Source organism: Aquila chrysaetos, chromosome 25 (genome assembly GCF_900496995.4).
Source record: "Aquila chrysaetos chrysaetos chromosome 25, bAquChr1.4, whole genome shotgun sequence".
NCBI lineage: Eukaryota > Metazoa > Chordata > Aves > Accipitriformes > Accipitridae > Aquila > Aquila chrysaetos.
Window position 1 is genome coordinate 8762211 of NC_044028.1, and position 220625 is coordinate 8982835.

At 40.3% G+C, this 220625-nt stretch overlaps 9 protein-coding genes and 2 non-coding genes across 31 annotated transcripts; 3 read left to right on the forward strand and 8 right to left on the reverse strand.

Moving 5' to 3' along the window:
• Positions 1-5572: 5572 nt before the first annotated feature.
• On the reverse strand, positions 5573-46187 carry OTOA (otoancorin). Of its 3 annotated transcripts, none has more exons than XM_030001597.2 (30): positions 45984-46187; positions 42920-43010; positions 42548-42576; positions 42426-42456; positions 42305-42332; positions 41287-41374; positions 39661-39792; positions 38011-38246; positions 37690-37793; positions 34775-34881; positions 34182-34321; positions 31560-31683; positions 30942-31157; positions 30227-30394; positions 29772-29912; positions 29122-29177; positions 28628-28745; positions 28040-28113; positions 26355-26490; positions 24805-24995; positions 22582-22675; positions 21328-21457; positions 17620-17807; positions 13613-13768; positions 12040-12182; positions 11500-11636; positions 10433-10530; positions 8335-8527; positions 7104-7193; positions 5573-6540 (listed from the first exon to the last, which is right to left on the reverse strand). In XM_030001597.2, exons 2-29 carry the CDS (start codon positions 42996-42998, stop codon positions 7126-7128), a joined length of 3405 nt encoding a protein of 1134 aa, XP_029857457.1. In that variant the 5' UTR covers positions 42999-43010; positions 45984-46187; the 3' UTR covers positions 5573-6540; positions 7104-7125. The 3 variants fall into 3 exon arrangements, with proteins under 3 accessions (XP_029857457.1, XP_029857456.1, XP_029857458.1); XM_030001596.2 differs by lacking the exon at positions 45984-46187 and adding an exon at positions 45598-45918; XM_030001598.2 differs by lacking the exon at positions 45984-46187 and adding an exon at positions 43422-43561.
• Positions 46188-48012: 1825 nt separating this feature from the next.
• METTL9 (methyltransferase like 9) lies at positions 48013-68515 on the reverse strand. 3 transcript variants are annotated; one of them, XM_041120321.1, is made up of 5 exons: positions 68099-68515; positions 63314-63504; positions 60829-61038; positions 59557-59741; positions 48013-48740 (listed from the first exon to the last, which is right to left on the reverse strand). In XM_041120321.1, exons 1-5 carry the CDS (start codon positions 68270-68272, stop codon positions 48538-48540), a joined length of 963 nt encoding a protein of 320 aa, XP_040976255.1. In that variant the 5' UTR covers positions 68273-68515; the 3' UTR covers positions 48013-48537. The 3 variants fall into 3 exon arrangements, with proteins under 3 accessions (XP_040976255.1, XP_029857121.1, XP_029857123.1); XM_030001261.1 differs by having other exon boundaries at positions 48013-48743; XM_030001263.2 differs by lacking the exon at positions 68099-68515 and adding an exon at positions 64011-64909 and having other exon boundaries at positions 48013-48743.
• IGSF6 (immunoglobulin superfamily member 6) lies at positions 49523-56285 on the forward strand. 2 transcript variants are annotated; one of them, XM_030001266.2, is made up of 6 exons: positions 49523-49651; positions 51298-51645; positions 52526-52632; positions 53736-53792; positions 54446-54529; positions 55686-56283. In XM_030001266.2, exons 1-6 carry the CDS (start codon positions 49585-49587, stop codon positions 55722-55724), a joined length of 702 nt encoding a protein of 233 aa, XP_029857126.1. In that variant the 5' UTR covers positions 49523-49584; the 3' UTR covers positions 55725-56283. The 2 variants fall into 2 exon arrangements, with proteins under 2 accessions (XP_029857126.1, XP_040976256.1); XM_041120322.1 differs by lacking the exon at positions 53736-53792 and having other exon boundaries at positions 55686-56285.
• A 5350-nt stretch (positions 68516-73865) lies between the features above and the next one.
• Positions 73866-93979, reverse strand: LOC115335518 (transmembrane protein 180-like). Of its 4 annotated transcripts, XM_041120154.1 has the most exons (8): positions 93849-93979; positions 90020-90198; positions 88520-89254; positions 85428-85582; positions 83818-83901; positions 82672-82815; positions 76415-76463; positions 74961-75039 (listed from the first exon to the last, which is right to left on the reverse strand). In XM_041120154.1, the coding sequence occupies exons 1-7, from the start codon at positions 93925-93927 to the stop codon at positions 76439-76441; spliced, it is 1401 nt and encodes a 466-aa protein (XP_040976088.1). In that variant the 5' UTR covers positions 93928-93979; the 3' UTR covers positions 74961-75039; positions 76415-76438. The 4 variants fall into 4 exon arrangements, with proteins under 4 accessions (XP_029857118.1, XP_029857114.1, XP_040976088.1 ...); XM_030001258.2 differs by lacking the exon at positions 76415-76463 and having other exon boundaries at positions 73866-75039; XM_030001254.2 differs by lacking the exons at positions 76415-76463; positions 93849-93979 and adding an exon at positions 93015-93237 and having other exon boundaries at positions 73866-75039.
• A 115-nt stretch (positions 93980-94094) lies between these two features.
• Positions 94095-110844, forward strand: CDR2 (cerebellar degeneration related protein 2). Of its 2 annotated transcripts, XM_030001260.2 has the most exons (6): positions 94095-94368; positions 96964-96995; positions 99870-99982; positions 104678-104826; positions 105101-105265; positions 106483-110844. In XM_030001260.2, exons 3-6 carry the CDS (start codon positions 99944-99946, stop codon positions 107348-107350), a joined length of 1221 nt encoding a protein of 406 aa, XP_029857120.1. In that variant the 5' UTR covers positions 94095-94368; positions 96964-96995; positions 99870-99943; the 3' UTR covers positions 107351-110844. The 2 variants fall into 2 exon arrangements, with proteins under 2 accessions (XP_029857120.1, XP_029857119.1); XM_030001259.2 differs by lacking the exon at positions 96964-96995 and having other exon boundaries at positions 94097-94368.
• On the reverse strand, positions 110354-142656 carry POLR3E (RNA polymerase III subunit E). 3 transcript variants are annotated; one of them, XR_005931418.1, is made up of 21 exons: positions 142453-142656; positions 137946-138026; positions 136753-136803; positions 135357-135434; positions 133095-133210; positions 132690-132772; positions 131858-131965; positions 131326-131375; positions 130907-131026; positions 130248-130333; positions 129156-129200; positions 128980-129071; positions 128079-128199; positions 126419-126500; positions 123907-123966; positions 122717-122874; positions 122365-122429; positions 120261-120757; positions 114480-114571; positions 113422-113547; positions 110354-111230 (listed from the first exon to the last, which is right to left on the reverse strand). XR_005931418.1 is itself a non-coding variant. In XM_030001253.2 (21 exons), the coding sequence occupies exons 2-21, from the start codon at positions 137979-137981 to the stop codon at positions 111174-111176; spliced, it is 2109 nt and encodes a 702-aa protein (XP_029857113.1). In that variant the 5' UTR covers positions 137982-138026; positions 142453-142656; the 3' UTR covers positions 110354-111173. The 3 variants fall into 3 exon arrangements, 2 of the variants coding, with proteins under 2 accessions (XP_029857113.1, XP_029857112.1); XM_030001253.2 differs by having other exon boundaries at positions 114480-114557; XM_030001252.2 differs by having other exon boundaries at positions 114480-114557; positions 142542-142654.
• Positions 142657-142758: 102 nt separating this feature from the next.
• Positions 142759-142840, reverse strand: TRNAL-AAG. The gene has a single exon. It is a non-coding gene; the product is annotated as a tRNA-Leu (tRNA).
• A 3054-nt stretch (positions 142841-145894) lies between these two features.
• Positions 145895-182522, reverse strand: EEF2K (eukaryotic elongation factor 2 kinase). 6 transcript variants are annotated; one of them, XM_030001864.2, is made up of 20 exons: positions 179517-179596; positions 174656-174728; positions 171388-171712; positions 169496-169546; positions 167600-167700; positions 165939-165999; positions 165020-165057; positions 162109-162280; positions 160106-160255; positions 158443-158575; positions 157611-157738; positions 156824-157025; positions 156477-156544; positions 155621-155698; positions 154743-154805; positions 153262-153396; positions 151839-152027; positions 151317-151441; positions 149662-149840; positions 145895-149008 (listed from the first exon to the last, which is right to left on the reverse strand). In XM_030001864.2, exons 3-20 carry the CDS (start codon positions 171631-171633, stop codon positions 148899-148901), a joined length of 2229 nt encoding a protein of 742 aa, XP_029857724.1. In that variant the 5' UTR covers positions 171634-171712; positions 174656-174728; positions 179517-179596; the 3' UTR covers positions 145895-148898. The 6 variants fall into 6 exon arrangements, with proteins under 6 accessions (XP_029857724.1, XP_029857726.1, XP_029857723.1 ...); XM_030001866.2 differs by lacking the exons at positions 174656-174728; positions 179517-179596 and adding an exon at positions 182400-182522; XM_030001863.2 differs by lacking the exon at positions 174656-174728 and having other exon boundaries at positions 179517-179639.
• Positions 182523-183578: 1056 nt separating this feature from the next.
• TRNAL-UAG lies at positions 183579-183660 on the forward strand. Its single transcript has one exon. It is a non-coding gene; the product is annotated as a tRNA-Leu (tRNA).
• Positions 183661-184430: 770 nt separating this feature from the next.
• Positions 184431-197624, reverse strand: LOC115335743 (putative short-chain dehydrogenase/reductase family 42E member 2). Of its 2 annotated transcripts, XM_030001876.2 has the most exons (12): positions 197325-197624; positions 195073-195460; positions 194460-194555; positions 193397-193454; positions 192620-192738; positions 191582-191657; positions 190036-190118; positions 188688-188825; positions 187603-187668; positions 186866-186929; positions 186081-186154; positions 184431-185479 (listed from the first exon to the last, which is right to left on the reverse strand). In XM_030001876.2, the coding sequence occupies exons 2-12, from the start codon at positions 195412-195414 to the stop codon at positions 185231-185233; spliced, it is 1365 nt and encodes a 454-aa protein (XP_029857736.1). In that variant the 5' UTR covers positions 195415-195460; positions 197325-197624; the 3' UTR covers positions 184431-185230. The 2 variants fall into 2 exon arrangements, with proteins under 2 accessions (XP_029857736.1, XP_040976174.1); XM_041120240.1 differs by lacking the exons at positions 194460-194555; positions 197325-197624 and having other exon boundaries at positions 195073-195218.
• A 1698-nt stretch (positions 197625-199322) lies between these two features.
• LOC115335773 (putative short-chain dehydrogenase/reductase family 42E member 2) lies at positions 199323-215803 on the reverse strand. 4 transcript variants are annotated; one of them, XM_030001941.2, is made up of 12 exons: positions 215637-215803; positions 213203-213438; positions 210495-210590; positions 209643-209703; positions 207660-207778; positions 206088-206163; positions 204778-204821; positions 204104-204241; positions 202769-202834; positions 201888-201951; positions 201452-201525; positions 199323-200216 (listed from the first exon to the last, which is right to left on the reverse strand). In XM_030001941.2, the coding sequence occupies exons 2-12, from the start codon at positions 213431-213433 to the stop codon at positions 200013-200015; spliced, it is 1173 nt and encodes a 390-aa protein (XP_029857801.1). In that variant the 5' UTR covers positions 213434-213438; positions 215637-215803; the 3' UTR covers positions 199323-200012. The 4 variants fall into 4 exon arrangements, with proteins under 4 accessions (XP_029857801.1, XP_029857799.1, XP_029857802.1 ...); XM_030001939.2 differs by having other exon boundaries at positions 204778-204860; XM_030001942.2 differs by lacking the exon at positions 202769-202834 and having other exon boundaries at positions 204778-204860.
• Positions 215804-220625: the final 4822 nt, after the last annotated feature.

Below are 220625 nucleotides of genomic sequence, written 5' to 3' on the forward strand. Positions count from 1 at the left end.
AAGGACTTCACTGTTACAGAATGGTGTACAGAAACACGTACAGAAAATTTCCCACAGCAGAAGGTTATGTTTTGTTTGAAAATTTATGAAAACGATCCTAACTGCAATCTTTCATTTTCTTGTTTAAAACGTAGCATAAACATTGAAATCCTTAAAAGGCTTACCTATTCCCTGAAAGAAAAGAGAACTGATTAGTACCTCCTACTGTGTTTATCTTTTTTTAATAAGTACCCACAGTGTGACAGAAACAAATTTACTCACTTTCAGCGATTAGGAATCAAAGCCTGTCCTCTTAAATCACTGTCTTTACAAGTACAGCAATACAACCCCTTGACAATGTCCATAGTACCTCTTAGCTTACACTTAGAATGGTCTAAGAGGTTATATGTTACATTTGAAAAGTTTAATAGATTTCAACTCTAGTAGATTAATTATTTTAAACAGATACTGAATAACTTGTGGCATCAAATAATGTTTGATGTAATTACCAGTAAGTTGCCTACTTGAGGACACATGTTAGGGACCCAAATCCAGTACTCGGAGAATTTGCACTAAAGACGACAGAGTTTGACAGAACTCCCCAGGTCCATGGTGTAGACTGCAACAGTGGGGGAGAAAGTACAGCTATGTAAGTACAACCTCTGTGGTTGCAATGCAGTGGCACTTCCATCACTACATACAAGTGTAACAGTAAGGTCTGACAGTACAGTTTATGTCTTAGAGCACTGGCTGAACTAGCTGGATTAGCTGTTTGACACAGGCTTGATTGAAATATGTACATTTAATATGTCAGTTGTAAAGAATTCTAAAAGGATGAATACTGAAATAAAAGTAGCTAATAAAACCACTGACAGATGCATATCTGGAATCTATTTTAATAGATACATTAAAGGCAGAAAGCTGACATCCCTTCTCTCTCAACCCCTTTCACAGTTCATGCAGGATATAGTCAGAACTTGTTTGTGATCCAAGTTGTTTTCTGACATCTGATTAAATATTGAAACATGTCAAGCCCCAGTTAAAGATGACCTAGGGCAGCTTTAGCTTGTGCATCAAACCAACACATGATTTTAACTATAGCAATAGCTATTCTTTGAAAAATCAATACAGTTCTTTTCTATACAACAGTTTAAAATTATTGGGGAAATGAGTAGAAAATACTATCTTGCTGTGTTTGTGACAGATTAGTATTTTCCACTATTTTCATATTTCTTCTCTAGGAATTTACTCTTTTCTCGTTGTCCCCCAAAGATCGCAGATATTAAGTGAGATGCTGTGAAATATTTGTACGGCTAATTAATACCAGCTAAAACATTGTAAGAGAAACGTTATGTTGTTGCCAGCAAAGCAAGAAATCCAGCAATCACGATCCCTCCATTTAATACTGGAATGTATATAGTCACTTGGATTGTAAGCTCTGAACATGCCTTGTGTTCCTGCATCATGAGGGCAAGAAAATCCTCTCATTAATCCGGATCAGAAAAGCAGACTGATGCTGAACGGGAAAGGGCAGGAAGAGACAGATGGACATCGGCTGCTTGCTACTCATTGCAGAAAAAATGTAATACGTTTCTAGACTATCTATTTCTGGGTGGAATTAAAGAACCAGATGTGAATTTTGATAAAAGTATCCTGTGGTACAAAACTGCTACAGGTCCTGATACCAGGCAAGGTCAGATGGGGTGTATGAGCTAGTCTCGTAATTTCTCTGTTTAAGGACTGAGTAGATAGATATGGAAAGATAGTTTGATAATGGATCAGACACTTCATGAAAATATGAAGTTCTGGATACCTGGATGGTACACAGATTTATTTTGTTCTCTGAAAAGTTCATCATTTATCTGCACTTTTAAAAGCATGCTGTATAACAATGCACAAAATACTGTTTCTAAGGAGCAATTTCAGATGTTCTAGGGTCCCAATAAAAGAAATTTAACATACATTGGAGTTTGTGTTTGTTCTTTGCAGGCCTGTCTTTTCTATCCAGTTTCCCGCCTGCCTTACTGGAAAGGGAAGTCAGATCCCTCACCTCAACGGCAGTGGAGTAAGCAGTCCACAAGGCTGTCCCACATCATGTGACACAGGAGAACAGGAGAGAATTTTTTATTAATGAGGACTATAATGGAGTAAAATAAGGTTCTTAGTCCTCCTTAGGCCCATGTATCTACAGATCTTGCTTTAAAAAAACCAAAGCACACGCTTATCAAAAACATTTTCACTGAGATAAAGAGACCGCATTGCTTAAGTTGTGTACCAGCCTAGAGGAGAGGGGGAAAAAAAAAAAAAAAAAAAAAAGAGGGAGAGATTATTTGAGATTTGATTTCTACTCCTCCCTAAGGAGGACAGCCTATCACAAGGGAACAAGGTACTGCAGTTTAACCAGTTACCATTCCTCGACTGATATGTCGTAATTGGCTGTGTGTACACTCAGAAGCAGCATGCGGTATCTATAACCACAACGCAGTAAGAGCCAGAATACCAGGAAGTGCACTATGGCCGATGCTACAGGATTACCTGCTCAAGTGACACATTCCAGGCGACTATTCAATTTCATGCTTATTTGTGAGTGTCATTTGAGTTAGATGGACCTCTCTTATAAACTCGGGTGCATTTGACTGGCACACCTGGGAGGAATGCCTCACATCTGCTTCAACAGGGGCAGACAACGGGACTCTAACAAGGTCCCAGTCTAGTATGATGGGGCTGCAATCTGTGTTATGGGACAATAAATCAGATGGTGACGATCCTAAGATAGGCGCAGCAGTCAAGTGATAAGCTAAATCTGCCATAATGCAGTACATAATTGCCTCTGGAATATTTGAGCAGATTAGACAGAGGCATAAAGGGCTTCTTAAAATTAAAGAAGGATGCCATTTTTTTTTTAAAGCAGTATCTTTAGAGCCTCAGACTGATAGGAGTTGGTTAGCTCTGATGTGACAGATTGAGATCACTGGGAGTCAAACATTCCATGTACTACACAAACCTGACAACAGCCATAATGCCAGCTTCAACAGGGACAGTTTTCAGACACTGTGGATGGGTAGTTCTTTTCTTATCTTCAGGGATTTAAAGATACCACAAATGTGGCATTTCCTCAGTACCAGGTGGTAGGTATATTTTCTCTATTGGTGATGCAGAACTAGTAGCCCCTTTCTCTTTTCTAAACACGATTCTGAATATAAAGGTGTCAGGCACTGAAATAATAAGCCAACAAAGTACTTCTTCCTGTCTGTTAACTCCTTAAAAATCCTACATCCAATCAAATGAATTAAATGAAATACCTCCTTGTACAAACTGCTGGACAGGGCCACCTGCCAAGTGGTTCACCACACTCAGAAGAGCTAGGCCTACACCAGAGTTATGTCAGACTGTCAACAGTCGGATGTATATCCTGCAGTATGTACAGCAGTGCCTAGCAACCATCAGAGTAGTCACAAGTGGAGGGGAGAGCTGCAATTCTCACAATATGCAGATAAGAAAATCATTGTCATGATATATATTCAACAGCAGATTTATGCATTAATCTGATTTTTTTTCCTCATTCTCAAATATAAATGTTAGAACTAAATGTTAGAACTAAAAGGATCTAGGAAAAATTAAGCTTGGTTTAAACAAATGTTACTCACACCTACAACAAACAGCAACATTTCTTTAAGGATCAAAGAAATCTTTATACAACATTTCTCTGTAGTATATTCTTCCCCCAAATCCCGATGGTGTGAATGAAAAGAGAGGGACCGTGAGACATTTTTCCCATTAATGCATTCCACTGAAAGGGATCATGTGCATTTTGTATGTAATACACATATGCACAGGGGACAGATCCATACGACTAGCAGTATCCTATGGCATGGATGCCTGCATTAAGGGGTTCTGTGGTTTGTTTCACAGGAGTAAAAAGGGAAGTGTACACGTTTCAGTTTCCTCTTAGCAATGGAAATGTGCTAGATTGTGAATGGATAGCAGATTACATACATGGATTACATACCATGCATACTAGTGCTCTCCATCTCTTTCTCTCCTTTCCATCTACTCTTCCCACAGAAATTCAGTTTCAACAGTTTTGAGGGAGGTATCTCATGAATCACAGTTTTTGTAGAATGGGTTTTTCCATCAGTAACCTTTACAAGAGGTACATTGGCAAAAGTAAAATTGCTTTTCTACAACACTCACCATCCAAGATACTCACAGCATCTTATGAACCAAATAGGATTTGTAATCTCCCTGTGAAATAAGTACAACATTAAGTGGGTGCTCCACATTTACCCTTCCTACACTATTCTGGTAAAAAAAAAGATATGTCTTTGACCAAATGTAAATGCAATGCCAAAGTTATTAACATAATTATTAAATTAATAAAATAAATAAATAATCAAGGAATTCGGCTATTTAAAAGCACTTGTGCTTGAAAGAAATTACAGCACAGATGGCACAAAACAAAGAGCTCACTCCTGCTCCAATTAAAATCTAAACTCTGACTCACATAATTGCAGAAGGAATCACTCCCAGGTACTCTGACAGAAGAAGATCATTTTCAGCTCGTATAGATTTTTGAAGTGCTTGGTATAGCTAAGCCATGTATCTGACTTAAACAGCTGAACTGGAAATGCTGACTGTCCTCTTGACTGTGAAAACATTCTCCCGCATCTTCACTGAAGTGCACACAGAATTCAAGTCAGGCAATTTCTAGAAATCAAGCAACCTTTTAGTACTTTCACATCTAAATGGGGCAGAACTTTTTAATGTGAAAAAACAGATAAATCTTTATAATGTATTTGATCCATTGAAGCATTTTTCGGTTTTAGTGGGCATTTGCATGTATTTGCTGGGATTGATAAAACAGGTTTTTTTCTATTTAAATAAATGTTGCAATCTACTGTTTACATGCAGAAAAGGAAATGCAGTGGGAAAAGCTGGAATCTTAGCATTAGAGAAAAAGGTGCAAGGCAGTTTGCAGCAAGAGTAGTTCTTTGCTCATAAAATGCAAAACTAGAGCATGCAATATTATCTGTAACATCATGTCACACTTGCCAGGGTTAGTTATAGGCAAAGGCAGTTCCTAGAGCAGCAGATTGCTAAAGGGGGAGAGGGAACAGGAGGGGGTGAAAAACGGCCATGCTCTCACTGCCTACTTTGCCAATAACAAAGCCCTGAAAATCAGGTTAGCTCCTGCTGCTGCAGGAATTACTGAATATATGGGACTGTGGTGGGAGCTGTTATTCCCAACAGCAGCAGCAGCTAACATTCACCCTTCCCCCAGCAGCAGCAAAAGCAGCAAGCCTCTTCCCTCCAGCCCTCCCTCCCAGCCCCACTCCTACTGCTTCCCTACCTACAGCAAAATTTCAATTCTGCTTTCAGTGCTAAGAAGCTAGATGTAATGTTTGTCATAAAGAAATACAAATAAAAGTTTGAAAGGCATTTACTACAGTACAGCCCTAAATGAAAAAGCTAAACTTTTAAGTCTATGCATTGCCTTTTTTAGTCTAGAAAAGATAAAGACTTTTGCAATGCCAAAACAGAAAACTGTACCATGCATTCTCGGCATAAAATCACGTTCAACAACATCAGAATGTACATTCACATGCAGAGGATTTTTAATATATCTGTTTTTTCCATTGTTTAAAATACTGAGGTGTGGCATGATAAACATTAGACACGTAAGCCATATGTTGATAAAACACATGAAAATATTTGTGGTTTATAATTATGAGAAATTGGTTATTACAGAGCTTGTGGAAAGTACTGGATTGACAGTCCTAGTAGTATGTAGGCCCAATGAACAGTTTTCCCTTACTATTCCCATGTGTATGCTTCAACCCCACCTGAAGTGAAGGGACTATCTCATGAACACAAGCAGGTTTCCATGGGGCGTTTTGTCACATGAAATACTAATAGTATTGCCAATGCCCTCTGTGTCAACAGTTCTGTGTTGAATACATACAGCCATGGGGAACTACGTTTGATACAGGTGCTTAAATTATAGGAACACGTCATCAATTCTTATCTGAGCAGGATTTAAACCAGCAGCCCAGAGATGAAGTTATTTTATTGCAACAGGAGTAACTTTTCGTACAGTTTCTACTACGTCACACGGAAGGATAGCCTCTGTCCAGAGGAATGTACACTCAAAGTGGAAGAAGAAAACCAAACAGATGGATACAACAGCATGACCAAATTAGCCAACATGAAATGCACTGGGTACAACACATCAGCCTCCAAATAACAGTCACCTGCCACCTGTCCCCTAGGTCATTCAGGCTCCTCCCTAACACATAACCATATATTTCAGCGATTTTCTCATGAGACAGATAAGCCATTTCCAGTTTTCAAATTTGTCTGAAGTATTTGGAGGGATCCTGTGTTACTTGTTAACGGTAAAGGTAGGGAAAGGGGATACTTCACATCATGATGGCAGATGAAGGTGTTGCTTTTAAGAAATTAACCACATTGCACTTGGGCATCTCGGAACCTCTTGATTGTACTATTCATGCTGAGCTGCAAGTCTATATCTCTAGCATCTCCTTTGTAAGCTCTGGGACACTGAAAACCAAAAAGCAAAGAAAAATACTAAGTTTTTTGACATACTTTGATTTGCAGTCTTAAAGACTAAGTAGAACACTTAAGCATTTAGTTTGCTTAATTGGAATTTATACCTTAAGCCCACCAGTGCTCTTATTAAATTTTAGCCTGGCAAAATGGTAAAATCCAATGAAAGTTAATGGCAACATTCTTTTAACTGGAGATTATCAAAGCGGTTATGGAATAAAATCTTATCAGGAACAGGCAAAATACAGATTAATACCAACAACGTGTTCCAAATAACAATGCAGTAATGGATTGGTGTTACATGGAATTTTAAATATACTTTTGTTAAGGTTGGCTTTACAGTAAAGATAAGATAAAGTGCTTTCCCCTTGATTAGATTCTAAGATAGTCTAACAGAGACAGACACCTTTGTAATACAGAAAAATTATTCAGAAATTGTTATCTCTGTATACAAAGCAGGAAGGGGATCCCACAGTCCTTCACCCTGTGCTGTTCACTGTTAACAAGTGAACTATGTTTCTGTTATAAAGCTACCTCTTACTAAAAGTATAACTTACCTTAAGCTTAGCAATCATGGATTCAGAAAGGCAGGTGCAGTGTAAATACAGCACACAACCAGATGCCGAAGCCACTCAAACAAGGAGCACCTGAAAAGCAGAAAGCGTTATGTCTTACCTACACCACCCCAAAGTGGTGCAGAAAATTCCAACATTTGAATCCTAATTACATTCAGCTGCTCAAAAGATGACACCGGTCAGAACGGTCACTTCCAGTTTAACACACACAGCTCTGAAAAGAAGCATTTCATAGGGGTGGTACTCCCTAAAGACAGGAATAATGAACCAGAAGCTCAAGAACTCACGTGATCTTTACCGAGAAAACTCGTCCCTTTGGCATATCTACAGAAGGAACAGGTCACGCATGTGAGGGAACTGAGCCAAGTGCACTACTCAGGTGTTTCTGGGAAAGTCTGCTCTTAATTCCAGCAAGGGCATCATAGCAGTTTAGTCCCCCTTATTGCTATTTTAACACCCCAACATCCCTCTCTTCTTCAATAGCTTATGTCTCACTGGTGTCACTGGAAGCAACAATATTTGCTGTCTGGTAGGGGTAAGTTCTCAACGTTGGCTTGACTATGTGCAAACTCTCACTCATTGTAAAACTTCCATTAACATACTTGCCAGCATAACCTGCCCAGTATAAACTGCAATATGGGGAAGTAAAACGTTAAACCACTGAAGCATATGTACTAATAGGCTTTAATTCCAAATAGAATGGGAGCAGCAGGAAAAACTGTTCAGGATGTCCCACAGTCTGGAATAAAGATGCTAATCCACCCCAGTGCCACCTCCTTTCCCACTTGCAGCTCTGCAAGCAAGGTTCTGCTGCAGACAAAGGTTGTGATCTGAAGGTCCAGAGATGGAGAGCCCTGCCTTAAATTAGGCAAAGAATATGGGAAAGGAGGAGAGGGAAAAGCTCACTGCTTCAGACTACATTTTACGTAAGCTAGTGCTTAGCATAGTATAATGCTAGTAGCAGCATATAGGTGCTAATGCCGTCTGACAATCTTCCTCCATTATCTCTTGCTGTGGGTAAATCTAACAACATACTTGCTGTTTGTCTTGGTCAGGCATGTGATTTGAGGCATGAGTTAAAAAGTCGATTACAAAATTCACTGTAACCCACCTTCGAAATACAGGTCTGATCCTGGTAGATGCTGCAAGACTGCACGCCCCACTGGTGTGTGTGTCCTTCCCCTCTAAGCAGGAGGAGGGAGTGACTACTCACCACTGGGAGCTGGGGTTTGCACGGCCTGAGTAGTGCTTGCACCGTTTTGTGTCTCTGGGGTGCTTGTCCTGGCTCCGTCCAGCGCCAGCTGAAGGCTCTGGAGCTGTGATGCATTCAGATGCTCACGCTGCGATCTGGTAACCATGGCGGCATTTTCAGGGCCCAGGTTTGCTATTTGTTCTGCAGACAATGCCTAGGAAGAATAAAAGCCAGAAAAATTGGTTTAGACTGTCAATTACATAAGGCAGGTAAGGAATCAGAAGTCAGCACTGCCTTGGCATTTGGAATCACGGGAAGCAGCCTTCAATATTGCGTTGCTATAAAAGAGCTCAACAGAGCTTAAAAAAAATCCTCTGCATTCATTTACTTCACTGACCACTCATCTGTCTTTCACCCTTCTCTCTGCTGCTGGATCTGACAGCTTGAGAAGCTTTCTATGCCAACACTGTATTGGACGCTTCCTCAATACATTGCTGGAGTTTAATTTTCCAGCCACTTCTTTTCTGATTTGTTCAAAGACTGATGACATTGTGCATCCTCTTGTATTTTCATTTATTTCCTCTTACATCTGCTCCCAAGCAACCTCACTTGAACCTATGTTTGACCTTTGATTATAGTTAGCAGTAGAGCAATGAGATGAAAAAACTCATGCTTTAATCTCATTATTCAATTTTCTCTTTTAGACTGAAAGTCTTCCAAGTTGGTCATATTAAAACTTGTGTTTAAAAATTAAACATGACAATCATAATCTTACAGTAATTATCTTCTATCGCATAGCAATTAACCAGTTTGTAAAGCCTGCATGTATTGGGCATGCTGGATTGCTTTGATTCTAGTTAACATTCTGCAGTCACAAGAATTTTAGCCCTCCTACACAACGAGCCTTCTTTGCTGCAACAATTCTGCATCCAGGTTCTACTTTAGAAAGACTACATACTCCTTCCAAGTAGGTCAGACAATGGAGCAAACCCTTCCTGATTTTTCATTGCCTACCAAATAGTGTGCTCTTTTAAACTGAGTAAACTCATGTAAATGCCTACAGGTCCAGAAATTTTGAATTGAGCCTCTTCTTAATTCAACTAAAGTCCATAATACCATGTAATTTTTCATAAATCAAAATCTGAATAACGTATACAGCTGTAAAATGAAGTTATACAAAACCCATGTAAAAACTAAATCTGCTTTGAATCTTTCAAATACAGAAAACACTTCCAAGAAGGTGCCCTGCTATTTGCTAAGAACTTTTTGTAGTATCGTTACTGTTCTTACGAACAAAAATGTATGCTATTCGAAAGAAATTCTACAAGATGCTATATATCTTCAGTTTTGACTGTGTTTCAAAGAAATAGTTTCACTAAGGACATTTCAGGCTTATCTAAACTGTCAGTGGTACTGTGCAGAACAGTTAGCATTCAAGGAGTTTTTCTCTTTTATGGAAGCTGACACAGTTAACTATCTGTTTAGCTCATCTGTCCGTAAGTACATTGCTTGCCCGAGCATCTGAAAGAGACCAGCCTAGGCAGAATATTAATCTTGTCACTAAGTCAAATAAAGTCTGGGGCAATGATCTCAAGATCCATGTTCTAATTTCTGGTCCACATTCAGAACTACTATAATTAGATGTAATTCCTTTCCGATCTGTATCTGCCTGTACAATCTGTTTTTCAGAGCTAACTCAGGAGAATGTTGCCAGATTTTAGGATAATAAAAAAGCTCTTACATAGTCAGCAGAGAAATTTGTAGCTATGATAGCATCTTTCCAAATGTTAATAAACAGAGAAGAAAACTCAGATCCGAATACAGTGTTGGAGGAAAGAAGAGTCCATTCCCTGCTTTCTGACCCTAGATCTTTGGTTTTTCCTTGGGACGCATTCTGAAGAATAAATAAAGCTTGTCTAGCATATTTTATGGGCATCGCAAATACAGATGATATAGCTGAAAGTTAATGTTTCGGATCCTTGACTGCCTCTCACTTAACAAACCATAGAAAAATTCTTGCTGAAACTCAAAACCAAACCAGAAATCACTACTGCAGTTTATTTATACTAGAGTAAAAATGATAGAAATTTGGTTACTTCTTCAGTAATTGAGCTCTTACTTGGAAAATTTCAGGAGGTATACGTCTTACTGCTATTGGCTGGAAATACGGCATCAAGTTTTTATCAAAAGCTTTTAATTCACTCTCATTCAAACCACCTAAAAAAAAAAAAGGAACTCAGTTAATATTCTTTTTATTAGATTTATTTTTAGGCTAATACAAGTTTTAAGCATTTATACAAAATATCTAATAAATTGTTTACTCCAGTGCATTATGGAGAGAAATACTGGCTCTTTTTTTGTTTTGTTTCTTTCATTATATTCCAACATTGCAAATCATCTGACCTTAACCACTGGTATGGAATGTACTCTGAGTTACTTTATCTTGGAAAAGAGACAATGATAAAAATCAATAAAATCATAAGCAGCGTTATTAGGGAATGCTTGTTCACAGCCTATTCTGATGCAAGATTAGGGAGCATAAGCGTGCAATGGGAGTTACTTCTTCATCCGTTAGGTACTGACAGTGTGGAATTATTGCTGCGGGCATTGGGGATGCTAAAATGTAGGAGAGTTCAATGTGCAGTTAAATGATCACAGGGAAAAAAATCCACAAACAAAACTGTGTGCGACCTCTGGCTCAGGAAGTCTCCGAGGCCGCGAGAGCACTCTGGAGAAGTATCACTCCAGGCTAACCCTGCTCTTTCGCTCTTCCCTGGGCAGCCCATTCTTCCCGCTGTTGGAGGCAGGATGCTCAGTCAGCTACGGCACTGTTGTGACCCGATACAGCCACTCTTGTAGCAGCATGCTTCACAAATAGTGAGTGGGTCTGAAATCCTGGTTAGCTTTGCCCTCCTTGATTTACCCTTTCCAATTTACAGGACCCAAATGACTTCAGGCTGTGCTCCCCAAAGTCAGTTTGAGCAGATTCAGAGAACCTTACGGAGAATACCATGACTTTTCCTTAGGGCTGATGAAATTGCTGCATGTCCATCCCTGCAGGTGACTCCTCTCTGGAAGGAATGTCTTTTGCCAGCCTAGAAAAATGCACTGCTACGCGAACCTGTCTCTTAGTGCTTAATATCAATGCTTCAGAACCATCACCATCTGGAGTCTGAATTCTATTACCTGCTATAGTACCAATTTCCTGTAAAATAGAGCCGTTCCAGCTGGCAGCAGTACCAAACACAGATTCTGTCACCTTCTTAAACTGCCTCAGAACAGGGGTGCTACAAAACAACAGGCCAATTCTTGCAACAGCAGCACTGCAAAAGGCAACAAGGTTAACGTTACATGCTGCAATTACATGCAATACTAAATATGCCTGGAATATACTTAGTCTCCTGTAAGAAGACTGTAAACCCATTTTCAATTTAAAATATACGTACACAAATTGCATACAAACGTTTAATGCTTTGAGCAAAAACCTGGGTTTCTCAATATAATACTTAAATGGCAGGATATAAACGGCAGAGGAAAACTAAAATAGAATATATTTTAAACAATTAGTGTATGCCTTCCGTAACAGTTATTGCCTTTCTAAAAGCATTTAAAATGTAAAAAAGTGTCCTTTAGGCTCTGGAAATCTTGAAGGAAAACAAATCGCACAATAAATTTTATCAATAGAGATACTAATAAATATTTCATTAAGTATTAAAAATGCAGTACCTGAATTCAGCAGTCCTTATGGACATGATTTCTGTGGAGTTCAAAGCACAGAGAATAGCTCCTAATCCAACTAAATCAAAGCTTTTTAGTGTACCGATCGTCTGGCCAGAGTCTTCTAGAAAACCTTGCAAAATAGATCTTGCCTACAAAAGCAGTAAGATATTATGCATGAACAGAGTAAATATAATTGAAGGTAGAAGCTCAAAATCCTACCAGAAGCTATGGACCATATACAATCCTGAGCCTCCCCAGTGTAATTAATTGGAGTTTTGCCATGGCCTTCAGGAGGAGCACTGTCACCACCTATAAGTGACACTTAAACGGCACTGTTGCACAATCACTTCCCAACTGCAAGTGATTTGAAAGCACTCTGCACCTCTTCTGCCAGGTCACAAGGAAACACTTCACCAGACGAAACAGGCATTGAATCGCCTAGCAGAACTGCCCAATTCAATTAAATTGCTGGAAGAAAACGTAAATTACTCAAGGAGATCAATATGAAATTTTTAGTTTTTCTAATACTCAGGTTCTCTTGTCTTATTTAAGCTTCATACATAGGTGGTGACCTGTGTTTAGGATTAGTTTTCAGATACGAATGAGATATTGGTACCAAAATGCCTTTGCAAGCCTACATCATTTAGGATGGTGCTCATCCTAAACTAACCATTTAAAAACTTTGTGTCTAGCTTAAGCCTGTCACCAACGTATCCTCCAAAGCCAGTGAAAGAAACAAGCATCTTCCAAGCTTTCCTAATCTATCCACAACGCTGAGCCTCAAATGACTAGCTTAAACTAGCTGCCTAACTTTTAGACAACCGAAGTTAGGCAGGATGAATCTCTTTTAACTAGCTGTTCTTACTGACAGCAGGAAACCTCAAAAGCCAACTAGTATTGTACAAAATCTTCCCAAGTGGTTCCTTCTGATGGTGCTCTTCATAACAAGAATCTGTTAAACAGATCTGCGATATTCTGCCAAAGCTGGCTGCCACCATGCCAGCATCTGTGCAACCAAGGAGCCCTGATGGTATGGGTCACAGAGTCAGAAATATGCTGCCAATTGCATATACAAATAAAAGCTTTTAACTCTTATTATGAAAGTTGCATTGACAGAACTAGAAGTTATTCAAGGAAAGGAAGATGAGCATATTTGCTAATAACTTAGGCTTCTAGGGAAATGGATGCTAGGGTTGGGGAGCACACTACGTCTTCAGTGATTACTCTTAAGTTAGGGAGGGCTACCATCTCCCAGCAGTAGTGTCTGTTCTGGGGCCAGTGCGAGAGGAGCTGCTGACCTCTTTCTACTACTTAGTGGGCAAGTGCTAAAGAATATGCTTGTCACCACCACAATTAACAGTGATTGATGTCCTCTTGGCCATCTCATCAGGGAAGCCTGCAGCCGGGCAGACATCAGTGCTGACCTACCTGCCCACTTTCCCTGGGGTCACAGCCACAGGAAAGCAGCAGGGAGTAGCGTGGATTGCTCCATCGGTTTCCTAGGCAATTCCAGGTCTCCAGTCCCAAATGGCGTGAATCCAGAGCCTTTCACCAGGAGTACGTTCAATAACATACTTACCTGGGTAAGAGTCCATTCTGTTTGCTGACTAAGTACAGAAATGGTGTCGATCGAATGCAAATCCAGCTCTTCGATTTCATGTTCGGTGAGTGCCAGAGCAATGCGGCCCAGGGAAACAATATGATAGCTCTTCCAGTCTGGCAGTGATCCCCAAACCTTTAGAAGAGATTCATTAATGTCTGTTAGATCATTATCAATCTTCCCCTATATACACCATTCTCAAACCCCTTGGTTTCAAAAGTCCCAATACCCAAAGTATGCCCTTTTGCACACAAAAGGCAGAGCTTAGGTATTGTGAAGGTTTTCCAGGTTCTACACTAATAATGGTTAGTTTATCTAAAAATGCTGCAATTTGTACAGCTTGAGCTTGTTGATAAGTCAGCACAGGGACCGCTGGAATTGTTGTTGTAGGAGCAAGTACCACTAAAAGCAATAAAAATGCAAGTCTGTGCTGAGATCCACACTGTTACACTGCTACTGTGAAAGCAGCACCTGGACTACCCAGGCTTCTACACCAGCTGCAGTCGCTCTGGTGGAGTGACTTTAAATTGCTTTTGTGACCAGCCATTGTGCTCATTCATTGACAAGGAAAGCAGAAATCAAAGTAGAGAATTGGGTAATACAGACAAATAGCCAATTCCTAAAGTTCTGATTCCTAGTTTGTGTGCAAACAATATTAAAAAAAAAAAGATTTAAATGTGTTTGTACAGATACAGTTAAATCTGCAAAGCTCTGTAAAAACAAAGAAATAAGCAGGGGCTCTTCTAAACCAGTACCAATGTATTTGAACTGACAAGTTCCACTGTTTTTAACTTTATCCACGATATAGTTACAGCGATTCAAAAGCTGTCACAGATCAGCCCTAAGAAAATTTTGATTTCAGGAAAAGGTCTGCCTGAATGAGGAATAATGGAAGTCCATCAAGACCTGAGTTTGCAGAGGCTAGAACTGTCAACTACATTTAGTTGGAAATGATAGAAGACAGTAGTCAGTGGTCAGTATCTCTCAGGATGTGGCCAACTGTCTTTACAGAAAAAAGAAACTGGGTTTTGACTGGAGGAAGTGACTTGAACAAGACAGGCATACATTAAAAAAAAAAGCTCACTTTAAAGGTCTCATGTATTTCAGGAACTTTGTTTTATGTCAGTCAATACATGACAGTTTTCTAGTACATGATTGTACTGCTAACTCCACACAGAAAAATAAAATAAAACTAAAAGCCCAGTCCTGGGCAAGTTGATCATTCATGCTGTCTGATTCATGGAAATATTTATTCCATTTTCAGGATAGCTACAATTTAACTTCTGTTCAAAAAATTAGAAAGGTCAAAGCTAGTAAGGACTTGCTGAAGGAATATCTCCACAGTTGCCTACTAAATAGTGTTTGCACCTTCAAATACATATGAAGCTGTAGAACCTGCATAAAATAAAGAAAAAGAGACAGATCTCTGGGATAAGATACTCCTTATACAGAGTTGCAGACTATCTGCTGTTCATACCAACGTGCCTATCCAACACAGAGCAGCCTCAGGACTGCTGAGGTGCTCTTCTCAACTATGACCCTCGGGTGAGGGATTTGTTTAAGAGATGCTTTGCTGGACCTGTACCTCCTGACTGAGTTTCCACCAGATCTTTTATGCCGGTTTTACGATGCCATAAAGAAACAGAAAAAGGGTCTAAGCCTGGGAAATTTCAATCTTTTCCAAAGAAAATAGATAGTAAAATGCATTAGTCCAATTTTAAAGCTCTTAATTCTCTAGCTTAAGAGATACATGAAACACACGCAGTTAAAAATATTGCGTGTCTATTTCCTGATCTAGGTCATAAACTACAGAATTTGAAGTACTTCATAAATATTATTATCTGACAGTGCTGGATGAAATCTCAGACATGACGATATAAATAACAACACATGAAACTGAAACACTCCCTTGTCCTCATTCACCTAGAGACTACAGATCCATGCATCTGTTACTATTGCAGAGCCTGGAGACCTTCCACTTGCAAGTGAGCTAAGCTTCTTACTTTCATTAAGACACAATCTGATAACTAGGCTTTTTGAATTAGTTTGGGACCATGAGTAGTACGCAGTTTCTTTTAGGGGAAATCAATCAATTTAGGAGAAATTAAAGCTGGCTTAATCAAACACTTAATCAAAGATGCCCTTTAGTTAATAACATAACAGCATCTTATGCACATAATTTCCAAGAGCTTTGCCTGCACTGTCTGATTTCTCATGCTTCGCATTCAGTGTAACACTATGTTGCATTTTCCAAATTAATATATAGGAAGTCTGCCTTTGTCTAGCAGCAATCTGTCTTGCAAACACTCACACAGACAGAATATACTTTCATTCAGTGCACTACAGATCTGTACATCTTTGAATTGAATATAGCTGGGTTATGAGTGTATTAACCTTGTTGGCAGTTTCTGTATAACAGATAGCACTCTGTAAGTATACCATTATGTTGCACTGCTGTAAAATATTTTAGTTCCCACTATCTCAGATGAGCACTGTTTTTATTTTCTTCTAGGGTTGTTTTTTTTTTTTCCCCTTTTCCTACCCACATGTCTCCGTGCTGACAGAGGGAAGCTGTCTTGGGAAGAATGCATTTCGTGCGGTGGGATGTTGTCCTACTGCAATAAGGCAGCAGAGACAGAATTGCAGTCACCATCTGCTTTCAGAAATCTCGTTAGTGCCACTTCTCTTCGAGCACCTGCAGTTCAGGAGTTTTAAAAGCGGAGCTTCGCTGCTAAAAATTGCACTGTTGGCCTTACGTACCCAAAAGTCACGGTCAGCTCCACTATTTTGGCTGCAGCTGCTGGTTTAAGGAGATGCTGCCCAGGTCCACTTTGTCCCCTGCTCCTGTCTCCAAGCATCTGCACTTGTACTACTTGCAGCCAACTGCACTTATAGATGCTTCCTAACCTCATTCTGTCAGAATGATCTGATGGAGCCTAAAAAGGACTTTTAAAACGTTGGATCATTTTGACAGAACGGGATTACAGAGTAGCTAGCCATGCAGAGATGGAAGCAGAGAGCAGATAACCTCCAGCAGATGCTGGTGACGGGAAGCTGAAGATAGGCTGGGGATGGTAACCTCTTCACCTCTGGGTTTTCTGCAACCAAATCAACTTGTCCTACTGCACCCTAAGGCTTTTCCTTGCTGAAACAAAAGTATGTTTGGGACACGACCTGCGCCCTGGCAGTGCAGGCAACCACAAAGCAGCAAGAGGAGGTGACCCCCAGGGAGGAGTGCAACGCCAACAACAGGGATGGACCAAGGTCACAGATGGGCTGAGCCCAGGGCAGAGACCGCTCCGAGAAGCTCCAGAGGAGCTGCATTGCCGCGCTCTGAAAGAAAGGTGCCAGCGGTGCTGCAGGAGTAACGACAAGAGCTGAGACTACAGCCCTGCTCCTCTCCATGAATCTACAGCCTGGCAAAGATAGCGGTCTTCTCGTGCTGTGCTTCTGTAACTTCTTACGCTCACCAGTAATACCCTAAGTGAAGACAGACTAAATGCATGTGGTCTTTTTTCCTCCCTAAAATTTCCCACTGATGGGTTTGTCCCTGTCTGTGACAAGAATGTGGGAGAATGAGCTTTATTCAGCTAATAACAGTCTCTTTCAGTCGGTCTGATTTTACACCACTGTAAACTATATTTAACATTGATGTAGACAGTTTAACAGTCTGAGCTTAATTCTCAGCAGGCCAATCAACAGCCTGTAGTACTGCCTGCTAATTTTTCATTTATGAAAGAAAAGTGAGAAGCAAGCAACTGAAAAGCAATTCAAAAGCAAAAGCACTGAAGTTTTTCAGATGGCTGTTGACTCTAAAGCAAGGGCAATAGTCTTATATCACCATCTCACATTATTTTTCCAATAAATAATAGATATTCTTGCAGCAGTAGTGACATTGCCATAGCACAGTTATTTTAGAACTGCATAGTTCAATAACAGCAAATCAAATTATGGATTTAATTTTCCTTCACAGACAGGAGAGTTACCTGCTTGGCTTTTTCTTTCAAGGCAATAAGCTGGGAGCTGTTAAAACCTGAGACACTCCCAAGAAGTTCCACATTTTTGTCAAAAGTCCCTGCGTCCATGCATTTCAGTTCCTGAACTGACCAAAAGACATTTGCTTCTGCTAATTTAATAATTTCATCTGAAGAAGGAGCTCTGGTTCCCAGACAATCTGGAAAAAAAGTCAAATAGCAAGAGTTTTCTTCAAGGAGACTGAAAAAAAGAAATCACAGCAATATAAAGATTTAAGAGGGTGGCAGACTATGAATTAACTGCAGCTGATGTGATATTGATAAATGAATTATCTTGCAATGAAATAATTTCTTTAAATATTTACATTGTTAACATCCTGGATATAAAACTAGAATTTTCCTAACTTGCAAGAAATGTTATATTCCTTGTCCTCCAAAGGCAGCACACGCTGGAAAAGAAAATAGGAGCAGACATATATTTTGGAACAGTTACAATTTAGGATGCCACGACAAAACTAAAATCTGAATGTGTGCAATAAGAGTAACCAATATCTTGCAAGTTGTTTTTAAGTCGAATTCCCTAAAGGCATAAAAACCCAGGCAAGGGCTTATTCTGAGGTAAAACCACCATTTGCTGGGAGCCTTGCTTGAGGAATAATGAAATGCAAATCTTTAGGATGACCTCCGTTGAAGTCTCCATATAGCTATGTCATTGTTCACAAAAAAATGTGGCAGCTGAATAAACTTCTCCACGTTCAAATAGCACATACGTGAATCCAGCTCAACAGGAAAAGAACAGACATGAGAGGTCCTTTTACTCTGATACCCTGACAAAGACGTATGTCTTGTAAGACTTGCCTGACATTTAAACAAGGTGCAGACAGACGCTGGATGTGTCAGAGAAGCACGGTGCTTGTTCTTTACGTCAAGCATGTTGTTAAAATGTCAGGCTCTAGAGAGGACTGTTTCACTTAGAACTGTTTGGACAGACAAACTCCATTTAAAAATCTTATTTACGGTCAGGTTCTGACCCTATGCATGATCAAACAAGACAGTTTCCATTGTGTGTTTTAACAAATCCTGGTCTTTGTTGGCATAATCTACCTCTAATATTGATGGAAAGCAGAAATTAGAATCCTAATGTGGTTGCTTACTCCTCTCTCTCCTGTCACTAATTTAGGAAAACCTTATTAAATAATTATCTAAACCAAATAATCCCTACATGTCTTCAGATACGGTGATTACCAGTAAAAAGCAAGAATTTCACAGATGCTGTGCCTGAGCTAAGCTCCCCCAGATAAATAAATTAAAGCGAGGATGTACAAAGTAGATTTGTACTTTGAAAGGAGGCAGAGGAGGGATTTATTTGCATCAAAGGAAGCTGCAGTAGTGGGTAGAACACTGAAAAGATTGAATCTGTTGAGCAAACGAAAATGTTGTTCAGCTTCCACTGTACCAGCTGATGTTCTGCTCTCCCTTTTCACCGCCCTCTTGTGAAGCTGCATTGTTTCACTTTCCCCTGCTGCAAAAGGCCAGCTTTTATCATGTAAATACTACCCATCCAGACACAATGCAGTCCCCTTCCCCAAGTCATGAAAACCTAATATTTTGTGTTCTTGGAAAAAACATTGATTTTATTATTTGTAACACACCAGATACATTGGCGTGATTACAGAGGGAAATACTAATTAGACTCCTGGCTTTGCTTCCTATATCTGATGCTACTTCACTCTTCCTTTTGCTATATAATCACATTTAGTTTGATGAAGAACAGATTATACACGTAATATAACATCTCAGTGCTTGAGGTAAGCAACTTGAATTATTTTTCCAGCACTGCCACTGCTTTCTGGTAGCACCTTGGACATACGATTCCTGAGTTTTGCCTCATACGTTCCGTCTTGCCTTAAGCACCACGTTTGTTTTTATCTTGATGTAGACATAGATGTAGGAACTCTGTTACTGGTAATTGTTCCTGTTTTTAATATTAGCTCACAACTGGGCTGTGCGAAATGTACAATAGCAGGTTGGTAGCATGAAGAGCATCAGTGTTATTCTAGAGCCATTTTCATAATACCCAATTTTCTGGTGATTTACAGATTAGTCATAAAAATTCATCCCTTATTGAAACCACTGTGTGAGTTGTGTGGAGTTGGTAAGATTATCTTTGGTAACAGAACTTCAATACCACACTTGGACTGCAGAAGTATTTCTTAGACTAGCATAAACAATCCTTCAATTTTTCATCTCCCACACTCCCCCGCAGCTGAGCTCATGCACCCCAAGTGAAGAATGGAGAGCCTCCATAGCCTTGGAACCAAGTTATCCCTTGACAAAGATCACTAGCTTCACTGGCAGGTTTATATTGGTCTTGCAATGCAGATGAGTCAGCTCTGCAACTGCACAGGACATGAGTTAGTCTGATTAGAGAAGTCTTTGGGATTCACACTGTGATCCAGAGGCCTAAAAAAGCACACGTAAGGACGCAAGCATACTGAAATACCTGATGCTGAACCTTTAGTCCTGTGGCCCATGTCTAAAGAAATATGATTTATGATCTGATGGCTTACTTGCTTGAGGAAGAGTGAATTTCATGCATACAGACGGACTAATACTCTGCTATTTACCTAGCTTGATTCTGCTTTTTTAGAGCATGATAATTGTGTAATGACTCCTCTGATCAACAGAGGTCATGTTTTTTTTTCAGGCTATGCAAAAATACAACTCTGTAGAACACCCTCTGTCTCTCTCTGTATATGAATACAGCATTATCATGAGCAAATTCATTCCCAGAGACACACAGTCATCATTCAGAGTTGCTGTTATACAAGCAGATGGATTTCCATGGTGGCTCAGGGCTTGCTGAAAGCTTGGACCTGTATCCTGTTAGGCAGAGAAACAATTGGGAGATTTTCAAAAACATAAAGGCAGACACTACCAAACTCCTTGAAATTGCTGGGGTCTAAATTCCCATTAGTGATTTTCAAAAGCCTCCCCCACAGCTGGGTTGTTCTCCATGGCACAGGATGGCATAGCTTAAAAATTCTGCCTACAGTTATTGTAATAATAGAATATAGTCAAAGTATGTGCCTCATACAAAGAAAATGATCCATTTGTCACCAGAGATTCTAATAGATTAGTTTGGTTGCTAATTAAAATACCTTTTAGATTATAACAAACTTTGTCCATTTCAACAGACAAAACACAGTGCTACTAATGTCAGATTTAAGAACAGCCGAGGCAACATATGCTCATGTCTGGCAAAGGATTAACTATGTGCAATCTTTTGGCACAACAGTAACTTGTCACCTTCACAGGTTTTTAATTCAAGGATTTTCACTTAGATTACAAAGGAAAGTAAAAATAAACAAAGCCCCCTAATTCAAATCATTCATCTTTTTTCCTTTGTGCACTCAGGAACATTCCAGGAGATGCTTAACCATGCAATCCTGGAATGAAATTAAGTGTTTCGGCAATTGGTCAATGCATCAGACAACTATGGGCAACAGAACTAAGACTCTCACTCTTTTTGCTAGAAGTCTGAACGTCTTTAAGTTACTCGATGCTTTACTTTTTATTGTCCGGCTTCTCAGAATGCATTTGACAACAAGGTGAAACAAAGAGCCTGTTTGAACTGCACCATTACAGCCCCAAATGGCACCATTGTAAATCTGGCACTTAAATCTGGCACTTTGCACAGATACGAAGTGAGATACTGACCGGGTCTGGTGAGAGATGATTCGATAGTGGCAGTGGCATTGGAGATAGATTCAAATACAGTTGATAGAAGCTCTTCAGCTGAAGAAATTGGTGCAATTGTCTTTGCTATTTGTAAAATGGTATCTGGGAACTTCAAAAGGAAAGAAAGAATAAATAAGACTTCTTTCTCCCTTTTAAAACAAATCAATTTGCAGTGAAAGACTTGTGCAGACCTCAGCAAAGTAGAGATTAGTAACAGCTCAGCCTCCTTCCTATTTGTGCAGATGTTTCAGAAGAGGAGAGTAAATTGGCTGCTACTGAAAGGTCAACAGCATATGTTTGAGGCGGGGGGGGAAATTAGAAACAAAGCACATTCTGAGTGATTCTCCCTCTTGTATGCCCTCTCAGCTTCTGGCAACACCTGAGCACTACCTGACTGGGATCTGTGTCCAGACCCTCCTGCACCAATGAGTTCCACCATTTTAGTATGTGCAGTATGGAAAGTACTTTGTTTGTCTTAAATTTGCCAGGTAAGTGTAAGAATTGAGGATAGGGACCCAAATATATTATGAGAAATAACTTCAATCTGTTCACCTCCCTCCTCCAGCCTGATGGACACCTTCCTTTCAGCTGAAGAGTCCTATTCTATTTGGTCAATTGTAAGCATTACCTCCTGAGGAAAAGCTGCTGACTGTGCTCACATATTTCTGATGAAGAATGAATTCCTCATTCCAGTATAGTGTACTCTTACACATAAAAATTATAAGATTATAAGAATTAAAGAGGGCAAAGAAACTACAAAGTGCAATACTGAGGCTATTGATTACTGTTATGTGTGCTACGCTGGCCCTAGGGCAAAGGGCCACGAGTAAATGCTAGTTTGATCAGTATGATCCATCATTAACAGGATAAGAAACAAAACTTACATGGTTGGAAGGCAGGGGCATGGAGGAAACAACACTGCAAGGTGTAAAGTACTAAAAATGTTTGAGTCTGCATCACTATAAATGCACCTTTTTTTTCCTACATGACCATGTACAATCATCATCGCATACGTCCAAATAATTGTTTATACTACCATTACTTTCAAGAAGAACTCTCAGAAATTTTGATGGAGTCAAGAATGGGTGAAACTTTAACACATGGTTCCTTGACAACAGAATTATTTACCTAGTTTAGCATTCAGGTTACATAATTTAGACTGCATTATGACATTCACAAATCCAAATCCTAACATTATATTTTACAAATTTAAAAATTATAATAAAAACATACCTTTTCAGCAAGGATGTTTAATTCCCCTTTTGACAGCAGAGCTATGAATGGTCCAATATCTAATGTTGTTTCAGCTGTCCAATTGTTCGGGGAGCTGAAGAAATATTTTTGAAAATTATATTAATGAAGAATGTTTGCAATCAAATTTATACTAAAACTTCAGAGTTTTTCTTATACTGTATCATATAGGAAACACAGACACTTCTATGCCAATGTGATGATTCATGCTTATTGACATCAGATTGCATTTTCTCATCTCTCTGTGATATACAGGGCATTAGTGGAGTTCTCAATATATTCAGAGAAGGCCTTCAAATATTGTGGTAATGGAGCTCTCTCCCTCAATAGTCATAGTATTCTTAGCATTACAGTGTTCAAGCTAGGAGAAATAGGTTTTTTTTAAGAAAATTTACCATTTTCTATCAGGTTCATACTGCAATAATAGTCTGCAAAATGGTATCAAAAGAGAAGTAGAAACTTCATAACTCAAATTGAAACCATCCTTTTTCCAAGAATCTTATCCTAAGGAGCAGTGTGTCTAATACTTCAAGCAAGCAATACTTGCCAGTACTTGCTTATAAATCAAAAAAACCCTCCTCTATTCCAATATTTAATTATTTGCAGGTGTAAAGGGGCTGTTTTTTATTGGTGTTGGGCAACTGTAACTTTCCCTGATGTCAGCAGGAGCTGTGGGTCCTCAACATTTCTGAAAAACAGGTCTATGCACACTTAGGAGAAGTGGACAGTTTTCCCCCTCATTCTGAAAAGATCGAGTTCACTAAACAACTCAGGAAAGTAATTCAGTGTGGCACCAGTCTGCTACTAATGCGGCCTTTTTAAAACTAAGGGACAGAAACACAAAATGTAGGTGATGGAACAGATTTAAATCCATACCTTATTAGCTCTGGTATTTTTACAGTCTGCTATTGCATTCATCTGCAATATCAAGAGTTACGGAAGGCAGATCTAACACCTTGGAAAGCCACATCTAATGACACCTATGCCATTTCTGTATGAGAGATCAATTGTATGATAGGTACCATATGTCTTGAAATAACATGCTAAATTATTTGTAGGAATTTCAGGTCTTAAAAATTAAGTTCAGGTTCAGTTCTGAGTGCTGCTTGGTGCTTCAAAATATATGTAGCTTAGCACTGTACAGGTTTGACCTATTTGTTTGATATAAATCTGACAAATGTTAGCCAACCCAGTTGGTTGTTGACTTAAGATAGCACTTGGTAAGTAATTTTCAGCCTGAAAGAGCCTGAAGAAGATGGTATTAATAAATCTGTTACCAGTGCATGTTCTTACAGAAAACTTTATTTGGTTTGTTGCTCCACTATGAGGATGTTTGACTAGACAAATATTTTCAAAATAAAATAAAATATTATTTAGGACACTGTGTCATGATTCAATAAAATGGATCTGTATCAAGATTAATGCAGGGATGGGATCTGGTGGAAAATATAGCTATTCCATTACCAGAAAAATGCTGACTAGGAGGAAGCTGAATGAGCAACTAACATGATTAGGTGGATCAAGTGACAGACTTCGGGGCTGAAAGGATGGTTAGAAACTATGCATTCAGTCTGCCTTTTGAAATGCAAGATACTTCTACGAGACAATGCAAGAGAGAAACAGTATATTCAAGCCAGATAGGACACAACTTTGTTTTTTGCGTGACTGATACAGCAGTGTGGTTCCAATCAGCCTCCTAATCTGAGTCATTAATGACATCTAACACACTGTCCGCTTTGTTGCTTCAGTTGGTTGAACTTTATATCCCTCCTCTTCTTCTCTAGCTCTCTCCCATTGCCACAGGTGCTTGCAGTCTTTTTTATTTCTCTTCTCACACCAGCACACCGAGTATCCCACTTCCATTTTCCCATTCTTCGCATTCCTGCACCATTCTTTGCCTGTAATGCCCATTCTCTTGCCATGCCAGAGAGTCTGTTTGCCTTCCCCTCCTCAAACGTTACACTTTCCTTTTCCCCTGGGACTTAAGTCATACAGGGTGTCCCTGGGGTTGTATTTTGTTCCACAGTTATCATGTTACACACAAGAACAGAAATATCATTCCAGTGGACAGAGACCCCAGGCTTGGCCAGTGACAGAAGTTGCTTTGTGTTGTTTTCATTGCAGTTATATCCAGGCAAATCAAACAGTTGGCATTTGCATGGCTTAACCATCAGCATAAGCAAGGTGGTATATCTAATACCTTACCCATACAGTTTGAGGAGTTTGTATGTAATTTCAGTCTTCTGCTCGTGGCTGAGCTGTTGGCAGAGTTTGAATTGATGAAGGGCCGTTGCCATTGCCTTCAGGGACATTCTGCCATGCAGAAAGGCTGGAGGTAAGTGGCAGATTAGATTTCCAAGTAGGTCAACATCATATTCATCAGCAACAGAGCCGTTCTAAAACAAGAAGCATTTACCTTGTTGGCAGAGCTAATCTTGGGTCTTGCCCTGTATCACTCAACTGCATCACAACACATTTAAGCTCTGTGACCCTTTAAGGAACAAAGACATAACAGTTTGCACTGGCAACTTAATCTACCATTTCTGCTGAGACTGCTTTTTACTTTCTGCTTTTACCAATGCAACTGGTGATATTTCATAAGCACTCGTCGGAGCTTTCAGTGTATTCTTTAGTCCATATTGAAGCACGCATAAAAAATAATTAAAACTAAATCTCCTGCCACAATCTCTATATCCAGGTGACCACCCAACACCTGCAGAGGTGGTGCAGTTCTGCCTGGCAGCAGAGACCTCACAAGCTCTTGCTGTCAGAAGGCTCAGCTCTGAGGGGTTTCTCAAGCAGCTGCCAAAACTCTAGGGATTATACGGCTGGTTAGTATGTACAAGGACATGAATATTCACAGCTACATCAAAGAACTAGTTTCCCCTAAAAACTGGTGGCAGCTGCAGCTCCTTGACAGCAGAAGTCACAAAATCCTCGTAGTACCACCGCCTCTCCCGCGGAGCTTCCTGTGCCACGCTCGGCTCTACAGGACTAGCGCCGTGTGGAGCAAGGGGGAACAGCTCCACGTGCAAATGGGTCAGCTCCAGACTGTCCCGGCCAGTTCACTGCAGCCAGCAGTGACATTTCCTGAGAACACTCTGTAATATGCATGGAGTCAAGGGAAATTGTTAAGGAAGATATAAAAAGGTTTCCTTAGGCAGGGAACAATAAAATCGAAACAGTAAATGAAAAAAACTGAAAGAAAACAGGTGGGTAAGTCAAGAACTTATGTAGATGGTGACTGACATTACTGTATGAAACGCAGTACAGTAATATGTGCAAACAGAACCAAAGAATGGCTGAGTTTGGAAGGCACATCTGGAGGTCGCCCAGTCCACTCCCGCTGCTCAAAGCAGGTCACCTACAGCAGGTTGCTCGGGGCCTTGGCACTAAGAGCTTCTCTGAGCTAGGTGATAGTCTAAGCTGCTCTTGCTTGTGATGATGAAGAAACTAGCATGCTGCGTTATTGCCTTTTGGGCTCCCAGAGTCCACCAGCTATGGTTTCACCGCACAAACACAGAGCAGCAGAGCCTGTGTCTCAGGTTGCTGTCTGTATGCAGGAGACCATGAGCATGGCCACACGGACTGGAGAGTACAAGTACGCAGGATAACTTTATGAGGCACCACATGACGATAAAGGGAGAGAAAACTAACCAACCGCTCTCACTTAGTTTGGAATTGTCAGTGGCTAGTTACAGATTACTTTTTTTGCAGCTCCCCCTCCACGGCTGACCCCTCCTAGCCATACCTACCAAACACTCCTGTACTTTTTGCAGGACAGCATTCTTTTTGTGAAGGCTTGGATTCAAAAGGTCCAGCTCGGTCTTCCCCAGACTTTCAATGAAAGGGACACATAAAGGGCCTGAAACATACTCCAGATAGTCAGTCCTGCAGAAAGAATTCAAGCAGTCTCAGGATGTAAACCTGACCTTCATACACCCATAACCACACCCATAAAATCTGTGATGACGGAAAAATTTAGAGACAAGTCTGGACTTGAAAAATTATAAACTGGCCAGGCCAGAAAAGTTGCAATTAATCCACACCTTACTTTAACTTACATCTTCTTCCAGTTCATCAGCACATGAACCTCATTTCAATACATGGCTAAGGGTTATAAATAGCTGCAAGTGGATGAAGTGCTCTGAGATGCCTTAACACCATATGAAACAAGACTGTCTGCAGTTCAGAAACTTTTCCCCTTTCTCCTTTTTATTAGGAATAATTCTCTGATGAATGAAGATGTGTGGGTGGGTTAAAGACAAGGAGTAGTTTTAGAGTAGGCTTCCTTTGTACCGAAGTCCAAGAAGGCCTGCAAATTAAACAAAATTATGCTCTTCTCCACCCAGAGTGGCAGGCAGCCTTTTTAAATAAAGCCATATCCCAAAGCTGTGCAAGGCCAGCCTTACCAGGCTTTGTAGGCAAAAGCACCAGTGACTTCTGATGGCCCTGAACAAGCAACATGCAACTGTTGGCCAAATAACTTGGTGCTGCAGTTTGTAGAAAGCCTTGTATTAAAGTCTTTCTATTATTATTTTATTGCTTTTAAATAGAGTAATGCCTTTTCAAAAAGGATCCTTTTCTTACTTTTTTTCAATTAAAAGTATTCCAGGAAAAGAATAGTTCTCATTCCCTTTTATCCCTTTAAGCATGTATGAAGAAAGAAATAAAGAAAAAGGGGAATTAACAAGTTGTATGATTCAGAAGTTCCCATCAAGGTACAATTATTTTTTTTTCTAAGGAAAAAAGCTGTCCCTGAATACTTCTTTGCTATTTACATAATGAGAAGTTTTGCTAACGTACAAAAACGTCTTTAAACACACTGAAATATTTTTAACCATACACAGCAATATGCTTGGGCAGTACCCAACGGCTTTGTCTTACATATCCACTCTCAAAAAAACCCCTAAGCAAATAAGCAAACCAAGTCTCACAACCTAGGGGGAAAAAAAAAAAAACCACCAAGAAAAAAAAAAACAAACCCAAAGAAAAAAAGTCCAGCATAAACTACATTTAAGTTAGTTTTGTGATTCTAAACAATTATGTTTAAGAAAGCCCAACAAATTAATCCCTTTATTTTAGCAGACATCAGCAACAGTACAAGCAGCAATATTACAAGCTTTTTTCACTGCTGCCACACCACTGCACCGTGATTTAGTCTGTGCCCAGCGCGCTTCAAGGGGGACTGATTTCAAGAATGCAAAGGAATCCACAGTTGTGACAAAAATGGGCTCTGCTAAAAGACACCAAGTATTACCAGCTTTCACTTGACACAGATTTTGGCTACAGTCAGTAACCACTTTTTATAAATTACCATTTGTTTGAATCATCAGTTTTCTTAGGACTGAAGAGATTATTAATAAAATGCTCAGAAGGACTACTCTGAATGTACTGCTGCAAATGCAGTAACTTAAGATGTAGTAAAGATGTAACTCACGGAAGCACCAGTAAGAGGAAGGGAGGAATAGATGCATTGGAGACTTTCCAAAACTTCCAAGCCAAACAATTAACCTAAAAGCAACAAAAATTTAAGATCTTAAACATTTGGAAATTTTGAGAAGAATGAAAATATGGTTTGTTTACAGCTTATAAATTAGCATATATAAAACTGTGCATATTCTCTTCAAAGAGCATTTTTCTTTGCTTTTTTTAAGTTGTTTAGAGTTTTGGTTTTGTAGACATCAGAGATGAAACATCCTATATTTGGGTGCATGAAAGCATTTGTACGTTTTTGAAACTTATATATATTTCCAAACAGATTACTCATGAATTAGCAAGTTAGAAGGACTGTAGGAATTTCTTGCAATTTGTACGTGACAAATGAAGTTGTCAAAATTAAGTATAAAACCAGACAAATTCACACATAAAAGATTTAAATGAAATATGTTAACAGACAAGTTCACACATACAAGATTTGGAAAAAAAAAAAAAGAAAAAAAAAAAAGAATTAACCAAATTCTAATTTACCTACACTTTGGATATTGGGTAGTACGTTTATGTACACAAACTCTTTTTTTGGTTTTACCTGATATGGAGAAAGCAGATGAAGATTCATTTTAAACAATTTAAAATTGTTTAAAAAAACGTCTGTGCCCATACTTTCAATGAGTTGACAAGTTACTCCTTTCACAAGCTGTCCTGTGCTGAGAGGAAAAGTAAAGTTCAATCTTCTGAATATTTAAGCAGGATCTAGTCCTTACTGCCCACAACCATGTTCTAAGATACAGTTACTTGACCACCTCTCTTTCCCATTTCTTGTAACCAAAAGGCTATTGAAAGTAAAAATGTAATCAAACTGAAAAATATTGACTGAGCCTTAAAATACTAAAACCTCTGCAATGCTTTGATCCTGAGTCTGGATTTGGAGACCCTTTTTAATGAGGAAGGTGAATTATCCTGTGGTATCAAGGAATGAATAACATAAGATAGTACAAAATAACAACATATTGTTTACCTCAAAGTTACTCTCATCACAAAACTAGACTTAAACCCCATTTCAAGAGAGACTATCATCCCTACCTTAGAAGGTCAACAGGGTAGTTCTTCTTAGACAGTAATTCATAAAGATACAAAGCCTGAAATAAAACCCACCATATATAAAGTTAAGCTTAGATAATCCAGTTGTAAGTTACAATAACTACTACAAGGTTTTTGTATGCTTAACTCTCTTATGTACTCTAAAGGCATTTCTATGGTCCACCTCGGCCAACCAAAAGGTTTGGCATCCAGTGCTGAATTTCTTCTTCACAAGACAAGACATCGCTGACTGGCATTATGGGATGATGTTAAACATGTCCACGGCACGCAACCACTGAATAATTTAGGTTTGAAGGGACCTCTGGAGATCATCTGGTCCAACCTTTCACCTCTCAGAGTCAAAGGGTTGATTGTACATGCAAATGTCTAGTATACAGTACTGGAAAGAGAGAATTTATGTGGCAGAACCCTGAAGACTTTTAAACTCAGCATATTAACACTTCCCTTTCCATAGCATTGTCTCATAATGCTGCCTAGGCTCTAAATGGCTTCTGGTTGTTTATGTCAAGATATATTTGGGGCAGGTCCTTCCTTTTACCTATGTTCCTTGAACACATATGTATTATAACACTGTTGCTATTCTCCCATCATACTAAATTGCAGGGGAATGGAAACTGCATAATAACTTTTACCTGGCTTCTTCTTAGTTCTTTTTCTTTCATCATTGAAGAATTATATCCAGTCTGCTTCCATAAACCAGAAAGAGATATTTCTTTAAAGAAAGCTCCTTGTATATCTTTGACTGATGAAGAAAAATCTCCAGATGCAGCTATCTAAAAAGAGGAACAGATAAATACATGGCATTTCAGAACTGCTGCTTAGATTTACAGGATTTGCCCTTCTTTCTATTCTGTGTAATAGTTCTCTTAAGAGGATAAAGGAAAAACATGTCAGTATTAAAAACGCCATGGAACTAAGCAAGAGACAGCCTTCAAAATATACTTGGTGTTCAGAAAAAACATTAGAAATATTAACCTTTGAGCTAAAACACACATCTCAGTGACAACATTTTAAGTCATGCTCTGCGTATCTGGTTATTGTACTCTTGTGCAGAGAGAACTTGCTACACACTTGAGTTTATAATCACCTTCCTGAGGATCCCTTGTTGTTGTGCAGGCGATAAGTCAGATAAGTATTGGGATGTCGTGCCTCGAATAATCTGAGAAAGCTCCTTTGGGTTCATGCTGTAGAATGACTGGGTGCTAATACCAGTTACCAATGCGCCCATTTGACTAACATTATAAAATGACAAAACCTGCAGAGGTAACAGCACAAACAAACAGAAAGTGTTCTGGCTTGTGAACAGCAGATATATTTAAAAGCAAAAGTTAATAAATAAATCAAAACTATTACTGTTGAATACTTAATACGTTTCTTGCCCGGGGATGCACTTTCCTCAGATTTCTTTCAATTCAGACAAGTCTGTCCAGGGAACAAATGCGACAATTTTCTCAGAGGTTCCTTTTTTTGAAATTTCAGAGAAGACCCTGATTCCTTCCATTACAGTATATTTGAATATATAGTCTGGGATCTCTGATCATAAAAATTCTGCTTAGGGCAGGGACACAGACAAAATAATATATACAACTGCCAAATGCAAATAGTCATTCTCTCTGTTACTAGAGAATTACTTTGGGAGGTACAGTCTTGGATGTTTTTATTTGATTTAAACAAAATGTTCAGACCACTAACAGTACTAAAAAGAAGTCTTGTACTAAACTTTTCAAAATTTATGGTTAATATTGAGAAAAAGCCATTTCACTTTTAAAAACAGAAGGTAGGAAAGCTGTTATCAGAGGTACCTTTTCATAAGAGAGGTATTTACTGGATAAAATCATAACTTGGCTTTTTGCCCACCCAGAGACTTGGTTTAATGTTGCAATAGCATTATGCACTGCTTCAGGTGACAAAGATTCCAGCTGACTTGAAGTTAGTCCAACCACAGCATCTGACAGAGATCCAAGGGTATCATTCAATGTCTGGTTTTGCATGGCAATGTTCAGGAGTTGAGATTTGAGCTAAAGCAAACAAAAAAAGCAGATGGGGAATAAAAATCTGCCAAGAACCGACTTCCATTATCACCCAAAACTTTAACTGGAGTTTCTGGAAGAGGCATTGGCAAACATTTAGTGACCACACACTTCATAAAAATTCAAAAATAGAACCACAGTTGTGAAAGGAATATGGAACAGGAGGAAACAGAATAAGAAAAGAATGAGCACTGTAAAAAAAAACCCAAACCAAAAAAAACCCCCACACCAAAATGGGCTTTTATTTGCATTATATGCTCGAGAACTATTTCCACTTATTTCTTAGATACCCGGAATTTTTCACTCTTTTCTTTCCATATTCAAGAATAAAGTCCCTCCTCCTCTGTTTTCAGGATTAGGTTAGGCAAGAAGAACAAGTACAGTACCCACCTTCTGAACCTCGGCTTGGAAACCTTTCAACTGATTGCATTTAATCATTTGATGAAGTAAAGCCCGGGCCACAGCTGCATCCATCTGTTCCATTCCATCATAAAAGCAAACCAATAAACCTAGCCTATATAGAAGAAATACATTAGCTAACTTCTGACACAAAAGGTGTCACTCTCAGAAAACTCAAATATAGTATGGTATACTCTACTTGCGCTCAAAACTTGAGACATTTCTGTTTGTCACTAGTGCATTAAACTGCAGTCCACATAGCCTGAAACTGGGGTATAAGACATACGCACTGTTCTCTGTGTTCAGCTGAAGTCTACCCTGATTGCTTGTGCTGTCAAAAATTCAGCTTTCCTGGTTCCCTTTGTCCGTGGCTGGGTTTTCCCAGCTAATGACTCCACTCCCCTTGGCAGAATTTGCAGTATAATCTCCGCTTTGAAAAGGATGGAGGGCTACTAATAAGTTTCTAGAAGTGGCTTGCTGAGTTCTTATCTGGATTGATTGGATGTTTTGAACTCTAAATCCTGCTTGGATTTCACATGCAACATAACTCATTCATGTGTCAGAGCAGCATCTAGAGCACTACATACCCTCTTCATCATTTCAGGTTTAAACAAAGCCTGCTGTATTTCACATCAAACATACGACTGGCCAATGGAGGAAGACCTGCCCAGCTCAACACTGGTTAGGAGAAGACGCGCTGAGGTTCACTGTCTCAGTTGTGCCAGCACAGCACTTTGCAAAGCAGTGTTGTGAACCAGATGTGGAGCTCATTTTTATTTGCAGTACCCATGCTGTAGTATTTAAGCCAGCATTTCCATTGACCTCTGTAAAGCGCAACCACAGCCACAGCTGGTGGAGAGAAGCAGTCATACCACCAAGGGTAAGCGCCTGCTGTAGGTGGCCTCCTGACTTAGGCCTTGTGCTTATTTACTGCCATTACCTGCAGCCCTGCAAAGAAAGAGGTCTGAATTGTGTATCACCCTCTCTGGACTTTATAGTGATGGTGATGAATTCGTTTGTAGAAACCCTGAATCAATCCCCTGTCCCTGTAAACTCTTAGTCTTTGCTTCCATAATTTACACAAAACAAGAACCTACAAAGATGTGGTCAAAGCCCAGCCTTCCTGCTACAGTCTTTGCTTTTTAGCAATTCAATGCCACAGGCATAGGCAGAGTCTAGGCAATAACGTCCAGATGTGAATTAAATCAACAGTGGACAATGCTGCAGCAATATCACAAACTCAGTAAAATTGTGCGGCGCAGAAAGGCTTAGCTTTTAGTTCCTCTAGTCCCTCAACAACCACCTGCTTAGTGATGTAACAAAATACTGCTTCAGCAGCCCATCTGAATTCATGGGACATCATCAAACTAACATACAAATCAAAGAAACATCTATAACAGCATTTTTATAACGAATAATTACCTTCTGATGCATTATTGCATAGCCACCCAGAGCTCTTCATCTCCTTTGGGATTAGCAGCAATGAATAATACTACTTCTTAAAAGTAAAAGTGCATTTAAATCATCAGTATGGTTAAAATGAGTAATATAAAATAAGTGTGTTGTAAAAATGGAATATATTAAGGATTATGGAGCATGACATTTCTCTCATCTGTGAGAATGTGGCACCTCTCGTGAGTGGTAAAATCATTTTTAAGATATCTGACATTGAAATTTAGAGTGTGGGCATAATTCTTCTCTTGCTTACACCTCCAACAACCAGCAATACCTCATGGAAGTCAGTGAGTTACACTGCAATAATGACAGGAGCTCTGAAGCCATAAAGCATATTCTCCATTAGTTTAAAACTCCAAGGTATCCCCCAAGGAGACTACAAATAACTTCAGACAGTGGTGTCTTGGGACTAAATACATCCATTGATACAACAGTGTAAATGTAAATGTGGAGTACAGCACTTTCTTGCAGATAGCTCATGCTCACTGCGTATTTATGAGTAAGAGCAGTTGGGGTTTTTTTTAATCACTGTTAAAGTAAGTTCAGTGCTGATTTGACAGCCCTGAAAATGCAGTTTCCTGCTTACACACATAACAGTCACATGCGTTTAAACATGGCTCATCTCTACCCTGCAAGACAAAGAGGACAGGACCTCTTCACTTTGCGACCTCTCTGGTGACACCCACGTCAATTAAAAACCACTTGCAGTCCTGGCTGGCATGAGCTAAGATTTCCTCCTTCAATCCTAACTGTAACATGATTTCCATGAAACACCTCCATCTTCTGTGATTCAAACAGCCAAGGCAACTCATGTGCCACTATCCCAATTTATTTTATTGCTGCACTGTACAATGTGATGGAGCTTCAATTGGGTCTCCCAGATACTGCTGCAGTCCTCCTACTAATACTACAGACAACTCCTCACCGTGGAGCAGGAGACAAAGCATTAGCTAATTAGGCACACCTCCAAAAATTTGTGAAGTAGCAATTCTTCACTGTTGCTAAACAGGGCTGGATTTCAGACTAGATTCTTCTGCTGCAAGGAAAAAGCTATGCCACATCAACAATTTCATCAGCTACTTACTGCTCCTCTCTTTTCTCCTTACTTATTCATTCTCTCCATACACAGCCATAAAAGAAAAAGAAAAGCAGTCTTGCCTGTAGATAGTTGAAGTGTTTCTCATGTCAAATCCTGATGAGTTTATTCTTTCCAGGAAAGCTTGTGCAAGCTCTGGTGTGATATCATACACCATGTCCAACTGCTTTGTTGCGTTGTCATAGCTAATGAATAGTCTTATCTGACCAGTACAAACAAAATCATGCATCAGGATTATCAAACAATTACATGCAATAAAAGATATGTTTTACACTCTAAATTAATTGACTGCATTCACGTTATAGAGAAAGGAAGAAGACAGATTTGGATAATACAGTATTCTTGAAGGCAAAGCTGAATGAGCGATTCTCTGTCAAACTGTCAAATAATTTGAGGGTCTTCTACCTTTGGTCCCTATCTTTCAGTACAAGTCACAGAAGTCTGATACAGATAAATAATTACATATTAATGATAGGCACTTTCAAATTCCAAAAAGAGAAGAATATTTGGTTGACAATGCCTTTGGATTCACTTTATATTTAAGTAATTAAAATATATAAACTTCTTTTTAATGTTTAAGTTTGCATTTGTGTTCACACTGTTTGTAGCTGACATCACTTGACAATGATATATCCAACCACATTTTGTTACTTACTTCACTAAGACTAATTTTCAGAATTTCTTCTAACGGGAGATGGACCATGTATCTTCCCAAAATCCATAAGTTTTCTGCACTGACCCAAGAAGTTGATTCATTGAACTCTGTTTTGTACAAATAAAAACTCACTACAATGTTAAGACAGACATGATTTTTCAAATATATTGTACCCAGTATATTGTTATTGGTAACTAATCAAAAAAAATCTGCAAATCAGAAAAATCCTTAACAGAGAGAGTCAGGTTCCCTTCATTAGCTAGATTTTAGCACCACATTTTTATGAGCCCATACATTTTTTAATGAAAATGAAACAGTGTTTCAAACGTCTCGAATTTTCTCATATGAAAATGATTAATGTTTTATGTTGCCGAATTAGAAAATGGATAAAGTATGGGACAGGAAAAATTAAACCAATAGTATTAAATATGGAGCAGCATTTTTAAAATTCAGTTTTCCTAGTCAAATGTATTATTTAAGAACACCAGGAAAGCATGATACTTTATAACACTTTATACACCTTATATATTATTATTGATGATACCACTTACTTCAGCAATATGCGATAGCAATAATGCAGAAAATGAAAAATCATTCATATACCTATACGGAAATAGGTTGGCAAAAAATACAAAACACTGCATAACAGTTAAAAAATGTCATTCATTTAGTAACATTCTCCCAAGGATTGAAAATGAAATCAAGATCCAAATATCCCTGAGAAATAAGTATTTATCGACTAGGTGGGTACTCTGAGCCACAAAGACAGTGTGTTCTCCAAGGTGTCATAATTTGGATGGTTCAACTTGTGATACCTCTGCACATATTCCTTAGCAGTGCTGATACTCACAACTGTTAAAATAAAATTGTAAGTGCATTTTGAAGAGTTTTCAGTATCTGAAAAAACCCAGCCTAGAAATATCAGAAGCTGAAGAACCCCATTTAGTAAGTGATTTTTTTAAAAACACAGCTCCTTAGCTGAGACAAGACAATGCTCCCAGTGGACCTGTCAGGCCTCTGTTTTTTTAAGTGATATTACCTCCCATTACCAGGAATATTAAGAGAGTTGAAATATAATGATAAAAGAGTTCAACAAAAACTAGAACAATTTAAGGATGTTGACTGTGGCCTTTAGCAGAACAGACTTGCAGTTACCAACCACAGAAGCCGTGATCCCCAAAAACGGTTTTGTTATTTTTAAATAAGGTACAATATCCAAAAGTTACAGCCTCCTGTTTTCACAAGGGCTACCAGCATGCTTTGCCTCTGAATACCTCAGTGTTTTTAATATACGAAACGTGACAACTGGCTGAGTGACAAATTTCTTGAAAGGTTTGACTCTAAGATATAGAAACCCCATGTCATCTCCTGCCCACCCAGTGATCCAGCTGCAGGGGATGCCTGACACAGCAGGGAGATGCAGTATGATGGGAAAACCCTGTGCATTTCTGCAGGGATAACAGAGACCTGGCGATGAGCTGTCTGTCACCAAAACCAGCAAAAATGCTTGGAAGGTGGCCCCATAAGCACCACGAATAGGAGGCTTCTTTCAAGTTTCTTTTCTGCTGAGCTTCACTGAGGAAGATGCTGCTTCTGCAGAGGGCTGATCCCTTTCCCAGGTGGTCCCAGTGCTACCCACATATAAAGCAAAAGTGAATAAATCAGACTATCGTAGGACTCTTCTGTTATCCCGTGCTCCATGCTGTGACCCGTGGTGTGCAGATATACTTGAGTGAGTTTTAGACTTGTCAACCTGTATGTTGGTAGCAGTCCAACTCTGCCTGCTCGGGAGTGATGGGTTCTGCAGCTCATACTACCAGAACTAGCTGGTAATGAGTCCACACCCGACGCCTTCAGGAGTGGATTCACCATATCCGCGCTGCTTTGCACCTGAAGCAGCAACCAGGAGGTAAGAGAAGCATGGTAATTCTCAGTCCCTCCTGAGCTGGGTGATCTTTTACAAACTGAGGGTTCACTCATGTTTCAGACACAACCCAAGATGTCTGATGCTGTGGGATTTTCCCAGGACTGCTGAGTAGCATCAGGCAAGTTCTGCATCTTTGCTTCCCCAGCAATGTGCTGGCAAGTAATACCACCTCATAGCAGCGTCATGAACTTTGTCTCTATGACTTAACGGGTTACTCTGGTATTTTGAAACAGCAGAAGTCCCAGGAACCAAATTTAGCTCCACTGAAGAAGTGGGCATTTTGCCTTTGATTTCCAGGGAAAGAGGAGGAACATACACATCTAAAAGTCCCAAGTGCTCCCATGACAGCACTACTGGGATGTTCAGTGAAACCCAAGCACTGGCTGTTGTGTCAGTGCCGCTGCCACTTTACAGCCCCCTCGTGGAGCCTGTCCTGCACTGTCCCAGATGTGGCACATCTGTTGAAGACACATTAACAAGGTAAACAGATGTGGTAAAATGCATAAAATCAGAATTAATTAACTTTGTTTTTACCTTGTCCCTTTTCTGAACGAGTCAGTGTCATGTACAGTAGAACTTTCACAACATCCTGCATTTCTTTCGTATTTTTAAACAGTGCATTGGCTAACGTATTCTGAGACAGATCTGTTTTTCTAGTCTAAATAGGAGTTCAGAAGTGAACAACACGCCTGTGCAGAGTACCTGACAATTGTATCCTATTTAAGTCTTAGAAAAAGGACTTGAGTACAGAGACTTTCTGTATAGCTCTGTGCAGAAGAGATGAAGAGCAAGCATCTTTGGAGACCTATTTGCTGTGAATAACAAATATATTATATTTACCATATTCTGGAGCAAAGGTATTCAAGACAGCTACTCTTAAACAGACTTGTGTTAAATTTGGGAAACAATTCAATACAATGGATAGGCCTTTTGCTGACTGGTTTTCTCTTATGATAAGCAAGAAGAAAATACTTTGTACATAACATACCACTCATGTTGTAGGATTTTTGTAGAATCTGCTTCATCCAGTCATACAGAGCTCTCTGTGTATTTGCTGAGGTTTTGTCATAGAGATCCTTGAATACTGTTGATCTAAGTGATACAAGGGCATGTTAGTTCACTAATGAGTTAACTATTTATTTTGTTTTAAATGACACACATGAACAAATGTTTTTAGAAACAGCAACACATAAGCAGAAAGCTGTATCTGGAAAATAGACTAAGACCATATAGTAACCTCTTTTTAAAAGTGTATATAGTCAGCAAATACTACATAGTATTAATTGTGTCTGCAAAATAAATGTCTTACAAGTTTCTGAAAGCATCCTCCATCAGAACGTTTGGGAGGCTCCCAATGACATCAGGTTGGAGATAGTTCACCGCTGACACACGCAAAACCTGGCTTAGGATATCCACACAGTCCAAAGCACTCAGAGCCAGAAAGCATTTATCCAGTGTTATATGGAACAAGGTCCTGTTTACTCCTGGGCTTTGAAAAATTCTCTCTCGAATCTTGTCCCAATCAAGAATAATATTTCCCATTTCCTGCAAGCAACAAAGGGTTACAAGAACATCTCTTTGATTAATTAAATATATTGTTCATTTTGAGGCCTGACAGAAAGCACTCTACTAAAAATATGGTGCTGTTCTCATGAAAAATAGCTGCAAAATACCGCCTGGTTGCATTACTTCAGATAATTCCTTTCTGGCATTGGCCAGAGACCAACTTGAATCTTTTGACAAAATCAAAGTGAAGAACAGAAAAATAATCCAAATGGCTGAAGTTGTACTGTGTGCTGTCATAAAAGAATTAGTTATTTGGAAAATGAAAGGATATTGGAATTGAATGGGTATTATTTCATACATAATTTAATATGTAGACATTTCTGGAACAGACCTTTTCCCAAGCAGTATTTCCTGCAGCCGTTACTACAAACATCCCCTCCAGAAGACAGGGCAACATCAAAGAGCCAAGCCCAGGGAATAACGTCACGCTGGTTGGGCATAGATTATTAAGTTGCTCTGTCTCACAAGTTGGTGTGTCTAGGACAGCCTGTTCAGAGCTCACAGTCCCAGGCCTCGCGATTTGTTCATGTAATATTTTCAGTCCTGGAAAAACTCGTATGCCATTTGAGAAGACAAAATTTACAGTTTATTGAAAGGGCTTATGCTCTACTGCCTGGCTCCCAGTGCACGCTGCACACCTATCCTGTGTGCTCTGGCAGCAGGAGCTGCACCACCGTTGTTTGAATAGCGGATTATACAGCGTTTGTTCTGGGCAGTCACCTCACGCGTCTGGGGAAACGCTCTCCCTTTCTCCCATATTAATCTCCACCCCCTCAGTGATACCCACACTGGCGGCCCTTCCTCCCAGCAGAGGAGATGCCAAGTGCTCTCCTACATCAGGCTATGATCCCACCCCTGCAGTGGAGATCCCCCCTGGGTGGCACTCGCTGACTTTGAGTGAGACTTTTGAGATGGGTCACACAGGGAACATACCACAGAGGCAAACAAATGATGTGAGGCTGCCTCCCCTCCAAATTGCCTAACAATTTGCTTGCACGCTCCCATAACTAATTAACAAGATAACTAATTTCACCTTCTTTAGTCATCTTGGCTCTCTTTCTAGCCGCTGAAGAGAAGCAGATACTCCCTGAGAACAACTGGTCCTACCTACCTTAGATACTTGCATAGGAAGGTAAATCATTCTCTGGAGATGCATTTCTCTCCGTTAATTACACAGAAAATCCAGACAACTGACTGGGACTTGGCACCAAACTTTTAGACAACTAGAATTCAATGAAATAAATCCAACCTAAGGAGAGAGGCTCCTGGAATCTAATCCAAGCCAGCTAAGTAACTGCATGGCATGCACTGCGAGACCCCCAGTCTGGCCCTTTCCCATTTATCTAAACCACTGACAGAAGCTTTTCTTTTTTGCAAGTGCAAAGTGACTTACAAGATGGTCCTTTCTGCTGTTGAAGAGATACTTCATAGCAGTTTGGAACTGCTGTTGATCAAGCTGTTGAAATTCGGATAGTAGTTGCCTAGGCTGGTATAAAAGGTTCTTCAGGTAACTTTTTATGGACATCTGAAGTATAGAAAAATATGTGTAATATACATAAAACTCATACTATTGTACTAGCAGCATCTTTTACTCCCTGAAAATGTCTGCTTAAGGAGAGATAAGTGCTTAGCTCCTGTATTGTCTGTGTTGTCAATGACTAGAATAACTATACTCAACACAAACTGTAAATAAAATAATCTAAATGTAATTCTGACAGTCAGTAATTTTAAAATCCTGTTCTTGGCTTCATGAGCGAGTCCTCTCCAGTGAGCCATTTAACAAAAATGCCTCAGTTTCTCACTTCATAAAACAAGAGTAATAATGCTTTTCTGCTTCACACAGCAGAGCTGTGAAAATGAAACTTTTAAAGAGCTCAAAAAAAAATCAGGTACCATGTGCATATTATTATTACTTAAAAAAAGGAAGGAAATGTGCAATTAGATGGGAGGAAACTCTGTACCAGGTCATAAGGCAAAAATAGTCTCTCTCACATCAAACTGCATTACCAGTTAACAATCTCATGCCTGTTTTGAAAATCTAAGGGGAATTATAACATTGGAACAGAAAGCACTGTAAGGCTCATTAGCACCAGACTGGAGTAAAATCCCTTCTAATTCCTGACAGAATTATTTCAGAATTGGTTTGGAATTTGAGTTGAAACTGTTCTTTGTTGTCTTTGCTTAGCTTGCATTGCCACCAACAAATATTAACATAGATAGGTCCTTGTTCTCTAGGGGGTCCAGGCCTGCTTACAGCCTTAAATGGTTAATAACCCTAATCGAATGGGAAGAGGCAGCGTTAGTCTCATGTAGGTTTGGATGAGCTGTGACAGTGAAACAGAGCTTGGGAAAAGGTTTGAGCGCTGTGGAGCTACATGGCCGTGGGCTTTTGGGAATGCCTGAGGCTCAGAGATCGCACATTTGACACTTTCCTTTCTTAGAGTGTGTGTGTGCATGTAGGGAGGAGGGAGGGGGTCAGGTTTTCATTAGCAGGCTACAGCTCCACTTAAACCAGCTTGTAACTAATCATAATGACCAGGGATAAAGAACAACGACTTTTTCCTATATCACTTCCACATTGATAATTTACAAAGAGTTCAGAGGAGCTTTAAAAGGTGGATGTGTTTTGTAGGATCCTCTGGAGCCTCTCATTCCATCAGAAGCAGTGCAAACCACAGCCACGGTCAAAATCTGGGAGAAACCTGCCATTTTGTGGAGAAACAGCATGTGTATACACACAATCCAGAAACAATCACTGAGCCTGAAAACTCCTAAGTTCTGCTTTCCATCAGAGGAAAAGCAAAAAGATCTTCTTTATTATTATTTCTGCCTTGCATACTCCTGCAATCTTAGGGAAAAAAGGCAACCAAAAAACCTGTTCCTATTTCCTGCTTACCTGCTACACTGTAGATCTGTTAGTTATCTCTATTACTGACAACCTAGTTTTGGCTACAGAGATAGGCTGCTTTTTTAATTCCTTTTTAAATAAAAATTTTCATGCATTGCAAATGGCACAAACCTGTAGACTGCTAAGATTAAACGTAACTTCCTGAGCATGAAAATATGCCATGACTTTTGTAAGCATATCGGCTGTCCAGACATTAGAACTGTAACAGAAAACAGGACCAAAAATGTCAGTAAAATAACATAACATATAAAAAATTGCAGATTACAAGACAAAACAAGAATAAGGAAAACAAACACTGCTAGTAACACCATCATGACACAAGTATTCAGCTTTCTGGCCTAACCAGACTAATAGTCGACCTATTTCATGCAATGAAAACACATCGGTCAATGAGGAATGGAATGAATTAGTTATGGGTTTTTTCACCTAACTCCACGACCACCCACAATAATCTCAATTTTCCAACGTGTTGCCAGTAGTACCATCTCCAGGCATGAGACAAGCTGTGCTGTGGCTCGTCTGGAGCTACAGGTGTGCTTCCTGGCACCCCATTATGCCTCTTCTGATCTGCTTGTAGAAAGTAAGTACAGTGACTAATGTCTGCTGCCTTTCCCTCAGCAGAGTCATTAATTTCAGTGTGTCTTCTTTACACAACTATTGATTTTCTCAAAATATGTAGGAGTGGAATTGCCTTTGAGGCTTATACTGCTCTTTCAAATTTAGACAAAATTAGCAAATAATTCAAAAGTTGCCAGGAGCTGGAGGAAGTGGGATGGATGGGGGATGGAGCAGGACTGAAAGAGGGAGACGGACAGAAAGCTGGAACTGCACCTAAATCCCTTAAGACACCATTCTGAAACATATGAACAAAGTTAATTATCAAAACTTTTGAAAACTGCAGCAGGTATTTATTCTCAGCCTCATTCTATGCATGTTTTTTGCTTTATCATGAAAAACAGCTTTTTCCTTGTTAAGAGGAAATACTCCTCACAGGAGATCTAAATCAAAGTAATCACATGGGCCAATTTCATTCCATCCATAATGTTCCAGTTTCTGTGGAAATGAAACAGATCATATCTGAAGTGCAAAATAATACTGAAAAATCAAGATGGTGAGAGTAATACATTACCTTTGAAAATGAAGTATATCAAGGAGAGCTGCACATGAAAAATGGAACATAAAAAGTTATGGTGAGATATTGAGTTTTAATTCCTTTTAGAAGCATAAGTGGGAACAATTTTGTACATTACCATTCAGATATTTCCCGGTTATTATTTCCTCCTAAGGAAAAAATTATAAATATATGTAATAAATGATTATTTTTAGTTTATAATATAAAATGTTAGTAGAGAGATCAAATAAAAATACTAACCATGGCTTTGTGTAATAATGGAGGCAAATCTGTAAAAGATTATCCCATTACTAAAAGTTGATTTAATGTTTTACATTCAACTGTGTTATACAAAAATACATGTGTGGTGTGCAGTGATTGAAACTATATACATAATTTATTAGTAAGCATTTAATGCAGTTTTGATTAAATGTATTTACAGAAAAACAGTGACAATAAAAGGCTATTAAATAATAAGCAATCTTGGTTAAATTCTGTGCTGGCATAGCTTCATGAAGAGAAGAGAGCAGAGAATATGGTCCTAGTTACTGAACAGTACTGCATCTATTTTACTACACATACCTTCTTCCATCCACACAAAATACATCCCTCATACAGGAGTTCTGGTCTTACCTTCAGAGTTCTGACTGTATGTAATCTCAGCATGATTCACTGATATCAATAAGAAACACATCTTCAAAAGTCTGGACATTTCTTCTAGTGTCTATTAGAATCAGAAGACATTTGGATTGAAAAGGAAAATAAAAAGAACAGAGTCAAAAGGCAATATTCACCCAAAACTTTCATAGCTATAAATCAGAGACAGCCTAAGCTATGGAGTACAGTGCTTGCTCCCAAGTTTTTAATTTAGATCTTTTTCCAGGATAGAGATATATTTTATGCAAATATAAGTCCGCCAAGTGTGCCTGTGCAGCCAGATTTATTTCCCTTTTACCAAGCAGCTCTTTTAATTTTCTTCCTAGTAGCACTGTTCATTTACTAAGCCACATTCCACCTAAACATGACTTAAACGCAGTTTTGTTAAAGCAAACAAACAAATCCTTTTAAACTCAGATAAAATAGAAAAGAAGTAGAGGGAGTGAAAAAGGAAAAAGTAAAGAAGCTCCAGACAAACCCTGAACTTTTTCTAGCTCATTACTGCACGATTCCTGCAGACCAGTCTGGGACCCTCCATCTGCAGATCCCTGAACTCAAACGGTGGGAGGGCCTGGCCCTCCTGCTTGCCCGTGTCAGTGCAGGGCTCCAGGCAGGGAGGGTGAAGGAATGCTCCCCTCCCTCTGCAAAAAGGGGCAAAAAGTCCTTATGCCCTTCTGAAGCAGAGGGAAAGCAACACATTTGGGAAACGGAGTTCAGGACCATGCCACTTAATTTAGATGGATCAAAGCTCTATCTTTGTACTCGTGAGAAGTGTACCATCAATTTTTCACTATCAGCTAGGACATAGTTTCTATGGAAATAGGTGTTTTAGTAGCTCTTGCTATCCCTGCTGCCCTGTGCTATGTGGCATAAAGATCACCGAAAGATAAATTAGCTGGAAGGGCAGTAACGGGATACCCGGAGCTCTTCACCAGGATGTCACCGATTCTCATCACAAAAGACTGACAGTCTCACAGTTGTCATATATGAAATGAAATTGTTGCTTTTGGTCTAGTTCCTGAAGGACAAGAATACACACTGCAATAATGCAGTGGGATGGAAAGGAAGCAGAGACTGAGCAGGTCTCACACAGGCGTTTCTGCAGCCACATCCCCTCTGCAGCACTGAGGACCATGAGCTGCTTTAATCCACATTGCACCAAGTTTACTGCAGAGAGGATTTTCTGCCTCTGCACCCACAGCCTGGCCCTCTGCCCAGCCGTGAGAGTCACCATCCCCACAGGTAAAACAATTAATTAATCTGAGATATTAGAAGATGCCCTGCTCTACAGATTGCAGCTTCTTACACTGGGATTAGTTCCTGATTTTAACAAATGACATGGAGGACCCCATTGACCCACTTCGTTCTGACCCTGAGGTGACTTTGTTAGGTTTTTTCTCCCCTTTCTTCATTTCAAAGGTTTATCTGCAGCCACACTTAATTCGTGCATTTCTTTTTGTTGCTGAATTTGGATCCATTCTTTTTTTTTTTTTTTAAAGTTCTCTGCCACAGCTTGAGTTACAGATCTGAGCATTTGATAAATACGAATGCCTTTTCCAGATTGTTTAATCTCACTTATCAGCAAGGAACTCTTTTATGAAAACGTCTTTCAACAGCCACTAGCAATATTTCAGTCTATTGCAAATACTTAACTCCAGTCTTGCAACACGAGTGACTGAAACTGATGGATGATAAAAAATTTAAACATTAGACTTCAAGAAGCTATCGCCTCTGTCCTGTTCTTGCACACACTGAAACCCTTTTCAGCTATTCTTTTGGGAGCACTACAGTACATGTCTCTCATTCAGACGTATCTGGTTTCCTAGACAATGAAGTTTCTTGTGTTTGTTTCTGCCTTCGCCCTATTAATTTTGCAGTAAGGTTTGATTACTCTGCATGGTTTAACTCATGCTACCAATGTCAATCCTGATTTGTTTATTCCAACTTATCCACTTTGATACACTTTAAGGGTATTTTAATTAGAGCATGCTAAATTAATATGTAAGGAGAGTAAATGCTAAGGAAAGTGCTTTTTTACCCTAACTCCTGCGGACAATTAGCAGGTACAGAAAAAGTCTGCCGTGAAACAGCCCCGCCTGATAAGACAATCTGAGGGATGAAATAATTCCTTTTGTCCGTGAAACTAGTCTCATTGCAGAAGTTCACCGCAGCCTTTAGACAATCCCAAATCACCCTGTGAGGATCTCTCGCAGATCCCATCCAGCATTTCCCCAGAGATCGTTCCTTGCAACACGGCAGCAAATGCCATGATCAGATCTCCGAGATGTCACCCTTGCAGGACTCTCCAGTTATGATAAGCTCCCGGACTGCCTTCTCCTCTTGCTCCCTAAACAGCCGCTCTTCCATGTAAAGAAATCCTAGACATTTTATCACTCACTCCAATGCAGTCGCTGCCTTATCTGAAGCTTGATAACCAGAAAGCTAACCTCATTTTCCGAAGTCTTGCTGATAAGCCCTTGTACCACCAGTGCACCCTTGCAGCCAGGGTCTCAGCACCTCTGAAAAAAAACCCCTATACGCAGTGAGGGAACCCTCAAGGGGGTCAGGCTGGAAAGAGGGAAGAAAGGGGAGGGCAGAAGAGAGGAAAGAGACGGTGGGTTCTTGGGGAAAGCCAGGACCCCGCGGCACTTTACCTGCCTCCGCTGTGCACACCTCCTTCCCCGCACTCGCAGCGCAGCGAGCTGGGCGGCTCCAGCCGGGACCCCGAGAGCGGGGACAGGGACCGGGGCCAGCACCGCCTCGCAGCCCCCGGTGTCTGCCCGGCGGCCCCCGGTGTCTGCCCGGCGGCCCCCGGCCGAAGAGGAGGGGAAAAGTCTCCTCTGCCGGGGCGCTCAGAGGGCGAGGGCCTCCCGTCGCAGGCAGAGGAGGATGCTTCCCCTCCCGAGATGAAGGGAGAGTTGCGTGGGGGAAACCCACAGGCCCAGGCTGGTGCTGCCCACGCCCTGCTCCCCCCACCTCCCCACCCGAGCGCGGGCGGGCGGCCCTGGGCTCCTCGGAGCGGAATGCGAACCGACTGTACCTGGGATCACCCAGCAAAAGGGGGCTGTGGTTTCTGTGAGACGAAGTTGTTCCAACTTTGCGTTGAAAGCTTCCGACTAAATCGTGCCCTTGCACAGCATCTTTTTCCTGCGATGCAACACATCCCGTGCCACCTTGACAGAACAGACAGTTTAGTTACTCTCCAGGGCAAAACACCGCACATTAGCGAGTACACCGAGGTGCGACTTGCGCACCGTCACCCACAGCAGGACAGGGACAGCAGAGGGACAAGGCAGAGTTCCCCAAGCCCGAAAGTAATGACTTCGGACTTGCAATAAACACTTGTCCCCTTGGATGACATCTTAAAGTATTTCAGGTAATTTAATCAACTACTGGACTCAAGTTTCTTCGCACGGGGCTGTGCGAGCAGACATTAACTGCACACAAATGCACTCTCAAGGTCTAGAAAGAAAGAAGTCCCCTCCCTGACACAACGAGCCACGCTGCGCCCCGTCCTTTGCAAGGAACTCTGATTTTAGAAGTACAGGTGTAGGTACAGTCACCCAGGGCTACTTTGTACATTCAACAGGACTAAGCAGGTTTTTGATCCTGTTGAATTTAAGCTTACTCTGTTCATAGCTTTTCCCTGTTACTGCTCATGTTTACTAAGTGTTTTAATTCCCCACCTAACATGTAAGAATACTTGTTTAAATAGAGGGAAGAAAACAGGAAATCATAAGAAAAAACCCAAAACTATTATTTACATTGCACCTTCTGTCCCAAAACCTCTCAAAGCTATTACAAACCAAAGTCCTAAGTGACAGGACTAAAAGACAGGAGATGTGAAATGCATAGTCTCGTGTGATTTTTAACCTGTGGGATTAAAACGCTTAAGTACCTTTGAAGAAGTTTGTCTTAATGCATATTTGCTACATGAAGCTAAATTCATTACACATTAAGAAACATATTTTCCCACTACTAGAGGAGTACAAATGAAGGTAACAAAACAAAAATGACTGGATTCACTCCAAAGCATACATAGCTCATTTTTCTAACAGACAAATCTGATTGTCCTCTGTGCCAAAATTCAACAGCACATGCTGAAACAAGAATACTACTGAGCCTGAATTACTGTTGGAAAAAACCCCACTGGTCAAACGCCTTGTCCCATACTACAGAATACTTACTATTCCACAGAGATGACTAAGAATAAAAGGCTATTAAATTAGCAAGAGAAATCACTAACCATCAGGCAAAGGAAGTCCAAGGTAAACCTAAAAAGACATGCTGAAGCATCCTACCTGGCAGAAGATCACCAATCATTAAAAAAACCCCAAAACACACAATGCGCAACTTTTTTACACTTCAAAAGCAAAAGATAAGTCAGTTCTTACTTTACTTACCAGCTGATATACAAGCTGAGGTTTCTCTCCTCTCTCACAACACTTACATCCCAAGCAATGCAAGACATACGCCTGCCAGTTCTGTACTACTTATGATGCCACTTGTTGATTTAAAGGAAGGTTATATCCCAACTGCCAGAAATTATCCATTTTAAACAGAGTTTTTAAAACAAGACACATTAAAATAAATAGCATTTATTTAGTGTTCCTGAAGAAAAGAAAATGTCCCAGGCTAGCAAAACCTTCAAAATCAGGTCCCTAGAGCCTGATCCTCAGAGGCAGTTTGACTCACAAAATTTGCAAGAAACTGCCTGCAAGTTTTTTAAGATGAAAACTTTCGGGAACAACTTGCTTAGAAAGCTTGTTATTAAACCCATCAGTTTAAAGTGCAGTTTTGGCAAGTTCTACCATAACACCTTTAGCTGGAAAATGGCATATGCAAAAGCAATGAGGATTTATGAGGCTTTGAGAGGAACATGAAGGAAACCCAACCAAAAGTGATACATTTTTTGTGGACTGTTATCCCTTTAAACAATACTTAAATGCTGTTTAAATAAATGCAAGGTTCTACTGCTACTGAGAGCTTGATTCTCAACACAAAGAGCAGCTGCTGCAGACAAGCGTGGCTATGGTTACAAAAATGAACACAAAAGTTAATGCAAAAAGTCATCTCAAAAAAAGTTTATTAGCATGATTAAAAACATGTGAAGAATGACAGTAAGAGAGAAAGTAACTTAGCATGGAAGAATATCCATTTCAACAGTTTATATTCAACAAGGCTTGAACTGAATGGATAACTTTATTGCCAGATTTCACTTGATTTCTTTAACAACAGTTCACATGGTATCAGTTTCATCGTTGTTAGGACTATTGCTTTTGCTTGGATCTGATCCCTGTTGCAGGTAAGTATAAAAAAATATCCCCCATTACTGCTGGACTGCAGAATGTATTGTTGGTTTAAGAGCTGGTAAAAAAGAAATTCTCAACTGAAGAGTCTGTTTAAAAAAACAACCTTTTTCTCCTAATCGCACTACAAAGAAATACATTAGTATTTTGGCCTTTAAATTTCTTACATGGTATTTATTTAGCATGGCAATCCCCAAATTCCCTCCCTTTAAGTAACCATAAATCAAACTCCTCTTTCAGAGGCTGCTTCTGGGGTTAGATTCTGGAGATTTACTTCATACACGCTTACACTGGCTTGAGGACGAAGACAGCATCATCTAGTACATAGTAGTCATTATACATATCACCTTCACATAGGTATGGCAGTCTGGTGAAAGCCTCTATGGCAAAACCAGCTTTACTGAAAACTTCTGGCAGGCTATTCACCTGTTCTTCCCAAGTGTGCCCTTTGATTTCCAAAACTTCTGAGGGCTTTTCCCACTTGCCACCTACTGAGAAAACAAAACAGTTTTGTTTAAATGATAAAGAAAACTTTATTGTGTGACGTATTTTCTTACAGAAAGCATATTACACAGATTATATTCCATTCCACTCCAAATAGGAGGTTGACAAGCCATTTGTAGAGCTGTTGCAAGATCAGTTCAAGTTTTTGCCTATTGTTCAGAAGCAGTGCCTTCTTAAGGTTATCTTTTGTTACATTTTTAACTAGCAGTTCCAAGACTGGCTGAAAAGTAACTTCCGTTAGTGAGGCTGGTGTTCAGCAGACATGGACAGATAGATTATTTAATGAAGAGCTTTTCCAGCATTATAAAATTCTTTCTTTATGCCCACTGTCTGGCCAAAGATGGCTTCAGGTAATTACAGTAAATAGAGCCAGCAAGTTGAAAACTATGATTTGCTGTGAAGCTTCCATCAGTAGACCACCACCTCATAATGGATGGCTACAGAATCTTCTTTCCTCCAGTGACCACCTACTAGCTGATAGGGTAAAGACTGCTTAGGGTCATATAAAATTAAGAAGCCAAACACTGCAGCATGTTGGAAAACGTGTTGTCATTTGTTATATGCAATGAAATAATCTGAAGGATTATAGGTACAACTCTCAGAAGTTCAAAATTTAAAAGTCTTAACTCATTTTCCAAGTAAAGTCATCCACAAATAACAAATGTTTTCTGGTTTGGTCTGTACCTTTAACCAGTTTGCTAAATGCAACAGTAAACACCCTTCTAAACAGGAAGTTCTAAATCTTGTGATTCAGAGCGTTCTGCAACTCCAAAGAGTTCCTAAGTTCCTCTTCCTTCAAGCAGAATAATTTCCAGAGAGATACAAGAAATGGCATCTTTCAACAAATTAAAAAACGTGCTAATGCTGGCATTTGACTGGATTCTGTATGGTGCTGGTAAGACTTTAAGCTTCTTGTATTTTCCCATGTAATAGCAGTTAAGCAAGATTGAAAATGTTGTGGTTATGATTTGCAACATAGCTACAAAATAAGAGCAGTAAAAAGTTTTTCTGAGAATCAAGCTAATTTCTGCTATCTTCATACAACTTCCAAATTAAACAACTGTTAGCAAATGCTTTTTCTTCCAAAAGTCTGACATACTCCTGTAATCTATGATTTCTGGGTCAAATCATACTGCATTTTGCTGCAAAGAATGCTCCAGCAGCAGCAGCAGGATGGTTTTCACTGCAGCTGTGCTTGTTTGGGAGGAGGGTTTGGGAAGTTGAACAGACAGTATCTGCATGAACTGAATCCATGGAGTTCTGCTCTGCAAGGCCATCCAGAGCCCTGGAGTAAGGTGGAAAAGAGAAGGGGATCAACTGCAGAAGCACGAGCTACTGCCTTTCACCACACAGGGTGCAGGTACACCGACAATTTATATTACTACAATCTTCAGACTGCTGTAGCTGCTATGGAACGGCTCTGATGTTGATCTGATGCAGAAGCAGAGTTTCATTTTATTCCTGTAGAAGTCACAGACATTGAATCTGCTTGGATTTGGTCTATAAAACACTCAGTGAGAAAAGTGATGAAGGAACAATGCTGATTGTCCACTGTGGACAGGCTTATAAATTGTGCATCAGCAGCAGATTAAGAGACTTAAGTTTATTTTTCTTCTAATTTGTTACTTTCTAGGAAGTAGAAAAGGATGCTGTTAAGCTACTACCTTCATTTTCACTGTAATAATCTCATTATCACCACTGTTTAAATAACTAAGCAATTTATTTGAATAAAATTAAATATACTAAAGCAGTATTTAAATTATGGATTTCTATAAGGACTTAAAAAAAATCTCCCAGACCAGTCATTGTAAACCTTAAATTTCAGTTCCTTAATTAGAATTCTCTTCTCTGATTAACCTTCCTGTTTTCTCTGCACACGTTTTTTAAATGTCAGAACTAACAAGCAGTATTATTATCCTTAGAAACTCAGAGTCGATATATGTGATGAAGTGGAAGAATGTCTAGGAACTACTATGAATTCTAATCAATGTTATGAAATTGTTAAATTATAAATGTCTCCATTTATGACATTTCCACTACCTGCCATCATGCTGTCTCACTTGACTCAGATCAGGAACATTGGAGGAGAGAGAAACCCTTGCAGAACTACTCCACTGAGCATGTCACAAGACACCCAGCCCCTCACCCACCCATTACCCCCCCCAATCCCCAAAACACTTAGGACTAAGTCTGAGGCAGGGAACTACACAAAGTATTCTTTTGGTCTTCTCCAGGGCCAAAGGAGACATTCACGTTATTTTTAGATATATGAATCTTCTCTATACTTTTTCAGAAAAACAGAAAGCTAAGCATATTACCACATAGGTAAAACTGTTAAATGAAGACACGGGCAAACTGTAGAAATTATCTAAAAGAAAAGTTTGCTGGAAACAACCTTAAAAATTTCAGGTTTGAAACACGGTTGTTTTTTCCCTTTCCTCCCACCTTTTCTCGAATGAACCAGAAGTAGCTTATTTTCTTTTTAGACTGTGGCTTGCTTTTTAACTGTCCCTCACATTACCAATTCTTTATACTCAACAGGTGCTGCAGATACCTGCCAAGTCACTGTAACACAACCCAGATTTCAGGAAGCTGACTACTCTATGCGCACTGTGTTCCTAACATGTGCTTTTTCTGCCTCTGGATGCTCCTTGTCTCCACCTCAAGTTCTATGGTTTCGCTTTTTAACTAATAAACATGAGGATTTGTGTATTCCTAGATGCACAGATGATAAGTACAAAGTACATTTATCAGAAAATAACATTTCACTTCAGATCAATGATCTGACTGTAGATGACAACGCTGTTTATATCTGTGGAATAGCATTTTCAGATTCAAGTTCACCCCGTTCTAAACAAACAGGAGATGGAACAGTACTAATGAAAACAGGTCAGTTGATCATTCCTTCTTAATGAAGCATCTTAAAAGAAATAAATTATCTCACCTAAATACTCTCTTTATTGACACTTTCAAGAATGGCATTTAAGATGGAAATACCAACAAAACCATTGGGAGTAGTATGACTAAATTAAAATATTAATAGTAAAACCATGGAGGGATTCTACAAATAAGCATCTTAACCTTGTTTGCTAATTAGACTGTTCTGTCATATGATGCAAATGACTAGAATTCTACAGAGGAAAGAAGTTTCGTACTTGTGTTGTCTAACCATAGTCTACATCCTCTTACATAAAGACTTTAATGGCTATCAGAAAGGAAGTATCAACAGAAAAATGAGAAGTAGAGAAACTGACATTTAGTGGAAATAGGTGCAACAGAGCCTCAGAACTGGGGATTCACTGTGCCAACCTGAGAAAAAAGTTTTAGTTCTGAACCTTTGTATCATTTGCCTTCTAGTTAAGAAAGCGATGAGACTTCATTAACTACATTTCAGCTTTACATGCCTAAAATGGAAAAAAAACCTAGCTGGATTATTACTTATATTCCTTCCTTCCTCTAACTGCATTTCTGAACAAAAGCCTCTAAGCTTTATTCAGATATTCCTTTAAGAGAGCAGAAAACTGGATTCTATTGTCTACCCCTAAAGGAAGGGTTAATAATCAACAATAAGTCTCCATTGCCATTGCAAATATTTAGCAAAACAAAAGTGATCTCACTAAGGAATTTAGACTGAAAATTAACCAGAAAATATTGATGGGTGTGAGGTTTTTTTAATTCCTCAGAGGAAGTGGGCTGAAATGATGAATCTTAAGAAAATTATGTGAATCAGAAGAACTGTCCTTTATTCTAATACTCACTTCTAATAAAGGAGCAGAGAAGCAGCACAGCAATGGAAAACTCATCTTCATGATCATCGCCTCATCCTTACTGTTTCTATACAGCACTACTGTATTCACATTCTTTGTAGTCTACAAGGTAGGCTCAAAGTGATTTTTCTGATTTTGTTAATTTTCTAAATCTAAGCAGTTTTAACATCTCCATAACAAGAATAAAAAGACATTCCTAGATTCCACAACTTTTATGATTAAGTTTTAAAGAGATGGCTGGTTGAAGTTCATAAGCTGCACACATCTGCAAACTCGTGTGGCACATACCTGTACTCTTAATAGCAACCATGTTTTCTTTTTTCAGTAAAGTGTCTAAAAGAAAAGGTATTCTGAAGTTAAAATTATCCTGAGAGTATTAATCAGCAAGTTGGAGATTATCTATCAAGGCACACTCAAAAAGCAAAACTAGAAATTACCATTGTAAGTCATCAACTCTCTGGATTAGTTTCCAGTAAAAGTAAAATAATTTAAATTTAATGTCAAAGTATTTGTGAGCTGCAGTAAAGTTACTGCAGACTGAAGAGAGACCTTGGTAAAACTTAAAAATATCAGAGACTTGGAAAAAGTTTTATGCTTATAGGAAAGAAACACATTAGAATGCACCTGGTTAAAAATTACATAACTACTGGATTTTATTTTTTTAAATCTAGAAAAAACTGTTGTGTTTAGTTAAAAACAAACACCCAAAGCTGCAACTGGAATCTTTACATAATAATGAGACTGACATGAGAAAGAGGACTTCACAGTCCTAAATGGTATGATATGGTAAAATGGTTCTTTGCTTTAGTGATGACTGTCTAAGCATAAAGGCAGGACAGTCGTTTTGATTTTTGTTTTTCTTTAGACTGGGTGAAGCAGTATAGTGGGAAAAATTAATCAAGACTTCTTCAGGGGAAAAAACAATATCTGTGATGCCACTGGTTTATTTTTGAGAATTCGGTAGTGCTTCAGGCAGGTTCCACTGTACTCAAAGCAAAAATATCTGCAGCATCTACTACCAAAAGCTGAAAAAGGCCTTTACACACTTGAAAACTCTGATTTTTCCAATGGTATAAGCTGATCTAATGAAAGACTTTTATCTACAAACTGTTTGACACTTTAAAAGGGCAACACTTTTAACTATTCTACCTTAGCAGTTGACTTCTCACCTTATGTTTTAATAGTTTTTTATTTTATTATCCCTCCCTCCAGTTAAAACCAAAGCTGCTAAAGAAAAGTGGGAATGAAGACCAAAGAACAGAGAACTCTGTATGTTACCACTTTGTTTGCTTTGTCTGTGATTCAGAACTTTTTTTCCTGTCTTTTTCAAATATATTTGGCATCAATTTTGTGATTAATTGACAATTCAGTTAGAGACATTCAGAGCTGTTAAGGCTTCACTTAGATTTGTACAAAACTAGTTAATGATTTTACATTTAACTAATTTTAACTAATTAGCTAAATAATTTCTTTTAAACAAATTGGATACAGGATAGTCAATCTATGTAAAGGCCATCTCTAATACACAGCTTCCTTTATGTTTTAAGTAAATTTTGTTTGAACTTCTTCTGAAAAATAACAGGCTTTGCTATTAATTTTTGTTTGTTTAAATGGTGCATTCAGGTAAGCCCTAAAGTATTTAAAACAAGTCTATTAAGAGCCTCTATCACCATGTATCCTTGAATAAAAATCAGAAGCCATACATTTAAATATCTATTAAAGAAGGTATATATGTTAAGAGATGTAATATTAATGTAATTTAAAACCCTTCTGCCTGCCAAACCATATATTCTTAAAGTGTTATTTAGTAACATTCCCGAAGACATATACAGGGAAAAAATCAGAATTATAAAAGGTAGAAAAAGATGTTTCCCCCAACTTCAAATGTAGCACTGACCTAAAATATTTTAAATAATTTGTAGAAAATCAGTAGCGGACGAAAAATTTTTCAAGCCATTGCCCAAGAACTTCAAAAGCAGAGGTATGCTGAACATTGCCAACAGCCTGTAAGTATCTATCTAACAATACTGAAATTTATGGGGAAAAAGAGGAACTGACAGTTTTTAAGAGTATACCATTTCTATTTCCTCCCTCTGGAAATAGACTTTCTTTTTGAAAGTTGATAAGAGGTATAAAAAAGAGTGTTCTGCACAACAGTCAAAGACATTACAAAGCATTCTAAATGACCATACATAGACAATTATATATTTATGATACTATATACCTTATAGAATGTATGTATGTACTTTTAAAAATGAAGCTTCCATAAATTTGTATTTTGCCAAGAAGAGGTCTCAACAAGTGGTTCTGGACTGTTTGGTAAAACGCATAGAGCTATTAAGAGTTCATTTTTGAAAAATATTTCTATTATAGTTCCTCTTGCTTCCTAAGCCCAGGGTAGCTAGGTGACAGAAACGTAACAAAACTCTAATAAAAGTTCTACAACATTCTTACAGATATTTCCCCCTCCTTCAACTTACAGAGCCTAAACTAAATATTCAACATCACTGGGTAAAGCCACACAACTTATTTCATCATTCCAAATTTATGCCAATAAGTCTTATATGACCATATGACAATAATTTTGCATATGCCATTAAGTTACAAAAAAACAACTTTAGAAGTCACATGTATTTGCAAGCTACGAAACGGGTTTCAAAAATCCTGCTTCAAAAATGTTGCTTCTCTTGAGAAACCGTATAAATTCTTTCCTATTCTGAGTGTGGACTGCACCACTTCAGAGATGCAAGGAGAAACCAAAAGAAACATAGAACAAAGTAAAACACTTCTCCTCTAAACATTTTTACTTCATTTATTTCCATACAGCCCCAATTGTTTCCCTCTGTAATTACACCTTTAAAGACTTCAAGTCCCTGCTGACATGACCTGGTCTTTCGTTTGAGCATCAGATATGATCACAGTGAAAAAAAGGGGTATGTTTTACTGCCTCTGTGCTCCCTGAAGATTAGGAAAAGCCAAGAGGAAAAGAAATATGTTTTAAATCCTGTAGATACCACATGGACAAAAGCAACTGGATAAGTGGGGAGAAAGGAGTTTACTGAAACAGTAAAGGGATGGAGTTTGTCTCAAAAAGGAAATTCTGCCTTTATTAAAAAAAAAAGTTCACATCAGTAACGAAATATTTCTACATTTTTCCCTTAGGATGTTTTGGAAGATGACACTGTTTATCAGAACAGATGAGCATGTGTGGCAGTTCAGATTTGTTCAATATTTCTCATGCAAGCAAAGGGGCAGACGAAGAAGTTAAGCTTCTTCACAGACATTCTTTGCTTTAAAAAGAGAGGAGAAAACCTTCCAGGGCAGTGTTCTTCAAGAGTATTTTCTAAACAGATCACCAAAACCAAGTGCATTGTACATTACATCTATGTTATATATTACTTCCATTTTCCATTCAGCAAGAATAAGAACCGTGGGAAAAGACTTCTTCATCTTCCATAAGATAACGGCTAATGCTTCATAAAAGTTTCCTTTTTCTAGTTGAGATTTAATTCTATTTAATTCTCTTTTCTTCTTTTTACATAAATTTACATGTATTCCTTTTACATGAATTGAGCATTTGTGAAAGATGTATGATATTTGACAGCAACAGAAAATAAACTCATTTCATAGCTGAAATTCTGGTTTTAGTCATGTTAATGTGATAGTTATCAATGTAACAGATATACAGATCAACAGTTACTGAGTCTTAACAACAGCTTAAACAGAGCAAAAGCTATGTATTCTGTAGACAGGCAAGCAGAAAAAACAGACAATATAAATGCATGTACTATCATGGTAAAGCTCATTTAGATGGGAGCTTCTTCCTAGCCTGTTTAGGAAAGGAAAGTAGTGGTCACAGTGAGAAGGTTGCTCCTGCAATATTAAAATTCACTTGCTAGACAGACAATCCCCATCTTCCAGTCCTACCATCCAAAGTCAGGATTACCTGGAGCACCAAGTTTTGCCTTTACATGCCTGTTCAACATGGGATACAAGCATGAACGCAGAAGTATACTCCCTAGTCAAGGTAGTATACTTTTTTTTTTTTAAAGTACCTTTTTTTTTTCCAGCAGTTACTACCTAGACAGTCTACAAAATCAGCACTTTTACAAGAGATCTGTTAGTATCACGCATTCTCCCTACAAAAGAACAGCTGCATCTTTTATCATCATTTAAATAAAGCAAAGCTTTGTTTAACAAATGAAACACCATTTCTCACTTCGGTGAGATGAGAACTGACAACTGAGACAAAGCAAGGGTTCATCTAGCACAGTACTGTGTTTCCAGCTCAACTTAGTACCAAGTATTTCAGGAAGATGGAAACACACATTTGTCTTCTTATCCCTGTCAATCAATCACAAGGACATTAAGGTGTTCAACAAGAAAATTTCACAATCCCAGGCTGCTAGTGTTTACTACTTCTGAAGTATGGTGTCTCTGACGTTTTTAATTTAGAGAAACTTAAACTAGTCTAGTCATATATTATCTAGTAATGCCTTTATATAAATATGATGTCTATATTAGGGAATACAAAGGATTTTTTATGACCCTATGAGATACCTATAAAAAATACCAAGTTATAATAATACATGTTGTTATGTGACTAGTCTAATACCTCATGATTCATCCAGCTTACTTGCCAAATTTAGACATGTGCAGTAAGTGCATTACTTGTTCTGCATGTTGAAAATAAAACTCTGAAAAGTCCCAGAAAGAATTTATGATTAAGCTACTTTGGACTCTAGGTGTCACTGTAATTCCAGAAACAGTAAGCACTGAAATATATTTTACCTCCTCCTCCACCTTGCTTTGTTCTCTTAAAGCAAGTTTTATGTTATTCACATAGACGGTTTCCACAATTACCCTCCCATTACATTACATGTAATCTTGTTTTGATTAAAATAATTTCTCCATTTCTAGAAACTGATCTATACACTGATCAAACACCTTACCTGCCTCATGTCTTCTCCATTTGTTCCCCCCTCTAAAATTAAAAAATTTCCCTAGGCGGGCCTAAACTGTTTTTAATTAGCTCCTACAAGAAGTTTCTTGAGCCATGAAACATTCTCCTCTTTGAATGTTCCAAGTATTTTTTTTTTTGTAAATATAAAGCATATGTACACATGTAACACTTTTTAAAATGCATCATCTTGTAGAATACCTGAATGAAAATACCGAAATTCTAAAATCATTTGTACATCATGAGGACAGTCTGGCAGTTCATTGTCTATTTCTTTAGACTACAGTTAAATAGATCTTAAGTTGGAAAGCTTCAGTGGAATGACAGCAACTTTTGTGTGCTAACTTGTACTGTCTAAAGAAGTTTATATGGGCCCATATCCATAATAGTGGTAAAGAGACAAACTGAATATGTTTTTAAGTTTCAGAACATATTAAGGAAACAAAACTGCCTTAAGCAAAGTGAATAATCTGCTACAAGTCACCACCACAAACAAAAGTATGACTTTGGTTTACAAGACATCTTACAACAGATTTCAACTTTCAACAAGTAGGAATGACTGACTTCAGCAATCACAGAACACGTTTCCAGTCCCTTGGGATTTATAAGTTTAACGCTCTCTTCTCCTCCCACTATACTGTAGGGGATTAATGATGAAGGATATAAGCGGACTTCGAATAGTTTCTTCCTTAACTTATCTACCTCCTGTTGAGCCAGGAAGTTGCATGTGGTCTGTCATATGGTTACCCAACAACCTGCAGAAAAGTAGCTGCTGGGTGCAATAGTGATTGCAAAACACAATGGCACATAGTTTTGAAGGCACACAAACAAAAAAGCCATCCAAATAATTTCTCAATTTCTGCTTCTAATATGCCAATGAAAGACTAGAAAGACACTGCTGTTATTTGGAATTGTAAAGAATTTTTAAAAGAGGAAGCCATATTGTTCCACATTATAGGAACAATAAGCTGTAACCAAATATGCTTGAAATCCTGTACAGATGTGTAAGTCAAACCCCCCATCTCATTTAAGACACGCTACTTTTCAGAATAGTTACAAAATTATACACTCAAATAATGTATTTTAAGCAATTCTTCATCTGATGGCATTATTTTTTACACTTAAAACTTTTTACCCCTCCCCCTCCTCCTGCCAAAATACCACTGGCATATAAAAAGCAGAAAACAGGTACAGTCTGATGCATTTGTGATTGCCAGATTTTTAAGGTTATTAGTTCTGTATTTTCTGGGCATACATGCCTTTCCACAGACAAGTCTTAATACTCAAGGAGAGATAGTGTCCAAACGATGACTGATGAACACCAGCCTTCTCGAATTCAAACCACCTTTAGGGTGCCTCAAGCTGAATCCACAGTCACAGGCAGGTAAAAAAAAGTTTCTAGTCTCTTTTGAAGCTTAGTCATAAGGACAGGTTCATTGAAAATCTCTCATGTACTCCTTTAAATGCAACTAGGGGAAATAATGGGGCTTTGGCACTTAATTTTACTTTTTTATTCCAGTTACTAATACAATATAAACAGTGGTTGATACTTTGTATTAGTAGGGGTCTATATTTTACTTTGAGAGCTCATGTTGAAAAGTGAATGTTATCTCCTTATGAATTTTTAGGTGCAGCTCATCTGGAACACTTGAAACAGTTTGGCCTGAACTGCTCTATTCAGTATTACAGACAGTTCTGATGGTTTTCCTCAATGGGTTGCTAGAGACAACTGGGGTTACCTATATGACAGCAGCAGAGGGCCCTAATCAGAAACCAGTTTTCCCATGTTGCTCCAACACAGCTCAAATGTGGCAACCTGCAGAACAGGATATGTGACTTCAATATTTGAGCTTTTTGGTGGTGCCAACAATGTATGTTGGGGAATTAAGAAAACAGCTTACATCATGTGGCCTATTTACCTATGATTTCATACTTCTGAACATGCACCATACAAGTTATTTGCAAAAATCAAATACAAACATGCAAATTATTTATTAAACATTTAATTTGGGATACTATAACCTACAAATGTTTTCTTTACCTACCTAAATAGCTATTAATCTGTGTACTTACCATTTTCCACATATGGGTGAAATGGCAGAACTAATGCTAGAATGACTCTGCCTCTAGTTGGCTCCAGTACACTTCTAATATCTTTTAATACAGTCAGTGGTTGATCACAGCGATCCAGCAAATTCAAACAGCTGATAACATCATACTGAAATCCTGTGTTTTGCCATTCATTTATACCAAGCACCCTGCAATGGGAAAGAGATACAGTCTGTTAAACAAACACAAGCTGAGTTCAGAGAGAACCACTGAAGACAAAATTCCCTACGGATGTGTTGATAGTGCAGGTAAGGTCAGCCACCTAGGCAATGAGAAGACAGACATGATCCTTCTGGTCTTTTGCAAAAGAAAACTAAAACAATGGGCGTGGCTACATATCCACCTATACGAACCTTTATATTGCCTTACAATCATCAGGCAATAAAGGAGACAAAAAAACAAAACCCCAGGTATTAAAAAAATGTGTTGTCCTAGAATAAAACTGAAGATACTTCTCAAGAAACAGCAAAGCTGAAATATGATTAATGGCTTGCTGCATTCTATTATCTACTCTGATTTACCAGTGTGCAAACCCAGATTGCAAAGTTTCCACTCAAAGACAGGTGAAGAAAAGAAATCCACAATTCCTTCATTCTTTGGGTTGAAGTCTAGGGATATAGTGCCTGAAATACTAACCATTACCCAACAAGACTGGATCTGCTGCTTGCAAGAACCTCCAGGAGCTGTGACAAGTGCATGAACAAAGATCTGAAAGTCCTGAGGGTTTTTTTACTAAATATTATTCAGTCTCAACAGCAGGAGCTAAGCGTAGCAAGAATAAAAGAATCTTTACATGGTCATCTATACTGTGGGATTAGATAGACACAGATGATTGAGGTATCCCTATTGCCAAGATTCAGTTTGCTTTCTCTGCAGTACCTGTATTTTCCTCTTGTGATTTTGGACTGTTTATTTAGGCTGTTCATCTGAATTTCATCTTTCTGACTCCCTTGATTAAAGCAATTTATGCAAGCTATGAATAAAGAGACTTCAAAATGGTTGTTGCCTATTTTGTCTTAACTGATAACAGGGAACGTCTGCATAGCAAAAGCACTGGTAAGAGGGAACATCAGACATGTTTGTTTTCCTACTTTTGTACAGGTTACCCTTTTCCATAACAATAGAGAAACAATAGAGAAACTGACTGAACATACTGAACATTCATTAAATATTACGAATAGATTACTTTGCTCTAATGTCTGCTATAAAGGATGTAGGGAGCATTCAGTCCAATACCTGTATTTCTTCTTCTGAAGCTGCCATATCATAGTTTCAGACAATTCAGTGGCATAGATTTCTTCAAAGTGAGGACTCATGACTTTAGTGACTTCTCCATCCCCAGCCCCTAAATCAAGAAGTCTGTGGGATTTCCATTCTGGATTTATTTTAAGCAGTCTTTGAAACTGTTCTGGGGAAAACACAAACATTGAGCCCCTTCCCAGCAGCCTGAAATGTAAAAATGAGAAATGATCAATTTTGTACGAACTTTAACAGGAAGGACAATGAAGTCATTTAGAATGTGCTTTGGCAGCAACCAGTCACACATAACAGTAGACAAGGTCACTGCTCAGATAAATTTTAAATCCAGTTCAACTTGCCTTGCACTTGTCAGAGATCAAACACATAGCCACATGCAGTTACAGTGGTTAAGACTTCAGCAGGAATTTGATTAGGTAAGGAAGAGCTCATGGGGTGCAGCTCAAGAAAATGATCGCATTAAAAAAAAAAAAAAAAAAAAGGAGCAGGGAGAGAAAGAGGGGGAAAGATAAAATAAAGGCTGAACCTTATTTGTCACATTTGCAGATTTGAATCTCTGACACCTACCTTAAAAAAAAACATAAAATAGCAAAGGAAATAAAATGGCTGCAGACACAGAAGTATGCACAATGAATGAGGAATAGGATGTAGAAGTAGGAGGGAAGCCAGGGAACAGGTTTAAAGAAAGGATGGGGGTAACACTGCTGGAGTGGCAAAAGAGATTTTTTTTTTTAGTTGTGTGTTACAATGGCTTTTGCTGCTATCTGCAGATCCTGCTTTCAAGATGAAGAGCTGTGGAACAGAAAATAGGTAACTCATTAAGGAATTGGGTAGAGGTGACAGTTGGATTCCTTATAGATCAAGTCAATGACATACCCGCCCATAACTGTTTGAAGACTACGTAGTGACGGATTTCAGCTGTCATAGCAGAATTCAGAAGATGAAAGAGTTAGGAGAACAAGCAGAGGAAAAAGAACTGGTCAGTAATAGACTGAAGGTAGCTAAATACTATTATTTAAACTAATGTTGGATAGCAGGCTAAACTTAAAGACAATGAAGAGAAATCTTTTATGTGCAAGGGGAAAAAAGGTAAACAAAGATAAAAAGAATCAAAGAATAAAAAAATGTGAAAAGGAGGCAGCCTAGGAAAGACTGACTGTACTAAAAACCAAAGAAACAAACAAAAAGGATAGAGCATACAAAGTCATATAGAAGAAACTAAAGCAGGATATGAAATGTATAAAAATAAACAGAGTACAGCCAATTTAAGTAGAGCCCCCTTGCAGCACACTTGTGTCAGTCCACGCTGTATAATTGGCTCACAGCTATTATTCCTAACAGCACTATGAGGTGTTACTCAAAGCACTGGAGAGCCTTTGAAAAAAAATGGAAGAGAAAGGAAGAAGAGGAAACCAAAGGAACATTTATATAAAGCTGCACGTAACTAAGAACACTACAGGGAAGCTCATAAAGTCATCTGGTTAGAAAATAAGGAAAACGATTATTTTTCTAGCCTTAGTAGACAGCTACTATCCTCATATCAGACTGTGCAGAAGTATGTAGTAGGTGCAGAGGTGGTGATGGTGGAGAAATCAGGTAAATGTAACAAAATTCATAAGGTCAAAACTGTTAAACATATGTCTGAATGGGGTGACATGAGCAAAAAAAGGCACTGACTTTTTTTGGAAAAAATACTAAAGCCACAAACAGCTAAACTCCCCTGCAGCCACAGAAGAGCCTGATGCAATAAGACTAGGAGAGTATTCTTTTATGAACTTCTCTTCTCCTGCTTTCCTGATGTTTCATCAGTCAAACATGCTACATAAGAAGTTACCTGTTCCATGTACAGCTTACACACAAATTTAAGTTTTACAGAATAAGAGAAAGGACAGAATTCTCTGTTCCGTGTTAGTGTTACCAGACACAACACTCGGCCAACTTCTGCACTGTTTAGAAAGCTGCCTAGGTTTGCAGTGGGTGTGCATTTGCTCTCTAGTAGAAAAGAGTTTTAGATGCAATACAGAACTGACTGGATACAGACATCTTCAACAAGGACAATCACTACAGTAACTGATATAGATATGGCAGTAGGTAAAATAAAGGGCAAGGTTGGGGGGGAAGAAAGCAGAGGGAAGAGGGATACATTATCTAACACAAAGAGAACACTCTTTTATTCAGAAGGAAATTAATACAAGTAATGGTTATAAAATACAATTGGAGTCCTCTGACTATCTCTTATTAATTGCAATTACCTCCTTTGTCCCCCCATACTGGAAATGGTGTTCTTCAATTAAGAGGGTTGGGCGTGAAGAGCACAGTAAGGCATTTCAGATCTCTTAGACTGGCAAAGGGAAAACTAACTACAAATTTAAGAAAAGCTGACAGATCAAGGGGTAGGGCTGAACATTTGAAAACTCTAAATCCAAACTGTATTTAGTTTACCTAAGATTGACTTTTCACTTACCCATTGATAGATGTTCTAGACATAAAGAGGCTAAAAATTGAGGACACAAAAGAGTGATAGAGCTGGATAAACAGCCAGCCTGATTTCTCAATGCTGTTATTTAAGAAGATCTGTGTTCCTTGGTCAAGGTAACTCTGGACAAAAACAGGCTGAAGGGATTCAGATAACTGTTCTGTGTTGCAGACATACCACTAGAGAAAGAGATAAAGGGTCATTAAGAAGTTCAGCAATATAAAACCAGAAGTAGTTAAAACAAATTGAATACATGGAAGGATATTATCAATTTCTGTAAACATAAAAACTTAGTTTTTCCTACAGACTTTTCAACAACCTTCAGGATTAATTTAACTTAGATTTGAATTGTAATCAAGTGAGGACCAATTACTTGCCAAGAAATAATGCTTTTAATTTTTGTCTTAATCATTACCCTGTACTTTGAAGAATTCTACAAATTCACTGGAAAGCAAACACAGGTCCTCTATGGAACAGCACCACACTGATAAAATACTGTGAAGTGGGGTAACATTGTTTTCTATCTTCCAACTCATTCTCAACTTTTCCCTAGGCATCCTCTGAAAAGAAATCAGCAAGTGCATTTGCAGTATTTTTCCAGGAAAGGAGATAAAGAATCCAATCAATACTTTAGACCACAGCTTGTCTGTCTTACAGCATTGCTGGACTACGTTTCTTCACTTACCAGTACCAAGAAGCAGGTCCACAAGTCTTTCAAAACAATTATGTCTATGAAGCTGCCTCCCAGCATCTCTACTAAACAAAGGAGCAGGTTCCCACATCTAGGAAGTCATCAGTATCAGCTGAAAGGCAGTTATATACTTTTATATTGGTAAAATCTAAAGCCCAAGCTAAAATGGGCCAATGATTCCATTTGCCTTGTGTTACCTGGTAACAACCACTCCTATACAAACTAAACTAACACTGATATGCAAGCTATTGTTCAATTAATTGTGAAGAAAAAGAATGCTACTCTTTGATATCAAATCTAGCTGGAAAAGTAATAAACCATACAATATCCTAATATTTTACTACTCAGGTGTAAGGCATATCTAAACTCCTTCTTTAACACCTGCTTTACATTATTTTAAATGCAAAAAATTCACGCAAAATAAGGCAAACCTATGGAAATTCTGAAATTTTAGGACCCTCATGGCCATCTTCTGCACTTCCAGCAAATGCCTCTAATGCTACAGCATTCTGGAATGTCAGCACTGATTATAAAATTCAAAAGGTTGCTCATTGCTAGGTTGCAATGCCAAGCTACCCCCCCACACACCTCAATATGCAGAAGTTACAAAAAAAGTTTTAAATGTAATTTTAATTAAGAATGTCTCTTATTTTTCACTCTCCTATGCTTATGCAGAGTTATTGTCAGTCCTTCTCACAGAATCTCTAATGCTATTGTGTCTGTTTTCTAATATCAAGAATTATTCCCTACAGCTAATATTCTCTTATCTCCCCCTTAGATCTTGCAATAATGTTCCTTAATCTGGCTGCATGTATTTATTGTGCAGATAGGCAGTTATACATTTCTTAAAGAGAAATGGAGAGTTTTAACAGAATCTTGTAAAAAAGCATATAGAAGGACAGCAAACGGTCAGCTGGGATAACTCCCCAAGTCTGTGTAGCCATACCATGCAAAATGTATGCTCATATCCTGATCCCTTCACATTTGTTGTACCTTGATGGGAGAGGAACAGTCACTTAACGCATGTTTACACAGTGTTCAGCACAATGGGACTTCCAGTCACTACTGTAATACAAATAATAATGGGACAGGGTTCTTATTCCAGTGTCCTGCTGCTTTACAATTATAGTGCCAGCAAGCAGAGGAGCGTAGACAGCTGCACCAAGATCATTATGCTACATTCATAAACAGGGGCTCCGTCAAACACTGACCCAAAGTAACAAGGGATGTCAAGACCCTTCAGCCGAGGAGCAAACATATGCCTGCTTAAGTTTACTTCGAAAACCGCTTGCATAACAGCTACATTTCTGGCAGAATCAGACTCTCAACTGTATTTTTAAACACACTTGTAGGTAGGTAGCACAAATAAGTGATCCCTTCCTCTAAAAACCAGGTTTTGAGCAAGTCTGTACCACAGGATGGAGCCTGGCACAGGGATTCCTGAGACTGCTGATTTACCAGTTTAGGTGTTTTCTCACTGCAGCACAGTGCTAGTTAAATTAATCAGCATAGCCCAGTGATTCCCAAAAGGAATCCTGAATTGTGAAAAACCACTAAAGCAGCAGCCTGTGTACTTTGTCCATCCATCTTCAGAGGCCAATTTCGAGTCTGGCAGAAGCGAACAATCCCAAGATGCTGAGGCGCAGGCTGGGATATGTGTCAGGTTCATTCATGAGGCTGCTGCCTAGCTACACTGGACAGGTTTGGAGTGGCTCAGATGATCTGCCATTTTCAATGTGTTGCCATATTCAATCCAGAAGAAAATGTATCCAACTATCAAAGCTTTGGGAAACACAGGCTTTGTTCCATAAGCAATATGGCTACATATATGCTGTACCTGAGCTCACACACCTTGGTACTGCACTGAACTGTCACCTGTAGTTCCAGGATCTGACCATGGAAACCAACAGTCCTAAAATTCTTGTCTTTAAGACTTCCAAATATTGATATATATTGACATAACCATTGGCAGAACAATGATGGTGACAAATGTGAGAAGAGAAGCTTGTTTCCGAAATTAGGCATTGTTCACAGACCTCCTCTAATTTCTTCTTCACGGTTAACCTTACCAATAAGGTTATTGGCAACTACCTATGTAACACTAGTGAATAATAGAAATTATAGCAAACTACACGAAGAAGAAGAAGAAAAAAAAAAAAGCCACACAGGATGAAACCAACCCAAATTTCAAATGACAAAACTGATGAAAACCAGCTTAATTCTGGAACTACTGCCTCAGAACAGAAACTGCCCTTGTTTTCCTCCATGTACAATATACAAAAAGCCCTTTTCAGGCCACTAGTTTCATGACAGAAAGCATATCAACCTCTTATAGCACAACAGTAGAAAAACTACAGCACAAAAATCTGAAAAGGTAAGTTAAGACCTTTTTTATAATAAAAATTATAATTATTGACAACTCTTGCTTAATATTAGTGGAAGGAAGAAAATGTTCTTTTAGCTAATTTATGTAAAACTAATTAAGTCAGTAACACTATAGAGAGTGAAAGTACCTGGGGCTCAACATGCAATCCTTACTTACGAGTAAACTCACAAACTCAGCAATCACAAATCTTACTAAACTTTCTAAATAAACAACACTTTAGGTTTAAAATCTAAATCTTATAAATTAGAAATGGAGAGTATCCACTGCAGACCATCTATCTACCTGTGAATGACATAATCATCTCCATAACACACTTCCTTGGTTGACTTGTCTTTCTAGTAGTTTTTAACAACAAAAAAGACTTTCAGATTTTCTTTGTTCACCAGAAGGAAGTTCTTTCTGTAAATCTGAATTCTCCTTCTCTTGTACTTATGTACTGAATGATCCAAACAGCAGACCATTATTCATTAAACCCTAGTAATACCTTCACTCAGTAGCAAGATTCTGGGTGTCAGTGCCCACCAAGAGCACTAAAAAAGCTCCAGTAATGGATCAGCTTGAAGAACTATAGTGCATAATTGTGTTCTTTGTACAGCAGTCCTCAGGTATTTATGCTACGTCTTCTTCATTAGCTCGTCTCTGTATATTTTACTTAGAATAAGTCGGTATCTTCCTTCAGCACTATGAGCTTTTGTTAGCCCTTCTGAACTCCTGTCAGATTTTCAGTAGCGTTTTGGTAACACATAGTGCAGATCTGAACATATTCCAAATGCAATCATATCACATAACCATTGCATTGCAAGGGTATAGTCCCTAACTCTTCCACAATGTACTGACCCATGTGCCTATACTGCCCCAATATAGCACTAACCTTTTATTGCAGTCGTATCACATTGCAAACTCATTTCTAGTTTGCCATCTACTACTGTTCCAAGGCCTCTGCGAGCTTCGCGGTTTCCCAGTTGCTTACTTTTTCTATTTTCCTCTATATACGCCAATATTAATTAAAAACGTCTCTGATTGCAAACCTACCCCATTCAACACCACCTGCAAACTCCATTCAAGTGTACCTACGGAGCTCACCAAGAAAAACGCAAAACGAAGGTTTACATCTCTCAGGAGCAGCTCTGACACCCAACCCGATGCATTATCAGTCTCGGGACACCGCGCTGGCTCCCCATCCCGCCGTTACCGCCGGACGCGCTCCGACGACCCTCCCGCGGCGAACACCCAAGCCTCTGGCACTCTTCGCCGGCGTCCAGCCCCGACTACCTTCCCCCTGCGGCTCTTCAGCCCCGGTACCCCACCTCACCTCCCCAGCAGGCTCCCGCACGTATTTCGCACGGAGGGCACACGTCAACTTTCTCACCGGGAGGACCGAGCAGTTCCCTCTCTTTGTCTGGCGCTGCCCGGCCCGGTGCCCCCCGCAGCCCGCACCAGGGTCCCCCCCTCCTCTGCCCCCCCCCACCCCGCGGCGGCCGGTACCTCAGGGCGCCCCGGCGGCCGAGGACCCCCCCTCGCCCGCTGCCCCCGGCGGAGCTCCCCGGCTTCCCTGGGGGCGGCGGGAGGGAGGCCCCTGTGTCTGCGGGGGGGGGGGGGAGCCCCCCCAGCCCAGCCCGGCCCCGCCGGGCACGGGGAGCGAAGGCGGGGTGGGGGAGGGGAGGGGCGGGAAGGGCGGCTGCCTCTGGGGCTGTACCTGGTGGTTCTCCCTGGCGCCCGGGGCTGGCTGGCTGTGGCTGCCCATCATATTCACGTAGAGGGACCTGGATAAAGGGCTCCTCAGGTACCTGGCAGGGCCAGACCACATCCTCCTCCTCAGCACCCACAGGAACAGGGTGTAGCAGCCCAGCCAGCACAGCCACAGTCTCATCGGGGGAAGGGGCGCGGAGTCACCCCCTCCCGCTGCCGCCGCCTCCCCTCTCCATGGCAGCGGCGGCGCCGGCAGCACGCAACTCGCCCGGCTCGGCTCGGCTCCCCTCCGGGGCCCGCACACACGCTCAGGGCGGAACGCGCGGCGCCGCGGCAGCGGGGGCCGGCCGGACGGCTTCGCTGCGACACGCCGGGGCCTGGCGCGCACCCGCTCCCTCCCTTTCTCTCGCCAATCACAGGGCGGGCGGGGCCGTGGCGCGGCACGGGCCGCCGCTTTCAAACCGGAGCGGGGCAGGTTGGCGGCGGTGTCGGCTGGTCCGTACCGCTCCCTCCTCCCCGCTCCGGTCACCGGCGGCGGGCGGCCAGCTTCCCCCCCGCAGACACCTCAGAGGGGCTCGCGCCGGCTCCCTCAGACGCGCACGTGCTTGGCGCCGCCCTCTCACCCGGGCCGCGCGTGCGCAGAGCGCCCTGGGCGGGAGGCGCGGTGGCGGGGGGGACGCCGAGGGCGCGCGGCTGAGGCGAAGGGCGGCCGCCGCGCTCCCGGCCCGTTATCCGCCCTGGCGTCGTCCACACACCGCCGCGGTAGTTCAGGTTCGCGTGGGTCCAGAGGACCTCCCTGGAATGAGATCCTTTCTTTAATTGAGGTTCAAAATTTTGGGAGGAGTTCATCCGTTTGAGAAATTCTTGGCTGCTGCAACAGTAAATGCTGAAAGATGGAAGTGGTGCTTCACATCGAGCTGTGCTTGGTTTCCGTTATCTTCAGGTTTTTCCCTGTAGGCAGAAATTTGGGGTCAGTAAGCATGGAGCTGACCAGATTCCTAAAAAAACCCAAACCCACAAGCATGTAAAGATAAATTCGGTCATTACAGGGCTTGCTCTTCAAAGGGATTTCTATCTGCGGATGAAAGACTACAGCTGTTTGAAATACAAAGTTTGGCTTCAAGTCCTCAGATACTGCAATTTTTCTTGTAAATAACTATGTTGCGATGGCTCAGAGTAAACCTTATTGCTCACCTGGAATTTCTGCAACGTTTTGTTTTATAAAGCCTTCTTTACAAAACTTGCAGCCTGGGCTCTGCGGTAGGAGCATGGGTCACCGCACGGGAGGATCTAAGGCCCTCGATCCAGGTGTGTTTTTTCCCGAAGCTGTGGGATGTGCATGCAGAGGAAGGAGAGGTCGTTGTGTAGGCAGGAAAACAAAAACTTCAGAGTCGGACTCCTGCATGCTATTTCTGTGCATGGGGATGCAGTGGGGCGTAGTGGAGACTAGTGGATAAAAATGTATCCTTAGTGCAACTAATACCCTGCAGAGGAAGGCTAGCCTAGAACAGACAGTGCTTATCAGAGCATTTTAATCTGCGACAGGTCAAGCTGGATGAACATCTTTTGGCTTTTCATACAGTAGCATATCCCTTTGCTAGAACAAAAGCCGTAGTTACAGTGGGTTTGGGTTAGGCACCACTTTTCTCACTTATGCTCTAATAAACATAGGTTATTTGTGGTAATAGCATAGAAAGTAAGGAATACTGTGTACAACTGAAAGAAAATCTAGACAAAGCCTACCTCATTAATCAAATTCCAGCTGAGTATGGCATCAGGGCTATCATCTCCAATCTCAGAAAGATGTTTCTTAACAACCACAAGCAATCAGTATCTTTCCTTTTGATCAGATTTGAAAGGCTGGAGTCTAGCCCCTTAATTTCCTGGTAAGGATGACACTGGAAGTCCGACCACCGCAGGATCCTGGCTTCTACCTGGAAGATCCTCTGATCAAGCACTAATCACATCCAACCTTGCTTATCCTGGGAAATCAGCAAAACCAGAGCAACAACAGAATATTGCCAGAGGATTTTTCTGTTCAGTTCATTTTCACTGATGTTTAACCTCCTTGAGGAAAGTTTTTGACATGAGAGATTTAGACAGTTTTCCACATTATGATTTTTTTTTTCTCCAATAGCTAGATGGGCTAAGATGCCTTTTTGGTCTATTTCTTTTTATTTGGTTTGGGATTAGGACTCTCCTTTGTATGCGTGGTGTTGTTTGTAAAGACAGATTAGCTTATTTTTTCCCTCCAGGAATAAAACAACTTTATAATCAAAATCCAAAATGACAAAAGCTAAATTTGCTGCTTTTTAAACAGACATCTGCTCACAACGTGTAAACCAATAAATAAAATTGCTTCAGGTTAGTTACATGTTGTTCACAGGGAAACATAGCTTAATTTTATCACATGTAAAATACAGATAATGAAGTGCATACCAGATAAATTAAGAAACATGCTAGCTTTTGTCTTTGCATTGTTAGTATACAACCTGGGTATGTTTTAATGAGATTTTTCAAAGTTCCTACCCAATGTTACATTTGTCATTAGTATTCTGCTGCAGTAGTTGTATACTAAGCATATTTTTCTCTTGACAGACTATAAAGAACACACTATTCATGCATATTTAGGTAATAATTTTGATATATTGTCATTTGCATACAGGCTGGTGGAACTGTAACCAATTGCTGGACTATCTCAGAAAACTATTTATTGTATAAGTGTATGCATACGTCATTCAAAGCAATTAGTGTGCTGGGAGAGGATTTCCAGAAAAAAGGAATCACTTTTTTTTCTACTTTCTCCTCAACTATTTAGATAGTGTTTCTTCTTTCTCTTGATGGAAAATTTCTATAATCGATTGAATACCTAGAGTCCAAAAGGTCCAAAACATACCCAAAGGTTTTAACGCAGCCTGCATTTTTTTGTGGTGATCACAAGGAGCCTGGTTTTCTGGAGCAGGACTCACAGTGACAGGGCTGGCTGCGCAACCTCAGGTATTCTAAGATGTAAATCTGGCATTTTCCTGATCAAGTACAGCAATTAAACAACTTTCCCTTCTATTATTTAAACAATAGTAAGAAAGTGATTACCAGAAGGAGGTCTTTAAGATAAACATACATAGATATCTATCTAAAATCCTCTCCCCCAAAGGTAACTCAGCAAGCCCAGTTGTGGGTTTTGTCCCGCTCTCTAAGACAACTCCCCCCAGTCTCAGTTGTATGTTCCTTTACAAAACCAGCTAGAATTCTTTTGACTGCATGTACTACTGAACTTTTTCCTGAGCTGGCTTAATTCTGTAAGAAAGAGCTCAGAAGTATTTGTGAAGATGTGGCTTATCTTAACTGTTCCTTCCCCTTCCTGCTTGTCTTTCCTGACAGCACCCATTAAGCTGTACAACCCTATTCAAATGTAAACATCCTACTAGCCATGTCAACATAGTATAATCGTGAATTACTGAGCAGTTCCAAAATCAGCACAGCAGGAGACTGGGAAGGTCATTTCGTACAAGACAAGAACAGGGGCAGGCCTCTAAGCTCCACAAGACATAAATCTAATTTTTTTCTACTTTAAACATGCTTGGTTGTCATTTATTCAATGTTTTCACTTTATCACTAGCTGTATATTATATTACTACTATATTAGACTAACATTCTGTAGTGTCTATTAGATAACATCCTTTTAAATGTAGTAGACACTTTTACCTATTGATTTTCAATAAATAAAATTAATTCAGTGTATTAAGATCCAAATTCTCAGAATTTATAGAGAACCTCTAAGAATGGGATTCAAGCACCAAATTTCTCATTCTCTGAAGTTATCACAGCATTTCATATTTTATATTACACACATTTAAATCCTCTTTATCAGTTATGAGACTATTTTAGACAGTCTTAAATTATCAAGATTAAATTGGGGCATTTTTCCAGCAGCAGGACTTCAAGCTCAGATACTATTGGCTAATAAGGAGAGAAAGCAGACAAACCAGCTGTTGCAAGACACAGAACTCTTTGCCTTTGATCATCCATTACTTGATTCATGGCCAGGAACAATCATGTGGGTTTAGCAGAGGATAACAAAGTTTAGTGGGTGACAGAGAAATGGAGAATAAGCGATGTCAATCAGAACACACTACCAACCTTCTATTCTTGTAATAAGACTACCACCTGAATTTAAAGCAGTTTTCCAGTCCTCTTTTGGATTGACTATTGGCACGATGAAAGATACTTTTTTCCTGCCCTTATAGCAAGAGAAATAGGACAGACGAGAGAATAATAAGAAATTTGCAAAATTATTAATATTTTACATATTAAATAATTTGTATTTCTCAGATTTGTTTTCTAAACTAGTTTATTCTACACAGTTAATCTCTCATATCATAAGGCTGTCTTGCTTAGAAACCTTTTACTATTTACTTTTCCTATCTTAATTCTAAAGGTGTAGCAGTTTATAGAGGCTATTCAAACTGTGCCTTCAGTTGTACCGCCCCTTACTCCTTTCTTATTTCAGCAAATAAAATGGTAGCTTTACCAAACATTTTCCTGAAAAAATAATTCTGATCATTTGAAAGAATTCTTGGTATAATTTTGACTCTTAAAACCACTTACTAGTTTTCCTGTTGTATAGCACAGCACTCTCCCAGTTGTACACTATGATCTAATAACTTAATATTAGAACTAAGTAATGAACACAGTCATCTAAGAAACCCTGTTTGTAGAACAGTAACATTTTCACCTACCAAAATATATATTCTATAAGGATAGGATGAAGATATGAAATTCAGGAAATATAGAAACAGTAAAGAAAAAACTATTTTAAGTTATTTATTACCATTTTAAAGGAATTGCCAGGGAGAAGACTATTTCATATAATGAATCAATGATTACATTAACCTAAATTCCTTCAGATTTTTGTCCTTTGGCTTTTGCTCCTTCTGCCTTTCAGGCACAAAATTCATACATACAATGCAGTAAATCTTTTAAAATTCAGAATCTAAACACACAGTCCATATCTGCTCTGGTATTTGTGTAAAAATTCTTTGGATATGTAAATAAAAGTGACACTAGTATGTGTACATAATGCTATTAGCATGTACAATGCAAATGAATAATGGTATCTCTGACAAGACAGAGATAAAAACCAGATAACGCAACTTAAAACTTCATCACACTTCTGGCTTCTTACATTTTAACATAAATCTTCATATTCCTATCAAAGGGTTCATTTGGATTTCTAAATATTTAACAATGCTATCCCACTTTTTCACTCATCACTTTGAAAGCGCTTTGAAAGCACTTTGCACTTCAAAAAAGCCAAGGAAACAACGTTGTTTCTACTCTGCAAATGTAGAAACTGAGGCACAAAAGACTATTTTTTTCAACACTGGTATTTCAAATCTCAAACCTCTTCATTAAATTATGCTAGTGTCCACCAAAATGCAGGGCAACTTCTTACAGTCCTTTTCCAAGTTACCTATCATGATAAATGTAGAGCCTTAGAAATGAGCTGACTCAGCACTTTAAAATCGGGATACATACAATACATCTTCTTGCACTTTCAAGTAACTGGCACTCTGTAAGAAAGGTGCTTCTAAAATTATGTTTGCCCAGGCAAAACAAAGAACAAAAATGAAGTGATTATATTATACTTAAGCTATCTACCAGTACACAATTACATGCTGGATATATTGGAGGAAAAAGAATATTTATTTAAGAGCAGTATTGTAAACATGCTAATGTATCTTATCATTACAACATGTGAAATAAAGAGAGGATTCAATGTTTCCGAAATTTTGTCAAAACCCCTTTGTTTTATAAAAATCACAGGATCCATTTAAAATCTTAACCGAAAAGATTTTGGCAAGAATTAATGGGAAATTAACTAACTTCAACTTGATTAATCAGAAATTAACTTCAACTGTCAGCATATAAATGAGTTTACCAATGTAACAGTACTAAGCAGCTAGAGTTTGATTCAATATGTGTGTGCTTAGATTTGTCCAACTAACTGAACACTACTACATCCATACACTAACGTTTTTCTTGCCACAATGACATTCGGTATGAAGGACTAACAATATGCTACCTTCAAAATAATTTTCCCATTTAGAGCCAGAAAACTGCATCTACCTACCACCAACTAGAGACATTTGGAAAGCCAGTGAGGACCTATGTAGCTTTTTCCATATCCAGCAACACTTTACTGAACAGCATTTTAATCTTTTTCTTCTTTAGCCTTACACAGACTTTTACAGGGTAGTTAATTACTCTTGCCTCTTCCTGTGGTAGCTGTTGGATTTGTCTTGATACTGGTCAGCTAGACACCATCTAAATCTTTCTCTTCATCACTCTGCCATCCATGAGGGATGTCCACCAGGGTCTTCCAGATTAACTTCAGAGATCTGCCATTTTGTCAGTATAGCAAAATTAATCCACCATCTTTCAGTAAGGTTAAGAAAATAAAGTTCCCTTGAATTTCAGGTGCTGGGTTGGGATTCCTTTACCTGATCTGCCGTATCCATTCTTCAAAGGAGTTAACAGTGACCAGTATATACCGGAAATGACTTTATTTAGTAATTAAGGATAAAGCCCATTAAATGCAAACAACTGAACTACAAAAAAATGTGTAGGCTCAGCATTAAGGCTGAATGTGATCTTTGTTATAGTCTATATAGACTGAAGAATGCAACTTTATTGAAATGGCTCAAACTGTGTTTGGTCTAATAGTCCATTTAATGCAATTTTGCTTTTTAACATTTAAAACATACTACCTCTTTTGTGGTACAGTTCAGCAGATTTACTGACCAGCTGTTCCATATTTAGCATACAGCTATCATATGACTATTCTGGATTGAAAAGGGAGTCCACGTCAGGATCTGTATGACTGCAATGCAAAGTGGAACCAGACAGATCAAATAGAACATGGCATCATGAAGACCTAAAAACAAACTGGTGAAGAAGATGAAAACACAGCTTTCAAGATGAAGAAGAGTAACTTTCATGGTCAATTCACAACAAATTATTTTTAAACCATTCACATTATATACACGTTACTGTGTACAATCAATTCTAAATAAAAGAAATATAAATATCTCAGATATCAAATGTACTTCAATTATATTTTCTAATTCTACATACAAATATGTATTTTGTGTTGTTTGCACCTTTCATAATAGCTGGGAGGAAATCAGATAATTAGCACACAAAGGGTTAATTTTAATACATTATAGGCAACCTAAGAAATCCTGTTCACTACTTTAGTACACATCTGTATTATGTAATACAGAAATCAATTTAAGCAATACAATCCAATTATAGAATGGAGCATCTGAAAATGTTTAGTAAGGCTGAAAAATCTGGAAGAGAAAGAAAAGCAGAAAATGGAAGCAAATATTTCAATATGAAATGACTATTTAAGTTAAAATCTGTGCTACTAGCTATCCACATAGTGTGTTGTTATAATTGCTGAGCTGAGTGCTAGATGGAAGTCATGATTAATGCACAAAATTCATGTATGGTGTAAAGGACTGTTTGAAATATCAAGCCTTATTTAGTTTTGTTTTTAAATAAGTGATTACAAGGTAATATAAAATATAAAAAGAATACATGTGAAAGTAACACTTATTTATTCTCATGGATGCATGGTATTTCCTCATCTAAATCTTCTCCAAGGAATCAGAGATAAAAGCATCAACAAATATGAATCAAAAAAGAAAATATAGGAGTTAAATTAGTTCTCTTTTATGAACAGTATGGATTCTGACAGCTCAAAGCATACATTTAGGCATTCATCTAGTAGCTAGAATCATTATCTGCTGGCATTCTGTTAATTATTGGATTCTAATTACTTAAATATCAGGAAAGTCAACTCAAGCTGAGAAACAGCCCCTAAATGAACTTTCTCTCCATGAGGCAGTTTATGTTATTTTCTGGTTTTTTTCCTTAGCATTCAGGGATGAGATAGGAGACTCACAGAACAGCTATGGACATAATCCAAAAAAACCCTGAAATCTGTGAAAAAAACTTGAGCAGGCTTTTGAATAAAACTTAAGAGTTTCTCTGAATCATAAAAGAATCAACTCATGTCTCACTGCATTTAACAGAAAAAACGCTTGCCCAGATTTACTCCTTAGTACATACATACACTCATACAACAACCACAGTTTATCTCAATGTACATGCTAATGCTACATAAGAAAACAGAAAACCACAGGCTTACAAGTGAATTACTTAATCACTTGGGCAATTGCATTTAAGACTGGAAGTGTTCACTAGCAGGTCACTGGTCCATAGCCAATGTTTATTGGCAGTGACAATAATTTACCATTTGGAGTGGTTTACTGGCCTGTTATTCAATTGCATTTTCAGTCCACCTACAAGTAAACAAGGGCCCACATCATGCACATCACCATCACAACTGCCAATAGTCAACTGTACGAGCAGTGTCAGCAGGGAGGCCACAGACAAATTACTTACCTATCTAAAGATAAAAAGACGACTAAGACACAGTTAACAGAATGTTGGGGTTTGTACTTGGCCTGTTTGCGCACTAAAGAGGATTGCAGGTTTCAGTACTAAAATTATTCTGTCTTTATACGTAGACTTCAGGGGGGACAAAAAAAGAAAGAACATCTGCCAAATCACTCACACTGGTCCAATCCTGATTTGGTTTCACCAGAACAATATTAGTATAAAAAACACAGTATTACCTATTCTACTGTAAAACCTTAAGTTACTGCAGGAATTATGAAAAATATCTATAGTACACAGAACAAGGAATGGGAAAATATTTCATTAAGGGACTGGGATAAATCAAGAGTTCCATGTCTACATTTTTTGCACACGCACGAATAAAACATACAATCTTCCACTAAACAGCCCTAATATCACTCTGAATAGAATGTGATGTAGTCCAGTAATTCAATATGAAAGCATTGACAGTTTAAAGTGCCTCCAATAAATAATGAAGGGTTGCTGTCAAATAACTTCATTCTGAAGAACCCATTTGAAAAGCACACTTTCAAGAGAACTTGGCTGTAGTTGCAGTGGCTCTCCAGAAGAGGGAGTTTTTAAACTAAGTATCTTTTCCACAGCGAAAAAAACCCCAAACTAAACCCAAACGAAAACAAAACAAAAAAAAATCCAAACCAACCAAATAAACAAACAAAAAAAAAAAAACCCAAGCCATATGGGGCAGGTAAAGCTTTGCTATGATGATGGACCAAAGAAAAAAAAAAACAAAACCCAGGACCACTCCATTCTGCAAGCTATTGCTCAAATTTTAAGGATATTAAAAAAATACTTAAGCTAGCTTCCACTACAGAATGCTTAACTGATATGTAGTGACCACATTCCCTAAGAATGTGGTATAATGTGTATATTAATGTATATAGAATCATGTGTAACAAATGTGGAACTGTGTACAATACATAGGCCAACCTCATGTGTGAAAAAGGTTACATCAAAAAGCAAGACAACTTCTGGAAGAGAGATACACTATTCATAGCAGAAGTCACGCTTCCGAGTTATGATACCAAGTACCAAGAGATACGGGATTGCTCCTAAGGAAGAAGACATCAGTGTGACCAAGAAGTCACATCGAGGCAGAAGTAAATACTGGTACTGGTAAGTAAGAAGTTGGGTGATGTTAATGGTCAATTCAAAGGCTTCAGTACAGCGGAAGAGAAAGACAGTCTAGGTTTCTGGAATGCCTGGTCTAATACATTACTGGGATGACTGTTCAGTGATAAGCATTTTCTCATGAATCTTAACCGTCCACCTGGAGTGTGATGATACCTCACAGATGAAAGAAAAAGGGGACTGAATTTTCCTTTCTTCTAGAATTTTATTCTCTGTATAAAACCTCTTCACTGTCTTACGAGCTTGGGTGCTCTGCAGAATACAACTGTAACAGAAACCACCACGACGATGATGAACTATTGTCTCAAAAGGTCTTCTGGGATAAGAATTTCACTCATAACATGCCAGTTGCCCTAATAAGCTGCTTGGGAATGTGGTCTTTACTGAGGCAGAGAACAACATGTGAATTGCTCAACAACATGATGGCAACAAAAGACAGGCAAAGCTTAAAAACCAGCAACTTATAGTTGGTTGGTACTCTTAACACAGTTTTGGCACTCTAATGAAGCAATAATGAAATATCCTGATCACAGAGGATGTCAAGGAGTCATAATATCACATAGCTGAAGAACCAAAATGTAATCACTGGAATGACAAGGAGGTATAGGTGAGGTAGTGTCATCTCACAGGCTTTTTGCTGGAGGCATAAGAATCAGAAGATATATGATTTATCCCAGCAGATGGCTTTTGATGGATAGATTTTTTTTAATACAGTGTAAGATGAGCACCAAAGAGAATATTTATGAAGCCCAATTCTGAAGGCAGTATGCTATTAATAAAATGCTATCAAATGTATAAGATAAATGAAATAGGGGAGAAAAAGACACAGCCTTCCCCTGTAAGCTATGACCTTTTTTTTTTTTCTTATATGCAAGTTGAAGTCATCCAGAAAGTTTGTGAGCTCCAGCATTCCATGTGGTCTTGAGTAAGCAATATACCAAGAAATGAGGAATGAGGAAATGAAATGACAATATTACACAAAAATCAGTGTGAACAAGAAAAGCTTATTTCCATAATTTTCAACTGTAAACTCACTGCTGGAAAATGTGTTTTACTACAGCAGAAGCCTGGAAAGTTGCTGAGAATACAAAAATCAATGTTCAAACTTTTGATGCTAGAGGGAAAGATAAGGAAGACATCTGGACATTACTGAAGAAGGAGACCACTGATGGTCTGCTAATACTTTTCTCCATTCACTCCACAGAATATTAACCTACAAAACAGACAAAAAAACCCCAAAACGAAACACAGATAATAAGTTACATCTTATTAAGTTTCTTTTGCCTTCTAAGAGGATCTGTGAAAGAACTGGAAGAAAACTAATGCAACAGATGGTATCTGTATATAAAAAGCAACTGCCTGTCTATAACTGTAACATACCCATCTCTTCACTATCGTTAAATACTGGAACTTTGTTTACAGAATCAGAATAACGGAATGGTTGAGGTTGGAAGGGATGTCTGGAGGTCATCTGCTCCAAACCCCTGCTCAAGCAGGGCCACATAGAGCCAGCTGCCCAGGACTGTGTCTAGATGGCTTTTGAGTATTCTAAGGATGGAGAGTCCACAACCTCCCTGAGCAACCTGTTCCAATGCTCAGTCACCCTCACAGTAAAAAAATGTTTCCTGATGTTCAGAGGGAACTTGTGTTTCAGTTTATGCCCCTTGTCTCTGGTCCTGTCACTGGGCACCACTGAAAAGAGCCTGAATCCATCCTCTTTGCACCCTTCCTTAAGGTATTTTCATATATTAAGATCACCCCATGAGCCTTCTCTTCGCCAGGCTGAACAGTCCCAATTCTCTCAGCCTTTCCTCATAGGAGAGATGGTCCAGTCCCTTAATAACCTTTGTGGTCCTTTGTCGGGTTCTCTCCAGTATGTCCACATTTCTCTTATACTGAGGAGACCAGAACTGGACACAGTACTCCAGGTGTGGCCTCACCAGCGCTGAGCAGAGGGGAAGGATCGTCTCCTTCAACTGGCTGGCAATACTTTTGTCTAATGCAGCCCAAGATACCATTGCCTTCTTTGCCACAAGAGCACATTGCTGGCTCATGTTCAGTTTGGTGTCCAGGAACCCCAGGTCCTTTTCTGCCAAGCTGCTTTCCAGCTGGGTGGCCCCCAGCATATCCTGGTGGATGAAGCTGTTCCTCCCCACGTGCAGGGCTTTACGCTTCTCCTTGTTGAACCATGAGATTCCTGTCAGCCCATTTCTCCAGCCTGGTAAGATCCCTCTGGATGGCAGCATGACCCTCTGATGTATCAGCCACACCTCCCAGTTCTGTGTCATCACCAAACTTCCTGAGGGTACATCCTGCCCCATCATCCAGATCATTAATGAAGATCTTAAACAGGACTGGACCCAGTATAGACCCCTAGGGTGCACTACTAGTTACTGGCCTCCAACTAGACTTCATGCAACTGATCACCACCCTCTGGGCCTGCCCATTCAGCCAGTTTTCAAAGCATCTCACTGTCTGCTCCTCCAGCCTGTGTACCAAAGGCTTGTCTGTGAGAATCTTATAGGAGACAGTGTCAAAGGCCTTACTGAAGCCCAGGTAGACAATATCCACTGCTTTTCCCTTGACTACCAGGCTAGTCATTTCTTTGTAGATGTTTATCAAGTTGGTCAAGCATGACTTCCCCTTGGTGGAGCCATGCTTACTACTACTGATGATTTTATTGTGCTTAATGTGCCTGGAAATGGTTTCCAGGATTAGCTGCTCCATCATTGTTGCTATGGTTTAACATTCAGTTCAAGAAATAATAAATAATTTAGAATTCAGCAAATAGTTTATGGTTTTGAACTGCATCTTCTCTCTTCTCCCAGTAAACAACATTGCTGGAAACTCTTAGGACATACTTATTCAGGGCCCAAACATTTTGTTAATACAGAATAAGGGTCCTCTGTGCTATCTTCACAATTCACTACCACTACAGCTAATCAAGTAAATGCTTTCCGGAACACTTAACAGATATTGCCAGCTTTGGAGAGGAAGGACGGACACAGCTGAGATTGTATTGGCATGGGTCATAACACTTCATTACATAGAGTTCACATGTGTGAAATTCTTTTTTTTTCAAGACAGTCTGAGCATATTTTAAGCAATCACCTGCATTAGTTTCTGTTTGTCCCCAAACAACTTGTCCTGAGGCAAATGTATTTTAGCTGTCTGCCTATTGCTGAAATCTGAGATCAGCTGATAGGGTTTTAATATGTATAAGTAATTTTAGCTCAGTCAATGGTCTGAGTATATTGGCACGGGAAAACTGACTCCCTAGAAACAATCTTGAGTAGTCTAGTCTTTGTGGACTGTATGTCCACACTGTAGTCCATTTGCAAAGCAAAGGACATGCATGTTCACACATACATATACAGAAAAGACATGTAGACTGCTTCATATTTAAAAAAATATTTTTGAAGGGATGGGCAAAAGAAATACATAGTATATTTCAGGTGCTCTTTGATTAACTGATCTCAGCTTTGTACCTTTATGCTGTTCCTTGCCCTAGTGAAATAAATCAAATTTCAGCATGGCTCAAGTGAAAATATAGGTTTTAGCGATTAAGCATTCAAAGTATTTCAACTCTATATACAATAAATTTATTGTTGCTATAGTCCAGAGGCTACTTATTGGGGAAGAAAAGATTTATAACTACTCTGATTTAACATCCATCCACAAAGGGATCATTTCTCTGATTGAAAGGGATCAGAACTCTAGTTTTTATGTTTCAAATCTGAATTTCTCTGAATCATCAAGATGAATATATTCAGCCCTCTCATATCCACATCCAGTTCAACCTACCACTCTCCTGCAAAAATCATTCATCTTATTTGACATTATAATGAGATTCATGTCCTCTTCACATCATCTTACTGGCTGGCTATCTACAGAATGCATTAAAATAAAATTAACTGTTCTCACACATAGCCTCAAACTTAAGCCGCCTTTCTTTGTGCCGGGATGCTTTTCTGAAGACCACCTGTTGTCCTTTTATGGCATGCTTTTCCTCATACATTTTTTTAGAAAATTCCTCAAATACAAAACATTCTCCCGGCCTTAGGTGACACATAACCAGTACTTTCTCCTTCAAGAGCTATCTCCACAAAAGTTCATATACAATTGTCTTCTATGTATTTTTTAAGGTTTCTACTCAAAATTTAGGAGAGCTATGGAGTTCTCAGGATATTCATGTTGTTCTTGCAAGCAAATCCTAATCAGGACTGATTTTTGCCTTTTAGTCCTGACTTCAGTTATTCCTTATGTTGCCACTTCCTCTTGTTGGTCATAATTAAACAGCCTATGACCCTTTCAGTGTACTGACTCCCTGTTAATTTGCTTTTATAAAAACCCATGCATTTCCAATGTGCTAACTAACAACCACAGCTTTATGCTGTGTATTAAAGTCTCCAGGGACTGCAATGAAATCATTAGCATTAGAATGGTAAGTAGTATTGAAGCCAAAATTATACTCCTACTTGAGGCAAATACCCTCTCTCCAGTGATTATACTGCTTTTTCTCAAACAAAAATGTATCTTAAACGCAACCCTATTAGGATTATACATTTCAGGAAGTAGGTTTACGAGATAAACAAAACACAGAAGCCAGGACAACATGTATCTTAAGAAGAGGTATTAGGTGATCTAAAAAACATTTTTTTCTTTTTTTGCAATAGAACAGGAGATGGTCAACTACTGAAATGTATCCTTTGTTTTTCAGAATTAAGTAGATATCCTCATGTGTATTGTTTAATAAATGATTTATTCTTTAAAAAATACTTCTATTTCTACACAGATAAAAAACAACTGGAAAATATTTTTAAAGCACTCATATTTTTGAAGTGCAGTTGATGCAAACTAATTGCAGATTAATTTGCTTTTTAGATTACAGGATTATTCCATGTTAATTCCTATGATTTAAAGTATCATTTTTGAACTCACCTTGGATCAGGTTGAGCAACTTCATTATTCAGGTTCTCATATCCAAATTGATTTAGTATTGTAACCACAAGCATTGGAGCCAAAGATTGGGCAGGCTTGGTAAATAAAGCATTAGTACCAAAAACCATAGAGGAAAGTGGTGATCTAAAATATTTAGGGGAAAAAAAAAAAAAGAATGCAGCACACAAACTTATTAGTATATTAATTACAACAGTGATTTAAAAAATCCTGTTAATATGCAAATACTAACTATCATGATCTTTAGCTTTATATAGTTCACACATTATAGCAAACAGATCAGCTATCATAATGAAATTTAAACTTCTTTGGAAATGAAACATAATAAACCTCTGGGGTATATATACAGCTTGGCCCCAATTCTGAAATTACTTGCACTCAAGTTCAACTTTGTGCACATTGAGTAATTACTGAAGTTAAGTTAGACTGAACAGTGCATGGAGATTTAATTACAACTTCAGGCTTTACGTGCATGAGGCCAGAAAAGGAGGCATTTTTTTTCTTCATGAAAGCAATAGCTCTCACCTTTGAGGGCAAGTCCTTTAAGACACTGACCAGAATTGAATCTGCACTTATATAAACATTGATGGAACCAACAGGAAGTTAACTGCACTTTGATAAAAATCCAAAAGATCCATGAGTTGTAATATGCTACATCACAGCAGGTTTTATCAATTTTTATTTCAGTGAGATAACAACAACCAGTTAGACTTTGAAATTTGGACTTTAAGTAGCATAGGCAAAGCTTTCTGAATGCCTTTTCCATGTTAGAAAGGCCTTATTCAGAAAATTCCATAAATGACAATAGATGTATATGGTTACCAAATAATTCAATTGAAGATAACAAAAATAAAACCACAAAAAAACTGAAGGACTTGGCTTATACTATAGTATAATTAAAACTAGAAATGACCTAACAATCTGTTTAAATTACTCTACTGAAGTAACCACAGGAAACTTCATTCAAGTTTTTATCTTCACTTATGCTAAGTTGCTCTTACAAAAAATGCTTCTGTGTCAAGGATCCAAGATAATTTACTGTCTTTACTTTGACATAATCTAATTTACGGAAGAGTAGCATGGCAAATAGGAAGCATATTTAAAGAAAAACAGTTACAACTGACATACCTCCGCTTGTGCTTTATTAAATCTGCATCAACAATATCTGCCAAAGGCAAATTGAACAAACTAAATGAAGCTTGTACAATTACCCTAAAGAAAGACAAAATATTTAAGATGTTCATAGTTCTTATATACACTTTCATAATGAAATCATAACTGACATTCTAACACATACACTCCAACACTGATATTTCCACAAACACACAAAGCTGAGACATTCTTTAAAACACAGTGATTTATCTGTTTAAACAGCAGTTCTGAAAGCATTACTAGATCTGTTCTTAATTGAGAATTCAAAATTGATATGCAAACCTAAAAGGTGGGGGTTTTTTGCTTTTTCTCCTGGACACTGGTGCAAAAGATCATAAATACTTGCTTGGGATTATCAGTAAATGTCATTTAAAATGACATGGAGAAAAGAAACACCTTAGAAGAAAGAGAAACTGAGAATTTCCTCTTGAAATCTGAAAAGGACATGAGCATTACTGGAAAGACTACATGGAAGACAAACTTCAGAGTGGGAGAATTTGAATAGTAAAAAGATTTTATATGCATTCCTAGATAGGTATTTACATTTTTTATATATATATATATATGTGTGTGTGTGTGTGCATTTAAACACACACACAGACAAAGCCGACTCTTAACAAACTGCTAAGTGAAACCATAAACTCAAATATTATGATTTCTATGTCTTATTAAATTTTGGGTGTGATTAGCTTTTACTTACAAGAGCTTTAAACAATTAGCACTTTAAACATACAGTTTTTAGGTACCTTAGAATTTTTTCCTGGGGAAATCAAATTATACCTTCATCATTTAAAGTATGCAGGTCATGAAATTCAATTTATTGTTCACACAGTTCAGTCTTACAGTAGGCAATGACTGAAATACTGAAAATAAGAATGAAAACAGGGGAGGGGTGGGGGGATATGAAGAAAAGGAGGGTAGGAAAGATCATGTAGAAAGCAAGCAATGAAACAGAAAATGAAGAAATAAAAATGAACTGCTGTAACAATATTCTGATACAAACAGGTATTTACTTTTAAATAAGGTTTTCCATGTATCACAATATACTTCTTCTGTGAAAATATTACTTCTTGGCATCGTACTTACCCAGTACCAGTGAAAATGTGACTCAGTATTGGTTACCTAACAGATACCTGACTTACCAATATTTGTTTTGCAGTGCAACATAACAAGTGTTCACACAATACAAAATGAGGTCTGAGCTTTCCTAGCAAACGGTCTCTGAAAAGTTCCACTACTGAGATCTTTTGTGTCTATGTGGATGAGAAGAGATTCTGCTTCCATGGAATCTCATGTTAGAGCAGATAAGTGGCTGGAGGCATGTGGCTGCAAAACTTAATTACTGTTCATATTTAAGGCTTTTTTTTTCTTTTTTTTTTTTTTAAGCAGAAATTACAAGCTGAAGCTGAATAAAATGAAAGCTGAGAAAAGTTGTAACTGGAATTTCAACTTTTCTGACGAGTGAAACAGAACAGAAAGAAAACCATAAAAGAAGTGGCAAAGTCTTCATGCTATTAAAAGCAAGCGTCCACTCTGTTAGAATTATTTAAGCCATTATCTATGAATAGTGAAGTGTATTTACTTACATGTTTGTTGTGAGATAAAATGCCAACAGATAATAGTGTTCTGGCCCTAGAACAAACATGACAGCAGCAGCTACTCCTTCAAAGTAAAAGGAAACCAAGATGATTCTGTAATAACCAAACTTCTTCAACGAAGCATGACTGAGAAGAACAAGGCACTGAAAAGATAATATATACACATATACAATGAAAGATATAGTACAATATCTCAGCATTAGGAGAGCTATAAAGCACAAACCAGACATAAATTATTACTATCCATTAAAGAAAATAAAAACCCCAACCCTTTCTAAAAAGTGCAATCCAAATAAAAAAATACAAATTGAACAAAGAGAACTGTCTATTGGCTCATTCTATGCTACCTCTACCTGGTAAGAATGGTCTCTTTTCAGTCAAAACTAGCCAGCTCAGAACTACTATATCCTGAGGAAAATACTGTTTTGCACATTGCCTAACTATTATTTAATGCTCATGATCTTTATGTTTGATATCCCTTAAATAATTAACTTTGCAGTATGTTAACTGTAAACCAAGCATCTTGCCATTTGAATTTTAACTGCTGATCAAAAATATTTTCAATTTTTTTCATTAATATACTATTTTCACTGACATTTATAGAAATTAAGCATGACACTTAAGTTGATAAAGCAAGCTTACCAAGACAGCTGATCTAAGCAAGTTAGAGGCTTTGCCAGCAAGTAGAGAAAGGCAGATGCCAGTGGTTAACGTGTATGGCTGCATTTTAATTCCACCAATCTTAGCAGCAGTAATCCACGTGAGAAGCTAGTGGCAGGCAAACTCACAAAAATGGTATTAAGTGCTTCTGATAGTATGAACAAAGTGTAAGCTCTGCTATATTGTTCCTCACTTTCCACTTTAAATAGGACATTTTCTAATGCTTTGTGTTTTTTATTATATGAGCCTATGTCACTGTCTACATGTATATGGTCCTCATCACTGCCACAAAAAATACTCACAAACTTTATAAAGATACACATTTTCTCCTTCCTTCTGTGTTACAAAGATGACCAGCGTAACATTCAGATGACGAACAGGAAAGAATTCTTGTACATTCGTTCCCCCATTTAAATGCTTTAACATAATGAATAAAACCAGGATGCTACAGTCAGACAAAGATTACTGTGGCAAATGCTATTTTAAAGAAGCTCAAGTTTTCTACTTAAACCAATGCTCAGGGAGGTGAAACAAATCTGGAAAGTTGGCATAAGAAAAAAATCTGGTTTTAAGAAACTTAACATCCTCCTGGCTGTTTTCAGGCATTTTGCAGAAAAGTGCTTACATTAGAAATGGTAGGGGATTATGTAATGCCTGTTATTGTAAAAATCATGACCTTGTCTCCCTATAATTGAGAAATAATGCTGTCTCAGGAAGTACTTATGATTTAGAAAATTCCTTATTACCTGGATGTTTCTAAGACTGCATATTTCTAAGAAAAATACTAACTTAATGATGGAGATTTAAATTTGTTTGCCTATGTTTCAGCAAGAAAGTTTCCCTTGTAGGCAGGTTTTATTCTTCACACCCACTACTAAAAGGAACCTAAGACAGAAGCTGAATTCTAGTTTAGTACAGGCCACTGAGGCACAGTTCATAAGAAGCGACTTTATTTTACATGGGTTGGGTGCTTTTCCAGTTAGTGAAGCTCAGGACATTGCCACCAGAAAATTCTCTTATTATCTCTTGAGCTCAAAGGGACAAAACCTGAGAAAAATAAGGTCACAGCAAACTCTCTGTGGTTCAGTGACCTTCTAGACAAAGAGTCTCTGGGGAGCAGAGAGAGATGCATTTTCTGAAAGATTGTCCGTTTCACACTGTCACACTGATTTTATCAACAAAAGTGATTGCTATATGTTGAGTGTAAAATTATTTAAGCTTTCCTAACTTCTGTAGTTTCTGATTTCTCTCCAAAGTTCATCAGCTAACTGAGTGAAAGAAAAAAACTATTAAATCTGTGGTAATGATAAAAGTTGAAATGATAGATATTTAGAAGTTCTGGAATAGAGAAGGTATGTTTAGGTTTTGTATGTTATATATGCAAAAGCCAAAATGGTAACTGAAATTGAGCTGTGAATTCCAGTTGCACTTTCATGTATCTTCTTTTACATATTACTTACTGAAAACCATTACAATTTAATGAACAGAACAGTCTGATTTTCAGAAATGCTGAACACCATCAGCACCTCAGCACTCAGAGTATCCTGACTTTGATCACCCAACAAGTAAACATAGTGAAAGTTTTAGAAGATCTAGTGAAAGAAGTTAGAAGGGAATGAACAGGAGAATTTTTTTATTTACTGCAGACAAGTATGTTTACATTCTGTGGGACATATTTTTCCTGCTTTTCTTGTTCTCACACATAACTCCTTTGGCTTCTCTTTCTCTTTTCTTTTCCAGTTCATTACTCCTCCCCCCATTCCTGATTGGGGTCTTGAAAGTATGTCTCTCTCTACCCAGTAAATGCAGCTGACCAAGACAGTGAACAAAAAAATAAATGGGAATGTATTATTTTCCAAAAGCAGCTGTTTAGAGTTTCATTTGGTTCCCATGACTGAGATACCACATATTTCAGCAATGCTTTTAATACCTAATAATTTTTCTGGTGTTTTGTGCAGTTTATCTCAGAAACTTCCTGAAGAGGAGATTATTCTTTCATCATGTATTACAAATCAAAAGCAAGGAGAAAAGAATTCAGAATACTGTAGATTTTGCTTTTAGAAACTTTTTATCTTCACCATGTTTTTCATTCCTTTATACTTAGGTATTATAAACCCTGTAGGATACAAAACATTCACTCCTTGCATACTCACATCTCACGTTCTTGTAAACAGATATTCTACCAGCCTTCCTGCTTGTCTGTTCTCGCTACCCCACCCTTACATTTGATTAGCCTGTACAGAGAGGTACTTTCTTCTTTTAGAGCACTGGTGAGCTAGATTTGTTTCTTAGTATGGCCAATGGCTTATGCCAGATACAGCGTTTTTTCAACAAACAACATAAATGGATACCTTAAACTAATGAAAACTAGTAAAACACCATGTGTTCATATTTTGAAATAATAAAGTATAACTGCCTACCTGAGGACAAATAAAGCCTGCTCCATACATGATACTTCTTACTGAGGAAGAAAGGACATCCTTAGGAATAAGATTATCCGCAAAGATCATCATAAAATTGTTGCAGAAGGCTAGATGGAAGACTTGGAAGAAGTTCATCGTTACAAAAAATAAAAAGTTTTTCTCTGTCATAATCTGTTTCGTCAATGAAATTACCGAGGACCAGGAGAGAGCTCCATCACCATTTTCCCGATTAGCATTCTCCGTATAAATTTCTCTCTGCTCATATTGACTAGTACTATATTTGCCTGTGTAGCACATACAAGCTGTTGCTAATGCTGCGACCAAAACAGCGAAAGCCTGAAAATAGGCAAAATTTTCCATATTATCTGATATGAGACCACAAAAGAGAATGCTTGTTGATCCAATTAATGTTGCTACTTGGTTATATTTAATAAGCTGAAGCCTACTTTCATGTCTTGTTGAAATTTCTGCAAAGAGTGCACACTGTGCTAGAAGCACAAATGTAAGCAAACCGTCAAAAGCACATAAGGTAACAATGAGATGAAGTCCACTTAGCCAGTCACCTTCTTCATAATGTTTCCAAGGAAACCAAGGAAGCAAAAAGGCTAATGCATATAAAGGAGCTCCATATAAAATTGAAAACTGTCGTCTTGAGCAGCACGTGAATTTGGAGGTATCTTGAATATACCCAAAAAGAGGATCATTAATGGCATTCCATATCATAAATACAACCTGTGACAAAGAAGTAAAAAACACAGCAGAATTTATCATTAGTGTGATTTTTCTGCAGATGTTATACAAACACAGAAGTAATACACACCATATTTATTTCAAATAAATCTCTATTCAAAGAATAAAGAAAGATGAAAGCTTCTCGGGTCAAAACAGACTCCAGACAAAATCCTTAAAGATATTTAGAGGATTATAGTAATTTTGAAAAACAAGATGAACAAGTAGGCAGGTGCCCAACTACATGTGGAAAAAAAACCCTGTCTCTAAGACTTCACTCTTTCAAAAGCTTATATATCTGGGCTTTCATCTCGCAAAGCCCAGATACTACTCTCACAGCAAGTAATTCAAAACATGAGCTGGCCCATTACTTTCAGGAGACCATTTATGACAAGAGTTGCTCACATGGATAACAACTTACAGAATAAATGCAGTAGTTAAGTACTTAAACAGTCTGTAGGAAAGCACTGATGTCAAACATACCTATGGAGCTGAGGTGCAAGATTAGTTCAGAACATTGCTTCAAGCTACCAAAGGTAACAATTCTTTCCAGCAATTAAATTCTGGAGATATTTAGTCTAAAGACTGTAAACAATGTGCTTTATGTGTACTTTCAATTGCTTATGGATTAACTACATTTAAAGTTAATTTACTGTATAACTATTTGCAATGCATCCAAAATTAATTTGTAAGTAAAAAAATGACTTTGCTATGATAACACAGACACATGGCACAACATGGTAATCAAAATATTCCATTGTACAGTACCTGTGCTTGATGAAATGCTACTTCTGAAATTTTGTATCGGTTTAAGAAAAGCTTAACGTAGTAGAAATTAAAGATACTGTTCATCATTCCAGCACCTAACGTAGTCATGGAATATGCCAGTGCATTAGGATGAATTCCCAAAACAAACTTCATCTTCCACAAGTACAACTCTCTTCTTCCTCAAGTTACAAAAAAGAATTACAGAATCATGGTACAATCATTTTCCAAATTAAAATGACATCAGAGATTTGCTTGTTTCAGAGGTGTAGAAATGGATTCTTAGCGGAAAATTTCCCCATTCTTACTTCCTTTTTTTAAAATGAGAAACACATTTTACTGAGTTATAAGACATGAGCACAAAACTGAATAGATGCAAAATATTAAGAAGTCAATGACATCTAAATATAATCAGTGCTTAAAAATCAATGCAACAGGTAGACAAAAATTCAAAAGAATCCCTTCTTAATTGGTGCACAGACTCAATATAAAAGTCTGCTATTGCAAACACAATTCCTGGTGTAGAGTTCAAAGTAATTGCATACATTTTACATCTTTCTTGGTAGCTACATTAAAATTATGGACTGTGTAGGAATGAAGTGACTCAATTCGTAACCTTATGTATTCCATTGCTATGAATGTCAAATACAGCATGCACTTAGATGAATATTTCTTTCAAACAAATACCAAGTTTTGTCCTTGTATTTTTAAATGTTAATTGTTAACAAGCCATGGAAGCAATACTTTCACCTAATAAACTAATGAGATATGAATAGAAACCATAAAACAATCAAAACACCTTTTAATAGTTTAAACATTTTCATTGTATAAAAGACTGCATGTAAATAAAATCTAGCAAGTAACACATGTACAGCAGTTCAAGTATGTCCAAATAACAAGAGATTCAGCCCAAGTATATAGAGTTCTTTAATGTATCAAACAGATCTTCAGCCAACAATTTTTTAATATGTGGACTTTTTCCATCTATCTAGCAATTAACTTAAGCATGTTTGGTATCAACTATCCCATGAAAACAGCTAGCTCCAGGGAACCTTTTAAAGCAGAGCAATGACTACGTAAAGGTAGTCTTTGACCACGTTTGATTCTATAAGCCCAATACAAAAATACTTCTCCCTAGTATCTGTTTTTAACTGAGCCTTTATTCATCTTTACATCTACTTGAAGGAAGCTGTCTGCCATTAATTCGGAGATACTTCAGGTTCAAATTTCAGCCTTACTATGGCACACTAACTCCAGAACTTTACAACCTGCTTTTTGTCAATACTCCGCACTTTGCTCTTCTGCGTATTAACAATTTTATCCTATATGCAATTTTCAAAAATCCATCAAAATACTTAGTTTGAATATCTGCTTGTTCAGCTTGATAAGCAGATCTATAAGCAGCTCCCTGAACTCCTCATAAAAATGACCAGGAAAGAGACAGGAAATGAAACCCAAGGCTGTTTCCAACCTTCCTGTGGTTTTACAAAGTGGCTGAAAACAGGCTCCTGTGAGGGAAGATGGTAACTTCCTAACTGCCAGGCGAGGGCCAGGCAAAAGCCACACATCAGGTCAGGACTGGAGAAGTGTCTGTTCTGGCTAAGGCAGATGATGGAACAGCAGTTTTTCCACCCCCCAACACAGGAAATGAACTCTCGAAGAGCAAATAAAACACGGATGCATTTTTGCATATATGTTTAAGATGCTCTAACATGAAACCAAATGCAAAGAGTAGATAACTTCACTTTACAGGTTAGAAAAATAATGAAGCTGACAAATGACTTGAACCAAGTTTTTTTTTTCTAAAGCCAATTTATTTGTAAGAATATGACTGAATTTTTAGATACTTGAGGACAATTGTGATGTATATTTTCAAGTTCACTTTTCACAGAGCTACAGCTATAGAGACAATTCCACTTTCAGGTGATGAAATTTTGCATTTTTGTAACAAGTTTGGTTTCACAAACTTATACTGAGAAACTTGAGATGAAGAATAAGGTTATTGAAAAGATGCCCATTTGAAATGTTTATTTTTAAAAATCAGTTTGATATTACTAACTGTGAAAGTCATTACTGTAAGTATGTTATTGACAAGTGTCACTTTTTTTTTTTAAAGTGCACGTTCAAGCCTTCACAAATATACTTAAGTGATTTACGTAGTAGATATTAGGCCTTTTGGAAAGGTAGATATTTCGTGACTATTTCTTCCTGGAGTCCCCTGCACAAGTTTTTGAATAGAGAATTGGGAGACTCTCCTTTCCCTTAAATTCCATGAGCACCAAGAATAAGTGTGCTTCACACTAGCAGCACCAGCAAACTAACAGCCATTTCTCAAATCATGTTTGAATCAATTCCTTCCCACACACAAATAAAAAAAAAAAAAAAAAAAAAAAAGAGGTGCCCTCAGCTTCAGAAAATTTGAAAGTAAGAAATTTGAAATTTCTTCAACAAAAACCTTCTAACAATGCGCAAACAGGCCTCTAGTGCCATGACTAAGTATAATACACAGGATCTGACACAACTCTTTACACTAATTGGTACATCTGGCCCTGTACCTTGTTTATGAAATAGGTTCAATTAGAAGCTTAGGTACCACACTTCCTTTCCCAGAAGATGTGCTCTTTAATTGTACTACAATGAAATCATGGATGAGTATCCCCTCCCTCTTCTTAATAGTCAGCCTTTACACTGAGTAGGTTAAAGCACAGGTGTTGACACTTTGTGACTCACAGAAGGCAAGTCAGAGTTTCAGAAATTTCTAGTGGTTACAACTGTGTTAATACAGGTGAGCCAAAAGAAGGGACTGTTTAAACCAGTGAGACGCAGTATGACATTACTTGCACTTCTCCCAGAGCTGGATGACAATCACTAAAAGAAACTAGAGCATGCGTCTAAAGAAGAAAAGTGGATTCCTGAGCAGTAATAAATTTTGACTGAAGCACGCCAGCTGACATCATGCTCTGCTGTACTGGGTCCCAAACTGCAGCTTAATGCTCACCATCCTGACAAACTGGTTGGACACCAGTCTCTTCCTCATCTTTCTTCCATGACTTGAACCACATTAAGACAGAACTAAGAATAAACGCTTTCCTAGTCCTCAGGGGTAATACTAAGTGGGAATGCTGCTGAAGCAGAGGGGAGATGCAAACGGAAAGCACTTGGAAAGAGAGGGCAAGTGGAACTGGTGGAGTGCCGCCACTCTTCCCAGCCTGCCGTGCTATGGCTGCCCAAGCGCTGTAACGCTGTGACTCGAGGAAGGCAGCGGGCTCTGGAAACTTGCAGCACTGGAAGTTTGGAGGTGCTCGTCTGTTAAAACTGGGCAAATCAAGCTAGTTTCTCCTCAGCAGCTCCCCAGATACGGGACGCGGCTCCCTCTTCCTTGTACGGGAAAGAGGCGAGAGCCAGCGGTGACCGCCCGAGCGACACGCGGGGACGGAGGCGGCTGCTTTCAGACGCGACAGCTGCTGCCACGGCTGCACGCTCCAGCGGGGCCACGCTCTGCCCTCCTCTTCCACACTCCGGCCCCAGGGCTGGCTCCGGAGGCGGCGGGAAGGCGGCCCACACCTGGGCGCGACGCCGGTGAGGAGCCGCGGCTCGGGGGCCGAGCCCCTCCTCACAGGCTGTTCCCTCAGCGCTCGCGGGGGGCTCCCAAGACGGGGCGACTGGGAGCCGCAGCTCTCCCTACGCCTAGTCGCGCTGCGCTGCCCCACCCCGGGCTGTGCCGGCTCTGCTCCGCCGCAGACCCACCGGAATACCCCACAGCAACCACTCCCCGCCATTAACCCTTCAGAGCCCCAGCAACCACCGCCCCCTTCCACGGGCACCAACCCACCTCCTCTGACTGGAGGCTGCGCAGCTGGCTGCTGGGGCGGGGCGTAATTAGCCTGGGCCAACCTTCTCTTCGTTCTCATTGGCGGCTTGATACGGGTTCGCTTTATGACTGGCGTAGGCTCCTTTCGATCTGTCCGGCGGGCGGCTTCCCATTGGCTCCCCGCCGGGGAGGTGAGGGTGTTGTGTTTGAATCGCGGGGAGACGGTGGGCGGGTGGCTGTTGCTTGCCACGTTGCCGCCGGCAGCTTCGCGCAGCCCGACCAGGAGGGGGAGAGGTTCGGCAAAGTCCGGAAACGCTCGGCAATGGCCGGAGGCGGCTTTTAAGGAGAGGAGCGGCTGCCGGCTTGCCCTGCCCTGCCCCGCCGTCGTTCGGCGCGAGGGGACTCGTTCGCCTGAGCGCTGCCGCCTCGTCCTCCCGCCGCGCCGTGAGGGGAAGGGGCGCGATGCTGGCCGACAGCCTGGTGGAGGAGTTCGAGATCCGCGAGGATGAGCCCTGGTACGACCAGCAGGACCTGCAGCAAGGTGAGCCGGGGCGGGGGAGAGGGAGCGGCGGCGGGCGGCGGGGGAGCCGTCGCCGCGGGGGGCGTGTGAGGGAAGGGGCTGTGGCGAGGAGGGCGTTGGGAGGGAAGGGGTCTCGGGGAGCCGTCGCCGCGGGGGGCGTGGGAGGGCAGGGGCTGCGGCGAGGAGGGCGTGTGAGGAGGGAAGGGGCTGCAGTGAGCCGCCGCCGCGGGGGGCGGCGAGGAGGGCGTGGGAGGGAAGGGAGCGGCGGGCGGGCGCAGGGCACCGCCACAGCGGCGGTGCTGGAGCCCGGAGGGACGCCGGGCGCTCGGGCGGGGCGGCGGGAAGGGCGTGAGGGGGCCGAAGGCGCCGGCGAGGGTCGCGGGGCGGCGGCGGGAGCGGGGCTGGTGCCGCCCCGCGAGTGTCGCAGCCGGGAGCCCGGGCTCCCCTCACGGCCGTGCTTCCCGCCGCCTTGGGCGCGTAGGCAGAGAGAGGATCGCTGTTACCGATAAAAGATTGCAGCCGTCTTTGTTTGACGGAAGGGGTTGCTGCAGAGGAGTTGAATTGTGCCCGGGTTCCTCTCCGCCCAGGAGGGAGGGAGAGAGGGAGGGAAGCGGCTCTCCGAAAAGTTGCACCTTGACAGGACGTAAAGCAGCTATGCAGGGTAGGCGCTGGAAATAGCGGGCGCTGGAAGCGTGGGGGTGGGTTGCTATATTGCACCCTGTTGAGCCTTTTCGTAAGGGCTTCTAGTCGATGGAGTTGTGAATGTCGCTGTGCTCGATTAGTTGCAGGTTCATTATTAAAAACTTTCAAAGTTTTCTTCTTAAAATATATGAATAACTCCACTATCCATCAGAATTACACGTATCTAGCTCTTGTATGTCATTGTCTCAATAGGTCTTAAAACACTACCTGCAGGAGTTAAATGCTATCCTTGATTTCACACATGAGGAAGGAGTCACAGGAATATACCAAGTATAACTGCACTAAAAATCTTCTACAGATGTGATACGGGAAGCATGTGCAATTTCCTTACGAGCTTAGTGGTATTTATGACTGGTATTTACTTAGTTCTACTTTTTGTTATTAATCCTGAGTTTGTTTTAAAAGGCCAGCTCAAAGCTGTGAAGTGGCTTCCTACAAACCTGCTCCAGCCTTATGCTTTTGGCTTTTACATTGAAGTACATTAATTCTTGGGATTGGTAGGTGCTACTGTACTATAAACCATAAAGAAAGATACTTTTGAAAGCCTTTCCTAGCTAAGCAGTTTTCACGCTGAGATGGGGCATCTGACAGCAGAAACTTTTTTTGAGACGGGCATAGGTGTCTCTAATTGTATGCTTTGACTATAAAATAGCTAACTGTTTGAGAGCTGTATTTACGTACTCTTTGCTCAAAATAGATGTTTTCATGGCTCTAGGATACAAACCAATAAATTTAAATAAGATCCCAAAAACATAGTTTGCTGTCAAAGGGAAGAGAATTGAAAATCTGAAGACATGATTTAGCAATGTTTTTACTATGTCAGCGTTTATGGGGTAGAAGACCTACAAAGAGACTTCAAAATGTATAGCAACTGACTTCTGGCCTTATTGATGTTTCTTTAATTTAATCTTTTAATTAAAATGAGTGAAATAATCACCATTTGGCTCTCTACTGTGAGCTTTTAAGAAACAGTATTCCATTCTAGAGGTTAGTGCATTTTGAGGGTTGGTTAATGCTCTCTCAACATTTGCACAATCTTTTTCTGGGGATTATCTCTTTACAAGCCTAAATACAAGTGACTAATAGCCCTGCCAAAAGGGAAAGAAGGAAAATAAACTGATGGGCAAGTTGAAATGCAAAGAAGAAATTCCTTACAGGAATGTTTTTTTTAAGTGTTCTGTTATACTTTATTCCTGGAATCTGAAAGATACTCCTCCAAAGACTAAGCAATACCAATGTATGTAAACAGAGTAGTAAGGTCGCTTATCAAGGTCTCTTGAAACTTTTTACAACCCAAACAATCAGTGCACATTTAAAAACTGAGGAGTAAGTTTATGAGAAAACCTAGGTTGTAAAACACCAGGAAGCACCCTGAAACAAGCTTGTAGTCCTTGTCAGCCGGGCTTTGAAACTTAAAACTAGGGTAGGGTTTTTGGAAAAACTTTGACAGTCTTTGTATGCACCAAAAGCTTTTGCCTTGACAATGGAGGTGGGCTTTTCTGGCATGCTGTTCATGAAAAGAGAATGCTCATGGAATTCTTTTAAGGATGGGAACAGCTATCCTTCCTTCTGCAACATCCATGTTTTGCTGCAGTATGCTGACCTTTGAAAAAGAATTTTTACATGACTGCTCTTTTTACATCTTGCTGTTACTTGCTTTAACAGAACAGAGGGTAATCTGAACATGGAGTAGGAAATATGAAGCTAAGTAAAAAAAGTTAAGGGTTTAATTTTACAGTTAAGTAAACTTCGACCAGGCTTGCTTACTTATCTTGCACTACTAATGCCTTTTACTGTTGAAAAGAACAGGCTTATTTTTAGATTGAAAATTCTCTGAATCATTTTTGTTAGGTGGGTTATGGAAAAGTAGAAGAGAAGGATTTTGTACTGTTTTTATCTTTTTCTCAATTATAGTAACGCTGTCAGAAGAGGTTGGAGAAGTGCTGGTAAGTGAGGGCTGTTTAACATCATAGAAGACTTATCCTTGAAGTCTTGTTTTGGTTTGGAGATTTCTGATGGAGATGTTAAACACCAGTACAACTGATCAGATTTACTAAAATGAAGATCTTAAGATCTGCACGTATGCAGTTTGCATTATTAAAAACCTCTCTGCTTACATCTTCAGGGTGAAAAGGAAAAAATGCATGTCTGTGGCAGAACTTAGCTGTTACTTTACATAAATTTACAACAGAAAGTGCAGTGTGCTTCTAGTATTGTACAGTAACTCTCTAAGAGAAATGTAAATTAACTGTTTTCCTTCTGTATCTGGGAACATATATATTGCACATCTCGCTCTTAAAATTTGCTCTTTGTAGGGCTTATAGGTACTTAACAATGTAGAAAAATGGACTCAAAACAAATTCTTAATTTTAGGAGAGGTGAAATTGTTTCAGTCCTTGCTTTCTCCAGGGGTAGGAGTTAGGGTTTTATTGCATGTTCCTGAGCTCTTCCACTTGTCTTCTCCCCCTCAGAAACAAATTGCCTTAATTACAAAATAGCATGCTTCTCACATAGTAACTCATCTGTGCTTCTGCCATTCTAATGAACAGAATGAGTGTGTAAGTATAATGACATGAATTCTATTATTCACATTGTATTCAAAGTACTGTGTGGTATATGCTACTTGATTTAGTAGATGAGGGGGCATTTAAAAATGAAACTATCAACTCCTAAATGTACTTAAACATCAGAACAAACTTTCACTTTGGGAAGGGAAATGGCAGCAAGTAATTCCATTATGCATTACGTCTTTAACATAATCCTAAATCCTCTCTAAAGCTCTTATTCTACTCTATTAAAATAAAAGAATGAACTATTTAGTCTTTGCCTTGAATGATGCCAGTATTGTTGACTAGCTTTAAAGATTGTGGGTCCTAGTAAAGATTTGCGTAGTATGAGAACTTGTGAATTGGGACTCCGTTTTATATAGGATGACAGATTCACTGGATTTGAAGATTACAGTATTCTGTAATGTGATAGAACAAACAGCTTGGTGTTTGACTGGGAGTTACTCTGTGCATGGGTAAACAATGTACAATCTCTGTTTAAAAATGGGAAAAACTTAAGCAGGATGCCTTAAGGTTTCCTTATCCAAATACTTTAAATCCCAGCTCTAGAATAGGCTGTGTTTCTGAACAAGTAGTGTTACAATGAAAAAGCTATGTGAGGATAAACTCCTAAGTATAGATCAGCATGCCATGTGGCTCCTAGTCATACATCTTTTGAAACTGTGAAGAACTCCCATGCAGTGGGATTTGTTTTAAATAATTTTTGTGGCATTTATTCTAAGAATCTGATCTTGAGGTAGGAAACAATGCACTGTAGCTGTAAAGAATGTGTAAAGAATACCAGAGCTGTTGTAGACGTCCAATTCTGGCAAAACAACTTAATAGACAAATGTTCCTACTCACTTGTCCTTGTAAGTCTGAATTTGGTCTTTGGCTTATGTATGTAGATGGAGTAATCATTTTGGACAGGCTGCCAAACTGAAGGTTAGCACAAAGCAATCTTGGAACAGTGTTGTATCTATTACAACGACTAGCTGATAAGATAATTGGGAAAGGGCAGGAAAGAGGTAAGATAACATGTTAAAACAAGGGCATCTTAATCAAATGAAAATGGGGTGTGTTTTCTCGTCTAGCTTCAACTACTGATGATGCAATACATGTCTCTTGTATTTTAATTTAGGTCTTCTTGAAGTCAATCTAAGTTTTTCTTGACTTTTTCTTCAGTCTCCCATAGTGATGCTAGTTCTATGTGAAAACTAACAAGATTGTATTGCACGCATGTAGGAGACAAGCTGGTCATGGTCCAGGTGATGGGAAGGAGCTGGAAAACTAGAGATTTTTAGAAATCTGTTGGATTCTTAACGTGTAATACCCTGCACAGAGTAATTACAGTTTTAGCAATAACACCAAGATTTATTTCTTTGTTGCATTATGTTAGGTTTTAAATTACACGTCTTTAAACATAATAATATAGAATATCTAGCACTACTGATGCTGTTGAACAAATATCAAGCTTTCCTCTAGAAAGGAACTGAGTGTTCAGATGACTTATTTCTTAATTTGAAGCAACTACAGTCACTGCACCCTGGAGGTGATTGAAGATGACTGAAGTGAAATTGAGATTAAGTGCCTGAGAACAAATGACATTTAAAACGATGTTTTGGAGCACATAAAACAATTCTTGTCTCCTAGGTTTATGAGCTTGAAAAGCAGAATAGCTACACTTCTTTATCAGTTTTATGGTTTTTTTGATATTATTGTTTCACCATAAAGAGCATCTGAAACTTTTGTTTAGCACACTGATCCTGTATGACCTGAGCTCCTTGGTGAAGGGGTAATGGGGATGAACAGCAAAGTAAGTAACAGTGCAGTCAGCTTTGGCCTGGGTCTACCCTGATGAACATTTACAGGGTCTTTTATGCTTACTCTTCTAAAATATGAGTGCTGTAAACATGGTGAAGTGTTGCTAACGGACACCTGGGGTGGAGATGCTGGTGCAGTACTAGGCAGATTGTGGGAAGCGAAGAGAAGATGGCTGGATGTGTCTGACCTGTGGCTGAGGGGCCAAAGGAAGGAACTAAGGAAGCTTCATGAAATAAAGAGTATCTTCTAGGTTTCAGGATTGACTTAGACTTGCATTATAAATGGTATATGAATGTTATACTTAAGCATAAGCTAACTTTCATTTTGGGTACTGGAAATAACTTAGAGCAGTTATAACAGCAATAAAAACCCATGTCAAGTAAAATGCTTTAAAATTAGATTATATTATTGGCTCTATAACTTACGTGCAAACATGTTTTCTTTGGTTAGATCTTCACCTTGCTGCTGAGCTTGGGAAAACACTACTGGACCGTAACACTGAACTAGAAGAATCTTTACAGCAAATGTATGCAACAAATCAAGAGCAACTGCAGGAGATAGAGGTAAATAATTAAGGGATCCAAGTGTTATAGCATCTAGACCTGCAACATAACAGCACATAAGTTGAGACCTGAATTTCTTGATATCTGATGGACACTTTAAAGAAAAATACTGAACAACCTTTAACCACGTGTGCTACTTTGAGAATTTGAGAACCTGTATAAGCTTGATCATAGTTAGAAGTGTTTGTCTGATTACTGGAAGCTTTGTGCCATTAAACTTCATGTTGCATTTGGCTTGTTTAGTGACAAATGACTGGTATTTTCTTTTTGTACAGAAAAGTTACATCAGTTATTTTATTGCTAAATTTTGCTGATCTTTCCAGGTAAAATGACATTAAATTATATGATGATAATAAATTAATAATTTAAATCATTATATGAAACTGTTAGTGGTTACAGCACTGAAATTTAAATGCTGATAAGTGTAGGAGAGATTGAAATAAAACCTGAGGATATGTACTTCCACTAAACTGAGCTGTGGTAAAGGGAGCTAAAGTCTATTTTAATTAAAAAAACAAACAAACAAACTACCCCAGCAAACCCAAACACTTAAATAGTATCTAAATACAGGATGTAGTAGATAATATTGTTATGTATTTTTCAGGGGAAAAAAAAATCATCACCTTTCAAAACCACTCACCTTTGTGTTACGTGGTGGAAAAACCTGGCCATTTTGGCAATTTCTTTTTTTTTTTCATATTGCCTGTGTTCTTGCAGACCCAGCATTTGTCAGCATAATGGATTTTTTTCAGCTATTAGAGGGCAATGCATGGTCTCTAATAATGAAATTATTAAATATTCAGTAGTTTGCTGACTGACAGCATATTGGAAATGTAGTCAGCATTTCAGTTTGGTTCTGGTACGAATCACAGGGAACAGGCTGTGACTGGTATACACTAGATTTTTACAGAATCTCGGTTCCTTTGTGCAGGCAGTACTTTTGCAGTTATGGACAGTGTGTGGATTTTGTACAGCTGCAACTTAAAACACTTATTGTAGTGGTAACAGGTAACTTAAAGAATCCTAAGCTTAATACTTAAAAATATATAGGTGTCTTTAAAGTAGTCATGTTAACACAAATACAGCATTTTCATTAGGTGCTGCACAATTTCTGAGTGCAGGGTTGTTAGTTTGTGTTTTTTTTTTTTTTTTATAAGATACTTCTGTTTTGTACCTCATACTTTGTCTCTTTCCTCTATTACATGCTAAACATCATCTTTGTTGTCTTATTCATTCTGTGATACAATGGTTGGAATGGCTGATGCTTATATTAGTGCCACAGCATTACAGAAAATGTATTTACTTATGTAGAAACTTAAAATAACTCATTGCCATGATGGTTTTTATAAAAAGATTAATTCTTAAGATTAGAGAGGACACACACTTCAAGGTGCTATACAAATACTATTCTGCTTGAGGTTCAACACCTGTATGAACAACCGTGTTTAAGGAAGTGTTTGACACAGTTACAACACACCTTTTGAAATAACACAGTATAACTTTGCGATAGATAACTAACCCGGCTCATTGGGTGTAGCTACTTAATAAGCAGCTGTATTTTAACACTATCTTGAAATATGGAAAATACATTATTGCTAAGCTGTGTTCATTTATAGAAATAGTCTAGTGTGATTAAGGATGTAATATCCTGTTGGTTTAATCTAGTTTATTTGCTTAAGCTTTTTTTGTGGGTTGGTGTTTATTGACAACGTAAGAGGGCTTCAGCACCAGGAAGTGGTCTAAGGTGTCCTTCCAGTAGTGACCTATAGTTGTTGGTGTGTTGTAGGGTCAAGTACTTGTATGTTCAGACAACCTCAAACAGTGACAGACTAATTCATTCTCTCAATATCTTGCTTTGCTTAGCCAACCAAAAAAACAAATCAAGACTTGTGCAGTACTACTTTTTGAAGGCTTTATCTGATACCTCTTTATTCTCTTTGCTCTTTTCCCCCAACGTGGGCAGGAGTGTATATTGGGTTGTCCTATTAGTCTCCCCCCAAAAGGAGGGGGAAGAGAAAAGGGAGAACAGTTTTCGTGATGCTTCCGACATCTAAGTAGTGCCTGCACCTTTATTTGCCCAACTCACTGTGTTGAGTCAAAGAACCTGTAGACCGTATTTGTATCTACCATAAAAACATGCTGTCTTCTCTGTTCCGCCACCTGTCTTAATCTTCTGTCTTTTCCCAGTGCAGTTTAAAAGTGTAATAGCAATTCAAAACATTTCTTTCTCCAAAGAAGTCTCTCTTGCATCTGGATTTCTGGTAGAAAAGGGAAAATCAAATGCTCCCCTTCTTCAAATACCCAGAGAACCTCAAGATGGAGGAACTGAATATATTAGCTTACTGGCACAAGGGATTGTTACAGGAATTCACTGAAACAAATGGGAATAAAAGTTAGCATATGCAAGGTGCAGTACTTTTTAGCTGGTAAAAGCAGTTCAGTCAGTTATTTTCATACCTATATTTCTGTCTTTGGGAGCGCAGGATACCCCACTGCACAGGATACATGTGCAAGTGGCATATCCAGTCTCTGTGCTTGATTTTTCCTAATTGTCAAGTACTTGTCTCTAACCTAAATGTGATCTTTCAGCTTTTCCTGTAGCTACTCTGCTGCGTAGCCTTTTCAGTGCAGTATATCAGTGTAAATCTCTGGGGTTTTTTTCCTATTAATTCACATCTTATGGGTAGCAAAGTCTAGAACTGGCCAAGAAATCATTCTGAAATATGGTACTACCTTGTCTGAACTGAAAAGGAAGGGTCAAAGGCTTTGGGATGCTTAAGATTACATCTAATATATTAAATGCTAACATATTAAGCGTTTTACAGCCTTGGCTCATTATATCTGACCTCTGTGCTGACACGTGTGCCACTAACTAATCACTGTAGATGTAATAAACGCTGGATTGAAAGGGCAACTTTATTCCTGTCTGAATCTGTTCTCAGCACTCGGACTTCAGAAATACTGACACTCTCCTTTTATCACGTGGTAGAATGCAAGAAGTCTCAAATGCTGCTTCCTGTTAGGTGCTCAGTTGCAGGGGAGGTGGAATAAATGTGAACTTCTAAATTATTTATTACCACATCTGTACTTTGTTTTGGTGGCCTGGTTATAGCAGACCAACTTGACACCAGCACTGAAGATACTGGAGATGCAAGGTGAAGAAAATGGTGCTTCACCTCTTCTATTCATCTAAAACTTCTGCAAAAGCCCATTGTAATAAGTAGTAACATCTAATTCTGGCACCAAAGGTTTGGCTTCTGTGCTTAGCCACGCTCCTGTTGCTGAAGAAAGTCTGAAGATTTCCAGCTCCTTCTGAGAATAACCAATAGGGAAAGTTAATCTGAAATGGGTCACATTGAGATTCTGCTGCTAATCCATGTACTATTTTTGTATAAATCCTCGGTCATGTGCGCACAGGCTATGAAAGGATCTAGCCAACTGCTATCATGTTGATCTTCTAGAAGTCTGTATGTAGCAGTTACTAGTCCTAGATTAACTTATTATCTGTTCTTAAATTGCCTAAAATGTAAACCCACCAATCTTTTAATGAGGTAAAAGGTTAAGTAGAATATTAGAAGTTTCGAGTATGTAGCAGGCCTATGTAAAGAGAAGTAATTCTGCCTAGAAGTCTGCTGGATGTTCCTACTTGAAATTTACTTTTCAGTAAGTAGCATGTAGTAATACAGAATATATTGCAAGAAATAAATTCTATGCAAGAACAAAGTATTTCAGATTTAAAGGTTTTTTGTTTTTTTTTTTTTTGTTCAAGTCAGTCTGCAAATTTTCTTGTAGATTTTTGGAATTGGATCAGCCCTATCCTGGGTGGGACAATATAAGACACTTGTATTAAGAGCCTTAGGTGATTGTTAACTGCTCTTAGACTGAGAATTCTAAGCTTTCTGACATTATTCAAGAAACTTAACAGCCTATGTCGTTAATTGTAAAACTAAAGAGAATTAAAATGAGAATACTTCATGTGGAGTTTTATTTTTTAAAAAGGCAGGAGACCTTTGTTTGGGATTATAGTAACTGGAATAGTTCCCTGTGAGTAATTAAAGATTAAATTCAATAATTTGAGTATACTTCCTGACACATAGTAGCCCACATACTTTCTTAAGTGTGACTACAACCTAAATTCTGTTCTGCTGAACCTAATGCTGCTTCAGACTGGAAGAACTTAGGTCAGCGGAAAAGAAATCCAGTTATGGATGGTACTACCCAATACTTCAGTTTTAATGCTAAGAAAATTGTTGGGTCAACACTGTTGGAAAATTTCTGTTGGAGCCCACTGCAACTTTTAGAAGGACTCAGTGGATAGTTAAGGGCTATGTTGAAGTCTGGATTCAAGGCTGCATCAGTGACGACTGCAGTACAGACAAACCCAATCCAGAAGGCTCAGGTTCTGGCAAAAGCCTAGCTGCAGCAAGGCTAGATAAACACAGCTTGCACAACCAAAGCCAGCTCCTCTGGATAAAAGGCTGGTTGATCAGCCTGGGTTGACCTCCATGACAAAGGCAAGCTGCCTAGCTGAGTTACTGATGGTGCCTTTTCAACTGAACACTTACCAAAGCAACCACTGGAATCTACATTTCTGAAACTTAGTAGTTTCTCTATGAATGTGAAGAAAAAATGCAGAATAATAGTCCTGTCTTTGTGTTTCAAGTGTAAACTAGTAACAGCAATACTGTCTTGCAGTACCTCACAAAGCAAGTGGAGCTCTTGCGTCAGATGAATGATCAGCATGCAAAAGTCTATGAACAGCTGGATGTGACAGCAAGAGAACTGGAAGACACTAATCAAAAGCTAGTTGCGGAGAGTAGAGCTTCACAACAAAAGATATTAAGGTAACAAACTTACACTAGGGTTTCCCCCCCCTCCCCGGCCCAGTTGATAATATGACAAAGAGCAGTCCAAGTGTATTTGTGTAGTTATTGGGTGGCTGTCTCTGTCTAGTGGTGTTCTACAATACTGTTAAATTGAATGGATAGTTTTATTTAAAGGTCTTTTGGGGCCAAAGAGCAGCCTTCAGAGAAGAACCTACAATATGAGGGGATGGGTAATTCCCATCTCCTTGACTAAGCATTCAAATGTTTTTAACAGCAGTCCTTCACCTTTTAGCTTGACAGAGACTATTGAAAATCTGCAAACACACATAGATGACCTGCAACGACAAGTAGAAGAATTGAAAAAGACTGGACGAGGCCGGATGAACCATGAGAGATCTGACCAGCCAAGATCAGTGCATAGTTTCTCATGTTTGAAGGAGCTGTATGACCTTCGCCAGTAAGACTTTTTACCTTGCATAGCAAAGAGAATACTGAAATTATTTTAAGCAAAGCTTTAAAAACTAAGACATAAGCACAGATGTCAAACAAGCTAGCAGAAAAACATCTGACGTTCACAACTAGCAAAATATCTGTAGAGTCCTGCACCGTGTGGTGTTGCCACTGCTTCTGGCATACCTCTAGACCACACTAGTCTTTGTGTGAGAGGAACTGCAGGTTCCACTTTCTGTCCTGAAAGATTCTCTCCCAAAGTCTCCAACCATATCAAAACGTAGCCTAGAAAGCTTACAGCAATTTGCACCCCACTATTTTCAGTCAGATAAGAGCATACACACAGATACTCTGAAAAACAAATATCCTAAATGCAAAATATTTTCTGTAACTTACCCTTTCCTTGGATGTCTGTGGGTATTTTATTTTTTTTTTTCAAGGAAGGCAGGATTCCTGCAATAGCTTTACTGAACTTAAGCTGGTTAAAACGATGCTTAAGCTGGTAAAATGGTGCTAGGAGATCTGGGCTGCTTTTTTAATTTAGAGCAGTTTTACCCAGCTGAACTGCATTAGTATGCCCATCAGGACAATCACCTGGGGTAAAAGCTCAGACTAGCTTCAAACCTAGAAGGTAATTTCTTAAGTGAAGCACCTCCACAGACAGGCAGAACAGGCTTTTGTGTCTGGGCTTCAGCACTACATGGAGGTAGGACTGTAGAATAAATCCATACATCCAAAAAAGTTATTTCTTGACAATTCAAAAGATAAGTGGATTCTTTCAAACTGCCAAAGGCTTGTGGAAATACCAGCCTACAGAATTGCCTTGTCAATTTTGAAGCTTGTTCCCACAATCCATAGTGACAAAAGTTATAAGAGTGGAGTGCTGCAGAAAAATAATCCAAGTGTCAGAAAGTATTGCATGATACGTGGGGGCAATGTTTATTTAAATTATAGATCTTGTTATTCAATAAGCTTGTTGGTAACTTGAAACTGTTAACGAGCTGCCATTCTGCTTAAGCTGGGAGGCTTGATTTGACAGAATTAAGTAACAAACTCTGTTCTGATTATTAAATGGACCAATAAGTTAGTAAAATGACTGCTATGTATACTTTGAGGTGTGTTAGCACACAGGTTAAATCTGTCATTAGTTTCCCAGGACAGGAAAACTTCAGGAGTTGTGCTCAGCTGTATTTCCTAAATTTGATAACACTTTTGTTTCTGCAGGTATTTTGTTTATGATCATGTGTTTGCAGAAAAGATTACTTCGATGGATAGTCAGCTAAGTCCTCTAGAAGAAGAAAATGAGAACTTAAAAAAGGCAGTTACAGTTTTGCAAGCCCAACTTAACCTAGAAAAAGAGAAGAGGGTAACAATGGAAGAGGAATATAGTCTTATGGTAAAAGAGAACTGTGACCTTGAACAGAGGCTTGTCGATATAGACTTATATCGGGCTCGTGCAGAGGAGCTGGAAGTGGAAGTAGCTGAAATGCGACAAATACTTCAGTCTGAAAACACATTCCATAATGCAGAGAAATTGGTGCCAGAATCCTTTTTCATTTCATTCAAGGAATCTTTAGAAAGGGAGCTTGGTCAGAGCCCGGCAGATGATGGACTTCTGACTGTATCGGAGCTTGAGAAGAAGGTACTGAAACGGAGCAGCAGCGAAACTTTCCTAAGCAGTGCTGCAGGGGGAGACATTCTAAGGGGCCACGAAGAAACATGTATTAGGAGAGCTGAAGCTGTGAAGCAGCGAGGAATCTCTGTTCTTAATGAAGTTGATGCTCAGTATAATGCTCTGAAAGTGAAGTATGAGGAACTTTTGAAGAAGTGTCAAATGGATGAAGATTCTTTGAAACACAAAGCTGTACAAACGCTGAAGCAGTACTCCAAAGACCTAAATGTGGGGAACACCCAGTATGATCTTTCAGCTAGCAATCAAGAATTCACAAATGTGGAGCTAAGTGACTCTCCCGCAAACGCTCTTCCTGAATATAAAGCACTCTTCAAGGAAATTTTTAGCTGTATCAGAAAAACAAAAGAAGAAATAGATGAACACAGAGCTAAGTACAAGTCCCTCTCCTCTCAGCCATAACATTGGACATGCTGATGACCCATTTTCTCTTGATGACTAATGTTAGTCAAGAAGGGGAAGAACTTTATACAAGCGTCAGAAGACCCCTTATACTGATGTATTTCTTGAGCACTCAGAATGAATGTTTTGAATTAGCTTGTAGACCTGTAGTTAACAAGCTAGTTAGTTAACAGCTAGTCTCCCTGTAGCTATGTAGCAATAGATTTAACGTTGTTTAGCACTGTCACACAAACTAGTGGTTGTAAAGCAAACAAACGTCATAGCTTAGTACTACACTACTACTTCATCCTACACTTAATCTCTGGCCAGAGCAGTAACTGACACTATTTCCCTAGTTCATGTCAAAAATAACAGAGCTAAGAAAGCTGTACTGTATTTCTCACAAGGAACCAGACTAAAGCTTTCCTTTAGTTTGCAGTGATGATCTAGCCCTGTAACTACATCTGTGTAGAAAATGAACAAAAACAAAGCCCCTGACCAGTTCACGGGCAGCCTCTCCTTGGTTCTCGAGAATGAAGTTAGCAGTCTAGCTGAACTTGCTTTGGCAGGGAGGCGGAGAGCTGGCACAGCAGCCTGCACTGTGCTTGCTTGAAGCTAATACCACATTTCCACATGCACTAAGCTCTCCCACAGATTGGTGTAAATGTCTTCCTACTAAGAAAGGATTTGATGTGAAGTTCGCGTGGCTTTTTAGGTATGGTTTCTTATGTAGGGCACTTTGTCTTAAGGCAAGATACTGTGAATTGATTATGTATGTTATTTGGGACCTACTGTTCTTTGGTGGAATGTCTGCACATCTTTATGTGTATTTGGTAAGATAGAAAGTTGCAATTTAGCTATTTAACTTTAGTAGTAGCACTGACATAGTGGAATAGCTTTTCTTCTTAAATATCACAAACTCCAAGTGCTTGAAGGAGATGGGCCAGGTAAAACCTTCTCATGCTGTTCTGTCTATTGCTTCCAGCGTCAGCTTCTGTGGACCTATTTATTCCATGCTGCCTTGGGGGTGGGAGGATGGACACAACACTGCCAGAACACACCCTACTGAAAACAGGGGACCACGCTCTTGTTCTTCCCCTTCTCCACTCCCTAATAGTAATTCATACATATTCAAATTCTGAAAAACAAAGAACATGGAGAAGTACATTCTTTAAAACTGCTTCAAAGTGTGAGGAAAAGAAAGGCTAAGAGATTCAGGGGAGGAGGAAAGGCACAATGAAAAGTGACATCCTTTTCCTTATAAAGGGTCTCATAGCTTAATTTGGGCAGCTGTTCTTGGAATCAACTTACTGCCTGAGTCACTGTGATGTACCAAACAGTTGACACAGAACATTGACAGTTTCTCAGCTTTAGTTCAGCTGCTGCTGTTGCAGTTCTGTCTGCCTTATGTTGTATCCTGTTATGCTTGTGTATAGCTGTCCTTCAGTTGCAGTATTAAGATGTCATATTGTAGGATTTTCCCCAAAACATGTATTGCATTCTGAAAATTATTTAAAAATAAGAATCTGGCTCTTCTATTTTTCTAAGCAAATAAACAATCCAGTCAAGCTACATGTGTAACTAGTAACTATGCCCATCTGTGCCAATCAGGGAACAGTAAACTAGGTGCAGATGGCACCTGCATTATCTAGTCTTGCCATCTTTCCTACATCTACAGAGCTAGGATGGAGTTCCCATTAAGTTTGTATTTTAAAAAGGTTATGCTATATGGAAAAGGATAGGCCTATCTAGGATAGAAATCCAGAGGGAACTATGTAGTTTCTCCTCATTGTGGTGTTTGGCAGCGCTGTTCAAAATGGGGGGGGGGGGGGGGGGCAGAAAAGCTGCTGTTCTGCCATCAGGTTAACTGTGTTGTTGCTTTTTCCCTAACACTTGGATCCTTATCACCTGGAGGTCTGCCCAATTCAGATACGGGAAAGCAGTAACCTTAAATGAGAAAGGCATGACACTGTTAGTCACCAGTGATTTACTACTAATATTCCTCACCACTTTTGGGGAAGGGGGATTCACACCCGCTGGACCAGAAGATATGTAAAAGCAATTCAGAATTTTTGGTTAAATAGGTGATCTTCAGTGGTTTATTACTGCTGGCTAATTTAGAGCACTTTCATACATACAGTTTTTATGCTTTAAAAATTATTTCCATGGAACTACTTGATTCTTCTGTAATGTAACTTCCCTTTGGCTACCTGTGCCATTGCTAAGCTCTGGCTGTACTGTACTTTAACACTTACCCGTGCATATTGTGCAATAAAAAAACTCCAAGGCTGGGTTCTTCTTTCGTAACTTCTCTCAGGCTCTGGCCTTCCCGGAGAGAAGCCGTACAGGCGCAGCCATAGGTAACGCTATGGCAGCAGGGCTGCACTAGGGCAGTGCCAGCCATGGGTGCGTGCAACAGACCAAGACAAAGGCTGCAAAAGCTGCCTGAACTTAAAACACCTCCCAGTTATATTGATGCAGTCAATGAACCACGCTAGTGTATTAATTAAGGTAGAGTTTTCGCAGTTTAACAGTAGGTATTTTCCACAGAAATGTGAAATGCCATAAGTGTGGTAACAATATTCTTAGCCAATCTTATCTGGATTAACTACCTTAATCTGCTTATTTTAGTCAACAACTCAGCCTTTTCTGAGCATAAGTAGATGAAATTAATAGAATCTCCTTGAGCTTCTCATGTGATGGAAATTATAGCAAAGAACATGACCAGTAAAATAACCATGTTCTACAGTGCTTACAGTAGGATATTCCTTATCTTACTGCAGTTAGGCTTCAATGATAAACCTGTAACAAAAAGATCAGTTACTGCGCCTTGTGCAACAGGCCCTTTGCTTGGCAGCTACCCCCTGAAGAATATGATGCAAGCAGAACGATGTAAAGTGGTTTACTATCTACCTCCAGCCTCTACTAAACATTCCTGACCTTTGCTTCCTCCATAAGCCTTCAGGCTATAAAAGGAGTGGGTGCAGCTTCCCTTTCTTTGGACAAATACAAGGCAGGGTAGAATTGACCTTCAAGATAAAATTTTATTAAAAAAATTACACAAAATAGAGGTTTTACATTGTTGCCGTGTGATAGCTACAGCTGGATGCCTTCCAGAGCGTGCACTCGCTTACTTACCTCACTGTATTTGCATACAGTAATGGCAAAAAATCCCTCAAACAAAACCCACACCAATAAAAGAAATCCAGTAGTAGTTCCACATCTGTTTCAAATCTAGGTACTTTCCCAAATAACTCATTTCACAGACAACAGGTGAGAACAATTGCTATGTTGTACAGAGTTCAAAGACAATGATTTTGTTCCCCCCTCCCAGGCCTGACGTTTCCATGAACATGACTATCTTCTTTTTTATAAAGAGGGCTGCAAGGGCTATTACAACGCTCAGACTAAAGTATGAGCATCTAGGTATTTAACAAAAACTGGGATGTTTGTAAACAAATTTAATTTATTGGCATTACTTACAAAATAAAGTATTAGACTATGATTTTCCATCATGTCTGTTGTCAGTATGTGGTTTTATTTTCTTTATAACAAAACAGAACGAGAGTTGAAATACATTAGAAATCCCCGATTAATCAAGCTGCAGACAGGGTCCCATGTTGTCTTCCTAGTTGCTCGCGCGCCTAGGCGGCCATGCAGACGTGTGTGTGTGTGTGTGTGTGTGTTGGGGTATCCGTGACTGTCTGTCTGCAATGCCCACATGCCCCAAAGTGGGTCAGATCCTGCCCCACGCTCCCGAGGCCACGGCATTACTGCGTCTGTGCCGCCCACTGCAGGTTTCCTCTTTCGTCCTGGAGATTGCTTGAAACCGCTACCACCGCTGTCAAGACTGCACCGTCCCCTTAAGATACCACATTCCGCCGTAGCTCACACAGCAGTCCTGGGGAGAAAGGGAAAGTCCGTATGGTCTTGGGAACCATTGTCTGGCTTTGGGGCAATCAATGTGATCAATAACCCAAGTCCCCTCTCCAGAGCACAAGAGAGAGCACGAATCCAGAGCAGCAGGTTATCTCCACCCTGAAGACCATATAGCCTAAATGAAGATGACGAACACAAGAGGGGGAAGGTTGAGAGGCCACAAGGAGGACAAACAATGCAATGGCAGCAAGAAACGGGGCTTCTGTGGGGAGACGATGGGGTCATGCAGCAGCCAGCTCAGGAAAGGTGGTGGGGAGGGGTGAGGACAAGGGAACTGGGGCGCACACAGGCTGAAGCTCAGGTGGAGAGACTGAAGGGAGCAGCGGGAACAGGCTGGAGCGTGAAAGCGGTCGCCAGATCTGAAGCCTTTTAAGAAACAACATTCTATGATAATGAACTGTCAAACCTCAGAACCGTGCTTTGGTATTCCGACCACACGTCTGCTAAGCTTACAGCGAGTAAGCACCACAGCAAAGGAGTTCAGTAAGCGGGTTTTCTTGTGGCTCATTTTCTTATTTCTATTAGATGAGCACCAAGTCTCTCCAGTTCTAAGCTAATGGCTTCTCTTTCTTTTGCTCCCACCCTTCCATTTAGGTAATTCAACACGGGCTTAAGTACTGCTACAAAACTGATGCTGTGTAGCTTAAAGGGAAAAAACTATCTTTTTTTCTGAAGTCTTGGGACCTGCACATCACAAAAACAAATAAGAAATTAAGTGTGGGGGCTAGAAAGAGGGTTTGCGGACTTGATCTGCTGATGCAAAAATACAAACCCTGGCAGTCTGTTCCTCTGTGTGTAAAAAAGGAGCACAGGCAGATGGGGAAACAGGAGTCAACAAATCCAATTTCATTCAAAGAGGAATCCTCTCTCTCGTGGCTTAAAGAAGCCAGAGAATTGCCCTATTTCATCAAATCATACTTCTAAATTTAATTTCAGAAACAAAGCTAATTTCACATACTTCTGTGACCAATGTATTCAAGGCAAAGAGGCCTGACACTACACAAGGCTGGTCGCGCGATGACTTAGCGACCTACATAAAAACAGTACCCAGTTTTTTAGGGGAAGGTATTTTTTCTACAAATAGGTTATCTGTTAAATAGCAACAGCATCATGAAAAACTAATGCCAGTACATTGTCTAGATGTTCCAGGAGAGCTGATATTTGAGCTCATCTAGTCGCTTGACAAATCTCCCGGCACAGGCAAGCCACATGAAATACTGTCTAGCAGGCAGAAATGTCTGAGCTTATTTTAATGCTAAGACGACCAGGTTCTTTCAAGCAAGACCAGTTGGCTTATTATCACAGCAATGGATCTGTAATTTTTCAAATATACTATTATTCTGTTTTCAGATCCCAGTGTAATAAAGTACTTAAGCACTTGTCTTATTGAAGTGGGTGACAGTGAGCAAAGGCCCAGCAACAATGACTTAAGTATTACATTAGTTGGCAACTTTCTACTTAAACCATCCTGCATCGCTTTTAAAGCTTGTCAATCATGGCCTGTGTGGTCCCTACTTTATATGTTAAACTTCTTTAGCAAGTAAATGGTGCACCTTCAAAGACAGAGATGAAAGGATTCAAATAAACATTCACAATGAAATGTGTTAACGACTACTTTGCCTGCTTGTTTTGGCTAGGGTTTTGCTCCGTACACTGCTGCACGTCCTACTATAGGATGAAATGCACTTCCTTCTGAATATGCGGCACTTGTGCTCTTCAGCATTAACCAGCAGCAGTCAGCTGGTTAACTCAGAACACTGTGCAGAACCCTCCCACCTCCTTAATGTTTAACTCCACATTATTTAAAAATAACTCTGAAGTAACTCCACATTATTTAAAAATAACTCTGAAGTATCACATTTACTACACTTTATTCTCTGCTGGTCCAAGATGACAAATGAAGATTTGTTGCAATAATACAAAATAACGTGTGAGTCAAAATCACTACTCATCGGAGGGAAAGAAGGCAGAATGAGACAAGCGTTATTTTTAAGAAAACAAGCTGAAAAACAGGCTTTGTCCACATTCCAACAACAATTGTTCTATCATCTTTATCATTTGTCAATTCAAGGTAAAATATGATCCTTTGCTAAACCAAGCATTAAAAATTCATGTATTAATTGGATCAAACCCACAATGGAATAGAAACATACCTTTAGCACTCTATCCACCTCCTGCTTGTTTAGATCTTCTCCACATTCTTGACTCAACTGATTCTGGATGACATTCCTGCGCACTCGATAATTTTTCGAAAAGATTTCAAGCAAAACTTGGCGATGCTTTAAAAGAAAACGTATCATAAATACAAAGAGAAGAACAATTATTCCTATCTTTCTATATATCAAAACTGCATGTGCCTTAGTCTGTACAAAACATTTACTGAACTACATTAGAGGATTCTTGCTTTGTAATCCTGAAACGGTCCCATACACATCTGCTCTCCAGCAGTGCCCTAGCCTCTGAGGGCCTTACAGGGATCTCTCTCTACCCTGTGGCCAGACCTGCACCCGTCCTATGACCTGGGGCACCTCCAAAGGTACAAGAACATGCTGAAGAAGGGGCTGCAAGATATTCCTCTCAAATGCTTCCACAGGAGTTCACATGGTCCACTCCAGCCAGGAGGCTGGATACTGCTTGACTCTTTCCTATAAAAATTTATTTAGATCATGGACACAGGAGTTACATTGTCCATCCACATTTTGTTAGGCACCTTCCCTTTCACTTCATTTACTCTGATAGCAATTAAAACTCGGGAGATGCTCACATATGCCATAATCATTTCCTATTCTAAGTATAAACAGATACATCAGGTAACAACATCATTTAATCTCTGGTTAACGTTGCATTACCACCAAAAGGAAAAAAAAAAATAATTAAAAAAATTGGACTGGATTCGGATGTGAGCCCTGCACTGGAGAATCATTTCTCCTTGCAGGTTCAAAATTATTTGTATTCCACTGAGCTAGTTACTGACATGTACTGAACATACTACGTTCTTTCTGCCCACACCGCTTTCTCTTGACACAGCAATGATCACCCTGTGAGCTAAGAGCTATCCTCTCAGCTGGAAACAGGCTGGTATTGAAAACTGTACACTTCAACAGGGAAAGAGGAAAACTGCCTGCTGTACCAGTTCCAGAAACACAAATTCAAACAATGCCAAATGCTCAATAAACATATATTTGGGAATGTCACTTATTTTTATCTTTACCTGATCATAAGTGTCACCAGCTTCCCAAAGCGCATAGACCTTTAGTTCATCTGGTGAAGCAGCAGTCTGTGGAGGAAACTGAGAACAAGAGGCTGTTAAAAATAACCATCTATTTAATGAGTTCTGCTTAATGATTCTATGACACAGTATCCCTGGACACCTATTACTGGATCAAAAACGTCGTTGCCATGTAATGAGAACTGCTGAAACAACATAAGCTCCTCTCCCATTCCACACTCGAAGGGGTAGCTTTGCTCTGGCAGCCCCTGTGCCTGCTCAGGCATGGCCCATCCTGCAGCCGTGGGGCAGACACCTTCTCGCAGGCCCGATGACTTCAACAGAAACACGATCTGTATCAAACCTGTTCTGCTGGGTGATCCTGCAGCATACAGACCCCAAATTAGTAAGGGGCTAACTATGGCCTAGGCAATGGGATGAGCACCATGGCACCCCGATGTGTGCCTTGATATGCCCAAGCCATGTTTGACTGATCATAGAATCATAGAATCATTTAGGTTGGAAAAGACCTTCAAGATCATCGAGTCCAACCATCAACCATGCCCACTAAACCATGTCCTCAAGTACCCCGTCTACTCGCTTTTTGAATACCTCCAGGGATGGTGACTCAACCACTTCCCTGGGCAGCCTGTTCCAATGTCTGACAACCCTCTCAGTAAAAAATTTTTTCCTAATATCTAACCCAAATCTCCCTTGCCGCAACTTGAGGCCATTTCCTCTCGTCCTGTCTCCAGCCACCAGACAGAAGAAACCAGCACCCCCCTCACTACAACCCCCCTTCAGGTAGGTGTAGAGAGCGATCAGGTCTCCCCTCAGCCTCCTCTTCTCCAGACTAAACAGCCCCAGCTCCCTCAGCCGCTCCTCACAACACTTGTGCTCCAGGCCCCTCACCACCTCGTTGCCCTTCTCTGGACACGCTCCAGCACCTCAAGGTCTTTCCTGCAGTGAGGGGCCCAAAACTGAACACAGGACTCGAGGTGCCGAGTACAGGGGAACAATCACCTCCCTGCTCCTGCCGGCCACGCTATTTCTGATACAGGCCAGGATGCCGTTGGCTGCCTTGGCCACCCGGGCACACTGCTGGCTCATATTCAGCCGGCTGTCGACCAGCACCCCCAGGTCCTTTTCTGCCGGGCAGCTTTCCAGCCACTCTTCCCCAAGCCTGTAGCGCTGCGTGGGGTTGCTGTGACCCAAGTGCAGGACCCGGCACTTGGCCTTGTTGAACCTCATACAATTGGCCTCAGCCCATCGATCCAGCCTGTCCAGATCCCTCTGCAGAGCCTCCCTACCCTCAAGCAGATCGACCCTGCCTCCCAACTTGGTGTTGTCTGCAGACTTGCTGAGGGTGCATTCGATCCCCTCATCCAGATCATTGATAAAGGTATTAAAGAGAACTGGCCCCAATACTGAGCTCTGGGGAACACCACTTGTGACCCGCTGCCAACTGGATTTCACCCCATTCACCACAACCCTCTGGGCTCGGCCATCCAGCCAGTTCTTCACCCAGCGAAGAGAATGATGCTTCTGGTGACGGTGGGGTAACCCACACCAGTGCCATGGGCCCTGATGCCATGTCTGGCACACCACCAACCATTTCAGAGCTTTAAAAGGGAACTGTTGGGCATATTGGAATCCTGTGAATTTTGCACGGGGACAGTTTCCTACTGGTGGAAGGTCAATCACCACATACCAGAGCAATCCCAGGGCCTGGACCTTAGCCAGTATCTCATGGCAAGATGTCTAGATTTTTCCTGTCAGCAGCATCTGCTTCCAGACCATCCAAAGCAGTATTCAACTGAGAGCACCAAGTACATTGTAGGGTCTTTCTGGAGGTTTTTACATTTACAGTGGCAGGTTTTAGAGTTTCAGACTTTATTCTGTATTTATCTGCTTCACTAATCCCAAGTCAGCGTTACTGACAAACACTGTGCTTCTGCTGTATTTGTCATCTCTGTTTTGGGGCAGACTACAGGACTCTAGAAGACTGGACACTGAACCAGACACTTGCTCATTTCAGGCTCCAAAAATGACGGGGTTTTGGTTTTTTTTTTTTTTCCCATGTGTCAAGCTAGAGAAATACATCTGTTTTTTCTGAGGCAGAGGCCTCACACCCCTGCACACAGGAACGAACACAACTGCCTCCCCTCCATGCCCCGAACTCCTAAAAAAATAAAATACCATAGATTTGCCTTAACATTTCCCCTTGGAGCAGGGACTAACAAGCAATGCTGGCATATGCCTTCACTCCTGACATGTCTCTTCCTGACTGTTACTAACAACTTATTCCTTGTAACCGCCCAGCAACCTAAATCAATCATCTATGAAAAGCTAACAAGCCAGTCCTGATTGCTTCAGCATCCCTCAATCCTAGCTGCTGGTACAAACCAAACCTTTCTTCCCAGCCTCCCTCACACCATTCCAAAAGACTTGTGCACTGCGGAGTGAAAGCTCAGCCTTTCCTTTCACCCTTTGCCCCTGATCTTGTTGCAAAGAGGAAGAGTTTTGTGCAGCAGGAGCTGCCCGGTGGGATTAGCAGCTTTGGCTCTCACGTTGGTCCAACTGGCTGGACTATAACAAGGTTTTACACTTGATTTAGAGCCAGGATTCAGGTTTATTAGGCTCGCAACACCTGACACAATTCTCTTCTCCTAAGGACATTTGCTTTTGAGGAATAATATCTCTTGTATGCTTGCAGCACAGATAAAATCAAACACTTCAGCTTCCTTCCAGAAAACTGCTGCAGCAGGAAAGGCAAAATGCAGGGCACCAGGAGCACCCAGCCACGAGCTGCCTCGCTCTGAGAAAGTCACTCAACACAGACCCAGAGTGCAAACTCCTCCTGCCTCAGCCACAGGTCTGAAATGCAGCTGTGTTTACCCGGCCCTTCTGTGAGGAAACAGCTTCCAAACCAACACAATACTTATTTGGGAAGAAAACCCCACAGGATCTCCTCCTCCCGTCCAGATTTACTCTGCAAACTGTTGCAAACACCGCTGCCAACAGCACCCTGCTTGCTTGCTGCTGTCATACAGCCTGTCTGCAGGAGCGGGAAATGCCATCAGCGACTCTGAGACACATGCTGCTCTGTCCAAACAGCTTTACTGTCTTGCCATTGCTGTCCCTTTGCCATTTTATGTTCCTTATCTTAATCTCTCCAGCCTCACCTTGAAACAACTCTCCACTGCCATAATATCGTTTACAGTATTTGCCCTGTGCCCCTTCCTGCTCTAAGCCCCCAGAGCTAGTGCAGGGCTTTTAGGAGATGAACTGCTGGCCCAGGTCCCCAGGGCTGCCACGTTAAAACGGAAGCTCTCAGGGAGGAGCCCTTGGCTTTGGGATGTGTCTCACTCAAGAACTGAGCACACCCTAAAAATAGCCACTGCCAGGCAGCCTCTCATTATAGCTAAACCAGACTGAAAGGGGCTGAGTCTGCCAGAAAAAAACTTATCAGCTGGAATAATCCTAGAGGTAAACTATTGAGCTTACCTCTCCAGGAGCCTGGCATCAGGACTAGTCCAAAAGGCTCACCGTAAGCACAGGGCTGCATTCCTCTCCTGTTACCCTAGCCAGGCAGGACGCCAGCAATGGTTACATCATTTCCTGATACCTCGAAAATATCCTTAAAATTTGTGCAGAACCTTGCCACTGCAGGGACCGTGGGAAGGGAGCTGGCAGGAGCCAGCCACCCCCATGCACCCCCCTCTACTCACCCTCTCTCTGATGGCAGCAGCAGCGCACTGCACTTGGGTGCATCTGCCCAGGATCCGGTATTTCTGTACGTGTGCTTTTCCCTCCCACTTGAGGATGCTACAAAGCACAGGCAAGCACAGCACTCTGCAGGCATCCCCACAGCCTCCTTTGCTGCTGGAGTGGCACCTCTTCTGGCTCCCCACAAATACTATTTATCTCCTACCCTGGGTGCAGTCGGTCAGCTTTATAATAAATCCTACATTCCCTTGGTAAGGTTTCAATTGCCGTTTTCAGCAACATGTTTTCCGTAATAGGGCAGCATGCAAGCCAAGAGTGTCTTCACCCCCCACAGAACATCATTTTAATTACCTCAGATCATTGATTTTTATCACCAAAGCACTTTCAATTACAGAAAACTAATGAGCAACTATGAAATCCCACGCTAAACAACCCTCCAGGCTTTCCCTGAGCTCAGGCACCCTCATTGGGTTCTGACAAAATTGTCCAGGGGAACAATCAAGAAATACCAAAGTGTATGAGCCTATGCAAAGAGTAAAACCAGCCCCAGCACCTTTGCCATCTGCACACAGCATCAGGGGGAGGCTCGGGGGTAACAATTTACATTGCTGATAACAGTACAGGCTTATACAGGCTCCTGTAGAAGATCTCAAGTTTTGCAGTAAACTCTGAGTCAGCAGAACTAAACTTAAAGCAGACCTCTAGCAAGAGACTTTCCAGTGACCACTTCTGCACCTCTGCAGGTCTCCTGTGACAGGGTTTTCCAGACAGGAGGAAGTTCCCAACTACCTCTCTTCAGAAGAATTTTATTTTGGTTGTTTTTTTGAAAAAAGAAACTATAGCACTTTCACTCCTCACAGCTTTAAAGCAAAGAGTGGATGGAATACTTTCCAAAATCCCAAAATTTCCAAAGCAAACAAGTCCCAGTCCCGAGTAACAGAGCAGCAATGACCTCAGCTATTTACCATCAGCATGGCAAATGCACATATGACACTGCATACAAAGGAGAGCCTAGCCAGCACTAAGAGGCAGTTCCAGGCAAACATTACTCCAGGACTTGAAAGCTGTCAGGAGAGAAAGCAGAAAGTACCAAAATCGGTGGTCTCCCTAGTGGCGTTTTGAGTCTGTTACTTGGTTCCCGGGTGCCACAACATGTACTTTGCACATGACTGAACATGTTATTTGTCGTCCCCCCCCCCGTCCGCCAGCAACCCTTACTTCTTAGCTGAGTTTCAACTCCCATGCTCCAGGCTCTCTCTCGTCAGCCTGCCTGCTTCCTGCTCTTTCCGCCTTGCCTGCTCTTTCAAGCAGTTCACACGTCTCTTTTCCCCTCTCCCCGAAGGCAGCTGACTCCCAAGCTCTTTCTGGTTGCAACCCAATCAGCACTGCCAGATGTCTTGTAAAATTAATTTCCTTTTAGGCTGTTTCCCATGATGCCAAATGCCTTTTCTTTTCCTAAGCGATCTACTGTCACACAAACCTGCTCTGTCTCACGCAATCACACATGTCATTTCCATAAAGACAAAGAAACAAAGACACCTCTGCACAGTCTAGAAGGAAAAGGACTGACCAAAGAAACCTGCTGCAGATATGGTTTGCCACTTCCCAGAGGGCTCTGCTGGGCGTGCCTTGCCGCTCCCAGGCAGTCAATGCCACCTTTCCTCCCCCAACTGTATCCCTGTCCCTGAGAGAAGGAGCTTGTGCAACTCCAGGAGAGCTGATGGGAATCTGGTACTGCCTTAGATCATGTTAACAGAAGCAAGTTGGGACAGCGAGTCACTGCAGCCCAACAGCTTGGATGTGGAAACAGAGCCCCAAAGACAACTAAACTATGCAGCATACCACTGAGCAAAGAAAGCAGAGTGCAGGGCCTGCCAGAAGCAGGACGGCAGACAAACCTCCAGCAGCTTCAACATATCCAGTACTGGACAGTTACTCAGCGCACATCCGTTCTTCTGGTCCACCAGCACAGGACACAAACATTTCACAGCTCAGATGTTTAACTGCCCCCCAATCCCTCCTCCCCAAAGTACACCCAGGGAAAAACATACTTACAGGCACCAAAATCTGTTTGCAGCCAGTGTCCAACACCATGTCCTGTAACATTTTGTCCGAAATGCCACTGAACAATGTATGTCCTGGAGGCAGACTGGCTAAGTGAAGGTTAAATAACCGTTTAAGCTCACTCAGGGTGAGTACAAATTGTTTCTTAAACGTTGACGACACAAACGCCTTCAGTTCTTGGGCTACCCGGTCAATGCAGCCTCCAGGCAAGTGGCCGTTTAAAGAGTCCGTGGAGTCCTCCTCTGCATGGAGGCCGTTGACAATGCCATTGTTCATGCCCTCGTAAGCCGAGGTATCCATTGGCTCCTCGTCACTCACAGGCTCCTCTTTAATGCGGATATTGGAAACATCTATCTTGGCTGAGGCATCATTGGATTTCATCTCTGCCTTTTGCTTCTGGAACTCCTTCTCCAGCTGCCCATAGTTCTGCTTGAGTTTTGCTTTAGCCATGTTGACCCTTTGCTCCCCAGAAACCAGCAACGGATGAGCTAGTAAGAAACAAGAGACATCATAAATCTCACCATAACCAGGGCTCCAGTCTTGCAGAATGTTTCTTGAAGGGGTCATGGTGAAATGAAAGCAGGAAACGTCCTCTGCTTGTGAAATCTAAGGCATAAACCCGGTTTGTTGGTAAGATTTTACTTTAGTTTGGGGTTTTGTTTTTTTTTTGGGGGGGGGGGGGGTTGGAGGGGTGATGGCGGGGGGAGGGAGGTTGTTTATTTTAAAGATAAACATGTTGACAAATTGTAAGCCAGATGCTTGGGGAAGGGTGTTCCAGTTGAGGAACCTGAAGCAAAGACAAAGTGCACTTGACTTGTTCCATCACTAGGGCTTTTTCTGTAGTCAGGAAACCAGGATACAGACTGCTTATACATCTCTACTCATGACCCAAATGCTGCTTTGCCTAACAACTTTTTTTTTTTTTTTTTTTTTGGGAGTATCTAGTGGCCAGTGGGGCCTGCTTCAGCAAATGCCAGAGCCAGCACAAGGATGTCCTATAGGTACAGTGAGGAGAGTGAAGGGGTTAACAGTGAACTTGAATACCCTTCTAGCATGAGGCACACAGTGTGAAAGTCTGAGACCCTCTTCTTAGTATTATTACCCAGTGATGGGGAGAAAGGGACAGGAGGGAGTTCTTTTCCCATGCAATCCTGTGCCTCTTCCCCTGGGTCCTCTACACGCCCAGCTATCCAAAGGTGAAAGGAAGGGGCGTGTTGGCAGCAGAGGAATCCAGTCTCAATGCCAAAGGAAGGAGTGCTGTGTTTAAGGCAAAATCATGCACAGCACACATGCTGTTATCTTCTCTGCTGTTAGGCTTGCTAATCCTCTCCAAATAACCCAACACCTAATCCTTCCAAGCAGATCAGACACAGGGTATTGAAATGGATTCATATGCTCATTTGTCAGTTCTGCTTATACTCTTCATTGGCTCCAGTGTCTGGCAATGAGCCAAATACCTAGTTAAAACTCTGGAATCTCAAGTTTTCACAATCTTTTAAAATTCTGGAGCAGCTACTTTAATATTCTCACTAGCATCCATGGTGGAGAAGGACATCAAAAAGAGACAGCTTCACACCTCCTTACAGCCCCCTGCCAAACACATTCTTCATTAATTGCTCAGCCCTCAACCACAGGACAGAGAGCCCAGTGCAAATCACGCAAAACAACAAAAGAAAAAAAATCACCTCCTGCACATTAACTCACAAACTGAGAGGTGAGAATTACTTGTGCACAGGCCCTGTCCCCTCTTCAGGAGCTGCTTACACCCTTACACCACACAAGCTGCCTTAAATGAAGAAGTTGATAAGAGAACCAGCTGATTTTACACAAATAGCAAGTCCCCAGTGCCAAGGAATCCTCTGTGCTCTGCTATGAGGATGCTACAGTAAGCTTGTGTCACCCCAACGTCAGTGTTGTTAGTACAGACCAAGACCTGTCTCAAATAATCCAAAGGAAATCGCAAGAATGGGAAAATATTAAACAAAACAAGGCCAGTCCCCACCATGTTCAAAACCAAAGAGGAACTCCAAAACATCACCCAGGAATATGGAGAGATGCATGTGCTTCAAGATGATCCAAGCACAATTCCATTTACCTGATTGTGCCTCTTGTTTCTTTGGCGTCAAGTGCTCCTTTAAGAGATTATAGACCTTTTCTAATCTGAAAGACAAAGATAAAATATACCAAGATAGTTTCAGTTGTTATGCCTGCGTGCAGCCATGCCAGCTTTGGCCATTAACTAGAACACTCAATTTCTCCAGGGAGCCAAGGAACAGGAATGACTTGAATGATGCAGTGACACCCCCCACCACACCACTGCCTGGTGACTGTGAGGGGGAAACCTTCGAGGCAATACAGATCAAATTATCTATCAATGTCTACAGAAACTTTGTACTAGATAATTCCCTGTTTTTAGCTTATTCCCCAAAATAAAACAAGTCATTTACTTGGCCTGAATGCCCATCCACAGCATATGTTGCCTCTGAACTATATCTGGATGCTTCTTAACAAAGTCTTCATCATAAGGCAGCATGAACTCCCAACCTTTGTTTATTCTTGCCACGGACATGTGCTCTAGGAAGTCTTTCACATCTTCTGGACAAAGCTAAAAGAAAAAGCAAAAGCATAAATAATATGGAAGTCAATTTACATAGGACATATGCAGCCATGCAGCAATGGGCATTGTTCCATGAGACAAGAAGAGTTGGACTGATTTGGTATGTATGGGGCACCTCCATGAATACACACCCAGCTAAGTCAGAGATAGTCATCCTTCTCTGCAGCACCAACACTTTCACACAATGTTAAAAGCACAGGACTTCAGAGAGCAGTGGTAATTAATCACCTGAGAGTCAAATAGCTCATGGCATGTTTTGTGAAGAAAAGGGAGTTTCCAAACTGAGATGAAAAGACTCTGTTGTGAAGAGAAGCATATTCTACAATGTCAATCTTATTTTAGAGCCGCAGGTCAAACATGCTGCACCTACACATGCACAGCTTTTAAGCGGCACTGGATCTTACATTCCAAAAATAGATGGTCTGTGCATAAATTGACTCACGTTTTATCGTTTTACAGCATTTTAAGGAAATTATTTTTTGTCCTCTTTACATAATGTTTCTCATTCATTTGTCAGTTTTAACAGAATATTCAGGTGCCTGAGTTGCTTTAAAGCTTTTATTCAATATTGACAACTGGCAAATGCTGAGAGAAGAGTTGCTCTTTTCTAACATACCCAAAGCAGAGCAGCTAGTGTGGACTGCACAAGCACTCATCTGCTTTGGTGCACGATCAGTCAGTTTAATTCAAACTGTGTCTGGCTTTCCACTGAAACAGTTGAGAGGACAAGATGCATTCCAGTGGCTCAGCGACAAGGCCAGTCATATCCTGTGGAGTCATGGTAGCTGTGGGAGCTGCTCAAAATGTTTGTAAAAAGAGTATGTATCTATACCTACCTGTTCCAAAGTGAAGGCATGCCTGGTGAGCAACACTGCAAGTCAGCAGTAATGCAGACACTGTGAACTTTAGAAAAGGCTTGCAGCAGCACCCACTACCAACCTACGGACAATGTGCAACACGTATCACCAACTTCTGATTTAGGAATAAAAAAAAAAAAAAAAAAGAAAAAAAATCACTCACTTTTGTAACTGCTGCCACTTCCTTTCTCACAACCCAGCGGTCCTGTGTGAACTTCCACATCTAAGAAGGGAACAAAAGAGAAAAACCTAGTAACTGTATTTAGCAGTTGCTTTACTGAAGTTGTAGTAATGACCCTGTTCAATGATGTTACCAGAAAAATGGAAACCCCATTCCTTTCAAGAATGTGGAAGTAGGCGATTCTCAGCCAGGTAGTGGGAAAACACTTTCTGGCCTCTTCTGGCCTCAAATGGCCATGAACACAGTATCAAAAGCTTCGAGAGTCCATGGTTTGCCTTGATGAACCTGTGACTACAAAAGCTATGAAGAATCTCTTGAACTCAAACTCCATTTAGCTTCCAAAAAAAAAATAAAATCCACTGCAGTGATGCTGGTATTCCAGAAGTCACACTTGAGGCTCTGCTTCTCACATACCTAATCACCAACCTAAATAAACTCTTCATCCACTTCTGTTAATGCAGGGGGCTGTAAAGGTTGATGACTGTTCCCTTTCTGCAGCACACAGCCCCCTAGAAAGCGCCCGTTCCCTTCTTCAGTGCACATCACGGTCACTTATAGTTATGCCAAGATGGCCTGTCACTCACATACTTGTCCCCAGTTAATGGAAAAGCTAGGTGCTCTGCAGAGCAGCTCCTAAGGTCCAACATCCTGAGAGGCAGTTGCTGAGAGCAGTCTAACAGGATACATGAGGACTTGGGCAGAACAATGTCTGAACACCCCTTTGATTTCTTCCTGTCTCCATTTAAACAGACTACAACCTCTTTTAGTCTGTGTGTATTAATAATGTCTTGAAGAATTCAAAATCTCATTACTGCCAATTTCTTCCTGCCCTATGACGTCATCTATGTGTCCTTCTCTCTGATTCAGCTTCTCTCTGCCCACAAACACACAAAACCACCATGCTCACTTTAGGGCACAAGGCATTTCTGTTTTAAAGCACAGGAAGCTCCTGTCCAAAGGAAGTAGATCTATCAGCTCTCCTTGCACACAACTCTGAGGCACCCATTTCTCATTAGGCCCTTTACCCTCAGCTAGAGCCAATGGTACTCACATCCTCTGAATTTATTATGTGATAATCTGGGGAAAAAACAGAAGCTTTCAGAAAAGACAAAAACTACTTTTCCTTCTCCCCAAAGTACAGCATGGAACAGGTGGACACTAAAATATGGTTGCCATAAATATTTTTTATCCTTATTAATTACTTTACACAAATATATACAGGGAAATAAAGTTCACTTTTTAAGCTAGAACACATTATCTCCACAGATGCAATACAGCATTACATACTATTTCTGAGCCTTATGACCAGACATTTCACTTCGTCTGAGAGCCAGAAATACCAATGCTTTCTATTTTCTAACATTTTAACTTTTTCCCTTTTGTAGAGCTAATCAGCAAATTACTTGCCTTTAAGATTGACACCAATTCATTTCTCATGCAAGGTATATTTAACATAATTCAAATGAAAGTAATGTATCTTTACATCTTAATCGCTAAAACACTACTGCTTACTTAACTGAACATAATAATTTCTGGTCTCTAGAACTTTACACATGACGTGTCACCTAATCTGCTGTGTCCTAAAGACTTATGTCACTGGGTCACACCTGAATCCAGGTCTCCATATGGCAGTGTCTAGGGCTGACATCAAGTCACAATAAAAAGTCAGTTTCAATCACCATCAGTTTTATCTTCTACTAGTACTGTAATATCCTTAAAGTCTCTTGCACTGCATGCTCCTATTCAGAGCTAAATCTCATAAACAAACTTTGCAGACAAGGGGAACAGTCAGGTCTAACTGAAAAAAATGAGAGCAATGCACTCGTCAGCTTCTCTTTGATGGGGCGGAAGCCATAAACTGAATATGAACTTAGGAACCACTTAGGAACTTAATTCTTTCCATGGTTAGTGAAAATAAACACAATGCAGAGGTTGTTCCCTTTTGCTGTGGTTACGTGTGTGTTTACAAGACCTGTATTCATTTCAACTTCCATGTGCAGCTACTGCTCACAAAAGGTGCCTGGGAACAGAGTCCTTTCACTGATTAGCAGCTCTGGGGAATAAAGTCCTTTTTAAAGATCAACAGTACATGCTCAGGGAGCACAAGGCTTACCCACACTGCCCTCCTGAGATCTCACAGTCCTGACCCCATGGAAATATATCTGGAGAAACAAGCACTTTATTATCCAGTCCTGGCTTTTCTGTAAGCCCTGCATTGTGGGGGCTATGTGATAGTGGCTCTACAGCACGTATTAGAAAGGGATGAATACTGTTAATGACAGATGATTTGAACCTGCCAGACAGCCACAATGACAATCTATGCCAACACTCCCATGACAGACTAGTAACAACACCTTCAGGATTAAAGTACAAATAATTTTGTTGGAGGAAACACCTTATTGCAGTAGAGCAGCAGAGTTTTGCAATGCCATGGCCTCTCAGGCAAACTTCACCTGCGTTTTCCTTTAAAAACAACAAATATTTTTATACTTACAACAAAGTCTCTTCCTCTACAGAGCACTTCTGCAGGGACTCCACTATGTGGACTAGAAGTATCTTTCGGGTAGAGGACATCACTGTTAATTAAAAAGGAAGACAGATTAGTTACTAGGTACTCCAGAAAAAATGGCATTGGTGAAAATTAACAAACATGTCCTCCCTGTTCTGCAGTTAAATTATACCTTTATCCAAAGCATGGTTTTCATTAAAGGAATTAATATTGGTGTAATTACACCACTGCAATTACAATAGTGCAAAAAGGCTTACACCAGCAAAGCATAGCCTTGTGGCTAGCAGATGTGTGCAACACAGGTACAAGCTCTGCTTTGTTCTTGCAAAGCCTATCCTCCCTTGGATCAGTGTAAACAAGACCAGAATGATCCTAAGAAATGCTTAGGCTAACCTGGTATGCAGCCTTGAAGGCAGCATTTAGACAAAATGCTGATGTATGGGCATAAGGTTTTTTCATTTCGTTCCCAGCAATCAAGGGTTTAAGAGAACAATACTACAAAACGTCATGCTCAAAACAAACAGCCCTGAGACCAACACTACCCTGTGTCCTCGTCTGCTTGCAAGACCAACTGGATGACATTTGTTAGCGTGCTCTCCAAGGCCTCAAGGCAGCCCAAATTCATGATCTTGATCCTACCCAGGCCAAAGAAATGGGTCCCTTCTACATTTAAAGCTCTGATGCGTGCATGCGCTGCTCTGTGCCCAACCATCCCAAATATGCCACATCTCCTAGAGATACACGCATCCTTCTCGGACTAGTAGCAAAGAATCAACTACAACATAAAAACAATCTGAATGCAAATATACTGTCTTTTAACTTGCTTCCAGTTTCCTTCTGGAATGGCTGGAGGGACAGCAAGGGTTGCTGTAAAAACTGTTCACATTGTTAACACAGACCTGTATCACAATAGCTGAAACACATCCTGCTAACAGACTTGGACTAGTAGCTGGTGCCACTCATCTTAACACAGAGAGCTATTTCAGAGACTGTAATTCTCCGCATGCAGTGCTCCACCCAGGTAAAAAAAATCATACTGCACTTTAGACTTCAATTCCCAGTGGGATGTTTTATCCTAATAAACAGGAGGATGATACAGAATCCATTTCATGTGGTACACTCAGCATACGACGCTTGATTTATTAAGCGGGTAATGCCTTCTAGAGGGTAGCTTTCAGCTGACAAGAGCAGCATCCACTGATGAACAGCAAGGTGACTGCACAAAGATCTTTCTTTGACTGAATTTAGCTAAGAAATACTATAGCTGACATTGGTTTCATTTTCTGTGTTTATATTCGATACTAATCTCTGGAAGAATTCAGGGCAGTCCTCCCACAAAAGAACATGAGTGAAGACAACATCAAAAACCTAACATAACTCAAATGCAAATACAGATTACATCACTGTTCAGCCATAATTTTAGCTGGTGTAGGTACTAAGGTATTACCCTTTAACATCAACCCTTTGAATTTTGAATATCTGAGTGCACTAAAAAGGACCAAACATTAAATCAAGATTTTTACAGTACTATGAATTAAGAACATGGCTACTTTGGGACACAAGGAAGATGAGTATATAAAATCCATTGTTCTGATCCTCTCCTTAAAGCAAAAAACCATGTCCCAGTAACAAAGACCAACCATACCTCTTCACCACCCAGTTTCCCTGGACCAGCATTGCCACCTGCTGTATACAGCGGAGAACTGCCGTAGAGTCAGTCCCAGAGCCTAGCAAACTCATCAGATTTGCAAATGGCATGACCTTCACTGAAAGGCAAAATACACACCAGATTAAGGGTTTCTTCAGTGCGCATGATACAGACATAGATTTATAAATCTAGGATACTATGATTTATGTTGAAGTTCATGGTCAAATCTATACCTTAGAAAAAACCCTAAACCTAAGTTCTACTAAGTCCCCCCCCCCTGCACTACAGTCATCCTCTGTTCTAAAAATACCAGCTAGTGTTGCATCGCAGTTGATTAGCTTAACTGGTCCCAAATTAATGCATCAATAAAATAAATCTATGCCTTTGGCAATATTTGGAAACAGAGATACCTCACAAGACAGGAAGCTCCTGAGGCAAAGTCCTCAGGATTTGCTCTCATCAGATAGTAACTCTGAAGAAACAAAATACAATTCCTAGATGACACTCATGAAGTGCTTATTACTGAAAACCTCCCAGAAAATGCCAAAGTGCAGCTTGTTGCATTAACCTTCAACTTAGATTCATGTTCAGACGCCACATTCCAGGAGATACCTGCTGAAATAGAGGTATCCAGAAAGCTATCATCAGATTAGAAATTATTCTAAGAGTAACTTGACTGCAAACATACAGATCAACAGTCAGATCTGCTGCCAACTGCTCGTCCCTGCACAGCAGGTCTTCTTAAGGAAAGGCTCGGGATTTGGATTCTTCACAGAACGAAAGAGCCAGACAGACTGTCTGGTGGGGTGACAGAACTGGTACTACTAGGAAAGGTACCTCATCTAAGGCAATTAGAAGTCACAAAGTAAAGTGCAAATATATTACAAAAGCTACAAACCATTCTTCATCAGGATCTTAATCTGATCAGCAAGGGGTAAAGTTCTCAGCTGGGCCATAGAAAGCACATTGCTTGGAGCCATTGGTTTGTCACTGCAGGTAAACAAGAATATTTGCAGCCCATGAAAAAGAGCATCCAGCCAACACGGACTTTGAACATTCTGTACAAACACTTACTTCTCTTCCTCTACGCTTGGAGGCATCAACATCATTAAATATTCACTAGAAGAAAAGAAAACACATCCTTAAAATGCTTGTCGTGGGACTTCCCAGGTTTAAGTACATTAAAGTTATTTCTTGCTTAGAGCAATCCTACTTGTGTGTATCTACAAAACAAATATTAGCCTGAAGAGAGAGCTCTCCCCTTTCCTCTCCCATCTTCCTCTGTAAATTCAGTACTAGTAAAAGCTATTGACATTCATCTACCCAAAGAGAAGGTACGAAATAAATGGGAGTCAGAATCCCAGCTCTTCTGTACAGAAGAGGTGTCCAAACAGAGGAACTGCAAGAGTAAATACTTTAAACACAGGTGCTCTGACACGGCAGTAAGAGGGGTAATGTGAAATACTGTAGACAGAAAGAATCAGGCCAGCAACAAGCAAAAAGTCTTCTCCACCCATGTAACTACCAGTGTCTGTGAGGAAAGAATCAGATCCAAAAGACTTCTCAGAACACCTAGCACTGTTCCACTAAGACGTTAAATGTTAAGAAAAACGCATCCACACCGCTAAACAGAGAGAGAGTGCCACTTTCCTATTACTTGGCCATGGTTGTATCAGATTACAGCAAAGCATTAGTATTGACTGCATCATGGGAAGATTCCTGTATAGCTGCAGTCACCAAGAAACAAAACTGAACAAGTTTCAAGTAGTTTCCGGTGTGTCTCACAAATCACAAAAACAAGTTTTTGTAAGATTTGCTAACAATGGAAGTTACTGGCTTCAGTGTTTTAATTTATTTTAACCAGAAGGAGCTTTTCTTTTACTTTTCCTTTATAGTATTTGCAGTCCCAATAATGCAGGGTTGTGATAATGTACAAGAGGCTACAATCCCAAGTGAATACAACTAGTTTTACTCTCAGAGTACAGGGAAACAACGAAAGCAACCTGAATAAGTTGAAGTTTGTTTCTGTATTTTTTAAACTATTCAATTTTTATCACGGATAGAATTATCAAACAGCAGACTTTTAAAGAATATACCTGCTTATTACCCTGAAAACAATCCCAACAAATTACTGCAATTTCTGTAGGGAACCATCAAAACCATTACCTGGGAGACTTAATTAATTCCGTGTTTTCAGCAAGGCCGTGACCTTGACTAAATAAATACTGGCGCTCGTGTTCAGAACGGCTGTCCTGGAGATATAGAAAAAACCAAGAGTCACTACCACATATGGAAAACATACAAAATGCCAGAGAGCTGGATTGCTCACTCCAAACTGTGACCACCCTGTCATTACTGCACCATTCAAGCGTTCCACCTCACTAACTAATGTTCTGCTTTCACTTTCTTGAACAATGCTCACGTGATGTGGGAACATTTCTGTTGCTATGACTTTGACATCTGCCGACAGACATGCATGCAGGTCAGACAAACAGGATTTCTGACACTCAACTGACTGGGTTACACAAGTTGTTCACAAAATCCAGTTCATAATCCAAGACCTGAGTGATTCTCGTACTCAGACCCCCCCTTTATGTTTGTCCAACTCTCAGTTTTAAACCTTTTCCACCATGCAGATCCCAAAGCATTATCCAGCAGAGGAGGTACTGTAGGCACTGCAGGATCTGTTAAAGCCTACAGACCTACTTTTCTTCATTATCTTTTGATGATTCCCTGATTCCCATGGGTCCATATTTAAAAACAGTTCTAGACTTGGCTGAGCCTTCAGCCTCAGGTGGCCTCCTCAGCAGCCAGCACACACCTACCTTCAAGCCATAATAATGTAGATGAACCCAGTGCTCTTCTGCTTGTCTCTTCTGCAGGAACTCATAGGATTGAACACGTCGTTGACGAGCTTGTTCGGTCTCAGGGCGGGAGAATCGTACCTAGAAGATTTGGGCATCATTAAATACAGCCCTGAAACCCTCAAAACAAAACACCTGCATTATTTATTTGGTACATAAGTAACAGAAGCTAGGGGCCCTAGCTCAAATGAATCATGCCTTGCTGTCAGTGCCATCTTTATGCTTGTGCAACAAGGGCAAGTCCATCTTGCTTCCCCCCCTCCCAAGCCCAGGGTCACCAGGACTAGCTAAGGTTTCCTGTCCTTTTATTTGGGTGTGAATTGTCATGCTTTCTTGTGAACTGTTGCCTGAACTATCATAAAAAGGAAATTTAAACATACAGTAATTTGCTTAACATCATCTTCAGCTTCATCTTGGGATGAATCACCACCTGCCAAAAAATACAACAGAATAAACACACCACTGCAATAGAAGAGCCAAAGCCAATCTGTTACTGTTTGGGGACCCATGCAGGAAGAAAGTGGTACTAGGAACTACAGAACCATGGGTTCAATCCCAGCTTGCCAAGCTATGCAATGTATGACAGCACCACACTGCTCCTATGATAGGAGACCCTGCTCCCATGAGCTTTGTAGTGTGCAACTTTTCAGTGGCAGTGGTGACACACTCCCTACTGCTGCCCTGTGACATGACCCACCATCTCCTATCCCTCTGCCAATCCCCCGTGCTGTGCCCACAAAACCATTTATGCAGCTACACTGAAAATAAGATCAGTGTAATAATCTAAGAACTTATAATCAGTATGTTTATAATAATAAACACCTTCAGAATATAATGACTCTTATCAGTAAAATTATAGAGATAACTTCTATTTCACCTCCCAAAAGAAAACACAACTCATGGAGCATTTACCTTCATTCGCAGCTTCTCTTTCTCGGTGTTTTGCATCAGCCTTGTCCAAGTAGGTGAAGCTCGGCCTCAGCTGAAGAATTCCATGTAGCGGAGTCAGGTGAAGTTCACCTGAAAAGAAGAAGTAACATTGATTTAAATTGGTTTTTTCCACTGCACAAGGACAGCACTTTCATTATCTCCCTATCTCTGTAAAGGCACAGCTTCAATTAAACATAAATATTTAATACAGTAAAATGTAAAAAGGGATTGAAGTGAAAAAATTAATCCAGTGCTCAGAATTTCAAAGGAGTATGAAAGATGAAGACCTATTTATGTTACTTTCCTTTTCGTGCTGAAACCAGATCTTGTAGAGAGCTACATTCTGTCTCAGACCTGACCTATAGTTCAGCAGACTCCTGATAGTCATCACTGAAGACAATCTACATATTTTCATCTCAAATGATGATCAGATCAAAACTCTGTGATGGCATCAGGAGACAAGAGAGGGGCAAAAAGTGTTGAACTGGAAAATGAGACAGACACAATTAGATGTAGATGGTAATATAAATAACGATGATAAATTTATGCTGCAAATGTATATTATTTCAGGCCACCATGCACTGTTAAGATCCTGGAGCCATCTACAAACCCACAGTGTTCTTATATAATATTTACAATTTTCCTAGACCTTCTCAAGGACTCCAGGGACATTGACAAGGAAAAATTTTCCTTGCTTTAAAGACAGGTCAGTCAATTAAAACCTAGGCTGAGAAAAAAAAGAACAAATAGGTCGTATTTTAACCCTGAAATGAGCATGTTTCACTGATGTGAGCAGTAAGCAGAAGAAACTTACCTTTTTTATAAACAGCAGCTGCATAGCGGGAAACATTACTCGCAGCTTGCGATGAGCAGAAAGTTTGCTTGTCCATCAGCTTCCTGCAGACAGATGAATGCTGTGAGATTGTATTCTACAGGCAATGTGGCATAGAGACGTTAAAGGTCTGAAATCACCAATTCTAAAAACAGAATATCAACAACTGCAGCCAATACACATACCCATCTTTCTGTTTGCAATTCAGAATTCACGGAGCACACCAAAGAACGTAGCTTACTTCCAAGAATACTTGCTATATAACAGTGTCCAATGCACCCCTGAGACTGTACAGCCACTTGTTCTCACCTTTCCCTGAAGCCCTGGTGGACATACATATATCTATGCTCACCACAAAAAGGAAATGAAGGCAAAGAGGATACCTACGAGGAATAGGTACTTGTTTCATCTGTACACGTGCCATCTACATTGAGAGCAATCTGTTCTCCCTTGCTGCGACAGTAGTTAGGATTCAAAGTATCAATGGCCATTTCAAGTTCAACCTAAATAATATGAAAGGAAAGACAGCTAATAACCATGGCAGAACCCCAAAAATATAAATTAAAATTCAATCCCACATTTGCTAACATTTCCATAGGTTTACAGCAAATTTAAATACATAAGCAGCATCATTCAAATTCACAGGGCAATTCTCATGCATAAAGCTGAGCATATACATGGGTTTTTGTAGGATGGCGACATTTTAACAATAAGCTAGAGACACATAAACTCCCATGTAAATGAATGAGAGCAGAGAAACAAGAGTTCTTTAGGCAGCCTTGAAAAACACCTTCACTTTGTTGGATACCTTCCACTACATTATCAGTCTAGTTTACTTACCAGTACAGATCAAGTGCACAAGCAATATCCTTCAAGCCTCCCCATCACTGAGGGTCCACTCAGAATCTCTCAAACTTAAGGTATGTTTCCTTCTAGTTTGGGTACAAAGCAGTATAAACTATGTCCTCTTCAGAGGCAAAGGCCTCGATTCTGCTAAGTTTGAGACTGCAGCACTTACCACTGACTTCATAGTTATTCCTGATTTACACTGGTCAAAGCACAGAAACAAGCTCCAAGCTTTTAGTTACAAGGAGAACCATTCCCCCCCTCAAACTTTAAACTTCAGACAAGCGTTCAAAAATAAACATTTTCCTGCATAGCATTTCTCTTTATATACTATAATAATACAGTATATAGTCTTCCTCAGGGTGAGCCACATATATACATATATTTATTCGATATAAATTTGTGTATCACAACTATTGCCTCATTTTTTCTTCCCCTTTATATTACTCATAAACTGAACTAGTTACAAGTCCCTGGATGAGACGGCAGATTTACAAGTCTGCACAGGGATTACAATGCAAATGTTTGCTAATTTTAATAGAAGACTTCCTGAACACAACATGCATCCTAACTCTAAAGTTCACATAAGCACTCTCCTTAACCACTTCCCAGAACAAAATCCTAGTATCACAGACATCTATTTCTGCGTTTTTTAGATAAGGCGTTGTCGTGGTTTAACCCCAGCCAGCAACTAAGCACCACACAGCTGCTCACTTGCTCCCTGCCCCGCCCCCCCCCCCCCCCCCCCGCAGTGGGATGGGGGAAAAAAATCGGGAAAAGAAGTAAAACTCATGGGTTGAGATAAGAACGGTTTAATAGAACAAAAAAGAAGAAAGTAATAATGATAATGATAACACTAATAAAATGACAGCAGTAATAATAAAAGGATTGGAAGATACAAATGATGCACAGTGCGATTGCTCCCCACCTGCCGATTGACACCCAGTTAATCCCCAAGTCGCAATCCCCCGCCCCCCACCCCCCCAGTTTCTATACTAGATGTGACGTCACATGGTATGGAATACCCCTTTGGCCAGTTTGGGTCAGCTGCCCTGGCTATGTCCCCTCCCAACTTCTTGTGCCCCTCCAGCTTTCTCGCTGGCTGGGCTTGAGAAGCTGAAAAATCCTTGACTTGAGACTAAACACTACTGAGCAACAACTGAAAACATCAGTGTTATCAGCATTCTTCTCATACTGGACTCAAAACATAGCACCGTACCAGCTACTAGGAAGACAATCAACTCTATCCCAGCCAAAACTAGGACAGGCATTTTAAAATCACAGCTACGGTTTTGGGATACATTTGCAAGCAAGTGCAATCATTCTGGCTTTGGCTATATTTTCACCACCTATACAACCCCACTGATTTCAAAAGGGCTGCTGCTGATTCACAGCTAGCCAAGAGAGAAATCAAGACGTGCACTGACAATGAAAGACAGAGCATGCCTCCAAAGCTCAACCCTTTTCTGAACATTGTAAAGACCTTTTAAATCAAGCTGTATTAGCACAAGCACCTACAGACTGAATGAGCATTAGTAACTATGTTTCCCTGAGTGACTCTGTTTTACATTAAAAGAGTGGCTTTTCCATCATGACTTTAATTCCTCTCTTTATCAACTACTCTTACTCTAAACTCTATTTTACAGACACAATGAAAGACTCCCCCATACCTCCAAGCACAGAGATCTGGTCCTGCAAGTAGTTGCGTAGTTATAACAGCTTAACAGCACAACGTGCTTTTCTTAAGTACATTCTGCACAACGTAAAACAACTTTTACAGATGGGACTCAAATGATGACCAACCTTCTGCTGCTTTGGTTTTATCTTCGCTGATAAATGTGTAACATCATCATACGTCATGGAAGCTGGACGAATAGGATACTGGAAAACAAATCCATTTCATAAAACCCTCTTCATTTAAAGATCAAAGAACTTCACAGAAATTAACTCAATCTTCCCTGTCCCCTCACATGTAGATCCATTCGCCAGATGGATACAAGACATCAAGAAAAGAAATTACTTGACTGATTTGTGAGTCATCAGGGGATTTGGTAGTATGACCTAGAAAGCCTGTTGCTTTCCCCCCAGTCCTCTGCCTTTGTCACTACACAAACCCCTTCCTGCCCCCTACACGCCACAATAAACTGTAATGCAGGAAAATGGTACCACACATTAGTCCAGCAGAACAAGGAAGTGTTAGAAGCAATTAAAAACCCATCCCTCAGCATTAACTCTCTGGAGAGTTATTACCTAAAAGTAAAGTATTTGTTGGTTTACACAAGTAGCATTAGCTTACAGGACATGGGCCACACGTAGCTAGTCAGGACACCAGACCCAGGTTTAGCCACATGGGTCTCTCTTCTGAACCATTTGGGAATGCTGAGAGGACAGTGTGGTTTCCAAATGAAATCTTCCAGCCATAGCAGTATCCTGCTCCGAGCTGCCATTTCTCCAGAACACCCACAGGCCCTGGCACTAACCAATGCTCACTCCTGACATGGAGCAACTGTGGGTATCCCAGAGGCAAGGCTGCATAGACTGGTCCAGCGCGTCTGGCCGTCTCCAGCTGTGCTCTGCTGGCACGTGCCATGCAGAGGATCTGTACAAGAGGCAGTGGGCATCACTGGTTTATAATGAACATTTCATCCAACAGCCTCAAGACTTCCCATTTGGCAGATGGGAAAAGTGAATCACAAGGATAAAATGATTAGAGAAATTCAGTGGTAGAATGGAAAATAGACCTCTACCTTCTTAAGGTATTTCCACCTTCAGTCACTAGTTAGTTTTATCTCCACAACACAAGGGGGCTCTTCTGATAACTTGCACTAAATTACGAATACTGATAACATTTTAAATAGGGCCAGTCCTAAAGAAATGTTTGTTTAGTAAAGACGGCAGAAATCAGTGATGACAGAAAATGGCTAAGAGAGTGCCGATTCATTCAAACCATGATAAAAAGACATAATCTACTAAAAGTATTCCCTTAGGGTGGTTAAAGGGAGTGATTCAATGACAAGTCTGTGTCATAAATGACCACTCCTCTCTTGGCAATGATTTAATACTAAATATTTCAACTGACTCAGACCCAAACAGGCTTGCCTATATCCGAGATCTTGGCAGGCTGAAGCAGTAAGGAAAGTTACTGCTCTTCGAATTTATTTTAAACAAACTATCACTGCATAAAAGTTAACTGAAATACCTGAAACAGATACAGCTTCTCCAGTAGACTTCTGGCCAGGAACACGTCAATCTAAAAAGCAAAACAAACAACTTTCATCAGATGCCAGCTGTAATTGAAGGAGCTTCAGATAAAAGTACAATCCCTAGAGCTCAAATACTGACAATTTTAGCTTTTCATTACATATTCTAACATAAAACACCTTCATGACTCTCTTGTCAAAGGTCTCCTCTCTGCTGATTTTGACATGAAATTCTGCAGTCGGCCTTTTTAAAAAACAAACAAAAAACCCCCGCTATGCCTAGGCAGCAGACACTGGCTCTAGCTGTGTTTCTTCTAAGGAAACTTGGCAAACAAATACAAAATGCAAGAAGAAAATTTTTTTCCAAGGGGCTGAAGTGAATCTGTTATCGCAATTACAGAAAGAGAAGGAAGTTCCTTCTTTGGCAGTATGACTGAAAGGTAACTTCATTACTAGTATTTTGTCATAAAATCTTTCTAAATTAGACAAGAGACACCGACATCCCAAATCCTATTCAATATTAGCATTTTGCCAACAGCACTGAAAATCCACAGATGTTTTATGAATATCAGATACAGAAGCTGCTGGTTTAGATACCTTTAGATAGACTCCTAACAATTCCCACTCCTTTTCTCATGGCTTTTCTCCTTCTTACGAACTTGCCCTTCCTTGTACTTCTGGAGTGTAAATTCAGACATAAAGTGAACAGGACACTGTGGCTGCTCTTTGGGACGTAGCAGTCCTTTAAAGAAGCCCAGAATCAGAACACAACTGCTTGTTTTAGCAGAAAGCATGAAACATTTTGGCTTCATACTTAACAGATATTTGAACTCATCAAAGTCATTCCAGTTTTTTACAGCTCTCAGAGACGTGCAATAGAATCACTGGAAACACACAGTGGTAGAAGCAAGTTTCCCACCTCTGTTCCTCTTCTGACATGGATGATTACAAAGGGTGAAAAACCTGAGCTGAATCTGCCAACATGGGCACCACTATTTTAGCAAAATAGATACCATGAGCCATATACTTGGCCCACAGAACATGTTTCCTTGCATAGAGCAAGTCATTGATTGTAAGACGACCACTGATGCTGACGACACATTATTTCAGCAATGTAAGAACACTGGGAACTACAATAATAATAATTAAAAAAGCCTTATGTACAATCACTGCTGCCACAATGCACTTTTACCTCTTGTATAATTGGATCATCTTCTTCATTTGCCATGCTAGGATACAAAAAGCTCTTTCTTGGCTTATTCCTTGGCACAACCTGAAAGAAACAGAAATCAGAAACGTCATAAGTGACTACATCTGCGCCGCATACCACATGTAGCCTAGAGTATTTGTTCCAAGTTAACTTGGTTCCTTTCAGTGATAATCTGTTTAGTCTGTTTTTCAAGGGAATGTATGTGTTTGCATGATCAGGTCCCCAGTACTCCACAATCTTGACTGACTGCCACCAAATTTAAGAGACAAGCAAATGTCTCAAAAATAGGTAAGTTCTTGTAACTTTTCTGAAAGCCAGCAGTTACGTAAGAAAGAGAGCACTAAATCAGTGCTCTACGGAAGGAAAGACAAGCCTTTTGTACTTGCATAAAGTGTACCTTTTACATGCTGCGTAACTATAACACACAGGTAGCAGCTGGTTTTCCAGCCAGCACATCTACAGTGCACTGGCTGGTCAGTCAGCATGTGTGATCTCTGAAACTGCGACTGCAGTCGTCACTGTCAGTGACAGGGCCACATGGTTCACTAGCTTCCCTTCTCAGAAAAATTCCTTGAAAGCAGATAATGGAGTAAGCTCCCAGCTAACAAACTCAGAGAAGAAAAAAGCCTGTGTAAACGCTGTGCTTGGGGCCAGTCAGTATTCCTATATGTGAATGTGCTGCCTTTGATTTCATCTACCTGATGTGTTGCAGCCTTGTCTCCTGACCTACCACTCTTCAGACTGTATTGCTAAATGAGAGCTCCAAAATATGAGAGCTCCTTCACCTTTCTTGGAGTCCTTTAAAATCATCAGAACAACATATTTTACCTTGTAACTACACCAACTCCAAAGAAAGTAAGACTCTGATATTAACTGGGGACTGGGTGCTCTAGAACAAAGTGTCATCATATTCAACACAGTGCTGGAGTCAGTGTCATGCCTGGTTCAGACCTTTGAATAAAAAATGATCCCTCAGCTAAAGCAACAATAGTTTTTCCCTGCTGAAATCAAACAAAAGGATTTACAAATTATTTGGGATTCCATTGCAACAATGTTAATTAGTCCAAATCCTTTAAGACACTGTTAATAAGCCAGTACCGGTCAAAATAGGCATAAAAAAATAAGACCTCTCCCAAACTGACCAAGGAAAGTTTTAACAACAAAGACGATCAGGCAAACAAATTAAGATCTACGTTCAGGAACTCTCCCTGTCTTCTACTCCTCAATGCCAGCTTGCTTCTTTGCTGGACCTCTTATGGAGGAAGAGAAAGAGGCAGCATCCAGGATCAGCTGGCAATAGAGAGGTTGTAAAAGAAAGAAGCCAGCATCCATGTTACATCCAAGATGGTGGCTTTTTTTTTTTAAATACACAAGCCACCACACAATTTAAGCAGCTCAGTATATTTCAACAGATGTGCAGGCTTCTCAAAACATCATGTTAATATACATGCAGCTATCCAAGAAACCCTTCAGAGAGGCTGGATAGGCATTCTGGATGTGAGTGTTATTAACATCACTACACAGGCAAATTTCCATTCAGGCAACACCTCTGGTTTATTTAGACTGTTTCTACCATTCCACCTAGAAGTATGATTCCATATTTTTCACTTACAGGTTCTCCACTACCAAAAAAGTGCCCCTCCCAGTACTGAACTGGAATTTTCCATCTCTTTATGCAGCAGCATATCCCTGGCTCTTCCCGCCATGCCTCTGTATTTCAAAATTTACCACTTAATAATATTTCAGATTCATATTTGAAACAATTTTGTAGAAAGGCAAAAACCTTCATGGCAAAAAGCCAGTATCTTAACCACAGGCTGGGGCTGCTACTGCACAACTGTCAGTATGTGATATCTGATTGACATCAGAGCCGTTTCTGCAATCAGGCACTCAGTTCCTCACATAAATACATGCATGAATATGTTGTTCTAAAGAAAAGAGATTTGTCAGTTCCAATATTGCTTTCTCCGCTCATGTCCCCTGGGTGGCCTGACACAGCAGGCTCATGTAAAGCCAGCCTGATAGCTCTGCACAAAATGAAACAACTGCACTTTTCATTCAGAACAGAGCTGATGACGGGAGGATGCTCAAGATGTGTGAGAACATGTGATAACACCCAGAAGGTAGAAGACTTGGGTCCATACCCTCCTTCCTCACCTCCCCTGAGAGGACTGGGAACCACCCTTCCATTCTTCACAGCCTGAGTGCCAAGTATGTGCTAGCTTGCTCTCTCTCTCCTGAAAAAGTTATTCCACTTTCCAGAAGACAAATTAAGATTCCCTGGGCTAAGGAGAGAAAGAGAAACTTAGCCTGAAGGACGTGGCCTCTGGTCCCTCATCTAACGCTGCTTACGCAACGATACACGAAATCTCTTTGTGAATCCAGCTGTCAGTACTCAAGGAAAATGTTGTATTACAGAGATTACATTTTCTTCTTATTCATTTAAGGATAAAGAATGACTACAGTTCCTTTTATTGGAGTATCAGAATGACAGGTCTATAAATAGGAAGCAGTGTGTCCCAGCACAATTTATAATACTCATGCAACTCGAAGGAATCTTCTGAATCAGAATGAAGCTTTCACTGAAGGCATGCAGATGCAATTCTACGTTTACAGTACATATATGGTGGTGTACGTTTCTATATTCGTCATATATATATGACACCACAAGAGTTATAGAATGGAATTAAACACTAGGAGATAGCAAACATGGTCAACAGTTTCAAATTTCCTTTTGGCAAAATTGTTTTCTTTTAAAAATTACCTTCCTTTAAGGTGCCAATCAAAATATAATGCAAGTTATTGGTATGAATCATTGAACATTAGAACACCTCGCAGGAGGGCAAAAGATATAAATCTTCTCATTTCTGCTGCAATGTGACCAACACTAGGACAATGAAAGTGCTCATTAGCTGCCTATAACATCATCAATTTAGAACCAATGAAGAAAAATATTGTGGTTAAAGAACTGTAAAAATCAGTGATGAAGCAACTGAATCCTACCTCTAAGTTTGAGCTTAGAAGGGCATTTGGGTACCAGAGCTATCTTTTTTTTTATTTTTGTTACCAAAGACTTTTAATATAACTGTAAGAAGAAAAACTGCAAATCTGCATGTCATCTGACACACGCAGACTTTTAGCCAGGCCTGCAAGAAATGCTCCAGCATTTTACCAATACCTAAATTTGTCAGTAATAATGGACCCCCACACTGCCAACACTGAAACTTGAAATATTCTTCACATATAATTATGCAGTGCAGGAAAGGCCAGGCACTCCTGCCACACCAGTGCCTTAGAGTAGAGATAATGAACCAGTGAAGTGGGAAAAGTGCCATCTCCTGAATCACTACCATAATTTCCTCTGGCACCTAGACTTGCTTCTGTAGGGGGTCTCTCAGTCCAGCCCTAGCAGCAATCCTCTAGCTGAGGGTGGCCCATGGCATACAGCAAAATGGAAGCTGCAAAAAAAGCTGAAGCACCTTCCAAACATTTATGATAATTACAATTCTGACCCAATTATTTGCTTAATTTACTCCTTGCTTTGCTCATCTGCAAGCAGCTTTGCACAGTCATCTTCTGGTAGTGAACCCAAAGAGGGCTCCTCTGCACCAGGACCTCTCTTTGGAGGCGACGTCGCTGAGGCACATCTTCAGGATTTAAGAGATTATGCATTAAGCATGAACCTTTCCTTAACACCTCAACGTTTACGTAGCCAAGTGCTAGGCCTGTTGTGCCAGGCACAGGGATCAAGCTGCTCGCTGCTGTGTGGTAATTCTCACAGGGGCAGCCCGGGACCGTGGCAGGTCATGGTGCCAAGCCCCATCTTCCACGCAGGCAGCGCTCCACCTCGCAGAGGCTCAGCCGCGGGCCCTGCTCACCCCAACGCTCCCAGCTGGCAACGGCGTCTTCATTTCTGGCAACTTCCGAGCCTACTTTCTCCTGACACAGCAGCCTGGCAGCAGAGGGGGAGCGCAGGGAAGGAGGACCTGAGGAGGGAGGCCACGGCCAACCGCCCAAACCCGCATGTAACCCGGGGACGAAGCAAATCCACCCCGGAGCAGGAGGGACCGGGCGCCTCGACCCCCGGCGCCGGCAGGGCTGTGCTACAGTCCCCGCGGAGCCGATGCTCAGGCAGGGGCAGCCGGCTGCGTTCTCTGGCCTGGGAGCTGCGCCCTTCCAAGGCGGGAGGCGCAGAGCTGCCAGCCCTGGGGGGGAAGGGCCCCGGGCCGGCCGGCGCCGCCGCCTTACAGCCCCGGGAAGACCGGCCGGCACCCGCCGGCCCGCCGGTGAGGGGAGCCGAGGGACCGCGGCCTGACACCGGACCCCCGCCCGCTGCCTTCAAGGGCCCGCCACGGCGACCCCGACCCGCGTGGGTTCCTGTCAGTGCCCCGCCCGGACGGCCGCGGCCCCGCGCCCCCGGTGCGCCCCGCGGTGTCAAGTCCTCAGACGGTGTCGCCTCCGCCGCCCTCCCCGCACAGGCAAAACCCACCTCAGCCCAGGCCGCGCTCCTCCCCCTCCACCGCCCGCAGGGTCCCCGCCGGCCCCGCGGCGAGCAAAAGCGGCGCCGCAACCGCCTACCTGGCGGAGGGCCGGCGCGGGCAGCGGGGCCGCCGGCTCCCCGGTGGCGGTGCGCGGCGCGGCGGGCGGCTCTCAGGCAGCGGCCATGTTGGTGTCACTCCGGCCGGCACGTGGGGACGCGGCCCTCCTCCTACCCACAATGCTCTCGCGGGCGGCTGGCGGCGCGGCCGCCAGGGGGCGCTACAGCGGCGGCGGCCCGAAGCAGCAAAAGATCCGCTGGCAGCGGTGGGATTCGAACCCACGCCCCCGAAGAGACTGGAGCCTTAATCCAGCGCCTTAGACCGCTCGGCCACGCTACCGCGCTGAAAACGCTTTCTTCGCCGCCACTTTTACCCCAGACCAGACCCCCCCCCCCCTTTCCCTTTTTTCTTTTTTCCTTCCTTTTTTTTTTTTTCCTTCAGCAGCCCCCCCCGCAGTCTCCAAGCCCGGGTCCCAGCAACCGCTCTCACTACACACCCCTTCCACCCTCAAAATAAAATACTGTGGGTTTTTTTAATCCCTGTCTCCAAGCAGGTGCAATGCAATCAGGGACGGAGCGGGAGGGGGCAGCACCCTGCGCGTCCCCACGCCGCGGGGGGACGCGGGGGGGGACAGCGCGGCAGAGGGCAGGGCCGGGGCCGAGCCCTCCGCGCCGCCCCGCTGCCACGTGGATGCCGTGGCAGAGCACACCCGCCTTTGCGGTACGTGGGGGCATCGGCTGGGCACCCCCTCTGAAAGTCTAAAAAAAAAAAAAACAAACCAAAAAAACCCCCAAAAACCTAAAAACAGTGCATTTTAATTTCCTGCTGCAAAGCTACAACTCACTGAATTTGCAAAGTGAAAAGTCAGCAGACTTGATGGTTGGGGGATTTGGGTTTTTTGCTTGCAGCACAGGAATCAGCATGCCAGGCTGCGGTAGCAGCAGCAGTAGTAGTCAGTACAACTCTCGTGAAAAGGGGTAGTAGCACACTTTAGCTGCCCGGTGCCCCATGAAGGTGCCCTTGGGAGTCTCTGTCCGCATTTTGCCTGAAATTCTAGTAAGTTTTCTTGGGGAGTTAATGCTATTCTCACCCCTTAATTAGAGCTGAAGGATTGCGTTTGGAGAAAAATTCCAGCTTCTTTAGGGTAAGGCCACAAAGTCTTAATGCAGCTTGATTTAATTCTGTAGTTGTGGCAGTCCATTTAAACAGGATAGAGAAAATAAACCTGCTGGAACCCTGCTGACAGCCTCAGTTCACCCATCTCCCCTGGCACCTCCCACAGCCTGCCTGTCCCTGCAGCACCCTGCAGTACCAGCTCTCTTCCCGGGGTGCTGCTGGACATGATTCTGCCAAAAGGCTGCAGGTTTGCAGCGTCTTGCTAAAAATTTCATTCACTGCCTACAAGTACTGAGGAATAACAGCACACACATGTAAGCGTGAATGGGATCCTCCTTCAGCACTGCTGTAGTTCCACACCCTCTGTTCAGTGCCTTTTCAGAAAGATGCAGGTTTTTTGGGGAACAGAGGGAGTTAACACTCGTCCCACAGCCCTGGCTTTGCAGAAAAGCAGGAGAGGTTCAAGGGGGAGAGAAGGTAGGCAGACCTGAATTGGCTTCACACAGCAAATCACCTGTAATCTGTTCAGGCAGAAAAGTTTAGGGAAAGAGTCCAATTTAGCAGTCTCCAAGCACTTGTCCATGCAGCAGTGGACATAGGGTACCATCCACAGCACTGCACATTTGCTGTGGCAGGGAGAAGATGCTGTGTGCGAGAGGCTGCACCGACCACATCTTACAAGTGGTTTTCTTACTGCAAGGGCTGCCTGGCACCACAGGTCCTTTTGCCCAGGCAGTGAGAGGTACAAAGACCCTCCCAGAGAAGTGCTTTTCTGCCCTGCTGTGGGTGAGCTCAGCCTCTGTCCCTGAAATGGCCACAGGGACACTTCTGAACGCTGAAGGAAGCCTGTGTGCCCAAGATTATTCACATCAACCATGTGTCACACTTACAGGGGATAAAAGCACAGGTCACCCCTCGGGACTAGCAGTTGAGTCACCAGATTTCTCATTTTACCAGTGTGAGGTAAGATGATGATTATGGGACTTTTTCCCAATTAAAATGAACTTCCAGGAGAACTCAAAATATAAAACAAGCTACCAGCTTCTGCATATTGCTTTCCTGGCACAGGAGTTAGCCAGAGAAGAGCAAGCACCCAACACTTGCATCGATTATGTCTAGACTAAGAACCAGGCCTGATGGTTACAAACGTGTGAGCTGTCCCCATGAAGTGTTCAGGTCCCCAGCAGTGGCAGGCATGTGAGAGATGCCCCTGAACTTAAACCTGAAAACAGCCTGACTCACCACCAGAAGCACTGGCCCTGAATCCAACCCGAGGTTCAAGTGAAATCCTCCCTTTCAAAATTCAGACGAGAAGTCCTGATTTGGCCCACCTAAACTACACCTGTGTCTGTCAGCAGCCACTCTACTCTCAGAAGTTAAATTATACCTGTGGGGAAGAAAGTAAGATTCAAATCAGTCCCACAGACCAGTAATTAAGAAACAGGCAATATTATTTATACTTTATAAGCTGTAAGTGTTGGCTGTCTCCATGCTTTCTGATGGATGGTATCCCCACTTCCTTTGTTACAGTTGCCAAACACTCCAGCTCTCAGTGACAGCAGCTAAAGAGTTGCAGTGCCAAATTTCATCATTTTTCATCTTAGTGACGCTACAGCGGAGTGAAGAGGCCCTGCTGGGGCTTTTTTGTTATGAGATTCTGCTATTTCACAGTGCCTTCGCTAGAGAACAATTTTATATCATTTAAACTATACAGGTATAATAAATTATACCTGTCTAAAAAAGCAATGAAAAAGCAACAGTAAGAGCTCAATTTTTAACAGTTTAAAAGGGCTAGTATTAGTTTATTTTTTAACAGGAAGGGCAATAAGTCATACTGAAGATGACAGTGTATCATTAGATACTTGTAGCCATTACAAAAACCTCTCCCAGCTCAAATCATAGAGGCCAAGTATTTCCGTGCTTTTCTCTGGCCTAAGCAAGGACTGAAGGCATAAAGATGCCTCTGTAGTAGTCCTGCAAATGAGCACTTCAGTCCTTACATCTTATCCCATATTAGTTACGGACACTGCATGTGCAATTGAATGCAAATAAAATAGCTCATTTAGTTTTCTTGAGGAAAACAGATGTGATTGGTACATATCTAGTTATTTCCTCCCAGTTAGTTACTGAAAGTGAATGAAATCAGGGATGGAATAATAAAAACACCACAGAGGATTTCTGGAAGCTTGCAATAGTAGGACTGAACTTTGGCAAATTATAAAGAAAAAACCAAAAGCAAACCCCCACATGCAATGACCAAAACTCTACTGAGAAAAGTGACAAAAAGAACAACTTTATTGACCAGCCAGAATGAAACCAAAGTGAATGAGAGGACTAAGTGATGCAGACAATCAGTATTTGCATGTCTGACATACAAACAAAGCCTTCCATCTCACTCTCCTTATCCAAGCAATATTCCCACTGACAGCGGGAAACACTGAACCTGGGTAAGTTCTGGCAGACTGATCCTCAGATTTATTTTCACATTTTTAAAAAATACAGATTTTTATTTATTCATTGTGAATAGATTAAAAATACAGCATATCGCAATATCATTCCAAAAGTCTGTCAAATATATAGTTTTCTATTTAAAAGAATGTCATAGAATAAGTTGTGCATATTTCTGTAAACAATTTCCATTTTCAAATTATTGACACTCCTATTTATTGTATAGCAAAATAATATACCACCACCTTAGGACAGAAGGTAGTCTACATCACTAAAAAAGTAGCATTTGCAAACAAAGAATTAATCATAATTTTTTCACTGAGCTGTGTGCACATTTACATACCAGATCTACAAGAACTGTCAGCAACTTCAGCAACTCCTGAATTTAGCAAATCAAACTACACCAAAAAGTGTCAATAATTACACTCTACGTCCTTTATGTACACATTTTGGACAGGCACATTCAATCTCCTCTCCTCCCTACACGGTTGGTGGTGTTGTTACACATGCTTCCTTCTCAAGGAAAATCTCAAAGACTTGGCATCAACTCCTTCAGAGGAAAACAAATGCTTCTGCCTGAATTTGTTATAGTGCCTACACTATATCGGTTCTGCACAAAACACTCTGACTATTCAGCTGTCTTCAGAGGTGAAAGGCACATTCCCCTTTCATTGAGAGCTGATATTTTAATGCTATGAACTGAATGAGCAAAAAGGCCACATCCAAAAGAGGCTTTAGGCACGTAAAGCAGAACTTTGGATTGGCACTTAAAAAAAACCAACTTGCGATCCTACAAACTCCGGTTCTATTTCACCGTATTAGGTCCAAAAAATATTAGATCCAAAAATCTGGTTATTTCAGTACCTAGCTTTGTATCTGCCTAAGCCCAACTGAGATCTAGAAATTAGACATTCCTCCATTAATGGGTGAAAAACTTCACCTTCACTCTCAAAATAAAACAAAAAGGCCATGAGCACTACTTTCCCACACCCCCTGCATTACACAGGAAGATGTGGCTATGTATTGCAAGGTTACTCACGGCTACAACTGCCTGGTCATTACAGCACCCACTCAGAAGCACAACATCCAAGGACACCTCTTCCTTCTCTCCTAGAAAGGATTCAAATCTTCCCATCTCACTTCCTTAACTACCAGGATATCGCCTCTTTCAGACAGTGGCAGTTGTTAACTAACATCATGCTTGGATACTGTTTAAACAGTAATTCAAGATCCACTTGTCAGAAAGAGAGTTAATGGGGAGCACAACTTTGGAGCCCAGTGACAGGCACTCACACAAGAAAGGAAGAACTGATTTCTGTTCCTTGAGTGGTTTCTACATTTTACAAGAAATTAACATTACTTGGCTATGCATGCAAGAAGTCCCAATGAAATCAACTGCATAATCTAGCAGCCTGCTTAGTTTTAAGCATGCTTTTAAAAGCTTGGTTGAAGTGAGGCTGGTGAGCATTACAGGTCATTCAGCACTTCACAGGGGCTGCCCCTTACCCATATCAATTTACACCCTCAGGAGACTGTAAAGCCAAGAAGGCAAAAGCTTCCATCTTAATCTCCTGCAAAATGACTGTTAACCATGACCAAGAAATAGGAACAGCTTCTGTACTATCTGTATAGATGTCACAGCAGCTTTGGAATAAAATACTGGATTTGGAAGAAACTTTATGCAATGATAATTCAACCACCGTTATGTATTTGTCCTCCCATTACTGGTTAGGATTATGCAAACACGACACAGACATTCAAGTGTTTGGGATAATATTGTCTTTTCTTTTTAACCAGCAGTTTTCTCTAACTGGCGTTTGAAACCATTTGCAGATAAAACACTATTTTAAAAGCTATTTAAACCAGATAAATTATTTTCTATACATAGAAATAAGTGAATCAACATCCTCTAACCTTTTCAAACATCCCTCTGGAAACGGTGGAAAGTGTACTCTCATTTTAAGTGATAAAATCTAGCTTCACTGAGAATTGAGATGTCACTGTAAAAATAACTTCAAGTTACCCATATATTACAGACCTTGCTACTGTACATCATTGGACAAGTATCACATAAGAACAGTAGAATTTTATACAACTAGGTTATGACATGGTGCAAAATCTGAAAATGAGAGAGGTGGCTGGATGCCTCACCTCATCAGGAACATCAGTGATTTTCTGATGATAAAATATGCAATGTTGGTAATGAATAAAACATCTTCCACCCCGAATATCCTCACTGCCAATGTGAAGCATCTTCCCTGCACCTCCCCAAACTGTAAGGATTCCATCTGGAATTTGTTTGAGAAGAATAACAGAAGTGCCCAACAACACCAGCATAATAGAATGGGACTACTTATTAAGATGAGTAGCTGCATGCTGAAATTGAAAATTTACATTCACATGCAAATTTGGTGAGATACACCAAAAATAATGAAGAAATGCTGAGAATTTAGGAAAATGTTTTTCTGTATGTGGGGAGGAGAAGAAAAATGTAAACATGCTGATCATTTTCTGTGTAAAAACAGGACATATGAAACCTAAACAAATATCAGCTTCATTTTTCATCAAAAAAACCCTAGGACCCTGCGTTCTAACAGTTAAAAAAATACAAAAGGTCAAGTGTGTCTGTATTACAGCTTTAAAACACTAGCAGAAATACGCTACGGCACCCTACATACCACTTACGTTTGGATTTCTCCCCTCAAAAAAAAAAATTAGAAAACTAAAATACAAAAAAAGAAACTGGTAACGCCACATAAAAATATATCTTTTTAGCTGCAAATGCAGCAAGTCTATAAAAAAAATTATATACAAGAACTGCTTAATTGTGCTGTCATTCTTCCATCATAGCCCAAGCCTCTTCTGCTTTTTGGTAGTACTGATTTGCCAGTCTGCCTTTCATGGCTTCCATTGCTGCTTCTGCTGCTTCTGTGTACAGCTCACCTAGAGCAGGAAATAATATCAGTTACGTTGACAGTGTGAAGAAAAATACCTCTTTTTCCTAAAGCAATTAAAGGACAAAAAAGAGAAATTGAGGTCAAACTACAGGGGCAGATATATGGGTGTATTTTGATAGTGTCAGGAGAGTTATATCAGCTGCGAATCTGGCTTTTACTCTTCAAGTTGGAAGTTATGACAGGCTGCTGATGACTCTTCAATGTATTTAGAAGGACTGGAAGTATGACCAGCCTGTAGGATCCCCCAATACGACTCTAAGACTTAGACGCGTGACATGTAGATTACACAACAACTAAGACAATGTTGTGTAGGGCCTGGGAGTCATAGGTGTAATTCAAAATACAACCTGCACTTCAGTGGCCTCACGAGGAGTGAAGGTTGCTTCCTAGTGACTCAGTGTGTCACAGGACTATACCTGGCACCACCCACTACCCCTGTCGTCGGCAAGATCTCTTATTTCACTGTTTCCAGCCTTGTATCACCCAGCATCATTACAGCTTCATCCACAAATCTGAGGGTACTGACCCTCTGTATGCTTTATAACAGCTGAAGCAGTAAATGTATTTTTGGGCTACATGCTGGGGGAAAAGGGAAGGAAAAGCAGGATTACTGATTACAGAAATAAAATGAGGCCTCACCTGATCTCTGTGGATCCTTCTTCAGGCGGAACCCTCCCGTCATTAACATCTCTGCTTCCCTGGCCAGGAGCAGGTATCGGGGCTCATCCTGAGTGCCATCATATTCACCTCCCTCATCGTAGTCGGTCATGTTCAGTGCAGCATTGTACCAGTACAGTGCCTCCTTCCAATCCTGTACTCTGAAGTTAAAAATAATTTTTGAAGATGGTTACCTTAGGAAACAGATGTACTTTGCATCAGAGATTCAGAATTCACTTTTGCACTAGGTTTTCAGAGCCTTGATGCTCTCCAAGAAAGCAAATGTTCTCATGAAGGCTCACTAACTCTGCACTGCAGCATCAGGTCACTATGACCCCAGCCTCATTTTGATACTTTATGCAGTAATGACAGAGGAGAAAATATCAGACTGAAATGTCTTGCTGAACTCCAGAGTCTGAGCTTCATTACTAGTTGTATGGGTTTGGTCTAGCATTTTTATTTGTGAAGATAACTGATATAGAAACAATCTGAAGTTGCCGAGAGTCTTGTTTCATAAATACTTTAAAACCAGTGATTTTCATATTGAGAATGCTCAGTGCACTTCAATGAGAAGTTTAATGTTGTTTTAAATTTCACCATTGCCAAGAGTTTCACTGTTGTGCAAAACAGAAAACTCATTTAAATAACAAAGACATGCTACAATACAAAAGCAGAAAAATCACTATCATCACCTGTTATATTTGGTACTTAAGGAAATTAGTATTTGTCCACTTCTAAAAACTCATCTAAAATGCTAAAAAAAAAAAAAAAATCAAACCAATATACTGCGTAGCCTTTTGGCAAATCAAAATCTAGTTCTTAGTCACAATGCTGCTCCTATCCCTCCTATCAAGATAGGAGTGCTGGCCAAATTAAGAGAGACTTACTGAGGTAAAAGCATTTTTAAACTTCTTAAAACTTAAAATCATCCTTAATTAAAACTAACATCCTCAGCATTAAGACTATGATCCTGTGAAATGTCCATTCCTATTTTTATTATGAGCAGTGAAAGACTACAACTGTGACAAATACTTCACTCATCTGACTGCATCTTGTCTACATTGATTTGGGACTTCACCCCTTTCTCCTGTTCTACAGCTTCTTTCACAGCTTTATTAGAAAAACACCACCACTTTTAAAAAAACCTGTGCTTTCAAAAAATCACTAAGGAGGAGACATGGCAGTTGTAAATACTTTTCACTTATTTTTAGGGTACTATGCCTCCGAAAGAACTCTTGTGTTCGTTTTCTCCCACTGATCCCAGGATTTTCAAGTATGCAACTCCCTGTGAAGTCAAGGGGAGTTTTGTCACAAACTTCAGATCAAAAAACAACCTGGCTATCATAGGGCAACCTCAGCATGATGGCTAAACTCAAACATGCAGGTGGATTCAACACACATGCAGGTGTCCAACAGCAGAAGTGATCTCTGACTTTCTTTCTGTGCTGATATATCATGGCCTAAACCCTGCTTTTATTCACACCTGGATAAGTTTGAAGTAACTCCATTACTTCATAGCATTACTTATGACATAACAGCTCTTTATGTGAATGAAAGACATGCAGCAATTGCTTCTCCCCCTGCTCCCCCCCCCGGTGGAGTACCACCAAGTTAAGTTACTCAGTCACACACAGTACCTGTCTGAACTAAGATTTACACCTGTATCATATGCTCTTGCTACCAAAATCATGGAAGGCCGGTCTCCAGCTTCTGCTGCTCTCAGCAAGTAATCAAATCCTTTATTTCTGTTCTCCTTGGTGTCCTAGTAAAACAAACAAAACCTTTAAAATGCATGTTTCTAAGTAAAACCATCCCTTCCTTCCTCTAACACTAAATGCAGTTTCTCCAAGTTAGTAATGGCTGCAAGTGTTTAGTATGTCTGAGAAACAGGCCACAAGAAACTAAGAAGCTGAAGAGTAAAGATCACTTCAAAAACTTCCCAAAGATATGCAGTAATTTGCTCACAAAACCAGGAAGAAGCAGCGTTTTTTGTTGCTTTGTCCAAGTCCTTAATTACAAAATCATCTATTCTCTCTGAAGAGGCTACAGAACACCTAACCATGGTTACTGTTTTGTCTCCATTTCCTGCTATTCTTATGTTATTTTTACAGTGGACCACAATTCTGCATTTTTGCATTTTCTTTCATCTTTCTGTTTACCTCCAGAGTGACCTCAGAAAGAATATGATGTGGCAGCTGAGAGCACATGAGTCCTAACCCAACAATGGCTTCCAGCTCCCCACAGTCTGCAGCATGCTCCAGGTGAAACAGGGCTGACTCCTGATCCCATTCCTTGTCTTTCTCACAGAAACGCCCAGCTTCATGATAGCGAACCATGGCCAAATGAACCTAGAACACAGTTGTACAGGAAAGAGACACAAGTATTAAGTATAGATCTGATTCTTCAAAAGCCCTGTGCCCATACTTTACTTAGGCACAAAAATACCTCTCCGAGGTGACTACTTAAAGCTAATTGTGTACCTCTGTGACTAAGCAGAGGACTAGTTTGATAACACACAGATCTGGAGCCTGACTTGTGCCTGAACAGATTAAACAGGCAAAAAGTGATGATTATACGCAGTGCAGCTGCCTCTCCAGTTCTGTAAGCTTAGACACATACAGCTTTATAAACTTGACTACTAGAGATAAAAGACCTAATTCAGCAAGACAGTAGCTGCCACAACATCTTCCCACATCCATGTGCCCTAAGCAGTATCCCAGCAGGTTGCCACACCAGAGCACCAGGTCCTTAAGGGCATGTCCCAGCATATCTGCTGGGGCCTTGGAGACCTTTAGGAGGGAGTCGTAGTTAAAGGCACCCAGCCTGCAACTGCCTAACATGGCAGCCAGCAGGGCAAATGGCAGTGACCACAGGTCACAGACTTTCACATACAGCAAGCGCCCTCACAGGAAAGGAGTTAACCTGAGGCACAGAAAATCAAGGTTAACCAGGGTAAAATCCTCATACCACTGAAGCCTTTATTGTCAGTGGGGGCAGGATTTCATTCCAAACATGCCATGGGATTTTGAGGGTGTTTTTTCCTCCCCTCCCCAAGGTAAAGGCAGGTTTCTTCTCAAACCTTTTGGTTTGAGAACATCTGAGGCTCTCAGGATGTTCAGGAAGATCTACACCATGTGTTTCGAGTGTAGGCTTAAGCACATACATAAACCCAAATTTAATTCACATTTATATTGTGTGGGACAGTCTAGAGTAAAAAGAGTTGGTCCATCCTACCATTTTTCAGGAGCCCAACCTTGCTGATTTCCAAGGTATATGTGGGTCAGGCACACCATATCTATCCCACTCTATCTTTGTTGTGTGAAGCCTCTGGAAAGGCAGACAAACCAACAGCAGGGTCCTTCCCAAAGGAGACCAGATATTGCAAGTCCAAAACCAGATGGAATTCATGGGTTCCTGAGCTTAGATGTGCCTTATAAAATATGATTAGGTGACAGAAAGCTATAGACATTATGTATTTTCACCTGCACAAATAACTCATGCAGGGCAACACCTCTAAGTAAGTAATAAATACAAGATGTTTCTTTCCAGTTGGAAAGAACAGCATTACTAGACCCATCCTACCTTCCCAAGGACTGACTTCCCAATTTTCTTTTCAAGTTCTAGTGCATTGAGCCTCTGAATTTCTTGGGCAACACAGGACGGTCTATGGATATGGACTCTGGAAGAGTTGTAGAGATTCCATTTCTCCACACTGATCTGAAATACGGAATATACTGTTATTTCTATCCAAAATTTAAATTTCCATATTATTCATACGGATTACCATCCAGAAATCAAAACCTCCATTAATATTATTACTTATTAGTAAATACCGTAAATTAAGACACAGCTTTCAAAAGTAACGTTAGTAGCTGAATAAATGGTTATTATTCTTCATTAAAGAAACAGAGTAAAGCCTTCTATTTCTAATCCCAACATCAAATATCTTCCATAAATGACAGCAGCAAAGCAAAGCATTATCTTTAAGTTCTGAATCAGAAAAAAAGTACTTATAAAAACAAGCACATGAATAGTCACACTGCAAGCACTGAGGTTATCCATGCACAAAAAAACTAAACCCATACTTTTCTGGTCAGAATTTCAGTTCAAAACATTTTAAATGCTGTTTGCATTCTACAACTCTAGAAAAATGGAAGGTAACTATGCAGAAGATGATAGGCAGATACATGCATTGGTGTTTCTCAGGATGTGCAACACAAATGAGAACAAATAGCTTTTCAACGTAATGACTGGATGGGAAACAGTAGCCAACAACAATCCTATCAGAATGAAAGCCTTTTGAGGTACACAGGGGAAACACAACAGGGAAGGTTACTGGCACGGAACTTCAGTCTTTTAAAGCTGTTTCAGTTTCCTGAAACAGCAATAGATAATCATTACAAGGAAATTCTGAAAAGCGTATCTAATTAAATTATTCATTGCTGTCAAAGCTGTTTTTTCTTTCCTTGCAGAATAGAGTTATTTGTTTAAGTTTATAGCCACAGAAACTAGTTATCACAGAAGCTATATTTTGTAAAAACATAGAAGATCTGGTCTTCCCTAGCTCAGTTAGATACATAGTGGAGCGAGCTACTGTCACATATTCCAAACACAGCATGATTAAAAAAAAAAAAAAAAACAAACAAAAAAAACCAACAAAAAAACACCCAACCATGTACGGGACACAATTCCAAAAATTAAGTGCAGGAAGGAAATATAATCTAGTTAGGCAGAAAAAAAAAAAAAAAAAATATCCATAGAACTACAATTTTTTTTTTTTTTTAAAGTGAGAAACCCATGCATAATTACTAATTTATATCAGGCATCAGGTACAGAGGTGACAATTAGTTTGTAACGGTACTTCTTTAACTGGAAAATAAAGACAAAACAAAAAAGGAAACAACAGAGAGTGGTAAGTTAATATTAATAAACACATTCTGTAGCTCAAAAGGAAGGAAAACTAACATCTGATTTAGTGATGTGAAGTTAGATGGCAGATGAGTAGAACAAAGGACAAGCAGATTTGCAAACTCATCGTCTATGAACATTTCTGCTTTATTTACCCTTGCAGAGCTTCCCAAACTGTCTTCATCAGATTCATGTCTTCGGTTGTTGTTTGAATGGCCCTACGTTAATGTAAAGATTTGCATCATTTAATTTGCAGCAACTGATGTGTGCCAGTTATACCTCTAGACAATTCCTTTCCAGCAAAATTAATAGTGTCAATGACCAAAATAGTTTTCCACTGGATCCTTTTCTCTCAGCGATATCAAAATATAAAAAGAAACATACTGAAATAGTAAAGAATATGGCACACCCAGGCTTTAATCCTGTAAACTGGATATCCCATGATAAATACCTTGCTGCTTCAAAGGTGACAAAAAGAGTGGTATCTTTAGAAGCAGTATTCTCTTTCCTATCTTCTAATTAAATATCTAGTTAAGATCTTCAGGTCAAAAAGCATTTATTTAAAAGTTTGTATTTTAAAGGAGTAACCAACTAAGCCACAGGAATTCTAAAGCTGCATATTATCAACTGACAACAACATTAAGTTCTGTGATATCTCAAGCCATATAGTCATAGAAAGTAGAGAGGGTAAAAAGAGTCTGAAAGTAGATCATATTCATAGATTCCATATGATAAGAAGCTGGCTGCATTTCTCAAATGCAATACAGAATACTTAAAAAAAACTTCACAATAATATGCAATCAAATATAAAGTTTGAAATTAAGCTCCTCTTACAAATAGTCTTTTTCCTGTAAAAGTGTCATTAACATTCCCAAGATGAGTAAGTAATTTTGCAACATGTGGGAATTTCTTTCCAACTGTTTCCTCTGTTTGAAAAGTCTAGTTCAAGATGGATAAAAAATAAGATTCTTCTATGGAAACAGTTCAAGTATGAACAGGCCCAACTCTGCTTAACACAGAGTCAGATTCTTACCCTCTCTCTATGATCAAGATCTTCTAGCTCACTTCTCTTTTCACTGGGATATCCACTGTCTCCACCATTTTCAAAATCCTACAGAAGATAAGAACAAAACATCACAGCATTAGCACTACCCTTTGTAAGATCTCAGCTTGACATTTCCCAGAGAAAACCTTCTGCTAGTTCAGTGAGATATGTTGGATGGATATATGAAAATGATTGTATGTTGTGCTACCTCTGACAAACAGAACAGGACTTAATGACCCAGAAGGTACTGTGCAAGTCTGTGTTCTCTCTTAGATACATTACAAAAACAAACAAACAAACAAAAAACCAACAGCCCACAAAATCAAGGACTCACATACTTTATCAAACCAAGAGTCCACTTAATACAGTTTTCAGTGGTAGCCAGTTAAAAGATAGAACAGTAACTGACAGCCCCTGGTACTAAGGCCCTAGTGTTGGAAAATTCCCATTGCAAACTTATTGCAGTCTCCTCAAGTGAGGTTCTCTAACTTCCCACAGTACCAGTATTTGCAGAGATCTAATCAATGGGGATTCTGTTTAGCTTTCATACCGCAGCAGTTGGCACAAGTGCCAAAGACAGAACATGCAGGCAGGGGAACAGACACACACTTAAATTATCTGTTAAAATACACCAGATGCAAGTAAATTTCTGAGGGGGGGGGTGGGGGGGAGAATACTATTTTAAAATAAAATGTTCTTCCTTTATTAGGTAATGTAACCTGCAGCAATGAAAGCAGGCAGAGCACTTTTATATGCTTTCACTGACTGCCTTCAGGCAGGCAGTCCTTTAAAAACACATTCATTAAGGAACTGCAATCTCATTTTCTGTTGGAAAGACACTCACCCTTTGGTTATCAAGCTCATCGTAGTCTTTGTGAACGAAGTTATCTACTTCATTGAACACAGGCCAATCTAGGAAGAAAAATATTTGCTTCTTATTGTAAGGATAACATGCTTGAGGAAAAAGCTCTACATACCATCATTTTACCGCAGTTTTTTCACAGAAGCATCTGTGCATTAATTATCTACACAGAAGTACTTTTAGTTTTATTTCTGCTCAAAGAGGAATGCTAGAGACAAGTATCCTGGACTAAATACAACATGCTATTGTGTTTTAAACCAACGAAATAAAACAAGTCACTGTCAAATGTTCAGGAACCCCCAGGGAAGATATGTATGAGGCTCACTTACTAAGCATGTCCATCTTTTGGCTGTGAGGAGTTGCTGAGGACGGAGAGCAGGGTAGAGAGTCAAATGCTACATCGCTCATGCTTTCATCCCCAGAGTTTTCAGACAGGCGGAAGAGCAGAGGAGGCCGACTACCAGAGACTGTTCTCACCCTGCTGCTGCCACATTTTTCCTCTGTGCCACGGAGAATTGTTTGAGCAGATTCCTTGGCAAATTAACAAGTAAGTCCCATGAATAATGCTTCTCTGTATTCTAAGCATGCTACATAAGCCAACATGAATGTTTATTAAGACTCCTCTACAAAACAGGGGGTATAAATACACACATGCATACATAACTATTTGCTTTGAAAAGTTCTACACCCCAACAAAATATCAAGTCCTGGCATTGTTAAAGTCAGAGAGAGTTCTGACTGAATTTCATTCAAAGTGTTTTATCAAGTCCCATTCCCACTAATATCAGTTGAAGACGAGCGGTTCTGTTCTTTTTTTCTCCCCAAATTAGCTTTGTGAGATATGACACTTACTAATGATTTCAGCATTCAAAGATATACTTGGTCCTAAATATACATGTGTTACAAGGTTCCCTATTAATTAAAGCTACAGCATTAATTCAGAGACAAGTATGGATAAGTCAGCTTTAAACTGCTGTATTTTAAACTGCAACATTAGTGATTAAGGTGGTTCTATTTGCCATGTAAACAGCATACTTCAGTTTTATTTACAGGGCTTTTAAAGTTAGAATAAGCCAGCTATACTGCTTAGTTACACTTTTTTCATGAAGCACTTACAAGCAATTTTTTATTACAATCCAAGGCATCCTTCTCTTTGGATGAAAGATCAAAAGGTGCAAGTCCCATGCTTTTGCAAATCTTATTGCAGAAATGAGAATGAAAGAACAAGGCCATGCCTCGAACACCTACGACAATAAAAAAAAAAAGTGAAGAAAGGGTTTACTCAAAGTTTATATGACGGTTTACTTATTAAAACCAGAAGTCCCAAAGCATTTTCTAAGAAGTCAAAAGAGAAAGAAAGAGAGAAAGTGCTTTGTAGCACACACAGCTCAACCCACTTCCATTTTATTTTAACACCTGTAAGGGCTTTTCAGTCTCTTGCAGAGAAAGGGAAAGAAAGTCTGCAAAAATCTTCAAAAGCTATGTAGGCACAGGATAATAATAATAAATTAATTTGCATCATTGAGAAACATGCCTAAATTTGATCCTGCTTACAAAACTTGATGTGTCCTATGAACAACTTCATGTCTGGACACTCAGAGCTTTAAAAATATGCAAGGCTTATCTCTCCACATTCAGCTGTATCCATTCCTGTAATGTGGCAAGGAAATTAAAGGCCATGATTATTGCTCTCACATTGTAGGAAGCTACTTAATTTCATGACTTGTTTGGTTTAAGAGTAGGCCACGAGACACAAGCCAAGATCAGCTCTCATTTTAAATCTGCCCTTGCATGACAGTTGCCCTGTTCAGGGACTCCTTACAACACAACTTCCCCAGCTGTTTGCAAGACCCTCAGAAATGTGCCTGCTCACTCAGTGTAGTGGCTACTCAGCTGGGAAGAGAAAATAAGCATCCATTAGCATGTGAAACAGGATCATTGATTTTACCTAGGTTGCCATCTCCAAAATCTGTGCCGTTCTCTGTGTGGATCTGAGGGTCCGTGTAAAGATCTCCAACTCCCTGGATATCAACAATAATGAGTTGGTGTCCTGAGCGCTCAAAGGTGAAGTGACTAAAGGCCTGGGAAGAACCATAGAAGATATCTGAGAAGACTCTTCCTTGATCTACTGAAAACAGCAACACATATTCACCCCTTATAAATGCACAAAGAAGCCTGATAACCCTGTCGGTCAAAAATAACTGGTATAAACATCATGATGAAAGCAATGAGAGACTAAAAGCATGCAGCAGATCACTCCTCCAACCTGCCCCCACTCAGAGATGGGCTAAAAGAGGTAGGGTGAAAAGCAGCAGTGGGAACATGCAGGAGAGAGGAGATTGCTTTATTCTTCCTTCCTGTACTGGAGATCCTGCTTTCCACTACAGTCTTCACCTTAAGAAGTGGGGAGACGCCCCGCAGAAGGAACAACAGTCAGCTCTGAAGCCAGTGCAGAATAACTTCTGCATAAACATCCTGGCTGTGCCTGTGGATCTCCAAGCTCTGCAACCCTGGGACACTGCTTCCTTCTGCCAACAGGCAAAGCTCCGCCACATTTTGGGGATGGGGGAAGGGAAGTAGGCATCCTCAAAAATTCTCCTTTCCCTACTATGCCTTCTGGGAGGTGCCCCTGAACAGCTGATCTAGCTCTACATTCATATATCAGATAATGAAATGTACATTTGTGCTCTTTATATGCAACGTTTCAAGAATCGGGTATAAAAAGCCCTTCTCTTTGGCATACAGCTCAGACATGAGGAATCTTCTGGGAAGGTCTCCAAAAAAACACTGCCAGGCCTGGGGGAGGTGACTGGTGGTGATAGACAAACATTTTAACTGCAGCAAATCTCATAGAACATTTTGTTCCTAACCTGTGAAAGCACAGCACTGATTCAGTGTACAAAAGACAGCCTAGAACATAAACCCTCTGCTTACATTAAGCATCAAGACAAACACCTTAAAAATAGGGGGGGGGGGGGGGGGGGGGTGATGAAAAGAACAAAACCCTCAAGCCCCAGTAAAACATTCCTTTGCTACACTGATCACTTTGCATTTTTTTGCCAGTATTTAAAGTTCTTTTATGAGATCCAGGAATCACTTGATATCTCTATTTGTATTTCTATATGCAGTCTCAGATTCCCCTATTCAGAGGTTGTAGCTGAAAAAAAACCAGATTCTTATATGCAAATGGACTAGATTTTTTATTTACATGAATTGGATATCTGCCACCTCCTTTTGTATATTACATGAGGCACCAGAAGACTATTTAGTACATAGTACGAGAGATGTCTCTCCCCGCCTTAATTTGAAGAGAGTTTGAAATAGGTCAATGCCTGCAATTATAATTAGTCAAAGGGCTTAAGTTTCCAAAGAGTATTAACCATGTTCAACTCAACTAAAATCAACAGACACTGAAATGCAATAAAGAAGCACTCAGCGCTTGAAAGAGCAGGCCCCAAGTAAGGGGCAGACATACCGCAAAAAGAGAAATTAATTTGGCATTGTACTGGAAAGCCTGCAGTTTCCCTTCTTGGCAGTAATGCAAGACCTCTGGATAGAGCCAAGAAATTCCCTGCAGCAGACTCTATGGAAAGCATTAAATAAAGCCTCACCTGCGGAGTAAGACGAATGTTATCATCTCGCACAAATCCAGAATTTGAGTTGTATTTGATGTATTTGCCCTCAATATAATGTTCCAGATGAAAGAGAGGCTTTCCAGGTCTGTTCTTCATTTCAATAATACAGGTCTGTACTATATCCACCTGGGGAGTGAAAGAAGATAAACAATGACTAACAGAATACTGTCTTCAGATCAAAGTGTGTGTGAATCCGCCAGCTGTGAAAATTTCCTCAATGAAAGAAGCTGAACAATTGCAAAGATCTGTTTGTTTAGCAAGGAGGTGTGGGAAGAGTCACGTGCTTCTTAGGTTATTGGAGGAATTCCATAAATTAAAAACAGTCACTTCAAAACAGCTCACTTCTGCAACAAATCCCTCTGAAAAATTCTTAGTAAGTGTTGGCTTTCTGTTTTATTTTTGTGGGTACCTTAAGAGTACACCGCAAAGAGCCTATACCCAGAGAGCAAAACATACAGTTAACTACTGCAGAACTTGAAGAAATGCCTTTTCAGAGAAGGACTGAAGACATCTACCAGTCAGGTATTTCTGCACCCTGCATCACCTCCTCCCTCTGTCCCAGACACAATCCTGAAGGAGAAACCATCACAACTCCCACTTTGCTTACATCTTTTCCCTCACATGGCATTTAAAACTTCTAGATTTCTATATTCCTCTCTGTGCACTTCACTTTATACTTCACCTTGCTGTTGTGAGACAGGTAGTTATTAACTAATCCTCATATGGCAGGCAATGCACATAGTCCACATATTCAAAACCACTCATTTTGGCTATTAAATTGTTAAGGCCCCCACACTGAGGCATACGACTTGACCCAAGCATCTTATCATGTCACACACAGTCTGTGGTAGAACTAAGAGCAGGAACCAAGATACCACAGTGCATGTACAGCACCCTTCCTACAAGCCACCTTTTCCACTCATTTGAAGTCATAGTTAACACACAGGCATTCAGTACCAGCTGCAGATTAAAGGGACATGACAGTTTCATTGATACATACTGTGGAAACACTCAACAAAGAGGAGCTATTAGCTGGGATTGAATGACAGTAGCTGGGAGTGAATGACAGTTGCAGTCCTTCATCCTTGCACTTCAGTTTCTTGTCTTTTAACAAGCTGCTTCCTGCAGGAGGTGTTTTTGTCCAGGATGCAACGGCCAGCTTTGACCAGCAGCTATCCAACTTACCAGCATGGAAAAGCACAAAGCTATGCTGGCTGTACAAAATGTTTAGGATGGACCCCAGAACCCGAAATACAGCCAGCAAAGCAGTAGAACCACCTCTTCCTGAATCTTACGTGTTTATGCACATCCCTAGCGCAGAGGATGGGAACTTCTCTTGATATCCTGAGCCTAGTCTGATATTCCACCCACCTGGGAGTTTCGTATGTCTTAACACTTTGCACTTAACAGAATATGCTAGTATCACTGAGACACCTAAAGGAAACAAAGCCAGAGTTCCTTCATTTTTTGGAAAGTTCTCAACCACTCCTCAGAAATCTGTATTTGAATAGCTTCATAAAGTTATTCAGGTTTCCAGCTCTTCTTAAAAATCAGTGCTAGTTAGGTGTTTAGATAGGTTTACAAGATTGAAGCATCTACTTTCCTGGAACACTAACAGTTAAGTGCTTGCTAAGACTATTGCTGGCAATAAATTCTGTTACATCTCTGGTTATCTCAAAAGCAGCTGGGCAAATATCAACAAGAGCAATACAAGCACCATTTTATTTTGATCTTCAGTCAACAGCTGAGAACAGTCACAAACACACAGGCCCTAATTCTGGAAATATAAAGCAATTTCTGCATTTTCTTCATTAAAAATCAGCTATCATTTAATGGAAAACACAGTAGGGCAGGACAACCTATGTAAGCAATTAAATTAAATGGAATGTGAACAAGTAATTCCCTCTAAATTAATCTGAAAACTAATCTAACAGGAGAGCAAGACCGCATTTTTTGCTTAACAAGATCTTTGAATATACCTGTTTAGGTGGCTTGTGCCGGTTGTACTCTTCTCCCCAGAGTTTTGCTTCCATCTGAAGTCGGACATCCTCAAAATACACATCCCTGCCCACACTCTCTATGTATTGCTTGGCAACATAGTTATAGGCACCTTTCCAGTTCTGTGTGTGTAAGAAGTTGGACAGCTTTTTCCTGAAAGACAAATCAATTGCTGGTGAAAGGAAAACCAAGAATTTTAGTTCAATCTTTCCCATTTCTTTGCCTGCATAGACATAGTCAGGCCCTGAGATCAGCATTATCATCAGTCATTTACCAGATATTCTAGCTGGAAAGCAAAGCATAGGTAGGGGGCAAGGGAAAAAGCAACATCCCATATGAATGGCTGGGATGTGCTGAAGTGCCTGTTTGGTTTGACTGCAGCTAATTCTACTCTGAACTTCCTCATTTTCTCATTTCCTTTCCCTCCTTGCTCCCCTCAAACCCAGAGTATGAAGGGTTGGTGCCACTTCAATGCCCTGACTTAATGTCAACAATTATTTTCTGCAGAAATTAACAGTGAGTGGCTTTTCAAACATGAAATGAGAAGAAAACCCTCTCCGATGATAGGAGCAAACGAATGCCTTCTCAACACACAGGGGTGACTACTCAGTATCCTCCATGTTCCCAGAAGGAAAACTGCACCTGACAGTTCTTATGATGTAGCTTTTAGCTTTTGTTGATGTGCAAATCTTTAATCCACAGATCCCTCTCAAAAGTGGGGAAAAAAAGAAAAAAAGGACCTTGACAACAGAGGATCTGCTGGCTGCCAACAAATGGATTAAGCAGGTACCCAGTGGTTGCAGAAGATGCCAACATTCAAGTCAAATGGGAAAAAAACCCACATTGTTATCAAGAATTCCAAAGCAGACACAGTCTTCTTTCCTAGAGCAGCCTCATCCATTTACTGGGACACAAGGGGGAAAGCACTTCTTCCCCCCTCCCTCCCCCTCCTGAGAACTTAATTCAACAGAGAAGATAGCAAAAAGGTATAAAACCCCCCTGCTGTGGCAGCAGTGGTATTGCTGGAGACCCCAGCAATGCCAAGCCAGTCTGAAGCAGGATGAAGAGTATGAAGAAGAGTATCTAGAGTAAGGCATGGCATCCACTTCTTGTACTCTGCTTAGTAACAAAAAATGGTTCTCTGAGCCTTTCTTGGTGCCATGGCAAATTGTACATTTTGAGAAGCTAGGAGCAGCACTCAAACTCTCAACCCCTCCCCCTCCTTCCTTTCCTCTCTCCCTCCCAAGACCTTGGTGCAGAGGTCTTGGTACAGGGCACACTCTAAAGGCAAAGTAACTTCAGATTGTCTGTCGTCCTGCAGGGATGGGCAGGCAGTCGCTACAACAGAGGCCTTGGAAAGAAGGAACAAGCAAGTGAGGTAAGAATTTCAGCCAGGATTTGAAACCTTTCCAGTTCTCTGAAGAAACCCATCTCTCTGCATAAAACAAGCCAGCTCATATGCTCTTCTAAAGCCAATACTCTCTGAAGTTCACTGAGCCAAGCGCAGCTAATGCTGTCACACTGTCATGACTAAAGACTTGCAGAGTTGCAAAAAATCTAGAAGAGAGTACTCCAGATGGGAAATACCAGTGCACCACTGAGAGTTATGGAAAATCCAGCAGCAGGAAGCTGACATACAAGTTATGCTTTCTTTGTACAAGAGGTTAAGACAAAGTTGGAAACATAAATTTCTGTTTATGGCACTACTCAAGATATTGTGTAAAGGGGAATTTGGTAAGTAACAAGAGCTAAAAGCAATGTCAGCAGGCTAAGATTTGTTACTTCCTAGGCTTCATTCACTGCTGTATCTATCTGGCTTTGCAAGAACAGAGCCACCAGCACCAACTAATACTGAAACAATGCCAAACTGGAGGACTGAGGGGTTACTTCTCCTCTTTTTTGCTGGAGTTCAAAACATCATGTTTCTGTCACGCAGGAGTTTCTCTCTAGCCAGAAGTGAAACCAGAGATGAAATGCAATTTCTTTGGATTCCACAGCTGGAAAGAAGGCGCAACCCTTAAACACACACATGTACATTTTCCAGGAAACATTCATTTCCAGAGCCTGGAAAGGGTGGGGTACTTTCCTAGCATGAACTGATTTATAGCTAGATGCTGATGTCCGCAACCATATTTGCTAACACTCTCCGAGGAAAGACAAGTTCCTCCTCTGTCTTCCCCCACATTTTACCCCTCTGGAAAGAGTAACTGTTAGTGTTCAAGCTCTGCCTTACTCTGAACAGGATGACTCTGGTACACGTGATCCAAAGTAAACGCTGGGACTACAAGCTTCTTCACTGAGGGAGGCTTTCAGAGTTAAGACTGCACCATATAACTATTCTTTCCCCTCTTCTCTGCCTAACTATAGGCCTCAAGTTGGCCTTCAGGCTGCACACACCTATAGCCTCATATCAAATTCAAAGATATTTTAGCACACCAGGAACACAGAAACAAAGCAGCTGCTTCTGTACTTTTATGAGTATTTTGCCTCCAAGAGATGGTGGAAATAGCATAAATTTATGAATTGCTAATTGACAGGCTGATTACACTTCCTGGAACTGGACACGATTGCACGTTATCCATGCCACTGCAGTTCCAGTACAAGCAACGGCTTGAATTTCCAAAGCAAGCTCCCTGGATACCTGCATCACATTTGCTTGTCCTTCCCTTAAGAGAATGTTCTGCTTTTTCAATGAAGCTCACTCACTGTGCTGCAGCTAGAGTCACACAAACAGGAATAAACCCCTCAGCTATGCCTTTTAGAAAGGTACAGCAAGGAGCTAACGGGGAGCTGCACTTCACACAATTTCCACCATACCTAAGTGAAATTCCAGTCACCACAGAAGAAAATACTGCATGGAGGCCAACAAAGATAAAGCCAGCAGATACTTACGTTCTGAAACACTCTCGCATTGCTCCACGGCCAAAAGGCTAGGGAAAAGAAAAGAAAAAACAAAAACCCAGCATTGCCATTTCCACAAAGTTAATTTCTAACCAGTAAGAGACACAACCATGTGTTCCCCCTTTATATCCTGCAGAAAGCAGTTCTCAAGCAGGCTCTATACAATATCTATCTCCTCAAAGAAAAGTGAAAACCCACTGGCAGTGTAAGTAGGAATCTGGGGAAAAGACAGAGGGAATAAGGGCACCCGCCCCCCCCCCCCCCCCCCCCCAATATCCCATGGAGCAGACATGATGTGTCTTTTAAAGAAGCTATTTAAATTACCTCTCCAGTTTGGAGTCAGCTCTGTTGTGACTGTCTAGAAAAGCTGGCTTTGCAGACCTCATGCTTTCCACGTTTAGGCTTCCATACAGGATGTGCCAAACAGAGCATCACCTCCCCAGATGCCAGATACTACGTCACCAGCACAGAGCAAGGCGACTCCAATGCACCACAAATCCCATGATTTAACTGGGAAGCAACAGTAGCTTGTACCCTCACATACCAAAAATTCAGTCTGTTTTCATACTAAGAGCAAAAATTGTTTGGAAACACACAAAATAGTAGGACTATTGCCAGGCAGGGAGATGAGGCCAGCAGGAAATGGGAGGGAGATCACTGGAAAAGGAACAAATGCCTCATGTGGCTAATGGGGAAGGGCTGACTCCATGTTCTACTCTACTCTGGGGAGAAAGGCTGTTGGGACACCAAAACATAATGGATGAGCCGAGAAAAAAAGAGAGGTAAGAGAAAAGAATGACATTGAGACTTCAAAACTTCTACATGAGGAAAACATCTTGCTGCTACTATTCAGTTAACAGGAAGGAAATGACAAATTTGGCTGCTAACATGAAGGACAGTGTGATCTTACTTGTGAAGCCATCTTGATGAGGACTTCATCTTCAACCCAGTCCCCAGTAACTGCATTGTACCTGCAAAATCAGGAGATGTGCCTCTCAGAAAAATGCAGAAGCAACCCAAATTCTCCCATCCCCAGCGCCTATCCTTCCGTATCTCTAAGTGACTGCTAAAAAGTGCTGCTGCCATTCCAACAAAAAAACTTCTACTCTTCCCACCACACTCCTGCCATCCTTACTTGAGGTGGGAAAGAATAAACATGTATAGCTCTTTGAAGAGACACTGAATCCTAGTGACAATGAACAGATTCCACTACAGAAGCTGAGTTTTTGCAACACTACAAATTAGGCTTTATCTGCTTTGATGTTAGATCTCCTCTGTCATGCCTAGGCAGCACACTGGGGGCAGAAAGGGCCTTACCAAGCCCTACACACTGGACAGGTGGTCTCCCGCAACCCTGAGCTTGCAAAAACCTGGTTCTAGCTGGGGATCTACCGCAGGGCTGTGGAGGATGTCAGCAGAACACAGCACCAGCTGTGGCTGTGAAAAGCAGCAGGGCCAAGAACTGCCTAACACTGCATCAAGGGAAGAGCAAGTCTCTGCACAACCCTATCATAATACAAATAGTATGACTGTGGTTTCTCCCCACCCCCTTAACTCCCAACACAAGTAAAAGCCAAATTGAGAACCGCAGCAGTTGAGTCACCAACACATGATTGTTTCCAGCCTGATTCCCCCAACTTGCACCAAGTAGTTCATGCATGCAGACACCCTATATACCCCCTTATATATTCTGCATCACCCCAGTTTGCAGCAGACAAAAAGAGGTGGAAATAGGAATATCAGAGCCATCTCTTTCTAATACAGTATCCGAGTAGCCCTAAACCAATATTATCACTTATTTGTATTTTAAAATATGCAAACTATTTCAGGACTGTGTGGCTGACCAGGGACGGATGCAGTCTTTGGGGAAGAAGAGCACTGCGTGACAGTGTTATATGACTGGAAGGGAGGCCTCCCCAAACAATGATGCTAAGTGGTAATTAACTAGCCTCTAACTCCTACCCCTTCCACCCAGAAACCTCTGTCAGTAGGGTAAATGTTTTGGCAAAGCCTGTGCTAAAGCACTGAGAATAGTTTAAGGGCCAAACTCAGTTTCAGCACGTACACCATGCTGAGCTATTCTGGGCTTTATAAGGATTTAAATTCCAGCCACATGCAGCAATACTGCATGGACAGGCAACAGTGAAACTGCTATTTTGGGAAAGGCACAGAGTGTTACGTTGCTTTTTTTTTTCCTAAATTGTTTAAACTAAGTATGCTGCCCCTTTACTTGGATTCATTTCCTTATTAGATTAAGTTTACAGCATTAATAAATCAACTAGAAAATGCTTTTCAGCCTTGTTTCCTGTTTACATGGTGAAACTCATAGATACTACTTAGGTGTGAGAGAGAGAAAGAGTGTGACACTGGTTTGCTGAAAGGTTTCTTTTTTGATGATGTGCAGTATTTAAGTATTCCTGGGAGGTTCAGTTAAGACACACTCACTTTGGGCATTATTGAAAGTTCTTCAGCCATATAATTACACACATTCTGCACTATACAAACACAGCCCTTGCATAAACCAGCACATTCTGTTTAACATCAGCATTAAAAGCAGAAAAACCCACAGACCTGTAACGAGTGGCTTGTTCCGTCTCAATGTCCTCAAGATGAAATTCTGCCCATGGATCAGGCATGTGCTTAGCTTTCTGAATAGCATGTTTCCAGGTTTCCTGCAGAAGTTACAAACTGGCAGGTTAGTTATAATCAGCAGCAACTCACAACAATGGCATTTTCTAGAGCACATCAGGATCCCAGTGCTACAAAGATGTGCAACTACACAACCCCTCAAAGCACTATTCAGAGCAGGCACCATGCAGTACAGAAGACCACTCTGACATTTTACAGCTTCAAGTATAATGAAACAGTTCAGAAAAATAAAGCATCATGTTTCGGTTCAATTTGCACTGCCGTAAAGTTACTGAGAACAGAATCTGGTCTAGTACATAGCAAATACAATTTGCAAAACCTGTTGTAATTTGCAAATATCTCTAACATACACTGCAAATAGTGATGGCGCACCTAGATGATATTAATTCACTTTTACTGTTTTGATTTTTAACTTTTTGTAACTAACAGCACATGCTGGCAGTGTAAGCATAAAAAAATCCATTAGCAATAGAGCAATATGGACAAAGAAAAGAAGTTCTGTAAACCCCAAGGCCCCCAAATTGTGCTCAGCATAAGAAAGAAGAAATCAGAATGTTGTAAAAATTGATTATTATAACAATTCCAGACAAGTAACTATTTCAATCTCCACCAAGTCAACAGTAAAAAAAAAAATCAAAGGAGTTTTCTGGAATATAAGCAGTTTTTCTCTACCGGCCAATTTGGATACTTTTCTCTTAACATTCTGACCTCCCTCTTTTTACACTGTACTGTTCCAGAACTGGAGATATGATCCTGTGATGTGCCAAAGGCCTTCTGCATGGTGAGCAGGAGAAAAGGCCATTCTGCACCCCTGCCGGTAAAGAAATGCTGAGGTCTGAGATTTCGTTACTGCCTCTCTGACTGAATCTCAAGTATGCAGAAACAGTAACTTTTAAAATACTGTGGGTTTTTTTTTTTCCTTTGGAATTTAAATCTCATTCAAAACGTAAAAAAATACAGTATAAATTGGTGTCAGCAATGCCATCAAGGAAGTTTTTGAAGCAGCTCAGCTTTTAAATTGCTCATGTTTATTTTTATTTCACCTGTAAATCTGCATACCTTGCAAACAATTTAAACGCTCCCCTTTCTGACAATAAAACCACAAAATGAACGCAATACTACAATAAATAAAACAAGTTTAAAAGACATGCTGAGAAAGATTTCCTACAGGTTTCATAAGAAAATTAAGTTGTCTCAGATCATGCGATGATACACATTTCATATGGACCTGCGAACTTCCATACGTAAATATACATGAAAGAAACAGGGAGAGACAGAAACAAGTAGAATTGCTTGGTCAATTATCTATGTCAAATCATTCTTGAGCAGAGTCCCTCTCCAAAAGGTGATCTGTGTCCATGCTAGGTAATGATTTAAAAAAATTAATTACTTGTGCTTGATCTTGTGAGGTGCTTTGTACAAAAGCTGTATTCTAATCTTTAAACAAACAGAAATTGGACTTCATGGATATGGTGCTGACAGTGCAATTTTTCTCCTGCTGTAGGCATATGGCTGCTGCACAGACTAAGAAGAAGTCTTGCATCCATTCTATTCTTGTCCACAGTAGGAAATACTGTGAAGAAACAACTACAGATATGTGCTCTAAAAGAAGTGATATTTCAGGGTAGAAAAGAAAAGATGGGTATTATTTCATTTAACAGATATCTTTTTTAGTTTTCACTTGATGACTTTTATGGGCTGAGGCAAGCAGTTCTCCCAGACAATAAAATAATGAACAAAAAAAGGCCATAAAAGGAAAAAAAAAAAAGTCTTAATACATCTATTAGATATGGTGTTCACATTTTCTTTTTAACCTACCCGACTATGGTCAACCACAGAGCCGTGCTTAGAACGATGCTGTGTGTCATTCTAAAGGATGCATGAGAAACATAAAAGTAGGAAAATACATGTGATAAGACAAATGATTGACAAAGAGTCTCTGTTCTCTTTGTTAATTTAAAAAAAAAAAAAATTTCCAGTTAAAATCCACTCTTCAATTTATATTCCTAACTTAAGATAATTCTCAGAATGTCTGTGAACAAACGTATTAAGGTAAGTTGGCAATTTTTTTATTAGAAAACATGCATTAAAAGGGTCTTGCCAATTAATGAGCTAATTAAACATTGCTGAGTCCTGTTTAAAGGCAGAGTTAGTAGTAACACTTCTATCTGCCTCTGCATTTCATTATCAATGGCCCACACTGCCATTAGCTTTGGGGTCTCAGAGGTGGAGACTGATCAGACCAGGCTGTGGTGGTTTAAGATGTTATCAGTCCTGGCTGGCTGCTTCACTCTGTGTTGGAAGTCACCATTTCTGCAGTTTAAGCAGCAGATTGGGACTTGCTTGCTCCACATCTCAACCCAATGCATTTTACCTGTGATAGGAGCTAAAATGCCAATCTAGACATTGTGGAGCCCAAAGCATGGGCACATAGATTCTGCAGAAGCAACATGATAGCTTAGGAAGGAGGAAATAATTGCAATTTCTTAAGTCCTTATCAGTTTTATCTTGGGCCACATGACTCAACTCACACTGCAAACTTCAAGGCAGGTGTTTCGTACCTTCTAAAATGTACACACAAATGAAGACTAAGCTCCCTATTAGGTCTGAACTTGCTAAGCATAGCATACACTAAAATCTGTCCCCTTATCTATATTAAACTTTTATTCTTCACCTTCCTTAAGAATGTATACCTTTTAATGTTTCTATTAGCTAGTCTTGGTAAAAATCTTGCTGCAGACAAGACAGTTTCACTTTTAATGTGTTACTTCATATGTTAGCTGACTGAAATAAACCATCTGATCTCTCTCCAGGAATAAAGCATGCATTAGGCATAACCAAGATTTTAAAGTATCTATTAAAGAAGTAATATGTTAATATTTATAACAAGAAATGTGTTAATAAAACACATTAAATCCTAGACCAGACAAAATCTAAGAGACATGCCAGTTTACCACAAATTGCACACATTTGGAATATCTAACCTATAGAGTGAATGTCACTTGCATTCTTGAGGCTCCACTGCCTGTGGGTTCATCTCCCTTTGCCTGGCCTGATCTGTGCAAAGGGAGCCGACTGGAACAGGACACACTGCCAAGGAAGCACCAACTATGGCCCCTTTGACCTCTCTGCAATGCTGTGATTGCTGTTCATTTTAAAAAGGTCAGACACTGCTCGAGTATACTGTCAGGAACTACTGCCAGTGTGACACTTCATGCCCAAGCACAAGAGTCAACATCTTAAAAGGTCCCTAAGAAGGAACTATAACCTGAAAACCTATCATTACAATTTTATAATTTACAATTTTATTTGTCCAAATAAAAATATTATGGATTGTTAACTCTCCTTAGCAAAATCCATAATAAAATATCTTCTGCTAGGCCCCAGTTTAGCTTACAACAAGTATCATCTTTTAAATCTCCCAGTCAACGTATTGCTTTCTTAATGGTTTGGTGATAATGGCAGCGAATTGTTTGCCTGGAATCTCCTGCCTTTGTAGATGAAGATCTCCCACTGAACTAAAAGGGACAGTAAGCAATTCAATGGCAGTGTCACACTATTGGCTTAATGGAATTAACTGCAGGTCTGGAAGAAACAGATGTGGTTTTTTTATTGAAAAGTGTTAGTTACAAGAAATGAAGCAGTTAGAGAATCTCTCATGCCAACTAAGTAAAACCAAAACCTTACTGAAGGCTGGAGCGAATACTTACCTTAAAGCTAAAAGAGTTTCTAGGAGAGGAGCTTGAACTGTACTGTTCAGTTTTTGCTAAGTTGCTGTAATAATTGTCAACTTTGATACTGGCAGACTTGCTGGAAACTGGATCATCAGTTATTGGACAGATAAAATAATTGTCTTCATCATCACTGTCAGCATCAAGATAATTTCCAGAGTTCGCTGTAGTCGATCTAGCATTATCAATCCCTTCCATACGAAAAATAAGGTCCTCGTCTGCCATGTTTGCAGGAGGTCAGTTTAACTCCTGCAATGATTAAAACAGCCACTATTCCAACACACATGCAAATGGAGGGAAGAAGCTGAGTGGGAGAAAAAAAAAAGGGTTGTTATTAAAAGAACAAATGGTGCATGTAACTGATGTCAGCACACTGGCAGAAAAAAATCATTTGCATATGGCTCTATAAAAATGATCCCCCAGTACCTCATGTGGCTTTGAACACCTCAGTGCTAGATCTGGGTTTCCAGAAGGCACTCAGTTTTTAAATTGCTACAAGACTGAGAAAAGAAGATAACCAAGTATAGAATAACACTATAAAATCTGAGGGACTGCAAACACCACCTGCTGCCTAAGGCTGACATTTGTTAATGCTCCTATCTCCCCCAAATGTTTTTATTCTTCCTTATCTGAAATGCTGAGTTTCACAACACTGGTCTTAGAAACTCAAGGGAGTTTCACCTTGAACACTACAGTCAGGTTTTCAATTTTTTTCAGCATAAGTCTTCTCAAGGATATTGCATACAAATTGATAGCCAAAGGAGTTAGAGAGTATTACTGGGACAACATAGAAAATTGTCCCTCCACTGCCAAGATTTAACTTGGCTTTTAGCACACATACAGCCAATGGTACATAGCGCAAAGCATGCTGCTGAAAGCGCAAAGCACGTTGCCTGGGCTACCCAGGACATCCTCAGAAGGACAAAGTACAAAAGAAGCCAAGAAAGGAGGCCTGCCAATCCACTGCTGCTGCCCAAGTGCACTCACTAGTAGACTAGAGAGACAAGAGGAGGTGTGTGTAAGGGGTACCTCAACCCTTCTGTCTTTTATACTCTGTGGAGGGATTTCACTTTGGACTAGTCTTGCATGACCTAAACAATCCTCCTCCAACTCCAAAGACAGCATATATGGCAGTCTGCTCAACAGCATCAAGCCTCTCAGCTGTGTTTGCTTTTTCTTTTAAGCATAGAGCTTAAAAGAAAAAAAATCTTCTCCCTGGTTAATAGTTCTTTTCCAAAGAGGTTAGAAAGTTTGATTTTGTCACTGGATATTTCAACTTTTTAGTAGCTTCCTGGATCCTAAAAGAACAGAATAGGTAGAGTTTGGCTTCTCCTGGGTCCAAAGTAAACAAAGCAAATTGAAAGTAAAAGCAACAGTGTGAGGCAGACAGGTCATGGGTTTTTATTAAAATCTGCTCAACCATTTCTAAGCCCAGAAGGTGACATTCCAGGTAAACATTTCACTGAGTCCTTCTGACACATTAAACAATGTTAGTGTAAACAATATGGGGAGTTCCATATGGGCATCAAAACTGCACCTCTGCAAAGTCTCCTGTCTTACTGTAGCTTTTCCAAATTAGTGACACCAGTTGCAGGGAGGCAGAGCACAGACACTGTACTGTTGCAACAGCCATGTTATAAAAAAAAGACAGGTGAATCATGGAAGTATTTTTCCTGAAGCTTGGGTTCCAGTCCTGGAGATCTTATGACACGGATGTGCCCAGCAGCCTCCACCCAAGAAACAGTTTGTGATGATTCAGCAGAACTCAAATATAAACAAACTCCTACAGGCCCAAGCTACAGAAGGTGAGTATTGTGTCTTTCACACATTACCAGCCATACAGATGCAAACAGTTTCGATTCTTCCACATTTCACAGTCCAGAGCCACTGGCGGCAAGAAACCAACGCTGACTTTCAGAGAGAAGAGTCTGCCAGTTTCTAGACCTATAAAGTCTCCCCCTTCCACCCCTCAACACAGCTTCAGCAAGGAGTCCTCTGAAACACAAGGGGGCAGATGGCCATGACACCCCTGGAGTAGAGTAACATTGCTCCTTCTGTGCAATGGCTCATTTTAGTCCATCATACATAACACATGCTGCCAAGCAGAAGGCTAGGGATATATGCCCGAGTAGGAAACTGGTGCTACCTGTCAGCACCCCTGCCTCCCATTCAGTGTGGTGTCTGCTCAGAGCTCAGGCTCCCTCTCCACACTGCCAGGCTATTTCCTGGATACTCCTGCACTTAAAGCACTTTTTTTGGCCCTGAACTCTTGTCCTTTTCCTGCTGAGCCCACTCACACCATAAAGTACATGTCTATAGAGGTTTCCAGCTACCAAGGAAGATATGAACAGCCAGAGTGGAGCAGGTCCATGATTCATCCAATACCAGCTGCTTCAAAGAGCAAAGAAACCTTCACAGAACAATAATCCATCCCTATTCATATGCTTTTCTAATTGCTGATAGGGAAGATTTTACACCCTTAAGTTCTTCACATCCTCTGAAACTCTGTTCTCATTAATTGCACTAACTCTAGGTTTTAGAGTAATTTCCTGAAGTCTCTTGTGGATAACACCAGCCTTTGGCAAATTTAATGACTTTCTGTAATGACTTTAATACCTACTATCATCAAAAGCTCAGACCGCACTGAAGAGAACACACAGACTGAAGTGAAATGACCTTTCTGCCATACACTTTTGTTAATTGTTTCTTCTACTGGGAGTACAACATGCAACTGATTCCCTTATGACTGTATCCTGCTTGGAGCTCTCCAGATCTCTCCACTGTTTCCTGTTACATTTTTATTCGATGCCGAGGTCAATCAGCAAATCTGATCACAACCAAGATGACAGCAAAGAACAACCTAACTCATTAAAACTCATCAGGACAATCATACACCTGGGCAAGAACCCAGCGGACATCAACACAGCACAGCTTCTTCCACACCACAGGTACTGCAGTGAACTGGGGGCAGGTCTGTAGAGCAGCACGGTTGTGTTGAGGATCTGACATCCTCACCGTCCACCTCTCAGGGATTTACTTCAGACTAACTCTAGTCTGGTCTCCGGGAGTAGATACCCCCAGTGCCTGTGCTGTGTTCTCCAGTTAAGTTTTTCATGCACAAGGAGTTTAGTTTGCAAGCTCTGAGACTGCATTTCAACACAAATCAAAGTGCAATGAGCTGAGATGATCAGGAGAGTTGCTTTAGAAGCACTTTTCTGATCAGAACAAAAAGTCAGCATAGGCTTACCCAGGGGAAGGCTGGAAAAAGACAGACACACAAGGAACTGGGCTACTGCTTGATTTTACTGCACATTTTTCTCCTAAAAAATAATAAAGCAGATTTACAAACCACACCATGGCTTTTAAACCACTATCAGTGCTTAAGGGTATTTTCTTTGAAGCAAGTGGAAACCAGTAGCACAAGCACAAACTTCGAGGCACACTCAAATTAATGGCAATATCACCTCCTCATTTTAGCTTTGATTATTCACATTGCTGTGCTGCATGAAAAACAGGAAGGGGTTAGATGAATGCAAAATAATCATCCAAATCTTCACACAGATTTAGCTGAGTTTAAACAAATATTTGCTGGCAAGTCTGTCACAGTAAATTTTCCTGGCTATTCAGATGGGTACTGTGAGTGTCTTACAGTCAGGACTGCCTGTTTTATTCTTCATTAGAGGGCAGAAGTAGACTACACAAAGCAGCATATCTTGATTTGTTTCACACAACATATAGCTTAAAATCCTTTTGGTCCTGGAGCCCTGAAAACAACGATTTGATCTTACAGAACATTGCACTTAATTTGTTCTCAATATTATGTAAGTATCTGTCATGGTTTAACCCCAACTAGCAACTAAGCACCACGCAGCCACTCACTCCCCACACACCCAGTGGGATAGGGGAGAGAATCAAAAAAAAAAAAAAAAAAATTAAAACTCGTGGGTTGACATAACAACAGTTTAATAGAACAGAAAGGAAGAAACTAATAATTATAATAAAATAACAACAATAATAATAAAAGGATTGGAACATACAAGTGATGCGCAGTGCAATTGCTCACCACCCGCCGATCGACGCCCAGTCAATCCCCGAGCAGTGATTCCCCCCCCCCCACTCCCCCCAGTTTCTATACTAGATGTGACATCACATGGTATGGAATATCCCTTTGGCCAGTTTGGGTCAGCTGTCCTGGCTATGTCCCCTCCCAACTTCTTGTGCCCCCTTCAGCCTTCTGGCTGGCTGGGCATCAGAAGCTGAAAAATCCTTGACTTAGTATGAACACTACTTGGCAACAACTGAAAACATCAGCATGTTATCAACTTTATTCTCATACTGAACCCAAAACATAGCACTATACCAGCTACTAGGAAGACAATTAACTCTATCACAGCCGAAACAAGGACAGTATCACCCTTCCTTCCAACATCCATCTAACGGAAATATCACCTGTTTTACAAACAAGAAAAAAGAGATGTGGGAATGATCAAAGCCCTTGGAAGAGGTGGAAGTCTACACAAATACTTTGAAAATACTTGCACCTACAAAATAGAGGATTAGTTAGAATCGTCAAGATTTGGCCCTTACGCTGGCTATGCAACAGCATGCAACTTAAAGCAGACACTTCTAAGTGTCCCATCAATTGCTTAGTTCTAGAGCAACCTCGTCCACCCAGCTAAATCAGGGATTTTCACACAGCTAGCCTAAAAAGACAACTATAAAAGAAGGTTTTCAGCTTTGCTTCACTGTTATTCTTCACCTCTGGGCATATTCAACCTTCTTTCTCCATGAAATAGTACCAGATAAATACACTCCTACAGCAGTATTCATAGCTGCAGACCTTAGACCACAGCTACTGAGAAGATGGTCACCACAGAAACAGCGCCTTAACGTATGGCAGCTTTCACCAGCAACATTATGTTGTTGGTTACTGCCTTTCTGATGGAGGCAGCAGTCCCACAGCTCAGCTAGCAACACAGGTAACACCAGAACTCCCACCTGCATCAGGCAGCATCAGATACAGTAAAACTGTGCTGAAGAAGGTCTTAGCCAACGCATCTGACTTTGCACTGAAGCAGCTTTGGAGCATTCATAGAATCTGCTCTTCTAGCAAAGACCACGCGAGAGCCGTCATTTCTGGAAAGAAGAAGTAGCGCGTAACTGGAAGGGGGCGGTATCCTCAGTTGCCACTACCATTTTTAGTGCAATTGTCCTACTAGAATCTAACAAGTATTTGAGAACATTAACCTCTACTGCTTGTCAGCACACACAAACAGATGTAAAATGATGCTTCAAGTACAGGACTAACTCCAGGATATACTGTAGCACTGGACTAGCCTCATTACCCACAACTGCTGTCCTGCACTCATTCCTACTACTGCAGTCAAATACACATCAGCAGATCCATCAGGTCTGAAACAGTCCAAGACGCAGCAGGAACAGGAATGCAGGTTTACGCAGCAGTGATTGCAAACATTCATGATTTCTGTGACTTGCTGTGTAAATGGAACATCATCACACAAATCAGTTTGTATTTAAAGCTAATGGTGTTTATAAAACTGTCAGTTTTTCTTGAAACCGTATTTCTTGTAAAGGACTAGCGGTGTTTACTTTGGAAGTGTATTTACTAAAAACTGTCCTCACATAACATGCTCTTTACAACAGAATTCAATAACCAAACTTTAAACTCCACAAACACTGCTCTAAACCTCACAGTTAATTTGACCAAAACCCCTATAAAAAAGCCTGAGCTTCATCCCAAGGCTTATATTCTGTGCTTTTGCATCATAGCATAAAGCCATACTATCTAGGAACCCTCGTTTCTATCGCTGCTACGTATTTATCATTTAGTCTTTAATACCCATTACAGAAGCTTTCCCAGGGCTAAGCAGCAAAGAAAGTCAGAGTGCACGGAACCTAGCCTGCAAGCCTGCATTATCACACACAACCTGTAATTTAAACTACCCACTCCAATCTACTTTGAAAATTTATTCCATTTTTTTTAATCAACCTTGTACTATCTGACTCTTAATGAAGATAATCTAAAATACAGTCAGTTATTAAATCTGCTCAAGTCTCTATTATTTTCTGGGCTTTTCCAATGCCTGCCTGAAGTATTTTTCTTTCTCTTGCCTTTATATCCAAGAACCACACCACCAGGAGGGGCAGGGGAGTTGCAAGGACAATCCAATGTATTGCAGAACACAATGCATATGTAAACACAGATAAACAGAGGGGAAAATTCACATCACATGGCTTGTTTCTTGTAGGGTGTCTGTTGTTATGAAACACTCCTGGTTTGGCAGGACCCTTGAGCATGACCACACAGATGCCTCAGCACTAAAACCTGCCTTAATTCATCCCAAAGAGCTGAGCGATAGGAACACTCCCTAGTCTAGTCAGCAAAAGAAGGGACAGCTGGAGCATCTCCAGCTACTTCTTAGTGGCTGTTTTAGCTCAGACACAGCCCTCTGCATCACTTTAGCACAGGACAGGGGAACGGGAACTGCCCTAGAACAGAGGAAGTCCCACCTTCTCTTGTAGGGAAGCATTAAAGCAAGAATGCCCCCCCTCTCCCTGGTGTAATACTAAATCCCTTTTGGTTTAATACCATGTCAGCTAAAGCCATCTAGCAGGATACCTGTAACAGTAACAAGCAATTTTTTTCTTTTAAGAGAGAAATCACTTTTTTCAGATTAATATTCTTTTAAAATACAGATTTGAAATTTAACCTAAGCAACTATACAGGCTGTGCACCTTACAATGTATTGTCATTGTCTTCATGAACTGCAGACACAAAGCTATATACCACAGTCCAGAACAACCCCACTGCTATGTTAACGTCCTGTAGCACGTTACAGAACTACTGTGTTTTCCAAACGCCCAACCAACCCTTGTGAAGCAAATGTCTATTCTCATCTGCACCGTGCACTGGCAAGTAAACAGGTCCAGTGAGTCAAGGTAACAGCGCTGATAAAAAACAAGATTAAAAAAACCCAGAAGTGTCTCAACAACCTGGCTACCTTTGACAAACCTGGTCTTAACAAATACAGATTTTCTAATAGGAAGCCTTTACTTCAGGTCTCTTCCAGTGCGTCACTACTGCAAACACCATAGCACAAATCACATCCAGTTTGTCTGCAAGCACAGCTGGGATAATACATTGCATTAGCCAGAGAGTGTTAGATAGCAATGATGCAAAATTCATGAAGCGGATAGGAGAGTTCATGTGCACCAGCTCGGAGCACAAAGCATTTGAGACTTGAAACCCTGTGCAAGGAAACACACTGGGGCTTCAAACACACAAATGGCTTTTAGAGTAGCAAGCAGTAAAGCACAGAAACGACCCTTCTCAGTCAAACCCTTCTGCCAAGAAGTCCACTGTTCTGCCAAACACGCAAACACATACTAAGTCAGCGGTAGCCAAAACATGAGGGTATAAAAGGACAGAAAAGGAACTTTCAAGATAACTTTAAAATGTCCTTCCATTGCCATTAATAGCTCTGTAATTTCAACTGGCTTTAAATACATTAAACAATTAATTATCGCTGACTTTTTGTAAGCATTTGCTAAGTACTCTACATTGTTAATCAACCCCATGCTTCATGCATATTGAGGCATCTGAAAAATTATCCAAGTATGAAGAGCCCTAAAGGCCATTACAGGCTGTGGCCGAGTACTCAGCTAGCCCTTCTCCTGTCTCCCACAGGCGGGCGGCTTCTACCCCGCCATCCACTCCACACAGACCAGAACCGCTCTCTGCCTGGGCTGTCCAGTTAGAAACAGGATTTCAGGACTTATAAACTGGGTGTCCCCTAAAATTAACTGCACTGTCCTGGAAACATATATGGATGAAACTATTATCTCCAGGTGTAAGCGCAGCAGTGCTGCCCAGTACAAAAACATCAGGTTATTTTTAGGTCACTGCAGAAGCTCACGGCTTGGCCACCGGCCTTCCACAGGCTCCAACCGCCAAGTCGTTCACCATTTTCTGTAATCAAAAACGCCCGTTCCGCCCTTCACACTTCACCCCGCGAGCAACTTGGCCACATTTCCCGCAGGCCCGACCCCCCGCCGGTGTCGGTCCCCGCACCACGAACTGCACCTACCGGGTTACTGCAGCCCAGTCCCGCCGCCCACGCCCGGTGCAGACCGATCCCGCTGCCACCGCCGCCGCCGCCCGGACCACGGCGAACGGGCGGGCGGGCGCGCAGCCGCCCTGCTGAGGGGAGGCGGGCAGCGGAGCCGCCCCTCACCTCCCGCGCTGCCGCCGGGCACCGCCTTCCCGCCCACGGCGCGGGCGGTCGGGCGGCGCCTCACGCTCGCCTCAGCGGCGGCGCGGGCAATCTGCCGCCCGCTAGTAGCCTGACACCAAGCTGACGGCGCGGAGCCTCCCGACACTTTATTCCTGTGAGAAAAACGTTGAAAATTTGAGGAGGAAACCCCCGATGAGCACCGTTAGGTGTTAGAGACGCGGGAATCCCCGGCGAGAGAGAGCAGGAGAAGCGGCTGTGCTGGAAACGCGCATGAAGCCATGTCTCCTGAGCGGCGCTCATAGGAGCGGCATCCCAGTTTTCTTTCATTTCTGCTTCCTTTGGGTTTGGAGCCAAAAGGTGGGTGCTCCCATGGGAAGGGCCCACGGCATGGCAGCCCCCCAAGGACCCCAGCCCTGGGGGAAGACAGGGAGCAGACATAGGCAGTGACCGTGGGGCCTGTGGGGGCTCCGTGCACTTCAGGTTGGCCTTTTCAGCTAAATTAAATTGCACAGCGCTCCATTTCCCCATGAGAAATGGCAGAAATATGCACCAGATTTCAAGTTCCAAAGGCTTCACATTCCCTCAAATCACCCACGTTTGCTTTCTTCCTAAAACATTGGCTTTCTGGGTTGAAAACACCCATGTTTAAGCTTTTCCTCAAGCTAGAATTTGTGGCAAATTTAAACAAAACTCCTTATCCTTTCATGGGTTACATGAAAATTAATGTAAATGGGTTCTGGCTTAATTGTATTACTTGGCAGCCTGCAAAGAGTCTGCCCCTTTTACTGTCACTGAATCTTGTATTCATGTAAATAATCCTCATTAGTGCTTTTTACTGTAAGTAGGGGTTACAAAACCAAGACGGATGATGTGAGTACGTCCTTTGTGACAGACAGATGGTTTGCTGTGGCATCACAGAAGAATGCCTAATCCCTGCTCTCTCCAAAGACACAGAGAAAGACTGCTGCAACACTAGTGCTGAGATAATCTTCAGGAGGAAGATTACTAATATTTAATTAAAACCACAGAGAGCAGATGTTCTGACTCCCTGCCAGGAACACCAGCCTACCACCACCACTACTTATATAAATTAAACTGTAGCTTTAGCTTGGGGATTGGAGGGAGCAGCACATGCATGCAGGAGCACTGCCTGCAATTTGAGGGTACCTGTAATTTTGGCAGCAACTTCCAGCACTATGCTGAAGGTGCAGCCCTCGTTTGATAATGTAAAGCGGAGACTTGACTGAGCCCCTGTTTACTGCTGCTTCTTACAGGCACATTTGTGGATAGCCACAAATTCCAGCAGAGTTTAAGCTCAAATTAAACACATTTACATTTCTGAATTGTGCAGAAAACCTGAGGTCCAGCTGCAAATCACTGTTGTAAATATTAACAGCTATCAAAAACTGAGCGCTTTTTCCCCATCAGCACCAGAATGTGCATCTCCCCATTTCTCATTCTGCGGGCAACCCAGCCAAGCACCATGGGGAGAGCAGCACCCAGCAGGGCCGCCATTGGGATGCCTCACAGCAGGGCCTGGGAAGAGGGCAGACTCATCAAATTAATTCTGAAGGCCTGGTGAAAGCCAGATGTGTGGTTCCCACTGCATGAAAATGTGTTGATAATGGTTAAAAAAAATCACCACCTGCTATCGTAGGGTACAGATAACAGTGGAATACTGTTACCAGTGTGATACATGAGCACAACTGAACAAGTCACAGGAGTAACTGGCTTTAAACTCACGTAAATACACAGCATCGTTTTGGACTAAAGGGGACCCAGTGGCATATGGCTGTATTATGCTATATATCCTCATGGAGAGTGTTCTGCTATATTAGGAACATAGTTAGGTTATACCATCTCAAGCTACACATTTCTCGTGCTTTTAAATAAGCCAGCTCTGGTACCCTGATGCAAGGGTGTACTTATTTTCAGGTTTAAGTCTGGGGCTTCTCTTCTCTATAACATTTTCTTAAAAGAACAATCAGTGACGATGAAAAAGTGTTTGATGAAATACTAAAGATGTATATTGAAATTAGATATTAGCCCAAACATGCTGCATCTTCTAGTTTTAGTTTTCCATTTAGATGTCACCTATTATATCCTTAACACGAGGAGTTTAATTCACTTTTTTGTTTGAAAATATTAAAATTTAAATTTAAAATGGCAAGCTAGGGAATTGGTGACCTGCAAGTCTAGTATGTTATTCTTTCATTTAGTATGCTCAGCAATGCATATATATTTTATACAAGAGCACTGAAGCTTACAAAGTTCCAGTATGCCTGTGTTAAATGAGATTCTATTTAGAAATTGCTGTTCTAGGGAACTGCAGTTTTTGAAAGGAAAAAGGAAAGCATACCCCAGACGATACTAACTTTCAGAGCAACTTTGTTCTGCATTCATTTGAAAATCCAGATGAAAAATTGCCTGTAAATCAATTAATCCTATGAACAATTTGTGCCTACATACTCTTATGACAGTCCCTTCTTATTAGGTAAATCCAGTTGGTCATAAACCTCACTTCAGCCATATGGTAGTTGCATATCACATACATGCATAAAACTTCCTGGAGCACCAGCGCATGACTTCCTATGGGAAGAGCAATAGTAGACATCATTTCTCTGTATTGTTTTAATTGCACAGCATTAAGTGCTGATGTTTTTAGCTCTGTCCACAAAGTAATTATACAAATTCCTGCAGGCCTCCCAGAGTGAGAGAATTTGTCTTTCTACTCACCAGTGACAGCTTGAATCTGGCTCTGGTTGCCAAACCCAGCTCCCTCATTGAGGTGGACAGGAGAAGCACCTGCTTACACCATGCCCGAGCTCAGCAGCGGCAGCAGGTAAGCGAGGCACCAACGGGGCAGGACAGCGAGCCGTGTACGGACAGCCCTGGCCACCAGCTACACTTTGTGCCAGCCTCTGCAGCTCCATGTTGAGCAGCACAGAGATAAAGGCAGCCCCGGGCCTCCCATTTCGGGTGGGAATGGTTCAGCTGAAGACACGCTGCGATGCCAAGTCAGCAGCTGGCTGGGAAGGTCGCTAGCCCGGCAGCGTGCTGGCACTCTGGGCTGCGCAGCTCTGCGGGCAGCGCTCGCCCTGCGGTGGGCCGGGAGGCTGCAGTCCCCCCCGAGAGAAGCCGGAAGAGAAGGCAGGGGGGTTCCCTCTTGTGGGGCAGACGGCAGACCAAACCCTCTTCCCGGCAGGGAGGTGTGAGCAGACCTGCTCCGGCGGCTGCAAAGGCACCAGCGAAGGGCTGCCCTGGTCCCCGCCCGGCCACGGCAAGGACACCCCTGGGGCGGCGGATCCGCGCCGCCCGGCAAAGCGCTCCTGATGGCGCAGGCTGACGCTCCACCGCTGCCGCTGTGGGGAACAGGCGCCCGGGCAGCGCCTCGCCGAGGCGCCGGCCCGTACCTGCCGAGGGCAAAGTGCCCCGAGGCGCGGCCCGACGGCCGGTGCCCCGGGGTGGGGAGGAGCGTGTGTGAGGCCGGTGGTTTGGCCGGGCCCCAAGGGAGGGAGAGAGGGCCGCGCTTCGGCCTCCCGGGCGGCGGCGGCGGCGGCGGGTCAGGGGTCAGCGCGGGCGGCGCCCAGGCCACGTGTGCAGCCGGCGCCCGGCGCGCGGCAGCGGCGCCACCTGTCGGGCGCGCGCCGGCCGCGGGAGCCCGCGGGGCCTGGGGCGGGGGACGGGCCCCGGCGGCGCCCCCGGCGGCCCCGGCCGTGGAGCCGCTCCGCCGGAGAGCGAGGGGGGCCCGCTCGCGGCAGTAGTCGCGTTTCCCGGGGAGGGAGGGCGCCGGCCGGCCGCGCCGGAGGGCGTTGTGGTAGCGCAGAGGCAGGTGGGCAACATGTGGGGGCGGATGGGGAGAGCGGCGGCGCTGCCCCGCTGAAAGAGGCCTGGCGGGCGGCTGAGCAGCCAGGCGGTAGCGTGGCCGAGTGGTCTAAGGCGCTGGATTTAGGCTCCAGTCATTTCGATGGCGTGGGTTCGAATCCCACCGCTGCCAAGTTATTTTGTCCCCGCCGCCGCCGCGGCGGCTCCTTTTCGCCGCCTGATCGGCGAGGCCACGTTGGCGGCGAGCGGGGTCGCCCGGAGAGTGTACGGCCTTCATCGGCCGGGCCGGGCACGGCGCCGCTCGGGAGGGCGGGGCGGGTTGACAGTCACACTCCTTAAAATTGAAGTAGAGAAAGTCGTGGTATGTTCTGAGGAAAGTGGCCTGTCTTTTGGCGTAAAAAAAAATCTGATATAGAAATTTTGGCAGTTCTGCCTTCCCGTGCTGTATCTGGGTTACTGCACCCACAGGCCCTGCACCTGGCCTTTGCTGCCCGCCCCGGACTGAGGCAACTGAGGTGAGGTCTAAGAGCCCTCACCTTCTCAAGAGTTCTCAAATCCATCCATGATTACACCCCCCCACACCACCACCCTGGTTCCTGTAGATCTCCTGTCTCATCCCTAGTCCTGTCTCCTTTCCCAACCTCTCTCTTTATGCTCGCATACTGCTCTTGATTGTTCCCTCCCCATGTTACAGGCTGGAAAAGGTGCAGAGAGGAGATTTCTGTGATAAATCGCCAGCGTGAGTGGTGGATGGGAGGGAGTGGGGCCTTCCAGACCAGCCCGTTTTAGCTGAACAGTAATTCAAAAGCACATTGTTCACTTTAGCTACTGCAGGGATTTGCTCAGTACAGCTGCTATACTTAAGAAATGATGTGCAAAAACATAGTTGTACCTAAAGTTCAGCTGATAGGCAACTAAACTTTATTGTTAGTTTTTGTCCTTAATGACTACAGGAGGTAAACAAAGCAGTACAAAGATCAGTGCAACCCATAATGGCAGACTCCTCTACTGTGACATAAATGCACTTTAATGTAACTTAGTTAGTATCTTCCAATTTAACTAAAATACACAGGTTTGACTCGTGACAAAACATACCTGCATGTACCCCCTAGGCCTCTGAACTGGTGCCAGGTGCTTGCTGTTACAGATGGCTCTGCACCCCAGGGGTAGAGCAGGGAGCAGTTCTGGAACAGTATGCACAGAGGCACAGGACTGACTGCAGCAAAGTTTCAAGTATGCTTTTATTTTCCCGCATATGCAGTGATACAGCTAATTCACAAAAGAAGTTCACATGGCGTGAACTCTCTCTGTAGGGCTGGTATATGTTATTTACAGTAATTGGTTCTGTCCCTCCCTTTGCTTGTTCCTCAGTTCCCCAAGGTAGTGAGCCATAGCAGCAGCTGTGGTCAATCCTTCTTATTTTAGCCGTTTTTCTTCACCAGTGAAGCACTGCAGGCTGATTGTAGCTCTTGTTCTGCAGGTTCTCTTTTACTTCAGCAATCAGTTTGGAAAGTTGTTCTTTTGGTGTGAAACAGATGCAACAATCTCGACTCCAGTGTGTTTCAGTGATTTGGCCGTACTTGTTTACTGTATTTCTCAAGTACAGCTGCTGTTATGTTACAATATTGTTTTTTAAATCTAAAAATAACTGCCTGCTTATTGCATTGGGGCCAGTAACTATTGTGGAGATTAGAATGATCCAGGTAGCAGTACTGTGACTGAATACGTGCAGTTTATATAAGTCAGTGTTGTGTTTCTTTAAAAAAATGCAAAACTGAGAGGCCATCAAAACTTAAAGAAAAAAAGATCAAACTTAAACTAACAATTAAAGAAAGCAACACTTTGAGGAAGATGTGATGATTCTGGGCTTCTGGTCTTGTTTTAATGTAATGGTCCACGGAATCAGCAAATGCAAACTTCTCTGGGCTGTACCCCAGCTGACTCCGTGCCTTGTCTATTCGAAACGTATGAGTTATAGAAATGTTCTGTACCTATAGGGCAAGAGTTAACATACAAAGATATGAATACATAGGAAATTGGAACAAAGTCTGTAAACGGTAGCAAAATAAAAAAAACCAACACAACATTACATCAATGTTCTATTCACAGTCACATTATTTTTAAAATTGTTCACTCAAAAGGAGAACCTTGAAAGCCCAAAGAGGCAGTAAAAGCTGCAAAGCAGAATCTTCTAGTCTTGAAAACATCCACAAAAAATGTTCTGCACTCTCGTTTATGTACCTAAGGAGGCAGATAAAAGCCATCTCTTGGGTGCATAAGTATCATCAGAAATTAGGGCACAACTGACCAGCCAAAGCCATACAGGATACTGAGCCTTGGAGGGAAGGAGCTGAATCAGCCTCTCTCAGATTGCAAGCATAAGCTCTTATCTTTTCAAAGATCATGGTAACAAGCATAATATATTGCCTAAAATGTACATGATGCATACATGTGCCGTGGAAACTGGAGGCTGAGGTAGTACTGGGTGGATTTTACTTTCTACTGACTTAATTTTAAATTGTACCTCAGTATTAACATGTATGCATGCATCCTGTGAGAATTAAGGGGAGTTTACAAACAAAGACTTTTTACCTCATTTCTGGTCAGCAGTGGGGACAGTTCAACAAATGGCTTCAGCATCAGATGAAGGTATTCCATTATCATGGCTGCATAACAAAAGATTTCTACTTGAGGTAAGAATAGTAAATTGCTATGCTATTATGATTTTGGTGTATCTCACACTGTGTATGATAATGAAAGATAACCACGTACCTAAGAGCTCAGGGCACTATTGCTAACATCAACAGGACTACTTGCTCACAAGGGGTTGGATTTAATCTTAATACTTCAGGCAGCCTGAATTAGGGTGCTTGTGTGAAAAGGGTTTGGAGGGTTGGTGACAGATCTAGTGAAAAGATCATGAGGCTTCATAAAAAAAATGGTAACAAAATACTCCAAGTTGGATTCTGTCTTAGCTGCACATGGGGGTTCATTCTGGAGAAAGCATGGGATACAGGGGAACAAGAAATTTACCCATGCTGCAAAGCAGATACTCTTCAGCGTATTTCATGAAGTCATGGATTTTTACATTTATCTTTTTTATATTTATACCATTAACTCCACAAAGTTATACATCTGTTAAGTCCTACATAAAACCTGTTTTTGTGGGAATTAAATAAGAGATAATTCTGGTTTCAACACACTGCACAGAGCTGAACTTCACCCCTAACTGCTGCTCACTAGATGAGCCCATAGTGTATTATTTTTATACATGAAAATGAAAATTGTGGGCAAATTAAAAATAACCAATATTATATTACAATCAGGAATGAGAGTAATGTGGACAGGAAAGAGAAGTGTTGATAAAATATTTTTACCTGATGCATAAACTAAGGAAGTAGGAATACGTATCCGTGGTTTACTGCAACCTAATCTTTCAAACTGAAAGATTTAAGAAACAGTGAAAAAAACAGAAACCTCAAACAAGTTTTAAAGTTTCAATACAGAAGATATTTGTGGAAATATTTACTGATAAAACAGAAAAATTCATCATTGCTGTTACTATTCGAGTTTTCATTTTCCAGGGGATTCCAGTTAAATGTCACATGCAGACACTATGTAATTTTCAAGTGGCAGTCTTTAAAAAAGGGAAAAAAAAGTTTATAACAATTGATCGAAATGTCATGGTGTGCTGATACCTAATTTAACATTGTGACATATTTACGTTTTTGAGCCCAGCATTAACAATAAAATGATCTTTTGAAAAGAAAGTAAATTACAGATTAATAATTAGGATTTATATTTTTTGCCCACCCAAAATAGCCACCGTTAACAGATGCGCGCCCAAGAAATTAAGGTAATGGCAACTCGAAAGAGGATACTGGTTTAGATGGTCCTTTGGCTTGGTGAAGACAGTTGCTTTAATGTAGTATTTTAGGTAGGCTTTGTTACAGCACTAATCACGCTGAACTTCAAGCAGGAATTAAACCCACATTCAGAACAGAACTCTTGCACCCAAAGCAAACATACCAAATGTAACATGCACACAAAAGCTGGAGTTGTATACAGTCAAAGAAATGAATGTATTTGGAGATAAAGTATATATTGCACATACAAGTGGAGTTAACCATTCAAAAAGGTTGAATTTTTCGCCATCATTAATGAAATACACCTGGCCACTCTGTTAAAGAGGTAGAGAAGAGGCGAGTTAGTAAAAATAACACTGCATATATATTGACTTCATTTTCTTTATCTCACTCCTTACGAATAGCTTAAAAATATTACAGCAATATAAAATATGCATGGATGTACATACAAGTCAACAAACTCTCTACATGTGTTTCAATCATTTGCACTAACATGTGCAATGAAATTGGTGGACAAGTGGTTTATGTGATTAACATGCCTTGGTATAAATTATTTCTAATAGATGTGCCTATACAGAATGGCTACACTGACTATACAGAGATTACCAAATGCACTGAAAGTGGTGCCATTTCTAACTTGTGCTGCTAACACATATTCACCAAATGGTGGGACATGTTTTGCTCTCGGTCTAGCGAAGACTCATTGAAATCCATAAGACTCCATCTGTGTAACCAAGGCATAAGTTACCTCTTTCCCTTTTGCTTTTAGAGTTTTAGAAAAAGTAGTTTAATCTACTTTGAAAATCTTTCTAACACACTTTAAGGGTAGTGCTTCTAGGTCAATTAAAAAACTGTGTTTACAAGGAGCAAAACAGTTGCAACTATTTTTTAAATCAATGAACCCAAATGAAATGTGCTTTTATTTGCGTATGGTATGGGAAGAACCGATTATCATAGTTTAGAACATTAAGTCTGCATCTATATACAGGGGAACAGGGGATGAATCTGCCTGAACTTCCAATTTCATTTCTGACATAGCAAACATTTTTTGTTCATCTTCCAGAAATGGCAAATATTACATTACAAAAATGCAAAGGTAGAGATATTCTTACAGAACTGAATATTCCAACTCTTAACACACTGCACAGCCAATGCTGCCAGGTCCCACACTGTTCATAGCACATTTGTCAACTAAAAACACAGACAATAACATAAGCTAAAGGACAGTAACACAAACAGTAATTACTGCTACTACAGTAGTTACTATAGTACAGGATACAGTGGCAGAATTCACTGTCAGATGAAAACTGTGCTGCTTTTATTGTTTACTTACAGCTATGTAGTTCTTTTCAGGGGTGAGAGCTTCAGCAGCTAGGATTTGAGCTTGTACAAGATTCTCTGCATGCACCCAGTTCATTTTAGCAGAAGGATCTCCAAACTTGAAGCTAAGTAGCCCTCTCTCAATATTCTTCTATGGACATAAACAAACATGAAACCAAAGCAAAATGGGTTTTAAAATGAGGTACAGTGTACTTTCTTGTCCAGCTAAATGTAGGTTTGTCTCTACTTAAAAAAAATACATGAATCAATTAAAAAGAATCAAGAGAAGTGCAGAAAGCTCTAAAAATATTGCTCATGAGGAAGGATCGAAGAACGTATTGAACACAATATGTCCTGAATTTACAAAAAATACAAGTCTGTTCTAAGGATAAGTAAAATATTGTATAGAAGGGTAAGATACAGTTCTGAATGGATCAAAAGTATTCACAAAATTGGATCAAATTTAACAAATAGCTTTGGCTGGGAAAAAATGGAAGGTAATGCTAGGTGTTACATTTTTCATTCAACAGGTACATTTTAGAAACTGCAAAATGTGACGGTTGCATAATGCCTTAAAATGGGCTCATAACAAATAATCTTAAATGGAAGTTTAAAAAGACTGTATTTTTTTCAGGGGCTAAAGCAAACATCTCAGGTTTAACTAAAATGACATTTGCCATTCTTAAAAATTATTTTATTTAGAAGATGATAAAGTATATTTTGGCTGACTTCAATATAATTCCCTGCCTCAGCCACAAAACAAAAATATGTATTACGTGGTAAGCTTGAATCTATTTGTTCCTCAAAGCTGTGTGTAACTTTATATTGTACTGATGCTTTTAAAATAACTGACTCATATAATTTTACAGGGATCATATTCTAAACACTGTACTAGTCCTACAGCAAGTGAAAAAGGGTAAAACATGAGCACCTCAGCTGTTTGCCCTTCAGTAACCTACTGTACCAGAAGGTGCTTCCCACTCCTTCATTTGTTCCATTGCATAGTGAAAGCTGTTGAGACTGGAAATAAGATATTTTGCTGTATCTTTTTTCATTAATATTTTAAACCATTTGGTGTAAGTTGCATGCAAACAGACATTTGAAATATCATAGATTGGCCTGAATCTTATAATTATAGTAAGCATTAAATTATAAAGCTGGACCTACATGTGTTTGTATTTTAAAAAAAGGCTTTTTTAATGTACTGTACATTCTTTACAGATACAGTATAGTGCCTGTTAACAAAAGTTATAATGTCCTCAGCAGACAACTGAATTGTTGAATTGCTGCCCAGTAAGAAGGTCAGGTGATGCTGTTGTATATAATAGAAGATTCTGCTGATTAAAAAATAAAATACATACTGCTAGCCTTGGCAAGTGTCTTTGCTCTTGTGGTCCATAGATTCCTGGTGGGCGAAGAACACATGTATAAAGTATTCCACCTCCTAGAAGAGTTGATAAGACCATTCTTAAGTGACTTTCATGTGACCATGTTATATCTTTGTTTGTATGAACCAAAGACTGTGGTAGCAGAACTTACTCTGAAATAAATGAACTTCACCATCTTAAAAAATGATACATACCAAAAGGTGTTGAATTAGTAGTTGGATATTAAGTTGGCAGAATCAGAACATGCAAAATAGCAAGATAAGATTCAGAGAAGTCCTGCCAGCATAGTCAGATTCCTAGAAATTACCAGATATTTCAAAACCTCTTTCTAACCAGTCCTTTGTCTCTGTGCCAAAGCAGTGAATCAATGTGCCAACTGTGGTGATGAGTTTGCTGAAGTGAGCAAGTTATTGGTAGGAAAGTGGAATGAAACCAACTAATCTTAGACAAAATTATTGATGGGAGACAGTGACTCACTAGCAGTACAAGATAGAGCTGAAAGGTTCTCAACAGTAGGCACAACCAGCTCCCACTAGAACTGCTGTAGAAGCTCGTGATAATTTCAAGGGGAGAAAGTAAAGACCATCCTGAAAATCCAATCACTTCCCAAGTATATCAGTTGGCTGGTTCATCATCTGCTAATAACGGTTTGTAATAGTACTTGAAAACATGCAAAATACTCAGTCCTGCTATGGCACAGGATCAAAATAGGATGTTTGGAGCACTGACTGGTTCTAATTTCATTGACAAAGGCAGAACTCTGTATTACTCCTAAAATTAAGAGGGTCTTTGATGTGAATAGCTGCTGAGGAAATAAGGAAAAAAACCTTTATTTTTTAAACAAAATAATTCTATTGGGATGGAATGCCCATCAATGACTTTATATCTCTTTATAGCCCTCTGCCAGTATCAAGTGAAGAGAGTCTTTTCTGTAAGTTGTCCACAGCTAAATTTAGCTCAGTATCACTTGGTCCCATAGCATCATGTTGCACTTTACATTAATTTGCTTTGCACTGGCAGCTATAGTATCTCACAGTTGAGCTTAAGTATTCAAGTGTATAACTGGCTTCCTCAACATGGAAAACTTTGGGAAGCACTAATAAATTATTCCAGGCTGTAGTATCAGGTAGCTTCTTCAGATTTTAATATATAACTCGGGGCGGGGGGGGGGTGGATGGACGACAGTTTAATCAGCATTCATGTTTTACTTATGTTGCATAATACAGTGACATTAAACACTTCTTTTTGTTTAATTTATAGCTGTCTTCATCTTTTCAATTAACATACTGAACTCATTGCTACCATGCTAAAAGCTTTTATGGACACTGTGGGAACTTAAAAACAATTAAAAGTGATTTTTAAGTGAAAATCTTTTCGTTTGTGAGAGAGTGTAGATAACTTGATTTCATAATTGCTGGACAATCTTGTCCACTAAGGATTGATACAGGATACAGGATGTTAGTAAGGAACAAGAAGGGGAGGAGTAAATTCTACTATGAATTCATGCTAAGAAAAGTACCTGCTAGTGGAGTTCCATTAGCTGCTAGTACCATTTGTTCTGCAATTGATTTGGTTCTGGAATAATGATCAACATGCTACAGAGAAAAAGCAAATATGTTTTTATCTATTCTTGAAATGACAGGGCAGAGGGGCATCTCTTCTTCACTAGTTTTTACTTAGCAGATGGCAACAAACATCTCAAAATACAGAAGCTGTGGGGTATTAGTTTAGGATAAAACACATACATATTGCTAGGGTAAGCAAGCATTTTTGTTTATGCAAATCCAGTTAATTAATTTCAGCACATTTGAGAAGCAATAAATATATGTATGCTTTGAATGCTGCCAAGAATGTAATTGATCACTACTTTGTAATCTGGATTTCTTTTTCAGGTAACGGAAGAGTCAAAAGCCAAGTTTTGAAGACATGATTGGTCTGAATTATTGTGTTCACTTTCTTGTGGCACTGTGCCAGAGAAAATTTTATTTGACATATCATTCAAAGTATTACTCAATATTTTCTCTATCCATCTCTACTTCTTGAAAGACTGAAGTACTTGATGGAGAGAGGAGGGACACAAAAACCAACTGTGCATGCAAAGCACCCAGAAGTATTTTCTCCTTTTTAATTAAATGCAATAAAACCATATAAAAATAGGCTGCTTGTCCATATCAGCTCTACATAGAATATACGTTATCTTCAATAAGGGAGAAACAGAAAAATCGTATAAATAATAAATGGCTAAAGAGGCACCAAGCCATATAACACGATCCCTATGTCCAGGTGGAATTTCATTAATGTTAAAGGGACACTGTATGAGTTATTTTCCAAAATCAAGGCCTTGATAGGAAACAAAGAAATATATACTGCAATGTACATAAAACTGATGTGTCAAGATTGTGAATAGAATCGATAAAGAGTGTAAAGAGTTTTCTTTCTTCTTTCTGGTACCTGTATTCTGGCATCAGGCAAAACACGGTCATGAAAACTCCAGGCTTTTTCAGAAACAAGAAAGTAAACTAAGAGGAAACTTGAAAATATAATACAACCAAAATACCTTTTCAATTGGAAAATATGGCACAGTTTCCTCATCACCATCTTCAATAGGAAGCCCTCCAAACACCACATTTACTGTACTGGTGTATATCAATCTAGCGATGTTCCTTTGTTTGCAGGCTGCGGCAATGTATAAAGTAAATTAGTTTAGTGGAAAATGAAACAATATGGAAAAAAGTTTGTATGACCTTTTTCTGAGAAACTGTCAAATCTTAAAAGAGCAAATCCTTCCATTTTATGATTGGGTGATTTAAAATGCAAAGCATATTTAAAGGGAAGACATCAGCATAGAACCAAATGCTTATAATCGGGCACATCGTGATTTGGATGCTGTAAGCTAACAAACACTATGCCTCTGGGAGGGCTGCTACCAGCCTACTGAGATGGGCTTCAGCTCGAGCCAGGCAGGTGGCTAGAGGTCCATCTGCTTCCAGGGCTGCCCACTACCTGTGCACAAGCTATTAGATAGCAATGAGGTTTACTGCTATGAAATGCACATGGAAATAGTTAACTCCTTACGTGGATACGGATTCTGACACCAGGTCAAACATGGTTACGAAAAGCTGAAGTAGTTGAACTGCAGTGCTGGCTGTCATATCACACCCCATAATAGAATCGAGCGTAAAAGAAAAATGATGACATGTTTCCGCGTCTTCTGCCAAAAATGTAAAGTATTTGGTAAAAAACTGTGTGTGCCAAAAAAGCCAACTCCTTTTTCTAAGTGGTGTGATATTTTGATATGCTGTATTAACATCCAATGGCAAGGTTAGATACGTACCATCAATGATGAATCTTGTTCCATGAATGTTTACAGTTTCAATCTCTTCTCTGTGCAACTAGGAAAATAAAGAAATTGTCCATTTTTGAATACATTTTCAATTTAATAGGGGAATGTTATAAATGTCCCCAAATAAAGGTAATGAGTTTAGTGCTTTGATTATAAAAAAGATCATTTAGACTGCTGTTTCAGACTTCAAGAAGTAAAATCATTATTTTTAAACTATGACTGTATTTTTCTTGTATTTTTACAGACTAGCCCGCTTGAAGCAAAAAGAATTGCGGTGTTCTAAACATACATTGCCAGTTATTGTATATCTTGCAGCAGTATGTTAAATATCCATGTTTCAGTAGCACTTCAGTGACCAGTTGCCTCTACCCAGAGCAATTCCAAGTATGCATTGTTCAACTGCAGACGTCTTTGAATGAGCTGTTCTATCCAGCTAAGGTAATTACTGAAGTTCCTTTTATTAAACAAGGTAAGAAAGTGTGTGTGTGTGTGTGTGTGTGTGTGTTTGTAACTCTAATCATAAAACTTGTGGCTCTGAGTCCTACATCAAGTACATCCTTACAGCTTTTTACCCAATGGCAAACAATTGAGACTTGAAATACAGCCATTGTTACAATTTAGTTATGTAAAATAATTTATAATTTAGTTCAGGTTTTATTCCTCCCAGTGACCTTACACCTAGGAGTTCCATGTGAAAGGTTTAGGGAAGGATCAGGGTTTTGGAGGGATCCAGCCTCCCTTGTCTTTCCTTTTGTCCTCGCACAGCTTCAGAACTGTTCAATGCCATTTCCAACTCAAAAGCCCTCCCAGGGTGCTGGTGAGCCTCTATTGGGGAGGAAGTAATTTCACAACTAGGAAAACAGTACTGTAAGCAGATTGCTTGCAGCTAGCACACCAGTTTGAACAGAGCAATTTAACAAAACAGCATGGATGTGGATTCAGGCTCTCAGGACAATTTGAAGGGATAAAATCTAACATGCAGTGTTACAGCATCGAGTAGCTCGTTCTAGGTGTGGGCAGTCACACAGAAAAAAACAAAACTGTTTGGACTCACTTGCTCTCTTCCTGACATTCCATATGAAGCTACATGAAACACACAGTCAGCCCCTTCAAAGGCTGCAAATATGGCATCGTAATCCCTTACATCTGCCTGTAACACATAAGGAAAGATAGTTGAACTTGAAATCAAAGCTGCAGGTTAGCGTTTGTCATATAGTGGGCTAGCACAGAGGGAATGCATATATATAATTGTACTTGCTGTACATCCTGAGTCTGAAAACTAGGTCCATTTCAGTACTTGCTGATAATTTTCTTACGTGGACTTTAAAAACATTAATTAAGCCTCATAATACCCCTATGTTCATTCTACAGGTGATTAAATAAAGGCACAGATGAGGGCGGTGACTGGGTCCTGAGGAGTACTTCAGAGTCAGGAGGTGGAGCAGGTACTCTGTGCTGCACATTACAGGTTTCATTGTTTTCCTTATTTTAAGACACACTAAAATCAGTTGACCAAAAATCACATGGGATATTCACACAGTTAAAAAAGTTATTGAAATTTGTAATAATTTGCAATTAGGTATTTGGATTCTGTGAAAACTAGTAAGACATTATGGAAAAGGCAAATGAACTAACTTTGACTGTTGTGAAAATATAGTTTATCATACCTGGATACACACTACTCCATTGGGAATTTCCCAGATAGGCTTGTGTATGTCATACAAAACAACAGAAGCTCCTGCATTGGCAAGAGCACATCCCAGCTTGTATCCAAAATAGCCTCCGCCTCCTGTCACCACTGCTCTCATTCTTTTTTCACTCAGTGCTCCAGCATTTCCATTCACTTTGGAGTTAGAGGTTTGGCGCCAGGGTGTTGCTACGCCACTCAGTGTAAGTTTTCTGTCAGTGAAATACTGTCTTCTATTACCAGACACATATAACAATTTCTCCTCCATGTTGAAAATTGCTCCATAGCGCTCCTGGATACAGACAACTCCAGTGAGTTTCATGTTAACAAGCTCTATTCACAGCAGCCAAGTTTTACTTTAATGCAACCTGTTTAAGAGAGATAAAGACATAAGCAAAACACTAGCTACAAAATTTCCAGATTTTAATGATTTCTTTTAAAAGACCCGTTTAAATTTTCTGCTTAGATTGTTTAAGAGTTTGTTTAATTGTAATTTTCACATTTTACAAACATTTAAAATGTCTGTATACTATGTTAAAGGCAGCATCCTGAAAACAAATAACAAAGGTTTGCATGTTTTGGACTAAATATTTATTTGCAAATGGTATCCAGAATAATAAAAGAAAAAAAAAATTAATGCAGAGAACATGAATTCAAATGTTTTCAACCAATGGGTCAAAATTAGAATAACAGTACAGACCGTAATTGTTTATTAGCGGAAGAGAAATTGCTGCCTATGTGAAATGCATCTCCTGGTCTTAGTTCAATTTGTTCTGGTCTGCGTCACAAGCTCAAAGATGGCCTTTAGGAGTTGGATGTGATAGAGGGCTGTACCTGAATTTGAAATCTTGAACAGGAAAACGCCAAAGATGAACAAATCGCATTTAAGTTTCTGTGCTTAAAAAAAAAGCAAGCGGGGCCAAGCAGAACAGCAGCAAAACAAAACGTCCCCTAGAGCAAAAGAAATCTTTAACGCTTCTTCCACTTGTCCCTGGTTTATCACAAAGACGTCTGAGAAAAGTGGCATTTTCAACTCCTTTCTAAGTAGCAGCAGCTGAGTGTAAATTAAGAGTACACTGTGTTTTTATCATTGGCAGTGATGGAGTTGAGATACATGAGGATTTCAGAAGGAAGGAGGAATGCCTGATACTTACTTTGGAAGGTGTATCAGAGAACAAGGCTATCGAATCCCTCACTTTCGAGGGGAACTAGAGTAAAGTAATTCCTACGTGACAGAAAGGGTCAATGAGTGAGTACGTTAAGAAAAAAGTCATAGCGAATCATTTCCTGCTTAAACACGGAGGTTCCTTCCTACCTATGCAATGGTCAAGGGTTCACCTCTGACAGACGAGGCATTTCAGAGGCTGTAGCTACCGATCTCCTTAGTTACCCGCATCCCTTCCCCGTGCCGCAATTAAAGATTTAAAGTCACCCGAGCTCCCGCGGGAACTCTCCGCATCTCACTTGCAAATTCGCCAGGGAAGGCACGCTGCCGGGGAACGCGGGGCCGGGCGCCGAGGAAACTCGTGCTCCGGTCCGCGCCCTCGGGGCTCCTCACCGCCGGCCCGGCCCGGCCCGGCCCGGCCCGGCCGCCGACGGGTCCCGCAGCGGGGAGCGGCTGTTGGGGCTGTTGCCCCCCCGCCTACCCCCGCCCCGCTGGGGCCGTTGGGCGCCCCTCGGCGGGTGCCTGCGGGCCGGGGCGGGGGGGCGGCCGCGGGGTCCGGCCGGGCCCGGGCGCGGGAAGCGGCACCGGCAGATCCCGCCGCACCGCAGGAGACGAGACGCGGTCCGGCCGGGCGCTCGTCTCCGCCGCCCCCCGTCCGCCCCGGCGGGTCCCCGAGCGGCGGCCCCTGCCGCCCGCGGCGCCGGGCAGGCGGAGCGGGGCCGGCTGGCCTCGCACACGGGCCGCACGGCCCCACCTTGGGGTCCCACAGCCCCCCCCGGGTTCCTGCTCGTTCCGCACAGCCCGCCCCCCCCCCGCCCAGGGTCCCACAGCACCTCTGGGCGCCACTCATTTTGCAGGAACTTTGGAATCCCACAGTCTTCCTGGGATGTTGCTTATCCCACGGCATCCCTCGGATTCTGCCCATCCCACAGCATCCTGGGGAGCCCACGGCATCCCTGGGATCCCATAGCATCCCACAGCATCCCTGGGTTCCCAGAGAATCCCACGGCATCCCTGGGATCCCAGAGCATCCCTGGGATCCCGCAGCATCCGATGGTGGCTCTTACCTCCATGTGTCTTCATACAGCTGCGACCACTGCGAGAAAGCATCCTGTCGGTAGCTAGGGCTCCATCCACACTGATACCTGTTGAACAGGTTGTTCAGGAAAAACACACCATCTCTTGATTACCAGCTGGATAGTCGGTGGTGGGACACGGCTCAGAGAGATGCAGAGCATCAGAAACACCTGCAAAACAGCTGGAATCCCCAAAGAGGAAATACAAACAAATAGGCACCAAGGTCCCTGCCCTCCTGAGCCGGCAGTGGGTCTCTGTTCAGCTCTGTGGTCACTCGTGCCTGGGAGGATGTGAAAAGGGTCAGGAGCTGCAGAATTTCAGAGTTCTCCATCCCAGGCAAAAATTAAACTATGAACACGTTTACCTCTTCCGTTATAGCTGTGCCATGTCTGAATGTTCATATTAAATTTTAATCATTTAAAGACACACTTGCAACTATGTTAGAGCAAAAGTAACTCCAACGATAGCCAGCTTAAACTAAGACTCAGTAAAGACTGACAGAAATGAGACAGCTGGCTCTTCCAAACTGATACTAAAAGCTATCTTAAAACTTCAAATACTGGATTTGTAATAATGATAAATCAGTTGAACGAAGCCAGTTAGTATTAATCAGTACTGTCATAACAGTGATGTAAAAAGCATCTTGCCTGAAATAACAATCAGAGGTCTGGCATTATGGGACAGGAATGGTGTGACTCTACGGGGACTTGCAACTACAAAGCCAGAGAATTCCTTGGTTAGTCCTTACTGAGGAGTATCCAAAAAAAGGCCACAGCCTGCACTTCTCACTGGGTTGCAGTCAACTGCCCGACGTCTCTTCTGAAAAGTGTTGGCATAATCCGGGATGCAGTCCTGAGCTATTAGTCTAATAAAAGCAATATATGAAAGATTCATAAATAACTAATTTAAAGCAAATTAAATGTTTGCATACACTTAAAATGGTCGTGCTGGGAAGTAACTTTACACTTGGGGTTTTCTGTTCTGCATTTCTAGAGAAACGAGGCTTACGCAGTACCTCCTGCAGTGCTTGCCTGTCTGTCAGTCAGCTGCACCTCTATATTGATAAATTGTGAACTTCACCAGTTTTAATCAAACTTGGATAAAGATCTCATATATACTGAGTTTCTTTAAGTTTCCGGACAATAGGTAGTCATAGGAGAGAGGGCTGAGCAGTGCCCCTGCTAAAGGAAGGTGTGCAGTGTGAGCTCAGTTTGTATGGACAAGGACAATCTCCAAATGCAAATCCGTAAGAGACCAGGCTTTACTGCTTTCACTCCACACACAACTACTTGTTTAAAGAAAAGAAAAAGAATAAATAGAGTAAAACAAATCTTTGCTCACATAAGCTGCAGTGGTAACTGTGGTTGCTCACACATTTTCCTGTCACCGTATACTGTCTATTACTTATAATGTTTTATTCTTGTAGGGTTGCTGTAAGCTGTCCTGTGTACCCTGTACATTTAAGGATACAATGAGAGAGTCTCCATAAACTTACTGGTCTTAAAATCCTGTAAAATGCTAACACAGGCAAGATAAATATAGAGTAATCAGATGGCAGAGGTTTTCCATCACTCTCTTCTGTGACCCATCCTGGCAAGTCCAACTCTCCTGATCCATGTGGGGTGCAAGAGAGGGAGCAGCTGCTCCCTGATGAGAGCCAAGCTGGTCCCTGATAAAATCCTTGTGACAGGTAACCTTATGAAAATTTGTCTGGGCTACACATGGTACGTGTACATGTAGCACACATGTAGCATGTGCAGCTCAGGTAGTACAATCCACCCAAGAAGCAACTAATGTAAGTCTTAAGAAGGGGGAAGACTCGGGTCTTGGTGCTTGGCTTGCCTGCTCACCCTGAAATGGCAATTTGCTGAACAAACGGAGTGTGCCAGCACCGGTACAGGATTACAGATGACAGCCTGAGTTGGCTTCACTTAGAACGCAAGGTAGCAGAAACAGCTTGCTGAAGTCCAAGGTCTTATGTGCCCTCCCTCCACCTTCCCACAGGCTCCTTAAAAACAGTATTGGGTTCAGTTATTGTTTATTATTGCATTGAAAGGATATTATTTGATTTACAAACACACATAATGTTATTTATTACATTTTTACAAACCTTTTGAATAATAAAACTATTTTACATAAATATGACTTTCAGTCCTCTCACCACCTGTTATTTATAAATATTTACTTTTCATATTTTTTGTACTATTTCCCAGGTCTTCATAATTCCTCATACTAACATACAGTAGCTGTAGCAGCAGCTTCATCAGAGAATTGTTTAATCAACCTTTTCTTCATTGGAGCTACTGGACTTGTTACAGCACTGCAGTCCTACAATGGTCCCTCTTCTTCCAATTCTTACCCTCCTGAATTATCATTTTTAGGAAATCATTCTCAGCATAAAGCAATCAATTAATGAAGATCCATTAACACTATTCCTGCACCTGTTAGCAGTGAACTCCTTTGATATTGTGACACTACATTGTTCTTTGGGAACATTTCCTGATGTGTCCTGTGTTTTCACTTTTGTGGTTTTTTGTTGTTGTTAATGAGATCAGCGAGATGTCATCATCATCATAAGAATAGTGAAGTCCATAGTGACTGAGGAATGTACTACGACCAGATCATTAATACTCAGAAACAAAATTAGGTTTTCTGGAACAGGTGGGTAGTTATTAATTTTAGAAGAAAGAAAGAATGATCAAACTTAACAAAATGCCAAAAGCAAACACCATTTTAAGGAACATGTGATCTTCTTGGCAAGTAGGTCTTGTTTTAAGATAATGATCCACAGAATCAGCAAATGAGAATTTCTTTGGTTTGTAACCAAGTTGATTTCGTGCCTTGTCTATTCGGAAAGTGTGAGTTACAGTAACGTTCCACACCTAAAATCCAAAAGGACAGTTATGGAAGTGACTTTAATGTCTGATTTTCTAGAACTTGGATGAGAATACATCAACAATGATATTACAGTGGAATTAAAAACATTAATAAAGATAGACACACAAAAATTTAACATTTTGGAGTGGGATTCTGTCCAGAGCTAACAGAATGAGTTGAGGTAGCTGACAGGGAAAGGGACAAAGTTTGGTGGACCGGGTGCAGAAGGAGTTTATGACACTGATTTCTCACTTGTGAATGTGAGATAAAGAACTAAGGAAAACCCATGCAAGAGATCAGCACAGTTCCCTCCAACTGGCTCTTCTGTGCAGGGAAACGTGCAATGGAACCGGATGAGTGTGGTGTGGCTTCTCAACTTTGCAGAAATGCATTAGCTAAGGAGTGGAAAACATGCACTTCTGGAGAGTTATATTCTCCACCTCTGAATGCATGGTACCTGTGAAAGTGCCTAAGTTGCATAGTCTCAGTGATTTCCGCTTCAGATATAGAACTATATAGAATATAGAAGTAAGTATAAAACCAGATAGATAAACTGTGGAACAACTGAAAAGCTACAGCAGAAGTTAATGAGGACCATTCAGTCCCTTCAGTGTCCTATTATGTTACATGCTACAATATAGTAAGAGACTGGGTGATAGATTAGTTAAAGCATTTTGGCTTATGTTATAAAACATAACATTGTACAAAAACATAAGTTAGATCAAAATGAATTTGTCCAGAAGTTGTTTTTTTTGCAGAAAATTGACTTTTCATTCCAATTTAGAATTATTTTTATTGGGCTTTCTGATTATTTCCTAGCCTGGTATTATAACTGCTACCACTTTGACCCGATGCTCTTGCTCTGTTCTCTTGGACCACCTTCCTTTAACAAGTAGTTCCACAGCGTAGGACAGCTTGCTGAAACCGACAATGTAGTGCCTGTTTTCCTCTTTGTGCCAGCTCCCTGTCAGTCACTCTGTCTTGCACCACTAGGATGTTTCTCTGGATCATCTCATCTTCAAGTAAGGATTAATTTCTGATGATTTTTTAAGGGGTGGCCAGGATAGCATGGAAAAATCAGGCTACAAAATGACTGTGTAAGCCCTGAATGGACTACACCCTGAGCAGAAAAACAGAGCTCTAATGCAGACAATCCTGTCTGCATCCAAAGGGTGTATCACATACTTCACGAGAATTTTGGTCAGAAATACATAAACATTCTCTCTTTTTATACATTTACCTCATTCCTTGTCAAGAAAGGTGTAAAGCTAAAAACTGGCTTTAGTATCAGGTGCAGATATTCCATCACGGTGGCTGTGGAACAGAAAGTTACTTAATGAGACAGTTGGATAACAATAAACTGAGATAATGCTGACATTGCACACCCTATAATTCCTACTGATATCAGAGGATGCAATTAAGGTGGTAGAAGGCAGTGTTTAATTTATAAAGTACATGACGGACTCAGTTTATGGATGGCCTTTAAACTTTATCTGGTATAATTAATGCCAAATGGCATAAGGGATTATTATTAATTAGAATAATATTAAGTTATATAATTCCTACAATTTGGGTTACTGCATTTTATAAAACCATTATGTAGCTTTATAGGAATAAGAAAACAAATTAAAAAAATAAATAGCACAATAATTAAGTATGTATTTTATTATTTTTACCTGCTATATGAGCCAGGAGAACAGGAATGTGTATCCAGGGTTTCCTGTAGCCTAATTTTTCAAACTAGAAGGGGTATAAAAGGAAAGAATAACAGAGAATTTGTATCAAATTGAGGGTGTCAATGAAGCATGAAAATGGAAAAATAAATGTTGATAAAACACGTATCTAAACTTTTTTCTAGCTAATGTTCCTATCAATACTGGTAGTAAGAAACCTGATTAAAACCCACCACTCATTCTTCTGTGCCCACCTCCCACCCTTCAAATGCAATTGGATGGTAAAGGGGAAACAATGCTATTTCCCAGGGGCGGGTGACCGAGGCTAGAATACTTAACTACATTTAGATACAGGCCCATCATACTACTGCAATAATTTTCCTGGAAGACTTTTCTGTGTTGGCATTGCAGGATCACAACTTTAGCATGCTCCTAAAATGCCAGCCTGATGTTTGTGAAAATACAACGTTGCCTCTTTTTAGCTTTTAAGATATGATTCTAAATGGCCTTCCCTTTTCTGCTGCAGTTCATGGCAGAACAAAGAAATAAACGATGGTTATAAAAGGCCTGACGTACTAGTAGTAGAACTTTTCGTGCACTGTGAGCTTGCTTTACAGAAATGCTGCTGTTCTGTAGCAGGTTCTATACCTCTCAACTAAATTCTCTCAAAACAATAAGGGTCAAACACAGTTACGCATCTCCAAAACTTCCCTTTAAGCTAGTGGAACTTTGGGATATGCAGGGAGAACAGGACTTACTTTAACATTAAATAATTCAGTAATTAACTTGTACTGAACTTCATTTAGTTAGTGTGGTCTTTTAGTTAACAAATATGAATAGGGCCCATACGGTGCATTAGAGCTAAATGTATGCACAATACATACTAAAGGGACTATCCATTCAGAAAATATCACGTTTTCACCATCATGTATGTAATACGCCTGACCACTCTGTTAAAGAAGCAGAGAAAAACAATTAGAAAAACACTATACATAGGATGGCGTTTCCTTTCTCTCTCATACCTACCCATCTTTCTTGATTTTGTGAATAACACACCAGCATGCATATGGTGAATGTACACAAATAATCTCAGCGAACTACCTTCATTGGACTTCACTGGGATCTCAAACATGTCTCATACTTTTGGGTAACCCCGTGGTGGTAGTAGAGCTAATCATGATTAACCATGGTGTAATGTAGATCAGAGCTTGGTTTCACTACGTAGTAACCCAACTGTTAGAGCATTAAGTTCTTCATGATGTGCAGAGGACAGAATTATCTTCATGAGGCCAACAGAAGTGGCAACACTGACAGCATTTAATAAACACAGCTTTTTGAGGTCAAGTTCCAACTCTGGCTAATTTTCCGATTAAAACAAATTCAGTACCTACATCCTGTGGGACATGTCACAGTGCCTGAATCCACTTTTGGCTTCCAGTCTATCTTCTTCCAGCCTTCTAAATGTGCAGGCAATAATTCCTTGACCACTGTGCTCTGGGTGAGGAGTCCATCCAACTGTGAGCACTATGAACCCCTGAGCACCCAAGCAGACCCTGGGAGTTTGGGCATTATGTCACTCTAAAACAGCTGCATAGCTTCCAAGCACTTAACTAGTTGACAGCACATGGAGAGATGTTCAGACGTGTCTGTACCAGTTGTCTGTATGTTCCTACCAATATAAATGAAGCTGGAGCCTTCAGGAGCTGTGAATGTAGCAGCTGCTGCAACACTGCCAGTCCTGTAATTCTTCACAGTCCTCCAATTGTTGTTGCAATTAGGACCAGTAGAAGAAAAAGAAAAACCTTTAAAATTGTCCATTAATTTTGTACTTCTCTTTTTGGAATTTTCAACCCTGAAAATTAAACTGGAATGCCTCAGAATGGTTGATCTAAATTTTATGCATCTGGAATCAGAATCTATTTTCAAAAGAATAACAGAATATATAGATTTGTATGATGGTGACTATATTAACCTGGTTAAAAATACTATTTCCTCCAATCAAACAGGAAATTATAAATTTTCAAAACAGAAAAAACCAGCATCAAAATATTAGCAGAATGTATTTGCATTTGCATTGTCCGTGTGCTTGTGGAGCCACAAAACATTTTTGAGAATTTAGCACACGACCTTTCGGAGAATCTTTGATCTCAAAAGATCAGAACTTAAACCTATTTGAGAGCTAAAGCTACTGGGATGCAATGTTTATATTGTTTACTTACAGCTACATAACCCTTCTCAGAGGTGAGAGCCTCAGCAGCTAGTAAGTGAGCTTGTACTAGATTTCCTATGTGAACCCAGTTCATCTGAACTTTGTGATTCCCAAACTTGAAGTTAAATAGTCTCCGCTGGATATTTGCCTGTAGAAACAGAAAACATGAAACAACTATGTTATTCCTTTATTATGCAGTATAATGTATTCATTTTAGCTCAGCCTGAATACTTGGAATTTGCTGTATTTGTGTACAGTTACAGCACAAGAAATGTGTCACAAGAAAAAACAGAACAGCTAGTTGGTGGTTTTATGAATCAAGGACTGTTGCAGCGATACTCAATAGCAAAATATGGTGACATTACAGTGTTTGGCTGAAACTAAAGTGCATATTGAAAAGACAATATTTCCATTAAACGATCAGGGATGCAAACCTAGTTCGTCTGGCATGGCATTTCAGCCTTGCCTTTTTATCTTTTCACTTAAAAGTACCGCTTGATCCTTGCCATTTCTGCAACGCTCCTATCATGCTGTTTGTTACCTTGCATCATCTGACCTGTCACCAAGCTTTCACAATGGCCTTCCTGGAGGAATTGTTAAGAACTGTCATCAAGATACTTCTACTTGTGTTATGCCCTTACAACTACTTGTAGTGTCCTCCAGAGCTGACTACATAACACGTACGGCTACTCGTGGCATGTGGCGCTGCTCTTCTGGTCCATATATGCCTGGTGGACGAAGCACACAAGTATGGAGCTTACCACCTCCTTGGAGAGAGAACAAAACGTGATTTTCAGGTAGCTTTGATATCAACATATGGCTGACATATATTGTCTGAATTTTACATTGTGAAAGTAAAGGATCGGTCTGACCATTCTATGTGATTTGGCTTCCTAGTAACTTGTTTTCATTTTTGTATAAAAATGAATTCAATAGTAGTGAAAGACTCTAGCTTAGCAGCCTGAAAAACTGAATCCCTCTGACCACAGAAGAGTTTGAATAGGGACGGGATAAATCAAACTTTTCTATAGATGTGCCTCCTGCTTGATTGACTTTTTCTATTTATTATAGATGTAAGTTTATAACATACATATTTGTCCATCATTGTAGACACATGCAATACTGGAAGAAGATAATTCAATTTGCTACATTTAGACACCTTGCTTGCTTGCAGCTCGATGGCATCACAAAGTAATGGAAGAGGTCTCTTAAACAGAGGCTTTCAAATTAGTTAGAATATTTTAAATCAAAATGAATACTTTAAGCTCTACTTGTGAATCAGTAAGCAGACTCCTCTGATTCCTGAGAATAGGCACAATTACACCTTTTATGTGGGCAAGTGTAACAGGTGGTAGGCATTTGCTCAGTAGTTAATCAAGGGTGCTAAAATTGAATCCCCACCTAATTTATGTTTGCCAGCTCTTCATTTGAGAGAAATCAGTAGGAATAGCAAAATATGCATGTAAAAGCAAAGATAAATATTGCCCTTTAATGTAGAGATAGATTTTTAGCCGCAGCTATTCGTGCATGTGTGACTTTAGAAGTTAACATGACCCTGATATTGCCAATCTGTTTAAGAAACTGCAATTATTCTTGCCAGACTCCTGCAAGCCTTTAGGGATTATGAGAATGACCTATTGGACAGTGCTTAGAGATTGGTATTATCAGGGAAGCTCAAAGTGATAGACTGAACGGGGAATAAAACCACAAATCCTGTACCTATTGTAAAATTGGTAAACTTTTAAGACGATTGGAAGAAGTAAGGTTAAATTTTCTGAATTCTCCCATCTATTGTCTGCATATAATCTCATATCTGTCTAGGTATACACATAAAAAAATTAATCATCCACCAAAGGGAGGAGTAGAAACAAACAAAATAAATCCTTATTGCAGTTAATTTAAAGTATACTAGTTATTGAAAAATGAGTAACCAGAGAATGGAATACCCATTAGCACTACCAATGATAGGAAAACCCCAAATGTTTTATATGTACCTTTGAGTAAAGTTCCATTAGCAGCAAGAACCATTTGGTCTGCAATTGCCTTTGTTCTAGAATAATGATTAAATTGCTATAAAGAAAGGCAGAATATGATCAACATTTTAATCACATTATTGCATCTGTAAAGGCAAACTTACTGTTTATGTCTGATAACATTTAAATCGAGCCAGCTTGTAGACATCAGCTGAGTAAAACCAAACTAGAAATAACAACAAGATATAGCAAATATATACTTTGTTTATGACAAAGAAACTTATCAGACTTACATTTTAGTTGCACACGTTCAGCTTCAGAATGAATTTAAGGCCACTAGTATTTACTAAACTCACTTTTTGTGCTGGATGTACTGAAAAAATTAATACCAAGCCAAATGTTCTGGTGGGTCACATAAGTTTGTTTTGAAAAAACATCCATTTTGAATTGGAAAAAGTTTTTTAAAACAGTAAGTTAAATATGAAATTAAACATTCAGACTTTCCTAAGAATGTTTCAATTTCTTATTGAAGCTATTTGGGAAGTTATAAATAATTCTCTCCCAGCTGTATCTTTTACTATTAACTTTAAAAATTGCACTGAAGTGTATTTAAACAATAGGATTCTGGACAGAGTTAGCACATGCTGGTTTAATGATTACTTATCCACGTGAGGTTATTTATGTATCTGTTGAATTTCATATTGCCATACTTTATATTGGATAATATACCTAAAAATCCCACCATGGAAAATTTTTCTACTCTCAGGTGGCTTAATCCACCTGCTCCACCTACCCCCGCTGCTTGCTATTACGCGGTCACCATTACAGAAAACATATGATTAGGGCTCAGACACATGCAACTAATTGCAAATTCCTGAAATGCTTTCTCAGAAGTCTGAGGTGCTGTGCACAAACTGACATATCCAACTAAGTATTTCAGGAGGCACCAACAGAGTAGTAGTCAGTCCTATTTAGGATTCCTGGACACAGGATGTACATTCTAAAATTACAGCTTTTAACTGCAGGCAGTGTACTGGGAGCAGGAAAGAACAAGTGGGAATAGTGAGTTTCAGACTTCAGATAGAAAATATTTCCTAAATGATCACAGTAAAGAAGAAAATGGTATTTTGGAGTTGCCCTGTGGTGACTGTAACTACTGCCTGGCCCGCAGCAAGAAAGCAAAGTTTGGGAACTTCAAAGAAGCAAAAATGTGTGTGATAAAGATGCAGAATTTGGTATTTAACAATACTCTTCTATGCAAAGGCTCACAGGAGCCCTAATATTCAGTATTTACATAGCGGATGGTCCCCTGAAAGCCCTTCCTCTTAAAATATTCTTATTAAATGTCACACTCCACTTTTCTTAGTTATTTTTAGGTATTTTATCATCTCACATCTGTCTAGTTACAGCAGATTAAAGCCACTATGATTTGAATATTTCTTCACTCATCATGGGTCAATTTTTCTTAATGAAAAATAATTTCATGGAATTTGATGCAATCTGTAGTAAAACAGCTTCTGCTCTCAGAACAGCCTTCACATAATCTATCCTTTAGAGCACAGTAAATGCCATGCCATCACATGAACAAAGTACCTTTTCCAGTGGAAAATACGGCACAGTTTCTTCATCTCCTTCTTCAATAGGATTCCCTCCAAATACCACATTCACTGTACTGGTGTATATCAGTCTAGAGATATTTCTTTGTTTGCAGACTACAATGGTATACAAAATAAATTATTTTAAAACAAAAATAAAGAGTGAGAAGCAACACATGAACTCGCAGCTTCTCTTTTTGAAAACAAACATTAAAATACTACTTTTTCTATAAATGTAATTTTAACATTAACTTATCATTTAATATAATACTATCTTTCATTCAGCTGGAATTTTTCATCCCAAATATCTGCTATGTAAATATGACATGTTGTGGTCACCAAACGTTTTATGATTAGGTACCCGCAACTATCATATCACCACTGGATTGTAGTCATCAGCTGGATAGAGGAATTATCTTGGCAGGGGGAAAAAAAATTCTCCTTTACTTCAGAAACATTTCTTAAAACATGTTCATTTTGTAAATTGAATAAAAAGGAGATGAGTAAGAGCATTTCTTGTGATCAAATAGCACTGACAACTCCCTGCTTCCTTCTGCAGGGGTAGCACTGCAGAGAGCAGCCTGTCTGTGGAGCAGTATTTTTGCCCAGATTTCAGCAGTGAGCAGTAAGCAGTACTGCTTCTTGCACCACAGTTTCATGGTTGCCTGTGCAGGTAACTGAAGTTGTGTAAGAAAATGTGCTAGCTCTCTCCGGTGTGTGACAAAACTGCATTTGTCTCAATCTGTTCATAAATGACAAATGACATGTTAGCAGCAAACATACGCAGTTAGTGTATAATCAGCAGTACCTTAAATACAAATGAAAGCAATATTATTTACAAAACAAAGTCTTAATTATGGATTCCAGTTGGATGTTAAGACATTATGTCTAAATTCTGCTGCATATATGTCATAGCAAACTTGAATAACATAAATTTGTTTTGATTTAACAATACTTCTAAAGTTTAAGTTAATTAATATTCAAAGTCAGGAATGTTTAGAATCTACAGAGCAGTCAGTCCAGTTGGCTCATTTTGAAAATAATGAATGTAGTTACTGTGTTGCAAATATTTGGAACAAAATACAATAATAAAATCTATTATTAAAACGTAGATTAACAGGCTCATGCTCCTCCCAGATTCTTGCTTTTTTGGGAGCCTGTGGAAATTTGACATGACATGTTTCTGTGGGTTCAGAGGGTGGGGTAAGAAGAAGGGAATATGTGGCAACCTCTTCCCTCTAACTCATTTAGAGTTTTACTTGCCTACCATTTCACTCTAATTATTTCTGCTTTTTTTTCAGTAATAACCCACAGGCAGCATGAAAATGGGTCTAAATAAAAACTGCTTTTGCCATTTTGCCTTTTTATTTTTTTGCCATTTGATTTTTTGAGGGAAAAGCAAAGAGAAAGTAGCATTGGTATTTACAATACACTGTGAAATGTTCTTTCTGGAATTGCATGTACAGAAAGAAATCTACTAACATTTTCCAGAGACAGTAGTTAAAAATCAGTATATAATAAAAAGGGATCACATTCAGACAGATGATCAGAAAGGACAGAAAATTTTCTACATTAACGTCATAAAATAATAACTAAATACACTTAGCACATCTATGGCTTCTGTTACCAAATGTTTACAACACAACAAACAGTACAGTATCTCTCGTGTTACTTCTATGAGGAAAGAGGATAACACTTCTCCATTACATAGAGTAAAGGGAAAAAATAACCAGTACGTGGAGGAGAGTTTAAGTCGGTCTGCCAAGGAATGAAGTCCAGGTTGAAAACCTATCCCCAGTTCAAACCAGTGGCAAATCTACCAGTTTTAATGGGACCTGCACACCTAGCTTTCCATCATAACTCTGAAAGGAGGGAGAGAAGAGCCTCATTTTACTGCCAAATCAACACAGAAAACATCCAATTAGAAGTTTTTAATTCATGGTTTGGATCAGATGCAAAGAAAGAAAATCTAGGTACGTACCATCAATTATTATTTTTGTGCCTCCGACATTTATGGATTCAATCTGGTCTTTCTTTTGAAGCTAGAAATAGAGTTTGCACAACATCTAATTAATTGAACGAGTCACATTCACAATATGATTGTTACAATTGCCAGATCTAGAACAGCTGTGGACTTTTTGTGATACATGTGTTACAGTTCTCTGTCCTTGCCAGGTACAGTGATTTCTAGCCCTTCTCATTTTTGTTGTCTTGTTCAGTGTATGAATAAATTAAGCTGAAAAATGAAGGATAAAATGCATCTGAAAGGAAATTATAATGCTTCAATTTTCTGTCACACCCCAGATAATCCATAATATAGAACAGAAATTACAGGCAGGGCTTGTGCTCCCTGAAAGCTTTCACAGATTCTTTTTCCAGTGGCAATCTGTCTTGTTCCTGGAAACAGATTTGTAGTTTCATGACTTTTTTGATAACACCCTCTGTGAATATCACTGTTATTTAGCATAACTATATAGGGTTGCTGGTCTGTTTTCTCATGACTATGAGTTCACAAGAAGAAAACGCATAAACATTAGTTCTAGAGCAATATTGTCATGCTTCTTCAGATTAGAGAAAAAGGCTATGACTTCTTATCGAAGATCTTAAATCTATGATCTCATTTTTCTAGGGAATTTTGTATAGTACATCAGTTTCATGATTTGACATTTATTATTTAAGGAATACCTCCCTTGTTGCCTGTGTGGATGACTTGACCTTTATAACTAACTTCCATCTGACATAAATATCATATAATTACATTCTTTGCTACATGCAGACAAATTTTTGCTTTCACAAGAATAACGAAATAAAATGTTAGGAAAATTGTACTTGCTTGTTCTAATCCTGACATTCCACACGCAGCCACATGAAAAACACAGTCAACCCCTTCACATGCTTTGAACACTGCATCATAATCCCTCACATCACCCTGAAAAATGAGAAAAGAATGGATTTTTGACTGGTAGAGCTCATTACATTCTCTACAGAATTAGTACTAACTACGGCTATTAAGGAAAATCTAAAGTAATTCTGATCTATTTCTCACAACACTTAACTAGCATTAAATAAAACATTATAAAAGTGGAGAAAAAGCCACGACTAAGAATTTTGTCAGTGTTTTGTTGCAAAACAAATATGGCTCTTGTTGGCTTCAATTATAATGCGTATTTTCACACTTAGTCCTGCAGCCTGCAGGCTGGCAAAACTTGTTTGACTTGAATGGGAGCAGCATACGCTTGAGGGCTGGAGAATCAAGCCCCAAGAACAATAAATCACAGCAGGAAGGGTTCAGCTGTTTGCCGTGGAATCGCCAAATAAGAGAACCCCTCTTCTGTTAGCACTTTAAGATCTGACTCGTGCAATCTGGACAAACGGCTCTTTGCCCATCTAAGCTTTGTTTTACGTGCACTGCATGATAAATTTAATTACAGTTTTGTACAAGATTGAAACAAAAGAGTACACGCTATATGCATTTAATATTATATTAGTATACATTAGTGTATTATAATTGCATTATATGAAATGCTATATACTACTGAACACTGTACTGTATTAAATACACACGCACTATATCTAGTATCAAATGCTATGCTGTGCTTAGAATATTATATTGCATTTTTGTATACCAGGTAATACTATGTGAATAATACTTCACATACATACAAATATCAATAAAAATATAATACCTTTTTTCAGAAGTATGATATTTCAAAATGTTAGATATTATTTAATTTACTGTAATGAAATAGATAGAATAAACACAAAAGAAATGGCTGGAGGAAATATTAAGAAGTAACCTAATCAGTCTTTAACTCTCAACTTTTTTCTTTTGAGGTTGCCAAAGTGTTTCATAAATATGGCTGACTTACACTTCCTACCTTCAATCAAATACTAAAATAGCTAACCAGTATAAACAATATTAGCAATCTCTGAATCACCGATCAAGGCTCAGATCTCTGAAGTGACTTATTACTTTATTTACTAGGACTCGGTAGTTCCATTTTCTAGGTAATTCACCTACACTTTGTAATATATATTCTTCTAAAATTGAATTAGCAAAAAAAACATTCTCAGAAGATTGTCACATCTCTTGAGTCTCCTTTAGAAGATGCAAATTGCCATCAACCCACCAGCTTAAATCAAACTGTGTGGATTTATATCATTAACAAATCAAGCTTATGGTTTCTGAATGGTTCCTCAATAATACTTTCTCTCTCTTCCATATTCTGTAAAAGCTGTTTACAAAATTGAACTTAAGACCACCCATCCTGGGTCAGACTAAAGATCTGCTTAGCCTGGTATTCTGCCCAGTACACAGCCGTATCATGCATCCCCCTTTGCCTCCCTTACTGCCTGTCCCACATGGGGATGCCGCCAGAAGGAGAAAATCTGGCATCGCCTCGATAGACCCTGGCACAAAGATCCCGTGATCACTTTCAGTTTTGCCATCAACTTTCTAGTTCCAGGGGTGGCGTCAAAGAGTTCTTGCACTAAACGCTCAGACAAGGTCAGCTGAATGACACTCTGCGTCTAGCCAGAACTTGTACACGGTGACAGGAGCGTGCACGCACTGCTGGTGCCCCCCGTGCATGCAGACCCCCGAAGCTGAGTGGGCGAAGCAGCTGTGAGGAGTTGGTGCTCCCCACAGCAGGGAGTACTGGGGGATGCTGTCCTCCACAGATGGCTGTGAGCCGTTAAGTATTTGAGGTCTCTTTCGTTCCCCCTCTTTGGCAGACATAATAAATTCCTTGAATTGTTAAGAATGAAAAGGAATCGGTGATCACAGATTGGTGCCCTGGGAAGAGCAGGAACAGGGCAAGCATATGTGACACTTTCCCCCAGAATACTCTTCCAGTCTTCAAGCATTTTCATTCAGAAGATTTCTTGAGCCTAATTTAGCTTACCTATTTAGTAATCTCCAATGGAAGTAAATTTCTGGCGAGGCTTTGGACATGCCTTTTACCCACTGCACGAAAAACCAAACTCTTCTTGTTTGTAACGAACTGACTCCTCCTCATTTCACTTGATGGCCCTTCTTTCTTGTACGGGACAGGACAGTGAACAGTCAATCCCCATCCATCTCAATGCCATTCACAGTTTGTAGAGCTCTCCCGCTCCCAAGTCATCTCTTTCCCAGACTGGAAAGTCCTAGTTTCCTCAATCATTCTCTGCGCAGCAGTCATTCTACATTTATGATCACTTTTATTGCCCCGTCTTGCTCTCACCTTTTTACTCAAAATAATTTCCCTGAGCAGTAAACTTCATCACTTCATTGTTCACTCCTTCACTTAGGTGAGCTATGAATGCGTTGAATGACACTCCCAACACAGGACTCTGCAGAACTGACCACTTGGACTCCTGTTTGCTGTCTCTTACTCAGTTACTTAGGCATGTGAGGACCTTTTACCATGACTTATTATTGTCCTTAAAGGCTTTTCAGTAAAAGCTTTTATCAAAACTCCTTAAGAGGAAGCCTTGCTAATGTGCATAAAAGTAGTAGAACTTTATTTCACTACTGTTAAATGTGTAATTTCAACATACCTTGAAAAAATCAGCTCCATTTGGAATGTCCCATCTAGGTTTCCGTACATCAAACAGAACAACAGCAATTCCTGACCTAACAAGAGCACATCCCAGATTGTATCCCAGGTAGCCTCCACCTCCTGTCACCATTGTCTTTCTGCTTCTGTTAACCAGTAGTCCAGCATGCTCGTTTAGTTTCCTCTCACATGGTTGGCTGCTGTGGAGCTCTTCTGTGGAACCTTCTTGCATCACGACTGCAAGATAGAAGATCTCTTGAAAATTCCTGCATAATACTCTGAGATTTGGGTCATTTCAGTAATTTTCATGTTACAATGCTCCTTTTGTGACTATACTATTTTTATTTATATATGTTTATTATCTTAACATGTTTAAAATGTATAAATTCATAATTTTGGTGATGACTTTTCCATGTACAATGAGTAATGAGTCTGAATACTTTTGTATTCCAAGATTTAGTCTTTTCCTCATACCCACAAGTTTCATACTATATAGAAATGAAGAGAAATTACAGGATTTTAGAGATATTATAATTACCTAACTTTAAGAGGTATGATTACATTTTTGAAAGCTTGGTATATCAAACGTTTTATCCTTGAAAACTCACTGACTTCTGATATATTAATGCCAAATAGATGTTAGCCTACTAGTCAGGAAAAAAAAATTAGATAAGGAATATAAGAAAGGATTGATTCTGCTTTTAAAATCCGCTTTATTTCACATTTGGGTCACAGTTCTTCAGTAATGATAAAAATTTGTTACCATTTTAAACTTTTCTGGATACACACTAAATACACTTAACTAACTTTTGTCCATACTGTTCTCATTAGGGCATTCATGTACAGCTAAACTGACAAGGAACAGAAGAGATAAGCCATCTGCCCTGTGGGTTCATCTACTTGGGAAAGCTGATTAGAATATCATTCTGTGATAAGCAATTCCACAGGAGTTACCCATCTGTACACTTTGTTCTGTACTAAAAATGAGTTTATTCTACAATAATCACTCCTCTTTAGAAATTCACTCATATTCTACAATTAAAATGACTGGTATTCCAGATCACAATATACTCTGAGAAATTAGTCCAGTTAATTTTCCCACACAGACAGCCCCTATTGTCCTGATTCCTTGCGTGGCCTTCGCGCATTAGGATCTAGACTTTTATGTCCCCAGATAGAAATTCAGAATAAATACATCCGAAATCAGTCAAATTAAGTCACTGTAAAGTGGGAGCCAAACTGGGTACCTGCCAGTCTAATATAGGAATATAGACCCAATTCCTGCAGATTATTATGGTTTTCCCTTAATTGGGGTGGGTCCTCATAGCAACATCCGCACGCATGAGAGTACATCACCTTCCACCAGCTGGGCATAGGTAGTTAAGCATAGTTTGCTCTCAGTCATTTACACCAGGGTTCAGCACAGATTATGCAGAAACTGGGCATGACTGGTAACTGGCAGCTGCGTCACTTTCAGGGTGACAAAAAAATACTAGAAAAGCAACAGAAAATGCAGCCCGCAGTACACAAAGTTACAGACTATTTTTGCCATTGCTTAGTTAACTTTTTATAATTTTGTGTGTGGTATTTTTCTTATTTTATACGTTGTTTTTCAGATTTCAGACACAGGGAACTAAGTACCAGATTCTCCATGCGGTTTTAACACCAATGTCGGCTCACTAAATTCAGTAAACTGAGTGGCATAACACAGTGGAAAATATGAGCTCCTTATGCTGAAAAATATCCTGACATTTCAAAAATGAAAAATAATCCACATTTCCAAAAAATTTAAATTAGAACTAATATAATAAAACTAAACCAAGTATGCTCTCCTGTTCAATCAAGGAAATTTAAATTTGCATCTCTAGATTATGCTACACAGTAGTTTTAAGCCATATAAAATTCTTTTGCCTTACCTTCTGTGAAAAAGCACCTTTTTATACACTGTAAGGAAAACTAAGGTCAAACTTGTCACATATACCATAAACAGACATATTTGAAAAGTGGTATAATTTGAATACTTGTCATGAATACCTCCTTAAATTTTAAGTAAGCTGGAGGTTGTATCAAGAAGTTTGAAGATTCTGCTAGAAATCTCTTTCTTAAAAAGCACTAATAGCATTAATATATAAATCTGCTTCATGGAATTAGAAAATTATTATCAACATTTAAATGTAAACAATTTCCTGTAAGAAAATACTTATTTCCAGAACCAGTAACTTCCTTGTTTCTCTAAATTTATAGGAGCTATTCTGATTTATTAATGTATTCTGCATGATAAACATAGTTACAGCTTATGCAGTGCATGCAGTGTGAGTTACTCTTAGCTCCCTTACTGTCATTTCAAATATTACAAATGCAGAAATTACTTCCCATAAAAAGTTAGAGTCAAACATTTCAGTTTTTTAAAAACAGCTGAAGAAGTAGTTAAGTACCCTTGGTAGAATCCTGGACCTCGGCGTTCTCCCAGTCCTTGCTGTCCAAGTAAGATGGTGAGATTTCTATTTGCTGGACAATTAGTAACACAAGGGCATCAGGTAGTCTCTGACAAACAGAGATGCTCACGTGTGTTCAGGCCCTTTTGCTGTTCCTGCTCCTTTGTAGCTGGTGGCTGGGCTAGGAGCCAAAAAAGGGCAGGGCTTAATTTGTACATAATTTACGTTCCTTTTCAGGAAAAAAAGAAATATTTTCTCCACATCAGACCCTTCTAAATAGGATGGTATCTCTTACTGTTACCTGGTAAAAGTGTTGATAAGACATCAGACAATACAAATATATTATTGGTACCATCATTCTGTGGATAAATTGTACTAGATTGCTGAAATGTCTCACACTGTTTTTAAAAAGTACAGAGAAAAGGTTTTTTTACTAAAGAAAAACAGGAAAGAAATTATTAACACTAATGTTTAAAAGTGAACCTCTCCCACAGTTTTGTGAAAATTGGATAGGATACATCTCAGCTAGCAGCAGAGTTAATGGAAATACTTTTTCCTTCTACCTATGGTTTTTAATCTAAATTTGGATGAAACAAAAATTTTGTTTGGCAGTGGTACTTAGCACTTTTATCCTGACTTTTCTATCTTCATCCCCAACCCAATTATGTATTTGCAAAGAAGCTTAACTATAGGCACAAGGGTTGTTCTCCAGCTTCCAAGATGAATGAAGTACAGGCAGCAAACTAACTGGTACACAACAGAACAGGAAAAAGTGTTTTACTATTAAATAATGCATTTAAAATGAATAATGAATTAAATTATTAATAATTATATAAGTTCTCTGATCCTAAGATTTTAAAGCACTTTTAAAACACATATCCTTTTGCAATTTAAACAATGAGAAATCAAAGCCAATGTTTTCAAATGGGTGTGTCTAAAATTAGGTCTCAAAGCAGTAGTTAAGATGCTAAAGAAACACTCCCAAATCTAAATATAAATGACTACAATTTAAAACGTTCACATGTTAGAAATATCTCAAGTTCATAGGTGACTTTGCAATTTAAATGTAATTTAATGTTGATGTGCCGACAAGAACTCAAACTGACACCTAGGTAAATATATTTTAGCATATCATATATGTATTTAAGTCCCTGTAGCCTGCATTAGAACTAGAATCTTTGAACCTGTCAAGCTAATCTGCACTTCTCAGATTGCCGAATGAGTGACAAACGCAGCTCAGAGTAAAAGCCCCAAGAATATAAAATTGTGTGTTTTGAGCTGTCCACTGATAGCTTTTACCATTTAATCCAAGAAAGAAAGTGGCTATTCTATCCCTGGACTGTTACGGAACTCCTCCATAAGTCAAAGCAGCTGGTCAGCTTATTCATAGCATATCAATCCCTCATTGCTCAGTGAAAATCAACAAAGAGTATTTTAACTTGGCTTTGGGTTCCACCTTAGCCAGAAGACGACACCTCAGACGAGCTTTTGGAACTGGTATTTTGTACCTCTCCTGTTACACTTATTCTCCTATCTTTAATGAAGAAGAGGGGTGGCCATATTTTATTCACTGCATTCTGCTAAGTCTTTTTGAAAGAAACAGAAGCTAAAGTTACAATGAGAAAAGCTGCTGCATTAAGATTCAAGCTTGCTTTAGCCTCGAAGCACAACTCTATACTGCCCTTTTCTACTTTTTCTCCTGTAAGTACTCACAGTTCTCGTAGGCACACAGAAATAAACAAAACATCCAGTACTTCTAGGAGATGACTGCACAAAATACAACAGGAAGGTGTCAGAGAGTTTGCCTGTTTATTTACATGGAGAAGGTCCACATTTCTGAAATGCCTCGTTGGGTTATCGAAATGTTACTCACATCCAGGCTGTAAAGCAATGTTGAAATGTAATTGCACCGTTTGATAGAGGAATTTAGTAAGCTTCCACAAGCTGTTTTAAAATTACATGCTGATTGATCCACCAATATAAATCTGAATTGAGTAAGAGTGAGCAGGATTCAGGGCATAAGACAAGACGCTACATGTCTCCAGTGTACAAAGGAACACTCTTGTCCCCATGCTAGTTCTGTGGGCACCAGTGCTGGGTGCTGGACCACAGAGAGGTATGAGCTCATGGCCTAGAAGACAGAGGTGTGGAGGCTGGGGCTTTGTCCCTTTCATTCAGGAGGTCCCATTAACTTCACAGGTCTGCATTTGCAGGGCACAGAACAGGAGCAATGCTCCAGCTGTGAGGTAACAGGAACCTGAATGAGGGTTTTTAATTGCATGGAAGGTACTATGCAGAAAGGAGCCTTTACCAGAGACATAACCAAAGCATAAAGAGCTAGACAGAGGTCTGAATTAAAATGACAGCCGGATGTTTGGCCTGAGTCATAGGCAGGATGGGATGTTCTGCAGTGCCCAAGGGCGGAAGAATAGCAGAAAAGCTTAAGAGACAAAGCTCTCTCTGAAAGCTATCTCAAGGATAGGATTTTGGTGAAATAACTGCAGCATAAAAATACCCTCTATTCATTTGACTTGTTAAAAATTCTGTATCTAAGCCCTAAATTAGTAGAGTTGTCCAGGCTCATCATGTGTTTGAGCACCTCCTTGTGCACTTGCTCACATCCAGATGCCCAGTCATATGTACTGACACAATCATATGAACTCAGAGTGGCGAGACTCGTTTGGACAGCATACCAAATCGCTGATCCTCTCTGCAACCCCAAAGAAGTCTGGACAAATCTGTTGTAGGGTGTAAGTACTTTTGACTAAAGGTACTTAGCTCTTTGTGACTACAAAAACAATCATCCTCATAACAAGGACTGAGTCTAAAACAAGAGAGCTGAGCGAAGTGAAATGACAATGGTGAGGTATTCACGTTTTAAGTGAGAGATGACAGGAAACATTAAAAAGCATTTAAATCGGAAGGTCTTGCAATGTCAATGGAAAAGAGGAAAAGAGGAAAAGAATGGAACTCTCCTCTAAGCATCATACCTTGCTGTGCTTAGAATTTTTGCTTCAAAAAGGGAAATCATGGGATCTGAATTTGGGAAAGGAAACTTAAGAATATTTATTTTTCTTATAATCAAATGCTAAACATTGGTACATATCAAATGTTTCTAAGGAATGAAGTACTTCTTAAAAAAGTTTCCCAACACAGTATTAATGCAACAACAGATGTAATTTAATACCCAAAGTATGCATCACTCAAATGCAACATTAAATACTTTATGATAATACAATGTTCTTCACATTCCTTGCTAAGTTGAAAAAGTAAGATACAGTGGCAAAGCAACTTACATGTCACGCTATAAGTCCATGCCAAAAGGGAAAAGAAGATGCAGATCGTTATTCCTGTTATTAGACAAAAGGCCTAATAACAGCAAAAGAACAACTGTATGCTAGGACTAAGTTAAGATCCTCTGAGCAGTAAGCTCCCTCTGATTTTTCGTTACGGAAAGATACTAAGCATTCATCACTATGCATTTCAATAGCTTGTCTTTTGTAAATATATTTTTTCTGTATAACTATGTAATTATGCATTTCTGTATAATATAATAACAACAGAAGAAAGTTACAAATACACATTTAGTAGAAATGATACTATGCTTTTTCTGTTTTTCTTATGTCCTGTCATATGTTAAGGGCTTTTTCTTTTTAATACTATCAGATACAGTGTTTCTAAAACCAACCATATCTAGTACTTTAAACATATTTTTCTTCTGAAAAAAATCAAGGTTTTCTACTATATTCTTCACACAGCTAGCTGCAAAGCTAAGAGATCGGATTCTTCGTAAGTCCCTCAGTTCTTCATTAACATACATAAACATTCTCACTCTACTCCTTCCTTTTTCCTGTGTCTTTGTGTATCTATTTGTGTTACAATTCTGCATATTTCACCATTTCCTTATGGAAGGAATAAAGCACACATAAATACTTCAAAGCACAGCCCTGGAATTTGTCATATAAAATGCTTTTCAAGTTACGTTGTTCTCGTTTACTTTGCATGCTACACAGATTGATTTACAGGTCAAATGAAAAGATAACTTTAAGACTGCATTGCCAAGTCCGGGTGGAATTACAGGAAGAAAAAAAAGCAACTTCTAATAGCAACAATGAACATGTCTTTTATCAGCTCTTAGGTCTTGTTAGAAATGGGGACAGTTTATGCAATATTTGAAGAGAAGGAATACAAATGCATCATAAATAAAAATACTGCATTAACTTGTACTGAATAAAGGCATGAGCAGGGATGACAGCTTGGCTTCTTACATATAGGATTCACAGAGAAAACAAAAAAAACCCCACAGGAGCTATATATATGCAGGTTTTAAAAAGATTATTGAAGACCAATCCTAATAGGTTTCCTCTTAATTCAAAAGTTTTCTAATGGTCATTGCACTGGAAGAGAGAAATACAGATCGTCATTACTGCTACATGGTTTGTTTTCATGCCAAAAAACATTGGAGGAGTGCCAAGGGCATGGGAGATGGCTTAGGATGGATGTTTTGCACTATGCCAGTCAGATATAATTTAAAATCTTATCATAACTTCTACTAAGTTTCATTTACAAAGTTTCATTCACTTCTATTGCTGTTATTAACCCAGAAATTGTAACATAAGCTGCAGAACTTTCCAAGCAGGAAAGGAAAAAAGAAAAACCCTCCAACAGAGATTAAGTTTGTTATTTGCTAGTTAGTACTCTATTAAGAGTGAGTCTCAGTACCACATTAAATGTGGCCACAATGACAGAGGCAGGCCCTATCACTAAAAGCATGTAAATTTGCGGCTTACAGGGTTGGCCTAATCTACCTATCAAAGTCTGAATAGAATTTAAGATTCTAACTGATGAAGTCTCACATGATATGAGTCAGGGATTATCAATCTCCTCATACGGTAGTTCCACCAGTGCATTCAATATAATACCTAAAACTTATATTCCCTTTATTGTAACAGAGACAGGGAAAGAATAGTGTGTTTTCTGATGCTGGCA

Coding starts and splice junctions, on each gene's coding strand:
- LOC115335518 (XM_030001258.2), bottom strand. CDS start 93,927: ATGAGAACGAAGAGAAGGTTGGCCCAGGCTAATTACGCCCCGCCCCAG. Junction 85,583..88,519: donor CAGGCTTTATTTGTCCTCAG/GTAGGCAGTTAT, acceptor TTATCTTTTCAG/TGCCTTGTTCTTCTCAGTCA. Junction 83,902..85,427: donor TTTTATCTCACAACAAACAT/GTAAGTAAATAC, acceptor GTCTTTCTTTAG/GGTAATTGTACAAGCTTCAT.
- OTOA (XM_030001597.2), bottom strand. CDS start 42,998: ATGTCCAGACTTTTGAAGATGTGTTTCTTATTGATATCAGTGAATCAT. Junction 34,322..34,774: donor TGAAAATTAGTCTTAGTGAA/GTAAGTAACAAA, acceptor TGTACTGGTCAG/ATAAGACTATTCATTAGCTA. Junction 11,637..12,039: donor ATAAGGACTGCTGAATTCAG/GTACTGCATTTT, acceptor TGCCTTTTGCAG/TGCTGCTGTTGCAAGAATTG.
- EEF2K (XM_030001866.2), bottom strand. CDS start 171,633: ATGGCAGACGAGGACCTTATTTTTCGTATGGAAGGGATTGATAATGCT. Junction 158,576..160,105: donor ACATTCGTCTTACTCCGCAG/GTGAGGCTTTAT, acceptor GGTTCTTCCCAG/GCCTTTAGTCACTTCACCTT. Junction 151,442..151,838: donor TTTCTGAGGTCACTCTGGAG/GTAAACAGAAAG, acceptor TTGTTTTACTAG/GACACCAAGGAGAACAGAAA.
- METTL9 (XM_030001261.1), bottom strand. CDS start 68,272: ATGAGACTGTGGCTGTGCTGGCTGGGCTGCTACACCCTGTTCCTGTGG. Junction 63,505..68,098: donor GCGCCAGGGAGAACCACCAG/GTACAGCCCCAG, acceptor CTCTTTCTCTAG/TGGTATGTCTGCAACACAGA. Junction 61,039..63,313: donor TCTAGAACATCTATCAATGG/GTAAGTGAAAAG, acceptor TTTACATTTCAG/GCTGCTGGGAAGGGGCTCAA.
- LOC115335743 (XM_030001876.2), bottom strand. CDS start 195,414: ATGAAACTCACTGGAGTTGTCTGTATCCAGGAGCGCTATGGAGCAATT. Junction 194,556..195,072: donor ATGGAGTAGTGTGTATCCAG/GTATGATAAACT, acceptor TATGTGTTACAG/GCAGATGTAAGGGATTACGA. Junction 188,826..190,035: donor GACACTTGCCAAGGCTAGCA/GTATGTATTTTA, acceptor TTATGTCCATAG/AAGAATATTGAGAGAGGGCT.
- CDR2 (XM_030001259.2), top strand. CDS start 94,290: ATGCTGGCCGACAGCCTGGTGGAGGAGTTCGAGATCCGCGAGGATGAG. Junction 99,983..104,677: donor AGCAACTGCAGGAGATAGAG/GTAAATAATTAA, acceptor ACTGTCTTGCAG/TACCTCACAAAGCAAGTGGA. Junction 105,266..106,482: donor GAGCTGTATGACCTTCGCCA/GTAAGACTTTTT, acceptor TTGTTTCTGCAG/GTATTTTGTTTATGATCATG.
- IGSF6 (XM_030001266.2), top strand. CDS start 49,585: ATGGCATCTTTCAACAAATTAAAAAACGTGCTAATGCTGGCATTTGAC. Junction 52,633..53,735: donor CATTCTTTGTAGTCTACAAG/GTAGGCTCAAAG, acceptor CCCTCCCTCCAG/TTAAAACCAAAGCTGCTAAA. Junction 53,793..54,445: donor ACCAAAGAACAGAGAACTCT/GTATGTTACCAC, acceptor AATAATTTGTAG/AAAATCAGTAGCGGACGAAA.
- LOC115335773 (XM_030001939.2), bottom strand. CDS start 213,433: ATGCAAGAAGGTTCCACAGAAGAGCTCCACAGCAGCCAACCATGTGAG. Junction 209,704..210,494: donor GAATGTCAGGATTAGAACAA/GCAAGTACAATT, acceptor CTCTATTTCTAG/CTTCAAAAGAAAGACCAGAT. Junction 201,952..202,768: donor CTGAATGGATAGTCCCTTTA/GTATGTATTGTG, acceptor TACCCCTTCTAG/TTTGAAAAATTAGGCTACAG.
- POLR3E (XM_030001253.2), bottom strand. CDS start 137,981: ATGGCAAATGAAGAAGATGATCCAATTATACAAGAG. Junction 129,201..130,247: donor GAATTAATTAAGTCTCCCAG/GTAATGGTTTTG, acceptor CTTTTCTTCTAG/TGAATATTTAATGATGTTGA. Junction 113,548..114,479: donor CTGGTGACACTTATGATCAG/GTAAAGATAAAA, acceptor TTTCTTTTAAAG/CATCGCCAAGTTTTGCTTGA.